Genomic DNA, 288,358 nt, shown 5'->3' on the forward strand with positions numbered 1-288,358 from the left:
TGGTGCATCTGCATAGGAAGGATTGCAGCAGGCCAGGTGGGTACGGTGCATGAAATGGAGGAGAAATTCTGTTAATTTCTCTCCATTTCACGTTACAATAGACAAACAGTGAATAATAAAATAAGGTGGGGGGAAGGGGGGGCATATAATAGTGATCCCCAAAGGCTGTCCGGGAATGCTGGGAGTTGTAGTTTTGCAACAGCTGGAGGCACATTGGTTGAGAAACACTGTTATATGCCCATTTATGAATTTATTAACCCTTGTACAAAGGAAAAGTAAAGCAGTTGTCCATAGCAACCAAATTCCAGCTTTAGATTTTTTCATTGCTATCAGCAACTGCGCCGCTATTTCTTTGTACAAGGTTTGATAAATCTCCCCTATGACTAAATTAAATTTGAATTTGCTGTAAAAACATTACCACACCACTATTGGTATCGGTAATTGGTATCGGTGAGTACTTAAATAAAAGTATCGGTACTCGTACTCGGTCTTAAAAAAATGGTATCGGGACATCCCTAGTCTTTACTATGCACATAGCACTTTATATGGGATGGTCTGAGGTTCCGACCCATGATGTGGGTTGGTCGCAGGACCATCTTGTTCTTATTTTTGTCCTGCTTTACACTAGGATTGAATTATGTAGTTTAATTATGGTATTCACACTATTACTATATATTTTTGTACTATGAATTCTTTAATTTCATGTCTATTAATCTTTTGCATCAGGTCTTCATTATACAGTATATCTTGTCTGCTATGTACTTTTTATCTCCATGTACTAGGTTTTAATAGACAATGGGGTGTAATCATGATATATATGGTGTATATTGTACAGTCTACACTGTGTATTTCTTATGCTCTTTATATTTCCATGATCATGTGCTTCATATTTCTACTGTAATTTTCATATTGTGATTGAATCAAATTATGGCATATATATATATATTGTGAATGGGTACGTCATGCAATAATCATGGTAATATGCACTTATCCCCTTGATAATATCGATGTCTAGATCTATTCAGTCTTATATTTGCGCCCTCTGAACAATCGATATCTCCCATATAGATTCCGTATGCAGGGTTCCCCATTATGGGGTTAATGCATCAGACATACTTCAGATATCTTGTTTACTTGATCAGCTGATGCAGCGCTCTACTGTGATGCGTTTCGCGCCGGGTCACGTGGGGACGCCGCTACGTCTCTGTAACGGATCTCCTAGCACCCCGACCGGGTACCTCCGTCGAATGATGCTCCTAGCGCTCCTCAAGGACTCCAAGCACTCCACTTGACACTGTAAGCGCTGCAGACCCCACGAACCGCCGAAGCTTGGTTGAGGTCTCGCCACAGTCTCCTTACAATTGACCCCCTTAAATACTCTTTCTCATAATTGGATTCACCTGTGTATGTAGGTCAGGGGTCACTGAGCTTACCAAGCCAATTTGAGTTCCAATAATTAGTTCTAAAGGTTTTGGAATCAATAAAATGACAACAGTGCCAAATTTATGTACCTGCCTAATTTTGTTTAAACAATTATAGCACACTTTCTGTAAATAAACTTCATTTCACTTCTCAAATATCATTGTGTGTGTCTCCTATATGATATATTTAACTGACATATTTTATCGTGACAACCAACGATTTATACAGGAAAATCATGACGATTAACAAGGTTGCCCAAACTTTCGCATCCCACTGTAGTTGACATGTTTTCCATCTTCTGGTGGGTAGCAGCGACACTGGCCAGTGGATTGCGGCATCCGGTTTCCTGCTGATTCTTCATATTTTTTAGTTATCTTGAACATTTTATAAATCATGATATATACAGTATATTACAATTAAATAAAATATATTTTTGGAATATTTTGGGCATTCATTGCTTGCTTAACAACACTATAGGTTTATATGGTCACTCGTCCCTTGCCCTGACTTACGGTTGTACATTGAGGCTTTCTTTTTTGGTTCTACAGTAGACAGGTGAGTGATGTTTTTCATGCTCAGGGAGAAAGGGTAGGACTTCAGGGGCTGTCAGTTACAAGGCTGGACAATCCCTTTAAGCATCCAACCTGTGGTGCTCTAGATAAAAGACAATATATAAATAAAAGACCCTCTTCTATTATCATCTTTTAGAATACAAAAGAAAAAGAATTGTCATCCAACATACAAAAGCAGGGACTTAGAGGAGAGGGAACACGCCATGGATTGATAACTCTCATCCTCCAGGTCCCCAGAAGCTTATAAACCCAATTAAGGGGGAACCTGTGGCAGAGGTACCCATCGCAGCTACATGCCCACAAATGAGAGGAGTACAATTCTCATACCATCAGTACAGCATAGAAAAAAGGAATCAGAAAGAAACTTTTATCTAGCGCACACAGAGTTAAACACTCTTCATCTAACCGCAATGCAAAATTCAAAGTTCGCTCCCATCATGAGGTGGAGCAATATACACTGCTCTTACCACCCAAATGCACAGGGGCATCAAAGTACACACAGTTTTGCAATCTTAAAAGCCCACTGGCGTAGAAAATTGATCCATTCGCCTCATGGCGTTCACCTGAACAGTAGCTGACCCTCAGCGTCACCAGTGACTGTTCTCATTCAACAGTGCTGGGACTCCGAACACTGCTCTGACTCCTAGCAATGCTCCGCTTACTTGGTTATTTCATAATGAATTTCATTTTAAGGGATATTCCCATCTGGGATATCTATAGGATGGGCTCCCGAAGTGTACAGACAGCAAGTTGCGCATGAATGCCCATCCTTCATTCACCGCAATGGAACTTCAGAAAATAGGTGAGCTCCCCAGGGCCTGATGGCTTTTCATACAAATATTATAAGACCTTTAAGGCTGAGCTAATCCCTCACTTAGTTACCCTATTTAATCATTTCCTAGGGGGCAATGCTGTGCCTGCCCCAATGTCTCACTCGTATCTCACAATGATCCCGAAGCCTGGGAAGGATCCGCACGAATGTCCTAACTATAGGCCCATTGCCCTACTTAACTCAGACCTTAAGATTTTCACCAAAACCCTAGCTACCCGACTAAACGTCTTTCTCCCCTCCCTGATTCATAAAGATCAGGTGGGATTTGTCCTGGGCTGTCTGGGGGCCGACAACACACGAAGAAACATTGACCTGATAGATGTCATATCTCGCTCGGGGGAGGAGGCATTACTTCTTAGTTTGGATGCAGAAAAGGCATTCGACCGTTTAGGTTGGCCATTCCTCTTTGCTACCCTCCAGGCCTACGGCCTTTCTGGCCCATTTGTTAAAGCCATCCATAGTCTATACTCCTCCCCCACAGCGACGATCAGACTTCCTCATGCTCAATCTCAACCCATAAACATTGCTAATGGAACGAGGCAGGGTTGCCCCCTATCTCCTCTACTTTTTGCCATGTGTATCGAACCCCTGGCGGCCAAGATCAGGGGTTGCCCGGATATTAGAGGTGTTATGGTCAAGGATAGGGAGTTTAAGCTATCGTTATATGCTGACGACATTCTCCTTACCCTTACCAAGCTTCACATTTCCTTACCAAATCTCCACTCCATCTTACAGGAGTTTGGTCGTCTATCGGAGTATAAGGTCAACACTCATAAAACTGAGGCCCTCCCTCTTAATCTTTCTCAGACGGCCCTGAGCTCTCTCAAAGTGAACTTTCCTTTCCATTGGAAGACGGACTCACTGCGATATTTGGGGGTTGACCTCACTCCCAGATATGGCGAGCTTTACAAAGCTAATTTCCCACGCATATACACCGAGATCAGGGGTCTTCTAACTAGGTGGCACCCTCTCCCACTCTCTCTCATGGGGCGTATTGCTGCGACTAAAATGACAATTCTACCCAAGCTTTTGTACCTTTTTGAGACCCTACCGATTAAAATCCCTCTTAAAGACCTGAGATCCACTCAATCCCACCTCCTCAGATTCATATGGGCGGGAGGGCGGCACAGAATCCCGAGGTCGGTTCTTCTATCTAGTAGGCATCAGGGCGGTCTGGGGGTTCCGGATCTAACTAAATATTACTGGGCGGCCCAGCTACGCTCTGTTACGGCCTGGGCTTCCTTGCACCCTTATTCTGTCTGGATGCAGGTAGAAAGACTCTGGCTAGCTCCTGTACACCCTAACTCCATGCTATGGGCTGGGCCTGACAGGACTCAGCCAGACAAGGATCTCCTAGGGCCTATGGCGTTTACCAGACGCATCTGGCAGCAGTGTAGTAGTAAATTCCCTCTAGAGTCCACTCATTCCGCCATGACCTCCTTCCTATATCACCCCACGCTTCCTACTAGTCTTATCACGTCTACGAGACCGTGGTTTCAAAGGGGTGTGTTTCAGTTCGCTGATATTGGGGACCCCTTCACTAGGGTCCTCCTACCCTTCACTACCCTGCAGGCCAAATATGATCTCCCACCTTCCTCCAACTTCTTCTATATCCAGATTAGGCACTTTGCCCAGTCCACCTTTTCGGGGGTTACGGTTTCCCTTCCGACCTCCTTTGAGTGCATATGCAGGGAAGGGGTACATGCGAAAGGTTTAATTTCTGAGATTTACTCTATATTGCTGACTCCCTTCCCTGATCGGGCCCAAAGGCATTCCTACATGGTGAGGTGGGAGGAGTACTTGGGGAGGGCCTTACCGGACTCACTCTGGCACCTCATATGGAGGAGGGCAGCGAAATCATCTATGTCGGTACTTCACCAGGAGAACCAATATAAGATCTTAATGTACTGGTATCACAGTCCTGACCTCCTCCATAGAATGAATCCAGTAGTTCCGGGTGATTGTTGGAGATGTGGCTTACATAGGGGTACATTGCCTCACATTTTCTGGGATTGTCCCAAGATAGGCCCTTACTGGACTGAAGTAGGCGCTCTCCTGACCGATGTTTTTGGAACCGAAATCCGACCGGAACCTATGTTCTTCCTGCTTAATGTGGTCCCCAAACAAGTCAAAAAACATGCACTCAAGCTGCTGCTACTGATACTAACAGCAGCTCGTTGTCTAGTCTCCCGATCGTGGAAAACCCCCGACCCACCACGGGTCTCTGATTTGTATGCCAGGGTGATGGAGGTCCGAACAATGGAGTATTCCACTGCTATGTATCAGGACAAAATAGCACTCTTCAACGCCATATGGGACACTTATTGGGCCACTAGGCAACCTTTAAGAATCATGGTGAAAGGATTGTTCCCTTTCCCCCCCCCCCCCTCCCCTCTCTGTCTTTGTCCATGTCATTTGTCATGTCTGTTGGCTATTTGTTGGGTTGGGTAATCCTGGTTGAGAATTTTTGGGCCTTAGGGTCCTTATAACTATCTCGCTTCTACCTGATGTTTTTTTTTTTTCTCTCTTCTTTTTGTTTAAGATATATTGCACAGCAGTTTTTGTTTTCTTCTTTTTCTTCTTTTCAGGCTGGTTACAGATGGATGCAGTCTGTTAGTTCAATTCAACGCTTTATTTTTGTTTGGTCTTCAATGCTTCATCACTGAATATTATCAAGTGTTACATATGCTCATCCAATATGTATGTGATGTATTTTGTGTATTACCCTTTCCTTGAACTTCTGTGCACTATGCTATTGTAAAAATGTATTCACGTTTTTGTTTTATATACCATAATAAACATACAATTATAAAAAAAAGAAAATAGGTGAGCAAAGGTTTGGCAGTTTGCAGGAGTCCTATAGTGGTGAATGGAGAGGTGGCCGCGCTTGTGCTGCTTGTTCTCTATTCGCCGCTATAGGACGTCCGAAAACAGCGAGTGCCAAGTATGCGCAATGTGCTCTCCTTTTACTTCGGACCCCTGTTGTGGCGATATCAGAGGGTCCCAGAGGTGAGATTCACACCTATCAGACATTTATGGCGCATCCTATCGATATATGCCATATATGTCCCAGATGGGAATACCCCATTAACCTCCATCCTGAGAAAATCATGCATACACTCCTGAAACCAAAGAACGCAAAATAAAGATACAGAATAAAGACACAGAACACGTTAATTGGGGGATAAATGGCCAAATTGTTTATTTATAATATACAAAAATGGCAAACCCCCGACTCACGGAGAGTCACCCTCCAGCACTCAGGAGAGGAAAACCCCCTGTGGAGGAAACCTCTAGGGAACCATGGCTGGAGGGCTGCCCTTCCCTTGGGCTTAGAGGGTAATGCCACTATGTGGCTGCCACATAAATAGTAAGGGGGGGGGGGGGGTTGCAGCAGCCGGGCTGATCTGGTTGGCTAGTCGGATGTCCCTTTCCTCCCATTGGGTGATGGGCTTCCTGCTAGAACCTCCAAATATCGTCAAGGTGCGGTGGGCGGGGGTAATCAAGCTCAAGGTCCTCAGGCCATCAAGTACAACACCAAATATGGCCGCTCGCCTGCTTTTTACAAGGGTTCCACCCTTATGACACATGTGCTTGTGATGTCACAGGTGTCTATGACTGTTCATGGCAGTGTTCTGAGGGGTTAACCCTTTAGTGACTGTCAATGTGCCTTCCTGCAGAAGCTCTTAACCCCTTTCTGACCATACTATATCAATGTTCTCTAGTTTGGATACCCGCGGTATATCTATGGTCGCCTGACAATCGCAGGGTTTACTCCTTCAGGGAAGCAGGTTTGTTCTGTTACTGACAGCCACTGGTCCAGGTGCCGACACTGAGCCCCCGGACCATTGGCTCTTATTTAACCCCTTCCAGACCACACCATTTAAATGAACAGTACTTGAGTATGGCGCAGCCATGAAACAGACACTTGCATCTTGACTTTGCTCAAGCAGGAGTCGCAGTGCTTAGTGGTTACAGTCACCATTGGGCACAAAGCTTGATGGTTACATTGTTACTATAAGCTTGATGGTTGCTATGGGCAACTGAACAGTCTATCAGGTAAACAGCTTGATGGTGTCAGTCTTTCACAGATTTTAGAAAAAAAATGACCCTTTTTGGCCCAGAATATCTTTTAAAAATGAACATAAATCAATAGCCAGTAGGTATACCAATTCTGTTTTAGGCCTGAATTGTATATTCTCTTTCTTTTATGAAAAATAACCTTTATTATATTAATTTAAAAATAAACACAGAGTAGAATAGTATATTTTATGTAACATGCAGCGTGCCGGTCCCCAGGGGAGAACGCGCGAGGTTCAAGGTGGGCCGACGGGTGCAACAGTTCATCGGTACTCACGGTTAGCAGACGCCTCCCTGGGCCAGTAGTGCAGTGAAGGGGAGAACAGCACTGGATTCTCCAGGGTCCACTCTATTACAGGGGACACCGGCCAGGTGGTGATCGAGGTGCTCTTGATGGTGATTGGCGTTTCTGGGTGCTTGTGCGGCTGGGCCCCTGAATTAAGGTAATGTCGTGACGCCAGCACCTTGGTGGTGCAAAATGATGAGAGTGGTTGTAGTATGGAGATGGAAGAACGAGGCAGGGTTTGAATCTAAGAACTTTACTGTAAACAGGGTCTTGATAGCAATTTACATCCAAATATAAACAGTCTCTTATGAACATGGAGGTTGAATTGTAAATCCACGTAACAGGCTATATATGTGGCTATATCTCATGCTATAGTAGGAGGTTGTGTACTCACAGGTATTTAGTCCTGGATCTGGTCCTGTTCCCCAGCTTATTAATGGTGAGGCTGCCGGTGTAGCGTTACATTACCCTACCTCGTGAGATTTCCCTACCTCCTGACTTCCTGTCGCATCGGAGATGACGTATGGGGGCGTGCCTTAGGTTTGACCATCTGCGCATGCTCAAAAGGACAGTATAGGGAAAATCTCACTGCCGGTTTTAGCAGCACACCGGGACACTGCGCATGCGTCGGGGAGCCGAGGTAGGGAAATATTACGGCCCAGTGCGCAAGCGCGGTTAACTCATGAAAATCCACCCGATATACGCGCCTGCACAGGGTGGGGGTAGGGAAAAATTACGTCCCAGTGCGCAAGCGCCGAGGGTACTATAAATATCCATTTCAAAAGCGCTTTTAACCCTTTGCAGGAGCTATTGTCATATTGGTTCTTGAGTGATTGTTATCTTATATATAAGTTCTATTATATGGGGGGTCTGTCTGTGCAGTATATGGGGGGGGTCTGTCTGCACAGTATATAGGGGGTCTGTCTGCGCAGTATATGGGGGGGTCTGTCTGCACAGTATATGGGGGGGTCTGTCTGCGCAGTATATGGGGGGGTCTGTCTGCGCAGTATATGGGGGGGTCTGTCTGCGCAGTATATGGGGGGGTCTGTCTGCGCAGTATATGGGGGGTCTGTCTGCGCAGTATACGGGGGTCTGTCTGCACAGTATACGGGGGTCTGTCTGCGCAGTATATGGGGGGGTCTGTCTGCACAGTATATAGGGGGTCTGTCTGCGCAGTATATGGGGGGGTCTGTCTGCACAGTATATGGGGGGGTCTGTCTGCGCAGTATATGGGGGGTCTGTCTGCGCAGTATATGGGGGGGTCTGTCTGCGCAGTATATGGGGGGTCTGTCTGCGCAGTATACGGGGGTCTGTCTGCACAGTATACGGGGGTCTGTCTGCGCAGTATACGGGGGTCTGTCTGCGCAGTATACGGGGGTCTGTCTGCGCAGTATACGGGGGTCTGTCTGCGCAGTATATGGGGGTCTGTCTGTGCAGTATATGGGGGGGTCTGTCTGTGCAGTATATGGGGGGTCTGTCTGCACAGTATATGGGGGGTCTGTCTGCGCAGTATACGGGGGGTCTGTCTGCGCAGTATACGGGGGGTCTGTCTGTGCAGTATATAGGGGGGTGTCTGTGCATTATATAGGGGGTCTGTCTGCGCAGTATACGGGGGGATGTCTGCGCAGTATACGGGGGGATGTCTGCACAGTATATGGGGGTCTGTCTGCGCAGTATATGGAGGTCTGTCTGCGCATTATATAGAAGGTCTGTCTGCGCATTATATAGGGGGTCTGTCTGCTCAGTACACGGGGGTCTGTCTGCGCATTATATAGTTGGTCTGTCTGCGCATTATACGGGGGATGTCTGCGCAGTATACGGGGGGGATGTCTGCGCAGTATACGAGGGGATGTCTGCGCAGTGTACGGGGGGATGTCTGCGCAGTATACGGGGGGATGTCTGCGCAGTATACGGGGGGATGTCTGCGCAGTATACGGGGGGATGTCTGCGCAGTATAGGGGGGTCTGTCTGCGCAGTATATAGGGGGGTGTCTGCGCAGTATATGGGGTTCTGTCTGCGCAGTATATGGGGGTCTGTCTGCGCAGTATATGGGGGTCTGTCTGCGCATTATATAGGGGGTCTGTCTGCGCAGTATACGGGGGGATGTCTGCGCAGTATACGGGGGGATGTCTGCACAGTATATGGGGGTCTGTCTGCGCAGTATATGGAGGTCTGTCTGCGCATTATATAGAAGGTCTGTCTGCGCATTATATAGGGGGTCTGTCTGCTCAGTACACGGGGGTCTGTCTGCGCATTATATAGTTGGTCTGTCTGCGCATTATACGGGGGATGTCTGCGCAGTATACGGGGGGGATGTCTGCGCAGTATACGAGGGGATGTCTGCGCAGTGTACGGGGGGATGTCTGCGCAGTATACGGGGGGATGTCTGCGCAGTATACGGGGGGATGTCTGCGCAGTATACGGGGGGATGTCTGCGCAGTATAGGGGGGTCTGTCTGCGCAGTATATAGGGGGGTGTCTGCGCAGTATATGGGGTTCTGTCTGCGCAGTATATGGGGGTCTGTCTGCGCAGTATATGGGGGTCTGTCTGCGCATTATATAGGGGGTCTGTCCGCGCATTATATAGGGGTCTGTCTGCGCATTATATAGGTCTGTGCAGCATATTGGTGGCTATCTATGCAGTATATTGGGGTGTGTCTGTGCAGTATATTGGGGGATGGATGTGCAGTATATTGGGGGATGGATGTGCAGTATATTGGGGGATGGATGTGCAGTATATTGGGGGATGGATGTGCAGTATATTGGGGGATGGATGTGCAGCATATTTGGGGGGGGGGCAGTGTATTATATTTGTGGGCTGTGCGTTAGATGTGGAGCTGTGCACCACGTGTGGCCTGTGTCTCAATTTTAAAATCAGTTTGAGGGTCTAGTGAGACTGCAGAGTGGACCTGTCCTTGCTATTGTTTTGTTATATTGTTATATTAATTATGACATCCGCACTTGTTATCTTGTGTAGGATGTCTATTGTGGTACTTGTGGTTCGCCGCGGGCATCCTCCATTGTATGCATTTTGCTGGGGATTGCCATTAGCAACGGGCCACAAGTGCAGGATTTGCTCCCCTATATATATGCACAACTGCATGTGGGTTTGAGCACCTCCTGCTAATGCCAACCTGTCTTCTTAGTTTGTGTACAACCCTAGTTTAACAAAAAATAAAAAATAATTCCCTAGATCTCCTCTGCCATGGCATGTTATTTGCTACGAAACTGCAGCCATCTCGTCACTCGGAGAAGGATGAGAAGCTGCCCCCCAGCCAGAGGGACTGCCCCACATCTGCCACCAAATCAGTTGCTCACTGGATTCAGTAATCTCCGTCTCTGTGTCTCCCACAATCTGTGTGTCTGTCTGCTGTATATATGTGGACCGTCCGTCTGCTGCACTGCGTCTGTTCTGCCATTTACTCTAACCATTTTAATATTTTTTTTTTGTGTCACAACTCTGACCAGCATGTTCTCCTATGGAACACGAAGTACCTGAAGTGGAATGAAGAAGCCCATGTTTGAGGCCCGCGCCACGGCTGGAGCAGTGAAGGGGCATCTGACACGTGACAAGCTGCTCCTGTTTGCACCGCTACTTCAGCATTGTGTACTGTGATCACCGCGAGTTCACAGGTCGGCAACCATAGGCAGTCCACATGCTGTGAATTACATCTCCCATCACGCTGGCAAAGCAGTATGGGAGGTGTAGTCCAAAACATCTGGAATACCAAATGCGTATGAATGAAAAGTATGGTGTGTGAATGGTCAGTAACAAGGGTTGGAGCCTTGACGTGGCGTTACTGCTCACATGTGTATCCATGTGCCAATTCAACCAATGTGAGTGACTGTAATACTGATGAGGTAACTATAAATACTGTGACGATGGAGAATTAAACGACCGTATCTTCTACACACTGCTTACACCGTGACCGTATCTCCTACACACTGCTTACACCGTGACCGTATCTCCTACACACTGCTTACACCGTGACCGTATCTCCTACACACTGCTTACACCGTGACCGTATCTCCTACACACTGCTTACACCGTGACCGTATCTCCTACACACTGCTTACACCGTGACCATATCTCCTACACACTGCTTACACCGTGACTGTATCTCCTATACAGTGCTTACACCGTCACCGTATCTCCTACACACTGCTTACACCGTGACCGTATCTCCTACACACTGCTTACACCGTGACCGTATCTCCTACACACTGCTTACACCGTGACTGTATCTCCTATACAGTGCTTACACCGTGACCGTATCTCCTACACACTGCTTACACCGTGACCGTATCTCCTACACACTGCTTACACCGTGACCGTATCTCCTACTCACTGCTTACACCGTGACCGTATCTCCTACACACTGATAACACCGTGACTGTATCTCCTATACACTGCTTACACCGTGACCGTATCTCCTACTCACTGCTTACACCGTGACCGTATCTCCTACACACTGCTTACACCGTGACCGTATCTCCTACACACTGCATATAAAATGACTAAATGGAAACGTACGAAAGCCATTCCGAGGATCCGTAATGCGGATCATTTTGTCACGTTCGTTTCCATTTTTGCCTCCGTTCAGCTGATCCTTTCTTGATTGAGTAGGATTACAATCTGTCCCCCCACTTCATGTATTCAGATCCCCAGAGTTGTCATTTGCTTTGAATCATGTAAATGCTCCGTTGCTAATTTCTCGGGGGCCGTCTTCTTGAAATTTTAATTATGTCCGGTTTCAGCTCTGATCACGGACCACACCTTTTGGACTCTTGTACACGACTATATGCACTAAAACATGTATAGTGTTAGTTAATGGGCCATATTGATGTTGCATACAGGAGTACATGGCATCATGATGTTGTTCATGTTGTGCCTCACAATGGGCGATTGTCCCGCACTCATATGATCTATAAGTGCTAAACAATAGTCCCACCGGAAGCTCGACTTGCACAGCATCATTGTCATCTATGATTGTGTGTACTCCTGTTGGCACGATCAATGCCACTACGGGACATATGGCCCTCTTGTAGGGAATACAGTCGTGTGAAAGAGGCCTTAAAATGGGTTTTCTCATCTCAGACAATAGGGGCATATCGCTTGGATATGCCCCCATTGTCTTATAGGTGCTGTTCCCCGCACCTATATTGAGAACTGATCCCCGAAATTGGAGTATGGCGCAATGCGCATGCTCTGCCGCTATCCATTCTTTTCTATGTGAGAGTTGTGGATTAGCAAACAGTGGTCGACGGGCCCCATTAAATCTGGTGTCCTCCAGCCACAGCGCTACCTGCTCCGTTCTCAATATAGATGCGTGTCCCATCGGTGGTACCCACACCTATCAGACAATGGTTGCATATCCAAGCGATATGCCACCATTGATTGGAATAACCCTTTAACAGCAGTTAGTCCCTTGTGCGTCCATTGTGGTAATCACACTAGTTATGTCATAGCGTCATAGGGAAATCATTAATCAAACTGTAAAATTACCATTTGTTAATGAATTCCTGATGCTAATGGACCGTGACTCCCACAAGGGCTCATATGAAAAGGGGCAAGATTGAACAACGAACAAGCATTTGCTGTTCATGTGCCAATCATAGGGTCTACGATCAATAAAGAGCCAAAAGATAGCTCATTATTGATGGTATTGTTCATGGTTCAGCCACCTTTGGCAATAATACTGTTTTTAAAAAAAAAAATACCAAGGGCTTTTTAATAAACGCACAGTAGTGACCCTATGGTAGTTTTAATGTCACCGCAGCTGTAGTGCCAAAGGTTACTGTTACCCTGTACCGGCCAATGAAAACACAAATACATTGAAGTTAACTATAAATTATATAAAATATATATACTCACCTAAAGAATTATTAGGAACACCATACTAATACGGTGTTGGACCCTCTTTTGCCTTCAGAACTGCCTTAATTCTACGTGGCATTGATTCAACAAGGTGCTGATAGCATTCTTTAGAAATGTTGGCCCATATTGATAGGAGAGCATCTTGCAGTTGATGGAGATTTGAGGGATGCACATCCAGGGCACGAAGCTCCCGTTCCACCACATCCCGAAGATGCTCTATTGGGTTGAGATCTAGTGACTGTGGGGGCCATTTTAGTACAGTGAACTCATTGTCATGTTCAAGAAACCAATTTGAAATGATTCGACCTGTGTGACATGGTGCATTATCCTGCTGGAAGTAGCCATCATAGGATGGATACATGTTCTCATTCTGTTTACGCCAAATTCGGACTCTACCATTTGAAGGTCTCAACAGAAATCGAGACTCATCAGACCAGGCAACATTTTTCCAGTCTTCAACAGTCCAATTTTGGTGAGCTCGTGCAAATTGTAGCCTCTTTTTCCTATTTGTAGTGGAGATGAGTGGTACCCGGTGGGGTCTTCTGCTGTTGTAGCCCTTCCGCCTCAAGGTTGTGCATGTTGTGGCTTCACAAATGCTTTGCTGCATACCTCGGTTGTAACGAGTGGTTATTTCAGTCAACGTTGCTCTTCTATCAGCTTGAATCAGTCGGCCCATTCTCCTCTGACCTCTAGCATCCACAAGGCATTTTTGCCCACAGGACTACCGCATACTGGATGTTTTTCCTTTTTCACACCATTCTTTGTAAACCCTAGAAATGGTTGTGCGTGAAAATCCCAGTAACTGAGCAGATTGTGAAATACTCAGACCGTCCCGTCTGGCACCAACAACCATGCCACGCTCAAAATTGCTTAAATCACCTTTCTTTCCCATTCTGACATTCAGTTTGGAGTTCAGGAGATTGTCTTGACCAGGACCACACTCCTAAATGCATTGAAGCAACTGCCATGTGATTGGTTGACTAGATAATTGCATTAATGAGAAATAGAACAGGTGTTCCTAATAATTCTTTAGGTGAGTGTATATTATATATACATACTATAAAAAAAATATGTAAATTTTGAGGGGAGTTGGACTGTCGGGTAGCTGGTCTGGAGCTGGCAATGGTAGCCCCCCTGTCCTCTTTATTCTCTGAGCTAAAGATACAGTCCACAGGAAAGGATGCAGGTTGAAATTGTGGGTTGTATAAGGGTCTGAGGAGCAGGGTACCCGAGCATGTGTAGAGGGGGGGGGGGGGGAATAGTGGGACGGAGAAGTAGAAAAAGAGACAGAAGGGAACACATGCTCGGGGGCTGGGAATGGGAAGGTTGTCGGTAATGGTCACTGGTGTGGGATGGGGTTGTGGGGGCGGTGGCCAATTTCTGTGACACATTCTCTAGCCTGATATTAAACTCATGCAACTGCTCGGGCGTCATTAAGTCCATCAAATTGATTATGCTTACCCCATAATGGTAGGGGAATTCATTTTCCGCATCAGGAGGTTGTTCAGTATCCAGAATGCTGCTTTTAGTTCTGTATGAAAAAAATTAATGAAAATTGACCTTTAAAAACACCATCCATGTCCGATGCTACGTCTACATTACACCATAAGTTGGCTGTCCAAAACAGGGTAGCTCTGCTGTTTCAGACAGTCCCTTAAATTACATTTCTTTTTACATTTCTTAAATAGAAGGTAATTTTTTTTATCAGTTCTCAATATAGGTGCGGGGAACAGCACCTATAAGACAATGGGGGCATATCCAAGCGATATGCCCCTGTTGTCTGAGATGAGAAAACCCATTTTAAGGCCTCTTTCACACGACTGTATTCCCTACAAGAGGGCCATATGTCCCGTAGTGGCATTGATCATGCCAACAGGAGTACACACAATCATAGATGACAATGATGCTGTGCAAGTCGAGCTTCCGGTGGGACTATTGTTTAGCACTAATAGATCATATGAGTGCGGGACAATCGCCCATTGTGAGGCACAACATGAACAACATCATGATGCCATGTACTCCTGTATGCAACATCAATATGACCCATTAACTAACACTATACATGTTTTAGTGCATATAGTCGTGTACAAGAGTCCAAAAGGTGTGGTCCGTGATCAGAGCTGAAACCGGACATAATTAAAATTTCAAGAAGACGGCCCCCGAGAGATTAGCAACGGAGCATTTACATGATTCAAAGCAAATGACAACCCTGGGGATCTGAATACATGAAGTGGGGGGACAGATTGTAATCCTACTCAATCAAGAAAGGATCAGCTGAACGGAGGCAAAAATGGAAACGAACGTGACAAAATGATCCGCATTACGGATCCTCGGAATGGCTTTCGTATGTTTCCATTTAGTCATTTTATATGCAGTGTTTAGTAGATACGGTCACGGTGTAAGCAGTGTGTAGGAGATACGGTCACGGTGTAAGCAGTGTGTAGGAGATACGGTCACGGTGTAAGCACTGTATAGGAGATACAGTCACGGTGTAAGCAGTGTGTAGGAGATACGGTCACGGTGTAAGCACTGTATAGGAGATACAGTCACGGTGTAAGCAGTGTGTAGGAGATACGGTCACGGTGTAAGCAGTGTGTAGGAGATACAGTCACGGTGTAAGCAGTGTGTAGGAGATACGGTCACGGTGTAAGCAGTGTGTAGGAGATACGGTCACGGTGTAAGCAGTGTGTAGGAGATATGGTCACGGTGTAAGCAGTGTGTAGGAGATACGGTCACGGTGTAAGCAGTGTGTAGGAGATACGGTGACGGTGTAAGCACTGTATAGGAGATACAGTCACGGTGTAAGCAGTGTGTAGGAGATATGGTCACGGTGTAAGCAGTGTGTAGGAGATACGGTCACGGTGTAAGCAGTGTGTAGGAGATACGGTCACGGTGTAAGCAGTGTGTAGGAGATACGGTCACGGTGTAAGCGGTGTGTAGAAGATACGGTCGTTTAATTCTCCATCGTCACAGTATTTATAGTTACCTCATCAGTATTACAGTCACTCACATTAGTTGAATTGGCACATGGATACACATGTGAGCAGTAACGCCACGTCAAGGCTCCAACCCTTGTTACTGACCATTCACACACCATACTTTTCATTCATACGCATTTGGTATTCCAAATGTTTTGGACTACACCTCCCATACTGCTTTGCCAGCATGATGGGAGATGTAATTCACAGCATGTGGACTGCCTATGGTTGCCGACCTCTGAACTCGCGGTGATCACCGTACACAATGCTGAAGTAGCGGTGCAAACAGGAGCAGCTTGTCACGTGTCAGATGCCCCTTCACTGCTCCAGCCGTGGCGCGGGCCTCAAACATGGGCTTCTTCATTCCACTTCAGGTACTTCGTGTTCCATAGGAGAACATGCTGGTCAGAGTTGTGACACAAAAATCCATCCATCACTCAATATACTGCACATCCATCCCCCAATATACTGCACATCCATCCCCCAATATACTGCACATCCATCCCCCAATATGCTGCACATCCATCACCCAATATACTGCACATCCATCCCCCAATATACTGCACAGACACACCCCAATATATTGCGCAGACAACTTCAATATACTGCGTAGATAGCCACCCATATACAGGGAGTGCAGAATTATTAGGCAAGTTGTATTTTTGAGGATTAATTTTATTATTGAACAACAACCATGTTCTCAATGAACCCAAAAAACTCATTAATATCAAAGCTGAATATTTTTGGAAGTAGTTTTTAGTTTGTTTTTAGTTTTAGCTATTTTAGGGGGATATCTGTGTGTGCAGGTGACTATTGCTGTGCATAATTATTAGGCAACTTAACAAAAAACAAATATATACCCATTTCAATTATTTATTTTTACCAGTGAAACCAATATAACATCTCAACATTCACAAATATACATTTCTGACATTCGAAAACAAAACAAAAACAAATCAGTGACCAATATAGCCACCTTTTTTTGCAAGGACACTCAAAAGCCTGCCATCCATGGATTCTGTCAGTGTTTTGATCTGTTCACCATCAACATTGCGTGCAGCAGCAACCACAGCCTCCCAGACACTGTTCAGAGAGGTGTACTGTTTTCCCTCCTTGTAAATCTCACATTTGATGATGGACCACAGGTTCTCAATGGGGTTCAGATCAGGTGAACAAGGAGGCCATGTCATTAGATTTTCTTCTTTTATACCCTTTCTTGCCAGCCACGCTGTGGAGTACTTGGACGCGTGTGATGGAGCATTGTCCTGCATGAAAATCATGTTTTTTTTGAAGAATCTCAGCATTCTCCCCCATTGATAGTGGATGCAGCTCTGGTGATTTCACTGAGGTGTCTACTGCGGCGGTGGTTGAAGGCAGAGATACCTGGGCTCCCTGATGTGAAGGCGCAGATGGTTCATTTTATGTTTCTGGATAAACTAGACACTGAGTCAAATAAAGATAAAAAAACCAAAGGGTTTTTTAAAAGGTGGAAAGTGTTTATTACCAATAGTTTTACACAGGAAGAAATTAAAAACATTATGCAATCATTCAAATATACAGAATGGTATAGCCTGGAAGCCCTCAAAGGCACCTTAGGGAAGCTAGCCATTTAATCAGTGATGTGAGGAGAGGGGAGGGAATCAGGTAGAAAACTGAAATGACAGATGACATGAGATGCTAGAAATGACAGATTAGAAAACTTAAAGAGACAATTTTTGCTGAAGTGACCTAGTTGGGTGGGAGGGGGGGGGGGGGGGGAATTGGGGAGATGGGGTATTTTTCATTATTGTTTGTGAAAATGATAAAATGATGTATCACCTTTGCATTGAATCTGTAATCAAAGTCTTGTACTGTTTTTTTTTTCTGTGGTGAAACAAATACCACTGCTTGAAGAAGGTGTCTTCCAGAAACTGGCAGTAGGACTGGGAGTTGAGCTTGACTCCATCCTCAACCCGAAAAGGCCCCACAAGCTCATCTTTGATGATACCAGCCCAAACCAGTACTCCACCTCCACCTTGCTGGCGTCTGAGTCGGACTGGAGCTCTCTGCCCTATACCAATCCAGCCACGGGCCCATCCATCTGGCCCATCAAGACTCACTCTCATTTCATCAGTCCATAAAACCTTAGAAAAATCAGTCATGAGATATTTCTTGGCCCAGTCTTGACGTTTCAGCTTGTGTGTCTTGTTCAGTGGTGGTCGTCTTTCAGCCTTTCTTACCTTGGCCATGTCTCTGAGTATTGCACACCTTGTGTTTTTGGGCACTCCAGTGATGTTGCAGCTCTGAAATATGGCCAAACTGGTGGCAAGTGGCATCTTGGCAGCTGCACGCTTGACTTTTCTCAGTTCATGGGCAGTTATTTTGCGCCTTGGTTTTTCCACACGCTTCTTGCGACCCTGTTGACTATTTTGAATGAAACGCTTGATTGTTCGATGATTACGCTTCAGAAGCTTTGCAATTTTAAGAGTGCTGCATCCCTCTGCAAGATATCTCACTATTTTTGACTTTTCTGAGCCTGTCAAGTCCTTCTTTTGACCCATTTTGCCAAAGGAAAGGAAGTTGCCTAATAATTATGCACACCTGATATAGGGTGTTGATGTCATTAGACCACACCCCTTCTCATTACAGAGATGCACATCACCTAATATGCTTAATTGGTAGTAGGCTTTCGAGCCTATACAGCTTGGAGTAAGACAACATGCATAAAGAGGATGATGTGGTCAAAATACTCATTTGCCTAATAATTCTGCACGCAGTGTACTGCACAGAAAGCACACCAATATGCTGCACAGACCACTCAAATATACTGCGCAGACACACACAATATACTGCGTAGATAACCCCCCATATACTGCGTAGATAGCCCCCAATAAACTGCATAGACCCCACAACTTCAATATACTGGGCGGACACCACCCAATATACTGTGCGGACCTCCTTATATAATGCACAGACATCCCCCTTATACTGCGCAGACATCCCCCCGTATACTGCGCAGACATCCCCCCGTATACTGCGCAGACATCCCCCGTATACTGCGCAGACATCCCCACCGTATACTGCGCAGACATCCCCCCCGTATACTGCGCAGACATCCCCCGTATGCTGCGCAGACATCCCCACCGTATACTGCGCAGACATCCCCCCGTATACTGCGCAGACATCCCCCCGTATACTGCGCAGACATCCCCCCGTATACTGCGCAGACATCCCCCCGTATACTGCGCAGACAGACCCCCTATATAATGCGCAGACAGACCCCCATATACTGCGCAGACAGACCCCCTATATAAAGCGCAGACAGACCCCCTATATAATGGGATATTATATAGTATTATATAATATTAAGATATAATAATCATTTGTAATCCAGCTGTATTACTTACAACTAAGTTCCGGAGGAGGCAGACTGGCAGGGCGGGCGGGCGGCTTGTCACTCACTACGTCATGCACCCGCGCCCCTTTATGAATAAAGCAGGCGGCGCGGGCGCGTGATGTAGCGAGTGCGCGTCGCCCGTCCGTCCTCCCGGCCTGCCTCCTCCCTCCTCTCTGCTATGGAACTTAGTTGTAAGTAATACAGCTGGATTACAAATGATTATTATATTTTAACAATGCCTATAGGTTAGATAAGATTATACAACAGTGAGCGGGACCGGTGCAATAGAATACAGTGACTGCACCGGTCCCCGCTGTCATTTCTAATCCAGATGCTGGCCCCCTAGCCCCTGTATTCACACTGCAGGGACACTGTTATGGGGGGGGATCTGTGGATGGCACATAGCATAAGATGCTATATATGTGTCATCCACAGATCCCCCCCCATCACAGTACCATTCAAAGATCCCCATAACAGTGCCATCCAGAGATCCCCCATAACAGTGCCATCCAAAGATCCCCCATAACTGTGCCATCCACAGATCCCCATAACAGTGCCATCCACAGATCTCCCATAACAGTGCCATCCACAGATCCCCTCCATAATAGTGCCATCCACAGATCCCCCATAACAGTGCCATCCACAGATCTCCCATAAAAGTGCCATCCACAGATCCCCCATAACAGTGCCATCCACAGATCTCCCATAACAGTGCCATCCACAGATCCCCCATAACAGTGCCATCCACAGATCCCCCATAACAGTGCCATCCACAGATTCCCCATAACAGTGCCATCCACAGATTCCCCATAACAGTGCCATCCACAGATCCCCCCATAACAGTGCCTTCCACAGATTCCCCTCATAACAGTGCCATCCACAGATTCCCCTCATAGCAGTGTCATCCACAGATCCCCCCCATAAGTGTTTGGATCACTTTGTTTCTTACACCGTTCACACAATTCTTATGTACAGGATTCGTAGGATTCGAGATTCGAAAGATTCAATATATTCGAGAACCTTTTCGGATTCGGATTTGAAAAAAATTGGATTCGTCCCAGCTCTAATATATACTGTGGTGCTATCCCCATCTAGTGGTGGAAAATGTATAATGCACCTAACAGCCTGTTAACAGGGATCTTTATACAAAAGTGAAATACAACATGATATGACATACATCATAACAAGATTTGCAGTGCCCACATATAGGATTGGGACGCTGCACAACATGTCTTATAGTCCTCTGTGTTATGTTATTTTAAAAGCCTTTGGTGATATTAAAAAAAAACAAAAAAAAAACATTAGTGTTGTTTTTTAACTTATTTTCAGACCTTTTGTATATGTTCATAGTGCTGATAGTTGGGTATGAATATATTAAGATGGTGGTTATGTTTCCCTGCTCTTTTAGAGCTACAGTATCTCACAAAAGTAAGAACACCTCTCACATTTTTGTAAACATTTGATTCTATCTTTTTATCGGACAACACTGAAGATCTGACACTTTGATACAATGTAAAGTAGTCAGTGTATGGCTTGTATAACAGTGTAAGTTTGGTGTGCCCTCAAAATAACTCAACACACAGCCATTAATGTCTAAACCGCGGGCAACAAAGTAAGTACACCCCTAAGTGTAAATAGCCAAATTGTGCCCAAAGAGTCAATATTTTGTGTGGTCACCATTATTTTCCAGCATTGCCTTAACTTTCTTGGGCATGGAGTTCACTAGAGCTTCACAGGTTACCACTGGAATCCTCTTCCATTCCTCCATGACAACATCACGGAGCTGGTGGATGTTAGAGACCTTGCGCTCCTCCATCTTCCCTTTGAGGATGCCGCAAAGATGCTCAGTAGGATTTAGGTCTGGAGACATGCTTGGTCAGTACAGCACCTTTACCCTCAGTTTCTTTTGCAAGGCAGTGGTTGTCTTGGAGGTGTGTTTGGAGTCATTATCATGTTTGAATACTGCCCTGCGGCCCAGCTTCTAAAGGGAGGGGATCATGCTCTACTTCAGTATGTCACAGTACATGGTGGCATCCATGGTTCCCTCAATGAACTGTAGCTCCCCACAGCCGGCAGCACTCATGCAGACCCAAACCATGATACTCCCACCACCATGCTTGACTGTAGGCACGAAACACTTGTCTTTGTACTCCTCACCTGGTTGCCGCCACACACACTTGACACCATCTGAACCAAATAAGTTTATCGTGGTCTCATCAGACCACAGGACATGGTTCCAGTAATCCTTGTACTTAGTCTGCTTGTCTTCAGCAAACTGTTTGCAGGCTTTCTTGTGTATCATCTTTAGAAGAGGCTTCCTTCTGGGACGACAGCCATGCAGACCAATTTGATGCAGTGTGTGGCGTATGGTCTGAGGACTGACAGGCTGACCCCCCACCCCTTTAACCTCTGCAGCAATGCTGGCAGCACTCATACAACCTCTGGATATGATGCTGAACACGTGCACTCAACTTCTTTTTTTTTTTTTTGTAAATACTTTATTTTCATTATTTTTTTATCAAATCCGATAAACATTTCAGTTACAGTTTGATAATTTTCTCACAATCGAGATAGGGCTAAGGTAGCCGTAAATAACAGTTGTTACAAAATATATATGATGTACAGTCGTGGCCAAAAGTTTTGAGAATTACATAAATATTGGAAATTGGAAAAGTTGCTGCTTAAGTTTTTATAATAGCAATTTGCATATACTCCAGAATGTTATGAAGAGTGATCAGATGAATTGCATAGTCCTTCTTTGCCATGAAAATTTACTTAATCCCAAAAAAACCTTTCCACTGCATTTTATTGCTGTCATTAAAGGACCTGCTGAGATCATTTCAGTAATCGTCTTGTTAACTCAGGTGAAAATGTTGACGAGCACAAGGCTGGAGATCATTATGTCAGGCTGATTGGGTTAAAATGGCAGACTTGACATGTTAAAAGGAGGATGATGCTTAAAATCATTGTTCTTCCATTGTTAACCATGGTGACCTGCAAAGAAACGAGTGCAGCCATCATTGCGTTGCATAAAAATGGCTTCACAGGCAAGGATATTGTGGCTACTAAGATTGCACCTCAATCAACAATTTATAGGATCATCAAGAACTTCAAGGAAAGAGGTTCAATTCTTGTTAAGAAGGCTTCAGGGCATCCAAGAAAGTCCAGCAAGCGCCAGGATCGTCTCCTAAAGAGGATTCAGCTGCGGGATCGGAGTGCCACCAGTGCAGAGCTTGCTCAGGAATGGCAGCAGGCAGGTGTGAGCGCATCTGCACGCACAGTGAGGCGAAGACTTTTGGAAGATGTCCTGGTGTCAAGAAGGGCAGCAAAGAAGCCACTTCTCTCCAAAAAAAACATCAGGGACAGATTGATCTTCTGCAGAAAGTATGGTGAATGGACTGCTGAGGACTGGGGCAAAGTCATATTCTCTGATGAAGCCTTTTTCCGATTGTTTGGGGCATCTGGAAAAAGGCTTGTCCGGAGAAGAAAAGGTGAACGCTACCATCAGTCCTGTGTCATGCCAACAGTAAAGCATCCTGAGACCATTCATGTGTGGGGTTGCTTCTCATCCAAGGGAGTGGGCTCACTCACAATTTTGCCCAAAAACACAGCCATGAATAAAGAATGGTACCAAAACACCCTCCAACAGCAACTTCTTCCAACAATCCAACAACAGTTTGGTGAAGAACAATGCATTTTCCAGCACGATGGAGCACCGTGCCATAAGGCAAAAGTGATAACTAAGTGGCCCGGGGACCAAAACTTTGACATTTTGGGTCCATGGCCTGGAAACTCCCCTGATGTTAATCCCATTGAGAACCAGCCAATTCTTCCGTATCTTTTCTAGATAGCCATAATCTGCTTTTCACTTAGTTTCAACTTGATTTCATACTTTTCACATTGAGTCAGTATATTACATCCAACTCACTCCTCTGTGGGTTCCTATCCATCAGTTTTGACAATTTCCCAGAATCTCCAGACTTTTAGGAAGTTATCATGGCTTCTATTTATCCAGCTAGTCATTTCTTTAAAGTTGTAAATTTGATCTACCTTCGCTTTCCATTCTTGAAAGGTGGGAGGTCGTGTGTCTAACCAATGTAGTGGTATGAGAGTCTTAGCTATTGCTATCAGGTGAGTTATTAGGTTTTTCTTTGTGGGAGTGTAATGGCTAGAAGGTTTTGAGAGAACAACTACCGTATTTTTCGCCCCATAAGACGCACTTTTTCCTCCCCAAAAATGGGAGGAAAATGCCCCTGCGTCTTATGGGGCGAATGCTGACAGTTTAACATCGCTGGATGCGATGTACGGAGCGGGGGCCGGGGGAGGGACTGGGAGGAGGAGCTCGGGGCCGGCAATAGCGGCGGGGCGGTGCGGTCACTGTACTATAGCCCCGCCCCACCGCTCCGGTATTCTAATATAAAATGTATTATTGAATTAAAAGTTATTAAACATGCCTCCCTCACTCCTAATAGTACCGTATATCCTAATTGCTTCTGTATAATGCCGGCAGGCAGGCCGGGCGGGCGGCAGCGTAACTCCCTGATGTCACGTGCCTGCGCTGCCTCCTTTATGAATGAAGCAGGCGGCGCAGGCAAGTGACGTCAGTGAGGGACGCGCCGGCCGCCCGGCCCGCCTGCCGGCATTATACAGAAGCAATTAGGATATACGGTACTATTAGGAGTGAGGGGGGCATGTTTAATAACTTTTAATTCAATAATACATTTTATATTTGTATACTGGGGGGGCGGCGGCGGGGGGGGGGCACACGGAATCTGTGGATGGCACAGTTAAGGGGTGGGGGTCTGTGGATGGCACTGTTATGGGCGGGGGTGGTCTGTGGATGGCACTGTTATGGGGTGGGGGGTCTGTGGATGGCACATATATAACAGTGCCATCCACAGATCCCCCCCCCCCCTGTAACAATGCCAGCCACAGATTCCCCCCTGTAACAGTGTCCGTCATCCACAGATCCCCCCATAAGTATCCGTCATCCACAGATCCCCCCATAAGTGTCCGTCATCCACAGATCCCCCCATAAGTGTCTGTCATCCACAGATCCCCCCATAAGTGTCCGTCATCCACAGATCCCCCCATAAGTGTCCGTCATCTACAGATCCCCCCATAAGTGTCCGTCATCCACAGATTCCCCCATAAGTGTCCGTCATCCACAGATCCCCCCATAAGTGTCCATCATCCACAGATCCCCCCATAACAGTGTCCATCATCCACAGATCCTCCTATAACAGTGTCCGTCATCCACAGATCCCCCATAACAGTGTCCGTCATCCACAGATCCCCCCCATAACAGTGTCCGTCATCCACAGACCACCATTAGTTCCAAACCCACCAAAAGCACACCTTTTGGTAAAAAAAATAAAAAATTCTTATTTTCCTCCCCAAAAACCTAGGTGCGTCTTATGGGCCGGTGCGTCTTATAGGGTGAAAAATACGGTATCTCTAGAGAAATGTTACAGGAATTTACCTGCCGCTCTCCTGCACACAGTGTTTATATGTGAGTTGGCCCTCTCAGAGGTCCACGTCGCATATACTCCCTTAAACAAAGGATCCATATCTTCTATTGGATCTCTCTTTATTTTTGGGAGCCAAAGGTATTTTTGAAAAGAAGGCCCAACACTGTATTCACAAAGGTCTCTGACCTCTTTCTGTCTTAGTAGGTGCGCTAATTCAAGCCATCTTTGTACCTGTATTGCTTTATAGTATGTACCTATGTCAGGTATTCCTAGTCCACACCCCTCTCTGCTTTTATTAGGACTTTATATGATATATGCGGCCTCCTACCTGACCATAGAAAGCTGGAAAACAGATGTTTTATATCTGCAAAGAATCGCGATGTGATGTGTATGGGCACCATTTGCATAGTGTACAGGATCTTGGGCATTACATATGCTTTAATGATATTTTTCCTGCCCATCCATGACAGAAATGGCATGTTATATTTTTGAAGTCGTTTTTTTAATGGTGTCCCTTAGTGGTATATAGTTGTGTTTGAATAGATCACCCAGTTTCTGTGGGATTTTTATTCCCGTGCACTCAACTTCTTTGGTCGACCATGGCCAGGCCTGTTCTGAGTGTAACCTGTCTGGTTAAACTGCTGAATGGTCTTGGCCACCATGCTGCAGCTCAGTTTCAGGGTGTTGGCAATTTTATGTAGAGCAACAATTCTTTTTTTCAGATCCTCAGAGAGTTCTTTTCCGTGAGGTGCCATGTTGAACTTCCAGTGACCAGTATGAGACAGTGTGAAAGCGATAACACCAGATTTAACACACCTGCTCCCTATTCACACCTGAGACCTTGTAACACTAATGAGTCACATGACACAGGGGGGGGGATGGATAATTGGGCACAATTTGGACATTTTCACTTAAGGGTGTACTCATTTGTTGAGTTCTTTTGAGGGCACACCAAATTACACTGTTATACAAGCCGTACACTGACTACTTTACATTATATCAAAGTGTCAGATCTTCAGTGTTGGTCCATGAAAAGATAGAATAAAATATTTACAAAAATGTGAGAGGTGTACTTACTTTTGTGAGATACTGTAACCTTTTCCTTTCTCAACTATCCTCCATTTTCTTTCTCAAATCTATTTCTCACTATCAGTGCTGGGGGACGCCTGCAGCTCGACCCCCTTGCGTTTCACAGACACTAATGTTTTTGTATTTAAAATAAAGAACAGAGCTCCCCCGACATGTTTCACCACATATGTGGCGTCTTCAGGGCTTAGGAGCTTGAAAATAAGTGAAAAAAACAACACACTAATGTTTTTTGGTTCTTTAATATCACCAAAGGCTTTTGAAATAACATAACACAGAGGAATATAAGACACGTTACATAAGATATACTATTCTACTCTGTGTTTATTTTTAAATGAATATAATAAAGGTTATTAGTTATAAGAGAGAGAGAATATACAAATTAGGCCTAAAACAAAATTGGTATAGCTACTGGCTATTGATTTAGGGCTCATTCACAAGACCGTGCCGTGTTTTGCGTTTCCGCAAATTGCGGATCCGCAAAACACGGACGCTGCCCATGTGCCTTCCACAATTTGCGGAACGGAACGGACGGCCCTTTATAGAAATGCTTCTTCTTGTCTGCAAAACGGACAAGAATAGGACATGACTTATAATTTTTGCGGGGCCACGGAACGAAACTCTGTGTGCTGTCCGCATCTTTTGCGGCCCCATTGAAGTGAATGGGTCCGCACGCGAGCCGCAAAAAATGTGCACCTGAGCCGCAAAAAATGCGGCTCGGATGCAGAACCAAACCACGGTATTGTGAATGAGCCCTTATGTTCAGTCTTTCACTGAGGCACAGCCCTATAGTTACAAATCTCAGTTGCAGTTTCTGACAACACACTCTACCAAGATGTGGCGGGGCACGTGGATCAGGGCTCTCTTGTCAGGGCCATGCTGTGTAGGGCATCAGACAGTCTCTCTTCCCTCCTCCCAACTGTCATCTTCTCCTCAACTGCCTCTTGCTGTTTTCTGCCCTGATCCACGTGCCCCGTCACATCTTGTTAGTGTGAGTTGTCAGAAACAGCAGCCAAGTGCTCTCAGGGTGAGATTTGTAACTATAGAGCTGTGTGCCTCAGTGAAAGACTGACACCATCAAGTTGTTTACCTGATAGACTGTTCAGTTGCCCATAGCAACCACCAAGCTTATAATAACAATGTAACCATTAAGCTTTGTGCCCAATGGTGACTGTAACCACTAAGCACTGCGACTCCTGCCTGGGTAAAGTCAAGATGCAAGTGTCTGTTTCATGGCTGTACCATACTCAAGTGGGGTCCCAGGATAGGGTCAAGGGTCACATAGAAAACTGAATAAACCATGCTATTAGCCTGTTCATTAACAAGGTGTGGTCTGGAAGGGTTAAATAAGAGCCAATGGTCCAGGGGTTCAGTGTCGGCACCTGGACCAGTGGCTCTCAGTAACAGAACAAACCTGCTCCCCCGATAGACGAAACCCTGCGATTGTCAGGAGACCATAAATATACCGCGGGTATCCAAACTGGAGTACAGTGACATAGTGCGGTCAGGAAGGGGTTAAGAGCTTCTGCAGTAAGGCACATTGACAGTCACTAAAGGGTTAACCCTTCAGAACACTGCCATGAACAGTCATAGACACCTGTGACATCACAAGCACATGTGTCATAAGGGTGGAACCCTTGTAAAAAGCAGGCGAGCGGCCATATTTGGTGCCGTACTTGATGGCCTGAGGACCTTGAGCTTGACTACCCCCGCCCACCCGCCCACCGCACCTTGACGATATTTGGAGGTTCTAGCAGGAAGCCCGTCGCCCAATGGGAGGAAAGGGACATCCGCCTAGCCAACCAGATCAGCCCGGCTGCTGCACCCCCCTTCCCCCTACTATTTATGTGGCAGCCACATAGTGGCATTACCCTCTAAGCCCAAGGGAAGGGCAGCCCTCCAGCCATGGTTCCCTAGAGGTTTCCTCCACAGGGGGTTTTCCTCTCCTGAGTGCTGGAGGGTGACTCTCCGTGAGTCGGGGGTTTGCCATTTTTAAATATTTTAAATAAACAATTTGGCCTTTTATTCCCCAATTAACGTGTTCTGTGTCTTTATTCTGTGTCTTTATTTTGCGTTCTTTGGTTTCAGGAGTGAATGCATGATTTTCTCAGGATGGAGGTTAATTGAGTATTCCCATCTGGGACATATATGGCATATATCGATAGGATGCGCCATAAATGTCTGATAGGTGTGAGTCTCACCTCTGGTACCCGCTGATATCTCCACAACAGGAGTCCGAAGTAAACGGAGAGCACATTGCGCATGCGCTGCGTCCTCTCCATTCATTGCAATGAGAGTTCCAAAAATAGCGAGCGCGCTTGGCTGTTTTCGGAAGTCCCATAGCAGCGAATAGAGAACAAGTAGCAGAAGCGCAGCCACCTCTCCATTCACCACTATGGGACTCCTGAAAATAGCCAAACCAGCACTCAGGTATTTTCTGAAGTTCCAGAGCGGCAGTGGCGTCCCCATCCCCCGCCCCCCCCCAATACTTCTCCACATACCTCTTACATCCAGGGACATCTCTTGTCATGTAGACCTTCTCGATCCTCTTCTCCTCTGTTAGACCGCCATAACAAATTCTTTCAGCCACATCTGGTCTCTACAGAGTTTGTAACACAGACACGTTAGATTTCTAAATTTTTCCATCAACCTCCCCATCCTGCTGCCACCCGCAATACCTGTGCCCGTTGTGCCCCCCAATGCCCCAGGTACTATACTGCTGAAAAAATAGTGACCCTAATAGACATAATTGGGGTCATTTATCAAACTGGTGTAAAGTAGAACTGGATTTCCAAAAGAGCTATCAAATATGAAAGGTGGAATCTGATTGGCTGCTATGGGCAACTAAGCCAGTTCCACTTTACACCAGTTTGATAAATTACCCCAAATGTCCCTATAGTGTCTACAGCAGTTATAATGTCCCCTAGAGTTCCCCCAGTAATAATAACACCCTCTATTGTGCTCCAGGCAATAATCCCTGTATAGTGTCCCCAGAAATAATAGTAATTTCCCCCACACTGCCCCCACACAGTAGTGTCCCCCGCACTGCCCCCACACAGTAGTGTCCCCCGCACTGCCCCCACACAGTAGTGTCCCCCACACTGCCCCCACACAGTAGTGTCCCCCGCACTGCCCCCACACAGTAGTGTCCCCCACACTGCCCCCATACAGTAGTGTCCCCCACACTGCCCCCATACAGTAGTGTCCCCCACACAGTAGTGTCCCCCACACTGCCCTTCATAAGTGATATTGCAAAAGGCCTCGATGGTAAGGTTTGTCTTTTTGCTGATGACACAAAGATATGTAACAGGGTTGATGTTCCTGGAGGAAAACGACAAATGGAAAAGGATTTAGGAAAACTAGAAGAATGGTCAGAACTCTGGCAACTGAAATTTAATGTGGATAAGTGCAAGATAATGCACATGGGGCGTAAAAACCCAAGGGCAGAATATAGAATATTTGACACAGTCCTGACCTCAGCATCTAAAGAAAGGGATTTAGGAGTAATTATTTCAGAAGACTTAAAGGTGGGAAGACAATGTAATAGAGCAGCACGAAATGCCAGCAGAATGCTTGGATGTATAGGGAGAGGTATAAGCAGTAGAAAGAGTGAAGTGCTTATGCCGCTGTACAGAACACTGGTGAGACCTCACTTGGAGTATTGTGCGCAGTACTGGAGGCCATATCTCCAGAAGGATATAGATACTCTAGAGAGAGTTCAGAGAAGAGCTACTAAACTAGTACATGGATTGCAGGATAAAACTTACCAGGAAAGGTTAAAGGACCTTAACATGTATAGCTTGGAAGAAAGAAGAGACAGAGGGGATATGATAGAAACTTTTAAATACATAAAGGGAATCAACTCGGTAAAGGAGGAGAGCATATTTAAAAGAAGAAAAACTACCACAAGAGGACACAGTTTTAAATTAGAGGGGCAAAGGTTTAAAAGTAATATAAGGAAGTATTACTTTACTGAGAGAGTAGTGGATGCATGGAATAGCCTTCCTGCAGAAGTGGTAGCTGCAAATACAGTGAAGGGGTTTAAGCATGCATGGGATAGGCATAAGGCTATCCTTCATATAAGATAGGGCCAGGGACTATTCATAGGATTCAGATATATTGGGCAGACTAGATGGGCCAAATGGTTCTTATCTGCCGACACATTCTATGTTTCTATGTTTCTATGCCCCCCACACAGTAGTGTCCCCCACACTGCCCCCACACAGTAATTTCCCCCACACTGCCCCCCACACAGTAGTGTCCCCCACACTGCCCCCACACAGTAGTGTCCCCACACAGTAGTGTCCCCCACGCTTCCCCCCACATAGTAGTGTCCCCCACGCTGCCCCCCACACAGTAGTGTCCCCCACGCTGCCCCCACACAGTAGTGTCCCCCACACAGTAGTGTCCCCCACGCTGCCCCCACACAGTAGTGTCCCCCTTGCTGCCCCCCACACAGTAGTGCCCCCACACAGTAGTGTCCCCCACGCTGCCCCCCCAATAGTAGTGTCCTCTACACTGCCCCCCCACGCAGTAGTGTCCCCCACACAGTAGTGTCCCCCACGCTGCCCCCCACACAGTAGTGTCCCCCACACAGTAGTGACCCCCACGCTGCCCCCCACACAGTAGTGTCCCCCACACTGCCCCCACACAGTAGTGTCCCCCACACTGCCCCCCACACAGTAGTGTCCCCCACACAGTAGTGTCCCCCACATTGCCATCCCTCCCATAATAATTTGCCCCCCACTGTGCCACACAGTATCCCACCATATTCCCCCCCCCACACGTCCTCCTGTGTGCACCCCACTCATGTCCCCCAAAATTGGCACATTATAAAATTTAAATAAAGTTTGCCCCCATACAGTATCCCACCATATTTTCCCCCCACACGTCCTCTGTCCTGTGTGCACCCCGGCCCCCTCATGTCCCCCAAAGTTCGCACATAAAAACTAAAAAAAAAACTAAAAGCTAAATACTTACCTGCGCTTGCTTGCAGAGTCCGAGCACTGTGCTGCTGAGTTCCTGCACAGGTGCGCACGATGACGTCATCACGCGCGCATGCGTCGGGATTTCACTACCGCATAGGCTTCAGGCCTACTACTGAAGCCTATGGCGGTGATCGGCGGCGGGGCAGGAAACTATGCGCTCCGCTCCCTGCCCCGCAGCAGTATGTGGGACTGGGTCACGGGTGTCAGCGCTTCAGCAATGAGCGCTTCCATCTGTATTGATGGAAGCGCTCATTGCTTCTGGGCCTGCTGGCACCCCCGTCACAGCCGGCACCCGGGGCGCACCGCCCCCCCCCCCCCCCCCTGCCCCCTCCTGGGCACGTCACTGCAGAGCGGTGAATGAAGGATGGACGCACATGCGTGACTTGCTGTCTGCACTCTTTGGGGGCCCATCCTATGGACATGCCATAAATGTCCCAGATGGAATATCCCTTAAAATGAAATTCATTATCAAATAACCAGGTTAGCGGAGCGTTGCTAGGACTCTCAGCAGTATTAGGAGTCCCAGGACCATTGCATCGAATGAGAACAGTCGCTGGTGATGCTGAGGGTCAGCGACTGTTCAGGTGAGTTCTGTGGGGCGAATGGATCAATCTTCTACACCAGTTTTATGGCATTGGAAAGGTGCAAATTTAGATGCATGTTGCATTTTGTGTCTAAATTGGAACACAGCCTGGCCTAAATATATAAATGGGTATTATTTATGTACCATACAATAAAAAATAACATACCACCCAATCAGAAAGCAGCTTTAATTTTTCCAGAGCAATTAAATAAATGAAAGCCGAGCTCTGATTGGTTGCTAGGGGCAACAAGGGCAGTCCTTGGTAAATGAGGCCTTAATATGTACATTGGAACAGATTTTTTTACATGTCTGTATCATCACAGTACAGCAATAACACAAGTCTCAGTCCCAGTGCCCTCATTGTGCCCCTTTACCATACTGAGCCCTCATAACTACCAACCACAGTTAGTGCCAGCCACACAACCCCTACAGATCCTAGAATTCTGGACCCCTTGTGCAATCCACAGTGTCCCTATTACAGATAGTGACCGACAACGCCATATAAGTGCCAGTCAATGCCCCCATAAGTTTCCTCTGCCGTCTCCTTACTGGCAGCCATGTTTCCTCAAGAAATCACAGCAATATTGACCCCATCAGTGTTATCCACAGTGATGCCAGGGGTCATAGTCCCAGTGCCCCCACAACAGCCAGCTACTATACCCTCATAACTGAAAACACGGTGCTCCCAAACTGCCAGCCACTAAGTCTCCATAAGTGAAATCCACACTGCCACTACAACTCCCAGCAATATTGGTAACATACTGTAGGAGCTATTCACACTGATGCCAAAGGTGACAACCATGGTGCTCCTACAAATGCCACCCACAGGGTCCCCATAAGTGCTAGCCACTATGCCCGTCTAATAGAGCAACTACAGTGCTACCGTAAGAGACAGCTGTTGACAGTGCCATATTAGTGCCAGTCAAAGCCCCAAAACATTTCATCCACTGCCTCCATAACTTGCCGGAGGGGGGTGCCAGCCACCCCTCCCTACAGATGCCAGTCACAGTTCCCCCATAACAGATAAATGTCCTATAAAGCTCAGCCAAAGCCCTCTATAAGTTTCCACTATATCCATAGTTGTGCCATAAGTGACAGGCACAGTGCCCCACAAGTGCCATAGCCTCCTCCAGAGCAGTCTTTAGGGTGACCATACTTTTTTTCCAGATATGTCGTCTTTCTGGGGCCTAAAAACATTGTCCAGCCAGAATTTATAGATTACCAAAAATATCAGGGATTTTAAAGGGGGAAGGGGAAGGGAAGGGGGCGCCACAGGGCGGGCACTATAATCTGCTATGTTGCAAGAATTGAATGACCTGTGATGACGTCACCTTCATGTGATCAGTGCAGGCAGGGATGGAGTTCAGCAGTGTAGAGTTGGTGAGCCTAAGAAACCTTGGAAGTTGTAGTCCTCTTCTCCTATACTCCCTCTCTGAATTGTCCTCTGATATCCCATAATAACAGAATGCTGGGAGTTGTAGTCCTCTCCAGTGTCAGACTGAGGTGCCTAGCGGGCCCACCAGTAAAATAAATTCTATGGACCCACTACACAGCTACATGCAAATATTACCCGTTCACACAGCGGCAGACAGCAGCAAGATGTTACAAGGTGATTGATTATAGGTGACCCCGCAGCGACTTCAACCCCTGCCCCCTGTGTCTACAAGTCATCTCAGCCACCAGATGCATCTAGAATAATAAACTGTTAAATAATCTACCCAGTTATTTTTTATCTGGATGTTTAGGCTGCTTGAGATGCTGTATCCTGCCTAGCTATATGTAGTGCAGCCACTCTTATGTGCCACGTGCCAGGTGTGCAGGGGATGGCGGACCAGGGGCCCACCATGCTTTAGGCCCACCGTGGGATTCACTTGTACCCCTGTGGGCCAGTCTGAGCCTGCTTATCAGTGTATCTTGAGAGGTACATTCCTGCTATAACATAATGTTCAAGCCACTGAGACGCTGAGGCCTGTGATTGGCTGCAGCGGTCATGGGACCAAGCTCCTTCCTGGTCCTCTGGGGACAAAGCAGCAGCAGGACAGTGGACAGGTGAGTGATGTTTTTTATGCTCAGGGAGAAAGGGTAGGACTTCAGGGGCTGTCAGTTACAAGGCTGGACAATCCCTTTAAGCATCCAACCTGTGGTGCTCTAGATAAAAGACAATATATAAATAAAAGACCCTCTTCTATTATCTAAAAAGATCATCTTTTAGAATATAAAAGAAAAAGAATTGTCATCCAACATACAAAAGCAGGGACTTAGATGAGAGGGAACACGCCATGGATTGATAACTCTCATCCTCCAGGTCCCCAGAAGATTGTAAACCCAATTAAGGGGGAACCTGTGGCAGAGGTACCCATCGCAGCTACATGTCCACAAATGAGAGGAGTACAATTCTCATACCATCAGTACAGCATAGAAAAAAGTAATCAGAAAGAAACTTTTATTTAGCGCACACAGAGTTAAACACTCTTCATCTAATCGCAATGCAAAATTCAAAGTTCGCTCCCATCATGAGGTGGAGCAATATACACTGCTCTTACCACCCAAATGCACAGGGGCATCAAAGTACACACAGTTTTGCAATCTTAAAATGCCACTGGTGTAGAAGATTGATCCATTCGCCCCTCAGCGTCACCAGCGACTGTTCTCATTCAATGGTGCTGGGACTCCGAACACTGCTCTGACTCCTAGCAATGCTCCGCTTACTTGGTTATTTCATAATGAATTTCATTTTAAGGGATATTCCCATCTGGGATATCTATAGGATGGGCTCCCGAAGTGTACAGACAGCAAGTTGCGCATGCGTGATCATCCTTCATTCACCGCAATGGAACTTCAGAAAATAGCTGAGCAACGGTTTGGCAGTTTGCAGGAGTCCTATAGTGGTGAATGGAGAGGTGGCCGCGCTTGTGCTGCTTGTTCTCTATTCGCCGCTATGGGACGTCCGAAAACAGCGAGAGCCAAGCATGCGCAATGTGCTCTCCTTTTACTTCGGACCCCTGTTCTGGACATATGAGCAGATCCCAGAGGTGGAACCCCCAGTGCAGCATTTGAGAAAGAAAGAGAGGTTCCAACACTCACTTTTAAGATGTGTAGTTTTTTATTGTTGCTTCAATACATCAGACAAGGACAACCCCCACCTATAGGACATTTATGGCGCATCCTATCGATATATGCCATATATGTCACAGATGGGAATACCCCATTAACCTCCATCCTGAGAAAATCATACATTCACCCCTGAAACCAAAGAACACAAAATAAAGACACAAAATAAAGACACAGAACACGTTAATTGGGGGATAAATGGCCAAATTGTTTATTTAAAATATTTAAAAATGGCAAACCCCCGACTCACGGAGAGTCACCCTCCAGCACTCAGGAGAGGAAAACCCCCTGTGGAGGAAACCTCTAGGGAACCATGGCTGGAGGGCTGCCCTTCCCTTGGGCTTAGAGGGTAATGCCACTATGTGGCTGCCACATAAATAGTAAGGGGGGGGGGGGGGGCAGCAGCCGGGCTGATCTGGTTGGCTAGGCGGATGTCCCTTTCCTCCCATTGGGCGATGGGCTTCCTGCTAGAACCTCCAAATTTCGTCAAGGTGCGGTGGGCGGGGGTAGTCAAGCTCAAGGTCCTCAGGCCATCAAGTACGGCACCAAATATGGCCGCTCGCCTGCTTTTTACAAGGGTTCCACCCTTATGACACATGTGCTTGTGATGTTACAGGTGTCTATGACTGTTCATGGCAGTGTTCTGAGGGGTTAACCCTTTAGTGACTGTCAATGTGCCTTCCTGCAGAAGCTCTTAACCCCTTTCTGACCCTACTATGTCAATTTACTCCAGTTTTGATAACCGCAGTATATCTATGGTCGCCTGACAATCGCAGGGTTTACTCCTTCAGGGGAGCAGGTTTGTTCTGTTACTGACAGCCACTGGTCCAGGTGCCGACACTGAGCCCCAGACCATTGGCTCTTATTTAACCCCTTCGAGACCACACCATGTAAATGAACAGCACTTTGTAGTGTCCCACTAGGTAAAGGTGGGCACTACACAAGGGTTAATGTGCCTTATTTCATTTAATGTCATGTGTATGCATTTCCCTGTGTTAACTGGGTGTCAGGCCTGTCAGGGTGCAGTTTAGCCTCCCAGACGTTAGAGGGAGCCAGAGAGCCCTGGATATATATAGGTAGGCCCAGACAGGGGAGTAGTAGTTCATTCCAGGGGACTAGAGGAGTTACTTCGTCTACCTGAAGCTCCTGAAGCTAGGATTAGCTCAGTTGAGACACCCCAGTAGCAGGACAGAACCTCCTGGGAGAAACCTGCAGTCATCCTCAAGCCAAGTAAGGATATTTCCAGCCAAGATAAGTACACTAATAGGCAGAGGAACTATAAAGCAAAGCAAGGATTAATACGGGAGGAAGATATATATATTGACCAAGGATTTAAGCCAGCATTTAGGCATCCGGGCCTTGGGATAGAAACCAGACAGGAGTTCTAAAAGAACAGTGTACACTATTTCCGAGGAAAGGTACAACCTGATTCTGAGTGTGTTGTGGATTTACCCTCTGAGTATCTTGCATGATCAATACCTGCCATCTTGTGAAATAAGCCTGCTTGTGAAGCTTGTGATATAAAGGACTGCATTACTATCTTGATGTACAAAGTTGGACTGTTTAAGTAAAGCAACGTTTGGTTCACTATACCACCTGTGTACCTCACTTATTCCAACTATAAATCGGTGTGCCACCGTTACAGGCACTGGCGTCACGAATCCAAAAGGGACCTTGCCCCAGGCACACAAAATACTGGTAACATCCAGGGCACCTCATCCTCCATCAGGCCTGGTCCCTACATACCGAGTGTGCCCCAGAGGAACTGTGTCTACCTCTCCTTCACTGCCGCATGCCTGCCCAGGGTTCTCCAATACAGTGAGCAACCCTCGATTGCCCATAACCGTGACCTCACTTCGCAATACCCTGCAGGTCTGGCGTGCTGCAACTTGAGTATGGCGCAGCCATGAAACAGACACTTGCATCTTGACTTTACCCAGACAGGAGTCGCAATCAAGGCCGATGCAAGGATTTTTGCCGCCCTAGGCAAAGATCCATTTTGCTGCCCCCTCATGTCACTCACTCACTGACAGACAGACACTCACTGACAGACAGACACGCACTCAGACACTCACTGAATGACGTACACAGAAACTCACTGACAGACACACATACACTCACTGACAGACAGACACACACTCACTGACAGACATACACCTACCCACTGAAACAACCTCAGCCGTGTTAGCCCCCCCATGTCAAAAATTTTGAACAAAACATATGCAATTGGTTAGATCTTTGTTAGATCAGGTAAGATCAATTGTTGTTTGCGTTAGATCTCATGCAGAAGTAGAGATATTAACAGTTATTTGCAGGGGGGGCTAACCCGTCATCAGCCCCCCCTTATCAAAAAATTGACCAAAAAATTAGCTATTTTGGAAGATATTTGTTAGATCAGGTATGATCAACTAGTTGTTTTGTTAGATCGCACATAATTACAGACTTATTAAGTGATTAATGAGGGGGGGCTAGCCCCCCCACATGCAATTTTCAGGTAAAATTTGATGATGACTAATAGGCCTACGTTAGATCCGGTAAGATCAAGTGGTTTCAACGTTAGATCTCATTTAATTACAGAGATATTTCACATAAAAATACAGATATTAGGTAGTATTAGATAGGGGGGCTAGCCCCCACACATGCAATTTTCTGGTAAAATTTGATGCAGACTAATAGGCCTTCGTTAGATCCGGTAAGATCAAGTGGTTTCAACGTTAGATCTCATTTAATTACAGAGATATTTCACATAAAAACACAGATATTAGGTAGTATTAAATAGGGGGGCTAGCCCCCCCACATGCAATTTTCTGGTAAAATTTGATGCAGACTAATAGGGCTTCGTTAGATCCAGTAAGATCAAGTAATGACAACGTTAGATCTCATATAATTACAGAGATATTATGGATATTTGGTATTACGTCAGGGGGGGCTAGCCCCCCCACATGCAATTTTCTGGTAAAATTTGATGCAGACTAATAGGCCTTCGTTAGATCCGGTAAGATCAAGTGGTTTCAACGTTAGATCTCATTTAATTACAGAGATATTTCACATTAAAAAGCAGATATTAGGTAGTATTAAATAGGGGGGCTAGCCCCCCCACATGCAATTTTCTGATAAAATTTGATGCAGACTAATAGGCCTACGTTAGATCCGGTAAGATCAAGTGGTTTCAACGTTAGATCTCATATAATTACAGAGATATTATGGATATTTGGTATTACATCAGGGGGGGCTAGCCCCCCCACATGCAATTTTCTGGTAAAATATGATGCAGACTAATAGGCCTTCGTTAGATCGGGTAAGATCAAGTGGTTTCAACGTTAGATCTCATATAATTACAGAGATATTTCACATAAAAATACAGATATTAGGTAGTATTAAATAGGGGGGCTAACCCCCCCACATGCAATTTTCTGGTAAAATGCAGACTAATAGGCCTTTGCTAGATCCGGTAAGATCAAGTGGTTTCAACGTTAGATCTCATATAATTACAGAGATATTATGGATATTTGGTATTACGTCAGGGGGGGGCTAGCCCCCCTATTTAATACTTCCTAATATCTGTGTTTTCATTTGAAATATCTCTGTAATTATATGAGATCTAACGTTGAAACCACTTGATCTTACCGGATCTAACGAAGGCCTATTACTCTGCATCAAATTTTACCAGAAAATTGCATGTGGGGGGGGGCTAGCCCCCCGTGACGTAATACCAAATATCCATAATATCTCTGTAATTATATGAGATCTAACGTTGAAACCACTTGATCTTACCGGATCTAACGAAGGCCTATTAGTCTGCATCAAATTTTACCAGAAAATTGCATGTGGGGGAAGGGCTAGCCCCCCTATTTAATACTACCTAATATATGTATTTTTATGTGAAATATCTCTGTAATTAAATGAGATCTAACGTTGAAACCACTTGATCTTACCGGATCTAACGAAGGCCTATTAGTCTGCTTCAATTTTTACCAGAAAATTGCTTGTGGGGGGGCTAGCCCCCCTATTTAATACTACCTAATATCAGTGTTTTTATGTGAAATATCTCTGTAATTAAATGAGATCTAACGTTGAAACCACTTGATCTTACCGGATCTAACGAAGGCCTATTAGTCTGCATCAAATTTTACCAGAAAATTGCATGTGGGGGGGCTAGCCCCCCCTGACGTAATACCAAATATCCATAATATCTCTGTAATTATATGAGATCTAACGTTGAAACCACTTGATCTTACCGGATCTAATGAAGGCCTATTAGTCTGCATCATATTTTACCAGAAAATTGCATGTGGGGGGGCTAGCCCCCCTATTTAATACTACCTAATATCTGCGTCTTTATGTGAAATATCTCTGTAATCAAATGAGATCTAACGTTGAAACCACTTGATCTTACCGGATCTAATGAAGGCCTATTAGCCTGAATCAAATTTTTCCAGAGAATTGCATGTGGGGGGGCTAACCCCCCCATTTAATACTACCTAATATCTGTGTTTTTATGTGAAATATCTCTGTAATCAAATGAGATCTAACGTTGAAACCACTTGATCTTACCAGATCTAACGAAGGCCTATTAGTCTGCATCAAATTTTACCAGAAAATTGCATGTGGGGGGGCTAGCCCCCCCTGACGTAATACCAAATATCCATAATATCTCTGTAATTATATGAGATCTAACGTTGAAACCACTTGATCTTACCGGATCTAACGAAGGCCTATTAGTCTGCATCAAATTTTGCCAGAAAATTGCATGTGGGGGGGCTAGCCCCCCTATTTAATACTACCTAATATCTGTATTTTTATGTGAAATATCTCTGTAATTATATGAGATCTAACGTTGAAACCACTTGATCTTACCGGATCTAACAAAGGCCTATTAGTCTGCATCATATTTTACCAGAAAATTGCATGTGGGGGGCTAGCCCCCCTATTTAATACTACCTAATATCTGTATTTTTATGTGAAATATCTCTGTAATTAAATGAGATCTAACGTTGAAAACACTTGATCTTACCGGATCTAACGAAGGCCTATTAGTCGGCATCAAATGTTACCAGAAAATTGCTTGTGGGGGGGCTAGCCCCCCTATTTAATACTACCTAATATCTGTGTTTTTATGTGAAATATCTCTGTAATTAAATGAGATCTAACGTTGAAACCACTTGATCTTACCGGATCTAACGTAGGCCTATTAGTCTGCATCAAATTTTATCAGAAAATTGCATGTGGGGGGGCTAGCCCCCCTATTTAATACTACCTAATATCTGCTTTTTAATGTGAAATATCTCTGTAATTAAATGAGATCTAACGTTGAAACCACTTGATCTTACCGGATCTAACGAAGGCCTATTAGTCTGCATCAAATTTTACCCGAAAATTGCATGTGGGGGGGCTAGCCCCCCCAGACGTAATACCAAATATCCATAATATCTCTGTAATTATATGAGATCTAACGTTGAAACCACTTGATCTTACCGGATCTAACGAAGGCCTATTAGTCTGCATCAAATTTTACCAGAAAATTGCATGTGGGGGGGCTAGCCCCCCCTGACATAATACCAAATATCCATAATATCTCTGTAATTATATGAGATCTAACGTTGAAACCACTTGATCTTACCGGATCTAACAAAGGCCTATTAGTCTGCATCAAATTTTACCATAAAATTGCATGTGGGGGGGCTAGCCCCCCTATTTAATACTACCTAATATCTGTATTTTTATGTGAAATATCTCTGTAATTATATAAGATCTAACATTGAAACCACTTGATCTTACCGGATCTAACGAAGGTCTATTAGTCTGCCTCAAATTTTACCAGAAAATTGCATGTGGGGGGGGCTAGCCCCCCCTGACGTAATACCAATTATTTATAATATCTCTGTAATTATATGAGATCTAACGTTGAAACCACTTGATCTTACCAGATCTAACGAAGGCCTATTAGTCTGCATCAAATTTTACCAGAAAATTGCTTGTGGGGGGGCTAGCCCCCCTATTTAATACTACCTAATATCTGTGTTTTTATGTGAAATATCTCCGTAATTCAATGAGATCTAATGTTGAAACCACTTGATCTTACCGGATCTAACGAAGGCCTATTAGTCTGCATCAAATTTTACCAGAAAATTGCTTGTGGGGGGGCTAGCCCCCCTATTTAATACTACCTAATATCTGTGTTTTTATGTGAAATATCTCTGTAATTAAATGAGATCTAACGTTGAAACCACTTGATCTTACCGGATCTAACGAAGGCCTATTAGTCTGCATCAAATTTTACCAGAAAATTGCATGTGGGGGGGCTAGCCCCCCCCTGACGTAATACCAAATATCCATAATATCTCTGTAATTATATGAGATCTAACGTTGTCATTACTTGATCTTACTGGATCTAACGAAGCCCTATTAGTCTGCATCAAATTTTACCAGAAAATTGCATGTGGGGGGGCTAGCCCCCCTATTTAATACTACCTAATATCTGTGTTTTTATGTGAAATATCTCTGTAATTAAATGAGATCTAACGTTGAAACCACTTGATCTTACCGGATCTAACGAAGGCCTATTAGTCTGCATCAAATTTTACCAGAAAATTGCATGTGGGGGGGGGCTAGCCCCCCCTGACGTAATACCAAATATCCATAATATCTCTGTAATTATATGAGATCTAACGTTGAAACCACTTGATCTTACCGGATCTAACGAAGGCCTATTAGTCTGCATCAAATTTTACCAGAAAATTGCATGTGTGGGGGCTAGCCCCCCTATCTAATACTACCTAATATCTGTATTTTTATGTGAAATATCTCTGTAATTAAATGAGATCTAACGTTGAAACCACTTGATCTTACCGGATCTAACGTAGGCCTATTAGTCTGCATCAAATTTTACCTGAAAATTGCATGTGGGGGGGCTAGCCCCCCCTCATTAATCACTTAATAAGTCTGTAATTATGTGAGATCTAACAAAACAACTAGTTGATCATACCTGATCTAACAAATATCTTCCAAAATAGCAAATTTTTTGGTCAATTTTTTGATAAGGGGGGGCTGATGACGGGTTAGCCCCCCCTGCAAATAACTGTTAATATCTCTACTTCTGTATGAGATCTAACGCAAACAACAATTGATCTTACCTGATCTAACAAAGATCTAACCAATTGCATTTGTTTTGTTCAAAAATTTTGATATGGGGGGGCTAACACGGCTGAGGTACTGAAACACACACACACACAGAAACTCACTGACAGACACTCAGTCACTGGCAGACAAACACACACATACACTCACTGACAAACATACACACACTCACTGACAAACACACAGACACTTACTGACCGACAGACATCCTCACTCACTGACATACACTCACTCACTGACATACACACACAGACACTCAATGACAGACACACATACATTTACTGACAGACAGACATACATACACTCACTCACTGACATAAATACACAGGCAGACACTCACTCAGTCAAACACTTAAACACTTACCTCCCTGGGGTCCAGTGTGGTGCAGCTCCTCAGTCCTCCAGCGCGCCGTTTAGTATGCCGGGGCCGGAATGACTTCATATTCCGGCATCACAGAGGGCGCGCGAGGGAGGAGTGGGGAGCCGCTAGAACAGCCTCCCTTGCCGCCCGCCTCCTCTTCTGTGGTAATTTACTGGCAGAGCAGGCACCTGCCATCAGGGTAAGCAGATGCCTGCTCTGCCATATTTAAGAAGGACCTCCACCTCCTGGCCCCCCTGTAACGGCGCTGGGGGCGGCTCAAGAGCGGCTCGCCCAGGGCTGCAGCCCTAGTCAGGGGGAGCCCACTAAGGTGTGCCCCCAGCAGGCCGCGCCCTAGGGGAACGCCTAGTTCATCTATATGGTTGCACCGACCCTGGTCGTAGTGCTTAGTGGTTACAGTCACCATTGGGCACAAAGCTTGATGGTTACATTGTAATTATAAGCTTGGCGGTTACTATGGGCAACTGAACAGTCTATCAGGTAAACAGCTTGATGGAGTCAGTCTTTCACTGATTTTAGAAAGAAAAAAAAAGACCCTTTTTGGCCCAGAATATCTTTTAAAAATAAACATAAATCAATAGCCAGTAGATATATCAATTCCGTTTTAGGCCTGAATTGTATATTCTTTTTCTTTATAAAAAAATTACCTTTTTGTATTCATTTAAAAATAAACACAGAGTAGAATAGTATATCTTATGTAACGTGTCCTATATTCCTCTATGTTATGTTATTTCAAAAGCCTTTGGTGATATAAAAAAAAACACATTAGTGTGTTTTTTTTACTTATTTTCAGACCTTTTGTATATGTTCATAGTGCTGATAGTTGGGTATGAATATATTAAGACGGTGGTTGTGTTTCCCTGCACTTTTAGAGCTACAGTATCTCACAAAAGTGAGTACACCTCTTGCATTTTTGTAAATATTTTATTCTATCTTTTCATGGACCAACACTGAAGATCTGACACTTTGATATAATGTAAAGTAGTCAGTGTATGGCTTGTATAACAGTGTAAATGTGGTGTGCCCTCAAAATAACTCAACACACAGCCATTAATGTCTAAACTGCTGGCAACAAAAGTGAAAATGGACAAATTGTGCCCAAAGAGTCAATATTTTGTGTGGTCACCATTATTTTCCAGCATTGCCTTAACTCTCTTGGGCATGGAGTTCACTAGAGCTTCACAGGTTACCACTGGAATCCTCTTCCATTCCTCCATGACAACATCACGGAGCTGGTGGATGTTAGAGACCTTGCGCTCCTCCATCTTCCTTTTGAGGATGCCGCAAAGATGCTCAGTAGGATTTAGGTCTGGAGACATGCTTGGTCAGTACAGCACCTTTACCCTCAGTTTCTTTTGCAAGGCAGTGGTTGTCTTGGAGGTGTGTTTGGGGTCATTATCATGTTTGAATACTGCCCTGCGGTCCAGCTTCTGAAGGGAGGGGATCATGCTCTACTTCAGTATGTCACAGTACATGGTGGCATCCATGGTTCCCTCAATGAACTGTATGTAGCTCCCCACAGCCGGCAGCACTTATGCAGCCCCAAACCATGATACTCCCACCAGCTTGACTGTAGGCAAAATACACTTGTCTTTGTACTCCTCACCTGGTTGCCGCCACACACGCTTGACACCATCCAAACTAAATAAGTTTATCGTGGTCTCATCAGACCACAGGACATGGTTCCAGTAATCCTTGTACTTAGTCTGCTTGTCTTCAGCAAACTGTTTGCAGGCTTTATTGTGTATCATCTTTAGAAGAGGCTTTCTTCTGGGACGACAGCCATGCAGACCAATTTGATGCAGTGTGTGGCGTATGGTCTGAGGACTGACAGGCTGACCCCCCACCCCTTTAACCTCTGCAGCAATGCTGGCAGCACTCATACAACCTCTGGATATGATGCTGAACACGTGCACTCAACTTCTTTGGTCGACCATGGCAAGGCCTGTTCTGAGTGTAACCTGTCTGGTTAAACTGCTGAATGGTCTTGGCCACCATGCTGCAGCTCAGTTTCAGGGTGTTGGCAATTTTATGTAGAGCAACAATTCTTTTTTTCAGATCCTCAGAGAGTTCTTTTCCGTGAGGTGCCATGTTGAACTTCCAGTGACCAGTATGAGAGAGTAGATGCAAAATAGCATATCCAGTGCGTCTTTTATTGGAAGCCTTGAGTGCACACACAGACAAAATACGAAGTTTCGGCTACGCAGTAGCCATTGTCAAGTATACAAATGGTAAAAACTAGCAATGTTAAATACATACATGTGACCACTCCCACAACATCTTGAAGCCAATCATTAACCCCTTAAGGACTCAGCCCTATTTCACCTTAAGAACTCATTTTTGCAAATCTGACCAGTGCCACTTTAAGTGCTGATAACTTTAAAACGCTTTGACTTACCCAGGCCATTCTGAGATTATTTATTCGTCACATATTGTACTTCATGACACTGGTAAAATGAAGTTAAAAAAAAACAACATTTTTATTTATAAAAAAATACCAAATTTACCAAAAATTTGTAAAAAATTACAAATTTCCAAGTTTCAATTTCTCTACTTCTATAATACATAGTAATACCTCCAAAAATAGTTATTACTTTACATTCCCCATATGTCTACTTCATGTTTGGATCAATTTGGGAATGATATTTTATTTTCGGGGGATGTTACAATTTTTCAGAAATTTTTCAGAAATTTTCAAAAACCCACTTTTTAGGGACCAGTTCAGGTCTGAAGTCACTTTGTGAGGCTTACATAATAGAAACCACCCAAATATGACCCCATTCTAGAAACGACACCCCTCAAGTTATTCAAAACCGAATTTACAAACTTTGTTAACCCTTTAGGTGTTGCACAAGAGTTATTGGCAAATGGAGATGAAATTTGAGAATTTCAATTTTTTGGCAAATTTTCCATTTTTATCCATTTTTTCCAGTAATAAAGCAAGGGTTAACAGCCAAACAAAATGCTATATTTATTGCCCCGATTCTGTAGTTTGCAGAAACACCCCATATGTGGTCGTAAACTACTGTACGGGCAAACAGTAGGGCGTAGAGGGAAAGGTGCGCCGTATGGTTTTTGGAAGGCAGATTTTGCTGGACTGTTTTTTTTGACACCATGTCCCATTTGAAGCCCCCCTGATGCACCCCTAGAGGAGAAACTTCATAAAAGTGACCCCATCTAAGAAACTACACCCCTCAAGGTATTCAAAACTGATTTTACAAACTTTGTTAACCTTTTAGGTGTTGCACAAGATTTAATGGAAAATAGAGATACAATTTAAAAATTTCACTTTTTTGGCAGATTTTCCATTTTAATATTTCTTTTCCAGTTACAAAGCAAGGGTTAACAGCCAAACAAAACTCATAATTTATGGCCCTGATTCTGTAGTTTACAGAAACACCCCATATGTGGTCGTAAACTGCTGTACGGGCACACGGCAGGGCGCAGAAGGAAAGGAATGCCATACGGTTTTTGTAAGGCAGATTTTGCTGGACTGTTTTTTTTGAACACCATGTCCCATTTGAAGCCCCCCTGATGCACCCCTAGAGTAGAAACGCCAAAAAAGTTACCCTATTTTAGAAACTACGGGATAGGGTGGAAGTTTTGTTGGTACTAGTTTAGGGTACATAGGATTTTTGGTTGCTCTATATTACACTTTTTGTGAGGCAAGGTAACAAGAAATAGCTTTTTTGGCACCATTTTTTTTGTTATTTACAACATTCATCTGACAGGTTAGATCATGTGGTAATTTTATAGAGAAGGTTGTCACGGACGCGGCGATACCTAATATGTATACAACTTTTTTATTTATGTAAGTTTTACACAATGATTTCATTTTTGAAACAAAAAAAATCATGTTTTAGTGTCTCTATAGTCTGAGAACTATAGTTTTTTCAGTTTTTGGGCGATTATCTTAGGGAGGGTCTCATTTTTTGTGGGATGAGATTACGGTTTGATTGGCACTATTTTGGGGTGCATATGACTTTTTGATCGCTTGTTATTACACTTGTTGTGACGTAAGATGACAAAAAAATTGCTTTTTTTACACCGTTTTTATTTTTATATTTTTTTACGGTGTTCACCTGAGGGGTTAGGTCATGTGGTATTTTTATAGAGCCGGTCGATTAGGATGCGGCGATACCTAATATGTATCCTTTTTTTTTATTTATGTAAGTTTTACACAATGATTTCATTTTTGAAACAAAAAAAATCATGTTTTAGTGTTTCCATAGTCTAAGAGCCATAGTTTTTTCAGTTTTTGGGCGATTATCTTGGGTAGGGTATGATTTTTGCGGGATGAGATGACGGTTTGATTGGTACTATTTTGGCATACATGCGACTTTTTTGATCACTTTTATTACCTTTTATGGGATTTATTTTTATTTTTATGGTGTTCACTGTGCGGGGAAAGTAACATGACCGTTTTATAGATCAGGTCGTTACGGACGCGGCGATACCTAATATGTGTAGTGTATTTTTTTTTATTTTTTTTTATTCAGTGATAAATGTGTTTTTTTAATCTTTACTTTTTTCACTTTTTTTTTTGACTCAGACCTACTTGGTTCTTGAAGATCCAGTGGGTCTGATGTCTGTATAATACAGTACAGTACACTATATACACTATTTACACTTTGCCTGAACAGATCTATGCCTTTAGCAAAGATCTGTTCAGCACCATGGACAGCAGGATGCCTGAGAAGGCGTCCTGTTGCCATGGGAACCTTCCCCGTCTGCCACAACTGAGCAGATGGGGAAGGGGAAGGAGGGGGGCTCCCTCCTTCTGTGACCCCATCCTGTCTGGGGGCTGCAAAGGCACAGCAGCCCCCCGATGGGAGAGGGAGGGAGCTCCCTAACTGTTAACCCTTTCCATACAGCGGTCCGTACGGACCGCGGTATCGAAAGGGTTAAACGGCTGACACTGTTTACATTAAATTCAATATTGAGTCCCTGGGGTTGTAACGATTGTAAAATGAAGATCCATTTCAGCTCTTTTCTTCTCAACATACGTTCCCTATCGCCACCCCTCTTGATAGGACCTTCCATGTGGTTGCAGATATATGTTGGCAAAGGACCTTGCGCTCATCACGTGACCATCATGTGACTTGATGACACTTTGGTCACGTGATTGACGTCTGCGCGTCACGCAGATAGCGCGATGACGTCACTGACATGCGCAGTGCAATTGGCCAGACACCGAAGTGGATGTGAGGATGCCTGACATTATCGGACGATGTTTCATTAGTTTCAGGTACACACTTATACATTTTAGATGGCCTGATTATTCAAGAGGCTGTTTTTAATTGCACTGATGTATCGAGTGGGCTGTGCCCCTTAATGATTGGCTTCAAGATGTTGTGGGAGTGGTCACATGTATGTATTTAACATTGCTAGTTTTTACCATTTGTATACTTGACAAAGGCTACTGCGTAGCCGAAACGTCGTATTTTGTCTGTGTGTGCACTCAAGGCTTCAAATAAAAGACGCACTGGATATGCTGCTGTGATTCCTATTTAGCATCTACTCTTAGACTGCTGGGATCTGCGGTCCCTCCACGGCTGTTGCTTTCCGGTTTTGGTCTAAAGTTCCGGTTGTGCTGTTCTTCCACTTTTGTTTTGCAGTATGAGAGAGTGTGAGAGCGATAACACCAGATTTAACACACCTGAGACCTTGTAACACTAATGAGTCACATGACACTGGGGAGGGAAAATGGATAATTGGGCACAATTTGGACATTTACACTTAAGGGTGTTGTCACGGACGGGGTCGGGAAGCGTGCACCCCTGACTGCCACCCACACCTCTGCCCCTGCCTACTTGCACGATCCATCCTAGTTAACGGGGAGCAACTGAACGGCAGTCCCTAACTTAAGTAAGTGCAGGGGAAAAACAAAAAGACAGGACAAACAGAACACAAGCAAGTCAAACTAGCCGAAGTCAAATCAGTACAAGGGAGCAACAAGAGCGAGTCCAAACACAAGCCGGAAGTCAGTACCAGGAGATCACGACAAGCAACAGGGGATGAGCAGAAGCGAGGTCAAACGAGCAGAGCTGAGGTCAGGATTCAGGAATACAATGCCAAGAATACAGGAGCGTATAAAGACCTTAATCACAGGCAGTCTGTGGCCAGCAGGCTGCCTGTTTAAATAGGCCTGGCTGGTGAGTCACATGACGTGGCCAGCATCACATGACTCACAGCAGCCCAACTCAGCCGAGCACCCATCATCATTATTGGCGCTCGGCTACCGTGCTGCTCACCTGCTGCCGTGCAGACGAGGACGCAGGTTACGTCCTTGCCCCTCTCTTTGCGCAGGTTGCTGGCGGTGCTGTGAATGAAGCACGCGCTGCCTGCTCCTTGTTACAGTACCCCCCCTTCTACAAGGGGCCACCGGACCCAAAGCCATAGGAATGGGTTTCTCCGGATGAACCAGATGGAACCTAAGATTACAGAAGAATGGCGACACTACCATGGAGGAGTTTACCCGGTTATTGATAGCAAACTCAGCCAAGGGTAGATGTCGCACCCACAACAGTTGATTATCAGAAACATAACATCTCAAGAACTGTTCCAACGACTGGTTTAACCGTTCGGTTTGACCGTTAGTTTCAGGGTGAAAGGCAGAAAAAAAGGACAAAGAAATATCACATTTATGACAGAAGGCTCTCCAGAACCTAGAAACAAATTGAACCCCTCTATCAGAGACAACATTCTCTGAAATCCCATGAGGACGTACCACATGATCCACAAACAGAGAAGCCAAAGTTTTATTATCAGGGAGCTTTGCCAGTGGAACAAAATGCACCATTTTACTAAATCTATTGACCTTTTCCCATACCACCGACTTACCCTCGGAGACTGGCAAGTCGGTGATAAAATCCATGGATATATGTGACCACGGTCTACTGGGAATGGGCAGTGGTCGTAACTCACCAGCTGGGCGAGTTCTGGGAGTTTTGGCTCTGGCACATACCTCACATGAAGACACATACGAATTCACATCTCTAGGCCACCAGTAGGTCCTGGAGAGGAGTTCCTTGGTGGCATAAACACCGGTGCCGCCTCAATTTCGGTGTTAATATCGGAGAACATTGAGGCCACAATGATACCAGCGGGCAAAATAGGTTCAGGAGGAGTGTCTGGCGGTTGAAAGGCATGAAAACTTTGGGACAAGGCATCAGCTTTTACATTTTTACTTGCTGCCCTGAAAGTAATAGAAAAGTTAAAACACGTAAAGAATAACGCCCACCTTGCTTGTCTAGGATTCAAACGTTTTGCTGATTCCAGAAAAGTGATGCAATGCTGAGCCCCCTCCAAAAAATTTCGCCATTCCTCAAAAGCCCATTTAATAGCGAGCAGTTCTCGGTTCCGAATGTCGTAATTTCTCTCTGTAGGGGAGAACTTCCGGGAGAAAAATGCACATGGCCTTAAATTAGTAAGATTAGATGATCCCTGAGAGAGAACTGCTCCTACTCAGTCCTCAGAAGCATCAACCTCGACAATAAACAGCTTTTCTTGATTCGGCTGAATCAGGACTGGGGCGTTACCCTTGAGGGTTTCGAAGGCATCTATGGCCTCAGATGGCCAATTAACAAGATCCGTCCCCTTCCTGGTTAGGTCGGTCAGAGGCTTAGTGATTACCGAAAAGTTTTTAATAAATTTTTGATAATAATTAGCAAACCCCAGGAAGCGTTGCAACGCCTTAAGGGAAGAAGGTCTTTTCCACTCTTAGATGGCTTGTACTTTCCCCGGATCCATCTTAAAAGATTGAGGGGTAAGTATATAACCTAAAAACAAAATCTCTTGTACCCCAAAAATACACTTTTCTTTCTTGGCAAATAATTGATTTTCCCTAAGAACTTCCAGCACTGGCTGGTATGGGTGACATGGGATTCCCAACTAGGTGAAAAGATCAGGATATCATCCAAGTAAACTATCATTAATTTGCCAATAAAGTTCCTGAAAATGTCATTAACAAAGTTTTGAAATACCGCCGGCGCATTACAGAGACCAAACGGCATAACCAAACATTCGAAGTGACCCTCAGGAGTGTTAAAAGCTGTCTTCCACTCGTCCCCCTCCCGAATACGAATCAAATTGTAGGCTCCTTTTATCATCAATCTGAAAAATAATTAGATATATAACAATAGTAAAGGTGTCCGCAGTGTGAAAATAAGTATATGGACCCTTTTAAATATAACTTTTATTAATTATAGTTAAAAGAGAGTTTATTCACCCTATGATACTTGGGTGACCTCAATGAAAATATAAGGAGAAAGATATCGCCCAGCTACCACCGTAAATGGTGAATTCGATGCCATATAGATAGTACAAAATCCACATAGACACTTATGACATTGGCTATGGTATGGACCAAGGGAAGGCTAGGGGCACTAAGATAGGTGCTAGGGAATATCTCTCCCTGTACCAGGCCTAAATTAGCCTTTGCCCAGGGATGATCCCTGAAGGTGGGATTTCCCTGTCCCCGTACCTGCCATGTCTGGCCCTGTACAACCCTATATGTTGGGAAGAAAGAAAACAATAATGTCACAATATTTATAACCCAATGCGTTTCCCCACCAGGGCTCATCAGGGGGTTGGTTAGAGATGGATATATATAATACATGTATATAACATCTTAGATCAAAAAAAGATAAATAAATAGAAAATTTACTGTGTCCTGGATGATGTGCCTCATTCGCATCTGGACTGCCTCCTGCCAGGTTGTATATGGGCCAGGTATCATAGGGTGATTAACTCTCTTTTAACTATAATTAATAAAAGTTATATTTTAAAGGGTCCATATACTCTATGCTAAAACTCCTTTTAAATCAAGCTTAGAAAACCAGCCCCCAAGCACCTGATTGAACAGGTCTGGAATCAATGATAGGGAATACTGATTTTTAATAGTGGTTTTGTTTAATTCCCTATAATCGATACAGGGTCTTAAACCTCCATCCTTTTTCTCCACAAAAAAGAACCCTGCCCCCATAGGTGAAACAGAGGGTCTGATATGAACTTTTAATAAACTTTCTTTGAGATACTCCTTTTGGAAACTTAGATATTGCAACGAGTTTAATGCAACAATCATATGGTCTGTGGGGTGGTAGCTTCTCAACATCAGATGAGAAAAACCATCAATAAAGTCACTAATGTGCGGAGGGAGGTTTTTAGATTCAATCGTGATTCCAGCCTGGACAACTGGTAAACAATAGTAAAAACATTTAGGACCCCACTTCTCAACCTCGCCAGTAGCCCAATTAATGACAGAGTTATGAAGTTGAAGCCATGGCATGCTCAAAACCACTTCTACAGGTAAGTTATCTAATACAAGAAAAGAACAAATTTCAGTGTGACAAACCCCCACAGTCATAGTAACCTCAGGAGTACAAAATTTGACTGTCCCTTCCCTCAGAGAGAATACATTTATAATCAACAAAACTAGAGGCAGAACCAGAGTCAATAAAGGCCTCCCCAGTACCCTTACTGGAGCCAAAAGAAATCATCACTGGTACTAATAGTTTTTTCTTTACCACCTCTTAAAGTACCTTATCCTTGGAAACATCTGGTCTGGGTGACCTTCCGGAAGGAGGGACCTTGGGGCAATGTCGTATCTAATGGTCGAAGTCGCCACAATAGAAACATGTACCGCGCTGGCGACGTTGGTCTCTCCTCGTCATGCCAAGTTGCATGTGCTCATCCAAAAGAGTTTTCGCTTTGACCCCCATAGATAAGGAGTCAGGTTTGGTCGTAGCCTGTGGAAAGAACAGATGCTTCCGCTGACGTTCCCTAATGCGTCTGTCCAGTCTCACAGCAAGAGTCATAATTTGTTCTAAAGTGTCAGGACAGGGGTAGCTAACTAGCATGTCTTTAAGACTTTCAGAGAGTCCTGCCCTGAACTGACATTTCAGAGCGATATTCCTCTACTCGTCGGTTTCCCTGGGTGAGGGATTTCAACTGGGACCGCCCTAACCGGACCCTCATAGAGGATACCCAGAGCCTGAAAAAATGCTTCAACAAACATAAGACACGGGGAGTCAGTGGGCAGGGGTTATGCCCATTCCTGTGGGTCACCTTGTAATAGAGAGATAACAATCCCCACTTTTTGCTGTTCGGATTCAGAAGATTAGGGGCATAAACGGAAGTACAACTTACAGCTCTCCCTAAATGCAAGGAAACAGCTACGGTCCCCCGAAAACAGATCCGGCACTTTAACGTGGGGTTCCATGTGCTGTACGGAGGGACCCGTACAGGTAGGGTCTGAGCAGATTCCTGTTGCTGTAATCTTTCCCCTAACTCCTGTACAATTTGCGCAAGGTTATGGACCTGATCAGTGAGCCTTCGCATCGGGTCCATAATGTAGGTAGGCCTGTGATTCTGTCACGGACGGGGGTAGGGAAGCATACACCCCTGACTGCCACCCACACCTCTGCCCCTACCTACTTGCACGATCCGTCCTAGGTAACGGGGAGCAACTGGATGGCAGTCCCTAACTTAAGTAAGTACAGGGGAAAAACAAAAAGACAGGACAAACAGAACACAAGCAAGTCAAACTAGCCGAAGTCAAATCAGTACAAGGGAGCAACAAGAGCGAGTCCAAACACAAGCCGGAAGTCAGTACCAGGAGATCACGACAAGCGACAGGGGATGAGCAGAAGCGAGGTCAAACGAGCAGAGCCTTGGTCAGGATTCAGGAACACAATTCCAGGAATACAGGAGCATATAAAGACCTTAATCACAGGCAGTCTGTGGCCAGCAGGCCTGGCTGGTGAGTCACATGACATGGCCAGCGTCACGTGACTCACAGCAGCCCAACTCAGCCGAGCACCGATCATTATTATCGGCGCTCGGCTACCCTGCTGCTCGCCTGCTGCCATGGAGACGAGGACGCAAGCTACGTCCTTGCCCCTCTCCTTGCGCAGTTTGCCGAAGGTGCTGCGAAGGAAGCACGTGCCGCCTGCCCCTCGTTACAGGTGTACTCACTTTTGTTGCCAGCGGTTTAGACATTAATGGCTGTGTGTTGAGTTCTTTTGAGGGCACACCAAATTTACACTGTTATACAAGCCGTACACTGACTACTTTACATTGTATCAAAGTGTCAGATCTTCAGTGTTGGCCCAGGAAAAGATAGAAGAAAATATTTACAAAAATGTGAGAGGTGTACTTAATTTTGTGAGATACTGTAACCTATTCCTTTCTCAACTATCCTCCATTTTCTATCTCAAATCAATTTCTCACTATCCGTGCTGGGGGACGCCTGCAGCTCGACCCCCTTACATTTCACAGAAACGAATGTTTTTGTATTTAAAATAAAGAACAGAGCTCCCCCGACATGTTTCACCACATACAGTATGTGGCGACTTCAGGGCTTAGGAGCTTGAAAATAAGTGAAAAAAACAACACACTAATGTTTTTTGTTTTTTTAATATCACCAAAGGCTTTTGAAATAACATAACACAGAGGAATATAAGACACGTTACATAAGATATACTATTCTACTCTGTGTTTATTTTTAAATGAATATAATAAAGGTTATTTGTTATAAAAGAGAGAGAATATACAAATTAGGCCGAAAACAGAATTGGTATAGCTACTGGCTATTGATTTAGGGCTCATTCACAAGACCGTGCCGTGTTTTGCGGGATGGAACGAACGGCCCTTTACAGAAATGCCTCTTCTTGTCTGCAAAACGGACAAGAATAAGATATGACTTATAATTTTTGCGGGGCCACGGAACGGAGTAATGGATGCGGACAGCACACGGAGTGCTGTCCGCATCTTTTGCAGCCCCATTGAAGTGAATGGGTCCACACCCGAGCCGCAGAAAATGTGCATCCAAGCTGCAAAAAATGTGGCTCGGATGCGGAACCAAACCACAGTAGTGTAAATGAGCCCTTATGTTCAGTCTTTCACTGAGGCACAGCCGAGCAAAACACGGATGCCGCCCGTGTGCCTTCTGCAATCTACGGAACGGACGTCCCTTTATAAAAATGCTTCTTCTTGTCTGCAAAACGGACAAGCATAGGACATGACTTATAATTTTTGCGGGGCCACGCAACGGAACTCCGTGTGCTGTCAGCATCTTTTGCGGCCCCATTGAAGTGAATGGGTCCGCACCCGAGCCGCAAAAAATGTGCACTCGAGCCCTTATGTTCAGTCTTTCACTGAGGCACAGCCCTATAGTTACAAATCTCAGTTGCAGTTTCTGACAACTCACTCTACCAAGATGTGGCGGGGCACGTGGATCAGGGCTCTCTTGTCAGGGCCATGCTGTGTAGGCCATCAGACAGTCTCTCTTCCCTCCTCCCAACTGTCATCTTCTCCTCAACTGCCTCTTGCTGTTTTCTGCCCTGATCCACGTGCCCCGCCACATCTTGTTAGTGTGAGTTGTCAGAAACAGCAGCCAAGTGCTCTCAGGGTGAGATTTGTAACTATAGAGCTGTGTGCCTCAGTGAAAGACTGACACCATCAAGTTGTTTACCTGATAGACTGTTCAGTTGCCCATAGCAACCACCAATTATATACCAACAATGTAACCATCAAGCTTTGCGCCCAATGGTGACTGTAACCACTACGCACTGCGACTCCTGCCTGGGTAAAGTCAAGATGCAAGTGTCTGTTTCATGGCTGTACCATAATCAAGTGGGGTCCCAGGATAGGGTCAAGGGTCACATAGAAAACTGAACAGACCATGCTGTTAGTCTGTATATTAACATGGTGTGGTCTGGAAGGGGTTAACTAAGAGCCAATGGTCCGGGAGCTCAGTGTCGGCACCTGGACCAGTGGCTCTCAGTAACAGAACAAACCTGCTCCCCTGATAGATGAAACCCTGCGATTGTCAGGGGACCATAAATATAAAGTAGTTATCCAAACTGGAGTACAGTGACATAGTGCGTTCAGGAAGGGGTTAAGAGCTTCTGCAGTAAGGCACATTGACAGTCACTAAAGGGTTAACCCTTCAGAACACTGCTATGAACAGTCATAGACACCTGTGACATCACAAGCACATGTGTCATAAGGGTGGAACCCTTGTAAAAAGCAGGCGAGCGGCCATATTTGGTGTTGTACTTGATGGCCTGAGGACCTTGAGCTTGACTACCCCCGCCCACCGCACCTTGACGAAATTTGGAGGTTCTAGCAGGAAGCCCATCGCCCAATGGGAGGAAAGGGACATCCGACTAGCCAACCAGATCAGCCCGGCTGCTGCACCCCCCCCCCCCTACTATTTATGTGGCAGCCACATAGTGGCATTACCCTCTAAGCCCAAGGGAAGGGCAGCCCTCCAGCCATGGTTCCCTAGAGGTTTCCTCCACAGGGGGTTTTCCTCTCCTGAGTGCTGGAGGGTGACTCTCCGTGAGTCGGGGGTTTGCCATTTTTAAATATTTTAAATAAACAATTTGGCCATTTATCCCCCAATTAACGTGTTCTGTGTCTTTATTTTGCGTTCTTTGGTTTCAGGAGTGTATGCATGATTTTCTCAGGGAGGAGGTTAAAGGGGTATTCCCATCTGAGACATATATGGCATATATCAATAGGATGCGCCATAAATGTCTGATAGGTGTGAATCTCACCTCTGGGACCCGCTGATATCTTCACAACAGGAGTTCGAAGTAAACGGAGAGCACATTGCGCATGCGCGGTGTTCTCTCCATTCATTGCAATAAGAGTTCCAAAAATAGCGAACGCGCTTGGCTGTTTTCGGAAGTCCCATAGCAGCGAATAGAGAACAAGTAGCAGAAATAGCCAAACCAGCGCTTAGGTATTTTCTGAAGTTCCAGAGCGGTGAATGAAGGATGGACGCACATGCGTGACTTGCTGTCTGCACTCTTTGGGGGCCCATCCTATGGACATGCCATAAATGTCCCAGATGGAATATCCCTTAAAATGAAATTCATTATCAAATAACCAGGTTAGCGGAGCGTTGCTAGGACTCTCAGCAGTATTAGGAGTCCCAGGACCATTGCATCGAATGAGAACAGTCGCTGGTGATGCTGAGGGTCAGCGACTGTTCAGGTGAGTTCTGTGCGGCGAATGGATCAATCTTCTACACCAGTTTTATGGCATTGTAAAGGTGCAAATTTAGATGCATGTCGCATTTTGTGTCTAAATTGGAACACAGCCTGGCCTAAATATATAAATGGGTATTATTTATGTACCGTAATATTAGGGGATTACATACAATAAAAAATAAAACATAGCAACCAATCAGAAAGCAGCTTTAATTTTTGTCAGAGCAGTTAAATAAATGAAAGCCGAGCTCTGATTGGTTGCTAGGGGCAACAAGGGCAGTCCTTGGTAAATGAGACCTTAATATGTACATTGGAACAGATTTTTTACATGTCTGTATCATCACAGTACAGCAATAACACAAGTCTCAGTCCCAGTGCCCTCATTGTGCCCCTTTACCATACTGAGCCCTCATAACTACCAACCACAGTTAGTGCCAGCCACACTACCCCTACAGATCCTAGAATTCTGGACCCCTTGTGCAATCCACAGTGTCCCCATTACAGATAGTGACCGACAACGCCATATAAGTGCCAGTCAATGTCCCCATAAGTTTCCTCTGCCGTCTCCTTACTGGCAGCCATGTTTCCCCAAGAAATCACAGCAATATTGACCCCATAAGTGTTATCCACAGTGATGCCAGGGGTCATAGTCCCAGTGCCCCCACAACAGCCAGCTACTATACCCTCATAACTGAAAACACGGTGCTCCCAAACTGCCAGCCACTAAGTCTCCATAAGTGAAATCCACACTGCCACTACAACTCCCAGCAATATTGGTAACATACTGTAGGAGCTATTTACACTGATGACAAAGGTGACAACCATGGTGCTCCTACAAATGCCACCCACAGGGTCCCCATAAGTGCTAGCCACTATGCCCGTCTAACAGAGCAACTACAGTGCTACCGTAAGAGACAGCTGTTGACAGTGCCATATTAGTGCCAGTCAAAGCCCCAAAACATTTCATCCACTGCCTCCATAACTTGCCGGAGGGGGGTGCCAGCCACCCCTCCCTACAGATGCCAGTCACAGTTCCCCCATAACAGATAAATGTCCTATAAAGCTCAGCCAAAGCCCTCTATAAGTTTCCACTATATCCATAGTTGTGCCATAAGTGACAGGCACAGTGCCCCACAAGTGCCATAGCCTCCTCCAGAGCAGTCTTTAGGGTGACCATACGTCCTCTTTTTTCCAGATATGTCGTCTTTCTGGGGCCTGGGAGTTGTAGTCCTCTCCAGTGTCAGACTAAGGTGCCTAGGGGGCCCACCAGTAAAAATAATTCTATGGTCCTACTACACAGCTACATGCAAATATTACCCGTTCACACAGTGGCAGACAGCAGCAAGATGTTACAAGGTGATTGATTATAGGTGACCCCGCAGCGACCTCAACCCCTGCCCCTGTGTCTACAAGTCATCTCAGCCACCAGATGCATCTAGAATAATAAACTGTTAAATAATCTACCCAGTTATTTTTTATCTGGATGTTTAGGCTGCTTGAGATGCTGTATGCTGCCTAGCTATATGTAGTGCAGCCACTTTTACAGTCAGGTCCATAAATATTGGGACATCGACACAATTCTAACATTTTTGGTTCTATACACCACCACAATGGATTTGAAATGAAACGAACAAGATGTGCTTTAACTGCAGACTGTCAGTTTTAATTTGAGGCTATTTACATCCAAATCAGGTGAACGGTGTAGGAATTACAACAGTTTGCATATGTGCCTCCCACTTGTTAAGGAATCAAAAGTAATGGGACAGAATAATAATCATAAATCAAACTTTCACTTTTTAATGCTTGGTTGCAAATCCTTTGCAGTCAATTACAGTTTGAAGTCTGGAACGCATAGACATCACCAGGCGCTGCGTTTCATCCCCGATGATGCTCTGCCAGGCCTCTACTGCAACTGTCTTCAGTTCCTGCTTGTTCTTGGGGCATTTTCCCTTCAGTTTTGTCTTCAGCAAGTAAAATGCATGCTCAATCGGATTCAGGTCCGGTGATTGACTTGGCCATTCCATAACATTCCACTTCTTTCCCTTAAAAAACTCTTTGGTTGCTTTTGCAGTATGCTTTGGGTCATTGTCCATCTGCACTGTGAAGCGCCGTCCAATGAGTTCTGAAGCATTTGGCTGAATATGAGCAGATAATATTGCCCGAAACACTTCAGAATTCATCCTGCTGCTTTTGTCAGCAGTCACATCATCAATAAATACAAGAGAACCAGTTCCATTGGCAGCCATACAAGCCCACGCCATGACACCACCACCACCATGCTTTACTGATGAGGTGGTATGCTTAGGATCATGAGCAGTTCCTTTCCTTCTCCATACTCTTCTCTTCCCATCACTCTGGTACAAGTTGATCTTGGTCTCATCTGTCCATAGGATGTTGTTCCAGAATTGTGAAGGCTTATTTAGATGTCGTTTGGCAAACTCTAATCTGACCTTCCTGTTTTTGAGGCTCACCAATGGTTTACATCTTGTGGTGAACCATCTGTATTCACTCTGGTGAAGTCTTCTCTTGATTGTTGACTTTGACACACATACACCTACCTCCAGGAGAGTGTTCTTGATCTGGCCAACTGTTGTGAAGGGTGTTTTCTTCACCAGAGAAAGAATTCTTCGGTCATCCACCACAGTTGTTTTCCTTGATCCTCCAGGTCTTTTGGTGTTGCTGAGCTCACCGGTGCGTTCCTTCTTTTCAAGAATGTTCCAAACAGTTGTTTTGGCTGCGCCTAATGTTTTTGCTATCTCTCTGATGGGTTTGTTGTGTTTTTTCAGCCTAATGATGGCTTGCTTCACTGATAGTGACAGCTCTTAGGATCTCATCTTGAGAGTTTACAGCAACAGATTCCAAATGAAAATAGCACACTTGAAATGAACTCTGGACCTTTTATCTGCTCTTTGTAATTGGGATAATGAGGGAATAACACACACCTGGCCATGGAACAGCTGAGAAGCCAATTGTCCCATTACTTTTGGTCCCTTAACAAGTGGGAGGCACATATGCAAACTGTTGTAATTCCTACACCGTTCACCTGATTTGGATGTAAATACCCTCAAATTAAAGCTGACAGTTTGCAGGTAAAGCACATCTTGTTCGTTTCATTTCAAATCCATTGTGGTTGTGTATAGAGCCAAAAATGTTAGAATTGTGTCGATGTCCCAAAATTTATGGACCTGACTGTATGTGCCACGTGCCAGGTGTGCAGGGGATGGCGGACCAGGGGCCCACCTTGCTTTAGGCCCACCGTGGGATTCACTTGTACCCCTGTGGGCAAGTCTGAGCCTGCTTATCAGTGTAACATGTGATGCTCTAATTGAGTTATCACCCTTTCCTCTCTGGTTGCAGTGAATGCTAGTAGCAGTGTACTTTAAATTTTGCATTGGGGTTTGGTTAGAATAAGTGTATTTAGCCCAGTGTGTGCTGCATAGAAGTTTCTTCTGTTTTCTTCTATGTTGTATAGTTCAGTATAGGGCAGTGAATGCTAAAAATTAGCGAGAACAGGATCGGACAACAGCAGGTCAGGCTAAAATGGGGACCAGTTGGGAAAAAGAAGCTAAGTGGGTATACTTGGTAACAGATATAGCTCGCTAGATATGTCTTCACAGCACATATCTGCAGGAGTGGGATTCAAATTTTTAACAACATGTTCCCTACTCAACAGTGGACACGTGGCGTCATGACACGTTTATATATACATACACCATATATATGCAACACACATATGTAGTGTACGGGGACTGTAATGCCCGTCACTACGGAAGGGTCACTTGTGTGCTGTCGTCCCCCTTATTTATGGGGAAGTTGGTATAAGTTGTCTTTATAAAATGTAATGTAATGTAATGCTATGTACTTCCCTGTTGCTGTGAAATTTGCATGTGCAGGCCTGCTAGGGGTGTTATTCCAGCTCTTAGTCACAAGAGGGAGCTAGGGAGCCCTAGTTTATATAAGGCCCAGTCAGAGAAGGGAAAGGCAGTCTAAGGTTGATAGTCTAGTCTAACCAGAGATTAGACAATGTCAGAGTCAAGTCCAGGCCTGGAGCCTGCAGACCAGGAGAGGATATTGCAGTCCCTGTAACCGGGTTCCAGATCCAAGGAGAAGGTTCCCCTCCTGAGTTCATATATGCAGAAGCAGGAACACCACCGTTAATCAGCCGGAGGAGACTGGGGAGTTCAGAAGTTTCTAGAGTCAGTGCTGGGAGAGACAGAGGCAAGTCCAGAAAAGCAAGAGGTACTCAAGACAACAGAGGAGGTACTTGATAGAGATAAAACCAAGGATATACGCCAGAGCTAGGGCATTGGACCTTGGAGAAGAGTTTCTATGTTCCAGGATCAGTCAGGAATAGAGTGCAAGCTGCCTGTACTGCAAGTCCTGTGTTTAACACTCTAAAGTCACCTTGCTATATATATATATATATATATTGCCTGCATCAACTGTATTGAAAATCAACTGTCTTCAAAGGAACTGCGCTTCCGTCAATGTCCCTAAATGATGACTACTAAAGTTTGAATTCTGTTTTAACATCACGTGGTTCCTCAGTTATTCCTGCTATCAGCAAACGGCGTGCCACCGTTTAATTGGCACTGGCGTCACGAACATTTCTCATCATCACCTGCCCTTGCAGAGAGTCAGCCGTCTCAGGTTAGTGTCTATTGCACTACAACACCCAGGAACATTTCTAAACCTAACTTGAGTACGCTGCACATACACATAAATACACCATATACATGGTACACATACAGAAATACACTATATATAAACGTAACACATATACCACCCAACTGAGGAGCTAAACTATCAACAGTGTACGAAGCAATGGAAGTGAACATCTCCAGCTGCCCTGCTGCCGCCAGAGCACTGGATTGGGACTCAGCTGGTAACACGGTTCTACGATCCAGTTGTAATTTTAACAACCGGATCTGGGGAACTGGAGGGAACTGTCACCGCCAGCTCTGTGAGAAGATCTGACAGACGTTCTTCTCTACCTGTTGTATGATGTTCTTTGTTTTGGTTTCACTTTCTCATCTCCTTTCCTTCTCCCAGCTGTCACCTATTTGCACTGATTGTCTCTCTTTATATTCCCTCCCATACTGCCTCACTTTGCGATTTATACTACTTTCTGGATTGTGTTCACTGCTGGAGGCTGCTTCTCCTGATTCCTCAGATAAGTCTGTTTCCTTTATTTGTGTTTTCTTGCTGGCTTGATTGTAGGTGACCCTGACTCCGTCCGTATTAAGTGCAGGGAGCCGGTGGTCGTATCCCCTCACTATTATAGGGTTTTCAGGTGTCACATAGTATAAGGTACGAGGGCATGCAATCGTCTACCATAAAGATCTTTGCATAAGCATAGCAGTCAGGGAGAGCTCTAGGGGCTTTATAGGGCTCACCCATATGCTCCTTAGTTTGGGATCAAGCCAGTCGGATGTTTATTTATAAGTTCCAGCTTTCTGCAACACCATCCGTGACAGGAACTGGCTGAATCCCATTCCTGCATACCTGCCAAAACATTTATTTTGCCTCAAAATTCTGCTACTGTAGTTTCTGATGTTCATTATGCTTGGTGAAAATTTTTGACATGACCACCCAAAATTATATTGAAAAGTGGTGTTCTGGGAGATGGGATCCAAAGAAGATGGCCAGTATGTATAACATGTGGTGGAATCGAAAATCTGTCATAGGAAATCTGGTCTGGATGCCAGGGTGCTCATCTAAAAGAAGTGGTCTTTTAGAGAGGTTTCACCGTGCACATGAAGAAAAGCAGTGAGAAGAATATCAACCAGCTTTCTTCATGTTGACAATGTCCTCACAACAAATATAATATGTTCCTCCCCCAAACTGCTGGTCATTTCCACAATCTGTTCATCGCAATTAATTATTGATCAGCTAAAAAGTGCACTTAAAAAAAATCAATCACGGTAGGAAATGTGAAAGACATTTGGAAGCAAATAAGAAGAAGAGTGAGGACACTGGAACTCCATATACTGGTGGTTTGAATATTGCCGAACAGATCATTTTCATCTCATTTGTGTATGCTGGATGAATGGGTCATCAAAAGTGTGATTGGCTCAAGACCCGGGAAGAGATACGACCATGCAAATGCAGGCAAATGTGATGTACTGGAAGAGAATAGCCGCTCTGTTTGCACAAACAGAGACACTTTATTCATGAGAAAAGCTCCTTCTATTTTCTTTGTCATCTACTTTTTCTTTTTTTGATGAACAGATTCATTAGTGTATGGTAACGGTGCAACCCGGCTCCGTGTCCTGGTCTACGAGGGAACCCTTTGGTTATAAGGTGAGACACATCTCACTATTTCTGGTCAGTCTCAATCTCTAGGAAATAGATAAATTGGACTGTTTTATGTATGTCAATGCATGATGGCTGAACTCAAATGAATTGTATGTGTGGGTGTTGGGTGGTTGGCTATGGGACTTGCTTCTGCTTGCAGGATTGAGACTCTGGATATCATCTGCTTCCATTAGCTGTATGTACAGGACAAATCTCATATCTGAATCACAAGAAGACTTTGATTTTGTCCTATGTTAATAATGGTAGCAATGCTGTCAGACAATGTCACTATAAGCCAAAGAGATCCATCAGGATCAGTTTAAAAATGGACCCATCACAGTTGACACAGCTTTATTAGATGAAGAAACATGACGTTAGGGTGAACACAGTCTTACATGCTGTAGAATGTGAGTATGGTAATTTTCTTTCACTTTAAATATTTTATGTGCATGTGTCTCTAAACCCATCTGAGTATTCTTGCCATGGTGCACAGCTGTTTGGCTCATCCCAGTCACCATTAGAGGAAGCCATAATCCCAGATGTCTGCTATCTTCCAAAGTATTCTCCAGTCTTGTCAGTAAATACATGAACATTAACAGAATCGCTAGCAATGCATCACAAGATGAACATCAGAAAATAATGCTAGTAGCAGTGTACTTTGAATGACTCGGATATTAAATAAGCCAGCACCTCGTCTGCAGACAGCTGTTTTGGGGCTATTGCCCCTCATCAGTGCAGAGCAGAGAGTACTGGCTTAACTGGGTGAAAGACCTAAGTCAGGATTTGGGGGGTACTATCTCTCCTTGGGCAGTGAGCGCCTTAAATCGGCGTGTAAGCCAGTACTCTTTGCTTTGCACTGATGAGGGCAATCATCCAGAAACAGCTGTCTGCAGATGAGGTGCTGGCTTATTTAATATCCGAGTCATGTCTCAAGGCCTATTTAAATGGTCGGACATTGACTTTATAGGATAGCTGCCTTACATCTGGCGGCATTAGAAGCAGAGCTTGTTAAGAGCTCCTTTGCATCCCTTTCTTCAAAAAGATAAATGCAAAGTCTACGATGAAAAGATCAGTAAAGAACCAACCTTTAAAGTGTAACTGCCATTCTTTTTTTAATGTTTGTAATGTGTAGGGGCAGTGATACCGACCATTTTTGTAATAGACTTTAATTACTGAAATCATACATTTCTATTAGAAAAATAGCACTAAAGTGGCCCGTTTTGAGCCTTAGCAACGCTCCTCTGTTTTCTGTTTACATAATACAGTCAGTGTTGAGCGCGTCTCCACAGTTATGTAAATAGAAGACAGAGGAGCGTTGCTAAGGCTCAAAATGGGCCACTTTAGTGCTATTTTTCTAATAGAAATGTACGATTTCAGTAATTAAAGTCTATTACAAAAATGGTCTATATCGCTGCCTCTATACATTACATAAATAAAAAAAAGAATGACAGTTACACTTTAAGTAAGCTCTTTGTGCCCTGTGAACATGAAAAACTGAGTTCACGCTGGAATCTCATGTCCACGTTCCTTTTTAAAGAGTCACCTCATGGCGTTTAGAAATATGCGTGAAGATTTGAATTATACATAGATTTGGCTTCAAAATGCTAACTGCAAAGTGTAAGAGATGAATGATCAGAGAAGACACAACCAGTTTCCCCCAAATGTTGAGGTGTCTCTCCATGAAGATCTATAGTAGCAGTTTCAGTTGTTAGCAATCTCAAGATCTTCTATATTGTATATAGGACCTGCTGTTCTCTACTTTACCTGCATAAAGTCATATGGTATGTCCATCAAATGTACCCACCAAAAGGATGGTGAACTTAATGGACGACAGGACTTCTTCTACCGGGGCCAAATTGTAATGATTTAAAAAAAATATATATTTAAAGCTATAATTTCAGGAGGGATGTACATGTTTAGCAGGGTTGACACTGTCGTTTGGCACAGCTCATCATGATATGACAATGGGTTCTCTGTAGTTTAAATAAGCTGCATATGAACCTACCGAGAACCTGAAGGCACAAACCATAGGAGCTTAGAATGATGGCAGAAGAAGACCGTATGATCAGTTCCGTCTGCCCCTGTATTATTCCCCTTTTATTTTTGTCTTAGCATAGGTATGACTCCCAAGGAGATAAATGATAACTTCAGGTCTGCTACATCAGTAACAGCAGCTTTGACAGTCAACCTTATAATATACATTGTAGCACTGAGAGAAGAAATCTATCTAGAACGGTCAGGGTTCTACGTGATGTTTTGGAAGCCACAATCAGGAGTGGATCATAAAAGATGAGAAAGTATAAAGGACAGATATGATGTCTCCTCATTTTGAAATTCATTCCTGACTTTGGCTTCCGAAACTGCATGCAGAAACCTGAGCGCGTGGTTGTACCCTAAGACTGATGGCCAAAAATATGTCCCACATAAGAGGCTTGGCCAGTGCTAGTAATCGTTCATGCAGCCTCGCTAGATCATTTCAGAATACTCTGAGGTCCGCCACATAGCTGTCTCTGAGCAATCTGGCTGTAAGTGCAGTTCTTTCCACGTGGCTTTGGGTGTGACATATAATGGGCAGTGTAGCTCCCTGCCTCTGCTGGCATTGTTAGGACTGTACACCAGATACCAGACCCGAGTGCATCTTGGTAAGGAAGGCTGGCTTGTGTTTGGCTCTAGTAAGTACACTTCTCACCACTGCTTTGTCTGATGTACCATATGTTTTGTCTGATGCATCATATTTTATATATTTCATTACTAAATTCAGCGTTGAATTATAATAGTATCTTGTCAGAAAGTGTCTCATAAATGCTGCTGACCTGGTGATCCATTTGCTATGCTTGTAAATGGCTGTTTGTGATCATATTTACCTCCATGATACCGTTTATAGTCCAGCGGTCTCCGTCTGCCATATTAGATGGTAATGATCCATTTACGTGACTAGGGACAACGCTTCGCATGTTTGGACCAGATCCTAGTGCGCAGAGAGAAATAATTACATGAAGAAAAGCAGAGTCGTCAGGGGCCCCCGTGAATGTCTTTCTGATGGTCATTGGCAGCTATAGAGAAATCAGATGTCCTCTGCTGGGAAAGTGAAGTCTTTTTCTTTGATGTTTAGGCTTCAGAGGCAGTACTCCAGTAATACTGGTACGGTCTTACCTAGGAAGTTTATTCTACAGTGAGCTAATTTTGTTTTTTCTCTTGTTCCTATTAAGTTTTTCCCATTTATGTTTTTCCCAGACATCATATAGTACAGGACACTCTTTTTATAACAAAGCCAGAACCAGCCCTGTACCTCACATGGATCCAGAGATCTCCCCATGCATTGCTCTGCTAAATTCTCTTCAGGCTGGCAGTTAAGGGGTGTGTCTTTTCGGGGGGGGGGGGGGGGGGGTCTCTCTCAGTGGGTGTGTCCCTTTCGCTGCAGCTTTCTCCCTGTCATATCTCAGGGTGAGTGTCGTTTCTGGAGTAGTATATATATTCACCAGCTATCCAGCTAAGGGATGTTCCAGATGCACGGATTCCACTCCAGCAAGTGTAGATAGTAATAGAAACAAAACAAAAGGCAATCCAGCATCAGAGAAACTAAAATTTAAATCTCCCTCTTATTTTAGAACATTAGAGTTGCAGGTAACAGTAGTGAGTACAATTGGACTTCACTGTGGCCAGGGATTTTTCACCTGCAGTTTTCCAGGCTGCACTAAGAATGGACATGAACATTCTTGGGGCAGAGACCACGGGAAACAGGAGGCTGCTTACGATTTGGCTCCATTCAATGGAGCTTAGCCAAGACCGGCCACAGCATTTCAAATGAAAAACCATGGCAGAAACCGCTGTGGCTTCTGCCGCGTGAACATACCCTAAATGTCACAGCTTCTAACAATAGATAAAGCTGGTGGCAGGAAAAATAACAAACAGCAGGTGGCGCTATCCAGATACATTTTATGGAATAACTCACTGGCTATACTATATTTGTAATTACATGCAATTATAAAAGCATTCAGATCCATGTCCTGGTTTTTGCTGGACAACCTCTTTAATTACCACTTGTTCATGTCTAAGATCTCTAATTGTCAATGTTTTTTGGACTCTAATACAAGCTAATACCGATTGTGCGCCAAATTGGATTTTTAAACCGGCATTGTATTGAAGTCTGTATGTTATTGACCTGACGAAGGTAGCTTGTTGCCTCCAAAATGCATTATCTGCAAGCAAAATAACACATATAACGGTACATCTCCCACTACCGTCTCCTGCTTCAGCACCATCCCTGTACTCCTTATTCTTCTTCTCTAACCCTAACCACAGTTAGTGTCCATGGCCGAGTGCTGCTGAACCAAGATCTGTGCCTGGATTTGGGCCTGATGAGAGTGGTAGAGTCCCTGAAGTCTGACAGGGTGGGGAAGGACTGCTGCATACCCTGTGGACCTGTTTTGCATTGCTGCTGATGACTTGTAAGCTTCAGTGAGTGCTTGCCCCCGGTGAGGAGACCATCCTGAGTAATGCAAGTGGATGTAGACCACTTCTGGCTATAGACTCTAACGTGGAGGGAGAAGTTTCTAGAGACTGAGACCCTGACAGAACGCTGTGCCTTTCAACTACCTGGCTGATGTGTACAGGGGCGTAACTAGAAGTGACTGGGCCCCACAGCAAATATTTGTAAGGGCCCCCCCCCCCAGCGCGCTTCGCACCTCCCTCCTCCTGTGTAAACCCCACTCCTTTGGCACAGTGTAGCGGTATACTGTATATTGTGGGGCACAGTGGATGCTATATGTGTATAACAAACATATTTCACATGAAAACTTACAGTTACTTGACCCTTGGGGATCTCGGACGACACTTCAACACTTTGGCCGGGGGCTCGGCGGAGCTGATGTTGTGCTTTATCCTAATGAGAAAGATTTCATAATAAGGATTTGGAGAAGGGGCAGAGGGATAGCAGAGCAGGGAGAGGCTGGTGCTGCTACTAGGGGCTCATACCATGGGGGAGTAATAAAGCCAACCATAATGCCCCCCCCAGTAGTAATAATTCTCCTTATAATGTGACAGTGCAAAAATACCCCCTTGTAATGCCCCCAGTTGAGCTAATGTCCCCATAGTGCCCCCATAATGTCCCAGTATAAAATACCCCTATATAGTGCCCCCAGTAAATGCCTCCATAGTGCTCCTCTCCCCCCTTCCTGCTAGTGCCCCCCATAATGTACCAGTATAAAATGCCCCATATATAGTTCCCCAGTAGATGCCCCTCAGTGTCTGGCCTCTGATAGGCTGCCGGCCTAGTGTCCCCCATTCCCCCCCCATCATGTGCCAGTATCAAGTGCCTCTCTCCTCCCCCCCCCCCCACATGTCCCAGTATCATAGTGCCATCTCCCCCCCACAAAAAAAGTGCCAGTATCAAGTGCCTCTCTCCCCCCCCCCCTCATGTGCCAGTATCAGGTGCCAACCCCCCCCCCCCCCCCCGAGGTGCCAGTATCAGGTGCCAACCCCTCCCCCCCCCCCCATGTGCCAGTATCAGGTGCCTCTCTCCCCCCCCCATGTGCCAGTATCAGGTGCCAACCCCCCCTCCCCCCCAGGTGCCAGTATCAGGTGCCTCCCCCATGTGCCAGTATCAGGTGCCAACCCCCCCCCCTCCCCCCCAGGTGCCAGTATCAGGTGCCTCTCCCTCCCCCAGGTGCCAGTATCAGGTGCCTCCCCCCATGTGCCAGTATCAGGTGCCTCTCCCCCCCCCCATGTGCCAGTATCAGGTGCCAACCCCCCCTCCCCCCAGGTGCCAGTATCAGGTGCCAACCCCTCTCCCCCCCATGTGCCAGTATCAGGTGCCTCTCCCCCCCCCATGTGCCAGTATCAGGTGCCAACCCCCCCTCCCCCCCAGGTGCCAGTATCAGGTGCCAACCCCTCTCCCCCCCCATGTGCCAGTATCAGGTGCCTCTCTCTTCCCCCCCAGGTGCCAGTATCAGGTGCCTCCCCCATGTGCCCGTATCAGGTGCCAAGTCCCCCTCCCCCCCCCCAGGTGCCAGTATCAGGTGCCAACACCTCTCCCCCCCCCCCCAAGGTACCAGTATCAGGTGCCAATCCCTCTCCCCCCCCCCCCATGTGCCAGTATCAGGTGCCAACCCCCCCCTCCCCCCCAGGTGCCAACCCCTCTCCCCCCCATGTGCCAGTATCAAGTGCCCCCCGCTCCCCCCATGGCAGTAACAGTCGGGTATTAAAAAAAAATAAATAAACACTTCTACTTACCTCCATGTCAGCGATGCGATGCAGCCTCTTCCTGTGTCCCGCCCTGTATGTCCATATATGGAGTCAGTGCTTGTATTTCAGAAAAGGTTTCTGCTGGGATTTGAACCCACGACCTTCTGTATCAGAGGCAAAGCACCTAACCTCTAGTCTAGACCATAAGAGATGCTGCTGGTTGAAAAAAAATGAGACTTCAACTGTTATAGCTGGCTAAGTGTACATCTATACACATGACAGCTGCTCATTTATAGAGATATAGCAGAGCTGAGTGTGGTTGGGGCAGCTGTCATGTGTATAGATGTACACTTAGCCAGCTATAACAGTTGAAGTCTCATTTTTTTTCAATCAGTTGTAATGCAGCCTTTATGGTTGTGAGGGTAAATGCTTTGCCTCTGATACACTCAGACTTTGGAGGTTGTGGGTTCGAATCCCAGACACATTAGGAGACAGTAAGATTAGATAACATTAGCGAGGGGGCCTGGTCAGCTGCTGTGAAGGGGCCCTGAACAGTAAGACATCGATATTTAACGAACTTGAAAATAAACTGTCACACACGCTGCCCGGCCCCGAAGCAGCTGCTTCCCCGGTAGTTACGCCACTGGATGTGTACTCAATGCGGTAAGTAGAGGCCGTGATGGATGGACGGTGAGAGGCCTGGAGAAAGAGACTGTCCTGTAGCTCGCGGTGATGCCCTGAGAAGCCTTCAGTCAGTACACTGTGAGAACTATAAGTGCCTGTCCTGTTGCTATTAACCGCCTGGCATACATACCATGTGTTTGAATTACAGACATCGCACTGCTGAGTGGCCAGTGCCTTTGGCGTCTAGTGACTGTCCTTCTACCAGTGACAACTGCCTGAGGATACTGTCATGTCATCAGTAACAACTGCAGGTGGAGTTACAAAGACTGCCCCACCACTGTTGACATCTGCTGTAGGAGTTATTTAGTGAACCGTACCTACCAACTGTTCTGTTGTTATTAGTAACTGTCAACCCCTTGTCTTAAAAGTGTATACCAAGCACCAAGCTCTGTACCACAAAATTGTTTATAACCAATGTTACAGCGACTGCCTGCAGTTGATGCTGTTTCACTGACCGCTCCTGGGTTTTGGTTTCTCGGCGTTGTGGATCCGCCTCATGCTCTCCTGTTCCTAGCGGGAGCTGCCACTCGGCTTGCTCTGTCCATCCATGCAGCCTGCAGCTTGCTTGACGGCTCAGCCCATATGGATGTCTACCTTCGGGTATTTAGGCAACCTTTCCTTGTGGGAGGGTGCCTGAGCAATAGGTATTCTAGCATGCTAGTATCTTGAAAATATGTCTGTCCTGTTGTCTGCTAGTGTACTGACTCCCTGCCTGTTTACTGGATTCTGATGCTCCGCTGTCTGACCTGACTCATGCCTGACCTCTGTATTAACCTTTCACTGCCTGACCTGACCTTGGACCATTTAGCATATAGCTTGTACTCTGCCTGCTCTGATCTCAGCCTTTCCTGGAATATGATTTTGCAACTCTGCAACGATGTCTTTGACCCGTGTGAATCAGCTGTACATCACACAGAAATTTCTTCAGGTGGTAGCGGCCTGATGATTCACCTGCAGGGAAGTTCAGATCCCTGTTCAGGTGAAAACCAAGGGAAAGGCCAGGATAAAGCCCTTAGAAGTAGACCTAAGTCAAATCTGTTGGTTAACACAGTGTCACGGTGGGAAGTGGGGGAAAAACCCCCACCGTACAATGAGGAGCAGACGAGATAGTAATTAGGCCTGGGAGATAGGAAAAGGGAGCAGGTCACCTCAAATTGCTTCCCTAATCCTCGCCCTGACTCCTCACCATATCAGCAGACCTGGATGGTAGGACGTGTCATACCCAGGAACCTAGGACCCTGAGTCACCCTGATAATCCCTCAAATAGAGAAAGGGCTGAGACGACCTGTTCATGCCAGACATGGATGAACAGGTGTCTCACTGGCCTAGCTGCAAGGAAAGGGACAGGCAGTGAACAGCTACTGAATCGGCAGGTAAGAGCCCCGAAACAATGCGCACTTACCTGCTGCGGCAACAACGTCAACCGAAGCCCCATGTGGACAGGATGAATGGCGGCCCCCGGCAGAGCTGCACACTGACTTGTGGTTCCCCCTCCGGGGAACCCAGACACCCCCTTCCGGAGGCACAACTCACAGGGAACATGTCTAGCAAACATGCTGGACTACAGACACCAACAGACCAGACATGTAACAACCACTAGACAAGACAACAACCACCCATACATAAACATCACCAGACATATGCAAGGATGGTGAAGGGAAGGTAGACAATGGGATGACATCGGAGAGACATCGGTGTCCCACTAGGTCGCCCTCAAGGACTGGGAAGATAAAACACCCAGGACAGTAGCAAGGCTCCAGCACCAACAAAGGCTGGAGTACAACTGACTTCAGCCTGGAAGCCACAGGTGATAAAACCCAAGTGGTCACACCCAGCCAGGAAGTTAACCCCTCCAGCAGCAGACAGGGGAGGAACCAGGAGACGGGGAACAAAGCCCATACATGCTGCGACAACGCGTTGCCCCTGGCAACCAGCATGTACGGCTAATGTGTTACGGTGCACAACAAAGACCATGACACATAGTGGTTGCACACTCCTGTAACAACTAATACGGTTGTGCCCTCTCTGATAAACTGTCCCCATATGCTCATTGCATGAATTTCAGTAAAATGCTCTTCAACAGAAACCTAGCTGAGTTGCACCATCCTCGAGCGGGTTAACATGTGATGGGCCACATCTATAGGTTTATTACCCCCTGGCAGTCATTAAGGGATTAAAATGTTTCTTCTCCATAGATTATAATATAATCACTTTTGTGATATTGTGTTTAGATAAGATTTATATAAATGGCTAATACCCTAAGACCACACTCTTCTAGCAGCTTGGCAGACAACAAGGTGTTTTCATTTGCACTTACAGTAGGCCCAGAAATATGAAGGGGGTGTTTAAAAGCTTTTCCGTAGTTTGTGGGTTGATATTTCTGGTAAAAGTAATCTGAGATGCTGGAAGTTATGATTCCAATAATATTAGAGGGGTGGAACTTGTGGTCTACAGACATTGTACTCAGCTTTAACCATCAAAAGAGATTGTCACATTATAGGCATTTCTATGTAAAGTTGGCTTTTTTATTAGATATATAATATACATTCCTTCATTATTGAATTCTATGGTACTGCCATTATTACCGTACAAGGGTAATTTGGAGTCTATATGTTTGTGGAGATTTGCCCCTATTGCTGCTATTCAAAGCCATCAACTCACTACTTTAGTGCACTTTGAAGGGTTAACTTGCACTATGATTTATGCCATTATTTGCACTTATACTGTTTTATACTGAATTTCATTTATATTACATAGTAACATAGTTTATAAGACTAAAAAAAAGACATACATACATCCAGTTTAGCCTGTTGTTCTGCAAGTTGATCCAGAGGAAGGCAAAAAAAACAAACCTGTGAGGTAGAAGCCAATTTCCCTCATTTATGGGGAAAAAATTCCTTCCCGACTCCATTCAGGCAATGAGAATAACTCCCTGGATCAACGTCCCCTCTCTAGTAGCTATAACCTGTAATATTATTACACTCCAGAAATACATCCAGGCCCCTCTTGAATTCCTTTATTGTACTCACCATCACCACCTCCTCAGGCAGAGAGTTCCATAGTCTCACTGCTCTTACCGTAAAGAATCCTTTTCTATGTTTGTGTACAAACCTTCTTTCCTCCAGACGCAGAGGATGTCCCCTCGTCACAGTCACAGTCCTGGGGATAAATAGATGATGGGATAGATCTCTGTACTGACCCCTGATATATTTATACATAGTTATTAGATCTCCCCTCAGTCGTCTTTTTTCTAAAGTGAATAACTCTAAGGCTTCATGCATACGGCCGTATTGCGGCCTGCAAATGGCGGGTCGGCAATCCACGGCCGCCGGCTGTGTGCATCCCGCATCACGGATGCGGACCCATTCACTTCCGTGGTGTTTCTTTCGGTTGTTCCGCACCGTAAAAAAATATGACATGCCATATTTTTTTGCAGTGCGGACTGACCACGGACCCATTCAAGTTGAATGGGTCCGGCCCGCTGCACGGATGTTGCCCATGCATTGGGGATCGCAATTCTAGTCCCTAATGCACGGAACGGCCGCACAACGGCCGTGTGCATGAGGCCTAATTTTGGTATTCTTTCAGGGTACTGTAGTTGCCCCATTCCAGTTATTACTTTAGTTGCCCTCCTTTGGACCCTCTCCAGCTCTGCTATGTCTGCCTTGTTCACAGGAGCCCAGAACTGTACACAGTACTCCATGTGTGGTCTGACAAGTGATTTGTAAAGTGGTAGGACTATGTTCTCATCACGGGCATCTATGCCCCTTTTGATGCAACCCATTATCTTATTGGCCTTGGCAGCAGCTGCCTGACACTGGTTTCTGCAGCTTAGTTTGCAGTTCACTAAAATTCCTAGGTCCTTTTCCATATCAGTGTTAGGCCTCATGCACACGACCGTTGTTGTGTTCCGTGTCCGTTGTTCCGTTTTCCGTGATTTTCTGCGGACCCATTGACTTTCAATGGGTCCGTTGAAAACTCGGATAATGCACCGTTTGTCATCCGCGTCCGTGATCCGTGTTTCCAGTCCGTCAAAAAAATATGACCTGTCCTATTTTTTTCACGGACAGCGGTTCGCGGACCTATTCAAGTCAATGGGTCAGTGAAAAAACACAGAGGCACACAAGATTGTATCCGCGTCCGCGTGTCCGCATCCGTTTTTTTCCTATCATTTGCAAGGCAAACTTGACTTCGATTTTTTTTTCACTTTTCATGTCTGGTGATCCTCCAAAAATAAAGGAAGACACACTGAAACAAAAACGGAAACGGATCACGGAACAACGGAACCCCGTTTTGCGGACCGCAAAAAAATACTGTCGTGTGCATGAGGCCTTAGGCTACATTCACACGTCAGTATTTTTCTATATCCCGATTTTCTGTCCGTTTTTTGCGGATCCGTTGTTCCTGAAAATGTTTCCGTATGTCATCCGTTTTTTGCGGATCCGCAAAAAACGGAAACATGTATAAATTTCAATAAGCAAATGAAGTTGTTTGGATTTCTTTGAAAAAAAATTGAAAAAAAAAAAGTGAATAAAAGTTTATAAAATAAAAATTTTATTTCCAGGAACGGAATCCGCATAAAACGGATGACATACGTAATGACAACGGAACAACGGAAACAGATTTTTTCCAGGACCCATTGAAAATGAATGGGTACAGAACTGGTCCAGATTTGTTCCGCATAAAACGGAACAGATCAGGAAAGAAAAAACGGACGTGTGAATGGACCCTTACCCAGTGTTTTACCATTTAGTATGTACGGGTGACTTGCATTATTCCTTCCCATGTGCATAACCTTAGATTTGTCAGTGTTAAACCTCATCTGCCTCTTCTCTGCCCAAGCCTCCAATCTACCCAGACCCATCTGTAGCAGTATAGTGTCCTCTTCCATTTTTCAAGCCCCTTAGAAATGAACGGGGCTGAGTGAAAAACAGAAGGCATCCAGATGCAATGCGTTGCTAGGAGATTTTTTTATTTATTTTTCTTTAAATGCGTATAAAAAATAAATGCAAAACTGATACAATCAGAATGGAAAAATGAAACACTGAGCACAATTGCAGACAAAACTGATTAAACTTGCGTGCAAACCATAAATTTTTCTCTGACCAGACCCTGACAGACCTTAACACAATCCATATTGCTCATGAGACAGAGGCCTTTGTGACCAAGCAATTTTAATTTTTTGGTCGTCGTGTTCCAAGAACTATCCATTTTTATTTTTTCATCAATCTAGCCATATTAGGGCTTGTTTTTTGTAGGACAAGTTGTACTTTTTAATGGAACCATTTTGGGTACACATAACTCATTAACTCTTTCTGAGCTAGGGATAGGATAAAACAGCAATACCGCTATAGTACATTTTGCGACATTCAACGTGCGATACAAATAACATGATAACTTATTCTCTGGGTGAATACAATTACAGCGATACCAAATACATGTTTTTTTTAAGTTTTACTACTTTTGCACAATATGAAAAACAAAACAAAAGAAGAGAAAATGTTTTTGTATCTCTGCATCCCAAGACTCATAACTTTTTAAAATTTCTATGGAGCTGTGTGAGGGCTTGATTTTTGCGTCTTGTAGTTTTCATTGATATCATTTGGGGGTAGATAACACTTTTTGATCTGTTTTTATACCCTTTTTGGTAGCAAATGAGCAAAAACAGCGATTCTGGCATTTTTTGGGGTTATTTTTTTAGGGCGTTCGCCATATGGAATATATTACATGATAATTGTGTAGTGTGGGTCACTACAGACGTGGCTAAAATTTATGGAGGGGATTTTTTTTATGGAAAAAAGTGTATTTTTAAGAGTTTCTTTTAAAAAAAAACTTTATTTCACTTTTATTTTTACTATTTATTAGTTCCACAAGGGGATTTTGACATGCGATTTTTTGATTGCGTCTCTATACACTGTACTACTTATGGCACAGCCTGATATACGGCATACACTGGGGGCAGGCCACTCCTAGCAGGCATTGATCACATAATCTGTGTCATAAAGGTCTGTGATGGAAATACCACTATAATATATTTTGGCATATTTTCCCAATTTTCTTTTCTGTGGTAGTTTCTAGTTTCTGTCGTAGAATATATATTTTCTAGGCAATAGCAGTTTAATCACTTTAAAAATGAACCTGGCAACCAACTAAAGCTGACATTTAGGAGGGGCTTGTCATTTCTCTGCCAATCAAGTTCTCTCAGCCAATGAGCGTCACTGGGAGTGGCCTAAGACAAACTTCCTGAGAGCAGCTTACACCATGGAATCACCTTAACATGATCTTCCCAATGTCCTTTTAAGTTGAATTCCAGTCTCAAAGTCTGGTTTTAAGAGCTGTAAAATGGGCAATCTTGGCAACCACTTTTTAACCTCTTATGGGCATCTTATAAATGGCCTTGCTGCTTTCCAAGAAGTCATAGTCATAGTCAGCCCAGGCTACCTGCTGCATTTGTACATAAGCATACCCACAGTGGATGTGATGTTCTTTGATGTCTGTTCTTCACATCTACATGCCCCCTTAGTCAAAAGGTTACACGCTAACAGTGATTGCTGCCATATTTCTAGTATATGCCAGCAATATTTAGTTGGTGCAGGCTTGACAGCCGAGACCACCACTGATCTTGAGGATAAAGTTGCCGCTTTGTTCACGAGATCATGGCTGTCCTGATGATTTAACCCATGCCAATCCCATATTATTTGTATATCCCAACAGAATATCAGTAATCATTGTTAGAATGAAACTAAATGTATAAAAAAAGTTAATAATTCCTTTTTGGTTTGGCATTAATCTGATTTATAACACAATCTGAAGCTATGCACAAACAAGTCTCTGTTATAATAACCCTAATACAAAGCAAACCCAATCCTAATCTCCGCAAACCACTGATACTTTACACATTTGCATACTAGAGATCAACCTCAACATAGGTTTAAGGAGATCTGTGGCCTCGCTGTTGTACAACTATACGGGACTTAAAACTGCCAACAATTTGCAAACCACAGCTCAGTGAAGTGTATTGTGTGGTCCTGAAAGCTAACATTGATTTATAGACCTAGACATTAACATTGTATAAAATTCACGTAACTTTCATCAAATCTGCTATTATGTTCCTGGATCTCAGAGGGTGGCAGGTAATATCTTATAACTGACTAGGTGTAAATGCAAAACTACCCATTCATTATAATTTAGATTTTTTTAAGCTTAGAGGACAGCCATAACACTCACCTTACTACCTGGGATCCACACTCGTACTTACAGGACCTATCAGCACCTTTCGTGGCAAAAACAAAATCAATATAGAAGCATATATCTGCATAAAAAGTTGAGTAACGTTGCATATATTTCTGAACCGATCCAGAGTTACAGCCTGTACTATAGTCCAAAGCTGTATTTAAAATTCAGCAGCCTTCAGGACTGAAATCTCCCAGCATTGCTTGCTTGCTAATTGTCCACATAAAGCTTGCACTGGTGAGTTACATGAATTGTACAGTATTCTGATGTAGAGGAAGCTTGGTCTGCTATTTCCAATAACAACCAGCAGAATTCTGAATGCAGCTCTGGGATATACACTCACCTAAAGAATTATTAGGAACACCTGTTCTATTTCTCATTAATGCAATTATCTAGTCAACCAATCACATGGCAGTTGCTTCAATGCATTTAGGGGTCTGGTCCTGGTCAAGACAATCTCCTGAACTCCAAACTGAATGTCAGAATGGGAAAGAAAGGGGATTTAAGCAATTTTGAGCGTGGCATGGTTGTTGGTGCCAGACGGGCCGGTCTGAGTATTTCACAATCTGCTCAGTTACTGGGATTTTCACGCACAATCATTTCTAGGGTTTACAAAGAATGATGTGAAAAGGGAAAAACATCCAGTATGCGGCAGTCCTGTGGGCAAAAATGCCTTGTGGATGCTAGAGGTCAGAGGAGAATGGGCCGACTGATTCAAGCTGATAGAAGAGCAACGTTGACTGAAATAACCACTCGTTACAACCGAGGTATGCAGCAAAGCATTTGTGAAGCCACAACACGCACAACCTTGAGGCGGATGGGCTACAACAGCAGAAGACCCCCCCCCCCCTCCAGGTACCACTCATCTCCACTACAAATAGGAAAAAGAGGCTACAATTTGCACGAGCTCACCAAAATTGGACTGTTGAAGACTGGAAAAATGTTGCCTGGTCTGATGAGTCTCGATTTCTGTTGAGACATTCAAATGGTAGAGTCCGAATTTGGCGTAAACAGAATGAGAACATGTATCCATCCTCTGATGGCTACTTCCAGCAGGATAATGCACCATGTCACAAAGCTCGAATCATTTCAAATTGGTTTCTTGAACATGACAATGAGTTCACTGTACTAAAATGGCCCCCACAGTCACCAGATCTCAACCCAATAGAGCATCTTTGGGATGTGGTGGAACGGGAGCTTCGTGCCCTGGATGTGCATCCCTCAAATCTCCATCAACTGCAAGATGCTATCCTATCAATATGGGCCAACATTTCTAAAGAATGCTATCAGCACCTTGTTGAATCAATGCCACGTAGAATTAAGGCAGTTCTGAAGGCAAAAGGGGGTCCAACACCGTATTAGTATGGTGTTCCTAATAATTCTTTAGGTGAGTGTAATTCAATCTGTAAGGCATGTTAATCAAATCCTGTGGCTCTAGCTTCTGTAGAACTACAACCCCCTGCATCCCCTGACAGCAGCGGAAGCAATGTCATCATGCCTGCTGAGCTGAGCACGGAGACGATCATCATTTCCCAGCCTGTCCTCTCTCTTGTTCAGCCTAGCAGGCACGATGGGGTCACAGCGGTCAGGTGAAGGGAGTAGCGGCCAGGTGAATGGTGGAGAAGGGAGCTGACGGCTCGCTGCTTCACCATTGCACTCAACTGTCTCTGCATCTTTAGGCCATAGAGACGGGGGGACATACTTCAGCCCAGAGGCATATTGGGAACTTAAAGTGGCCCTGGAAAAAAACAAGTGGCCCCATTTTGTAGTTGGGTCCAAACTGACAGAAGGCAGGGCCAACACAGATAGGCCGGTCCAGCAATACCATATCGCAGCACATTATTCCAATACTATAGTGCATCACAAAATACTGCCCTTCTGTAGTGGCCAGCACCAGCTGCCACGTTCTGTCCTCCTACTCCAGTTGCCCCAGGATGGCAATAGCGTTGAATTCAGGAGTGAGGAGGGGAGCATCAGATCATTACTTACCTGGCTGGCGGCCATGTATAGGCCCACCAGGAAGCTACCCTGTAGGGTCTATGGCCAGTCCACCCGAGGACTGTGGGACTGCTGCAGAAATCCAGGACCGTCCCTCCAGATCCAGGACGGCTGAACGGTATGATGTCGATCATATGTATGTATAGACTGTAAATGATACAAAACCTCTCCCTTCTGTGTGTCTGAGAAGCCACAGGTTGCAGATTCTTTTACAATCATTATAAATGGGTCTGTCACTAGGATTTGTCATCATTTTACGATGGGTTGGGATCTGACCTCATAGAACCTGCCGCGTCTTTCCTTGCCCAGCAGTACTCCTGGCCGCCTGCTAATCTCCAGAACCAAAGGAATGGATCCGGCTGGTGGGTGGGAGCTCCATAAGCACTGTGGCCATTTCTTCTTAGGATTGTGGGGGTCTCAGAGTCCAGATCCCTACCAATCATGGGGCACATCACTTTACAATATGGTAATACCCCTTTTAGACATAATATTATGCTACAAACCGTAAGTGCGATAAAAAATGTACTGTACACAGCTTCAGGCAATGCACAATGTTACAAGAAATGATAAAAGACAAGATGGCAACTACATTATCCATCATTAGCAGTGAAATCTTACTGACAAGCAGAGGAAATGCATCTGGCAAATGACATGAGGTTAATGGCTGGTGATGGGCCTGGATTGATATCGTATTACCGCTTCTCCCGAGTCTATAATGAGCATTATTCTGCAGAAATGCAGTCATTGTCTAAAGATCAGTCATTAACACTTACATGTATGTGTTCACAGAAGAATAATTAGCTTTAGGCCTCATGCACACGACCGTTGTTTTATTCCGTGTCCGTTGTTCCGTTTTTCGTGATTTTCTGCGGACCCATTGACTTTTAATGGGTCCGTTGAAAATTCGGCTAATGCACCGTTTGTCATCCACGTCTGTGATCCGTGGTTCCAGTACGTCAAAAAAATATAACCTGTCCTATTTTTTTCACGGAAAACGGTTCGCGGACCCATTCCAGTCAATGGGACCGTGAAAAAACGCGGAGGCACACAAGATTGTCATCCACGTCCGCGTCTGTTTTTTTCCTATCATTTGCATGGCAAACTTGACTTACTGTAGACTTTTTTTTACTTTCCTTTATGTCTGGAAACAAAAACGGAAATGGATCACGGAACAACGGAACCCCATTTTGCGGAACAGAACACAACAACGGTCGTGTGCATGAGGCCTTACTATGAAAGATTTTGACACATTAGGATCCACAGCTTTAAATTTGTATTTTATTATTTAGATATCCATCAATTAGCTATTGTTTTAAGCCAAAGGTATATTTTTTTCCCCATCTATATTTAATTTTAATGTACAGCTTTTTTTTACTCTGAAAAGTGAACCTAGACTGATACTTGTAGAGGTCACTTCTCAGCAGTCATCTTATTATCATCCCAGTCAGGATTACATTGAAAGTTAACAACATTATTACAAAGCTGGAGGTAGATAATATGGCATCCACCATTGACAATAGGTAATGGTCACTGCTCCTTCCTTGCACGGTGACCTCTACACATAACATGGGCATGCCCACTACACTTCCATAAATGTCAGCTAAGAGCAGCATCTCTGGCAACCAGGGGCGTAACTACCATAGCGGCAGACCATGCGACTGCTATGGGGCCCAGGGCAAGAGGGGGCCCAGTCTTAGTTGGGATTATCTCCTCATCTACTGGAGGAGAAAACTTGGTCAGGACTCTACCCTCTCAAGGAACAACTTTTAGAAAATGAGGCAGTGGAAAAATGGTCCACGGGTTGTTGAGAAGGGTTTAGGCGGAAACCCTTCTGTCCTGTGTGGGGGGCCTGGTTTTAACCTTGCTATGGGGCCCTTACTTCCTATAACATATGTGCTTCTACAAAAAAAACAAAAAAACAATCAAGGCTCCTGACCTGGTACATGTGCACTTGGCAGTTGAAGACATCCGTGTTGGTCCCATGTTCATATGTGCCCGCATTACTGAGAAAAACAATGTTTTAATATATGCAAATGAGCCTCTAGGAGCAATGGGGGCGTTGCCGTTACACCTAGAGGATCTGTCAATTACAATTTGTGATGGGCCACCTGGTATTTGTGTATGGAATGGGTGCCCCAACCAATATAGACTCACCCAGTCTATAAGGCAGAAAATAGATATAAAATATAAAATGGTTGTGCACACCTCATTAGGAAAAATACATCCAACACATTCGTGCGTAGGGTTCCTATAGTATTAAATGATGTATTATACACGTAGGTATCAATATATGAGGTAGGTATACAATGTATATAAATGATTGTCCAGAGAATATCGGATACTCAATAATAGGGACCAAGTTGCGATTGGATCCCTATGATGGATATCCCAGATGTTCTTTGTGGAACACTTGATCAGTAACGTTTAAGATATGTGCATCGATCCGTATATATTGCAATTCATCCAGCAGTTAATTCATAATTACAATCCCAATAAGTAAAAATATGTGATTCACTTATAAAAATTCTAAAAATACCCCTATATATAATTAATACGTGACAATGGCGTCCATAAACACTTATAAAATATTGTGCAAAAAATTAGAATTCCTCCAACAGATTAGTGCAACAGCTGAGGACCACAATAGGAGTGCGAGTTGGATAAAGTGTAGCAAAAAATAGTGAAAAAATATGAAAAAATAACTTCATTTTTCACAGCAATCCGGACACATAGGAACATGGGACCAACACAGATGCCTTCAGCTGCACATGTAACAGGTCAGCCAGTGTCCTAGGTACAAAACTGCTGACAGATGCCCTTTAAGCATTCGTTTTTAAAGGTCTACATCTCGATGCTGCATTTTGAGATTATTAGAAGGGGTAGATGATCACATTGTTGTAAGTATGGATGGATTCAAACAGGGGAATAGCTATAGGGGGAGCAGGGAGAGTGGCTGCTTTGGGGCCCAAACTTACAAGGGGCGCACCCAGGAGGAAAACTAAAAGATTTTATTGTCAGTGCTTTCTAACAGTACTATAAAATGACATTATATACAGATACGCTGTAGGAAATGGACGGAGCGGCTTCTGGGTCTCATCTGAGAAAGCGATCTTGAATAGCCAGTTCAAAAATTTGCTGTGGGGCCCAGTCATTTCTAGTTACGCCACTGGATTCAAATGTGTTATTATAGATTTGCATACAGTTGCTCAGTTTACTGTACATTTCAAGTTGACTGAAGAAAACAAAAGGCGAACATAACCTAAGGGCACGTCCACACGTGGTGGGTCTGCTGTGGATTTTTCCCAGCAGAGAATCTGCAACGGATCTGAAGCTGCAAAAGCTACTGAAATGGGCTGGTTTTATGTGGCGGCATTGCTGTAGAAATTACAGTACGTTTAACCCTCGCATTGCAAAGGTTGAAAGCCATGGATAAAACCTGCAGCGGATTAAAACCCTGGAGCGGACATCAGTTTTCTGAAATCGTATCCACTTTGTTTATATTGTAAATACTGCAGATTTTATGCACATAATTTTACTGCAGCCGCATCCTCGCCGAACTGTCCACGTACAAAATGCATCAACTGCATTTCTCCAAATACTGTGCGCGCTTTTAGTGAACCTTTTTGTTCTTGGGCTCTGTCCTGAGCACCCACCTACTCACTGAAGGATTTTCACATCATAAAATAAAGTTTTTCATTGTTTTATGGTCTGTGAGTGGAATAATGTGCGAGGCCTCACCTGGAATATGCTGTGATTTAAAAAAAAACGTGCTAAACTCTTAGGCCCCTTTCACACGAGCGAGTTTTGCGCTCGGTTGCAATGCGTGACGTGAACGCATAGCGCCCGCACTGAATCCTGACCCATTCATTTCAATGGGTCTGTGTACATAAGCGGTTTTTTTTTCACGCATCAGTTCTGCGTTGGCGTGAAAATCGAAGCATGTTCTATATTCTGCGTTTTTCACGCAGCCCTGGCCCCATAGAAGTAAATGGGGCTTCAGTGAAAAACGCATCGCATCCGCAAGCAAGTGTGGATGCGATGCGTTTTTCACAGATGGTTGCTAAGAGATGTTGTTTGTAAACCTTCAGTTTTTTATCACGCGCGTGAAAAACGCATTAAAACGCATTGCACCCGTGCTGAAAAAACGGAACAACTGAACGCAATCGCAGACAAAACTGACTGAACTTGCTTCCAAAATGGTGCGAGTTTCACTGAACACATCCGGACCTAATCCGTCACGCTAATACGGCCACGGCGGGGCAACGGCTGTGTGCATGAGCTCTAAATGAGTGATAAACTTCAGCAGCAAGTGATCCACATGTGTAGATGCTGAGCCTTATGGACACTGCTAAAGGAAATGCGTCATCAGAAAATTATCTATTGTTAAAAGCACATTTTTATGTTAAACAAGTTTTTAAAGAATTTTTGATGATGCTATTATTAATTTTCCATATCAATATCTATATTTAGTTTCAAAAATCATTTATTTGAAGTTTTATGATTCAAGCAAGAGAAATTACAGTAAAGAAAACATTACAAATCAATACTGCATTATAGATCATCATCATAATGTTTTGTCAGAAGAGATCTAACAATAGACAAAATAAGAGAAATAAAAAAAAAAACAACTCGGATCAATTGTTATCAGATATAGGTAAGTACAATGAGTAACTGTACAATCTTATACAAACACGTTATAGCGTGAAGGTGTATCTGAGGTCCACAGAGAAAGTAGACGACATCCAAGGTTCCCAGACTTTCTCAGAGACATTGACCGTATCTGTCCTGATTGCTGTGAGTCTTTCAGAAAGAAGCAATTTGTTAACCCTATCTATAACCGCTTGTTTGCTAAGTGAGGGTGTGCGCCACTTGAAAGCGACATGGATTCTTGCAGCTAGCAAGACAAATTGTGACAATTTGAAGTTAGGCATGGATAATCCTGAGGGCTTATCGCCCAATAGACAAAGAGGGATTGTAGCCAAATATCTACAACCTAAGGCGGAAGCAATCAATGAGCAGATCTGGTCCCAAAACCGCCTCACTGCAGGGCAACTCCACCAAATGTGTAGCATCGTACCGTCCGCATCACATCCCCTAAAACATTTTTGGGAAACCTCAGGGTACATAAGATGTAACCTGGCTGGCACCATGTATGTCCTATGTAAAATTTTTATAGAGGTTTCTGCTAAGGTGACCTGCCAGGAACCTTTCGTAAGTGTTTGTGATCGTTGGAACCATGTAGGGACAGAGGATTCAAGACCCATGTCACTTTCCCAGGCCAACATATAGGGTAGTTTTATCCCTTCTGGGTGAGCGTCAAGAAATCCATATATTCTAGAAAGAAGGCCTTGTTTGTATAGGGAATATGTGATCGTTCTCTCAAAAGGGACAAAATCTAGGTTCTGGGCTGATCCAACCAGTGACTTTAAGAAGGAGAAAATTCTATTAACATTAAAATGTTCTCCATCAGGAGGAGAATGTTTCCCAAAAAATCACCTTTAGACTCTAGGGTACCCCTACGAAGGAATTTATGTAGCATACTGAGATTCTTGCTGATCCACCAGTGGAAGGACGGGGGATGTAAGCCTAGACTAAACAACGGATTGCCGAAAATCGGGGTCAGCGGGGATGGTGTAGATTGCAGCTTATATTTGAAACGGACTGACCTCCAGAGTAACAATGAGTAATGTGATAGAAGGGATGTGCTGCGGACAGTCGACGGCAGGGATGGAGCCATCCATATCAAGGCTGTCCAAGTATAAGGCACCATGTTAGACATCTCTAAAGAAACCCATAGTGGCTGTTTTTTCCTATCTAAGTGTGTTAAAAAGAGTTGGGCCAGTCTAGCTGCTCTGTAGTATTTCAGAAAGTCTGGAACAGATAGACCCCCCTGGGATTTATGTTTACACATAGTGGACTTAGAAATGCGTGGTCTTTTGTTAGCCCATATAAACTTCATGACATCCTTCTGTAGGGATTTTAGATCGGCCGAGGGGACTGGGACAGGGAGAGTCCTAAATAAATACAAAAGTCTTGGGAGTACCACCATTTTAATTATATGAATCTTGCCCACCCAAGATACCGGTAAAGAAGTCCAAGATTTCAAATCTTGTCTGATTTTATTATACATCGGGGGAAAATAAAATTTGTAGACTAGTTCAGGTTTGGTCGGCAATAACGTCCCTAGATAAGAAATGTATTGCGGTTTATGCTGGAAGGGGAAGTTACAAAACAGTTGATCTTTCTGCTGGGGAGGGACATTGCAGGGGAGAAGTTCTGACTTACTGTGGTTAATTCTGAGGCCCGAGACGTCTGAAAAGGATTTTAACAATTGTAGCAGGTTGGGGAGGGACACTATGGGGTTTGTGATGGACATCAACAGGTCATCTGCAAATAGGCTCAGTTTGTACTCCGCCCCACCTATAGTCATTCCGCTGATGTCAGGGTTGTTTCTATGAATGGCTAAAGGCTCCATTGCTTTGGCAAAGAGAGCAGGGGATAAGGGGCAACCCTGTCGTGTACCTCTGTGGATCCGTATAGGGGAAGGACTAGAGGTAGGAAGTTTAAGGTTTGCTTCAGGGCAAGAGTACAATGAGCCAATCGCTGCAAGGAAAGGGCCAGCTATACCCATCCTGGTAAGGACTTTGTTTAAATAGTCCCAGGTGACTGAGTCGAACGCCTTTTCTATATCTAACGCTAACAGTGTTAGGGGTGTATTGTGTCTATTAGCTTCTTGCACAAGGTTCAGTTCTTTTCTGATATTGTCTGGGGCCTCTCTCCCGGGAATGAACTCCACCTGGTCCTTATGTATTAGATCAGGTAGAATGGCGTTCAGCCTCCTGGCCAGTATGGAAGTGAAAATTTTGTTATCTAAATTAAGGAGAGAAATTGGCCTATAGTTTGATGGGTTTAGTGGGTCTTTGTTGGGTTTGGGAATAACTGTAATGTTGGCTTGCAGAAATTCTATTGGAGGGGTGCGACCCTGTAGGAAAAGGTTGCAGTATTTTGCAATATGAGTAGAAAGTAATGGGGCAAATTTCTTATAATATAAGGCCGAAAACCCGTCTGGGCCGGGGGCTTTACCTAATTTTACGTCTTTTATAATTACTTCGACCTCCTCCTCAGTTACCTGTCTGCCAAGCGACGACGAGACCTCTGGTGTCACTCGGGGGATAGGGACCGAGGAGAGGAAGCTTTGTAGATGGGACTCGGGGGGGGGGGGGGGGGAAGGGGGTTGGGGGTGGAATAAAGCTTTTGATAAAAGGAGTGAAATGCCTGATGAATCATGTCTGGGTTTGAAGTAAGATGTCCTGAGGCCGTACGTAGCTGGAATACCTGATTTAATCTCTGTTTGGCTTTAAGCTGCGAGGCTAACATTTTGTCAGGCTTGTTGGCATATCGATAGTAATATGAAGCTGTCCAGCGTAGGGCTTTTTCCGTGTTGTTGGAGAGTATGGTGTTCAATTGTAATTTAGTATCCTTTATAGCTTTTAGTAGGTACAGGGAGGGTGAGCGTTGATGGGCCCTTACCAGTCTCTCTAGTTTAGCCTCTAAAGCTCTCTGGGCTTCAGTACGTTCGCGTTTCAGACGCGAGGCTGCACTAATACGTTCCCCCTCATAAATGCCTTGTGGGTTAACCAAACATTCAGCGGGTCAGAGTCCGCCGTGGTGTTATCCCTAAAAAATTCACGGATGTCTATTTGCAACTTGTCAACTAGACCAGGTCGGGACAATAAAGACTCATTTAGTCTCCAGTTAAAAGGCTTAGTTATTCGGCCTGGACAATCTATTTCGGCTAATACCATATCATGGTCAGACCAGGAGGAAGGGATATGCCTTGAATAAGAAATAAATGGGAGAAGACTCAAGGAGGATAGGATCATATCAATACGCGTATATATTCGATGGATGGGCGAGTAATAGGTGTAACTCCTTTGCGATCCGTTATGTTCCCTCCATGTGTTTGCTATGTTTATTGATTCAAGAACCTTGCGGATTTTAATATCATGGGCGCGCGGACGTATTTGGGTGGGAGGGGATGAGCGGTCCAGTATAGGGTTAATAGTGAAATTAAAGTCCCCGCACCAAATAATCTTATGAAATGTGAGTGAATCAATGACAGAGCCCATCTCACTAAAAAATGAGATAGGGTCTTCATTAGGTGCATACACATTGACTAAACAGAGAGTTTCCTCCTGGTATGTTCCTAATAAAATGACAAATCTCCCGTTAGGATCAAGGATTGTTTGTGTGACTGTCATGGGGAAGGAATTCCTTAGTAGCGTTATTACACCCCTACTTTTTGACTGGAAAGTAGATGAAAAGAATCTAGAATACTGAGGGTGAAAAAACTTTGGGTGGGACCCTGGCGTATAGTGAGACTCCTGAAGGCAGAGAACGTCTGGTTTGTGTTTCAGATAAACTGTGAATGCTGTCTTCCGCTTTCTAGGGGAGTTTAGACCCCGTACATTATGTGACAAAACTTTATACATGGTCTGTGACATTTAAGGGGATCGAATGTATGCTAAAGGAAGAGACGTTCTCTGGTTCAGTTTCCTCAACATACCCCTCCACTCTTGTTATCAAGTTCTCATCGGTACTGTGAAATGGTTGATCCATAACATAAAAACCAAACATCAAAACAAGTAAAATTGTGACTATTGCATGAAAAGCAAAGTCTAACATTGACTGACTCAAGTCAGCTAACATTGACAGGTTGGATGAGGGGAGACTTCGCCCAAAAATGGCGCGAATCTCCGTCTCCATCAACCCTCTCAGGTGAGGCAACATGGAAGTCCCTGGTATGGGACTCCAAAATAGGGTAAAAAACTGTTATACAGCCGTTGAGGAAAACCCGGTGTGGTGTATGTCAACCGGGAAGTGAATATGGCTTATGAATAAATCAAGGCATAACAAAACAGAAGTAATAGCAGCCCTTAAAAACGATAGAACAATAAGTTCAGTTCTGCAAGGTAACAGGTCACCTCGACCTTTACAGATCAGGTTCTAGGAGAACGACTCACGGAACCGGAGGACGGAGCAACTGTGGTCCATACTCTAGCTGGTCTTTGAGGCATGGGGGCCGGCTCTGGTCCATCTCTTTGGTCGTGCGGTATGCCTGCCCTTTGCAAGGTCTCCAGGCCTTCTGATAGTGAGCGGATTACATGGGACCTAGAGTTGATCTGGAAGGACAGTGAGAAGGGGAGGCCCCATCTGAACTTGACTTGTGCCCTCTGTAATGCTTGGGTAACAGGCCGCATCTCACGGCGGCGTCGGAGGGTTGATGGCGCCAAATCCGCGTAAAGATGCACAGATGATGGGAGGCCCGGTAATTCAGAGATGTTTCTGGCTGCCGTCAGGATCAGATCCCTGACTTCAGGGTGGTGGAATTTCAGGATAACATCCCTGGGTAGGTCATTTGAGCGCGGTTTGCCCAAGGCCCTGTGGACTCTGTCCATTTTCAGGCGGCTTTGATCCTCCTGTGGGAGGCAAGTCCGTGTATAATTCCGGCAGACCTCTCACCCAGAGATTACCTCTGCGGGATCTATTCTCGAGATCCTCGATCTTGAGCTTGAGTGCCTCTAGTTGCGCAGTGTGCGCATCAATGTCCGCTCTGTCTGCCCCTAGAGTATCCGCTATGTCATCAGTCCGGGATTCTAGGTCCGAGACCCGTTTCCCCAGATCTTGTATCTGGCGTGTGAATTCGGCAACTGCTTGCGAAAGCTCCGTACGGAACAGCGATGCTATATTGTTAAAGAGCTCCGTCTGACCTGGTTGCTGGTCTCGAGGCTCCAGGATGGCTCCACTGGCAGTGTAGGAGGCGGGGCTAGATGGAGCTGGAGAGGGGTCCGCCATTGCTGTTCGCCCGGCACTTCTGAAAAGTTCAGGCAAAGTCTGCGAAGGAGTCGGCGTATTCTCCGTCCTTGTCTTCCCTCTGTAGCGGGACATCCTCATGCAGGTTGTCGCGAAGTATGGGGGCTTGTGGAGCCGATATGACGGCGCTTATGAGGGGATTTCCACGGCCCGCGTCACGGAGCTCAGAGAAGCATGTCTTTCTCCTCCGGCTTCGCGCATGCGCCCCCCCAATATCTATATTTAAAAATAGACCATACATTCCTGCAGTTTTCGCACTGGCCACTATCCTGATTATAGGCGCCACTTCACTTTAAGGCTACTTTCACACTAGCGTTCGGAGCGGATCCGTCTGATGTTTCATCAGACGGATCCGCTCCTATAATGCAGACGTTTGCATCAGTTCAGAACGGATCCGTCTGCATTATAACTTAGAAAATTTTCTAAGTCTGAAAGTAGCCTGAGCGGATTCGTTCAGACTTTACATTGAAAGTCAATGGGGAACGGATCCACTTGAAGATTGAGCCATATGGTGTCATCTTCAAGCGGATCCGTCCCCATTGACTTCCATTATAAGTCTGGACGGATCCGCTCGCCTCCGCACGGCCAGGCGGACACCCGAACGCTGCAAGCAGCGTTCAGGTGTCCGCTCACTTAGCGGAGCGGAGGCTGAGCGCTGGCAGGCGGATGCATTCTCAGTGGATCCGCCTCCACTGAGAATGCATTGGGGCCAGACGGATGCGTTCAGGACCGCTCGTGAGCCCCTTCAAACGGAGCGCACGAGCGGACACCTGAACGCTAGTGTGAAAGTAGCCTAACGCAGTTACTTCCTTATCTGTCTAATGCTGCCTGTAATGATATCACCTCTGTGTATAGATAAGACAGGATCCTCCATTCACAATAGGTGACTGTCAGCGTACCGGTATCTCTTCTTTCCTTGTACAATGACCTCTGCACAGGACACAGAACATGCCCAGGAAACTCTCCCATAGAAGTCACTGAGGTCCCTTCCTGACCATTGTGTCTATGGCCCATGGGGCTGCCGTAAAGCAATTTTTTTTAATGCTCTCTAAATACAGTTAAGAACAGCTCAGGCAAGATGGCCTGAATAGAATAAAAACATATGCAATCAGAAAATGTAAACAGATTAGTAAAAAACGATATGTCTAACTATCTGGTTTTAACTGGGAGAAAAAAATGTTGGTGACACATTTCCTTTAAGGCATGACCATGTTAAAGGGTTTCTGTCACCCCATTAAACCGTTTTTTTTTTTTCTTCTTTACTAATAATCCCTATAGTGCGATCTCATGATACATAAGCAAATTAATCATTTTGGTTCAGTAGAATTTGCTAAAAATCGATTTTTAAAATATGCTAATTACCTTGCTACCAGCAAGTAGGGTGGCTACTTGCTGGTAGCAGCCGCATCCTCCGATCGTAATGACGCCCCCTCGGCATGCTGATTGACAGGGCCAGGGAAGGGAATCGTTCTCTGCTGGCGCTGTTAGAATTTGAAATCTCGCGCCTGCGCCGTACCTGTCTTCAATCGGCGCAGGCGCACTGAGAGGCGGCCGCTCGCTCGACCGCTCCATCCTCAATGCGCCTGCGTCGATGACGTCATCGCATACACCCGGAAGAGAAGACGCCGGCATCGCTGGAATGAGGCGGAGAGCCGCCTCTCAGTGCGCCTGCGCCGATTGAAGCCAGGTACGGCGCAGGCGCGAGATTTCAAATTCTAACAGCGCCAGCAGAGAACGATTCCCTTCCCTGGCAATCAGCATGCCGAGGGGGCGTTATTACGATCGGAGGATGCGGCTGCTACCAGCAAGTAGCCGCCCTACTTGCTGGTAGCAAGGTAATTAGCATATTTCAAAAATCGATTTTTAGCAAATTGCACTGAACCAAAATGATTAATTTGCTTATGTATCATGAGATCGCACTATAGGGAATATTAGTAAAGAAAAAAAAAAAAACGGTTTAATGGGGTGACAGAAACCCTTTAAGGTCCATTCAAGCGCCTTGCATTTAACATGGATTAAGAAGCCGATTCCACATCAAATCTTATGACAAGGCTGTTAACATGCTAAGAAAAAAAATCCTAGAGGGATTTTTGGTTTCATAGCTACTCACTTCCATGGGATGATGTTTTAATACATTAATACATCCGTTTGCATTTATATATGTTACTGCGCATAGTTTTTTTTAACTATTTCCTTTTGCCTGTGTCTCCATTTTACTTACCCATGGGCATTTGCCAATGTTGAGACATATATTTCTTGTTATATGACATCTGTGATTGTTATATGCCTGGATTCCATATACCATTTATTGGATGTCATTTGTTCTACTACCGCACTTTTCCTGTTGATGTGATTCATCTTTTCAACGTTTTTAGGTATTTTTTGTGTTAATAAAATACTATACATTATTTATATGCTGGGGCTATAGCCACTCATTTGTTTTTCTATAGGTTTACATGTTAAGGGCCCATTCAGCCGGCCGTAGTGCTTTGCGAATCAGCAAAACACGGATACCGGCCGTGTGTGCGTTTCACAATAATAGAAAATGCCTATTATTGCCTGTGATTGCAAGAATAGGACAAGCTATCTTTCCCGCGGAGCCGTGAAACAGAACCACGGATGCGTCCAGCATATGGTGTGCTGTCCGCATCTTTTGCGGCCCCATTGCGTTCCGTTCGGCCGTCTGAATGAGCCCTAAGTGTCATGGGCCCGACGGCTCTCCTGACATGTCTCTACTAAATAATTGCATTCCTCATAAAACAATAATTCTGGAACATCTTTCCTTATAAACTTTACATCGTACTGTTCCTCTGTTATTCCTCCAGAATAGTTAGGACTGAATTGAGGTGTTACAATTTCCCTTCTCAAAGGGATGTCCCTACACAGTCATCACTGGTTAGACAGTGTCATGTAACACCCAGGATAGCAGAGCACAACGCAGATCTATGAGCAGAGATTATCCAGAGCTGTTATATCACAATGAATACAACTACTTATAAAATGGACATGTACGGAGCGCTGGCGAGTCATCTTAACACTTAGGCCCCTTTCACACGGGCGAGTATTCCGCGCGGATGCGATGCGTGAGTTGAACGCATTTCCCCCGCACTGAATCCTGACCCATTCATTTCTATGGGGCTGTGCACACGAGCGGTGATTTTCACGCATCACTTGTGCGTTGCGTGAAAATCGCAGCATGCTCCTCTTTGTGCGTTTTTCATGTAACGCAGGCCCCATAGAAGTGAATAGGGCCGCGTGAAAATCGCAAGCATCCGCAAGCAAATGCGGATGCGGTGCGATTTTCACGCACGGTTGCTAGGAGACGATCGGGATGGGGACCCGATCATTATTATTTTACCTTATAACATGGTTATGAGGGAAAATTATAGCATTCTGAATACAGAATACATAGTAAAAAAGGGCTGGAGGGGTTAAATTATTATTTTTTTAAATTAAACTCACCTTAATCCACTTGATCGCGCAGCCCGGCTTCTCTTCTGTCTTCTTTTTTGCTGTGTGCAGGAAAAGGACCTGTGGTGACGTCACTCCGGTCATCACATGGTCCGTCACATGATCTTTTACCATGGTGATGGATCATGTGATGGACCATGTGATGACCGGAGTCCTTTTCCTGCACACAGCAAAAAAGAAGACAGAAGAGAAGCCGGGCTGCGCGAGCAAGTGGATTAAGGTGAGTAAAAATTTTACAGAATCTACAATCTACAGAACACCGATCCCAAGCCCGAACTTCTGTGAAGAAGTTCGGGTTTGGGTACCAAACATGCGCGATTTTTCTCACGCGAGTCCAAAACACATTACAATGTTTTGCACTCGTGCGGAAAAATCGCGCATGTTCCCGCAACGCACCCGCCCCTTTTCCCGCAATGCCCGTGTGAAAGAGGCCTTAGGCTCTGCACTAGCGATCCACATTTAGAAAATTTGTCTCATAATGGGGGAAAAAATGTCACCATCTTTGTGAAAAATTGTACCACAAGCACTTTACACTCATTGGTGACCCAAGACACACAACACCCCCTAAAACATACAAGATATACAAAATTCATACATGCCACTCGCGTCTATGTCATGCAGATATTCACATATTTACTAGAAACAGATAGATGAACGTCTCCATGGTCTAGATGCGGTAAACACTGGAGCCAACAGATGGTCTGATAGATATGCAAGTGCTTATCTTCTTATTCCTTTAACAGAAAAAAATAGGTCTTAGTTTTACAACATAGTTGTTCTATAATGTTTTTCAGGTCTCAGAAGAAAACAACGGAAGAGTCATGGCGCTCAGTGGCGCTTTTAAAGCGGTCACCAAAACCCCTGGGCTTGTAATTTGGAGAATTGAGGTAGGTGTGGACATTATATCCCCAAATAGTCATTCATGAGAGTTCTCTAGAAGTATCAAGGGATAATTTGCAAAATGAAATAATAATGTAAATAAAAAAGTTTAAAAAGTCTTAAAATAAAAAAATTCAATAAAATCACTAAAACGCCCCACAGAGTGCAATAGTAGTGAAATATACATTTTTTGATTGCTGCATTTGTAATGACCTGTACAATAAAGTTAATGGGGTTTTCTGAGATTATTTAACAGATTACCTATTTACTCGATAGGTCATCAGTAGAGATGAGCGAATCCACTTCGGATGTTTCATTCGTATAAAACTTCGTTCTAATACTGTACGGAGCAGGGGCTACTTTCACACCTGCGTTAGGTGCGGATCCGTCTGGTATCTGCACAGACGGATCCGCACCTATAATGCAAACGCTTGTATCCGTTCAGAACGGATCCGTTTGCATTACCATGAACATGATAATTCAAACGGATCCGTTTTGACTTACATTGAAAGTCAATGGGAGGCGGATCCGTTTTCAATTGCACCATATTGTGTCAGTAAAAACGGATCCGTCCCCATTGACTTACATTGTGTGCCAGGACGGATCCGTTTGGCTCAGTTTCGTCAGACGGACATCAAAACGCTGCAAGCAGCGTTTTGGTGTCCACCTCCAGAGCGGAATGGAGGCTGAACGGAGCCAAACTGATGCATCCATTCAGAATGCATTGGGGCTAAACTGATCCGTTTGGGGCCGCTTGTAAGAGCCTTGAAACGAATCTCACAGGCGGACCCTGAAACGGCAGTGTGAAAGTAGCCTTAGAATGTATTGGCTCCGATGAGCCGAAGTTATTACTCCGCGAAGTCTCACGAGACTTCGCATAATAACTTCAGATATTAATTTATTACGTTAAAAAATCATTTCCCAAACTCGGGTTTGGTTCCAAGGTACCACTTGGAACCAAACCCGAGTTCGGGAAATGGTTTTTAACAGTATAAATTAATTTCTGAAGTTATTATGCGAAGTCTCGTGAGACTTTGCAAAGTAATAACTTCGGCTCATCAGAGCCAATGCATTCTAATACTGTACGAAGCTCCTGCTCCGTACAGTATTAGAACAAAGTTTTATATGAATCGATTTCGGATGTTTTATCCGAAGTTGATTCGCTCATCTCTAGTCATCAGTATCTGGGGTCCAACACCCGGACCCCAGCCGATCAGTTGTTTGAGAAGGCTTTGGTGTTCCCAGTAGCGCTGCGGCCTTCTCCAAGCCCACCAATCACAGCACTGTACATTGTATAGATGCTGTGTGCTTGGTATCGCAGCTCAGCCCTGTTTACTTCAATGGGGCTGAGCTGTGTCTAGGCCATGTAACCAATGAACACGGCCTAGGCAAAGCTGTGAGAATAGCTGGGGCACTACTGCAAGCGCCAGTGCCTTCTCAAACAGCTGATCAGCGGGGATCCTGGGTGTCAGACTCCTGATGACATATCCAGAGGATAGGTCATCAGTTAAATAATCTTGGAAAACCCCTTTAAAGGAAATGTGTGATCAGAAAATGACCTGTTGTTTAAATCATGTTTTTATGTTTAACATATTTTTAAAGAAGTTCTGATGATGTTATTTTTAATTTTCCATGTCAATATCTATATTTAAACAAAAACCATAAAAATCCTGCAGTTCTCGCACTGGCCACTAGGCCTAATAAAAGGCACCACTTCTTGGTCTGCACAAATCACTTTACTGCAGTTATCTGCTTATCTGTCATTCTAATCCTGCCTGTAATTACATCACCTCTGTATACAGATAAGACAGGATCCTCCATTCAGAATAGATGATTGTCAAAGATTATCTCTTCTTTCCTTGTACAATGACCTCTGCACAGAAAACTCTCCCATTAAAAGTCAATAAGGTCCCCTCCAGACCATTGGGTCTATGGACCCTGTGGCTGCCATAAAGCAAGTTTTTTAATGCTCAGGAAAGATGGCCGCCCCCATAATCATGTTCAGAAAATAGAATAAATAAATCTGTAATCAGAAAATAAAAACAGATTCAAATAACTTGCAGGATAACAGGCCGAACTGGATGGACAAATGTCTTTTTCGGCCTTATATAATATGTTACTATGAGATGTATTACTATCTGGTTTATGAATTTCATGCACCCAAGAGGGGGCACTGCGAAATATAACTTGTTCTGCAAAAAAATCCCTCCGATAGCGGGTACTAGAGAGGAGAGAATTGATTCTACAGTAGACTAAATGGTGTCAGTCATTATTCAGATCAGAAGATAGGAAAGATGAAGAAGAATCATGACCCCGTGTGGTATGTGTGTGCAGACATTTTACGCCAAAAAGTGAAAATTTTTAAGCAGTCATGCGTTTACACGTAGCCATATATGTCACTGTCATTTTGACAAGTTCTCTCTTGGCGTTACATCTCTAAATGAATTGCATGCAGTCCTAGGAGACACTAGAACAGGGGTGGCCAACCCGCTTCAAGTGCGGCTCTTGCGGTGGAGATGGGAAGCAGCTGCGCAGCCTAATAGAGAACGTGGCAAGCGCCGCTCTCAGTGCCTACCATGTTCTCTTCACTAGCACAGTGGAGAAGGAGGGAGTCCCTCTGTGATGCGGCTGCCGCTGCCATCAATGTGGAGATAGCAGGGAAGAGAAGGGGAGCGGCTGTGGCCACTGCGCCACCAATGAATGTAATTAATTCAAGTATAGGAGGCAGCGGGTGCCGGCGGCGGTATCACATACCCGGCACCCGGCCTCAATAACAGGGCATGCGATCCGCCGAACCGTGGAAATTAACCCCTCAGGTGAATAGTAAATAAAATAAAAAAGTAAAAAAAAAAAAAAAAAATACTAAAAGTTTAAATCGCTCCCTTTCCCAATTTTACATATAAAATTTACAAAGAATAAAAAATAAACATTTTACATATCGCTATGCTCGAAAAAGTGTGAACGATTAAAATATTCAAAAATATTTCCTATGCGGTGAACGCCGTCACAGAACAAAAATCACAACCGCGCGATGTATAGCTTATGGCTCCTGGTAGTCATACGTTGTTTTTTTCTGGCTCTTCGTGTCCGTAAGATTGGCCACCCCTGCCCTAGAATGTCATCTACAACTTTTCAGGGCAATTGGAGCAGATTCGATTCAGGTTGCATTTATTCTGTCCCCCACTTGCATAACCAATTTGACTTAATCAAATCCCAATCAAATTTCAAATGGCTACATTAATGGAGAAATAATGGCTCTTAGGCCTCATGCACACAACCGTTGTGTGCATCCGTGGCCGTTGTTCCGTTTTCCGTGATTTTCTGCGGACCCATTGACTTTTAATGGGTCCGTTGAAAACTCAATGGGTACCGTTGTACATCCGCGTCCGTGATCCGTGTTTCCTGTCCGTCAAAAAAATAGGACCTGTCCTATTTTTTTGACGGACAACGGTTCACGGACCCATTCAAGTCAATGGGTCAGTGAAAAAACACGGATGCACACAAGATTGTCATCCGCGTCCGTCATCCGTGTCTGTAGGCTACTTTCACACAGACGGATCCGCTGATCCGTCTGCATAAAAGCTTTTTAGATCTGAGTTTTCACCCCTCAGTGCGGCACCTGAGGGGTTAATTGTGCGGATCACAGCCCCCTGTAAGAGATCGGGTGCTGCCAGGCAGCAGGGGGCAGTCATGTACACAGTTCGTAGTATATTCTAACTTGAAGCGTCCCCATCACTATGGGAACGCCTCTGTGTTATAATATACTGTCGGATCTGAGTTTCACGATCTAACTCAAATCCGATGGTATATTATGTGATGGGGACGCTTCAAGTTAAAATATACCATCGGATTGGAGAAAACTCAGATCCGATGGTATAATAGGGACTCCTGACTTTACATTGAAAGTCAATGAGGGACGGATCCGTTTGCAATTGCACCATATTGTGTCAACGTCAAACGGATCCGTCCCCATTGACTTGCATTGTAAGTCAGGATGGATCCGTTTGGCTCCGCACGGCCAGGCGGACACCAAAATGACTTTTTCCTTCATGTCCGTGGATCCTCAAAAAATCAAGGAAGACCCACGGAAGAAAAAACGGTCACGGAACAACGGAAATCCGTTTTGCGGACCGTAAAAATAAACGGTCGTGTGCATGAGGCCTTAGAATGAGAAAAATGTGAATGCGAAAAAAAGACTTGGTGCCTTGAATCTGTATTTTTATGCCTTCAGTGCATCTTCTGGGCTGCAGAATAGATACTTTCGATGCATTTTATAAGCTGAGTCACGGCTTTCTTCTTTGTGACAGATTAATGTGCCAACTTGGCGCAGGGTGACAAATGAGATGTGACACTGTGCCAGTACTACTGTGTTTGCACTGCAGTCAGCGTCACAAACCTGTATGGCTTTAGAAACTGGACTTGGCAAATTAGGACATTTCTTTATTAAATGATAACTTGCCATCGTATGAAGAACAATTGACACCCATTAACCTCTATGACACGAAGGGAATCTGTCACCACTTTTATGCTGCTGAGTCCTAACAGCTCCAGCGCATGTCGATGAGTCCTGAATATTTATGAGCTCTCCTCGCCCACCCGCCACTGATTGACTGCTTGTTTCCACCTGAAATCAGTAGCAGGTGAACGAGGAGAGGCGGATGCTCATAAATATCAGGACTCATCTGCAAGCATTGGAGCTGTTCAATACAAGATTTTAGCAAAATGGCTAAAAAATAAAGTCAATTAAAGATATGACCAGCATTTTGCTAAGGAGATCTTTCACCAGTTTATGCTTACCTTAGTGAGGACACCATAACAATGGTGACAGGTTCTCTATAAGTATAGAGCAGTGGACAAATCCTTTCGTGAACCAGTTGCTGCCGATCAGTGGTCAAATGCAGGGATGGGATTCAAATTTTTTACAACAGGTTCCCTACTCAACGGCGGACACGCATCGTCACAACACATGTTTACATATACATACGCCATACATATGCAACACACATAAATACACCATATATACAATGCACACAATCCACCCAACTTTTAAAAAGCCTAAGGAGCTAAACTATGGAATGGAAGCGCTCATCTCCAGCTGCTGCTGTAATTTTAACAACCGGATCTGGAGAACCTGAGGGAACAATCAAATGAATTTCACAGAGAAGCCATCGAGTCTATCATATTTCCATACTGGATAGTTTTCAGTGGATGACTATCTTGGCTGACTTCCCCATAAAAACTTGACCAAACATGCATGCTTATTTGGGATAGGGAACAAAATATCAAGCATATTTAAGTTCAGCATGCCTGATCTTTCTTTACCTAATTGGGTCAACAGGATAGTCCCTATACCCATTGACCAATCCCTCCAAAATTGGTGAGTTGGGCCAACTTTAATCCAATATGTAGAGCACACGTGCACACAGGAAATATTTTTGGGATCGCTGTTCTAGAGCATCTTACAGTAGAAGTTGTGTTACAGACAAGATCTATCCACTCAGCCTTCTTAATTTTATATTGGAAAATATCTAACAATGTTTATACTTATGATGATTATAAAGTCTTCACAAATAGACCAGAACTACCTGCCGTCTGAAGGCTAAGAAATAGTAGATTTCATAAATCAGACAGGAAGCTGTATACATCATATAAAGCAGCTTAAGGCCTCTTTCACACTACAGTATGTCGATTTCAGTGTTTTGCATTCCGTTTTTCACGGATCTGTTTTTTTGTTTCCGTTGTGTTTCCGTTTTGGTTCAGTTTTTCCGTTCCGTTTTTCCGTATGGCATATATAGTATACAGTAATTACATAGAAAAAATTGGGCTGGGCATAACATTTTCAATAGATGGTTCAGAACAAACGGAACGGATACGGAAGACATACGGATGCATTTCCGTATGTGTTCCTTTTTTTTACGGACCCATTGACTTTAATGGAGCCACGGAACGTGATTTGCGGCCAAATATAGGACATGTTCTATCTTTCAACGGAACGGAAAAACGGAAACGGAATGCATACGGAACACATTCCATTTTTTTTGCTGAACCATTGAAATGAATAGTTCCGTATACAGACTGTATACGGAACGCAAAAAAACGGACCGCAAAACGGAAAAAAAAAACGGTAGTGTGAAAGAGGCCTAAAGGAGTTTTCCAAGATTTTGCAAGTGGTGGTATATTCTCAGGATTGGTGGAGGTCCGACACTCTGCACTTCTGCTGATCAGCTGCAGTAGCTCAAGATCCAGAAGTCAGTGCCAGAACTACACAGCTCAGTCTATTGTGTGGTGGACGGATCCGATTACCGCAGAGCTGCTACCATTGAAGTGAACGTGAGCAGCGGTTTATTTACCATCTCTGTCCACTACACAGTGGACAAAGTTGTGTGGACTTCCAGTGCTGGAGCTACTCTGAAACACCTGATTAGCGGGAGTGCAGAGGTCACATCTTCACCAACCATATATTAATGGCTTATCCTGATGGTAGGCCATCTACTGCAAGCCCAGGAGGAGCGAAGGATGGGAGTTGTAGTGGCTCTGGCAGCAACAGTTGCTCTCATAAATCACAATGGCATTCTTCGCACCAATCCTCCCTAGGGCTGAGCAGTGACAGGATGGCGCAACCTTTCTTCCCTCAGGACACACCCTGATGTTGGGGTCCCTGTCTGATGGTAGTTGGGGTGCCCTTGATGTTATGCGTTTGTAAAGGTGCAAGTCAGAAGATTAGGTGCTGGTAACAGCCAGAGCTACTACCCCTCCCTTTCTCCGCTCCCTCTCCTCCCAGGCCACTGCACTTATTCTCAGAAGCCAATCTGGAGACACAGAGCTATAGTGTAGAAACATAATGGTGGAACAGAACCTCAGCCTGAGCTGCTGATGAGACAGAGGATACGTTCCATGTTACTTGAGACTTCCTATGCCGAGCATTTCAACTACAATACCTCACATACCGTAACTGTGCCATAATGGAGCATAGCTAAAAAGCTGCCGGCTAACCGGCACTCATAGCCGGTAGACATCACTTATGATGCAGTGACTTGAATATAGTTTTTAGACTTTAACTAGAATTCCACTTTAAAATTCAATGTCTTGGTTTGAGCCAAAATGTGCAACTTTTCCTCCTTTCCAACACTTTCTCCACTTAATGAAAAGTGGGTGAAGTTTAGGCAGGAGGGAGTGGCCCATGGGCAGGACCTCTGTGGTCCAACACATTTGGACCTCTGTGGCCCAACATTAACAGTACGTTAGTACACCTGATTTCTACTCCAGCTCCTGGCTTGTGTAGATTTCAGTTCTGGGGCACTGGTGGCCTGAAATGTCCCACCATTATAAAGAGGCATGTACCTCTTAATAACTGTGGTGCATCCCATTCAGTGCCATAGAGGTAGACCATCCAGCTGTTTTGAGAACCTTCAAAAGGTGATCGAGTCCCAGTTTTTCTCATCTTGTTTGCTATTGGTTGATGAGAACCTGATAATTTTAAGGGTGTAGAGGGGGGAAATCTTGTGGTGAGGGACCCCCACTCTTCTATGTTTGTCACATCAGTAATAAGCAATAAGAAATTGAATTGTAACATAGTCTAGTGCTTAGCTTTACTAAAATGTACCCCATTATAGGGGTATTCCATTTATATTAAGTTATCCCCTATCCACAGGATAGGAGATAACTATTAGATTGTGGGGATCCTACCACTTGAACTCCCACTGATCACAAGAATGAGGGCCCCATACCCAGTGGAGTTCCCCAAAATTAATGGAGTGGCCAATCGTACAAGCACTTGGTGCAATGAGGACTTCACCATTGTTCTTGTTGCCCCCAAGCTCCGTTCCTTTCTATGGTCAGCTCCTCCATCGCCGCTTTGCCACTGCCTGGCCCTGTCAATCATAGCAGCTAGGAAGGGGCTGGCCACAAAAAGGAGCTGAGCTTGGGTGCAACAAGAGCAATGGTGATGCCCTCATTGAACCAAAGGGCATAATTTTCATATTAGGAATGATCAACAAGAGAAAAACAGCGTTTTAATCAGTTAAACCCCAGCTATGATAACAGTGGGATAGAAAAGTCGCTGGTGACAGAGTCCCTTTAAATATGCTGTACATGTCACAAAAATAGTGCAAAGGTGACTGATAGTGAGATCTTGATTTAATTTAATTTAATCTTGACTCTTTTTCTGCTTCTTTAGAAAATGGATCTTATGCTGGTGCCACAGAAAGCCCATGGAAACTTTTATGAAGGAGACTGTTACCTCCTGCTGTCTGTAAGTGTCTCCGTAATAGGGACATCCTGCCAATAAACTGGACCTTGTCCTTCATCAAACACAATATGCTGAGTAGCTAAAGGAAGTAAAAACAATATAATCAATAGGTAAACAGAATAGGATGTCAGTATGAACAACTGGCGAGCCTGAAGGTAAGCAAACAGAAGATGCTGCCAGCAAAGCTTTTACCCAGGGCACAAAATCCCGTAAATGCAAGGCTGAAACTGAATACTCAGAGCTTTCTTCTACTCCGACGTCCTGTCTACCTACTTACAAAATGATTCATGAATAATGAATAATGTGAACTCTGAGACCACGCGTGGAACTGTCATTGATTGTTCTTCTTCAAATTCCAGACAAGAAAATCTGGCAGCTCCTTGTTCTATGATATCCACTACTGGATTGGAAAGGACTCGTCTCAAGATGAGCAGGGCTCAGCAGCCATATATACCATTCAACTTGATGATTTTTTGGGTGGTAGCCCGGTCCAGCATCGGGAGGTCCAAGGACATGAATCAGAATCATTCAAGGGATACTTTAAGCAGGGGATCATGTGAGTAATGGCGGAAGTGGACATTGATGCACTGGCTGAATCTTGGTCCTATGTTAGCGTACGCAGACATAAGCAACAGAGCTTCAGGGTTTAAAGGGGTCGTCTGGGTTCAGAGCTGAACCCGGACATACCCTTCTTTTCACACAGGCAGCCCCTCTGAGGCTAGCATCGGAGCATCTCATGCTCCGATGCGCTCCCTTGCCCTGCGCTAAATCGCGCAGGGCAAGGTCTCTTTTGTTTTCAATAACACACTGCCGTGCGGAAACTTCCCCCCGGCAGTGTGTTCGGTGACGTCACCCACTCTGATGGGCGGGCTTTAGCGATGCCCTAGCCGTTTTACTGGCTAGGGCAGCGCTAAATGCCGCCCATCAGTGTCGGTGACGTCACGGGCTTCCTGGCAGCCCCATGGAGAGCCTCGGTATGTCACCGGATCTCCAAAAACTGCCTTTGCCCTGCGCGATTTAGTGCAGGGCAAAGGAGAACATCGGAGCATGAACTGCTCCGATGCTCAAGTCAGGGGGGCTTGCCGGGGGGAAAATGGAGGTATGTCCGGGTTCAGCTCTGAACCCCGACAACCCCTTTAACTTTATTTACTTATATTAGTTTTATTCCATTTTCCATATAATATTTATTCCATATAATATTTTCTATGCTTTTATTTTGTATATTTACTATGTCATTACTTACCGTAGCTGTTCACTTGTATGATCTCAGCAATGATCACCATCACTCTCTCACTTTATTGTTTAAAGAGGACCGGTTACCTCTCCTGACATGTCTGTTTTAGTAACTACATGCATTCCCCGTGTAATAACAATTCTAGAGCTTCTATTCTTATGGCTCTATGTTGTGCCATTCCTTTACTATTCGTGCTAGAAGTTATGAATGAATTGCTAGCAATTTGCAATGAAGATCCAGATGGATGTTACCAGTTGGAGGTGTGTCCCTGCACAGTCTGCCACTATCCAATCAGTGACGCCAGTGTCAGACTGTGCAGGAACAGACCTCTACCTGGTAACACCAATCTAGACCTTCATTGCAAACTGCTAGTAATTCATTCATAACTTCTAACATGAATAATAAATGAATGGCACAACATAGAGTCATAAGAATAAATGCTCCAGAATTGTTATTACAAGGGGAATGCAAGTAGTTAACATAGTAACATAGTTTGTAAGGATGAAAAAAGACATCTGTCCATCCAGTTCAGCCTGTTGATCCAGAGGAAGACAAAAAAACAACCCTGTGAGGTAGAAGCCAGTTTCCCTAATTTTAGGGGTAAATATTCCTTCCCGACCCAATCAGGCAATCAGACTAACTCCCTGGATCAACGACCCCTCTCTAGTAGCCATAGCCTGTAATATTATTACTCTCTAGAAACACATCCAGGCCCCTCTTGAATTCCTTTATTGTACTCACCATCACCACCTCCTCAGGCAGAGAGTTCCATAGTCTCACTGCTCTTACCGTAAAGAATCCTAGTTACTAAAACCGACATGTCAGGAGAGGTAACAGGTCTTCTTCAGAGACAATTAAAGCCTTCTGCTCTTCAAGGGTCCATTTACACGTCCATGTTTTGCGGATCCGGAGATTGCGGATCTGCAAAACACGGACACTCGCAATGTGCATTCCGCAATTAATTTGCGGAACGCACATCGCTGGCACTATAACAGAAAATGCCTAATCTTGTCCTCAATTGCGGACAAGAATAGGACATGACAAAAACACAGAAATGAAGTGGCAATTCTGGAGGAGCTGCTCAGCCCCTGACACTGTGGCGTGTCTTTTATTGGGGGAGCAGCCCCACCGCATGCGGACCGCAATAATCGACTAACCCCAGCAAAATATGCATACAATGGAGGACGTCGACGCGGTCCACATGCACCACAAGAGCAAACTACACAGAATGTAGCAAATAAACATATGAAACACAGAGAGGAAATGCACCAAACAGAAATGCTACTGACTATACTGGGAAGTCATACATGCAGGTATAAAAAGCTGAGACTTTCGCCAATATGTTCCAGTCAGGAAGATATCGGAGCCCATCAATGCACCACGTCACGGTCACTCAGCATGGCAAAGGGTCCTAGCCGCTACACTAACTATGGTGTGAACATGGTCTGGGGGTGATATAATTCAGCACACAGCCAAGCCTCCACACAAAGGCCCAGCATGAATACTGTGGTAGTACAATGTGAATGAGGCCAGGCCGTGAGCCACACCTATGCCAGACCATGTGATGGAGGTTACCAGGTGCAACAGAGTGTCCAAACACACTCAAATCTAACAAGACAAAAACACAGAAATGAAGTGGCAATTCTGGAGGAGCTGCTCAGCCCCTGACACTGTCTTTTATTGGGGGAGCAGCCCAAGAATAGGACATGTTCTATTTTTTTGCGGAAATGGAAGCACGGATGCGGAAGTGCGGATCCGCAAATGCGGATGCGGACAGCACATTCCTGCCCCATTGAAAATGAATGAGTCTGCACCCGTTCCGCAAAATTGCGGAACAGATGCGGACCCATTTTGCGGACGTGTGAATGGACCCTTAGACACTGACATCCCTGTGATATGCCATCATTTTGTGATCAGCGTGGATCCAATTGCCAGGACCCCCATGGATCATAAGAATAAAGGAGCTCCAACAAAGTCCTATGAGAGTGAAAGAATGAAACAATCTTCTGCTTACCTAAAATTATAATCTATTATTTAACCTATGGCTATATCCCAATTAAAGGATCCAAATATATACATTTTACCACGGTGGCATCTGTGTGTTTGGTTAAGAAGCAGTTCTAGGAAATGTTCCTATAGAAGCCTTTTTGGAAAACCACGTTCGTGGTCATGCAGCCATGAGCTGTTATTATTTTTTTTAGATGAGGTTTTCTGTGCTGCAGTTCTACCCCATTACTATGGTTTTACTTTGATCACCCACACCACAGCTACAGTATCACATAATAAAATCCCTATAACAAATATTTTAGTCTGAGGTGCAGTTTTTGATGTAGGTTTTGAACCAAAGCCAGAAGTTGATCCAACAGAAAAGAGACATATATAGTCCTGCCTTTTTATTTCCCATTCTGCTATATGGTTTTTGCATGCGGTTTTCAACACTGCAGTTTTTCCTATTAAAGGGTTATCCCACAAATTTAACACTATTTACTCATATGTCTGGAGGTGTCTCCTCCCTTTCTGTGGGTGGTCAGCAACTTGTCACATGAGACAATCAAGCACCTGCATCTCCCAGAACTGAACTGCAGTTAGCTCTTGTTAAAGGGGTTCTCTCACTTCAGTAAGTGGCATTTATCATGTAGAGAAAGTTAATACAAGCCACATTTTCATGGTTACAGACCACCCTGCAATCCATCAGTGGTGGTCGTGCTTGCACATTATAGGAAAAAACACTAGCCTATGTGCGCTCCTATGGCCCCGGCCACCAGAGAGGCTGATGCTTTTTCCTATAGTGTGCAAGCATGGCCACCGCTGCTGGATTGCCGGGTGGTCTGTAGCCATGGAAACGAGCAGTGTATAATGTGATGGAAAAATGAATCCAGCCAGCAAAGGAAGCAATGTGGATAATACCAATACATTAGTGTCTTGTATTAACTTTCTCTACATGATAAATACAATTTACTAAAGTGAGACAACCCATTTAACTCCTTCCTCCTCTGCATAGAACATAATCCAGTACATATAGCCTCAGAAAGACATCACCCCCCACCCCCCCTCCACACACACACACAAGTTACTTCTCCACTGTAGAGAGATGTAGCCATGTATTTCTATGAATTTAGATGTAGGTGTGAATGAATGAATGTGTCTAGGGTGCTTTACCTGCTTCTTTATATGAGATCACTACATCAGTGCTGAGGGGACAGAGGAGGGAAGTTACTGAACATGTTAATCAACCACTGAATGCAGAAGGTGGACCAGAAGGGTAAACCGCGGGGGCGCTACCAGAGAGGAAAATATAATGCACATACAAAAAAAAACGGAATAATATTTTTATTGCATGTACAATATATTTGGATAGTCTTCAGACCCTTTCACTTTTTTCACATTTTGTTATGTTGCGGCCTTGTGGTAATTTTTTGAAAAATCCACATTTCCCCCATCATTCTGCACTCAATACCCCATAATGAGAAAGTGAAAACAGAATGTTTGAAATCTTTGCTGTCAGGTTGGATGGGGACTGTCACTGTACAGCCATTTTCAGGACTCTCCAGAGATGTTCGATAGGGTTCAAGTCAGGGCTCCCTTAGCCATTCCTGTATTGTCTTGGCTGTGTGCTTAGGGTAATTGTCTTGTTGGAGGGTGGACCTTTGGCCCAGTCTGTGATCCAGAGAACTATGGATCAGATTTTCATTAAGAATATCTCTGTACTTTGCTCCATTCAGCTTTCCCTTAACCCTAACTGTTCCCCTGTCCCAGCTGTTAAAAAACACCCCCACAGCATGATGCTGCCACCACCATGTTTCACCGTAGGGAAGGTATTGGGCAGGTGATGAGCAGTGCCTGGTTTTCTCCAAACATACCGCTTAAAATTGAGGCCTAAAAGTTTGATCTTGGTTTCATCAGATTAGCGAATCTTGTTTCTAACAGTCTGAGAGTCCTTTAGGTGCTTTTGTGAAAACTCTAGGTGGCTTTCGTGTGTCTTTTACTGAAGAGAGGCTTGTTCCTGGCCACTTTGCCATAAAGCTCAGATTGGTGGAGTGTTGCAGGGATGGTTGACCTTCTGGAAATTTCTCCCATCTGCACATAAGATCTTTGGAGCTCAGACAGAGTGATCATTGGGTTCTTGGTCACCTCTCTTACCAAGGCTCTTCTCCCCCGATTACGTAGTTTGGTGGGGCAATCAGCTCTTGGAAGAGTCCTGTTTCTTCCAAACATCTTCCATTTAAGAATTATGGAGGCCACTGTGCTCTTGGGAACTTTTAGTGCAGCAGAATTCTTTTGTACCCTTCTCCAGATCTGTGCCTCGTGGCTTGTTTTTTGCTCTGATATGCATTGTCAGCTGATGTACACAAGGGGTGTCTTTCCAATTCATTACCAATCAGCTGAATTTACCACAGGTGGACTCCAATAAAGGTGTAGAAACATCTCAAAGATGATCAAGTAAAAGGGGATGCCCCCAAAGCTAAATTTTAAGTGTTATAGCAAAGAGTCTGAATACTTATATCTATGCAAAATTTTAGTATTTCCCTTTTAAAAAATTACAAAAGATGTCTAAAATTGTGTATTCACTTTCTCATAATGGGGTAGTGAGTGCAGATTGATGGGGGAAAACTTTTTTTTTATTTTAGCACAAGGCTGCAACATACGGTAACAAAATAATAAAAAAGTCAAAGGGTCTAAAAACTTTCAGAATTCATTAAATATTGCAGTAATTCTTGATTTGCAATGTCCTGCTCATTGCATAGTAATACTATTTGTGTGATAACGCCTTTACAGTGATCTGGGATAATTCTCTGAAAAATCACAACAAATAAATTATTTTGTAGCCTGCAAAACCCTTAAAACTATACATTTCCGCAATAACATCTGGCTGTTGCTGATGTTTTCTAATTGCGGAAAAATGCAACATGAAAGTAACACCAAAGTCTGCACTTAGCCTAAGGCTTTTAACTCATGGATCAGCCACCAATGGATTACAGGCACGTTGCCATATTCTATAAAATAATATTTTACTACTAACCATAGTTTAGAGTTGTTTTCTTTCCTGCACTTTTTACCATTTACTATAACATCCACGTATTTTACATTTATGTCTCGTTTAGCTATAAGAAAGGAGGAGTAGCATCTGGGATGAAACATGTAGACACCAACACATATGATGTCAAGAGACTGCTTCATGTTAAAGGGAAAAGGAATGTCACTGCTACTGAGGTAAATATCTAAAAGGTAGGAGCAGGATCCTACAGTAGTTTACTGAATTAATGCAATACATTTCATAGATGTTACAATTAGAGATGAGCGAATTTTTTAAAAATTCGATTCGCCGGTTTGCAGAATTTTTCATAAAAAATTTGGTTCGATCCGAATATAATCGCGGCGAATTACGTTAAAAAACTGCTATTTCCTGGTTGCTAAGAGCCTTTATAGTGATGTAGAACACTGTGCCTTGTAGTAACATGCATAGGGAGTCTGCTGTGGTAGTGAAATAATACTGAGTCAGTATGACATGCAGATGACAGGCGTCGCACTTAGAATCACTGCACACTTCACTTATTTGGGCAGTCACGGGGCCAAAACTGACCAAATAACTCAAGTATGAACTCAAGCTTACAGGTCAATGTTAGTGCTAAGAAGAAGCACACTCCTTTTACACCGTCGTCAGCTGATTCCACATAGATGTCTATAGAACCTGTTCTATTAAACGCTTATACAGGTAGAGCCCCCCGACAGAGTGGAGAAGGTGTCAGCAGTAAGTTTATGTTGACGTCACTGATTAATTTGCCCTTCCTCTGATCTGTCAGAACAATAACCTCCAAAAAATGGATCCTGTCTGTGGATCATACGCCTTCACTCGGTCAGCATTTGCTCAATAATCTATCAGTATTGCTAATGCCAAAAAAAAACAGGAGTGGATCTAAAACAGAGATGACACGTGAATGGAATATTTGCATGTCTTCTGTGTTTTGTACCCACTCCTGCTTTTGGCTTCCAAATCATAAGCCAATTCTGATGGGACCATACAGGCCTTACAGCTGCTACACAGACAGGATCCGTTGTGCGTCTCATTTTTCTTTACTTCTGACAGATCAGAAGAAAGGTCAAATAAATGATGACATCAGCCAGGCCGAAAGGCAAAATAGTGGCCCAGTCATGAAGAGGGAGGGTGGGAACAACATTAGAAGTCCACAGAGTGGACATATCACATAGTCGTGAGGTGGAAGCAGTATGAGGAGACCACAGAGTGGCCCAATGACAGAGTCTGGAGGTGGCGTCAGCATCAGGAGGCCACAGACTGGCACAATGACGAAAGATTGTGGAGTTTGCAGCAGTATGAGGAGGCCACCGAGTGGCACAATGACAAAGTGTGGAGGTGTCAGTGCAGCCAGCCAGTCGCAGGGGCAACACGTGAGGTGCACGGTGGACCGATGAGGGTCCAAATAATATAACACACAGTTCATCAGTTTACTCACGGTTAGCAGAAAGCCTCCCTGTTGCACAGTGTTGAGGTGGACAGCACGAAATCCTCCGGGGCACGCTCTGTGGTAGGGAAGCATCAGCCAAGATGGTGGTTGAGGTGCCCTTGATGTTAGGGGTGCTTAGGGTGCTTGTTGCGGCTGAGTCCCTTGATGTTTTTTGTCGTGACGCCAGTACCGTTAATGGTGGTACAACCAATAGTGGTAATAATGAGGTAGACAGTGGTGAAATGCAACTCACAACTTTTACTTTAGATGTCTTTGGTTGCAGCAGTACAAAAATGCAGTTTCTTGATGGTACAGAGTTGATTCTGCAAATCCACCGTTTCTAGGCTTTTCAGGTTTTTAGTTTTGGGAGCAGTGGGTTAGGTGTACCTGGTTCCTTTTTGATGTGTGGGATCCTATTCCTTGTCTTTCCCTACAAGCTGAATATTTAGACAGGAAAACTCATCTGTCTCTCAGAAGTATGGTGTGGCTGCCAGAAGCTATACATCCTCCACCATGCAAAGGTGTCTGTGGCCCTCAATAATGGCTCTTATCACCGATGATTCCTTAGGAAAGCTTGTTTCTTTTCCAGGGAGACAAACTCTTCTCCTACTGGTCAGGGATGCAAGTCTATAGTCCGGCCACAGAAGGAAAACGCTCTTCTGCGCCTCACATCTGAGTATCACCTCCTAGCGAAGTTGGCTCCACTCACTAATCTGTGTCATGAAGTCTTCACTCTACATTTTCTCCCACTAATCTGATCTGACCTCCCCAGATCTGCTCTCTTCTGAACTACATTTTTCCAACTCCCTCTCACTAGGCCTGACCTAGGTATAGATATAAGACCTGAAATATATCCCCATCTAGTGGTGGGATGTATAAATTACACCTAATCTGCCTGGTAACAGGGATTTTGCAGATAAATACACACAAAACCACACATTACAACATAGTACTGTTGACAAGGTAAAAAGTGCTTTTAAGCAGTGCCCACACACACGTAGTGGGACGCTGCATCAGCAGCATGAGGAGGCCAGAGTAGCACGACGACGAGAGATTGTGGAGGTGGCAGCAGCATGAGGAGGCCACCGAGTGGCACAATGACTGAGTCTGGAGTTGGCGGCAGCATGAGGAGACCACAGAGTGGCCAAATGACAGAGTGTGGAGGTGACAGCAGCAGCGGCATCAGGAGGAGGCCACAGAGTGGCACAATGACAAAGTCTAGAGGTGGCGACAACAGCAGCATCAGGAGGATACCACAGAGTGGCAAGGTGACATAGTGTGGAGATGGCGCAAGCAGCAGGATACCACAAAGTGGCAAGGTGACATAGTGTGGAGATGGCAGTAGCAGCATCAGGATACCACACAGTGGCAAGGTGACATAATGTGGAGATGGCAGCAGCAGCATCAGGAGACCACAGAGTGGCAAGGTGACATAGTGTGGAACTAGCAGCAGCAGCATCAGGATACCACAGAGTGGCAAGGTTACATAGTGTGAAGATGGCAGCAGCATGATACCACAGAGTGGCAAGGTGACATAGTGTGGAGATGGCAGTAGCAGCATCAGGATACCACACAGTGGCAAGGTGACATAGTGTAGAGATGGCAGCAGCATCAGGAGACCACAGAGTGGCAAGGTGACATAGTGTAGATATGGCAGTAGCAGCAGCAGCATCAGGATACCACACAGTGGAATGGTGACATAGTGTGGAGATGGCAGCAGCATCAGGAGACCACACAGTGGCAAGGTGACATAGTGTGGAGATGGCAGCAGCAGCATCAGGATACCACAGAGTGGCAAGGTGACATAGTGTGGATAAGGCAGCAGCAGCAGGAGGATACCACAGAGTGGCAAGGTTATATAGTGTGGAGATGGCAGCAGCATCAGGAGACCACAGAGTGTCAAGGTGACATAGTGTGGAGATGGCAGCAGCACCATCAGGAGACCACAAAGTGGCAAGTTGACATAGTGTGGAGATGGTAGCATCAGCAGCATCAGGAGACCACAGAGTGGCAAGGTGACATAGTGTGGAGATGGCAGCAGCAGCATCAGGATACCACAGAGTAGCAAGGTGACATAGTGTGGATAAGGCAGCAGTAGCAGGAGGATACCACAGAGTGGCAAGGTGACATAGTGTGGAGATGGCAGCAGCAGCGGCATCAGGAGACCACAAAGTGACCCGTGACAGAGTGGGGCGGTGGGTGGCAATCCCAGTACTCGCTGACGAAGGTGGGTGAAAGAAGGAGCACTTGGCATCAGATGTGTGGCATCAGGCGAGTGGCAGCATCAGAGTAGTAGCTGAGGCAGGTAGCCAGAAGAAACCGGTCTCTTTTATCAAAGTGTTGGTGTGGCACCATGGATGATCTAGTCTGATGCATCAGGAATTGGTGGTTGGAAATCCTGGCTGATCCACGCCTGATTCATCTTGACATAGGTCGGTCTCTCCAGTCTGCTGCTGCTGGTGAGTAGTTTCTTCACTATGCGGGTGAAGAAAGCTGCTCATCAGCGACTGTAGAATCAGGCTGCTGCTGATGGAGCTGGTACTTCTCCTGCCACCCCACCCCTCCCCAGCAGCCATGGCAGTGGAACGTGAGTGCAGAGGGCCTCCCGGTCAGACCTGCGAGAGGATAGACGATGGCGCGGATAGGCAGCGGCCAACTGACTACATAGGATGTCTCTGTAGTAGTTCAGTTTGTCCTCCCTCTCAGTGGGTGTAAAAAAGGCCCCCGCTCTGGACCGGTAGCGAGGGTCCAACAAGGTGGAAAGCCAGAGGGTCATCCCTCTGCCGAATGGCGGATGACCGAGTTAACCAATCAAGAAGACGCAACCACTAGATGACACCGGGAGATCAGCATTTATGCCTCTGCCATTCCTCTGTGCATGGCCTGGCACTTCTCTGTCTGACATACTTTTACCTGAACTGAATAAATTAAAAGCAAATTAAAACACCCCTAAAAGCGACAAAAATATTTTTCTTTTTGTACTGAAATAGGCCACAAAACGCTTTCACCACAAATAAATGCACCAGTGAAGTGCGTATATATTTTTCTTTCTGTACTGAAATAGGCCACTAAACACTTTCAACACATATAACTGCAAAAGTGAACTGAGAATATATTTTTCTTTTTGTACTGAAATCGGCCACTAAACGTTTTTAGCAGAAATAAAGGCACCAGTGAAGTGCGTATATATTTTTCTTTTTGTACTGAAATAGGCCACTAAATGCTTTCAACACATATAACTGCAGAAGTGAACTGAGAATATATTTTTCTTTTTGCACTGAAATAGGCCACTAAACTCTTTTAGCAGAAATAAATGCACCAGTGAAGTGCATATATATTTTTCCTTTTTGTACTGAAATAGGACACTAAACGCTTTCACTACATATAACTGCAGAAGTGAAATGCGTATATATTTTTCCTTTTTGTACTGAAATAGGCCACTAAACTCTTTCAACACAAATAACTGCAGAAGTGAAATGCGTATATATATATATTTCTTTTTCCACAGATAAGCCACTAAAGGCTTTTCAACATAGCACTTGCACCCCAATAACAAGAACAAATTGCTGGAATGCCAGAGCTGTATAATGGCTATTTGGATCCCCAAGTAATGTTTCCCTGCACTTGTAAATCGCATTTTTTTTCACAATGAGGTTTTTCCAGCACTGTCCCTAGCGACTTCAGACGTCTCTCACTGCACTAAGATGCTGTGAAATGATTCCTCCCTATCGTTTCCCTGCAATTTGAATAATGTTTCCCTGCACTTATAAATAGCGAATCGAATTCCACTTCGTCAGCTTTGATTCGCTCATCTCTAGTTACAATGGCAGAAGTAATGTAAAAATGCGCAACAGCAGCCGTAACAAATTTATCTAAATAAGCCGTCGGCTGCAACCCGGCAACTATGCAGGTCTTGAACTTGCAATATATGATCTCCACTTCTGTAACATCTGGAAATCTACTCTGTACACAGGTGGAGCTGAGCTGGAGCAGTTTTAACCTTGGTGATGTATTTCTACTGGACCTCGGCAAAGTGATCATTCAGTGGAATGGACCTAACAGCAACACAGCAGAGAGAATGAAGGTATTTGACATGGTTACATAGAAGGAAGAAAGACATATGAATTAGGTCTATTGAGGGTCGCCAACCGTTTGTAAATTCTGGGACAGTCTGTAAAAAGAAGGTACTTTTTTCCAGTGGCTGTGGAAAAATGTAAGGCTCTGTAATTTTTATTTTTGAGCCTGGAAAATCATGTGGTATTATGCTGTGAATAAGCTTTCGGTATTCTTTAATGTAGACATGTATCATTTATAGTATCTTTATGATTAATTATGGTTTTCTAATAAATCCATAAAAATATTGGTTGCTGTATGTGATATTTGATTAGTTGTCTAAACAAAAAGAATAATCAGGTTGGTGACCCTTGGTTTCATCTTCCTCCTAGGCAAGGGCAGGCGGGCTGTGTTTAGAGTTTACGCTGTATTCACATATGGGTCATATACTGGCTTTATCTTTCTCCTCATCTGACTGCTCTGATATCTTCTTATCACTTACTTTTGTCAACTGCAGCACCAAGTCAAGGGACTTAACACTTAGACTGCCTTCCTGAAGAGGTAAGCAGTGTGAAAGTTAACGCTCCTGACTTGTAGCTACAATAAACAAAAGTTAGTTATAATTAGATATGAGAAGCAAGTGAGAGAATCAACATGCAGTATTAGTTTTCTCTGTAAAGTGCAGTTCCCCTCCTTCCTGACACCCTAGGCACGTGCCCTCATGTTCCTTGTTGTAAATACTGCCCTGGTCATAGGCAAGGGAAATCGGTCTGATGTGACCAAGGTAAAGCAGCATTAGGACCCTGGTTTATATTAACCATGGCCAGGGACAGACATAGATAGCCCCTATGCATTTTATGATGTCCGCATATTTGCATACTCTGCCCCCCTCATTATCCAGAATGCATAGGCTTCAGTTAATAAAACTTATCAGAAACTTGTCAGCAATGGACACTCCTACACTTATGAGTACACTTGGAAAAGAATTCAAAAATCCAAAGAGAAAATGTACAAAAAGTTATGTTACATTAGTAAGTGCCATGGGTTATTATGAAGGGGCCATAACTTATTATCATTACGAGGACTGAAAGCACAGAAAAATTCTAAAACAACATGGAAATAACATATAAACATCTGACATGTATCCCACTTCCAAAATTCAAAGCATTTGGTGATAGCACAGCATGAACTGAACATATTCTAATATGATTATTTGTATTTATTGCCATAAGGGAATGTTATTAGCCAAAGACATACGTGATCGGGAAAGAGGAGGCAGGATGGAGATTGGCATCATTGAAGGAGACAATGAGCAAGCATCATCAGAATTAATGAAACTTCTTATAAGTACACTTGGAGAGAGAACTCAAAAAATTGGTCCAGGGAGCGCTGATGAAGTTGCTGACCAAACACAAAAAGCTAACATCATGTTATACCAGTAAGTGATTATGTTACACTATTAATATGTATGCTTACAGTATACATTTCATTATCTCTCTACAAAAAAATGTTACAAACTGCAAAAATATTAAAAATTTTAATTGCATGTTATTAAGTCTCCAGGGGAAATCCTCCCGTCACCAGGGGCCTCCATTTTGCACAGTTTTTGTTGTGTGTGATAATCAGAAAAATGTATTTCTCCCTATGCACAAGTCAGAGTTACAATTCTAATATTATCTATATCATACAATTGATACAATATGAAAAAAATTCTGTCCAATTTATACTTGTGTCTTCATGCTAGTATTTCAGATGCTGGTGGGAAAATGGAGGTGACAGAGGTGGCAGCACGTCCATTAGTTCAAGAAATGCTGAATCACCAGGTAATGACAGATTGAAGACGGAAAATGTCAAGTCATGTTTCATGAATTTATGGTAAAATTGCCTGAAGTGTAGTTTTCATTATCAATTGTAAGCAGAAATTGATAGTACATATGAATACACAAAAGTTTGTAACATATCAAAAAAAGTGGTAACTTCCTCACCTTTCCTTGCTTGTAGGTTTCAGAAACCTATTTAGTCACAAAAAAATATGTATGTGTTAGGAAGTACTAGAATCACCATCCAGACCACAGCGAGTGAACCTAAAAACTGCTGCCAGCTTTTCAAAACCACTCCAGACCATGTAGGTACAAAGAGAAGTAAACAAGCAGGGTCCAAACCAGAAAAAGGCATACACGATCAATGCAGTACACTAATGGTTAATCTATAGGAAAGCCAATGTCAGCTACCAGGAGGGTCGATATCAATAGGGAAAGCAGACACAAGGGCAAATCCCCCCAAAAAAACAGAAGTCAGATAACCAGAAATGTCAGAATAAAGTTGCACACTATAGGGCCTAGAATACTAAACGCAATCACAGGCAACATTGATAGGAAACAGCAGTCTTAAATCCTCTGCCTAGCTCTGGATAGAGAGTCAGAAACCTGATTGGCTCGGTTTCCAGTCACTCTGACAAGGTCAGCAGCCGGGACTTGTCTGGTTGGCATGGCAACCTTCCTAGTACAGCAATCCATAGTGATGCAATGTGAACTCCTGACCGTATGTCTGAAGACAAGGAGGAGAGGAGAGAGAGGAGGTAGCAGGGAGATGCAGGTGCAGAATCTCTCTGCTTCAGCCCGTGTGTGAGACTGCATGCAAGGGGCAGATTGGTCACAGCACAATTCTCCACCTTCATGCTAAGAAAAGCCGCTTAATCCGTGCAGTTATACAGAGAAAACATTTCTATGAGCTATGCAGAGGGAGGGAAAATACATATTTTTAATGAGAGTATTCTTTTTAATTGTATACTGTAATGCAGTAGGTGTGGACTAACTGTGTCACTGAGCAGATTTTACTTAGGTCTACTCTTAAGGTTGTTGTCTAAGTGTCCCCCCTGGTCTTCATCCTTAACCATTCACTGTACAGGGATCTGCTGCAGGGGAACCACCAGGTCACTACCTCTTGGGTCAAGAGGCACTGGTGCATGGCACCAAGGGAACAGACAAGAGAGATGGCAACGTACAAGCCAAGGCTGGAACAGGCATACTTTGTTCAATCCAGTAAATAAGCAAAAGATCAGGGCAAGTAGCACAGAGTCAATATGGAAGTCAGGCAGGAGTCTTACCAGGCAGCAAAGAATTGATCACGTAAAGTGACGGAGGTTGGGAATTGCAGGTTAGGACAACACAACAGCCCGCCTTCACAGAAGTAGACAAGCTAAGACCTTATCATTCAGGCATTTTCCCATAGTTGAAGACTCTTTAAACAAACCAGGGAAGGCCAACATTACTTCAGGAGCGGTTAGACCAGGTGCTGACCTTTTAAGAGCTGGGAAGAGTGCTCTCTGGCTGAGACTGCTGGGAAGGAGCAGAAGGATGTTGGAGGCCATGAGCCACTGTCAAATCAGCGGTTTAGGAGGGGCGGGTATTATGGCGGTCATGCCCACAGGCAAGACCAGTGACCTTGCATATATATTATATTACTAATTGAGTGTGACTAATTTCCAAATTCATTTTCAGGACTGTTACATCTTGGATCAGGGCGGGACCAAAATATATGTCTGGAAAGGAAAAGGGGCCACAAAGGCAGAAAAGCAAACTGCAATGTCTAGAGCTTTGGTAAGCAACATTGCCATGTCAGTGTAGACTATTCATGCATCTTTGACTTGTGTTCTTCTTTATTCTATAGTCAAGCATAAAAAGTAATTAAAAAGCTTGAGACCAATGTACCAAATGTCTAAAATCATGCTAATTGCCCCGATGTTGCATTTAACAGGAGTTCATTAACATGAAATCTTACCCGCACAGTACCAATGTGGAAACTGTTAATGATGGGGCAGAGTCTGCCATGTTTAAACAACTCTTCCAGAAATGGTCTATAAAAGATCAGTCTGTGGGAATGGGAAAAAGTTACAGTGCCAATAAGATTGGTGAGTATTTGCAAACGTCTTGGTTTTTCACCAAGTAACCTTGGTTTGCTTAAAGGTTATGCACAATTTTGTAACCTTATTTTTTATTGTTCTAATGTAAAAACATGAAGCCACTTTGCTAACAATTTGTTAAAATTATTTTGCTGTTTTGTGTATAGAGCTTCTAAGCTGATCTATGCCTCTTCAAAGTTGCAGACTATAAAAAAAAATCCTCTGTTTAACATGGTCCTATTTAGGGTTCATGGTACCCTAGGCACTGAATTCCCCACCTCCCCCATTGATGTCCATACAATTTAGATGAGCTCTACTTAGGCCATCACCTATGCCACCTACCGCCATATTCATGTACAATGGACTGGACACACACACTGTAAACAGTCTCACACTGTACAGATGAAGTCCAGCTGGTACTGCAGTAAACAGGCCACCGTCTGCTGCTCTGATGAAGGCCTGACTCCTGCTCTGTGCTGCGGAGCTAATATGTAGGGCTGCACTCAAAGAGTACTGTAAGTAATTACAGCAATTACATGACAACACTAAGTCTAACCTTACATATCATTGCCGCAGCACAGAGCAGGACTTCATCAGAGCAGCCTCTCGAGCTGGTGGCGTCATGATGACTGTGTAGTGCCAGCAGGACTTTGTCAGCGGAATCTTGTCATCTAACAGTGAGGCACTGTCAGCTCAGATGCTGCAGTGCTGACGATTAGACAGACATCGCAGTGACCTGTCATAGTAAACTGTCTGTAAAGAAAATCGTAGGTTATGGCACCCTAAGAGCTAATAAAAAAAATAAAACTATTAAAAATTAAAACCACCCCCTTTCCTAATTTTACATATAAAAATATATAAACAATAAAAAATAAACCGATTAGGTATCGCCACATAAAAAAAATGTCTGAATTATTAAAACATTTTTCCTGCGCAGTGAATGCCTTCTGCTTTGTTGATGTGCATACCTGCCCGTGAGCTTCAAAGTCCATCGGGCAATGGTGCAGTATGCCAATTCTAGCAGTGAAAATGCTAATTTTTGTACTGCTTCATCTGCTAGACCCAAACCTCCCCCTCACCATGATCACCTGTCTGTCATGACCGGCATGCCGATCACATACGTGACGCCAAGGGAGGGAAATGGGAAGGCCCTGTCCAAGGGAGAGGGAAAGGTGGTGATCCCTAACTCACCTTGAGGCTGGCACCTGACTGCCCTGACGTCCCTAGACGGGTTTCTCACCCGTACGCCGATCACGTGCCTAAACCCTGGCTTTTTTCACTACGTAGTGAATAGGGCGGTGGGAACACTAGTCCGCACCACTAACACTAAAGGGAAACACCAAGGAGAGGACAGACAATACAGACAAACATATAATCCCAGGTGGGCGACAACAGCGGACAACAAAAGCCCAACAGGGATCCGGAGGGTAACGCTCTGGAACAACAACCAGGAATCACAGCTACACAGCTCCAGTGGGTCAGTATAGAAGTCCAGGCAGGAAGCTCTATATCTGGCAACCAGAGAAGTGGGAGATGGGAATATAAGGAGGTTGGGAGTGCCGGACAAGAAACAGCTGAGGAGGAGAAGCTACGGATCCCTGAGTGAGCCAAAAAGGATTGCAAGGCAAACCCAGAAAGCTACCATTAAGAAACAGCACTATCTTTAGACATAGAGCGCGCAGCCACCCGCTGCGACTTCCTGACCCCGGGTATAACGGAGTCAGACGTGGCTCTTGACACCCTCGTGACACTGTCCTGGTGGGAAAATTTTTGTTAAATAAATAAAACTGCGGCATCCTTGGCACTGGACCTCCAGTGCCTAGTGGCAAATCTGCCCCTGCTGTTTAGTCTGATTCTAGAGTCATGTGTTACTTCACTCTCTTAGCCCCCTAATCTTGGTAATTTACCAACAGTACAAGAGGGTGCAGGGAGCTGGCAAGTATCGCTGCAGGACCAGACTACACACAGGTTTGTCTGTAGTCTGTAACACTGGCGACACTTAGATTTATATAGGAGCTCTATACCGAAAATGGTAGATTTGTTTTTCAGATGCATTAGAGTAATTAACGGTTGAAAAGGTGTATAGGACCATTAATTTTAAAATTCTCTTTAGATAGGAGGTTTTTTAAACCCATTACCTCCTATACTGCAGTGAAAACTTTGGAAGCTTCAAGATCTAATGCCTTATCAGAGTTTAGCATTAAGTTGCTACATAAACTTCTACAAACCTTTCTAGTTCCCTGTGTCTGATTTACAACTAATTATGTCATACAGTAAGGATTGGAAATTGAGCATATGCTGAAGCTAATGTCAATGTGTATTACAGCTAAAGTCAGCCAAGACAAATTTGATGCATCTTTACTCCATGCAAATCCAGCTGTGGCTGCCCAGGAGCGCATGGTGGATGATGGACATGGCAGTGTGGAGGTAACAGACTACTTATTTAATCCGATTTTTAATCTCCCCATATATTATTGTAGTCTTTATTTTTCCTCAGCTGGCACCCAGATATTTACTGAGCTGGTCACAAAAAAGACAGCAAAACAAAATAACACACAATCTTGTATATTAATCACCATTGTGCTGTCCTCAATTTCAGCGCCTTTTGGTTCTCATCCCAATGGTTCCTACATTAATGGATGATACTTGATGAATGAATTAGACTGGTTATTACAATTTCTCTTGACAAGATAGTATATCCTTACGGCTGCAACTGGTTTTGTGCTGGCTAGACAGGAGTCCAGAGTTTAGGGTCTTCCTGGTTTTCATTCTTAAGGTGCAAGGAGATATGGACCTTGCTGCAGAAGTGTTCCTAGGTCACAGTCCACAGAATAGTCACCAGTTAGCAGATGAACACAGCAGATCAGACATGAAATGAAGAAGAATGAAACAGGAACACCAGCACCAGGAACGGACTAGGTGTACAAACACCAGTAATGGACCAGTAGCTAGAACCAGGGGCACAGAAACCAAGAACAGACCAGGAGCTGAGACCAGAAGCACGGGAACAAAGACTCAGCCACAAGCTGGAACGTGGTCACAGAAGCAGGACAAAAACATTGTCACAGTACAGAAATTAAGTCTAGAATGCAGCCAAGGGTCATCATTGGGAGAGAAGTTCAGGAACTTGGCATAGGGTTAACACCAGAGTGTAGTCAGGAATAGCCAGAAGTTAGGTAGGACCACAAGTACCAAGAGCAATGACTTGGTACTTGGAACAAGACAGCTTGAGGCAGAGTCCACAAGAATAGCAGAAGCACAGAACCACACCAGGACCTGGCCTGTGAACCACACACTGACACTCAAGCAATGAGTGTGGGGACTAGCTGGATTTATAAAACATATCTTGTCAAACTCACCAGAAAAAAAAGATAACTGCATTGTGTATGTTATGCATTAGGTACATTATGTACAAACCGGATTCCAAAAAAGTTGGGACACTATACAAATCGCGAATAAAAACTGAATGCAATGATGTGGAGGTGCCAAGATTAAACTGAGAAAATGTACCATTTTAAGGGAAAAATATGTTAATCAGAATTTCATGGTGTCAACAAATCCCCAAAAAGTTGGGACAAGGCCATTTTCACCACTGTGTGGCATCTCCCCTTCTTCTTACAACACTCAACAGACGTCTGGGGACCGAGGAGACCAGTTTCTCAAGTTTAGAAATAGGAATGCTCTCCCATTCTTGTCTAATACAGGCCTCTAACTGTTCAATCGTCTTGGGCCTTCTTTGTTGCACCTTCCTCTTTATGATGCGCCAAATGTTCTCTATAGGTGAAAGATCTGGACTGCAGACTGGCAATTTCAGTACCCGGATCCTTCTCCTACGCAGCCATGATGTTGTGATTGATGCAGAATGTGGTCTGGCATTATCTTGTTGAAAAATGCAGGGTCTTCCCTGAAAGAGATGACGTCTGGATGGGAGCATATGTTGTTCTAGAACCTGAATATATTTTTCTGCATTGATGGTGCCTTTCCAGACATGCAAGCTGCCCATGCCACACGCACTCATGCAACCCCATACCATCAGAGATGCAGGCTTCTGAACTGAGCGTTGATAACAACTTGGGTTGTCCTTGTCCTCTTTGGTCCGGATGACATGGTGTCCCAGATTTCCAAAAAGAACTTCGAATCGTGACTCGTCTGACCACAGAACAGTCTTCCATTTTGCCACACTCCATTTTAAATGATCCCTGGCCCAGTGAAAACGCCTGAGCTTGTGGATCTTGCTTAGAAATGACTTCTTCTTTGCACTGTAGAGTTTCAGCTGGCAACGGCGGATGGCACGGTGGATTGTGTTCACTGACAATGGTTTCTGGAAGTATTCCTGAGCCCATTCTGTGATTTCCTTTACAGTAGCATTCCTGCTTGTGGTGCAGTGTCGTTTAAGGGCCCGGAGATCACAGGCATCCAGTATGGTTTTACGGCCTTGACCCTTACGCACAGAGATTGTTCCAGATTCTCTGAATCTTCGGATGATGTTATGCACAGTTGATGATGATAGATGCAAAGTCTTTGCAATTTTTCGCTGGGTAACACCTTTCTGATATTGCTCCACTATCTTTCTGCGCAACATTGTGGGAATTGGTGATCCTCTACCCATCTTGGCTTCTGAGAGACACTGCCACTCTGAGAAGCTCTTTTTATACCCAATCATGTTGCCAATTGACCTAATTAGTGTTAATTGGTCTTCCAGCTCTTTGTTATGCTCAAATTTACTTTTTCCAGCCTCTTATTGCTACTTGTCCCAACTTTTTGGGGATTTGTTGACACCGTGAAAATTGGAATCAACGTATTTTTCCTTTAAAATGATACATTTACTCGGATTAAACGTTTGATCTGTCATCTACGTTCTATTACAAATAAAATATTGACATTTGCCATCTCCACATCATTGCATTCAGTTTTTATTCACAATTTGTTTAGTGTCCCAACTTTTTTGGAATCCGGTTAGTACATGCAAGATAAAAAAAAATCTAAAATATCACTAATATGTAAAGTAGCCAAGACAACAACTGGAAATCTGCCAGCCTAGCTTTGGGACTAAAGCCTCCTCAAGTACTAATACTAAGGAGCAGTACGGTCTGATGTAAGGCTCTGTGCACATGTCTCAGCCATCTGCATGAGCCCATGTGCTTTGTTGCAAAAACCCAGAACATAAAGATTTGTGTCTTGTAATAGGGTTATATTATTAGCAGTAACATGGGTGTTTTCTCAGGTTTGGAGGATTGAGAATCTCGAGTTAGCATCAGTTGAGCCTGAGTGGTATGGATTTTTCTATGGTGGTGACTGTTACCTGGTGCTCTATACATACCACGTGAACAAGAAGCCACATTATATTCTCTATATATGGCAAGTAAGTGTTAAACTAACACATATCCTAGAAATTGTCAAATGATCTGCTAGTGTTTGCCTTTTACTTTTCTTTATTTCATTTTAAAAGTATTAATTAAAAAAATATAATTTTAAAAATATCAAGCAGACCTTTGCATTGCCTGGATTACATGATACCGATACCTTCTCTGCAGGGACGCCATGCATCACAGGACGAGTTGGCAGCCTCTGCTTACTTGGCTGTTCAGCTTGATCAGGACTTTAATGGTGAACCTGTGCAAGTGCGAGTGTGCATGGGAAAGGAACCTCGACACTTCATGGCCATATTCAAAGGAAAACTTGTGATATTTGAGGTAAGCCTGCCAGTATGTTCTTCACTCAGCTAGAGACTGCTCCTGGGATTTTCTACAGATCCAGGTCTGACCCTAATAAATTCAGATCGCAAGAAGATCCCAAGAACAAACCTATTAAATAATTCAATATGCAAGAGGATCACAAAACTCTGGATTATGTTCTGAGGTGCTTGAAATAGGTTACCAACCCTCAACAAATGTGACTGAGATTAACTTTTTAATTCAGTATACAGAATAGTCCAAAAATCTGTGGTTTATGTTTTTGGCCGTACAATCTCCTTCAGACCCTCAAATTACCATATAGTGTTGTAGAGAGCATGTCGTGTGGCAGTTATTTGGTGCTGGTGTAGCTGTAAATGCCTCACTGTAAATTAATTCAGACCCCAGGACAGACCCCAAAATATATATAGTGTAGATGCTGGACTAGAACTCTAGATTAATTCAGACCCCAGACCAGACCCATAAATAAATTCAGACCCCAAAACAGGATTCTTAAACGAATGGAGACCCTAGACCAGACCCCTACATTAATACAAACCACAGCCGAGAACACTACATTAATCAGGACCAAAAAATAATAAGCAGATGGCTCACTCTGATTTGTCACGATAGGTGCACAGGTTCAAAGAAACACCCCCTTGGTTCTAATGGATATAATAAAATTTGAATGGAACCGGCACTCAACAATTCGGAATACACGTGGGAATCAAATAAAATTATTTATTAAACAATCAACATGTGTCCTGTGTGCACCAGGATAAAATTCATAAAATGACATAAAATATATATAGCTTGTGTGTAAGCCAGAGAGATACTGTAGGTGTCTCTAATCTATCAAGTTCTGACCGCCAGCCGCAGCAGACTGCATCCGTGTCCCTCCTGTTAGATAGGGCTATTGGATCACAGTCGTCTGAGAAGCAGGCAGGAGCCGATAAATATGGTACTTCAAATAAGTTCAATGACAGTTATCTGATGTATTCACCACTTCATAGTCTCACAGTCCTAAATACATAGTAATTGAGGTCTTATATCATCATCTGAAATACAAAATATTGAAGGGTCTAGGACAGTGGTGGGCAACCTTTTTTTTCAACTGAGCCAAATCTCGCCAAAACCACGATTGAAATTTATTTTGAGAGCCACATTTTTAAAACCGAAAATACATAGGATGGTACACTGTTTTTAGTTTCAATAAGTTTTTATTGAGAATATTGTGCATGCAAGTATCCACATAGGTCGGGTACTGTGGGACTCTTTGCACCGGCCCTGTCACGTGGACGTGACCAGAGCCTGTGCAAGGATTTTTTGGCAACACAAGCGAAGCTACATGTCGGTGACCCCCCCTCCCCCCGCCCCGCCCGCAGCTCACCTGGTCCTGGTTCTGTCTGCAGCAGCTGGCTTCTCCTCTGTGTGGTCCTGATATCTTCGCTCTGCTTCAATCTGGTTTGAGGACTGTACTTTTCGCCCTATAAGATGCACATAGGTTTTAGAGGAGTATAATAAGAAACAATATTTTCCATTATACCTCAGGTCAGACCACCAATCAGACCCCCAATGTTAATCATACCTCAGATCAGCCCCCCATATCAGCCGTCAGCACCCCATCCATCATGACCATGTCAGCCGTCAGCCCCCATCCATCATGCCCCCATGTCAGCCGTCATGCCCCTATGTCAGCTGTCAGCCCCCCATGTCAGCACCCCATCCATCATGCCCATGTCAGCCATCAGCACCCCATCCATCATGCCCATGTCAGCCGTCAGCACCCCATCCATCATGCCCATGTCAGCCGTCAGCACCCCATCATGCCCATGTCAGCCCCCATCCATCATTACCCCCCATGTCAGCCATCAGCCCCCCATGTCAGCCATCATGCCCCCCATGTCAGCCGTCAGCACCCCATCCATCATGCCCATGTCAGCTGTCAGCCACCATCCATCATGCCCCCATGTCAGCCGTCATGCCCCCATGTCAGCCGTCAGCCATCAGCCCCCCATGTCAGCACTCCATCCATCATGTCCATGTCAGCCGTCAGCCCCCATCCATCATGCCCCCCATGTCAGCCATCATGACCTTATGTCAGCCGTCAGCCCCCCATGTCAGCACCCCATCCATCATGCCCATGTCAGCCGTCAGCACCCCATCTATCATGCCCATGTCAGCCATCAGCACCCCATCATGCCCATGTCAGCCCCCATCCATCATTACCCCCCATGTCAGCCATCAGCCCCCCATGTCAGCCATCATGCCCCCCATGTCAGCCGTCAGCACCCCATCCATCATGCCCATGTCAGCTGTCAGCCCCCATCCATCATGCCCCTATGTCAGCCGTCAGCACCCCATGTCAGCCGTCAGCCATCAGCCCCCTATGTCAGCACTCCATCCATCATGTCCATGTCAGCCGTCAGCCCCCATCCATCATGCCCCCCATGTCAGCCATCATGACCTTATGTCAGCCGTCAGCCCCCCATGTCAGCACCCCATCCATCATGCCCATGTCAGCCGTCAGCACCCCATCCATCATGCCCATGTCAGCCGTCAGCACCCCATCATGCCCATGTCAGCCCCCATCCATCATTACCCCCCATGTCAGCCATCAGCCCCCCATGTCAGCCATCATGCCCCCCATGTCAGCCGTCAGCACCCCATCCATCATGCCCATGTCAGCTGTCAGCCCTCATCCATCATGCCCCCCATGTCAGCCGTCATGCCCCTATGTCAGCCGTCAGCACCCCATGTCAGCCGTCAGCCATCAGCCCCCCCATGTCAGTACTCCATCCATCATGCCCATGTCAGCCGTCAGCCCCCATCCATCATGCCCCCCATGTCAGCCATCATGACCTTATGTCAGCCGTCAGCCCCCCATGTCAGCACCCCATCCATCATGCCCATGTCAGCCGTAAGCACCCCATCCATCATGCCCATGTCAGCCGTCAGCACCCATCCATCATTACTCCCATGTCAGCCATCATGCCCCCCATGACAGCCGTCAGCCCCCATCCATTATGCTCCCTAATGGGGGACAATGTTGGAGTCTGCACCATCGGGGGGGTAACATGATGAGGGACAATGTTGGAGTCGGTACCTGATATATCACTGGGGTCTGGCTGGAGTGGGGTTGGTCTGGTCCTGGCTCCAATCTCAGCTGGCTCTGCCTTAAGGTGTCTTCTCCAGAGTCCAGACTAGAGTCCAGCAGGGTCGGCCAAGTTCCAACAAGTCGTGCCTCAGTGTTACTCTGTGACTGAGTTCTTCTGCTGCCAGCCTGGAGGGGCAGCTTTTACAGGCCATAGCAGACAGAGCAGCTCCGCCTCCTCGCCTCCCTCCGCCGCGGCCCCACTGACAGTCAGTGACGCCTCCTTTGGCCTGAGCGCCGCACGGCACACATGTAGGCAGGACAGCCGCAGGCTGCCGCCCCCGAGAGGAGGGAGGGGAGCGGGCGCCCGGCACACAGAACAGTGCTCCAGACTAAAAAAAATTCCTAGTAGCCATTGGCTCCTGAACTGAAAAATTTAGGAGCCAAATCAAATTTTTAGTCGCCAAATCGAAACTGAATCAAAATTTTGGTATCATGACAACGCTACGCCGATCAGATCGGCGTAGGGTTGTTTTGAAACCAAAATTTGGATTCGCTTTCGTCACCATAAAAAAGTATTGTGATACTCAATACCGTGCAAAAAAACAAAAACACCAAAAAAAGCTGCGTGCATTTCGCATTTTATGAAACATTCGGCCCATAATAGAACAGTCCTATGCTATTTTTTGGGGTGACAAGGTGACTAAAAAGGCTATGTAATATGTTTATTTATTTATTGTTTATATATTTTATATGTAAAATTGGGAAAGGGGGGATTTAAACTTAATATTTTAAAGTACTTTCACATTAGCGTTTTTCATTTCCGGCACTGAGTTCCGTCACAGGGGCTCTATACCGGAAAATAACTGATCAGTTTTATCCCCATGCATTCTGAATGGAGAGTAATCCGTTCAGGATGCATCAGGATGTCTTCAGTTCAGTCATTTTGACTGATCAGGCAAAAGATAAAACCGTAGCATGCTACGGTTTTATCTCCGGCGAAAAAAAATGAAGATTTGCCTGAATGCCGGCTCCGGCATTTTTCCCCATAGGAATGTATTAGTGCTGGATCCGGCATTCAAAATACTGGAATGCACCCGCACTAAATCCGGACCCATTCACTTCTATGGGGCTGTGCACATGAGCGGGGATTTTCACACATCACTTGTGCGTTGCGTGAAAATCGCAGCATGCTCTGTTGTGCGTTTTTTGCGCAACGCAGGCCCCATAGAAGTTAATGGGGCTGTGTGAAAATCGCAAGTAAGTGCGATTTTCACGCATGGTTCCTAGGATGAAAGTCTATTCACTGTATTATTTTCCCTTATAACAACATGGTTATAAGGGAAAATAATAGCATTCTGAATACAGAATGCATAGTAGAAGGTCAATATAATAAACATTGGTGGCGCAGTGCGCCCCCCCATCACCCCAATATAATAAACATTGGTGGCGCAGTGCGCCCCCCCTCAATATAATAAACATTGGTGGCGCAGTGCGCCCATCACCCCAATATAATAAACATTGGTGGCGCAGTGCGCCCATCACCCCAATATAATAAACATTGGTGGCGCAGTGCGCCCCCCCTCAATATAATAAACATTGGTGGCGCAGTGCGCCCCCCCCATCACCCCAATATAATAAACATTGGTGGCGCAGTGCGCCCCCCTCAATATAATAAACATTGGTGGCGCAGTGCGCCCCCCTCAATATAATAAACATTGGTGGCGCAGTGCGCCCCCCCATCACCCCAATATAATAAACATTGGTGGCGCAGTGCGCCCCCCTCAATATAATAAACATTGGTGGCGCAGTGCGCCCCCCCATCACCCCAATATAATAAACATTGGTGGCGCAGTGCGCCCCCCCATCACCCCAATATAATAAACATTGGTGGCGCAGTGCGCCCCCCTCAATATAATAAACATTGGTGGCGCAGTGCGCCCCCCCATCACCCCAATATAATAAACATTGGTGGCGCAGTGCGCCCCCCCATCACCCCAATATAATAAACATTGGTGGCGCAGTGCGCCCCCCCAACACCCCAGTATAATAAACATTGGTGGCGCAGTGCGCCCCCCCATCACCCCAATATAATAAACATTGGTGGTGCAGTGCGCCCCCCCTCAATATAATAAACATTGGTGGCGCAGTGGGCAGTGCCAATGAGGGTTAAAAAATAAAAAAATTATTAACTCACCTCCTCCAATTGATCGTCTCCTGTTCTTACTTCTTTCTAGTTTCTTCAGGACGCAGGACCTGTGGTGACATCACTGTGCTCATCACATGATCCATCACCATGGTAATGGGCCATGTGATGAGCTCAGTGACGTCACCACAGGTCCTGAAGAAACTAGAAAGAAGTAAGAACAGGAGACCGGCAGCTACCTTATCAACTGGAGGAGGTGAGTTAATTTTCTTTTATTATTTTTAACCCTCATTGGCACTTCCCACTGTGCCACCAACGTTTATTATACCGGGGGGGGGGCGCACTGTGCCACCAACGTTCAATATACTGGGGGGGGGGGGCGCACTGTGCCACCAACGTTTATTATACTGGGGGGGGGGGCGCACTGTGCCACCAACGTTTATTATACTGAGTGGGGGGGGCACTGTGCCACCAACGTTTCTTATACAAATACAGGAGGCGGGTGCCGGAATCAAATAGCCGGCACCCGACCTTTGTGACAGGGAGCTGCGATCAGCGGCAGTTAACCCCACAGGTACCGCACCTGAAGGGTTAACTCAACTGCAGCGGATCGCAGCTCCCTGTCACAGAGGTCGGGTGTCGGCACCCGCCTCCTGTATTTGTATTAACAGGTCAGTTATCTTCATTGGTGGGCAATGGCCACAGCCCCTCCCCTCCTCCTCCCGTCTCTTCTTATTGGCAGCGGCGGGGGCAGCAGCACAGGGGGGAGGGAGAGACTCCTCCTGCGCTGCTGAGAACGATCATCTCCTGTGCCCGCCGCTGTATTGAGCAGAGCTGCGGCGGCGGGTCTAGTCGCAAATGGCATCTGGAGCCCTGCAGAAGAGCCGTATTAAAGTGTGTAAAGAGCCGCATGTGGCTCGCGAGCCGCGGCTTGCCGACCACTGGTCTAGGATGAAGGTAATATTTTAAACCGAGATCGATTGTCCGTCATATATAGCGCTATCAGGGTCTCAGTATACTAGATGAATAAAGTCAATTGTCTAGCACGTTGGTTAAATCAGTGCTGATACCGCTTGTAGCGGTTCGGTATATTTCCACTTGTGTTGTTACTCACTGCGTCCTCTGTGGGCTCACTCACTCCGGTCTGCGGAAGGACTTCTGCCGTGGCGTCCCACGCTTCAGCCTTTCTCCGCTACGCTTGTCTCGGGTCCGGTCTTTGCTTGGGTCCCGTCTCAACTCTCGTGAGAAATCTGAATTGCCCACTGCGCTTGCGTGAGTCTTCCAACACTTCGTTTGTCTTGCGTAGATAAGTGGATAACGTCTCCGTCCTTTAGTACATGGCCATGTACCGCTGATATAATTTTTCACAGGTAATACGCCCAGACGCGTTTCGAGATACCTTATCTCTTCCTCAGTGGGTATAACCTGTGAATGTTAGTCACGTATCTTATATAGTCTCTTCTCGATTAGTTAATTAAGTACACCTGTTTCAGAGTTTCTGTGGGAGAATGAACCCTTTGCTTTTCATTAACCTATTCTTTGCCATGTGGTATTTATATTTTAAAAGTCCTCTTTTAAAGAAGGTTACAATACTTCCAGATATCTTACAATGAATATATATACACATATAATAGCCATATATTCGAATATTTAAAATAAATAAATAATTACACAGATTTATTACACAGATTTAAAACATACAAATGATAATGTGTCGGTCCCGACACATACCATTAATATTATAAAATATATTGCCAGACATTTGACATCCTATAATGCAGGGAAATATCTTTCTATTAATCTTTTAAAGTAGAGTGATCTACGTGTTCTAATATGTATATACCAGGTCTCTACTTATCCACAGTCATCTCAGTGTTGTGGGTTTGTATCGTTCACTATCCTCTTGAGGGCTGATTGCCTCAATCTAAAACTGCTGTAACGGCCTTATATATTTCTTTTATTTCTTTTGCCGTAACGCTTATTACTTAATTTCTGTATAATTTGTGTATGCTACTAATCCGCAATTTGTATGCATATTGCGTTTTCGTTGCGGTTTTTTTCTTGCGGTTTTTTTATATTTGCGGTTTTTTAGGATGCGTTTTTTTGGAAATTTTTTTTTTTTTTTAGAAAAATATCTCAAACAATGATCAAACATAATTATTCCATTAGTTATCTTGTCTCCTTTCAATTTGTTGAGTATTTTTTCTTTTATATTCTATTTTTATATTGTCCAAATTTTTATTTATTTTTCACCTTTTTTCCAAATTTTACTGAAGGAGAATTTCGCCCTAACAATTTAAATAAAGCCAAAAATTTCCAGATCTGAATTTAACCCTGCAGGGAGAAGACTGCCAAAGTCGTAAATTCTTCTGGACTCAGCCCGCGACATCCTCATAATGTGATTTCCTCCTCTCCAGTGTACATCTACCTTCTCCAGGGCCACAAAGGAAAAGCCCCTGGGGTCACTATTATGCGACACTTTAAAGTGTTTGGATAGAGAGTGGTTTTCATATCCTTTTCTGATATTATTTAGATGTTCCGTAATTCTCACTCTCAGGGGTCTCTTGGTTCTGCCAATGTACTGTTTTTGGCAGGGGCACTGGAAAAGATAGATGACACTGGAGGAGTCACATGTCAGGCAACCCTTAATATCCAAAGAGAATTCATTTTGAGTAGATTGGACCCTACTTGTCTTTTTTGGGAATGTTGAGTTTTTACACCCCGAACACCTCCCACATCTGTAGAAACCATCCATATTCAGCCATTTTTGAAGTGTGAGTGCCTCTTTTTTCTTTTGATTTTTTATTGATGGTGCTATTTTTATACTTAAATTGGGTGCCTTGGTAAAAGTGATTAGTGGGGAAGTGTGTAACATAGGTCCAATGACCTTGTCCCTTAATAAAAAGTGCCAGTGTTGATTAATGATGTGATGTATTTGTTTTGATTGTGAATTATAGGGTAGAATTAATCTTAATTCACCCTCCTTATTTGTGTTTTTGTGAGTGTTTGGCTGAAAAAAGGTCTCTCTCTCTGTTTCTCTAATTTTTACTAGAGCATCTGTAAGGACTTTTTCGGGGTACCCTTTACATTCAAATTGTTCTTTCATTTTCAGGGCCTCAATATCGAAATCAACTTCCTCGGTACAGTTTCGCTTTATGCGGCGAAACTGGCCAGAGGGAATATTCAGCAGCCATTGAGGTAAGTGACAGCTCATAAATGGAATAAAGCTATTCTTTGCTGTTGGTTTGTAATAAGTGCTGCACTTATATTTATCATCACGCTGTGTAATCTGAATGTCCAGAAACTCTATGGATGTTTCCTTAATTTTGGACAGAAAAGTCAGATTTTTATCATTATTATTCAGGGCCTCTAAGAATTCTTGCAGTTGGCACTCATCTTTTGTCCATATAAATAAAACATCATCTATGTAGCGACGCCATAGGGCCAGGTCCGCCCCCAGTTTGGGGGTAATGATTTCGTGCTCCCACTGTGCCAAAAACAAATTAGCATAGCTGGGGGCGAACCTGGTCCCCATGGCCGTCCCACATAGCTGTAAATAGTGGTCGCCTTCAAAATAAAAGTGGTTATGATGGAGTATAAATTGCATCCCTTCCATCAGGAATTCAATCTGCTTGGTAAACAGGGTCCCATCCATTTCTAGTTGTAATTTAACTGCTGCTATGCCTTGGTCATGTCTTATACTGGTGTAGAGAGACTGGACATCCAATGTCCCTATAATCCAGCCTGATTCTACATTAAGACCTTCCAACGTCCCAATTATATCTGTGGTGTCTCGAATATATGACCTAGTCTTCCTCACCACAGGCTGTAATAGTGTATCAATATACTGGGAGAGGTTCGAGGTCAGTGACCCTATCCCAGATATTATGGGACGTCCAGGTGGTTGTTCTAAGTTTTTATGGATTTTAGGCAAGCAGTAGAAGACTGGGAGTCTTCCCTGCGTGCCCAAGATAAAATTTCGTTCCTGATCCGACAATATCTTATCCCTTACTCCTTCATCACAATACTTTATGAGGTTTTTATTAAATTCTTCTCTTGGGTCCACTTTTAATTTCTTGTATGTTGTGATGTCTCCCAATTGTCTGAGGCATTCATCAACATACTGGGTAGTATTCATGACCACTATAGCCCCCCCCTTGTCTGCGGGGCGTATTGTGATGTTTTCTTGTTTCTGCAATTCTTTAATGGCCCGAATTTCTCCCCCTGTTAGGTTATTTCTTTGGCTGTTCCTCTCCTTAATTTTTCTCAGATCATTCTCAACTGATCTTTGGAATGTTGCCATATCATGACCAATCTCATTTCTTGGAAATTTTCGTGATTTATTCTTCAAATTGGTATGTTGTATTTTATCCCTACTCTCATTAACAACTTGTATTGGAGGTTCCATTGTTATAGGATTTTTTTGAAAATATTTCTTTAGACATAGCTTCCTCATAAATTTTTGAAGACCTATGTAGGTATCAAATTTGTTGAGTTTGGATGTGGGTGCGAATTTCAGTCCTTTATCTAGAAGTGTCATCTGTGTATTCGTGAGTGCTATAGAACTTATATTTACTATGGAATCCAGTGCAGTTACTAATTTCTCCTTCTGTCTCTCCCCTTTCTTCCTCTGTCCTCTTCTTGTCTGTGGGTGCTGATTTGGTTTTGGTGAAGGTGATCTGTGTCTTATCCGTGGTTTGTGACAAACCACGGATAAGACACAGATCACCTTCACCAAAACCAAATCAGCACCCACAGACACCAGTAAGGAATCATACACGTCAAACTCCACCAGGTCACTCATACAATCTGAGACAGCGGAATCCATCTCCAATATATCACCAACAGGCATACAAACGACCATACAGGGGATACCATCACCAACACCAATACACAAAATCAGAGAAAGAAAGACAAGAAGAGGACAGAGGAAGAAAGGGGAGAGACAGAAGGAGAAATTAGTAACTGCACTGGATTCCATAGTAAATATAAGTTCTATAGCACTCACGAATACACAGATGACACTTCTAGATAAAGGACTGAAATTCGCACCCACATCCAAACTCAACAAATTTGATACCTACATAGGTCTTCAAAAATTTATGAGGAAGCTATGTCTAAAGAAATATTTTCAAAAAAATCCTATAACAATGGAACCTCCAATACAAGTTGTTAATGAGAGTAGGGATAAAATACAACATACCAATTTGAAGAATAAATCACGAAAATTTCCAAGAAATGAGATTGGTCATGATATGGCAACATTCCAAAGATCAGTTGAGAATGATCTGAGAAAAATTAAGGAGAGGAACAGCCAAAGAAATAACCTAACAGGGGGAGAAATTCGGGCCATTAAAGAATTGCAGAAACAAGAAAACATCACAATACGCCCCGCAGACAAGGGGGGGGGCTATAGTGGTCATGAATACTACCCAGTATGTTGATGAATGCCTCAGACAATTGGGAGACATCACAACATACAAGAAATTAAAAGTGGACCCAAGAGAAGAATTTAATAAAAACCTCATAAAGTATTGTGATGAAGGAGTAAGGGATAAGATATTGTCGGATCAGGAACGAAATTTTATCTTGGGCACGCAGGGAAGACTCCCAGTCTTCTACTGCTTGCCTAAAATCCATAAAAACTTAGAACAACCACCTGGACGTCCCATAATATCTGGGATAGGGTCACTGACCTCGAACCTCTCCCAGTATATTGATACACTATTACAGCCTGTGGTGAGGAAGACTAGGTCATATATTCGAGACACCACAGATATAATTGGGACGTTGGAAGGTCTTAATGTAGAATCAGGCTGGATTATAGGGACATTGGATGTCCAGTCTCTCTACACCAGTATAAGACATGACCAAGGCATAGCAGCAGTTAAATTACAACTAGAAATGGATGGGACCCTGTGTACCAAGCAGATTGAATTCCTGATGGAAGGGATGCAATTTATACTCCATCATAACCACTTTTATTTTGAAGGCGACCACTATTTACAGCTATGTGGGACGGCCATGGGGACCAGGTTCGCCCCCAGCTATGCTAATTTGTTTTTGGCACAGTGGGAGCACGAAATCATTACCCCCAAACTGGGGGCGGACCTGGCCCTATGGCGTCGCTACATAGATGATGTTTTATTTATATGGACAAAAGATGAGTGCCAACTGCAAGAATTCTTAGAGGCCCTGAATAATAATGATAAAAATCTGACTTTTCTGTCCAAAATTAAGGAAACATCCATAGAGTTTCTGGACATTCAGATTACACAGCGTGATGATAAATATAAGTGCAGCACTTATTACAAACCAACAGCAAAGAATAGCTTTATTCCATTTATGAGCTGTCACTTACCTCAATGGCTGCTGAATATTCCCTCTGGCCAGTTTCGCCGCATAAAGCGAAACTGTACCGAGGAAGTTGATTTCGATATTGAGGCCCTGAAAATGAAAGAACAATTTGAATGTAAAGGGTACCCCGAAAAAGTCCTTACAGATGCTCTAGTAAAAATTAGAGAAACAGAGAGAGAGACCTTTTTTCAGCCAAACACTCACAAAAACACAAATAAGGAGGGTGAATTAAGATTAATTCTACCCTATAATTCACAATCAAAACAAATACGTCACATCATTAATCAACACTGGCACTTTTTATTAAGGGACAAGGTCATTGGACCTATGTTACACACTTCCCCACTAATCACTTTTACCAAGGCACCCAATTTAAGTATAAAAATAGCACCATCAATAAAAAATCAAAAGAAAAAAGAGGCACTCACACTTCAAAAATGGCTGAATATGGATGGTTTCTACAGATGTGGGAGGTGTTCGGGGTGTAAAAACTCAACATTCCCAAAAAAGACAAGTAGGGTCCAATCTACTCAAAATGAATTCTCTTTGGATATTAAGGGTTGCCTGACATGTGACTCCTCCAGTGTCATCTATCTTTTCCAGTGCCCCTGCCAAAAACAGTACATTGGCAGAACCAAGAGACCCCTGAGAGTGAGAATTACGGAACATCTAAATAATATCAGAAAAGGATATGGAAACCACTCTCTATCCAAACACTTTAAAGTGTCGCATAATAGTGACCCCAGGGGCTTTTCCTTTGTGGCCCTGGAGAAGGTAGATGTACACTGGAGAGGAGGAAATCACATTATGAGGATGTCGCGGGCTGAGTCCAGAAGAATTTACGACTTTGGCAGTCTTCTCCCTGCAGGGTTAAATTCAGATCTGGAAATTTTTGGCTTTATTTAAATTGTTAGGGCGAAATTCTCCTTCAGTAAAATTTGGAAAAAAGGTGAAAAATAAATAAAAATTTGGACAATATAAAAATAGAATATAAAAGAAAAAATACTCAACAAATTGAAAGGAGACAAGATAACTAATGGAATAATTATGTTTGATCATTGTTTGAGAGATTTTTCTAAAAAAAAAAAAAAATTTCCAAAAAAACGCATCCTAAAAAACCGCAAATATAAAAAAACCGCAAGAAAAAAACCGCAACGAAAACGCAATATGCATACAAATTGCGGATTAGTAGCATACACAAATTATACAGAAATTAAGTAATAAGCGTTACGGCAAAAGAAATAAAAGAAATATATAAGGCCGTTACAGCAGTTTTAGATTGAGGCAATCAGCCCTCAAGAGGATAGTGAACGATACAAACCCACAACACTGAGATGACTGTGGATAAGTAGAGACCTGGTATATACATATTAGAACACATAGATCACTCTACTTTAAAAGATTAATAGAAAGATATTTCCCTGCATTATAGGATGTCAAATGTCTGGCAATATATTTTATAATATTAATGGTATGTGTCGGGACCGACACATTATCATTTGTATGTTTTAAATCTGTGTAATAAATCTGTGTAATTATTTATTTATTTTAAATATTCGAATATATGGCTATTATATGTGTATATATATTCATTGTAAGATATCTGGAAGTATTGTAACCTTCTTTAAAAGAGGACTTTTGAAATATAAATACCACATGGCAAAGAATAGGTTAATGAAAAGCAAAGGGTTCATTCTCCCACAGAAACTCTGAAACAGGTGTACTTAATTAACTAATCGAGAAGAGACTATATAAGATACGTGACTAACATTCACAGGTTATACCCACTGAGGAAGAGATAAGGTATCTCGAAACGCGTCTGGACGTATTACCTGTGAAAAATTATATCAGCGGTACATGGCCATGTACTAAAGGACGGAGACGTTATCCACTTATCTACGCAAGACAAACGAAGTGTTGGAAGACTCACGCAAGCGCAGTGGGCAATTCAGATTTCTCACGAGAGTTGAGACGGGACCCAAGCAAAGACCAGACCCGAGACAAGCGTAGCGGAGAAAGGCTGAAGCGTGGGACGCCACGGCAGAAGTCCTTCCGCAGACCGGAGTGAATGAGCCCACAGAGGACGCAGTGAGTAACAACACAAGTGGAAATATACCGAACCGCTACAAGCGGTATCAGCACTGATTTAACCAACGTGCTAGACAATTGACTTTATTCATCTAGTATACTGAGACCCTGATAGCGCTATATATGACGGACAATCGATCTCGGTTTAAAATATTACCTTCATCCTAGACCCTTCAATATTTTGTATTTCAGATGATGATATAAGACCTCAATTACTATGTATTTAGGACTGTGAGACTATGAAGTGGTGAATACATCAGATAACTGTCATTGAACTTATTTGAAGTACCATATTTATCGGCTCCTGCCTGCTTCTCAGACGACTGTGATCCAATAGCCCTATCTAACAGGAGGGACACGGATGCAGTCTGCTGCGGCTGGCGATCAGAACTTGATAGATTAGAGACACCTACAGTATCTCTCTGGCTTACACACAAGCTATATATATTTTATGTCATTTTATGAATTTTATCCTGGTGCACACAGGACACATGTTGATTGTTTAATAAATAATTTTATTTGATTCCCACGTGTATTCCGAATTGTTGAGTGCCGGTTCCATTCAAATTTTATTAATCAGGACCAAATAACAGACCCTTGTAATCAACGCACACCCCAGAAAAGATTCCTAAATTCAGATCCTCTATATTTTTATCCTCCGCACTCCTTGGCTTCTCTTCAACTCCGGGCACTGCACATGTGGTCCTAATGCTGGCACCATCAGGAGATTTTGTGCACCACTGTACACTATGTGCTGACACTGAGTAGCATCAGGACCCAGTGTGGTGACTCCCAGAGCTGAAAGAGAGACCCAGAGAGAGGAGGGTAAGTGTTATCTGCTGTTATATATTAGATTCATCAAATACATAGGGGTTTAGAAGGAGGTGGTTGCCCCTATAACTCCCTCCTTAACTCCACTCCTTGTTAGACTATGTAGGCACATTCCCCATTAAGAATTTAAAGGGAACTTGTCATCAACATTATGCTGACCTCCCGGGGTAAGCATAAAACGGTGACAGAAATGCTGATCTCAGCGGTGTGTCACTCATGAGCTATAAGTAAGTGGTTGCTGAGAACCAGCATCATTATCATTGCAGCGTTAGTATGGGCAGCACAAAGTTGATGACAGGTTCCCTTTAAATGGTAAAACACAGTTGTCAATTTATTGTCACGGCAAGTGAGGATAAGAGCAAGTAAACAAACATCAACAGGTAAACAGACTAGGCCCTAAAGCTAGGGAGGAGGGAATGGTAACCTCCTAACAATCCCTGAGCCTCTCCCTGACTGTGGACAGCATGAGCAAGTCCTGATGGTGAACGAACTCATACGCTGGAACCTAAGCCCTGCTGACACTGAAGCAAACCCTAACTTAGGGAGCAGGGAATGAGACAGCCAGCACCTTCCACCGTGAAGGGGCCAGCGTCTCCCTGAGACCTAGAAGCAACACACGCACAAAGGGGAGAACAGGAGGACTTAGCTTGAGACGAGCAAGAAGTAGAGGATCCACAAACAACCTGTATAGAACTCCAGAAGGAAAATATTAACCGCAAAGTCAGCAGTAAGAGGCAGACTTATATAAAGCCTCTTAAACAGCAGAACTTGTGGAGAGGGTGGGATTCTGCCCACAACAACAAACAGAAGGGAAACACAGAAAGACCTGTCAGATAGACTCACATGCTGCAAGTCTATCCGATCTTCTCAGATCTCTCACAGGGCAGGCAGTGACATTTAGGCTACTTTCACACTAGCATTTTTTGCTGATCCGTCATGGATCTGCAAAAACGATTCAGTTACAACAATACAACTGCATGCATCCGTCATGAACGTATCCAGTTGTATTATGTCTTATATAGCCATGACGGACCCGTCATGAACACCATTGAAAGTCAATGTGGGATGGATCCGTTTTCTATTGTGTCAGAGAAAACGGATCCGTCTCCATTGACTTACATTGTGTGTCAGGACGGATCTCTCTTGCTCCGCACCACATCGCAGACAAAAAAAACGCTGCTTGCAGCATTTTTCTGTCCGCGATGGGAGCGCGACCAAACAGAACGGAATGCATTTTGGTGCATTCCGTTTCGTTCAGTTCAGTTTTGTCGACATTGACAATGAATAGGGACAAAACTGAAGCGTTTTCTTCAACTATTGAGATCCTATGACGGATCCCAATAGTGGAATTGAAAACACTAGTGTGAAAGTAGCCTTATTCATACACTTCCAAGAAGAATAAAATAGATCCACCACAACAAACAGTTCATGTAAGTTATCATCTAACTTTTGAGTTCCATGTGCAAAGTTTATTTTATTATTATTAAAGCGCCATTTATTCCAGGATGCTGTACATATGAAAAGGGTGCACATACATAATTCAAAAATGAGTACAATAAGCATGAACATTATACGTTACAAACTGCTACTGGAGGAAAGAGAACCCTGCCCATGAGGGCTTACAATCTACAAGGGAGGGGCGAAGGATACAGTAGGTGAGGTACAAGCTGCTCATATGGCAGTATAGTGGCAGCAGGGTTACTGTAGGCTGTAGGTGTTTGAATCTGTGTGCAACTGAAATAGATCTTTTAGACAATTCTTCTTGGAAAGGCAGGTTTATTTTTCAAGATAAAAGACAAAGCAAGATAAAGAGAAGATTAAAAATTAATTAAGATGGTAGAATGGCCTTGGATGGTATGGTGATTAAATAGTAAATGCTAATGCCTTTCTCAAACAATAGATTCTTATACCCCAGGTGACGAAAGCAGATCATTAACACAGTTTAAAATGGCGCAGTCTACTGCAGTGCACTCACTTTAATATCTAAGGGAAGTTACACCTCTTTTATACTTCGCAATTCTTGATTGGGCACAAGTTTTGCTATATGAGGACATCCAAACATTGATATGTATAAGAAGAGTTACAGCTATTATTACAAGTTATGATTCTTAGTTGGCTAAAAGTTTCCGAACATATTCTATCATAGGAATGTCTAACATATTCTCTGTGGGACCATATAACACTAACCCTTGACATTTCTTCCTCTTAGCTTATTTTCCCTAAAAGCATTTGTTTGTCTCAAAACACAAACCTATCATTTGCACTATTGTAAACATATCCACACCCTGTTCTAGAAGGATCGATGAACTGTATTAATCTGTCACTAGACACCTTACCAGTCTGAAAAATATCTTGCTTTTCTTAAAAATCAATATTAAGACAGCAGTTTCTTAACTAGTTGTGCTTGTTCCTGCAGGGTGGTACATCCAGAAAGGGAAATAAAGAGCCTGAGCCGCCTGTAAGACTGTTCCAGATTCACGGGACAGAACCTTCCAACACCAAAGCTGTGGAGGTTCCTGCATACGCGTCTTCCCTGAACTCCAATGATGTGTTCTTGCTCAAGACACAAGCAGAGTATTTCTTGTGGTATGGAAAGGTGAGCATGGACTAGACCAATCCTTACAACTTCTCTACTATGTAGAGTGGGTGCTGGTAGAGAGATACAGACTCACCGTTGTATACATGCTTTTAGTAATGGCTGATAGGCTTATACAGGGGACTATTCCCATTAAAATGTTTATATTTATACATATTATCTGATGAGTAGATAAAGTAATGGATCCTGAATATATCTATGGTCATACCTCAGAAGCAGGGGTGGATTGGCCATAGACCTTACAGGGAAATTTCCCAGGGGAGCCGATGTCCAGACGGCCACCCAAGCCCTGCTGTCTGCCACTGGCCAGGTACATAATGAGATCTCAGGGGTAATTAATGCTGGGAGAATCAGGTACTCAAGTACCAGCGACCACACATGCCCTCCTGAATTCAACTGCTTTGGGCCACATCTCACCTCCTAAGCCCCCTGCTCCACATCTTAAACAGAGAGAACTAAAGGAGGAGGACAGAAAATAGCAGCTATTGATGGCCACCACAGATGGACAGCTTTTGGGGCCGTAGACTGTGCTGCTCTGTGTATACAGTTCTGATGGGATGGTATTTTGCACTATGGTATTGCTGACCCCACCTATTTGTGTTGCCCCGCCTTCTGTCAATACAACATGGGGCCACTTTTAAGATATTTTTCCAGGGCCATTGTAGGTTCCCAGTCCACCCCAGCTCAGAAGGTATACATTTCTCATCTCCCAAACTCCTTGTCCCTACCTGGTGAATAATGTATGTACATATACAGTATTACTAGGAAGCGGGTCCACTGGTATATATACTGTACAAACAAGCTCACGTATCTGTACAAAACGTACATATTCAGATTTAATCTTTGTGTAACAGGGCTCAAGTGGAGATGAACGAGAAATGGCTAAGCAGTTGGCAGCCATTTTCTGTGATGGAGATGAAGAAACATTGGCAGAAGGACAGGAGACTGTGCAATTTTGGGAGGTTCTAGGAGGAAAGATGCCATATGCTAATGACAAGAGGTATCACATTATTGCTAGGATACAGTTCTGTGCTTGGTACAAAAGCCGTTCTCCTTTATTTTTGTTACTAATCGGGTCAATGACAAGGCCCAAGAGAAAATGAACTCTCATAAAACATTCAGCGGCCTGCATGGTATGGTACTGCCCCTAACCCTTACAGGAAAGGACGATTTTCTGTTTGTGTTTTTCACTCCCTGCCTTCCAAGTGTTTTGATCACTTTTTCCAAAATACGTACGGGCATTTTTGCATGCAGTGATGCCCATGATGTGTATTTTTTTATTGGTTAAGTATTTTTATTTTGGGGAAAGGGGGCGGTGATTTTAACTTTTATATTTTTTATTTTTTACTTTTAAAAAAAGATTTTTTTTTTACTTTTTAAAAGTCACCCTGGGTAACTATACCTGGCAATCATTAGACTGCCCATTGTGTTCATTGATGGCTATATAGCCATCATTGAACACTTAATTTTCACTATAACAATACAGTGCTGCCACCTAGTGGCCTGTATTAGTATATTTTACTAATAGCTGCTGAAGCCAGCTCGAGGCTTCGGGCTATTAGTACAATGTAACAGGTGCCCTGATCTCAGCCGAGGAACACTGTTACAGGAGAGGGAGCGTGGCCTAACTGAAACGTGGCATCAGTCATGTGACACCACTGACATTCAGTAAGAACAATGTAAGATGTGCTTCTACACTGACAGACATGACAGGCTTGATGGCCACATGACTGATGCCATGATTAGTCCTAAACAGATCTCCTACGGATGCAATTTACATGGCCAAAATGGGCTGTACCATTTTTTTCTTCAGAGAGAGAGGCTATTGTGTGGATATTGTAAAGGTATACGTGTATATTAGAAAATTGTATAACTGCCTATTATCTAAACAAATAAATGTGATCATTATAACGGGAATACCTGTTTTAACAAATCATGTAATCTTGTAATCTAAATGCATTTTCTGTCTGATGTTCCTTTCAGGCTTCAGGAAGCGGAAGCAGATGTCCTTCCTCGGCTGTTTGAATGCTCCAACAAGACTGGGCGATTTATTGTAACCGAAGTCATGGACTTCAACCAAGATGATCTTGACCCAACTGATGTCATGCTTTTGGACACATGGGATCAGGTCAGCTGGAAACATATTCATATATCATATATCTTAATACCAACATGGTCATTATGGGGAGCAAACTACACAACTGGATTTCCCTTTATGGGCCAGAATGATATGCCTCTCTATAAGGCCTCTGTTTTAGTGGACCTGTGACACCCAGTCATTACACGGATGACCCTTTATTTTAATGGCAGACTTCTAATTCTACATTTCCACTATTGTGGACACTGCAATGAATTTTCCCCCAGTGATTAATGGAGGTGACATAAACCAGACCGGGAGTCATGAGCTGATGGTTGCACCGTTTCAATGAGACAACCACTTAAAACCAGAGCAAAATCCACAGAACCCTTTAGACTATTACAATATCAGTATTCTTACATTACCATACAAATTATATATTAATCATTGACATTACAATATGATTTCTGTACTGTTACTGGTTACAACTTGCAAGGTAGGTTTGTGACAACCTGACAACTGTGCTTAGTTGCAATAAATGAACAAAGTAATATTAGATATTTTGCTTCTAAACTTGATGCATAATTTCTTGACATCACCTGATAAACTAAAGTGATGTTAAAACAAAATTAGCATTTCTGTTCCTCCACAAGGTATTCCTTTGGATCGGAGTGGAAGCCAATGATGTTGAGAAGAAAGAAGCAGTGATAACGGCCGTCGATTACCTTAAGACTCATCCAAGTATCCGAGATCCAGAAACCCCAATACTCATCATCAAACAGGGATTTGAGCCACCAAACTTTACAGGATGGTTCTTGGCTTGGGACCCACAGAAATGGAGTGTAAGATATACCGTAATATAGTTATGTTACTTTTTTATACGTTGCTTTATACAGAAAAAAGAAATCGCAGTTTAAAGGGTATGTCCATAAACAGAGGGATACTGCTTTGCTGGGCATAATTCGCAAAGAATTGATTACGAAAAGTGGATCTTACTTCGGTGACAAAGACCCACATACAGTTCCAACGAGGGATGAATTGGTGAAGAAAAGCAGAGCTTTATTTTAATAAAGACTATGCATTTTGTGTGCAGGCTGCGCACTTCATCAGATCTGGCCACTTCTTGAACTATTTGGACTCCTACCTATGTTTTTAACACTATAGACCTGATGATGTGCGCAGGCCTGCCCAAAGGGCATGATCTGTATTTAAAAAAATAACACTCCTTATTTTAAAATATATTTCTTAATGCAATCTAAGATCGTTACACAATTTCGGCTCCTGTTGTTCAACATCATAAAAAATTCAGGACAAGCCCTAAAATGCTATAAAAAAAAAAAACTATACTCGCAACTTTCTACTGCGCTGTTCTCTGCAGTACTAGTCAAGTTCTCCTGACGCTGCCAGTTTACAAACTGCAGCACGTCACTGCTGCAGCCAAGCACAGTCCTCAGTGGCAGACTGCTGAGGACCGTGATTGACTGCAGCGGTCATGTGCCATATCCAGGCATGTCACTGCTGTTGTCTGTAAATAGACAGAGGCAGAAGAACTGGACTAGAGCCGCAGAGAACAGTGCAGGAGAAAGGGGTCCTTGTAACATGTTTTTTTTTTTTTACTTTAAACCATTTTAGGGCTTGTGCAAGATTTTAATTATTTTGACAACTCTTTTAAAGGGCATGTCTTCATCGACCTCCCTGTCCAACTATGTGCATGGACACATCATTGTAATTCACCTGAATAAAATGCTGTTTCTTTTTTTGTTGACCCGAGGCTCAGTTCCTGAGTTATGATACATTTTCTTAATATGCAAATTAGGCCTTTTGTGCATTTAGACTGTCTTACATTTAGACTGGCGCTGAATGCCCCGAAGTTATGGAGAGGCTGGCGCCTCTTCATAACTCCGACGGATCCACGGCCAGCTATGGTCTAAAACGCCAGTCTTAATAAATGTGCCCCTAAGATCTTTTAAACTTTCATTAAACGTATGTTCCAATCTTTTGCCTTTTTGCACTAAGTTTACCAGTGCAGTTTGCACTATAAAACTCTTCTTTAAAGTTTCCTGAAAAGCTGTCTGTGCCCAATTAATAACTAGCTAAATGCTAATATGGACTAGGGGTGAGGGGAAGGGGGCCATTTTCTGGTGAATTTTTGAAAACCGTGTTTGAAGAGTTGTTGTGGTCACAATATTATGTACGATATAGTTAAGTGTTCTCCTTTCCTACCGATTAGCATATGCCTTATAACTTTTGAGACCCTTTCTTGTTATATAAAAATGGCCACCTTCTGATGATGGGTGAAACCAGGATAGGACTGTAGAGCATTGTACATCCTGGTAATACATATAAAAATCTGGGATCCCTCTCCTTGTACATGGGCGCTTTAAATGTTATGCAGGATACTTGGCCTCCTCTCTGCCACAAAAAGGAAGATAGTATCTTGTTAACTGTCTAAAAAATCTTGGGGTAAGTAAACTGGTAATTCTTGTAAATAATATAGGATCTTAGGGCAGGATTATTGATTCTCTAAGTGTTCTTTCAAGACATTTGTCAAATGTTTAATCTGGGATAGTATCCTTTGTAGATTGAGACTATACAGTCTTTTCACCTTTATTGGTATTTCTACTTCCAGGAAGGGTAACGAGTCTCGTGTCCATTCATATGGAGTCTGGGATTCTACTGTTATTTGTGTTCGATTATCTAGGTTTATGTCTAGGGCCCGTGATATAGGCAGGTTTTCTATGAAGCCTAACATGGCACCGAATAAATCCATGATATTTCTAATTCTTTTTAGAATAAATCTTTTTTATAAGTCAACAGGAAGGCAACATAATAGCTTGGTTTACATTGAGGCTTACTCATACAATTAGGCTTACTCATACAATAACAATATATATGAGTTACTTTATATAGCAGAAATAGGGTCATACAAGACCCTTAAAGAATAAGCAATAACAATAATAAGGAAAAGAGGGGAGGAAAAGGGTGGAGGAAGGAGGGGTAGGGAGGTAGTGAGGGTATTAGTAAAATGGGACTGGTGAGTGAGTATCATCTGGATCCCACCACTCCTACTCCTATCACTAATTGATTGAGCATTTGGGAAAGTTAGGGAGAGTAGTTAGAGTCAAGGAGCCATGGACTCCAGGTGAGCTGCCTAGATTTGAGAAAGATAACCGTGAACGGTAGTGAGTGTTCATATCTACATGATGCATTAACTTCCTGTATAACGTCTGAGATGGTCGGTGGAGCAAGTTGTTTCCAGTGGCGAGTGATTATCAGCTTAGCGCTAAGAAGAATATGCCCTACTATGTTCCTATATGGGGTGGCTATGTTATGTATGCCTAAGAACAGTAGAGCTAGTTCCGGGAGTGGTTCCATGGGTTGAGCTGTTAGACCAGATAGTAAGTCAAAAACACTTTGCCAGTAGTGAGCGATTATGGGGCACGACCAGAAAATGTGTAGCAAGGGTCCATGTTACCGCAACCTCTCCAGCGGTAAGGGGAGGTTGAAGGGTAGATTGTATGTAGTCTTTGTGGAGTGAAATACCAGTGTAGGAGGGTTTTCAACCCCGCTTCATAGTGAGTGACGCATTTAAAGTTAGAAACTAAGAATCTAATAGCTAAGGCCCAGGTTTCATCAAGAAAGGACTTTCCCAACTCCAGCTCCCATTTTTTGATGGGTAAAGATTTAGTAAAAGTGGCTTTATCTCCCAGTAAGTCATATACATATCTTGTGGTGTTTCTTTTAAAAAGGGATGGAAACTGGAACAGTCTCATGATGTCTGAGTTAATTGGAGGTGAGAATTGCATGAAAATGGCAAATTCTCAGGTAGTTGTAGAATTCCGTATGTGGTAGTGTTAATGAGCGTTGGATTGAATCAAAAAGAAAAGGGAGCCATCTGCCATAATCTGGGATATGGCAATAATCCCTCTTTCTCGCCACACTGTCAAATTAATATCGGGGATATTTAGTATATAGTATATGTGCGTATAGTGGCGTGTTGAAGGAGGGGTGAGTTCGAGTCACTCTGTGTTTTATGGATTGTAGACTGTTGAATGGAAAGTAGCTAACTAGACTTTAGAGAGACAATGAAAACCTTCTATTGATGTATTAAATCAAGGCAATGACCCTACGTAAAATTAAGGCTGTGGGGTGGGTGGGGGAGGGAAGGAAGGAGTGGAGGGGGAAGGGAAGGAAGGAGTGGAGGGGGAAGGGAAGAGTAAGGGAAAAGATAAGTAACGGCAACAAATGAGACCGTAACGACCGTCGAAAACCTGGTAGGTAATAAACAGGACAGTAATGACCGTCTAAACTCTGGTGGGGCGGAAGTCTAGTGCTAGGGCTGGAAGGACCGGGTAAGGTTGGTAGTTGGTGTCAGAGGGCCTGCACCATATTTTGAGTAAGGTGCTGTCAGGATGCCCAAATGAGACACAATAGAGAGTCCCAATATAGGTAGAAGGAAGCAGTATAACGCAACTTCAAAGGTTATGGTTTTGGAGTATCATCCATAGGAGACAGTTCCAGGGCGTCAGTTGAGGGAGACATTGAGTTGGAATTAGCTTCCATGTTTCCTGGCGACAGTGGAATCTGCCATAATTGGAGAAGTTGTTTCCCTTCCTCAAGCGTTTTGATGGCATGGGTCTGTCCGTTCCTGCGGATGAGAATTTTCAAGGGGTACCCCCACTTATAAGGGACATCTTGATCCCGAAGAGTTGTCGTGATTGGTAGCAACGCTCTGCGCCTGCGGAGGGTGACCATAGATAGGTCAGTAAAAAGCTTAACTTTTTGATAGGGAGCTGGAAGTGAGATCTTCCCTCTTGCCGCAGCCATGAGTGCCTCCTTGGTGTGGAAGAAATGAATGCGCGCGAGGGTGTCGCGCGGGATATTAGGGCCTAGGTGTGGAGGTTTAGGGATCCTATGGGCCCTATCAATAATCATATCCGGGACTGGGATCTGCGGTAGAAGCGCTCTCATTAGGCCTTTTAGGTATGCTTCTAGTTCCTGGGGAGCAACGTCTTCAGGAATACCCCTAAATTTCACATTATTCCGCCTGAAGCGATCCTCCATTGTTAGCTTAATGGCTTCGAGCTCATCAGCCATATTGTTGTGGGCATCAATAATCGCATTTTGGGAGGATGCAAAATCGCCCATTTTTGTTTATATGTGATGGAGTTTATCCTCATTTGTCTGCAATCTGGCAGAAAGAGGGTTAATCAGTCCCACAATGTCCGCCTGTAGGGAGGATTTTAGAGCTAATAACATGGCTTTGAAGGAATCCTCTGTAACAGGCTTGTCAGAGGTAGGAAGCGATTGGAAGGGGTCCAGGGGCGCTGTGCTGTGTGATATATATGTGTACTCACAGAGCTGCGGTTGGCCTCTGCCATCTGGTGTGGTCATCTGAGGATGAGGGCTTCCGAGTAGATGGTCCTGCTGCGCAGGAGGTCGGGCTCCATTTTGGATCCCAGGAGGAGTGTGTACTGGAGCTCTGGCCTCTTCTGGTGTCGGTGGAAGCGACGGAGGCGATATGTTCAGCAGGTTAGTGCTGGTAGATACGTCCGGTGGAGACAGTGAGCGAGCTGTGTGAGCAGGTGACATGGCGCTAATAGGGAATATTAGCAGGGCCTTATCTGTGTTGTCGGCGCCATCTTTGGATCTTCCCCTGTCGAAGTAGGTTTCCAAGTTGCCGTCCTGCAATTTCGATAGCTGCTTTTTGGTCTTCCCCATTGTGTTGGAGGAAGGATTAGGCATCTGTGGGTGCAGAATGGTGCCGCTCGGATACCAATTGAGACGGGCAGACGAGATTTCAGTCGCTCAGGTGCAGGAGCTCTTTCCTCAAGCGGCCATCACGCTCAGCAGCCTAGCCACGCCCCCCTCTAATTCTATTTAAAGTGGAATAGGAATATTGGACATATCATCTGGTGGGTGGTCCTCCCAGTTGTCCTCCAGTTAGTCTCTGGTCCTGTCACAGTTCTTACAAAAGACACCCCATTACTAAAATCAACGAGACAGTAAACGTAATGAGACAGGGGTGCCCATTTTACTCTATCTGGAATGCTTCTGTAAGGGTCCTGTTAACCAGAATTACATTGAAAATATAACTGCAGATATCTGGTATGCCAAATTTTAGCAAGGCAAATTTTTAAAGCCAATCAGTCCCATCAAAAGCTTTTTCTGCATTGATATTTAGAACTAATGGAGTGTTTTGGTGGTTACCATATTGTATTAGGTGAATTAAGTAGTGAGTACCATCTTTCCCCTCCCTCTCTGGAATAAACCCACTCAATCATTGTTGGTAACAATGGTTGTAACCTTTGGGCACACGTTTTTGAGAATACTTTTAAAACTAAAGCTTCGCTTTTCTTCACCAATTCATCCCTCGTTTGAACTGAATCTGTGGCAGCCTAGAGGAAGAAATAACCACTTTTTGTAATCAATTCTTTGTGCTTGTTGGGCGCAGTGAGCGTGGCTGCATTTACCCAAAACCTTGTGCCAACTGCAGGCAAGTGATGCTAAGTCAAAGCTGATGGTAGAACATTTGTACCATAGAAGTGCTTTACAGAGTACACTTTACATTTACTGACTACATATCAATAAAAGAATGTAATCGCGCTTTTTGCACTAATAAAATTGTGGAGGGGGGTTGGCGAGAATGACGCTTTATTAAAAGGTTGTACATTTGTGTTGCTAATTTAGGCTTTTTTTTACCCTTTCTATTTGATAATGAGGTTGACAGTATGCACAGCTTGGCCACGCTCACTTCTGCGCAGTTTTAGATGTCACTATTTAAGGCTCTTTTCATTCTGCATCTTTTTTGTCTGTTGTATGTGCTAGGAAGCTCTCCGAACATCCATTGAATGGACTTTTTTTTATGGAAACCTCTGCACAGAATAGCACAGTCTGCTGCACTATTCCATGTGGCTAAAAATCAGAAACCCTGTCAGATGCCAAAGGACACTCTTTCGGGATTCATCAGTGTAATGGGGACCTCTGGGTCCATTTATTGGATGCGCCGAGAGCTTTCCCAGTGCATACGGCAAATGAACATAGACGATGTGGTGTGAAAAGAGCTTAAACAGGGGTTGGCAACCCCCTTCCCTCCTGGGCAGACCTGCAAAGGGAGGCATACTTACCTGTTTTCCAACACTGTCTCCTGGCTCCTGCAGCCTCCGATGCTCCACTCGGGTCCCAGGATGTTAACTTCCAGTTTGACACTGCTGCAGCCAGTTGCTGGCCGCAGCGGTGACCTGCTCCCCTTGTGTCACATGACCTTTTGTCTTGACTCAAAGAGGATAAGGTTACTAGAGATGAGCAAGTTTTAGAAAATTCGATTCAGCTGCTTCGCCGAATTTTGCAAAAAAATTTGCTTTGTGACAAATTACTTCGTCACAAAGTACTTTTTTTTGCAAGTAGCAGCGATAGCGATAGCGCTGCTCCCCATCATTGTACCCCTCAGATGCCGCATTCATATATGATTGCAGCATCTGAGTGTAAAATTTACACAAAAAAAAAGGAAATCAAACTTAGCACCTCCATTTGCTCACGATGGGCCGGCCGCCGCCATCTTGCTTGAAGATCTGGCTCCCTGAGATGATGTCACCATGCACGGGATTTCGGCCGAGATCTTCTATCAAGATGGTAGTGGCCGGCCTGTCACCAGCAAACAGAGGAGGTAAAGTTAATTTTTCTTAGACTATTTCAGGTTAAACCGATTCGCTACCACGAAGCACGAGGAAATTCGGCTTCGAGACGGATCGAATTTATCCTGAAATTCGGATCGAATTACACTTCGCTCATCTCTAAAGGTCACCTCTGCGGCCAACAATTGGCTGCACCGACGTAAAACCAAAAGTTTACATGCCTGGGCGGAGCAGCCCAGGCCACAGAGCGTATTTGCTGGGAGCCAGTGTCGGGAAGCAGGTAAGTATGCCTCCCTTTGCAGGTCTGCCACCCCTCTCCCCTTCCCACTCAGAAATATGCACAACCCCTTTGAGGGTGCTTTTACATGGACTGAAGATCATGCAGATTATTAGGGATAAAAACTCTGGTTCCTGATAATTGGCCTGTGTAAAAAGTGTTAACGATTACTCGATGAGCGGTTGTTCATCGGATGATTGTGTCGTTTTGCCGGCAACAAAAATCATTGTTCTTATGCAGCACATGTACTGTCTAAGCAACGATCTGCTGTGCAGGAACTGTGATTTTCAATTGGACAAGTGGCCCCCATGTAGCGGAAGTTACTGCTGCATGTAAATGTGGCCCTCATCTCCGCTGATGATCAGGCAATTATCAGGTGTCTCCTTCATTCCCAATATTCTGTTTGAACATCGGTCCATGTACAACGACCCTTAGTTGTACAAATCCTGAGAAATTCAGGTGTATCCTGCAGTGGTCTCTATACCATCCAACACAACTGCATGAATAACTCAACACTGGAAGAACTGATCTGTAGTCATCTCTACTTTCTCTCTAGAATGGAAAGTCTTATGAGGAGTTGAAGATGGAGCTGGGTGACTCCACTGCCATACAGAGAATTACACGGGTATGCATACTGACCTTGCTTCAGGAAGGAAATTCTGTGATTTATGCTATATGCCATTACCTTTATACAAAATGCACATTATATCCAGTATTACCAACATGAACCTTCTTTACTGCAGTAAGCTTTGCGTTTCTCAGTCTATTACTGTAAATGGTTTCTTGCAGGACATCAATGGCATGGCCGTATCTCCCAATACACCCAGCCCAAGCGCTGGCTTCCAATGCTTCCCACTTGAGGCCTTAAAAGGAAAGCAGAAGCATGAGCTGCCAGAGGGGGTAGAGCCCACCAGGAAAGAGGTGAGATGATTGGTGGACGGAGCAAAACCATGACAAAGTGGACACAGTATGTACGGGTACTAACCATAATGAAGATCTGTCAGTTATTCAGCTCTGCTACGTCTGTAGTCAGATATATTTTACTGAACCACTGAGAACTTAAAGGGGTTGTCCAAGTTATAAAAAAAAATATAGCACTGTAAATCTGATGGGCAGCAATATAATAATGAACGGATCCGGTTGTATTAGCTTTAACATATCTTTAACATTGCCACGATGGATCTGTCATTAACTCCACTGAAAGATCAGTTTTCTATTGTGGCAGATTTTGTCTCCGCATCCCAGGACAGAAAGCAAAATACAACATGTTGCGGTTTGCTCTCCGGCCTGGGAACGCAACTAAACGGAACGGAATGCATTTTGGAGCCTTCCATTCTGCTCAGTTACGTTTGGTCCCTATAGACAATGAACGAGGACAAAACTGAAGCGTTTTTTCCGGTATTGAGCCCCTATGACGGAACTCAATACCAGAAAACTTAAACGCTAGTGTGAAAGTACCCTTAACCACTTCCCGCCACGCTAACGCTGAAAGGCGTCATTTCTGCGGCGCTCCCAGGTCGCACTAACGCCGATTGGCGTCATCTCGCGTGAGCCGAGATTTCCTGTGAACGCGCGCACACAGGCGCGCGCGCTCACAGGAACGGAAGGTAAGAGAGTTGATCTCCAGCCTGCCAGCGGCGATCGTTTTGATAACAGCGTCTAATATACCTGCTACCTGGTCCTCTGGTGGTCCCCTTTGTTTGGATCGACCACCAGAGGACACAGGTAGCTCAGTAATATGTTGCACCAAGCACCACTACACTACACCCCCCCCCTGTTACTTATTAACCCCTTATTCACTCTTGATCACCCCTGATCACCCCATATAGACTCTCTGATCACCCCCCTGTCATTGATTACCCCCCTGTCATTGATCACGCCCCTGTAAAGCTCCATTCAGATGTCCGCATGATTTTTACGGATCCACTGATAGATGGATCGGATCCGCAAAACGCATCTGGACGTCTGAATGGAGCCTTACAGGGGCGTGATCAATGACTGTGGTGATCACCCCATATAGACTCCCTGATCACCCCCCTGTCATTGATTACACCCCTGTCATTGATCACCCCCCTGTAAAGCTGCATTCAGATGTCCGCATGATTTTTACGGATCCACTGATAGATGGATCGGATCCGCAAAACGCATACGGACGTCTGAATGGAGCCTTACAGGGGCGTGATCAATGACTGTGGTGATCACCCCATATAGACTCCCTGATCACCCCCCTGTCATTGATCAACCCCCTGTAAAGCTCCATTCAGATGTCCGCATGATTTTTACGGATCCACTGATAGATGGATCGGATCCGCAAAACGCATACGGACGTCTGAATGGAGCCTTACAGGGGCGTGATCAATGACTGTGGTGATCACCCCATATAGACTCCCTGATCACCCCCCTGTCATTGATTACCCCCCTGTCAAGCTCCATTCAGATGTCCGCATGATTTTTACGGATCCACTGATAGATGGATCGGATCCGCAAAACGCATACGGACGTCTGAATGGAGCCTTACAGGGGCGTGATCAATGACTGTGGTGATCACCCCATATAGACTCCCTGATCACCCCCCTGTCATTGATTACACCCCTGTCATTGATCAACCCCCTGTAAAGCTCCATTCAGATGTCCGCATGATTTTTTCGGATCCACTGATAGATGGATCGGATCCGCAAAACGCATACGGACGTCTGAATGGAGCCTTACAGGGGCGTGATCAATGACTGTGGTGATCACCCCATATAGACTCCCTGATCACCCCCCTGTCATTGATTACACCCCTGTCATTGATCAACCCCCTGTAAAGCTCCATTCAGATGTCCACATGATTTTTACGGATCCACTGATAGATGGATCGGATCCGCAAAACACATACAGGCGTCTCCCTGGAGCCTTCCAGGGGGGGTGATCACCCCATATAGACTCCCTGATCACCCCCCTGTCATTGATCGGCCCCCCCCCCCCTGTCATTGATCACCCCCTGTCAGGCTGCATTCAGATGTCCGTATGATTTTTACGGATCCACGGATACATGGATCGGATCCGCAAAACACATACAGGCGTATCCCTGGAGCCTTCCAGGGGGGGTGATCACCCCATATAGACTCTCTGATCACCCCCTTCTCATTGATCACCCCCCTGTCATTGATCACCCCTCTGTAAGGCTCCATTCAGACATTTTTTTGGCCCAAGTTAGCGGACTTATTAATATTTTTTCTTACAAAGTCTCATATTCCACTAACTTGTGTCAAAAAATAAAATCTCACATGAACTCACCATACCCCTCACGGAATCCAAATGCGTAAAATTTTTTAGACATTTATATTCCAGACTTCTTCTCACGCTTTAGGGCCCCTAGAATGCCAGGGCAGTATAAATACCCCACATGTGACCCCATTTCGGAAAGAAGACACCCCAAGGTATTCCGTGAGGGGCATATTGAGTCCATGAAAGATTGAAATTTTTGTCCCAAGTTAGCGGAAAGGGAGACTTTGTGAGAAAAAAATAAAAAATATCAATTTCCGCTAACTTGTGCCAAAAAAAAAAAATTTCTATGAACTCGCCATGCCCCTCATTGAATACCTTGGGGTGTCTTCTTTCCAAAATGGGGTCACATGTGGGGTATTTATACTGCCCTGGCATTCTAGGGGCCCCAAAGCGTGAGAAGAAGTCTGGTATCCAAATGTCTAAAAATGCCCTCCTAAAAGGAATTTGGGCACCTTTGCGCATCTAGGCTGCAAAAAAGTGTCACACATCTGGTATCACCGTACTCAGGAGAAGTTGGGGAATGTGTTTTGGGGTGTCATTTTACATATACCCATGCTGGGTGAGAGAAATATCTTGGTCAAATGCCAACTTTGTATAAAAAAAATGGTAAAAGTTGTCTTTTGCCAAGATATTTCTCTCACCCAGCATGGGTATATGTAAAATGACACCCCAAAACACATTCCCCAACTTCTCCTGAATACGGCGATACCACATGTGTGACACTTTTTTGCAGCCTAGGTGGGCAAAGGGGCCCATATTCCAAAGAGCACCTTTAGGATTTCACAGGTCATTTACCTACTTACCACACATTAGGGCCCCTGGAAAATGCCAGGGCAGTATAACTACCCCACAAGTGACCCCATTTTGGAAAGAAGACACCCCAAGGTATTCCGTGAGGGGCATGGCGAGTTCCTAGAATTTTTTATTTTTTGTCACAAGTTAGTGGAAAATGATGATTTTTTTTTTTTTTTCTTACAAAGTCTCATATTCCACTAACTTGTGACAAAAAATAAAAACTTCCATGAACTCACTATGCCCATCAGCGAATACCTTGGGGTGTCTTCTTTCCAAAATGGGGTCACTTGTGGGGTAGTTATACTGCCCTGGCATTCTAGGGGCCCTAATGTGTGGTAAGTAGGTAAATGACCTGTGAAATCCTAAAGGTGCTCTTTGGAATATGGGCCCCTTTGCCCACCTAGGCTGCAAAAAAGTGTCACACATCTGGTATCTCCGTATTCAGGAGAAGGTGGGGAATGTGTTTTGGGGTGTCATTTTACATATACCCATGCTGGGTGAGAGAAATATCTTGGCAAAAGACAACTTTTACCTTTTTTTATACAAAGTTGGCATTTGACCAAGATATTTCTCTCACCCAGCATGGGTATATGTAAAATGACACCCCAAAACACATTCCCCAACTTCTCCTGAATACGGAGATACCACATGTGTGACACTTTTTTGCAGCCTAGGTGGGCAAAGGGGCCCATATTCCAAAGAGCACCTTTCGGATTTCACCAGCCATTTTTTACAGAATTTGATTTCAAACTCCTTACCACACATTTGGGCCCCTAGAATGCCAGGGCAGTATAACTACCCCACAAGTGACCCCATTTTGGAAAGAAGACATCCCAAGGTATTCGCTGATGGGCATAGTGAGTTCATGGAAGTTTTTATTTTTTGTCACAAGTTAGTGGAATATGAGACTTTGTAAGAAAAAAAAAATAAGAAAAAAAATCATCATTTTCCGCTAACTTGTGACAAAAAATAAAAAGTTCTATGAACTCACTATGCCCATCAGCGAATACCTTAGGGTGTCTACTTTCCGAAATGGGGTCATTTGTGGGGTGTTTGTACTGTCTGGGCATTGTAGGACCTCAGGAAACATGACAGGTGCTCAGAAAGTCAGAGCTGCTTCAAAAAGCGGAAATTCACATTTTTGTACCATAGTTTGTAAACGCTATAACTTTTACCCAAACCATTTTTTTTTTATCAAAGACATGTAGAACAATAAATTTAGAGCAAAATTTATATATGGATGTCGTTTTTTTTGCAAAATTTTACAACTGAAAGTGAAAAATGTCATTTTTTTGCAAAAAAATCGTTAAATTTCGATTAATAACAAAAAAAGTAAAAATGTCAGCAGCAATGAAATACCACCAAATGAAAGCTCTATTAGTGAGAAGAAAAGGAGGTAAAATTCATTTGAGTGGCAAGTTGCATGACCGAGCAATAAACCGCTAAAGTTGTGGAGTGCCGATTTGTAAAAAAAGGACCTGGTCTTTAGGGGGGTATAAACCTGTGGTCCTTAAGTGGTTAAGCTAAGCAAGTTTTAGGCAAAAAAATATATATTTCCTCATTTCCCTGGTTCTCTTCTGGCCCTTTGTTTACCTGCAATAACAACAATCTCTGCCCCTCCCCCTGCTCTGCAAAGGGAGTGGATACAAGAGCTGCCCTGAGTGACCTGACTGACTGCTGGGAGACTCAACAGCATGTTGTATATGTAGAACTACAAGTCCCAGCTGTACAATGACACTGCTGATATACACAGGATCTTCTCCCTACCTGTTCTTGTGCAATGCTCTGCAGAACACCTTTCGTCTATCACCTCCTGTGCCCAGCATTTGTCTCCTCACTGCCTGCAGCTACTCGGTAAAGCCTTCAGCCCTGAGTCTGTGCAGCTGAAGGGGTTAAGAATCCAGGGAGAGAGCAGCAGCAGATGGCAGTGCACGGTCGGGGCGTGGCCAGCACAGTGACTCATGTACAGACACAGATCTGCTCTCTCAGGCTTGTGCAGGAAACATCATAAGAGCATGGAGAGGAGCTGACATCACGGGTCATGTGACCCTCAGTGAACGCTGAGAAACCAGCAACTGCAGATAAAGTAAATGAATTGTAAAGTCCTTACATTTGCCTAATTAGAAACATACAAAGAACAAAAAAATACCTCAGACAGCACCTTTAATATACTGATGATTAAAGGGGTACTACAAACGTGTTCATGGGGCTATGCTTGATTTTAGAAGCTGATCCAATTTCCCCTTCCTCTATTCTTTTTTTTTGTCTATGGCTTGGATCTCCCACCTCAGCTAATCTCCATCGAGGTGATCCCTCACTGGCCTGCCTGAGACGGTTTTACTTACTATGCTTTATGACGAATAATTTTATATTAATATAATACTTCATTTCTGCTTCTATCATAGACCTATCTCTCTGACCGGGATTTTATTGCTGCTTTTGGGATGACCAGGGGAGAATTTTCTGCATTACCTTCATGGAAACAATTGAATATAAAAAAGCAGCTTGGACTGTTCTAAGCTTCGCTCCATACCGCACAAGCCTGACGTCCTGGGAATTACCAAAGATCATCTTAATGCTTTAAAGCACAAGACATACAGAGGAAGACTCTGCTGTCAGATTGATACAAGATTATATCATGAGACTGCACTCACTATTTACTTCCCTTGAGCATTAGCCGCATTAGAGATGACATGTAAATGACATTATAGCGTAAATGTGCAAGTCTTCAGATGCTATCAACTGGGCTTAGACAGTGAGCTCCTCTCCTATTCCCAGCATGCTTTGCTCTGGGGGTATTACTTGTGTGTCAAAAGTCCAGTAAAGGCATTCCCTTCTGCCTTATTATACATAATATACATGGATTAAAGGGGATCTCGCCAGGTTTAGAGGATCTGAGGATGGCATAAACTAGCGGCAGAGGCTGTGATTCCATTAATGTAACACTTACTGGGTTTGTTGCCAAAAATGCTGTTTATGCGCTGCAGTCCTCTCAATGATGAGGGTGTGTAGTTCTCAGTATTCATCTGCTGTGGTCTCCCCAATGCTGATTGACAGCTTTCTGCCTATGCACAGTACTAGGAGAAAGTTGTAGATCAGAGACGGGTGGAGGGGAGCTGCACCTCATAAATACTGAGGACTGCATGGCGCACACTCACCATTGAGAGGACTCAAGACCAACAGCAGATAAAGAGGGATATTTCTCATCTCTCTACAACAGTTTTCTGGCAAAAAGAAAAAATTGGAAATACCATATTTGCAACTTTTTAAATGCCATTGTGACAAACTTTTGTCCCAAGTGGCGATTCTGTGCTGCCATTGCCATTTTTCTGAAGAGCGGGCATGGCCATTGGACCCAACACATTTATCATCTTTTAAGCTTCCATAGATTTCAGATTAGGTGCACAGGCTGCTGGAGGATGCTTCTAATAAATGATGAGCGTGTTAATATTGTATTAACCCTGTTGCCCCATGAAAACGAGTACTTTGAACTAATACCCATCCTATGTGAAATTCTATACTTACCTTGGCAAAATCCAAGTGGCATAAAGGACCTTCTGTTGACTCTCCCACATGCCGATATAGTTGACATTTGCTTTTAAGATTTTTTTATGTGTTGTGAGGAATACACAATTGAACAAGAAACTTTTTGCCCCACGGGCTATTTTTTATAGAATTTTTTTATAATTTAGCTTTTTTCTTATCCATTTCTTTTTTATTATCTCTACTGTACTGTCGTTTTTATAGCTTATCTTATGTGCTTTCTATATTAGACTCAATAGAGTGCCCGTCTGTACAATATTAACACGTTCTTCTACATACTGATTGGGTGAATCAGACAGACTTTGAGCACCTTGTACATGACAGCGGTTGGGTGAGCCACCATAACGTATTTTGTATAATATATGATGAGGCCTGCTCTTCGTCATAAATTAGGCACATCTTCTGACAGGGGAGATCATAGACCGGCGTAAAATGGCGGTCTATGATAAATCTCCCCCAAAGTGTACACCAACAAACCCAGTGATATCCCCATGGAATCAGGGTCTCTGTCACTAGATTAAGAGTATAAACCTGGTGACTGATTCCTTTGAGGTACTGTCGTGGTGATTTAATTTTAATTTTTTATTTTTTAAGGTGCCATGATTAGTAAAGCCTATTTACCATTTATTTCAGTTGGTACAAAAAGTATGCTTTTTGTGTTAACTTTATGACGATATTTGCAATAAAATTCTGAATGTATGCAAGAAAATCCAGTATTTGAGAACCATTATTTTGCTATAGAGGGAGTGAACTAATTTTTATTATTAAAGGGGTTATCCCACAAATGTTAAACTGTTTTTTCACTTGCATATCTTCCCTTTCTGTCATGGCTGTGGAGTCGATAAGACAAAGCTCTGACTCCTGCATTTTATCTTACTATGCCTCTGATTTCTTTATAAATGGGCAAAAGTTTAGTAATAAATTTCCTGTAGTGAAATGGTGACATTGGGCTTTTCTTATTATCATGTAAGTAATCAGGCTACTTTAATGGAACTTAAAGGGAATCTGTCATCTAGAATATGTACAGTAATAGATGCAGTGTACTACAGATAAGGAGTCCAGATCACTATTATCCCCCGGTTCCTCCAGCTGTCAGCACTGAAATACACAGTCCAGACTGCTGTGCTGTTCTAACATAATGGAGAGGACTCATGTGCAGATGCTCAGCAGTACTGACAATGTATTTCGGAAAAAGTTAGAAAAGCTCTATTCGTATGTTCTGGAAATGCAGAGAATTATGTGCAAGTATAATAGGCATAAAAGAAACATGTAAAACGTGTAGCTGCTATATTCAGTGCTCACTATAAAAGGGTTGCCAGGGAATAAATAACTTTTCACAGGTGCCACAGCCTGCCTCCACTAAGGATTCATACCTGCTACTTGTAGCTCTGGTCCTCCATGCTAGCTCCCCTGTGTCCATCTTCTGGTCCGCAGCTTGTTTACTTTGTCTCCGGCACAACCCTGATCATCCTGCTTACTGTAGCCATTGACAAGAGACACATCGGCACTGAAGCCAGTTATTGGCTGCAGCAGAGCAGATGTATAGGGCTGTGCCAGAGGCAAAGTAAACAAGCTGCGGACCAGTAGATGGACACAGTGGAGCCAGCATGCAGGACCAGAGCGACAGGGAGCAGGCACGAATTAATCTTTACATAGCAGAGGCAGGCTGCAGGCTCCTGTTTAAAGTTACTTATTTCTGGACAACACCTTTAGTATTGTCTTTCTGTTCTGTCTAGCAGTTCTGAGATAATTGCAGAGATGCCCAGTGATAAATTTCCTCCTCCTGTCTTCACTACTGAGCAGGTGCAGCATAGTTCCAGACATGGTAACTAAGGTCCTTGGAGCAGCATGAAGATACCTAGAATAAAGGAGAGGCAGGAGAGGAGAAAACTGATTATACATCACCACTAGAACACCCTGGTTATCACTGTTTATAGTATAAGGACAGGGGAGAACATAGGAGAGGAGAAAACTGATGATCTATCACCACTAGAATGCCCTGGTTATCACTGTCTATAGTATGACAGGAGAATTTATAACTAAATTATCTATCACCACTAGAACAACCTGCGTATCACTGCTCATAGTATAAGGACAGCAGAGAACACAGGAGAGGTGAGAACTGATTATCTGTCACCACTAGAACACCCTGCTTATCACTGATTATAGTATAAGGACAGCAGAGAACACAGGAGAGGCGAGAACTGATTATCTGTCACCACTAGAACACCGTGCTTATAACTGTTCATAGTATAAGGACACAAAAGAAAATGGACTCGGCACCCATTGACTTACAATGGTTTTATTGCCGGATCCGTCATGGCTATTTTAGAGATAATACAACTAGATTCGTTCATAACGGATGCAGCCAGTTGTATTATCCTAACGGAAGCGTTTTTGCTGATCCATGACGGATCCAGCAAAAACACAAGTGAAATTTGCCTAAATCACCAAACTGGGCCTCAAATGCACATGGCGCTTCTTCCCTTCTAAACCCTGCGATGGCACTTTTACGACCACATACGGGGTGTTGTCATATTCAGGAGAAAATGGGTAACACATTTCTCTACAAATGCAGTATGGCACCAGAAATGTTTTCCAGTAAAATCTGCCATCCAAAAGCCATATTGTGCTCCTTCCGTTCTAAGCCCTGCTATGTGCCCATACAGCAGTTTATGACCGCTTATGTGGTGTTGCCATATTCAGGGTAACAAAGTGGCATGCTATTTCTCCTGTTATGCCTTGTGAAAATAAAAAATTTGGGCCTAAATCAACATTTTCAAATATGTAATTTTTCATTTTTACAGCCAAGTGTTTCTATGAAAAACTTGTGGCGCCAAAATACACCTGTTTAAAAAATCCATGGGGAGTGTTTCCAAAATAGGGTTAACTTCTTTGGGGTTTCTACTGTAGAGGCAGTAGCATGTGTGTTGCTGCTACATTCATTCTATATGGGACTGCAGCTTCATTCATACAGGTGCACAGGACCCCCATTATTGTCATCAGTAGTTGGGCTCCCTATGATTAGCTTCCATGTTTAAATCTTTTTTTTTTTTTATAGTCTGTCATGCATACTATAAAATAAACACGATCTTGGATACTTTCAATGTAATATACATTTTTGTTCAAGTAGAAACACCAATTGTACAATATTAATTTTGTCAATGTAAAGTTTATTTCAGCTGAAAACACTGGGGCTGGAATGGTTTAGAACCGTGATGGCTAACCTCCGGCACTCCAACTGTGGTAAAACTACGACTCCCAGCATGCACTCTTGCTTGGCTGTTTTTAGAACTCCATAGAAATGAATGGAGCATGCTGGGAGTCATATTTTCACCACAGCTGGAGTGCCAGAGGTTAGCCATCACTGGTTTAGGATGACTCATTAAGGCTGACTGGCTTCTGAAGACTGTGGTTCCTCTCCACATTCAAAGCGCACAAAATCCAACACTTGTATTCCATGTGGCTGGAGATACTGTCCTACAGTCAGGCCGGGCTCCAGCAGGAAAGGCTGGGCCAACATTCTGGTTTCTGCATCTCCAGCGGATTCATCCTCTATAGACCCCACTGACAAGGGATTCATGCCAACGACATGCTGGCCCAGCCTACGACCAAATTCAGTAATGTTGCTTGTAGAACTTTCATCAGTCTTTCTACATACAACCAATGACCCATATTTGCCAAATGACATGTTAGTCAAGGACGGCAGGTCTGCTTGCAAAGCGCCATGCATGTATGACCCGATAAACATGTCAGGGGAGACCATGACCCATGCAGCCCTTCTCATTAACATGTTTTCTCCAAGTTTTCCTTCGAGACAAAAAGAGAAAAAGTAGAAATATAAAAAGGTATAAAATGTGGAGACAGAATAAAGCTGAAATAATGAGCGACTTTAAAGCAAATTAATCTAGAATTGGGAAATCACAGAAATTTGATAATGATAGCAATACTGTGTTATATACTACATTAACAGTAATTGTATCCCATCAGGATTTTAACTTACTCGCCATAGACCTAAAGGGGTTTTCCACTACTTAGATATTAATGACCTTTCCTGATTGATTGGCCATCAATATCTGACTGATGGGGTCAGACATCCCACAGCCCCACCAATCAGCTGTTTAAGGCAACCAACGGCGCCAGAAACAATGCAGTGCACAGAACTGGAAGCACATGGTTCTACCCACAGTCTAGTGGCCGTGTCGGGGTACTGCACTCAGCTCCCTTTCAAGTAAATGGGAGGCCAGCTGTGGTATGCCAGTGCCAGAAACTACAAAGTGTACAAAGCCTTTTGTCTATTGTATCGTTCCCGAAGCAGCTGGAAGTCAGACCCCCACCGATCTGATATTGATCTCCTATCCTGAGAAGTCATCAGTATCTAAGTACCACAAACCACCTTTAAAAATCTGCTCAAAATATGATAAGAGTTTCCCTTTTTATCAATTAAATGTTTAATGGGGCAGGGACATACAAGTTTTTCTCTTACAATAATAATGTTTTACCATCACACCATAAAATACATATAAATGCAAACACAAAGATGGTGGTCTGGGTTTGATACAGCAATTTTACCGAGAGCTGCGCGCACCCCTTGAAAAAGCAGCCAGCAATGGTGCGTAACCAGGTTGGTATCATGTTTGATAGTGATACTAGTACAGCGGATTATTCATCGACATCTTTTTGTAACCTTTTCCCCACTATGAACAGTAATTATTGTGCATTACAGCTTGGCCCTTTTGGACGTGCACAGTTCTCTAATACTGGGGCATGAAACCCTTATCACCATCTTTGCATTTGATTTTATATAGGTTTTAGGTCACGACGGGCAGTTTGTACATTATGGATTTCTAAAGCTATTGGTCTTATATTCATTTACTTGTCTGTATATGTATGTGTGTAGCATAAAACCATCTACCTGCTTCTGGGGTCCTTGTGCTTTATAATTGATAATAATAAGTTTATCACTAGAACTGTGGCCCTTACCATCACCGGCTCTGTACAGTGGGTGGCCGAAACAGCTGATCGTGGGGGTACCAGTGGTTAGACCCTTACCGATCTGCCCATGATCTAAAAGTATATTATACATACCTATTGTCATTGCAAGAAGATCTTTGAGAGACAATTCCTCTGACTTCATTTGCAAAATCTCCTCACCCGGCAGGAAACACTGGAATAATAAAAACACAGTGAAAAATCAATGTAAGGAGAGGTGTAAAAAAACAACTGCACTACCAAAAAGGCTACATACCACTGGATCGGGGACAATCCTTTCCCCTGAAAAGACATTATACCCATGGTATTGCAACTGCATCTTTCAGTAAGCCATGCTTCGTGCACAAGGGGACACTGGAATTACCTGGACTGTTGCACTGGTTGCTGATTTTTATTGAAGTTGCAACTATAGACTGACATGAGGGGTATTTATCATGAGGGTATTATCTGAAGTCAGTTTACTTGAGTCTGTATTGGTGCACTTTGTGCTCATTTTATCAAAGGTCGTACATTGTTTGATAAATTTGGAGAATCTGTAAATCTAAAACTTGTCTAGAAATCCTACTGCAGGTTTTTGCACATTCCCGCTATTGGACTGACTTAAAGGTTGTGTACATCTTCGGAGGCAAAAAATTTTTTAGGATTGCACGTTACTCATTTTTGGCAAAAAATTTTTTTTTCAATTGGACTTTATTAAAAAATATCGAGCTGTTCTGTCTAGGGTTGCACTGGGTATCGAATTATCGATACTTTTGTACCAGTATCGATTCGATACCGGGATTTGCCTTTTACCGATACTGTAGAATCACATAGCCGGCATCCCGCCTCTATGACAGGGAGCTGCGATCAGTGGCAGTTAACCCCTCAGGTGCGGCACCTCAGGGGTTAACGGCCGCTGATCGCAGATCCCCGTCATAGAGGTCGGGTGTCGGCTATGTGATTATGCCGCTGCCACCCGCCTTCTGTATCTGTATTAAACATTAATTATCTTCACTGGTGGCCCAGTATGCCCCCCCCCCCCCAACATAGTGTACATAGCCTTTAAAGACTTTAACACTTTTTTATAAAACGTCCCAGTGATAAATGTGGATTGAAACTCCTTAAAAGGAGTTTTCCCATCTCAGACAATTGGGCATATCTCTAGGATATGCCTCCATTGTCTGATAGGTGTGGGTTCGCACCTACAACAAGAACGGGGCCTGCAAAGTTGTGGAGGGCGCACTGTGCAGCCGCCCTTCATTCATTTCTATGGGGCTGCCAAAAATAGTCGAGCCATTCTCGGACCCGCACCTATCAGTGAATGGGGACATATCCTAGCGATATGCCCCCATTGTCTCTGATTGGAATAGCCTTTTAACCGCCTCACGTCCGCCCATAGGATATAAACGTCCTATGGGTGGACGTCTATTTCTGACAGCACGTTTTAAAACGTCCTGTCAGAAATAGCAGCTGCACGCTAATCGTGCAGCTGCTGATCGGGTTGCCCGCTGTCAGTGACAGCAGGGCAACCCTAAGACAAGGCAGGGACAGTGCCCAGGTGTCCCTGCCTTCACGATCGCTGCAGACACAGCGCTCACCGAGCGCTGTGTCTGCAGAGCAGGAAGCGCTGTGCGCTTCCTGTTCCGGCCCGGCGGTCATGTGACCGCCGGGACCGGAGAGTGCAGGGGCTGTGTGAGGTCTCTCAGAGACCTCGATCAGCCCTGCACTGAGGCTGTACAGCGCAGGATTGCTGCTGTACAGCCTCTATAGGGGTGCATTTGTCCTGTAACTGGGGCTACTATCTCAGCCCCAGTTACAGGAGAAATCAACTGTGAAAAAAAAAAGAAAAAGTGAAGCAAATGTCCCCCAGAGGTCTTGTATGACCTTATGGGGGATGAAAAGTGTAAAAAAAAATAAAAAAAATAAAGGGTTGAAAAAATAAAATAAAATAAAGTTTCACATGTAAAAAAAAAAAAAGTTCCCAAGTTAGGAATAAAAAAAAAAATATTAAAATAGAAAAAATAAAGTAAAATAGACATATTTAGTATTGCCGCGTCCGTAAAAACCAGCTCTATAAAAATATCACATGACCTAACCCATCAGATGAACACCGTAAAAAATAAATAAAAAAAACTGTGTCAAAACAAGCAATTTTTGTCACCTTGCATCACAAAAGGTGCAACACCAAGTGATCAAAAACGCGTATGTCCCACAAAATGGTACCAATAAAACTGTCACCTCATCCCGCAAAAAATGAGCCCCTACATAAGAAAATCTCTCAAAAAATAAAAAAACTATAGCTCTTAGAACATGGAGACACTAAAACATAATTTTTTTGGTTTCAAAAATGCTATTATTGTGTTAAAGTGAAACAAATAAAAAAAAGTATACATATTAGGTATTGCCGCGTCCGTAAAAACCAGCTCTATAAAAATATCACATGACCTAACCCCTCGGGTGAACACCGTAAAAAAAAAAAAAAAAAAACTGTCAAAACAAGCAATTTTTGTCACCTTGCATCACAAAAGGTGCAACACCAAGTGATCAAAAACGCGTATGTCCCACAAAATGGTACCAATAAAACAGTCACCTCATCCCGCAAAAAATGAGCCCCTACATAAGAAAATCTCTCAAAAAATAAAAAAACTATAGCTCTCAGAACATGGACACATTAAAACATAATTTTTTGGTTTCAAAAATGCTATTATTGTGTAAAACTTTAATAAATGAGAAAAAGTATACATATTAGGTATCGCCACGTCCGTAACAATCTGCTCTATAAAAATGTCACTTGACTGAACACCTAAGGTGAACGCTGTAAAAATAAATAAATAGAAACTGTGCTAAAACAACCAATTTTTTGGTCACCTTGCCCCATAAAGTGTTATATTGAATGATCAAAAAATCATATGTACCCAAAAATAGTACTAATAAAACTGGCACCTTATCCCCTAGTTTCCAAAATGGGGTCACTTCTTGGGAGTTTCTACTGTAAGGGTGCATCAGGGGGCTTCAAATGGGACATGGCATCTAAAAACCATGTGGAGTTCCTTTCCTTCTGCGCCCTGCCGTGTGCCCATACAGCAGTTTACGACCACATGTGGGGTGTTTCTGTAAACCGCAGAATCTGGGTAATAAATATTGAGTTTTGTTTGGCTGTTAACCATCGATGTGTTAGAGAAAAAAATTGATTAAAATGGAAAATCTGCCAAAAAAGTGAAATTTAAAAATTTGATCTCCATTTTCCTTTAATTCTTGTGGAACGCCTAAAGGGTTAACAAAGTTTGTAAAATCGGTTTTGAATACCTTGAGGGGTGTAGTTTCTACAATGGGGTCATTTATGGGGGTATCCACTATGTAGGCCCCACAAAGTGACTTCAGACCTGAACTGGTCCTTATAAAGTGGGTTTTGGCAATTTTCTTAAAAATTTGAAGAATTGCTTCTAAACTTCTAAGCCTTCTAACGTCCTAAAAAAATAAAATGACATTTCCAAAATGATGCCAACATAAAGTAGACATATGGGGAATGTTAAATAATAAATATTTTATGAGGTATCACTTTCTGTTTTAAAAGCAGAGAAATTGAAATTTAGAAAATTGCGATTTTTTTAAATTTTTGGGTAAATTTGGGATTTTTTGAAGTACAATGTGTCACGAGAAAACAATCTCTGAATGACTTGGATAAATAAAGGCGTTCCAAAGTTATTACCACATAAAGTGAGATATGTCCGTTTTGCAAAATTTGGCCTGGTCAGGAAGGGGGCAAAGGGCCCAGATGGGAAGTGGTTAACATAGTAAAACCAGGCCCACTTTCCCACACACTTTTCAAAACTGGAGTGGTGTAAAAAATGCTAGAAGTCGCAAAAGTTTAGAGAAAGTGACTCAAAAAAAAAAAAAAAAGATTTTTTTAACCAAACTTTTTTTTAACCATTTAAAACAGATGCACAAGGGGACTTTAAAAGGGGATCTTTTGATCGCTACTATAATTCTCTTGTACTGCTTATGCAATACTAGATAATTATACTGTCAGTGCTATACTGACAGTAATCAGGAGGCTGCGACAGAGAGGCACGGCCTGCTAGGCAGCGCTGGGGTCTTCAGACTGCCGTGCAGAGACATCGGCTTCCCATGATGTCATTTGCGGGATGCCGATGGGAGACTGGGGAAGTCTGCTCCCTCTGTACACTGCTTAGATGAACAGTCGCTATTAACCACGGCATCTAAGGGGTTAAATGGTTCAGATCTGTGCTTCTGCCGGTCCAGGCAGTTGAAGCAGGAGGCTGTCTCTCATGTGACAGCTGAGACACGTGCAGCGCTTAGACAGGACTGCCGTAAAAAGGCGGCAGCCCAGTCTAAGGCCCCTTATTGACCGCCGTAAAAAAGGTGTGTTAAAACGTATTCCTAATGCACAGGATAGGGGATAAGCATCTGATCAGTGGGAGTCTCACCACTGGGACCCCTACCCATCCTAACAATAAGTCCCGATTCCTGTGATTAAATGGAGGGTTGCTCTATTCATTCAAGCATTATGTACTACATTGAGGAAATCCAGGACTGTTGCTACTCTCCCTAGGAGTGGGGGCCCTGTTAAGATCAGTTCAAGGCCACAACAGGCAATAATGAAAAAAAGCAGGGGAGAAAGAGCAAAAAGCCTACAGAAAACTCTGCAAACGGCAAAAACCTCTGTTCACGTGTGCACTGAACAAGAATGGTGTTCATGGGACAATTCCACACAGGAAGTCATTGTGGTACCAAAAAACAAAAACATTACAGTCTGGCTCATGTTTTTCTAAGACCACTGGTCCCTGCCCTGTCAACGTGCTCAGTAGAAGACATGATAAATTCGCCAGTTTGTGTGTTTTTAGTTTAGTTATATATCAAATGGAGAAAAACTGAACTGGATCGCACATCCACGAGCTATGCTTTGATCTAATTAACCTCGCTTCTCAGCGCGATATTCCGTGTACAGCCCCCCATACTGCATGCTGTACAAGAGGCATTAGTGTACATTTTGATCAAAAGGCATAAGCCCATTCACCATATCAAGGTTGCCTCTTTGAGTGGGACCTACTTTAAACTTGGAGCAGCGCGTCGACCTCCAAATTTGTCGCGGCACAGCGCGGCGACCACCAGCGCCACAGCATCGCACCAGCAGACGGCAGGACCCAGCACCCCTGCTGCCTGGGAATGCCACCCCGGCACTGGGCCTCACCTACCCACCACCACCACAACAATGGCCGCCGCGCAGCAACGCACCATGTAGAAAAAGGCCACCACACCGCACTGCGCCATCTGAACAGTTGTCTAACACAACATGTCCTAAGCTATCACGAACTCCAACTGAGAGCTGGCAGGTCCATTCACACTCATATACTCCTGCTAATTAAAATCACCTGTGCCGAATGGGAGGAGTGCTGACACCAGGAATAAAGAAGAAAGATTCTATATACATATATCAAATGGAGAAAAGTTTAGTTATATTGTGTAAAATATAAGAGTGAAACTGGATCGCACATCCCCAATACTATGCTTTTATCTAATAACTGCTTCTCAGCATAATTAACATCACTTCTCAGTGCAATTTATCATATACCGACCCCTATGCTGCATGCTGTACATGAGGCATTAGTATACAATTTGATAAAAAAAGCATAGGCCCACTCACCACGACAAGGTTGCCTCTTTGAATGGGAACCTACTCTAAATTTGGCGCAACGCTGCACGGCGACCACCGACGCAACAGCACCGCACCAGCGGGACCCAACAGTCAAACAGCGCCCCCGCTGTCTGGCAAAGCCACCCTGGCACTGGGCCCCACCAACCCACCGGGATAGCACCAAAGCAACAATGGCAATGTGAAACTCACCTTATCACATACTCTCAGGAACTCCAACTGAGAGGAGGTAGGAATTTATACACCCTTAGGGTACTTTCACACTAGCGTTATTCTTTTCTGGTATTGAGTTCCGTCCTAGGGGCTCAATTTTGGAAAAGAACTGATCGGTTTCAATCCTAATGCATTCTGAATGGAGAGCATTCTTCCTGTACACTCTATTGTATTCTAGAGCATCTCTTCTTCCTGTATATTCTATTATACTCTAGAGCATCTCTTCTTCCTGTATTATATTCTAGAGCAGGGGTACTCAGCTGGTGGACCACGGTTGCCAGCTGTGCGGACCCCTGCATGTCACGCATTCAACTGAATCTATGTCGTTAGGACACAGATCCACTTGAATAGAATGGTGAAGCAGGGAGCAGTCAGCCCCCAGATTCACCATTTTGTGCTGGCAGCAGTCCAGCTCATGCAGGCACGATGTACTGACATCATCACGCCTGCTGCCCTCAGACAGTAAAGCACAGAGCGGAGCGGCTGCTTGTCGGAGGAACGTGGGATAGGTGAGTTTTTACACCGAAGGCACCACATAACCCTGAAGGGGCCAGTAAAGGGGACTTAACTGTGTGCGGGGGAGCATCTAAGGGGGCATGACCCTTTGAGGGGGACATCTAAGGTGGCATAACGATTTGGGTGCCACTAAAGGGATAACTGTGTGAGGGGCCACTAAAGGTGAATAGATTGTGTGGGGGGCCATAATCCATAAGGGGGGGCCTCTGTGTTTGGGGGCCACCTAAAAGAGCATCACTATGTGTGGAGGCACATGAGGGGACAGCACTGTGGGGACATAACTTTGTGGGAGGGTGTCTAAAGGTAAATAACTCTGTTGGGGTCCAATGAAAGGGGCAATAACTGTTTGCGGGGGCACAAAGGGGGAATAACTGTGTGTGGGAACATCTAAGTTGGCATAACTGGGTGGGGTCGACCCAAGGTGACATACCTGAGAGAGGGCACTAAAGAGGGCATAACTGTGTGGGGGGGGGCATCAAGGGGAACATAATCTATGAGGGGGCCATCACTGTGTTTGAGGAGCCACCTAAAGGGGCATCGCTAGGTGTAGAGGCACTTGAAGGGGCAGCACTGTGGGGGCATAACTTTGTGGGAGGGTGTCTAAAGGTGCATAACTCTGTGGAGGTTTACTAAAGGGAGCATAACTGGGTGAGGAGGGACACTAAAGGGTGTACAATTAGGAGGAGCATAATCTATGAGGGGGACAGTATTGAGGGAGCAGCACTGTGTGGGGGCCACTTAACGGGGCATTATATTGTGTGGAGTCTACTAAAGGAGGCATCATACTGTGTGGGGGCATATAAGGGGAGCTTTAAGAGTACATCATTCTGTGTGAGGGCACCTAACAGATCACCCTTCTGTGATGGGACACTTAGGGGTGCCATACTTTGTGGAGCACTAAAAGGAAATCATACTGTCTAAGGGGCATCATTATTGTTAGGGGGCTCTGAAAGGACATTCTTACTGTTTGGTCGTCAGAAAGGAAATTAGGTGGACTTAGAGGTGTGGCTTACTGTAAAAAAAGAAAAAAATTATGCAGTGCTACACGCCACTGGTATTGTCCCTGCCTACATTTTTTTTTTTTTTTGCAGCTCGGACCCTCGTCCTACAGCAGAATCAGGTATGTGGACCTTTACAAAATGTAGTTGAGTACCCCAGTTCTAGAGCATCTCTTCTTCCTGTACACTCTATTGTATTCTAGAGCATCTCTTCTTCCTGTACACTCTTGTATTCTAGAGCATCTCTTCTTCCTGTACACTCTATTGTATTCTAGAGCATCTCTTCTCATTGTATATTCTATTGTATTCTAGAGCATCTCTTCTTCCTGTACACTCTATTGTATTCTAGAGCATCTCTTCTTCCTGTACACTCTATTGTATTCTAGAGCATCTCTTCTTCCTGTACACTCTATTGTATTCTAGAGCATCTCTTCTTCCTGTACACTCTATTGTATTCTAGAGCATCTCTTCTTCCTGTACACTCTATTGTATTCTAGAGCATCTCTTCTTCCTGTACACTCTATTGTATTCTAGAGCATCTCTTCTTCCTGTACACTCTATTGTATTCTAGAGCATCTCTTCTTCCTGTACACTCTATTGTATTCTAGAGCATCTCTTCTTCCTGTACACTCCATTGTATTCTAGAGCATCTCTTCTTCCTGTACACTCTATTGTATTCTAGAGCATCTCTTCTTCCTGTACACTCTATTGTATTCTAGAGCATCTCTTGTTCCTGTACACTCTATTGTATTCTAGAGCATCTCTTGTTCCTGTACACTCTATTGTATTCTAGAGCATCTCTTGTTCCTGTACACTCTATTGTATTCTAGAGCATCTTTTCTCCTACAAAATGGCAAAACATATGTCACGTTGCGGTCATTCAGTTACCCGCCATGTTTTACCACAATTTCAGTCCCACAAAGTAAATGGGAACATTTTCTTCATTGCTTTTCATCAGAAAACATTGAGAAGCAGAGCTATACAAATCTACGGTTTAATGTCAGTTGACCAGAAATCATAAACGGAGCAGAGAAGGACGTCAAAGGCTCATGTTAAAGTGACCTAAATGAATAAAGCCAGCCATACACATGAGATACGGTAATGATCGCCAGTAACGCGGCCAATCAATCAGTCTTCAGTTGGCTCATTCGTACAATCGCACCAGCAATAGGAGAAACTAAACTGGCCAATCAGAAAGTCAGCTTTAAAATAAACGTACTTCCTGAGCTTGTGTAAAATGGCTAACGATCGGCCGGATTCGCCCAATCATGTCATGCACAAATGTTTCGGACAAAATTTTCCAAATTGGCAGAGCATATTTTCAACACAGAAGTCTGCCCTCAAACCGTGGTTCCCCAATTTCGCGTGACTTGTATCTTATGTTTCTCAATAAATATTATCACATTTTGTATGTACATTTTCCTCACTGGTAGCGCCCCCTGCTGTTTCTCATTCTACTCCACCCTCTCCTGCATTCAGAGGTGGACTAACAAGCTCAGTAGTTCCCTGCTATCTTCCTCCTCAGTGATCTCATAGTGAAGCGGCCCAGGCACCGTTAATTCATTTATCCCTTCTTCTAAATACACAGAAATATATAGCTTTATCTCTCTCTAGACAGTGGAGGAGGAAATTGTGGGGACATTACATACTATAGAGCTATTTATTAGTGGAATTGCTGGGACTGTGTGTTAAAGATGATTTTATATGCAGGGGATAAAGGGGTTAACAATGCACTCCTGGAAGATGCAGCTGCTTGACTGCTGCCCACCCACCGAATGAAGAGACCAGAGATACAGAGCATCGAGTAGAGAAGTTAAAAGGGTGAAAACGACACTAGAGGGCAGTGTTTTTTGCATTCATGAAATAATGGTGCGCATTACTCCTGATATTTTATCATTTTTGATTTGTGGGACACCCCTTAAATAGGATGAACACAGTAAAATGAGGAAAAAAAAGAGGCAACAGAAGAAACATGCTCTATATTCCTGTGTGTTACATAGTGAAGAATATGTGAGTTACCAGCTCTGTCCTTGTATCACACAGTTCACATTGTGACTGAAAGATTCAAAGGATAATCTCAACATGTTCTTAACCGCTTCCTGACCTTGCGATTTTCTGTTTGTATTTTTCACTTCCTGCCTTCCAGTAGCCATAACTTTTTTTTTTTTTCACATAGCCTTATGAGGGCTTATTTTTTTATTGTTCATTTATTTTTATTTTGGGGAAAGGTGGGCTATTTTAATTTTTTTTAAAATATTTTTTCTTTTTACTTATTTTAGGCCCCCCAAAGGGACCCCAACATGCAATCATTAGATTGCCTTTTCTACTCAGTAATGGAATTTCATCCATTGCTGAATACAAAAATCTGTATAGTCCAATGCAGTGCTGCCACAAGCATTGGAATATACCAATAATAGACCTAGAAATAGCTCTGGCCTATTACTACTAACGTCATCCCCAGTCTGAGCGAGGGGGAAGGCGTTCCTGCCCGGAAATCGCACACTTTCAGTTTTTTTTTACCTTTCAGACGCCGTGGTCACATTTGATCACATAAACATTAGCCCCAGGTGTCTGCTGTGTGAAACAGCAGGCACCTGGCGACTCTGGCACTCGCTCTACTGCTGAGTGGGCGCCATCTTTAAAGTCCCGACATCAGTCATACATGTACAGCTCATGTTGGGAAAGGGTTAAACGGCAGGTGCTGCGCATCTGGGGTACGCTGAGTAAAGGTTACCTTTGAATAAGAAGCCTGGTGCTGCTCCGCGCTCCGGCAGTGCCGCAGAGTACAAAGAGCAGCCTGCTGAACCAGCTGCTGGAACTTCACATTTCTGGCAACAAAGTCTGTCTCGCAGTTCACCTGGAGAAAGATAGATGTTGGTGTTTGTTAGTTGCACTTTCATTAATTCAATGTGCCTTTCGTTACCACTATCACAAACATAACGGCCCAAATGCTGGAAAATCAAAGCTTATCAGAGATCATCAATAAAATAATCCGATGTCAGTTTTAGAGATGATGAATAACAGAGCATGACCAATTCTTCTGAGGTACCACTAAACACTTCCACATAGATCCCTGTTCTTTAAATAAAGCAGGTCCTCCACTCACACCTGATTCTCACCCCATCGAATGAAAACACCCGACTTTAATTTCACCTACAAAATATCTGGTAAATTTTCATATACTTTTACCACTCTCAGACATTCGATACTGGATCATTTCCCTTAATAAATAAAATGATTAACTTAATATTTTTTTTTACTCCAATATTTGATTCGGTAAGACAGGGAAAAACGCATCACCGTGTAGCTTTCCAGATAGAACAGAAAAACGCATCCATTATTTTGAGCACCAGTTATGATCAGTTTGCATCACTTCTGTCAGAGATTAGTTATTTTTGACAAAAGAAAAAGTCGCATCAAAAACAACTGATCTCTGATGGATGTGACACAAAATGACCCTCAAAATAATGGATTCATTTTTTTAAAACATTTCTCTGTTCTTCTGACGGATCAGGATGCGGACCCATTCATTTCAATGGGTCTGCAAAAAATGCAATGGGTCCGCATCAGTATGTCCGTTCCGTAGCCGAGCAAAAAAAAATAAAAAAATAGAACATGTCTTATTCTTGTCTGTTTTAGGCATTCTTACAATGCATCCGCAAAAAAAACAAAAACAGATGGCATATGGATGTCATCCTTTTTTTTTTTTGTGGATCCGCAATTTGCGTACCGCAAAACACATACGGTCGTGTGCATGTAGCCTTATACAATAATATAGAAAATTCTAAAGGGTTCACAAACTTTCAAGAACTATTGTGTGTGTATATATACAGTGCCTTAAAAAAGTATTCCTAACCCTTGAGCTTTTCCCCTTTTTTTTTTTAAGTTACACCCACAAACTTAAATGTATTCTATTGGGATTTTACGTGATAGACAAACACCAAATAGTAAGTATGTCTGAAGTAAAAAGAAAGCGATACATGGTTTTCAAAATTTTTAATAAATAAAAATCTGGAAAGTGTCTGGTGCATTTGTATTCAGCCCCCCTGGGTCAGTACTTCAAGGACCACCTTTCGCTGCAGTTACAGCTGCGAGTCTTTTGGGGTAGGACTCTACCAGCATTCCTGAGGCTGCAATTTTTGCCCATTCTTCTTTGCAAAATATCTCAGTCAGATTGCATGGAGAGCGTCTGTGAACAGAAATGTTCAAATCTTGCCACAGATTCTCAATGGGATTTAAGACTGGACTGTGACTGGTCCATTCTGCTTTGATCTAAACCATTCCATGGTAGCTCTGGCTGTATGTTTAGGGTCATTGTCCTGCTGGAAGGTGAACCTCCGCCCAGTCTGAAGTCTTTTGCAGCCTCTACCAGGTTTTCCTCCAGGATTGCCCTGTATTTAGCTCCATCTATTTTCCCATCAACTCTGACCAGCTTCCCTGTCCCTGCTGAAGAAAAGCACCCCCACACCATGATACTGCTCCCACCATGTTCCACGGTGGTGATGGTGTGTTCAGGGAGAATACATGCCATAGAGGTCGATTCTATTTACTAATTAGGTGACTTCAAAGGCAATTGGCCACACTGGATTTTATTTAAGGGTATCAGAGTACAGGGGGCTGAATACAAATGCACCCCACACTTTTCAGATTTTTATTTCTAAAAAAATTTGAAAACCATGTATCATTTTCTTTTCACATGACACATACTTGCTACTTTGTGTTGGATTATTTAAACATTTAAAGTTGTGGGTGTAATGTGAAAAATATTGGAAAAGTTCAAGGGGTATGAACACTTTTTCAAAGAATTGCATAAGCATGTATATCATAACGAGTGTTGCGCACAGATGCTTCGATTACTCACTTCCACCATCACTGCTGTGTTGCCTTCCTGTAGAAGACCCACAAGACCCTCTGCCGTCTTTCTTCCTTGTAACTTGGTAGCTTTATTCCATCCTTCTTTCTGTGCTTGCTGGTGGAGCCATGCTTCTGCCTTTATAAAAAATAAATAAAATAAAAAAATCACAGTCAGTATTCAGATACAAGCTGACAGCCCCATACTCCATGGAACAGAAGACATATGGACAAAAATCTGGATTCGAATAATCCAGCACCGCCTCCTCTTACAAATAGCTGATCGGCTGGGATACCGGGTGTCGGACCCCCACCGATCTGATATTGATGACCTAACCTGACGATAGGTCATCAATATTAACGGCTGGACAACCCCTTTAAGGCCTCCTGCACACGAACGTGTGCTTACCGTTGCCGTATTGTGGACCGCATTTGCGGATCCACAATACACGGGCACCGTTCCGTGTGCATTCCGCATCACGGATGGGGACCCATTTACTTCAATAGGTTCACAAATCCAGAGATGCAGAATGGTGCGGAACGGAACCCTATGGGAGCACTACAGAGTGCTTCCGTGGGGTTTCGTCCCGTACTTCCGTTCCGCAAAAAGACAGAACATGTCCTATCTTTTTGCGGAACGGCCGGATCGCGGACCCATTAAACTGAATCGGCCCGCAATGCGCTGCGGCTGCCTCACGGACGGTGTTCGTGCATTGCGGCCCGCAGCACGACCATGGGGCGCACACGCTAGTGTGCAGGAGGCCTAAGTCTAAGGGGCAGACTACTGATTTCAGCATATCTGTCACTATTTTATGCTGCACTCAGTGAGGGTAGCAGAAAAGATGTGCCAGGTTCTCTTTCAGGGGTTAGGCTGGTGTCAAATAGAGAATAAGATGCCTGTATGTAACCTGGAGGAGACACTTTCCTGGGGTCCTGCACTACTGAGATGGTAGAGGAAGGAGCAGTGAGCAGGACAGCGGGGGACACATCTGTTACTACTAGATACTGACAACTGGTAGGATGGGGACCAGTCTCTACAGCGGGGCACGCCGGACTCCTAGACAAAGAGTCATCCAGGTCTGGCTTATGTTATAATGTGAATGCTGGGCTGCAGGGTGAGAAACCTCTCTTTATTCCTTACCTGTTTTGTATCATTGTTGAACTTTTCTAGTGCTTTTTTACAGTTAATAAACGAGTAGCCGGTTTTCTTTCGGAGTCTAACTAAAAGTTCCTTGTCGGCTGCTAGTAACCGGAAACCGGAGTGGATGAGTCCAGCCTGCTGCCTGGAGAAGAGCTGCCAGATACAGAGAGCACAACCAGAATCAATAAATCTCTTGTTTTTCTATACTATAGTTTTATAAAAGATACTTTCAAGGAACTTATCCCGACTACATTATAAATGGCGTCCCAACGAGAAAAAAAAAAAGAAGAAAACTAAGAAAGTGGCCAGTGTGGAGTACCTACAAGTCCAGAGCAATGCTGCGGTATCTACAGCAGGACTTGTAGGGAGCACATCTGCCACCTTGCTGGAGAGGGCACAGTTAAAGGGGTTGTCTCACGTCAGCAAATGGCATTTATCATGTGGAGAAAGTTAATAAAAGCCACTTACTAATGTATTGTGATTGCCCATATTGCCTCCTTTTCTGTCTGGATTCATTTTCCCCTCACATTATACACGGCTCGTATCCAGGGGTTACTGCAGTGCAGATACGAGGTGGCCCGGATGGGAGCTGCTACGTATGTGTGCCTATGGAGAAGCCGGTTATATTTCCCATAGGGTGCAAGCACGACCACTGCTGATGGATTGCAGGGTGGTCGTTACCATGGAAACTAGCAGCGTATAAAGGTGATGGAAAAATGAATCCAGTCAGCAAAGGAAGCAATATGGACAATCACAATATATTAGCAAGTGTCTTGTATTAACCCCTTAACGACTCAGGACGAGAATGCTCGTCCTCAATCGCCGGCACTTAGCGCTCGAGGATGAGCGTTCTCGTCCAGCAGTCGTTCCTCCCCCCGATCAGCAGCAGAGATCCGGCGGTTACTGACAGCCGGATCCCTGCTGCATCCACCAGCATCAGCGATAACGCTGATGCCGGTGGATTAACCCCTCATATGCCACGGTCAGCGCTGACCGCGGCATATGGGAGGTTTGCGCTCCCTCACCTCATGTATCGGGTCCCCGCACTGCTGTGGCGGGGACTCGATGGTTGCCATGGCAGCCCCAAGCCATTCCAAGGCTTGGGGCCTGTCATGTACGGAAGCCTAAGAGGGTCTCCTAGGCAACTGTTAGCGTCTTACAGTGTAAGACACTAACAGTTCAATACAGCAGAATACAGATTTATCGTGCTGCATTGAAACAGGGATCAGACCCTGTCCCATAGTGGGACAAAAAAATTTTTTTATTTTTTTTTTACGTTTCAAGTAAAAAAAAAAAATTAAAAAAAAAAGCACCCTTTTCCAAAAATAAAGTAAAAAAAAAATAGGGAAAAGACATATAGACATATTAGGTATCGTCGCGTCCGTATCGACCAGCTCTATAAACATATCACATGACCTAACCCCTCATATGAACAGCGTAAAAAATAAAAACTGTGCTAAATAAAAAAAAAAATTGTCACCTTACATCACAAAAAGTACAACAGCAAGCGATCAAAAGGGCGTACGCCCACCAAAATAGTACCAATCTAACCGTCACCTCATCCTGCAAAAAATGAGCCCCTACCTGAGACAATCGCCCGAAAAATTAAAAAAAATATGGCTCAGAATATGGAGACACTAAAACTTTTTTTTTTTTGTTTTAAAAAAGCTGTTATTGTGTAAAACTTACATAAATAAAAAAAGTATACATTAGGTATCGCCGCGTCCGTATCGACCGGCTCTATAAAAATTATCACATGACCTAACCCCTCAGGTGAACACAGTAAAAAAATAAAAATAAAAACAGTGCAAAAAAAAAGCAATTTTTTGTCATCTTACATCACAAAAAGTGTAATAGCAAGCGATCAAAAAATCATATGCACCCCAAAATAGTGCTAATCAAACCGTCATCTCATCCCACAAAAAATTAGACCTTACCTAAGATAATCGCCCAAACACTGAAAAAACTATGGCTCTCAGACTATGGAGACACTAAAACATGATTTTTTTTGTTTCAAAAATGAAATTATTGTGTAGAACTTACATAAATAAAAAAATTGTATATATATTAGGTATCGCCGCGTCCATGACAACCTGCTCTATAAAAATACCACATGATCTAACCTGTCAGATGAATGTTGTAAATAACAAAAAAAATAAAAAACGGTGCAAAAAAGCTATTTCTTGTTACCTTGCCTCACAAAAAGTGTAATATAGAGCAACCAAAAATCATATGTACCCTGACCTATTACCAACAAAACTTCCACCCTATCCCGTAGTTTCTAAAATGGGGTCACTTTTTTGGAGTTTCTACTCTAGGGGGGCATCAGGGGGGCTTCAAATGGGACATGGTTTCAAAAAAAACAGTCCAGCAAAATCTGCCTTCCAAAAACCGTATGGCATTCCTTTCCTTCTGCGCCCTGCCGTGTGGCCGTACAGCAGTTTACAACCACATATGGCGTGTTTCTGTAAACTACAGAATCAGGGCCATAAATATTGAGTTTTGTTTGGCTGTTAACCCTTGCTTTGTAAATGGAAAAAAAAATATTAAATTGGAAAATCTGCCAAAAAAGTGAAATTTTGAAATTGTATCTCTATTTTTCATTAACCCCTTAAGGACCGGGCTCATTTTCACCTTAAGGACCAGGCTAATTTTCACCTTAAGGACCAGGCCATTTTTTGCAAATCTGACCAGTGTCACTTTAAGTGCTCATAACTTTAAAACGCTTTGACTTACCCAGGCCGTTCTGAGATTGTTTTTTCGTCACATATTGTACTTCATGACACTGCAATTTTTACCGTAAATTTTGAAAAATTAGCAAATTTCAAATTTTCAGTTTCTCTACCTCTGTAATACATAGTAATACCCCCAAAAATTGTGATGACTTTACATTCCCCATATGTCTACTTCATGCTTGAATTGTTTTGGGAATGATATTTTATTTTTTGGGGATGTTATAAGGCTTAGAAGTTTAGAAGCAAATCTTGAAATTTTTCAGAAATTTACAAAAACTCAATTTTTAGCGACCAGTTCAGGTCTGAAGTCACTTTGCGAGGCTTACATAATAGAAACCACCCAAAAATGACCCCATCTAAGAAACTACACCCCTCAAGGTATTCAAAACTGATTTTGCATACATTGTTAACCCTTTAGGTGTTGCACAAGAGTTATTGGCAAATGGGGAGGAAATTTGAGAATTTCATATTTTTGTCAAATTTTTCATTTTAACCCATTTTTTCCACTAACAAACCAAGGGTTAACAGCCAAACAAGACTGTATCTTTATTGCCCTGACTCTGCCGTTTACAGAAACACCCAATATGTGGCCGTAAACTACTGTACGGCCACACAGCGGGGCGTAGAGTGAAAGGTGCACCATATGGTTTTTGGAAGGCTGATTTTTATGGACTGGTTTTTTGACACCATGTCCCATTTGAAGCCCCCTGATGCACCCCAAGAGGAGAAACTCCCTAAAAGTGACCCCATCTAAGAAACTACACCCCTCAAGGTATTCAAAACTGATTTTACATACGTCGTTAACCCTTTAGGTGTTGCACAAGAGTTATTGGCAAATGGGGATGAAATTTGAGAATTTCATTTTTTTGCCTAATTTTCAATTTTAACCCATTTTTTCCACTAACAAAGCAAGGGTTAACAGCCAAACAAGATTGTATCTTTATTGCCCTGACTCTGCCGTTTACAGAAACACCCCATATGTGGCCGTAAACTACTGTACGGCCACACAGCGGGGCGTAGAGTGAAAGGTGCACCATATGGTTTTTGGAAGGCTGATTTTTATGGACTGGTTTTTTGACACCATGTCCCATTTGAAGCCCCCTGATGCACCCCAAGAGGAGAAACTCCCTAAAAGTGACCCCATCTAAGAAACTACACCCCTCAAGGTATTCAAAACTGATTTTACATACGTCGTTAACCCTTTAGGTGTTGCACAAGAGTTATTGGCAAATGGGGATGAAATTTGAGAATTTCATTTTTTTGCCTAATTTTCAATTTTAACCCATTTTTTCCACTAACAAAGCAAGGGTTAACAGCCAAACAAGATTGTATCTTTATTGCCCTGACTCTGCCGTTTACAGAAACACCCCATATGTGGCCGTAAACTACTGTACGGGCACACAGTAGGGCGTAGAGTGAAAGGTGCGCGGTTTGGTTTTTGGAAGCCAGATTTTGCTGGACTGGTTTTTTGACACCATGTCCCATTTGAAGCCCCCCTGATGCACCCCTAGAGTAGAAACTCCATAAAAGTGACCCCATCTAAGAAACTACACCCCTCAAGCTATTCAAAACTGATTTTACAAACTTTGTTAACCCTTTAGGTGTTGCACAAGATTTAATGGAAAATAGAGACACAATTTCAAAATTTCACATTTTTGGCAGATTTTCCATTTTAATATTTTTTTTCCAGTTACAAAGCAAGGGTTAACAGCCAAACAAAACTCAATATTTATGGCCCTAATTCTGTAGTTTACAGAAACACCCCATATGTGGTCGTAAACCGCTGTACGGGCACACGGCAGGGCGCAGAAGGAAAGGAATTCCATACGGTTTTTGGAAGGCAGGTTTTGCTGGACTGTTTTTTTTGACACCATGTCCCATTTGAAGCCCCCCTGATGCACCCCTAGAGTAGAAACTCCAAAAAAGTGACCCCATTTTAGAAACTACGGGATAGGGTGGCAGTTTTGTTGGTACTAGTTTAGGGTACATATGATTTTTGGTTGCTCTATATTACACTTTTTGTGCAGCAAGGTAACAAGAAATAGCTTTTTTGGCACGTTTTTTTTTTTTGTTATTTACAACATTCATCTGACAGGTTAGATTATGTGGTATTTTTATAGAGCAGGTTGTCGCGGACGCGGCGATACCTAATATGTATACATTTTTTTTTATTTATGTAAGTTTTATACAATAACTTCATTTTTAAAACCAAAAAAATGTTTTAGTGTCTCCATATTCTAAGAGCCATAGTTTTTTCAGTTTTTGGGCGATTATCTTGAGTAGGGTCTCATTTTTTGCGGGATGAGATGACGGTTTGATTGGCACTATTTTGGGGTGCATATGATTTTTTGATCGCTTGCTATTACACTTTTTGTGACGTAAGATGGCAAAAAATGGCTTTTTTTACACTGTTTTTATTTTTATTTTTTTACGGTGGTCATCTGAGGGGTTAGGTCATGTGATATTTTTATAGAGCCGGTCGATACGGACGCGGCGATACCTAATATGTATACTTTTTTTTTATTTATGTAAGTTTTACAGAATGAGTTCATTTTTGAAAAAAAAAAAATCATGTTTTAGTGTCTCCATAGTCTAAGAGCCATAGTTTTTTCAGCTTTTGGGCGATTATCTTGAGTAGGGTCTCATTTTTTGCGGGATGAGATGACGGTTTGATTGGTACTATTTTGGCGTACATGCGACTTTTTTGATCACTTTTATTACTTTTTTTGGGAAGTAAGGTGGGCAAAATTTCAATTTTCTCATAGTTTTTATTTTTTTATTTTTATGGCGTTCACCGTGCGGGGAAAGTAACATGACCATTTTATAGATCAGGTCGTTACGGACGCGGCGATACCTAATATGTGTAGTTTATTTTATTTTTTTAATTTTTATTCAGTGATAAATGTTTTTTTTTTTATCTTAACTTTTTTCACTTTTTTTTACATTTTTGTGACCCAGACCCACTTGGTTCTTGAAGATCCAGTGGGTCTGGTGTCTGTATAATACAGTACAGAACAATATATATTGTTCTGTACTGTATTTTACTTACACTGAACAGATCTGTGCTTTTAGCATAGATCTGTTCAGCACCATGGACAGCAGGACGCCTGAGCAGGCGTCCTGTTGCCATGGGAACCCTCCCCGTCTGCTCAGAACTTCGCAGACGGGGAAGGGTAAGCACGGGGCTGAGGGGGGCTCTCTGGGGGCTCTCTCCCTCTCCATCGGGGGGCTGCAAAGCCACAGCAGCCCCCCGATGGAGAGGGAGGGAGCTCCCTGACCGATGACAGTTAACTTTTTCCATACAGCGGTCCGTACGGACTGCGGTATGGAAAGGGTTAAACGGCTGACATCTGCACAGATGTCAGCCGTTTATACCAGGGTGCCAGCAATGTGCTGGCACCCTGGTATACCCACTAGAAGCCAACGATCGTTCATGGGGAGGCGGGCGGGGGATCGCGATCCCGCCTGCCGCACCGCCCGCCTCCCGCAACGCCCCCACCGCCTGCGACACCCCCCCCCGCACCACCCTCCGGCATAAAATCGTGCAGGGGTGCAGGGGGGGGGTGAAAAATAATGATTTTAGCCACTCTAAAGTTTCTGATCCCCGCGGTCAGGGACCGCGGCGATCAGAAACTGCAAAAAGCGCAGCAAACCGCAGGTCTGAATTGACCTGCGGTTTGCTGCGATCGCCGATACGGGGGGGTCAAATGACCCCCCCCTGCATTGTTACGGGATGCCGGCTGAATGATTTCAGCCGAAATCCCGTTCCAATTAACCCCTGGGGCGCCGGAATACAGATTTTAAGTCAGGACGTACCGGTACGTCCTCGGTCCTTAAGGACTCGGGAAATAGGGCGTACCGGTACGTCCTAGGTCCTTAAGGACTCGGGAAATAGGGCGTACCGGTACGTCCTAGGTCCTTAAGGGGTTAATTCTTGTGGAACACCTAAAGGGTTAACGACGTTTGTAAAATCAGTTTTGAATACCTTGAGGGGTGTAGTTTCTAGAATGGGGTCATTTTTGGGTGGTTTCTATCATGTAAGCTTCACAAAGTGACTTCAGACCTGAACTGGTCCTTAAAAAGTTGGTTTTTGAAAATTTCAGAGAAATTTCAAGATTTACTTCTAAACTTCTAAGCCTTGTAGCGTCCCCAAAAATAAAATGTCATTCTCAAAATGATCCTAACATGAAGAAGACATATGGGAAACGTAAAGTAATAACTATTTTTATAGGTATTAATATGTATTATAGAAGTAGAGAAATTGAAACTTGGAAATTTGCTAATTTTTCCAAATTTTGGTCAAATTTGGTATTTCTTTTTATAAATAAAAATGAATTTTTTTGACTCCATTTTACCAGTGTCATGAAGTACACAATATGTGCCGAAAAAACTATCTCAGAATGGCCTGGATAAGTCAAAGCGTTTTAAAGTTATCACTACATAAAGTGACACTGGTCAGATTTGCAAAAAATTGCCTGGTCCTGAAGGTGAAAATGAGCCCGGTCCTTAAGGGGTTAAAGGGGTTCTGCAGGTTTTTTTAAACTGATGATCTATCCATTTCTGCAGAATGACGAGGGTGAAGCACACAATGGAATGCCCATAGACTATAATAGGAAGTAAACTATGTGATCATTTGCAGGTAAATCTGTGTTATGTAGGAAGTTAACCTCTACCGCAAGTGTTCCCTGGGTAGAGTAGCATATTATAAAGTGAAAATTACCTTGGATCATAACTGTTTTCTATAGAATAACTGAACACAACGTCAAATCTACAGCATCAAATATGTGCAGGATATAGTACGTTTGAATACACCATTAGGATAGGGTCACACTGAGCGCATACGCAGCGTATTTGAGGCTGCAAGATATACACTGCGTATGCGCTAGGAGCAGACACACAGGGCTTTCCCTCCGCGGCCCTGTGTGTGCAGTAAGGTTCGGAGGCGGGCCGAGCGCACCGACGTAACTGTGACGCACGGGGCCACCTCCAAACCTCACTGCCGACACAGCGGAGAAAAGCCCTGTGTGTCTGCTCCTAGCGCATACACAGCGTATTTTTCGCTGCCCAGCACATTTTTCGCAGCGTCAAATATGCTGCGTATGCGCTCAGTGTGACCCTACCCTTAATTTGTAAAAAAAAAAAAAAGCCTCTGAAAAATTAACGAAGCAATCTGTTTGGTTGCTATGGGCAACTGTCAGCTGTTCCTCTATCCACCTCCGGACCGCCTAACGCAGGATTGCGTTCCGGAGGTGGCAGCGCTGCGCAGAGTCACGCATATACGCGTCATCTCGCGAGACGCGAGATTTCGCTCAAAGCCGGCCCGCGCATGCGCATCGCGGGCCGGCAAAATTAAAAGAAGTATTTCGTCACCAGCCTGCCAGCAACGATCATTGGCTGGCAGGCTGGCGATTTTCAAAAAATCCAATCCAAAGTCATATAACAGATCATATTAGTAAATATGATCTGTTATATGGCTTGTCTGCTCCTGTGCTGGTCCTTTTCGTCGGTTGGATCCAGCACAGGAGCAGACTGAACTGTGAGTACACCAAACACTACACCTTAGCCCCAGATCACCCACCTGCACCCCAATTAACCCTTTGATCACCCCTTTGATCGCCCCTGTCAATCACTAGTGAAAGGAAAAAAAGTGATCAGTGTAAACTGTCACTTTTTTTTTTTCACTGGTATTGGCTGTTAGGTTTTAGGGATAGTTTAGGCCCCTTGGTTAGGTAGTTAGCGTCAGTTAGCGCCCACCCCACCGCACCGCAGTCACTTTTATTCGCTGTTTAGCGTATCGCTAATCAGCATTTGTACTTTTATAGTATCTGTAAGTGATCAAAACTGATCACGGTCAGATCTATAATAGTATTAGTGTCACCTTAGCTCGCCCTCCACCCAAAACGCAGTGTTTGCCCGATCAGGCCTGATCGGTCGCCCACACGTGCGTTCACCCACGCCCGCCCCACCGCAGTGACAAAAAATTATTATTTTTTGATCACTGCACATTCATTTTACACGCACTGCGGCGATAAAAAAATCAGTTTTGATATTTTTTATCAACCGCAGCAGCCTCCGGTACTTCGCTAGCCTCCCCTTTGTAAGACAGGTTTGCTTTTTTTCTTGGGTAGTCTCAGGGAATACCCCTAAATTTAGTAGTCCAAAATGTCAAACAGGGGGTATTCTTCTGAAGAGGCCTACAGGATTCTGACCCAGTCGGATGAGGAGTGGGAACCCTCATCTGACGAATCTAGCGGGTCAGAATATGAACCTGTGGAAAGCAGTGGCTCTCTGACCCAAAGTTCGGACGAGGAGGTGGAGGTCCCTGGCAGCACCAGGCGTACCCGGCCCCATGTCGCTAGACCACAGGTTACGCAGGATCCGCTTCAAGAGCAGCAGAGTGGGGCTGTCGCTGCCGGATCACGTGGTGAGGCATACACCAGCAGCGCAGCCCTTCCTGGACCTAGTACCAGCACTGCCGTACAACCTGGTGAAGTAGCGAGCACCAGAAGGGCAGTTGAAGCTGGTACGGTGGCACGTGCAATAGTTACCCCGTCGCAGCCACCGCAAAGACGGGCCCGTAGAGCCCCTAGAGTCCCTGAGGTGCTGGCAAATCCTGATTGGCAGTCACCAACTTCAGCCGCACCAGTAGTTCCCCCTTTCACCGCCCAGTCTGGAGTTCGGGTTGAGACGGCTCAAATCGGTTCGGCCCTGGGATTTTTTGAGCTGTTCTTGACTGCGGAGCTCTTGGACTTAGTCGTGGCAGAGACCAACCAGTATGCCACACAATTTATAACCGCTAACCCGGGAAGCTATTATGCCCAGCCTTTCCGGTGGAAACCAGTCCAAGTTTCCGAGCTTAAAATTTTTTTGGGCCTTCTCCTCAACATGGGCCTGACAAAAAAGCATGAATTGCGGTCATATTGGTCAACGCACCCAATTCATCACATGCCCATGTTCTCTGCTGCTATGTCCAGGACACGATTTGAGACCATCCTACGTTTTCTGCATTTTAGCGACAATACCACCTCCCGTCCCAGAGGCCACCCTGCTTTTGACCGGCTCCACAAAATTCGGCCCCTCATAGACCATTTCAACCTGAAATTTGCAGATTTGTATACCCCTGAGCAAAACATCTGCGTAGACGAGTCCCTAATACATTTTACCGGGCGCCTTGGCTTCAAACAATACATCCCAAGCAAGCGTGCCCGGTATGGGGTCAAATTGTATAAGCTCTGTGAAAGGGCCACAGGCTATACCCACAAATTTCGGATCTATGAGGGAAAAGATCAGACCCTGGAGCCGGTCGGTTGCCCTGACTACCTGGGGAGCAGTGGGAAGACAGTCTGGGACTTGGTGTCACCCTTATTCGGCAAGGGGTACCATCTTTATGTGGACAATTTCTACACAAGTGTGGCCCTCTTTAGGCATTTGTTTCTAGAACGGATTTGCGCCTGTGGCACCATGCGAACTAGTCGCGTGGGCTTCCCCCAACGGCTTGTAACCACCCGTCTTGCAAGGGGGCAGAGGGCTGCCTTGTGTAACGAAGAACTGCTCGCGGTGAAATGGAGAGACAAGCGTGACGTTTACATGCTCTCCTCCATTCACGCAGACACGACAATCCAAATTGAGCGAGCAACCCGTGTCATTGAAAAGCCCCTCTGTGTCCACGACTATAATGCGCTCATGGGAGGGGTGGACTTCAATGACCAGATGTTGTCTCCGTATTTAGTTTCCCGCAGAACCAGACGCTGGTATAAGAAGGTGTCTGTATATTTAATTCAATTGGCGCTCTACAATAGTTTTGTTCTCTACAGTAAGGCTGGGAGAACAGGATCCTTCCTCAAATTCCAGGAAGAGATCATCGAGAACCTCCTTTACCCAGGAGGTTCCGTGGCCCCATCCACCAGTGTAGTTAGCCGTCTACACGAGCGACATTTCCCCAGTGTCGTTCCTGGTACCTCAACCCAACCGTCACCCCGAAAAAGATGTCGTGTCTGTAGCAGGAGTGGAATAAGGCGTGACACCCGCTATTTCTGTCCTGACTGTGCTGACCACCCTGCCCTATGCTATGGAGAGTGTTTCCGGAAGTACCACACACAGGTACACTTAGCATAGGGATCACATCTCACCAGGACAGGCACACAGGGCTATTAGGGCCCATTCACTCACAGCTGCTGCAAACCTCTCCTTTCACCTGGGATAAAGTGCATAATGTACTTCGCCACATCTTTGGGCGATTTGCGCTTTGCACATTGTCCCATGGGGAAGGAGAGGTTTGTTCTATAAAAGGTAAAAAAAACTAAACAAAAAAAAAAATACCGGTAAGTAAAAAAGTTAAATGTTCAGTTAAAAAAGTTTAAAAAAAGTTTCTATGTTCTGTTCAACAGTTAATAAAGTTATTGCTTTGCGGCCTGGTTTTTTCTTTTTTGTTTTGTTTTTTTTACCTTTCAGGTGGACCAACCGATCGACTAGCTGCAGCACTGATGTGCATTCGGACAGAAGCATTGCGCTGCTGTCAGATTACACGCAAGTCGGTGTATGCGGCGCTGCAAGACGAGATTTCTCCTCTGCAGTAAAAGATACGTTTGCCGAGGCATATGAGCTGAGGAGGTGGCGGTGTTCATATACTTTGGCAAACACTTTGTATATATAAAAAAAAAAATCCCGGCAATGATTTATTCATCCACATCGATTGATGTGAATGGAGAAATCTGGTTTGCCAGGGCATACGAGCTGAAGTGGGTATGGATGTTGGGCGGAGCTCCTATGTCCTGGCAGACGCCTTTCCCCTCCTTTTTCTTTTTTTGGCAGAGATTTTTTCATCCACATTGATCGATGCGAATGAAGAAATCTGTGCCGTTCATTTTTTTCTTTCAGCCCAGAGGCTGAACGGAAAAAAAAAATCTCATTACCCGTATGCTCAATATAAGGAGAATAGCAGAAACTCCTAATGCTGGGCATACATGTAATGATTGCGGAGACCCTCAAATGCCAGGGCAGTACAAACACCCCACAAATAACACCATTTTGGAAAGAAGACACCCCAAGGTATTCGCTGAGGGGCATATTGAGTCCATGAAAGATTGAAATTTTTGTCCCAAGTTAGCGGAAAGGGAGACTTTGTGAGAACAAAATCAAAAAAATCAATTTCCGCTAACTTGTGCCAAATTTTTTTTTTTTCAATGAACTCGCCATGCCCCTCATTGAATACCTTGGGGTGTCTTCTTTCCAAAATGGGGTCACATGTGGGGTATTTATACTGCCCTGGCATTTTAGGGGCCCCAAAGCGTGAGAAGAAGTCTGGTATCCAAATGTCTAAAAATGCCCTCCTAAAAGGAATTTGGGCACCTTTGCCCACCTAGGCTGCAAAAAAGTGTCACACATGTGGTATCTCCGTATTCAGCAGAAGTTGGGGAATATGTTTTGGGGTGTCATTTTACATATACCCATGCTGGGTGAGATAAATATCTTGGTCAAATGCCAACTTTGTATAAAAAAAATGGGAAAAGTTGTCTTTTGCCAAGATATTTCTCTCACCCAGCATGGGTATATGTAAAAAGACACCCCAAAACACATTCCCCACCTTCTCCTGAGTACGGAGATACCAGATGTGTGACACTTTTTTGCAGCCTAGGTGGGCAAAGGGGCCCACATTCCAAAGAGCACCTTTCGGATTTCACAGGTCATTTACCTACTTACCAGACATTAGGGCCCCTGGAAAATGCCAGGGCAGTATAACTACCCCACAAGTGACCCCATTTTGGAAAGAAGACACCCCAAGGTATTCCGTGAGGGGCATGGCAAGTTCCTAGAATTTTTTATTTTTTGTCACAAGTTAGTGGAAAATGATGATTTTTTTTTTTTTTTTTTTTTTCATACAAAGTCTCATATTCCACTAACTTGTGACAAAAAATAAAAACTTCCATGAACTCACTATGCCCATCAGCGAATACCTTGGGGTGTCTTCTTTCCAAAATGGGGTCACTTGTGGGGTAGTTATACTGCCCTGGCATTCTAGGGGCCCAAATGTGTGGTAAGGAGTTTGAAATCAAATTCTGAAAAAAATGACCTGTCAAATCCGAAAGGTGCTCTTTGGAATATGGGCCCCTTTGCCCACCTAGGCTGCAAAAAAGTGTCACACATCTGGTATCTCCGTACTCAGGAGAAGGTGGGGAATGTGTTTTGGGGTGTCATTTTACATATACCCATGCTGGGTGAGAGAAATATCTTGGCAAAAGACAACTTTTCCCATTTTTTTATACAAAGTTGGCATTTGACCAAGATATTTATCTCACCCAGCATGGGTATATGTAAAAAGACACCCCAAAACACATTCCTCAACTTCTCCTGAGTACGGGGATACCAGATGTGTGACACTTTTTTGCAGCCTAGGTGGGCAAAGGGGCCCACATTCCAAAGAGCACCTTTTGGATTTCATAGGTCATTTTTTACTGAATTTGATTTCAAACTCCTTACCACACATTTGGGCCCCTAGAATGCCAGGGCAGTATAACTACCCCACAAGTGACCCCATTTTGGAAAGAAGAGACCCCAAGGTATTCGCTGATGGGCATAGTGAGTTCATGGAAGTTTTTATTTTTTGTCACAAGTTAGTGGAATATGAGACTTTGTATGAAAAAAAAAAAAAAAAAAAAAATCATAATTTTCCACTAACTTGTGACAAAAAATAAAAAATTCTAGGAACTCGCCATGCCCCTCACGGAATACCTTGGGGTGTCTTCTTTCCAAAATGGGGTCACTTGTGGGGTAGTTATACTGCCCTGTCATTCTAGGGGCCCAAATGTGTGGTAAGGAGTTTGAAATCAAATTCTGAAAAAAATGACCTGTCAAATCCGAAAGGTGCTCTTTGGAATATGGGCCCCTTTGCCCACCTAGGCTGCAAAAAAGTGTCACACATCTGGTATCTCCGTACTCAGGAGAAGGTGGGGAATGTGTTTTGGGGTGTCATTTTATATATACCCATGCTGGGTGAGATAAATATCTTGGTGAAATGCCAACTTTGTATAAAAAAATGGGAAAAGTTGTCTTTTGCCAAGATATTTCTCTCACCCAGCATGGGTATATATAAAATGACACCCCAAAACACATTCCCCACCTTCTCCTGAGTACGGAGATACCAGATGTGTGACACTTTTTTGCAGCCTAGGTGGGCAAAGGGGCCCATATTCCAAAGAGCACCTTTCGGATTTGACAGGTCATTTTTTTCAGAATTTGATTTCAAACTCCTTACCACACATTTGGGCCCCTAGAATGCCAGGGCAGTATAACTACCCCACAAGTGACCCCATTTTGGAAAGAAGAGACCCCAAGGTATTTCGTTATGGGCATAGTGAGTTCATAGAAGTTTTTATTTTTTGTCACAAGTTAGTGGAATATGAGACTTTGTAAGAAAAAAAAAAAAAAAAAAAAAAATCATCATTTTCCGCTAACTTGTGACAAAAAATAAAAAGTTCTATGAACTCACTATGCCCATCAGCGAATACCTTAGGGTGTGTACTTTCCGAAATGGGGTCATTTGTGGGGTGTTTGTACTGTCTGGGCATTGCAGAACCTCAGGAAACATGACAGGTGCTCAGAAAGTCAGAGCTGCTTCAAAAAGCGGAAATTCACATTTTTGTACCATAGTTTGTAAACGCTATAACTTTTACCCAAACCATTTTTTTTTTACCCAAACATTTTTTTTTTATCAAAGACATGTAGAACTATAAATTTAGAGCAAAATTTCTATATGGATGTCGTTTTTTTTGCAAAATTTTACAACTGAAAGTGAAAAATGTCATTTTTTTGCAAAAAAATCGTTAAATTTCGATTAATAACAAAAAAAGTAAAAATGTCAGCAGCAATGAAATACCACCAAATGAAAGCTCTATTAGTGAGAAGAAAAGGAGGTAAAATTCATTTGGGTGGTAAGTTGCATGACCGAGCAATAAACGGTGAAAGTAGTGTAGGTCAGAAGTGTAAAAAGTGGCCTGGTCTTTCAGGGTGTTTAAGCACTGGGGGCTGAGGTGGCTATACAGATTTTGATAAATCTCCCCCTATGTTTTTAAGTTTATCAATTTGTTGTAACATTGTTCTTGGTTTGTTTACCCTTTTCTCTGACAATGTACTTTGCTACTCCATACACTCCCCTATGGCGCTGCCATTGTTTACCACTGCGTTCTTTTTTGTTTCGGAGTCTCATGTTTTTCCTGCTGGGACAGAAATATCAATGTTTATTTGTATACTTTTTATTTTGCCCCCCCCCCCCACTTCCCATCCCTTCTTAGCTTTTGCCTCCCTCCTATTTTTGATTTCTGTTCTACAAAAAAAAAAAAACTTTCAATAAAAGTTCTGTTGATTGCAAAAAAAAATTAAAGACGGTTATTCAGGAATAAAAAAACAGAGCTTATCGCTTCCAAAAACAGCACCACATCTGTCCTCAGGTTGTGGGTGGTATTCACTTGGCAGAGCTGCAATACCACGCACAACCTGAGGACAGGTGTGGTGCTGTTTCTGGAAGAAAACTGTAGTTTTTCTAATCCTGGATTACCCCTTTAAAGAAAAGTTTTAAATAAAATAAGTATTTACACATTTTCTATAAACTTGTCAGTTTTCATTCTCAGTAATACCAACATGCTATAGGAGTTTCTTCAGTTCCCCCCTACATTTTACGAAAAAAATTCTGCTCAGGAATTACACTTGGAAATTTTGATGCAGCAGAGTCCCATTGCAATCAAAGGGATTCCGCTGCAAAGTGCACACTACAGAATTTCAGCAATGAAGCTTTCCACTGAAATTTCTCTGTCGAAAGAATGAACATGTTCATTCTTTCAGCGGAATATTGAGCGGAATGCACTGCCAGCTATAGGGAACGGCAATGGCTGCACTGCTCATGCACCGACTAAATCAGTTGGGGCGGGACGCATTTGGAATTTCTGAACTGAATTTCGTAGTGTGCATGGACCCGTAGTTGTCCCCATGTATCCTCCACCCCAAAATCAGAGCCCATTCCTAGTCCTGGGCCTATAGTTGATGAGGGGGAGGAAAGCTGTTGTGTCTTTAGTTCAAAAATTCAATTTCCATTATTCTCTAGGGTTATTCCACTTCCCATTATACCCTTTGAATCCCCTTTCATATCCACTTTATTATTTCCCACTGAACTTGGAGATTATGTCTGCTAAAGATTTATTTGATATGTTGAATGGTTCACACTCCAAATCACATTTTACTTCCCATTATACTGTACTCGCATTCCATTCTGTCATTCACATGTTATTCCATAGAAAACAGCTTTAATCCCAGATAGTTTTAAATTTACAATGTGCTACTCTACCCAGGGAACACTTGCGGTAAAGGTTAATTTCCTACATAACACAGATTTACCTGCAAATGAACTCATAGTTTACTTCCCATTATAGTCTATGGGAAGAGAGATTTACTTGATATGTTAAATGGTTCAGACACCAAGTCACGTTTTACTACCCATTATAGTCTATGGGCATTTAATTATGTCACTCACCTTTGCTTTCATTAGAAAACAGTTATAATCCAAGGTAATTTTCATTTTACAATATGCTACTCTACCCAGGGAACATTTGCGGTAAAGGTTAAAGGGTTTCTGTCACCCCGCAAAACTCTTTTTTTTTTTTTTGGATAGTTAGATTGCTCATAGTGCGATATAGCAGAATATAATGCTCTTACTTACTTTCATGCGGCCGATTCTTTATAAAACGAACTTTTATAATATGTAAATGAGGTCTCTACCAGCAAGTAGGGCGTCTACTTGCTGGTAGCTGCTGCAGAAATCCGCCCCCTCGCCGTGTTGATTGACAGGGCCAGCCGTGATCTCCTCCTCCGGCCGGCCCTGTCAGTAATTCAAAAATCGCGCGCCTCGCGTCATTCGGTGCAGGCGCTCTGAAATGAGGAGGCTCGTATCCTCAGCACTCCCTCAGTGCGCCTGCGCCGATGACGTCTTCTCTTTCGGTGATGTCATCGGCGCAGGCGCACTGAGGGAGTGCTGAGGAGACGAGCCTCCTCATCTCAGAGCGCCTGCGCCGAATGACGCGAGGCGCGCGATTTTTGAATTACTGACAGGGCCGGCCGGAGGAGGAGATCACAGCTGGCCCTGTCAATCAACACGGCGAGGGGGCGGATTTCTGCAGCAGCTACCAGCAAGTAGACGCCCTACTTGCTGGTAGAGACCTCATTTACATATTATAAAAGTTCGTTTTATAAAGAATCGGCCGCATAAAGTAAGTAAGAGCATTATATTCTGCTATATCGCACTATGAGCAATCTAACTATCCAAAAAAAAAAATAATGAGTTTTGCAGGGTGACAGAAACCCTTTAATGTCCTAAATAACACAGATTCACCTGAAAATTAGCTCATAGTTTACTTCCCATTAAAGTCTATGGGCATTCCATTGTGTCATTCCTCTTGTCATTTCATACAAACCAATGATAATCCCACTTAATCTCAATTTTAAATAATCCCACTGAACTTGAAGAGTAAGCCTGCTAAAGATTTATTTGATATGTTGAATGGTTCAGACACCAAGTCACGTTTTACTTCCCATTACAGTCTATGGGCATAATATTGCTAAACAACACAGATTAACCTACAAATAAAATCATATTTTACTTCCCATTATAGTCTATGGGCATTCCATTGTGTGCTTCACACTTGTCATTCCATAGAAAATAATGGTAATCCCACCTAATCTCAATTTATATCAATGCTACTGTGTTCGGATAGTATGCCTGCTAAAGATTTATTTGATGTGTCATATGCTTCTCGTCTCCATGGCCCATCTTTCTTCCCATTATACTCTATGGGCATTCCATTGTGCTATTCACCTGTCATTCCATAGAAAACAGGAAAAATCCAAAGTTATTTCAATTGTATAAGATGTTACTATACACGGGGAAGATCTGTGGTAAAGGATAAGATGATATTTTTTTCAGATTTGCCTATAAATTATCTGATACTTTGCTTCCCATTATAGTCTATGGGCATTCCGTTCCGTCATTCCTTTTAGTAGGTCCCTGTGAATTCACCCTGACGAGGACTGCTTTTCTTCTTGCAAGGATCGGCATAAAATACAATTTTCTGTTCTAGGCCCCCAAGCACTACAGATCTTAGAATACCCTGTGCAGGCAGAGAGGGGGGGTGGGTGGATGACGTCATATTCTATGCCTGATGATGTCATTCTCCTTCCTGCTGACATCAATATAACACACAGAACACAGTGGTTTCATCATGCTGCCTTAAAAATAATAATAATCCTGCAGCCCTCCCATCACACGTGTAGCCTCATTTACACCAGAAACATAACCTCTCCTCTGCCGCAAGAAAACCGCAGCCCCGACTGTGTTCACACAACACACGTGTCTAACCTTGGAGCGCAGGAATCCTGACAGCGCAGCCATACTGCTCTACTATGAATGACAGGGCGCGGGGAGATGACGTCACACCCTCTAGTGTTCGCACTCCCGGAAAATACTCTGCTCTTGCGGGTCACCTCAGCCGCCATTTTGCTGAAGCGCCTGCGCCTAGTAGAAAGCCTTCCAGGGCGCCCAGAGAGACTAGTCAGTGATGAGAGACGGTGGAGAAGGAGACTGGAGGCGTCTAGAGCCACAGCTATCCTCAGGGCAGTGACGAGCTACCCCCCCTTATAAAGGGAACAGTTTCCTATGGAGGTGCTGCCCCTTGTGGTCAGACCTGGTATAGAGCAAGAACCTACTCCATGTAGAGGAGAGCTATGTCCCATCCTATCACAGGACCCCTCCAGAGCTGGATGGATTTTTGGGCACTTTTCGCTTGGCTTCTGCACCAAGATCTGAATGTTACTGACGGATTTTGTCTGAGATCTTGACGCATTTGTCGCAGATCTCACCCGTTACATTGCAAAGTGTGAAAACTGCACGACATACCACACAAATGATGTTACACACTTCAAAATCCGCTCCACAGTCAATTTCCACACCGAGTTTGATAATCTCCTCCACTTTGCTGCATTGAGCTGCAAATTTTCCACACAAAATGCACCTGTAAGGTCTCATGCACACGACCGTTGTTTTGGTCCGCATCCAAGCCGCCGTTCTTGCGGTTTGGATGCGGACCCATTCACTTCAATGGGGCCGCAAAAGATGGGGACAGCACTCCATGTACTGTCCGCATCCATTGCTCCGTTCTGTGGGCCGCAAAAAGAATATAACCTGTCCTATTCTTGTCCGTTTTGCAGACAAGAATAGGCAGTTATATCAATGGCTGTCCGTGCCATTCCGCAAATTGCAGAACGCACACGGACGCCATCCGTGTTTTGCGGACCGCAAAACACACAACGGTCATGTGCATGAGGCCTAATACGCACTGTGCACTTACTTATACCTTTACGATGATGTAACGCAGTGTTCTGCAGCATTTTTCACAGTGCTTTTAGAGGGAGATTTATCAAAATAGGGTACTTTCACACTAGCGTTTTTCTTTTCCGGCACTGAGTTCCGTCCTAGGGGCTCAATACCGGAAAATAACTGATCAATTTCATCCCCATGCATTCTGAATGGAGAGAAATCCGTTCAGGATGTCTTCAGTTCAGTCACTGAACAGCGTTTTGGACGGAGGAAATACCGCAGCATGCTGTGGTATTCTCTCCGTCCACAATTACAGATCAGTTGCTGGAATGCCGGCATTAATTTACATTGAAATGTATTAGTGCCGGATCCGTCCTTCAGACCGGTAAAAATGTAAAAAAAAATATATAACGGATCCGTTTCTCCGGGTGACATGCGGAGAGACGGATCCGTTCTTGCAATGCATTTGTAAGACAGATCCGCATCCGGATCAGTCTACAAATGCTGTCCGGTTGCATACGTTTTGCTGGATCCGGCAGGCAGTTCCGGATCACTCTGTCGCAAGTGTGAAAGTAGCCTAAGGGCTCATGGACACGGCCGTTCCATGCATTGGGGACTGCAAATTGCGGTCCCCAATGCACGTTCTACATCCGTGCGGACTCCGCAGATGGATCCATCCCCATTCAACTTGAATGGGTCCATGGTCTGTCCACACCACATAAAACACTTCCGCAATATGTGGGCATCGGCAATGTGCACCCTGCATCACAGATGCGGACCCATTTACTTGAATGAGTCTGCATCTGTGATGCGGGGTGCACTTTGCAGGCCGCAATACGGGCACAGCCGGGTGCATGAACCCTTAGTTGCCCATAGCAACCAATCAGATTCCACTTTTTATTTTCCAAAACAGCTGTGAAAAAAATGAAAGATTCTGATTGGTTGCTCTGGGGCCTTTACACCAATTTTGATTAATCTTCCCCAAAAGCATATTTTAGGCTGAAAATGCTGCTTGTCAAATGTTATGTTAAAGGGGTTGCCTGAGACTTTTATATAATTGTCAGGATAGATTGTCCAGGTCCCCTCACCGAACAGCTGTATGAAGAGGCTGCGGCAGTGTCTTTCTAGGCCATTGACCATGTGCAACTCGCTCCCATTCAAGTGAATTGTCCTGGGATGCAGTATAAAGCACAGCCCCTATATAATGCACGGCACCTTGCTTAGTAAGCCGAGGAGGCACAGGAGTCTGGCCCCTACCAATCAGATACTGATGATCTATCCTCAGACAGCCCCATAAGGCATGGGCTACACTGCGACTCTTGGTAGCACGACTGATTGATTTTAACTATTGTACTACAGTCCTCGTTCTCATGATCGGTGGGGGTCCCAGTGGTGGACCCCCACCAATCTGTTATCCTGTGGACAGGGGACAACTTAATCCAACTGGAATACCCCTTTAAAGGTACTTGCACACCACAGATGCAGATTTCGCTGCGTTTCTGGACCACATCCGCATGTTTAGTGTCACTGATCTCTGCATCGCAAAGGGTGAAATCTGCACAATTCACGGGCTGTAGATTTCAAAATTGGCACCGCAGGTCAATTTCCGCACTGTGTAGATGAGATTGCTGTATTATGCTGCAGATATTCTGTTTGAAAACCCACACATCATGTGCACTGTGTGGATGTTGCCTAGGTCTCCCTAAGGCCACCGGCACACGCGTTTCAGCGCGGATTCCTGTGCACAAAACCAGCAGCATAGTACAGTACAAAGTGTATAAGATTACACACTTTGCGGATTGTTTCTGTGTGGAGATTGACCTGCCGTTCGGGTTTCCCAATCTGCAGGATGTCAGTTGTTTGCCCTTTTCCAATGAAGAGCGAGTGCTTGTATTACATGCAGATACTATTTCTGATTGCATGGCAATGAATGAAATCCATGGTGACACTCAGCAGCATTTCTGCAACTCATCAGGCATGCTGCGGCTGTGGAAAATATGCGCTTGCTCTGAATCTGCAGTGGATTTCTACGCAGGCAGTGAATGCATTTACTGACATGGTTCTGTACTTTGTTCTGGAAATTCGGTTGTTGAATCAGCACTGAAATTCCAGAACAAATACTAAATGACCTGTAAACACTGCTGACATTTTCCTAGTACCATTCAGTAAATCGCCACCGCCGTTATGGTGCAACATAAACGCGTGCGGCCCGTGCGGGTATTGTGGGCTGCAAACAGCGGTGTGGCCTGAATCCTACAGATCACAGACCCTTTCTGAAAATTACCAAACCCTGGCTGGATCACATATCGTGTCATAGATGAAACAGGGACTGTGCCAACACAGACGTGTGCGCCAACTACAGTTCATCTACCCATAGTCTTATAGATAAAACCTGTGTACCTGTCTTTTTTTTTTTTTAAAGAGGACCTTTCACCACTTCTGACATGTCTGTTTTAATAGCTTCTTGCATTCCCCGTGTAATAACAATTCTGGAGCATCTGTTCTTATGTCTGTATGATGTACCATTCCTTTATTATTTCTACTAGAAGTTATGAATGAATTACTAGCAGTCTGCAGTAAGGGTACAGAGGGGTGGTAACCAGTTGGTGGGGGGGGGGGGGGGTGGGGTGTACCTGCACAGACTCACTCTATCCAATCAGTGCTGCCATTGTCAGTCTGTGCAGGTACACGCCCCCAACTTGTTACCTCCCCTCTGTACCCTTACTGTAGACTGCTAGCAATTCATTCATAACTTCTAGTGCAAATAATAAAGGAACGGCACAACATAGAGCCATAATAATAGATGCTCCGGAATGGTTATTACATGGGGAATACAAGAAGCTAATTAAACAGACATATCAGGAGAGGTGACAGGTCCTATGTTGACATCTCCTAATATATACTTCCAACAGGCCACCCAGTGAATGCCACAAAAGTGGCCTTTTGACATGCCTTGCTGTATAGGAAAGCACATTCTACTATGCTTTCCTATGCAGAAGCACACAGTAAAAAGTATACTGTTCAATATACTTAATGGCTGATGTGTGCCGCTGTATGGCTATACACTGGCATAATTTGAAACTATACATCTAGAAAAACTCACAATGTAATGAACGAAGTAAACTTGTATGAATGTGCACAGCAGCTCTGGCCATACGCACGCTTTAGCTGCGGCAGCCATGTTCCATGGCGGTGACCTTTCAATCACACAATGACGCGCACACCCAGGCTATAAGGAAATCATCCGGCTCGTCAGATAAGCCATCATCATGTATTCTGTTCCAAGGACCACCAAACGTGTGCTTAGCCTACCTCGCACAGATAACATTATAAAGTATGTTATACAAATTTCTAGTATATTTTATTATCAGAAACAATTGGGGTACAACGACAGGGCAAAGTCGTGTCACGGCTACGACGCGGCCTCCCCGTGGTCCAGTCCACCACACGCCTGTACGAGCCTTGATTAAACTAGTGAGGACTGCACCGTTTGGCCGGTCTGCATCGTTACCATCTGCGTGGCACCTTGAAGCCGCACAGCCATTAACAATGCAGGAGTCTAATTAGAGCCGCGTCACAACCTCGCCGTGTGGTCGTACCCTTAACAACAAGGTGCAGCATTTCTCTTTGGTCATTTCTCTGTGCTATGAAAAAGATGGAAGAAATTTTTAAAATATATGTAGATAAAATACACAATGGAATAAAAAGGAGAAAAGGGAATGCGTTTGGCTATCGGAGTTCATGTAAGCATCAGAGGGGCTGCCTCCGCTTCAGATCAGTTTTGGAAGCAAGTCACTCTGTAGATATTGATGTTGTCTTCTGGGTCCCTCTTCACAAGTTCTACCTTAAAATGCTGAGGTAGGATGTTCTGGAAAAAGTCCATGGTGCCGTGCTCCTTTCTCATTTCCGAAGACAGAAACACGGTTGTCCGAGGACCACAAAGATGCTGCAACGTCTGGACCAGAAGATCGTACGTTTCCTTTAAATATACAATGTCTGCTCCAAAGATAAAATCATAGTCTTGAGGAAAGTGTGTGTGGTCAAATCCCCATGACAATGCACAGACATTAGGAAGGTGATCCAAGGGGACATTGGCCGATACATTCTTCCTGATCTGCGGAAGCACATGTGGAAGATCTGTCACGGTTACATGGCCACCTTTAGAAACACACAAAAAGAAGAAGAAGAAAAAAAAAAAAAAAAAAAAGGTTATATCCTGACACCAGAACTTTACCACAATCGACCTTCTCCCATAATTATCAGACTGTGCTCACACTGGCATCAACAATTCACTATGAAAAATGTGAACGTAACCCAAGTTTCATTAGAGGAGTTGTATCAGCTCACACTGGATATGCCACCAATATCAGATAGGTGTGGGTCCCAGACCAGCATCCATATGCCTCCAATAGGAGAGATGAGACAACCCCTTTAGATTTACTTTGTAGTATGCATTAACATGTTCATATCATCCACTAAAGAATCAAAGTGGTTTTCCAACCTTAGAAGCACCCACACGTGTCTGAATGGCTCACCAGGTGAGGTCACTATACGTGAACATTTTTCATTTATCTTGATCCATTGTCTTATATCAGGATACTGATGGCGCTGGAATCTCATTCATTTCTATGAGCGATCCTTGGTCGCAGCCAAGATCACTGTGTAGCCTTAGCCCTCACACGATCGCCACAGCCCCTTTACAGAGGGGCTAAGACTCGGACCCTCACTGATCCACTGAGGATAGGTCACCAATATTTAATCCCAGAATATCCCTTTAATAACATTCAAGCATAGCCAAGGCTTCTAGTTATTAGGTGACATCCAGCTTGTTTACTTCTCCAGTCTAATCATAAATCCCATTACTGTAGACACCCTGGTAAATCTAGTGAGACTGTCTGCGAGATGCCTGACCTAACACAACCTTTACAAATCAGCCCGCGCTGGGACACGAAGAAGGTTAAAAGAAAAATACATTTAACACCTTCATGACTTGCACTTTACATGTACAGCACAAATAAGGCCTTTAAAGATGGCGTCTGCTTAGGAGCCTGCTTTTTTACAGAGGCATTACCCGTGATCAGCATCTTTGTAACCCCTCAATTGTGACCACGGGATCCGAAAAGTCTCTTCCTGGAAGCGTTGCGCTCGCGGGGACTGAACCCCTTCCCCATGCGGAGATCCAGGGGAGTCATTTGGTTTCTATGGCAGCCTCGTGCCTTCTGAAGCCTGCCACAGCGAAGTTCTTATCGAGTGAAAAAGGGTTTTAAAAATATAAAGTTCAAATCACCCCCTTTCCCCATTTTAACCCCTTCACGACCTCAGCGGTACAAGTACAGTAGAAGTCAGGTCTTTAACCCCTTCCCGCCCAGCATACATGTATGGAGCGGCGGGACATGACCTGCCACCCAGCGCCATACATGTACGGTGTCCTGATCGGGCGGGTGCATTTCCCATAATTAAGTCATATAAAATAAAATAGAAAAACATTAGGTATTGCCGCGTCCGTATTAACTGGTTCTATAAAAATATCACATGGCTCACCCTGTCAGGTCACGGTGTATGCTGTAAAACAAAAGAGAAAATAAAAATAAAAAAAACTGTGCCAAAACAGCCATTTTTTGGTCACTTTGCCTCACTTAAGCAAATCAAAGTCATATGCACCCCAAAACAGTGCCAATTAAAACGTTACATCATCCTGCAAAGAAAATGAGCCATAAATCAATTGCCCCCCCCCCCCAAAAAAAGAAAATTATGGCTTTCAGAAAATGGCCATGCAAAAACATGATTTTTCTTTATAAAAATGCTTTGTGCAAAAGTGGTAAAAAGCAAAAAAAAAAAATTATATATATATATATATATATATATATATATATATATAAACTTGGTATCTCTGTAATCGCACCGACCAGCAGACTAATGACAAAACCCAAAAAGAAATGGCAGAATTGTTGCATTTCTTTATCCCCTTGCTCATTCCCGTCTCAGCCCGCTATTGGCTGCGCACCCCCCCCCCCCCTTGACCTATATCACTCCCCATCCCCCAAAGTCTTCATTATACTGCAGTTCAGACCCTCAATCTTCATTAGACCTCGGATTAGACCCCCCAACCTTCATCAGACACCCCCCTCAAATCAGACAGTAAAATAAATAAAACTTACCTCTCCTTCTCCGGACAGAGCGCTCTTCCTGCACTCACCGCTCACTGGTTTTTCCTGCAGGACACAATGCAGCGTGGAGTCCGGAAGACGACCAGGGAGCGGTGAGTACAGTCAGCAGCACTACACTCACCGCTACCTGCGCCTCCTGCATACTAAAGAGTGCGTCTGTCTTATAAAGAGAAAAATACAGTATTTCTATGCTGCAGATAGAAAACATTTTTAGTTGACGGCCACATGCATTTCAAATATGATACAAGTGTCGCACTCGTCATCCCTGAGCTTCACCTCAGCCAGCCACACCTGGGAAGGACGCCAAGCGCTCCCCTAGTGGTGAGAACAGTGGGATGAGATGGGTATCACTACTTTTTGTGGCTCATGACTGTACAACCCCTTCTTAATGCAGACCCCAAAATCAGACCACTGGCACCCCTATATTCCCTATCTAACCCCTCTGTCCCCTAAATGCAGACAAAAAAAAAACAACACACACACCTCTCCTCCTCTGGGCACCATCACCACTGTGCCCCAATGTCGTGCAGCTTCAGGTCATAGGGCAGCGTCGGCACCAGGTGACTAGTACCAGGGAGTGGCGAGCAATGCCAGCGAGGCTCTTGCAGAGTCCACAATATAATCGCTCATTAGTTAATAGTGCCCCCTCACTTGAGGTATCATGGGCCACAGAAAACTGCTCCATGTTTGAGAACCCTGTTTTACACAACATTAAATAATGCCATTAGAAAGTACAATTTGTTCTGCAAAAGGTAAGCCCTCGTACGGATATGTGAACGAAAAAATAAAAAAAAGGTTATGGCTCTCGGAAGGCTGGGAATAAAAAATAAATAAAAATAGCGGTGTCATGAAAGGGTTAAAAAGAAGCCCCACCACCTGTAGGGAACAGCAAAGCGCTCTTCCAACCAAAGCCACTACATTCTGTCGATAATATATAGGCACGCTACTGATCTACGATGTGTGTACACACACTTAACATTTCTTTTGATCGCTTCAGCTCCGCAATTTTCGGAACTTTGAGCGGCACAAAACATGGGAGAATCTTTGGTAAACCAGACGGGTAATGCTAATAGGTCCATTACTTGTACCAAACAAGAACAGGCCGGCTCCAGCTTTTAGCAAAGGAATAAAGACAGCTGTTCTTTCCGCTAAGTGCCACTTAAAATTCTCAACAGGTTCTAAAGAGGAGAGGCAGCTCTGAGGCTCATTGTACCTGGAATAGTTGTGCCACGGCGGCACTGCCAAGATGAACACACCAGTCCCAGGCTTTTTTTTGTGTATTACCGCAGTTCAGGCTCCATTTCTAAACATTTCTGCTCGTCACTGAAGAGCACAGCTTAGTTCCCATGAGAATTTCTTATTTTATTTGTGTTTAGCCTCTAATCAGACTGTTTTTCTGCCCTCCGTTGGAGGTGTACGTAGGTTGGCATGTTTTCAGTACATCTAGTGGAAGACTTTGATGTATGCAGCTATATAGGCATCCATCGTCCATACTCTTCCATGCAAAAATGTATACCGCACAGATATGCATTATGCCTCATTCACACATCAGCGTTTGGTCAGTGATTTCCATCAGTGATTATTAGCCAAAACCAGGTGCAGCTCTAAAAGACAAAACAGGAGCAGATATTTCCATTACACCTTATGGGTCCATTCACACATCCATGGTTTGCGGATCCGCAATACACCCGGCCGGCACCCCCATAGAACTGCCTATTCTTGTCCGCAATTGCGGACAAGAATAGGACATGTTCTATTTTTTTGCGGAGCCGCGGCCCGGAAGATCGGGGCCGCGTTCCGGAAAGCACAAACATTGCATGTGAATGAGGCCTTATTCTTGTGAACAGAAGCCTATGGCTAGATTTGGTGTGTGTGCCAGGAACCCTCCTGGTTCATGACATCAAACATGCCGAAAACCCCATAGGAGGAAATTGGACAGCCTTGCATGTGCAGCCTCCACTCCAATGGCCAAGTCTCCAGGTCTGAAGATAGGTGCACATCTGTCAAACACTTATGGCATCTCCTGTGGTTATGGTGTAAATATCTGAGACTACAGCTTCCAGTGATCATGGGTGCTTCCAGATGTGGTACCCCAGCAGATGAGCTTCACCCTAGAGGACTCACAAACCATGACCATGACTCACAAACCATGACAGCTCCTCTCAACCTTTAACGACTTGCGCTCTACATGTACAGCACAAGTTGGGACTTTAAAAGGTGGCACCCGCTCAGGAGGTGAACAGGCGTTATAGCCGCCAGGTGTCTGCTGTTTTACACAGTAGACACTTGGAGGCAGAGTCAATGATCATCAATAATGCTGATCACAGACAGTTAAAGGGGTTGGTCCATCTCATACATTGGTTGCAAATCGTTAGGGTATGTCATCAATGTGTGATAGGTGCGGGTCCCAGGGGTGTGAACTGTACCCATTTCTAGAATGGAGCCCGCAAAGTGAAGTAGAGTGGCCCATGCATACACGGTGTCTTCCATTCATTTCTATGGGACTGCCAAAAGTAGCCGAGCGCTGGCTCAGCTATTGCCGTCAGCCTCATAGAAGTGAATAGAGCTATGGCTGCGCTTGCGTGGTGCGCTTCCCATTCACTTCTATGGGACTTCCAAAAATAGCCAAGAACGCTGTTCGGCTATTTTCGGCACTCCCATAGAAATGAATGGGGGCCGCCCTCCTTCACTTTGTGGACTACGTTCTATAGACAGGTGCGGGTCCCACCTATCAGACATTGATGGTATAACATAGTAATATGCCACTAATGTATGAGATGGACCAACCCCTTTAACCCCGCAGACGCTGAGGTCAATCAAGCAGTCTATTCCTGGGAGTGCTGCACAGAAAGGCTCCCGCACACCGAGATCAAGCAAGCCGATCGGTTGATATGGCGGCCTTGAGCCTTCTGAAGCACTGCTAGATAGGAGGGGGAGGTGTGAGCATGGGAGATAGGATAGATAAAGTGGGATTATATGTGGATGATCTCCTTTTTATGGATGAACCTGAGACTAGGCTCCCTAGAGCGATTGAAATAATAGAAAAATTTGGGGAGTACTCGGGTTTACACATAAATTGGATGAAATCAGCGATTATGCCCCTATGGGCGCATACGTGGCCCCCACAATACTATAACTTAGCGTTTGTAGACCGCTTCAAGTATATGGGAATTGTGATCACCAGAGATCCCCAATGGGCATATTTCTTAAATATAGCACCCCTGGAACCCCTGTTTACTGATAAACTCAGAACGTGGAAGTCCCTACCGTTATCAACCATGGGGAGATTAAATCTGGTCAAAATTATTCTTTTACCTAAGGGGCTATACCTCCTGGCACATGCATGCACACCGGTACCACAGGGATTCTTTGGTAGCTAACTTTATCTGGAGAGAGTCTAGACGGAAACTTTCCCTTGATGTTCTGCAGAGATCTACGTTAGAGGGGGGAGCTGCCCTGCCTGATTTCCTCCTATATTACCTGGCTGGCCAGTTAAAATTCTTAACTCCCTGGATCTCAGCATCAGAATTACCAAATACAGAATATTATTTTAGGGAATATTTACACATGTCCTTCCTGTGGCCAGTGCTGGAAGAGTCACGTTCCGCCCCTATACGCTTGCTTCCTATCCATCAGGTATGGAGCGCTGCCAAGATGCAATCGTTTGGGGATCGCCCGGATGATATTCCAATATGGGATAATCCCATGTTTGCTCATCTGAGAGAATTGGAGGGAGTGAATCTGTGGAAATCTCATGGGGTTCTCACCCTAAGAGACCTATATGTCGAGGGTACTCTGTTCCTTTTCGCAGATGCAGGAGAAATTCGAGTTACCTCGTAATTTTTTTCTTTAAATATCTGCAACTGAGACACACGTTAACAGCTCAATTTGGGGAAAGAGGACGAAAATTTTCAAAATACCCTTTAATAGGTATTCTAAGATCACAGGGCCCGAGGGGTATCATTTCTGTGCTTTATACGCACCTGCTCAATAATCGAATCTTGCTATCGAGGGAAAGTGGAAAAACTCAATACCTTCTCCGACGGCTGATGACTGGAATGAAGCCTTGATGGTTCCGGTGAAGGTCTCTCCATCAACAGGTTGATTTAGCGGTTTATCTTGCACAGAAGTTATCTCGCCCACTAGACTACACAAAATGGGCAGGATAACGCTGTGGGATTGCATGTACTGAGCAGTAATAGAGGTGTTAACAACTATGGTCCCCTCTGCCCTAAAGTTTGTGTTTTGGGTATATTAGATGAGGAGAGTTGGGGGCATCATCACAGGGTATTCTTAAGTGAGACTTTATTCCTTGCTAGAAAAGCCATTGCTTTGAGGTGGATGGCTGATAGAGCACCCACACTAGGCCAATGGAAATCACTGGTCAACCACGCTGTGAGTATGGAAAGAATCGGATTTATTCACAGAAAATGTCCAGAAAAGTTTCACAAGGTGTGGGGAGAGTGGTGCTCATCTCCTTTAACTTTACACAATGCATGTACTCTGCTGTATAGTAATGTGCGATTTCCGTGCTCTAGATTGCTGCTTTATTATATTTGTTGATCACTTATTTCTGACCAAGAATGGATCTCTCTTCATGCCCAATGCAAGATTTTAGAGATATATCATGATGTCAATGTATCCCCTGCGTGGGATTTACCCCTGCTTTGTCCTGCTGTAACTTTCCTTACTTGTTAAACTTCAATAAAAAGAGTAAAAAAAAAAAAAAAAAAAAAAAAAAAAAAAAAAAAAAAAAAGGGGGAAAGTTTTTAAAAATATAATAACGATAAAAAAATTTCAAGTTATCCATCTTCCCCATTAAAAAAAAAAAAAAAAAAAAAAAAGGCTCTCACACGGCTATTTTGAATGGAAAAATGGCTCTGGGAAGGCAGGGAGTCAAAAAAAAATATAAATAAAAACAAACAGAAAAATTGCTGGTTTCTTAAAGGGAAAGTCATCAACTTTATGCTGCCCATACTAACGGCAGAATAAAGTAGAGACAGGTGAGTTGATTTCCGCGGTCTGTCATTTAAAAGTAAGTGGTTGCCGAGAACCAACATCACAATCCTTGCAGACTGGGCCTGGAAGAGTCCTGTTACCTGAGAAGAGTCCTGTTACCTGAGAAGAGTCCTGGTTATTCATGAATTCCTGCCCACCTGCTGATGACTGACCGTCTTCTACCTAGTTTTCTCCCTTTCTCTCTAGGAGAGAACTGCAAATCATCAGCAGGTGGAAGGTGAGAGCTCATGAATAACCAGGACTCTTTCCCAGGCCTGGGCTCCAATGATTATGATGCTGGTTCTCGGCAACCACTTACTTTTAGCTGATGAGTGACACACGGCGGAGGTCAGCATTTCTGTCACTAATTTATACAGCCCTCGGTGAGGTCAGCATAACGTTGATGACAGGTTCCCTTTAAGGGGTTCAATTAGGTGACAGGCGTCTACAGATATTAGGCACGTTGCTCACATCTTCCATAGTCCTTGTGCGAGGTGTTTTAACACTTTATACTCCCTTCACTGAACAAATGCCCAAACCCTTCCCTCTATTCAGTGACAACTGTAGCGCCCAATCAGGGAAGAGGAGAGGGGAAGGGCTAGGGAAATATTCAGTGTAGAGATCCAAGGGCACCGCCTCCATGGCACATGCAATCATGACATCACAGGTGTGACGTCTGCACGGCCATGACACTCACTCCAGGCATGCCCACACTGCTTACCTCGTCAGTTATAGATCACCGTCAGCAGTCTTAGGCTACATGCACACTTTTTTTTGCGGATTAGAGGAGAACCCACCGTGTGCGGTCCGCATCCATATGTCTGTTCCGTAGCCCCGCAAAATATATAGAACACGTCCTATTCTTGCACGTTTTGCAGACAAGGATAGGCATTGTTACAATGGATCCGCAAAAAACCTGATGCAATACGGATGCCAATAGGACGTCATCCGTATTTTTTGTGGATCAGTGTTTTGTGGACCACAAAACACATACAGTTGTGTGAACATAGCCTTAAGGGGAAGGTCATTTAGGATTTTTGTGGATTTTCATACTAAATCTTATAGAATATTTTGGTAAACAAGTCAGTTGTTCATTTCTTGTTACCCCTTTATAGGTAACTTACCAAGTAATGACACCAGTATGCCCACTATGCCGGTCCCAGCACCCAGCTCAATGACTCTTTTTCCTTTGACATTCAGCTTCTCTTCTTCCAGGTAGGTGCACAGATACAGCGCCTGCGAAAGGAAAAATCAGAAGACCTGGTTGTTCTCTGTGCAATAGCTCTACCTTTCTACATCTTTTCAAAGTTTATATGCACTTTCTTCTGCTTCCTTTTTGATTAGTTCATATGTTAGGCACAAGATGCAGTCTCAACCCTCACAAACCCTGTAAAGGCCATGTACACCTTCGGAGGCAAAAAAAATTATAAATTTATGACTGCATTTTAGGCTGAGTTCACATCCGCGTTCAGCCTTTCCGTTCTCCTGCTCAGTTATAGGACCAGGAGAACAGAAAAGACGGATTCGGCACATAGCTGAGCCGAACGGAGCCCACCAGCCCCATAGGCTATAATGGAGTCCGTTAGGTTTCCGCTCGGAGGAAAATTTTTGAAGCGGGAGACAAAAGCGGTACATGCAGGACTTTTGTCTCCGCCTCAAAAATCTTCCTCCGAGCGGAAACCTGAGGCGGAGACAAAAGTCCTGCATGTACCGCTTTTGTCTCCCGCTTCAAAAATTTTCCTCCGAGCGGAAACCTAACGGACTCCATTATAGTCTATGGGGCCCGTGGGCTCTGTTCGGCTCAGCTATGTGCCGAATCCGTCTTTTCTGTTCTCCTGCTCCTATAACGGAGCAGGAGAACGGAAAGGCTGAACACGGATGTGAACTCAGCCGTATTCATTTTTGTCTAAAAATTTTTTTTTCAATTACCCTTTAAAGGGATTCTGTCACCAGGTTTGACCCCTGTCAGCTAAAAATATGCTGATGTTCAGGGCGTCTTCACGATTCCTAATGTGGGCTTATAAAATGTCATCTGTGGGCTTATTTAGCTAAAAAACAGCTATTACTAACCTGTCAGTCAAACAAATAAGGTGCCCAAGGGGATGTTAATGGATGCAAGGTGCCGGCCGCACCCGCCGCCGTTCGTGCCCAGCGCCGCCTTTCCAGACTTCTGCGCCGCCTCCTAATCCTCTGTGCTGCCTCTCGATCTCCCTCCCTCCTCCCTCCTCCTGCTGTAAGATCTCGCGCATACAGTGGTTGAGCGAAGTGCCGGCGCATGCGCACTTCGCTGTAAGAAGCCAAATGGAGAAGTCCGCACGGGCGCATCAGGCAGAGCCCTGTGCGCAAGCGCGAGATCTTACAGCAGGAGGAGGGGGAGGGAGGGAGAGCTAGAGGCGGCACAGAGGATTAGGAGGAGGCGCAGAAGTCTGGAAAGGCGGCGCTGGGCACGAACGGCGGCGGGTGCGGCCGGCACCTTGCATCGCTTCACATCCCCTTTGGGCACCTTATTTGTTTGACCGACAGGTCAGTAAAAGCTGTTTTTTAGCTAAATAAGCCCACAGATGACATTTATAAGCCCACATTAGGAATCGTGAAGACGCCCTGAACATCAGCATATGTTTAGCTGACAGGGGTGAAACCTGGTGACAGAATCCCTTTAATAAAAAAATATTAAGCCATTCTGTCACAAAGGGTAAAATGGTCATGTTTAGTGTTTATAATGTCAGATCAGGAGCCGTCAGCTCGCCAAATGATGGAAAAGTACAATTTGTTCAGCAAAAAAAACAAGCCCTCAAACGGATATGTGAATGGAAAAATAAAAAAAAAGTCACAGCTTTGGGACAGCTGGGAGTATAAATAAAAAAAAAAATAATATTAGAAAATTTCCTCGTCATCAAGGGGTTAAAATCAGAAAAATTTACTTCTACTTCGTGTATTTTTTTGCCTTCCTCTGGGTCAACTTTGCAGGACAATATGATGAACTGGACTCCGTTACTACTAGATAATGAGTATCCTGGCGCTTGCAATCTCCTTTGTATCCTTTAGCTGCAGTGCCGTAACAGAATCGCACAAACTGCTACCAAGTGCAAAAAGCTTAAAATCCATATCGATGACACCGCGCTTGCCTCAACCTTCTACAGTACACTACTACACGATAGGATTGTCAGACCATTTAACTTCGCGCTGGAGCTGCCGTTGCTTACTAAGAAGAAACTGCCATCACCGGTCTCCTAGCGCTCGATCCTGGACTGCCATCTCCTGGGGGCTGTAGTTTGAAGTGGTACTGGGTACTTGGTTGGGGTTGTTTGTTTCACGGTCCGTGTCCCGGCCGGTGGCACGACGCCGTTTCTACAAATAGTACTTAGTGTTCTCATGACGTTTTTTTTTTTTTTTCAATTTACACCGACTTTTAGCAAGAGAAAGATTCATTTTCTAGACCTGACTGTTTTTATTGAGGGGAAGACGCTACATACAAAGACCTTTAATAAACCTACTGACGCCAACAGCTTTATCTCCAAGGAAAGTTGCCACCTGCCCCGTGGTTAGATAACATACCAAGAAGTCCGTTTCTACGTAGTAAAAGAAATTGTACGGAACTAGTAGAATATGAAAGGGAAGCTGAAGACCTACAGAGAAAATTTGAAACAAAAAAGGATATAATGTGGCCAAACAGATAACTCAATAGAAAGAAGTGGGGCAGCTAGATAGACCAGCTTTACTGGAGAGAGGAGAGAAGTCCGAAACGAAGGAGGAAGAGGACATAATAATCCCACCTCTTATTTTACCGTACAATGGCCAAGTGAGCCTAAAAAATGTGTGAGCAACATTGGGACGTTCTGAGGGAAGACAAAATAGTGGGGGAAATAATTCCCAAGGAGCCTAGATTTATCTATCGGAAAGCTGAAAACCTTGGCAATATGTTGGCAGCCACTAATAGTTGTATTACCAAACAAGAGAAAAATACAAAAATAAAAACATTAAAAATGATGATAATAAAGATCACTATAAAGGCATAGGCCAACACAATGGATTCTTCCTGTGTAAGAAATGTGTAGGGTGCAGAACGTCCGGCAACAGCAACATACAGATGAATATAAAAAACATCAATAGCACCTACGAAGAAGACATCAAAGGGTTCATTACATGCAATAGTTGGGAGGTAATATATGCCATCACATGCCCCTGCAACAAGATGTATAGTGGCCGTACCCAAAGACAATTAAGAAAAAGGGTGGGAGAAATATTATATATATTTTCATCAATTTGAAGGACATATTGTCTAGACATTACAAGAAAAAGCATGAAGGGAAATTTAATGGGTCCACCTTTTGCGGAATAGAATTAATGAGATTACCAAAAAGAGGGGGAGATCTGATAAAAAGTAGTGGAAACTAAATGGATTTTTAATATGGATACCTCGGTACCCGGAGGGTTAAACTTGGAGATAGAGTTGTTTGCATTTGAATGAGAAAAGCATCATTGCGGCAGGTAAGTCCCCGTGAGCTGTAGATTTCACTGCAGGCAAATCAGGACAGGAAAGAAACAGTTAGGCCCCTTTCACACGGGCGAGTTTTCCGCGCGGGTGCAATGATTGACGTGAACGCATAGCGCCCGCACTGAATCCTGACCCATTCACTCATCAGTTCTGTGTTGCGTGAAAAACGCAGCATGTTCTATATTCTGCGTTTTTTTTTAACGCAGCCCTGGCCCCATAGAAATGAATGGGGCTTCAGTGAAAAACGCATTGCATCCGCAAGCAGGTGCTAAGAGATGTTGTTTGTAAACCTGCAGTTTTTTATAGGGATGTCCCGATACCATTTTTTTAAGACGGAGTACGAGTACCGATACTTTTATTCAAGTACTCACCAATACCAATTACTGATACCAATTTTAACAATAAAATACACACACACGTATTTTGTGACCACTGACCAACCAAAAGGCCCAAAAACAGAACTATAACATTGTTTAAGTACAAGAGGCAGTGTATCAACTATTTATGTAATATAAGTGGAAGGTTTCTTTTAAGGAAAAGAAGCGTTTCTGCATGGTCCGCTAGAAGTCTGTTTCTGCCTTCGGTCAGAACGTGAGACACTGAGCTGAACAGTCTTTCACTTTCCACACTACCGCCTGGGGCTGAAAGATACTTTTGCGCCATTACAGCCAAAGTTGGAAAACGTAGCCACAAGGAGACGTTACACTGTATGGGGGCAGCCACAAGGAGACGTTACACTGTATGGGGGCAGCCACAAGGAGACGTTACACTGTATGGGGGCAGCCACAAGGAGACGTTATACTGTATGAGGGCAGCCACAAGGAGACGTTACACTGTATGGGGGCAGCCACAAGGAGACATTATACTGTATGGGGGCAGCCACAAGGAGACATTATACTGTATGGGGGCAGCCACAAGGAGACATTATACTGTATGGGGGCAGCCACAAGGAGACGTTATACTGTATGGGGGCAGCCACAAGGAGACGTTATACTGTATGGGGGCAGCCACAAGGAGACGTTATACTGTATGGGGGCAGCCACAAGGAGACCTTATACTGTATGGGGGCAGCCACAAGGAGACGTTACACTGTATGGGGGCAGCCACAAGGAGACATTATACTGTATGGGGCAGCCACAAGGAGACATTATACTGTATGGGGGCAGCCACAAGGAGACGTTACACTGTATGGGGGCAGCCACAAGGAGACGTTACACTGTATGGGGGCAGCCACAAGGAGACGTTATACTGTATGGGGGCAGCCACAAGGAGACATTATACTGTATGGGGGCAGCCACAAGGAGACATTATACTGTATGGGGGCAGCCACAAGGAGACATTATACTGTATGGGGGCAGCCACAAGGAGACCTTATACTGTATGGGGCAGCCACAAGGAGACGTTATACTGTATGGGGGCAGCCACAAGGAGACATTACACTGTATGGGGGCAGCCACAAGGAGACATTACACTGTATGGGGGCAGCCACAAGGAGACGTTATACTGTATGGGGCAGCCACAAGGAGACGTTATACTGTATGGATAACCAGGGCCGTAGAAGACAGACACAACACCTTTATTTCTCTCTGTCTGTGACCACTTGGGCTGGTTATAATCTTCTAACTAAGCTTTATACACTTACTAGGGTCGGTTCCTATAACTTTTAAAACTACTGGCAGGCGAACTCTGTTTGAGGAGGCCGGAGGGCGTCCGGACTCTGTCCCGTGGCTGGCTTGCTCCTGTGCTCCGATTCGGAGATCAGATGTCTGTGGGTGGAGTCATCGGGAACATGGGGGGAGGAGCCGGGGACGGTGGCGGCCGCTGCGGAAAGTGTGAATCAGAGCAGCCGCGGGAAAAGTCTCTCTCCAGACAACCTCCTAACACCACATGCAGAACTGGTCACATCGGATGGCTGTGGGCGGAGACAGCGGAGGCCGCTGGTAATCAGGGCGAGGGGCGGAGACTGGGAGCAAGAAGAAGCTGTATTTGCTGTGCGAGATGCAGGGGCAGGCCGCGGACGGACACAGACACATTTAGAAGCGGCGCACAGGTATCGGCAGTGGTATCGGGGACATTTGCACGAGTACAAGTACTCGTGCAAATGTCCGGTCTCGGTCCCGATACCAATACTGGTATCGGGACATCCCTAGTTTTTTATCACGCGGGTGAAAAACGCAACAAAACGCATTGCACCCGCGCTGGAAAAAAACTGAACGCAATCGCAGACAAAATTGACTGAACTTGCTTGCAAAATGGTGCGAGTTTCTCTGAACACATCAGTCACGCTTGTGTGAAAGAGGCCTAAAGGTGGGTTCGCTGGAGGGTATAAGTAATGAGCCCTCAGGAGCATCATTATATTCCCCTTTACCTGATGAAGGACAGCGTACTGTGCAAAACGCGTTGTTAGTAATTTTGGTAGCAGCTACGATCCGTAGCTGGAACAGTGACGTCGCTACCCACTCGTGAGAACGCTAAGTACTATTTGTAGAAACGGCGTCGCGCCACCGGCCGGGACACGGACCGTGAAACAAACAACCCCAACCAAGTACCCAGTACCACTTCAAACTACAGCCCCCAGGAGATGGCAGTCCAGGATCAAGCGCTAGGAGACCGGTAATGGCAGTTTCTTCTTAGTAAGTAACGGCAGCTCCAGCGCTAAGGGCTCTTTCACACTTGTGTTGTCCGGATCCGTCGTGTACTCCATTTGCCGGAATTACACGCCGGATCCGGAAAAACACGTAAGAACGCATCATTTTTTCTTTCCGGATGCGTCTTTCCGGCTTTTTTGGTAAGAGACTGATCTGGAAATCCTGAAGCCAACATTAACGGTTTTTTTCCGGATCCGTCGTACAGATCCGGTATGGGGCCGGATCCGTACGACAGATCCGGAAAAAAAAACGTTGATGTTGGCTTCAGGATTTCCAGATCAGTCTCTTTTCGCGCCAGCCAAGTCCTTCCTACTTCCTGGCGCAGGCGCAACTTCCGGATCCGTCGTTGCGTCGTAACAACTGAAGATGTTAGGACGGATCCGGAATAATAAATTTCAATGGGCTATTATTCCGGATCCGTCGATGCGGCAAGTGTTCAGGATTTTTGACCGGAGCAAAAAGCGCAGCATGCTGCGGTATTTTCTCCGGCCAAAAAACGTTCCGGTCCTGAACTGAAGACATCCTGAACGGATTTCTCTCCATTCAGAATGCATTGGGGATAATCCTGATCAGGATTTTTCTGGCATAGAGCCCCGACGACGGAACTCTATGCCGGAACACAACAACGCAAGTGTGAAAGAGCCCCAAGTTAAATGGTCTGTGACAATCCTATCGTGTAGTAGTGTCCTGTAGAAGGTTGAGGCAAGCGCGGTGTCATCGATATGGATTTTAAGCTTTTTGGACTCTGTTACTGACACCAAAAATCTCCATGGTCCAGACGCCTGCATAATGTGACACGCCGGGGTGTTCTGCTGGGAAAGTTCAGGGGAACGCTAAAACGGCTTGGTTAAGAGATGGAGGGGCATCTTGTAACCAAGCATTAGCGCCGTTCATTGGTTTGTGACGGAGCCCAAATGGACTACGATGCTACGATGCCAGCTTTCATCCTGCAGGGCGGAGGTAAATATCAGTTCTGGAAAACCTCTTTAAATAATGGAAATCTGATATCAATTTTCTATGAAACTCAGTCCTTTTTGTCACTGTAGACCCAGCCTGTATTTTTGGAGGTCAGAGGAGGCCCTGACGTGGGCCCCTTGGTAGAGATAAAGGGCACGGAAGAGGCGATCAGATGGCGCTGTATGGGGGTTCTAACTGCCGCCCGCCCCTCTAAAGCTGCCCATACGGGTAAGGGCTTGTTCACGCGGCCGTTTCGTGCACTGGGGACCGCAGCCGGGATGAATCCAGATCTATTCAATTTGAATGGGTCCGTCCGCACCGCAAAAAAATAGAACAAGTTCTATTTTTTTTTTGCTGTGCGGAGGCACAGACAGAAACACCACGGAAACACTCCGCAGTGCTTCCGTGGGGTTCCGATCCGTGCTTCCGTTCTGCATCTCCATGATTGCGGACCTATTCAAGTGAAAGGGTCCGCCTCTGTGATGCGGAGTGCACATGGGCTGGTGCCCGTGTATTGCGGACCCGCCGTACGACCACACAACGGCCGTGTGAACAAGCCCTAAGGCCACGTATTTAGATTTCCGTTCTGATCTGTTGTTACAAGATCAGAAAAAGAGAGAGAGAAAAAAGAAGAAGATCCTTTATCCTTTGCATCTGGTTCTGTCAGAGACCCGTCATGTTAGAGACAGTCCTGCGTGGGGGAATAACAGATCTCTGACAAAAACGGATGCAAAATGGCAACAACATGCTCAAAATAAAGGATCCATTCTTCTTTAAAATCATTTTTCTGACAAATCCGAAGAACAGAAAACAGAATGAAAATGGCCTTAGAATAAGGATCCGTCTCCACGTTTTGGCCCACAACCACAGATCTGCAGACCACGGATACCGTCGGTGTGCGCTCCATCAATAGGCAGAACAGGACAGGTCTATAATTCGAGGAACGGCCACATGCCTCCTCAAAAAATACGGGCGTACGTGGCCCCAGAGAAATAACTGGGTGGGTGCGCTATCCGCAAACTGTACGCACACGGATGAAGGATACGGTCACATGCACAAGGCCTAAAAAGCACTGGCAGATAGGCACAAGGGGCCAGCCCAGTGGTATAGTCTGCCACACGTGGCTCTCCAGCTGTTGCAAAACTACAACTCCCAGAATGCCCTGACACGGCCTCAGGGGGTTGTAGTTTTGCATCAGCTGGAGCCCACAGGTCGGCGACCCCCGGCAGGCACAATACACACTCTGCTGTAGGCGGCTCCATCTTTCACACTTACCGCGTCCCACACCGGCGCCGCTACCCCGAGGGTGCCTCCGAAATGCTGGGTGATGCGCAGCTCCCGGCCGCAGAACGTGTAGCGGCTCTCCTCCGTGTACGTGTCCGAGAAGAGCGAGCCGACATCCCGCGGCAGCTCGTCACTCAGCCCGCTCACCTCCTCACTCTGCATGGCGGCTTCCTGTCTGCACTGTGCACACATAGGCCGGGCCTAGGAATGGTGGAGGAGCCGGCCACGAGGAGCTGGAAAGCAACAAGTTAACATGTCATTGTCCCCCTAGTGTTATGTAGATGAATCTTAACCCCTTAGGGCACGTTCACACGGTGGCATAGGATTATGGGGAGGTTTATCAAAACTAGTGGAAAGGAAAACTGGTTTAGTTGCCCATAGCAACCAATCAGATTCCACCTTTCATTTTGGACAGCTCCTTTGGAAAATGAAAGGTGGAATCTGATTGGTCGCTATGGGCAACTAAGGCCTCTTTCACACTTGCGTTGTCCGGATCCGTCGTGCACTCCATTTGCCGGAGGTGCCCGCCGGATCCGTAACACCGCAAGTGAACTGAAAGCATTTGAAGACGGATCCGTCTTCAAAATGCTTTCAGTGTTACTATGGCAGCCAGGACGCTATTAAAGTCCTGGTTGCCAAGGTAGTAGTGGGGAGCGGGGGAGCAGTATACTTACCGTCCGTGCGGCTCCCGGGGCGCTCCAGAATGATGTCAGAGCGCTCCATGCGCATGGGGAGCCCTGACGTCACTCTGGAGCGCCCCGGGAGCCGCACGGACGGTAAGTATACTGCTCCCCCACTCCCCACTACACTTTACCATGGCAAACAGGACTTTAGCGTCTTGGCAGCCATGGTAACCATTCAGAAAAAGCTAAACGTCGGATCCGGCAATGCGCCGAAACGACGTTTAGCTTAAGGCCGGATCCGGATTAATGCCTTTCAATGGGCATTAATTCCGGATCCGGCCTTGCGGCAAGTGTTCAGGATTTTTGGCCGGAGCAAAAAGCGCAGCATGCTGCGGTATTTTCTCCGTCCAAAAAACGTTCCGGTCCTGAACTGAAGACATCCTGATGCATCCTGAACGGATTTCTCTCCATTCAGAATGCATTAGGATAAAACTGATCAGGATTCTTCCGGCATAGAGCCCCGAGGACGGAACTCTATGCCGGAAGAAAAGAACGCAAGTGTGAAAGAGCCCTCAGCCAGTTCTACTTTACACCAGTTTGATAACTGACCCCACAAATGTAGAAGATTCAGAGGGTGAAATCTGCTGCCGTCCTGCTCCACATCCGCACTATTTTTCACAAAGTTGGAACCATTTGGTGCGGATTTTGCTGTTGTGGATTATCGGCAGTACACGGCTGTACGTTCAGTGATGCAGGCAATTTTGAACCAAAATTTTTATCTGCCAGTTAAAACCAGATAGCGACAAATATCCTTTTTTTCTAATCTCTTTATTTTCTGATTGCAGATTATTCTGGTTCCTGGACATGATTATGGGGGCGGCCATCTTGCCTGAGCTTTTCTTAACAGCATTTACACAGCATCAGGGCTCATGCACACGACCATTGTTGTTTTGCGGTCCGTCTTTCACTGATCCGTTGTTCCGTATCTGAGTTTTTTTTCTATGATTTAAGTCCTCTTCCGTTCCATTATTGCACAAAACATATCTGTATGGTTTCCGTATTTGATCAGTTTTTTTGCAGATCGTATACAGAAACAGTAACATTACCAAACACATGAGCAAAATGGGCTGGGAATAGCATTTCTACAGTATGGATCCACGAAATACGGATGTGTTCCATGTGCGCTCCGTATTTTTTTGCGGACCCATTGACTTGAATGGGGCCTTGGACCGTGATTTGCGGACAATAACACTACTATTTTGCGGAACGGACATGCGGACAAACTGAAACGGAATGCACATGGAGTAACTTTTGTATTTTCTACAGCCCCATTGAAGTGAATGGTTCCGCATATGGTCCGCAAAAAGAACGGAAGCGGAAAGAGAATACGTTCGTGTGCATGAGCCCTTAAGAAAATTGCTTTATGGCAGCCCCATGGGCCATAGACACAATGGTCAGGAGGGGGACCTCAGTGACTTCTATGGGAGAGTTTCCTGGGCATGTTCTGTGCCCTGTGCAGAGGACATTGTACAAGGAAAGAAGAGATACCGGTACGCTGACAGTCACCTATTGTGAATGGAGGATCCTGTCTTATCTATACACAGAGGTGATATCTGCCTGTATTGATAAGCAGATAACTGCAGTACAGTGATCTGTACAGACCAAGAAGTGGCGCCTATAGTTAGGCTTAGTGGTCGGTGCGAAAACTGCAGAATTTTGTGGTTTTTGTTTAAATATAGTGACATGGAAAATAAAAAAATAACAAATTCTTTAAAAATATACGGTACATATAACGTGATTTAAACAATAGGTCATTTTCTGATGACACATTCCCTTTAAATGGTTATTCCCATCTTTTAACCCCTTAGGGACTTAGGACGTACCGGTACGCCATGTTTGCCGAGTCCTTAAAGAGGACCTTTCACTAGAATAAAACATCTAAACTAACTATACAGACATGGAGAGCGGTGCCCAGGGATCTCCCTGCACTTACTATTATCCCTGGGCGCCGCTCCGTTCTCCCATTATAGCCTCCGATATCTTCATAGTTAGGCTCCACCCAGGGGAACTTGCCGGCGTCTCATTCTCCCATGCTGTAGCGCTGGCCAATCGCAGCGCTCAGCTCATAGCCTGAGAGAAAAAAAAAACTCTCAGGCTATGAGCTGAGCGCTGCGATTGGCCAGCGCTACAGCATGGGAGAATGAGACGCCGGCAAGTTCCCCTGGGTGGAGCCTAACTATGAAGATACCGGAGGCTATAGCGGGAGAACGGAGCAGCGCCCGGGGATAACAGTAAGTGCAGGGAGATCCCTGGGCGCCGCTCTACATGTTTGTATAGTTAGTTTAGATGTTTTATTCTAGTGAAAGGTCCTCTTTAAGGACTCAGGACGTACCGGTACGTCCTAAGTTTAAAAGTAGATTGCGGCGCGGTGGGGGTTAATAGGAACAGGATGCCCGCTGAAATCATTCAGCGGGCATCCTGTCACAACGCCGGGGGGGTCATGTGACTTCCCCGTATCAGCAATCGCCGCAAACCGCAGGTCAATTCAGACCTGCGGTTTGTGGCTTTTACCTGCGGTTGCGGCGGGCGGTGCCATCGGGTCCCCATGCGGCTGTAGGGGGTCCCGATGGCATGGAAGGCAGCGCGATGCCTAAGCAAGGCATTGCGCTGCCTTCCGGTGACGAACCTGTGAGATCCAGCCCCCTGGATCTCACAGGCCGGAAGCTGTATGAGTAATACACACAATATTACTCATACAGCCAATGCATTCCAATACAGAAGTATTGGAATGCATTGTAAAGGATTAGACCCCCAAAAGTTCAAGTCCCAAAGTGGGACAAAAAATAAAGTGAAAAAAAAAGTTTCAAAAATTAAGTTTTCCCACCCAAAAATTAAAAGTTTCAAGTAAAAAAAAAAAAAAAAACTAATTTTCCGCAAATAAAGTAAAAAAAAGTATACATATTAGGTTTCGCCGCGTCCGTATCGACCGGCTCTATAAACATATCACATGACCTAACCCCTCAGATGAACACCGTAAAAAATAAAAACTGTGCTAAATAAACCATTTTTTTGTCACCTTACATCACAAAAAGTACAACAGCAAGCAATCAAAAAGTCATATGCACCCCAAAATAGTGCCAATCAAACCGTCCTCTCATCCCGCAAAAAATGAGACCCTACCTAAGATAATCGCCCAAAAACTGAAAAAACTATGGATCTCAGAATATCGAGACACTAAAACATGATTTATTTTTTTCAAAAATGATATTATTGTGTAAAACTTATATAAATAAATAAAAAGTATACATATTAGGTATCGCCGCGTCCGTATCTACCGGCTCTAAAAAAATATCACATGATCTAACCCCTCAGATGAACACCGTTAAAAATGTAAAATAAAAACTGTGCTAAATAAACCATTTTTTGTCACCTTACATCGCAAAAAGTGTAATAGAAAGCGATTAAAAAGTCACACGCGGGCGTGGCCTAACCGTCATGGTGTGAGGACGCAAGTTGTTTCAGCTCCGACATTATCCTGCAGAATCCTGATTGTCTGTGCGTGTGGCCAAAGAAAAGACACCCCCCAAGTGATCCGCAACTCACGGTTTACCGGTAACCGGAGTTTCAGCTGTGTGCCTGCTGCGGTCATCGCCTGCCGGATCCCCTGGAGTGAGGCCTGGGAAAGGAGCAGTATCCAGCACTGTGGACCCCTCGGTGAGAGCGGGAGAGGTGGGGACGCAAGATCGCCTTACTTACCGGGTCGCCTTACTTACTGGTGGTGGTGGTCGGGTGAGTCCTGGAGTGGCTGGGAGGTGAGACGCCTCCGGTTCTCTCTCTGCTGGGCTGCTGGTTTCAGGTCCCCCACGTGTCTGGCGCTGTGAGCGCCATCTTGCCTGTGACGCTGTGTGCAGTTGTCTTCATGCCCCAGGACTGAACCGGGATCCTGGCTCTCCTGTCTGCATACACCTGGCATCTGTATTAAGGGGCGAATGCACCTCAACTGAGTGGGGCCAGTATCCTGACTCCAGGGAAAAAGCCGCCATTGCTGTTCTATTGCCCCTGTGTGGGGGAGATATTTAAAGGGCCAGTACTCCTATTACTGGTGAAGGGGAGATCACCTTATGGGCCGGAAAACAGGCACCTCAGGACCGGCTAATCCACCCAAACTTATGCTGGACAACATGAGTCAGACAGAGCACCGAGAAGTTGCAACCTCCTCTGAGCGTCCAGAAGTAGACTTTGCAAAAATTATGGCGGCCATCACTAACTGCCAAACGGCGCTTACGGTCAAAATTGACCATGTCCAGGCTGATCTTACTCTTCTCAGACATGATATTGATAAAATTAGAGAGAGAACAACGGAAGTGGAAAGAAGAGTGAGTGATGTGGAGGATAGAGTACAGCGTGATGACTCTGCAATTAATGCGCTACAGAATCAAGTCAAGACCCTGATGGCAAAGGTGGAGGATGCCGAGAACCGTAACAGACGGAACAACATCCGTATTATGGGTTTACCTGAAAGAGCAGAGGGGCCCTCTCCAGAAGAGTTTGTGGAACGTCTCATAAAACAAATCTTTAATCCTATAAATTTGTCAGGGACTTTTGCAGTTGAACGTGCTCACAGGATTCCCACTCGCCCCCTCCCTCCTGGGGCCCCATCTCGTCCCTTCATCTTTAAAGTCCTAAACTACAGAGACCGTGATGCTATTCTGGCTGCAGCTCGCCGTTTGAAAGACATTCTTTTTGAAAATACCCGGATCTCCTTTTACCCGGACTTTTCTACAGAAGTGCAGAAGCAACGTAGACAGTTCACGGCGGTGAGGAACCGCTTAAGAGAGAAGGGACTTGTCTATGCAATGATGTATCCGGCTCGGCTCAGAGTCCAGGAGGGTGACCAGGTGAAGTTCTTTGCCAACCCTGAAGAGGCATCGGACTGGCTAGACCGCAGAGGCTGAGAGTCATATATCTAATGTTTTGAATGTTTTTCCATGCGTTTCAGATGATAGTTAAATAACGGAGCTGAACGAGTGATGGTTGTAGCAACCTGCTGCATAGGTTCAGTTATTAGGTTTACCTAGAGCAGTAGGGCTGAAGGAAGGGTTGCTGTTCCCCTTTTTCTATTAAAGAGGCAAATGGGGGGAGGGTTTTTAAGCTTGGATAGGTTGGGGTCATCTGGGCAGGGTGGGGGGGGGGTTGCCTGATGTTACGGGCGTATTCAGGGGCTCTTGCTCTAATGTTTGGAAGTTGGTATGAATGTGTGAGTGTATGGCTTGGGTGGTGCAGTGACTTCTGGGATTACTATCTCAATAGACCGCCATAATGTCCGTTTGTCGGTTTGTCTCCTGGAATGTCAGGGGTCTCAATGACAAAATTAAACGGTCTCTGGTCTTTAATTTTCTACGAAATCATAATCCTGACATTCTGGTATTGCAGGAGACACATCTTCAGGGGCGAAAGCTCTTAGCGTTGAAGAGGCCCTGGGTTGGTTCAGCATACCACGCGGTATATAATTCTAGAGCCAGAGGTGTGTCGATTCTGGTGGCGAAATCCCTTCCCTTTCAGGTGTATTCTGTGCATACGGATATAATGGGTCGTTTTGTGATTCTCCATGTGGCAATCAGGGGCATCGATTACCTTCTGGTGGGCCTTTATGTCCCCCCCCCTTTTCGTAGGGATATACTGGATGAGGTTATGAGAATGGTAGCATCTATGCCCCCGGCACCTCTGATTGCCTTTGGGGATTACAACGCGACTTTGGATCAGTCACTGGATCGTCTTCGCCCTAGTGATACCCATAATGAGGCGCTAAGCTCCTGGGCTGATGTATTTGATTTAACGGAGGGTTGGAGGTACTTACATCCGGGGTTGCGCCAATATTCCTGCTATTCCGCTTCTCATGTTACGCTTTCACGGATAGACTTAGTTTTTCTTAGCAGAGATCTATTACCCTCCCTGACGGTGGCTGATTACCTCCCCCGAGGTATCTCTGATCATGCTCCATTGTTAGTAGTTCTAAAACAACCTCTAGCGCCGGTGGAGAGGGTATGGAGACTCAATAGTAAATGGCTAGAGGTCCTGCCTGTTGTTTGGAGTGTACAGCAGGGTTTGAAAGACTATTGGGAGTTCAATGAGGGCTCAGCTAACCCGTTGATAGAGTGGGAAGCCTTCAAAGTTGTGATGAGGGGTACTCTGATTCATGCGATAGCTACGTATAGGAAGGAGATGAGGGCTACAAGGACTAAGCTAGAGGGGGAAGTAGTAGAGAGAGAACAGGCTTTTATTACAAATCCGGATGGAGAGGGTCGTAGTTTATGGGAGGAGGCCCAGAGGAAGCTCAATTTGCACCTAACAGAATATACCCAGAAGAAGTTATTGTATCAAAGGCGTGTAATATTTGCTGATGGTGATAAGAATGGGAGGGCTTGGGCGTTCCTGGCCAGGACTGAGTCGCCCCAGACGGTGGTCCCACACATTACTTGCGGGGATGGCTCAAGGGTATATCAACCGGAGGACATATGTGAGCAATTTGCTCAATTTTACAGGGACCTGTATAGCTCCAAAATTGCGATGACCCCAGATGAGATCCGGTCTTTCCTTCAGAACATCCCCCTTACTACATTGGCTAGAGAAGACAGTAGCTTTTTGGAGGCAGCTATTGATGTGGGAGAAATTAAAGCGGCAATCAGTGATATGGCAGCAGGGAAATCACCTGGTCCGGATGGGTTCCCAGTCGAATGGTACAGACTAGACGTTGAATTGTACTCTACACGTCTACTGAATCTTTTTAACTACGCACATGATTCTGGTAGACTGCCTCTATCCTTTGGCGAGGCTACCATTGTGGTAATTCATAAAGCTGGGAAGCCTCCGGACCACTGTGCATCATATAGACCTATTTCCCTGCTGAACACCGATGCCAAGATCTTAGCTAAGATCCTGGCCAAGAGGCTTAATCAGGTAATCTTATCCATTATTGACCCTGACCAATCTGGTTTTATGCCCGGGAAAACAACGGATATCAATCTTAGGAGGTTATTTACGAACTTGCAGGTCAGACATGATAATGCAGGGTCAAGGGTCCTAGCATCTCTCGATAACGAGAAAGCCTTTGACTCGGTAGAATGGCATTTTATTTGGGAGACAATGGCCCGACTTGGTTTTCCTCACTCCTTCATTCAATGGGTCCAGTTACTGTATCAGGCACCTTCAGCGCGCATCAGAGTAAATGGGTCTCTTTCCCGACCATTTAAATTATACAGAGGTACAAGGCAGGGTTGTCCCCTGTCCCCGTTGTTGTTCGCTCTGATAATGGAACCTCTTACTCAATTGATAAATAATAGCTCCTTGATAGAGGGGTGGACGGTGGCTGGGATACAGGAGAAGGTTTCGCTATACGCGGATGACTTGTTGGTGTACTTAGCTGACCCTGGCCCATCCTTAGAAACTTTGCTAGATGTGGTGAATGGATATGGTAGGTTCTCAGGGCTACGAGTGAACTGGGCTAAATCGAGCTTATGTATAGTGGACAGTGAAGAAGCGATAGAGATATCTCCAGTATCCCCCCTGAAAGTGGTAGACAGCTTTCTATATTTGGGGATCCACATACATAGAGACCCTCGGAAATTTTGCCATCTGAACCTGAGGCCCACTATGGAATATGTCACACGCAAGTTGGAAGCATGGGAAAATCTCCCCTTGACTTTAATAGGAAGGATCAACATCTTTAAAATGGTGTTACTACCGAAACTGTTATATATATACAGAGCGGCTCCAGTGAGGGTACCGAAATCCCACTTTGATGTCATAGATAAGGTTATGTCCCGATTCCTATGGTGTCATCGGAACCCTAGGATAGCAAGGAAGACGTTGAAGGCATCCTACTTGCAGGGTGGTCTACAACTTCCTGACTTATATGTTTATTACATAGCGACACGCCTGATGTATGCTTCCTGGTGGATTAGAGCAGACTCCAATAATCCGGCGGTGGTGCTGGAGGCGGCGTTAGTGGGTTCGTATGAAGCTCTAACAAACTTGGTCTACAGGGGAGGTGGTTCTTTGTTGAGTGGGACGTACACAGAAGCGATGATAACGGTTATAGAAGCCTGGGCAAAGTTTGTAAATACACATATGGACACCCAAGCAGGGGATATCTGGTCTCCGTATATCCCACTATGGCGTAACAGACATCTCCCTGAGCTTTTACACTTACCAGACTTTGAATTTTGGCCTAGGAAGGGGCTTAAATATCTGACGCAGCTATTCCAGGATGGGGTCTTTCGCTCCTTTGGGGATTTGCGGTCGGACTTCCTGTTGCCACAGATGAGCTTTTACCGGTTCCTCCAACTGAGACACGCTTGTGAGAAACAGTTCCACTCCTTGTCCCTAAGCTTGGAGTGTGGTCCTCTGGAATCGATAGCCAGAAGGAAACAACCATATAAACCAATTTCTTCCTTTTATGGTGAAATTATTAAAATGCAGGACTCTCCTATCCAGCGATCATTTGTTAAGTGGTCGGTGGATATCCCAGAGTTGGAGGATTCTCACTTGGAGGAATGGCGTCTAGGGTGGAGGAGGTCTGTCGTGAGCTCTCGAGATCAACTTATTCAGGTCAAATGGATGCATAGGGTGTACCTGACTCCGGTACGTTTATATCAGATGCGGCAGATACCAAATCCTGGATGCGACAGATGTGGAAGCGACAGAGGATCCTTTTTCCACATGGTTTGGTCCTGTCCGGCCTTACAAAATTATTGGAAGGGGGTGTGTAATTTCATTAATGTTAAACTGGGTTTACCAGGGATATGTGATCCTATTGTTTGTGTTCTGGGGCTAGTTGCTGATGCGACTCCTTCCAAATATTGTAGAATTCTCCTACGGCTCTTAATGTTCTATGGTAGGAAGAATATACTCTTGAACTGGAAGCCTCCCAAGTGTCCCACGATAAGCCAATGGGTACAACTAATTAACAACGATCTCCAGATGTACAAGTTGACCTATGAAGCGAGAGGATCCCCTGATCGGTTTGACAAAATCTGGGGTATATGGGTACAGGCGGAGGGCACAGTTTGAGATCCATTACTGGTTGGGGCTGTGCCACCCAAGTGTGTGTGTGGATGTATGGATGTGAGTGGGTGTGAGCAGACATCTATTTCCCTTCCTTTTTTTATGACAACAAGAATGTTTTGTATCCAAATGCATTTAAGTCTCTTACTGTCGTATATTATGACACTGATGGAATTGTCTGATCTTGCTCACGTGTATGACTGTATTGCAGTATTGTTTTTTCCCTATGGGATTGTTGTACTATTTTAAAAATGTTAAATAAACGCTATTAAAAAAAAAAAAGTCACACGCACCCCAAAATAGTGCCAATAAAACCGTCATCTCATCCCGCAAAAATCATACCCTACCCAATGTAATCGCCGAAAAACGGAAAAAATTATGTCTCTCAGACTATGGAAACACTAAAACATGATTTTTTTGGCTTCAAAAAAGAAATCATTGTGTAAAACTTACATAAATAAAAAAAAGTATACATATTAGGTATCGCCGCATCCGTGACAACCTGGTCTATAAAAATATCACATGATCTAACCTGTCAGATGAATGTTGTAAATAACAAAAAATAAAAACGGTGCCAAAACAGCTATTTCTTGTTATCTTGCCTCACAAAAAGTGTAATATAGAGCAACCAAAAATCATATGTACCCTAAACTAGTACCAACAATACTGCCACCCTATCCCGTTTCTAAAATGGGGCCACTTTTTTGGAGTTTCTACTCTAGGGGTGCATCAGGGGGGCTTCAAATGGGACATGGTGTCAAAAAAAACAGTCCAGCAAAATCTGCCTTCCAAAAACCGTATGGCATTCCTTTCCTTCTGCGCCCTGCCGTGTGCCCGTACAGCGGTTTACGACCACATATGGGGTGTTTCTGTAAACTACAGAATCAGGGCCATAAATATTGAGTTTGGTTTGGCTGTTAACCCTTGCTTTGTAACTGGAAAATAATTATTAAAATGGAAAATCTGCCAAAAAAGTGAAATTTTGAAATTGTATCTCTATTTTCCATTAATTCTTGTGGAACACCTAAAGGGTTAACAAAGTTTGTAAAATCAGTTTTGAATACCTTGAGGGGTGTAGTTTATAGAATGGGGTCATTTTTGGGTGGTTTCTATTATGTAAGCCTCGCAAAGTGACTTCAGACCTGAACTGGTCCCTAAAAATTGGGTTTTTGAAAATTTCTGAAAAATTTCAAGATTTGCTTCTAAACTTCTAAGCCTTGTAACATCTCCAAAAAATAAAATATCATTCCCAAAATGATCCAAACATGAGGTAGACATATGGGGAATGTAAAGTAATAACTATTTTTGGAGGTATTACTATGTATTATAGAAGTAGAGAAATTGAAACTTGGAAATGTGCAATTCTTGAAAAAATTTTGGTAAATTTAGTATTTTTTTATAAATTAAAATAACAAATTTTTACTTCATTTTACCAGTGTCATGAAGTACAATATGTGACGAAAAAGCAATCTCAGAATGGCCTGGATAAGTCAAAGCGTTTTTAAAGTTATCACCACTTAAAGTGACACTGGTCAGATTTGCAATAAATGGCCAAGTCCGTAAGGTGAAATAGGGCCGAGTCCTTAAGTGGTTAAAGGGGTTCTCTGATATATAACTATTCAGGATAGGTTATCAATATCAGATTAATGGGGGTCCGATGCCCAGCCCCTTCGCCTACCAGCTCTGCAGTAACGGAACTACACAGCAGAGCTCAATATTAACAGAAACTGTCCCAGTGGTAAACCATTGCAGTCTATGGTAGGAGCCTTCTGATGATCACGTGTTTATGAACCTTGGGGGGAGGGGGCTAAAAAAAAAAAGTTACTAAAACAAAAAAGGTTTTAATATGTTACATAAAAAACAAAACATCATTGGTATCATCGTTTGTCCGAAAATGCCTAACTATTAAAATATAAAAGTATCTCGTATGGTGAACACTGAATCACTGTATTTTGGTCGCTTCAGCTCCCTAAAAAACTGCACAAAAAGTGAACAAAAAGTCATATACACGCCCAAAATGATATTTAAAAAAAACTACAGATCACCCCACGATAGAAGAGCCCCTACCCACTCTGTAGCTGGACATACTGTATAAAAACAGTTATGGGTGCCGTTCTTTTTTGTACTTTTTATGCTGACGTTGCTGCTGGAAGATATGCCTTATGGTGGGGCATGCACCTCGTCATAACTTAGGCGCATTTTTGTAGTCTGTACGCCTGCTGGAAAATGTATGCCAGCTCCTTTTTCAGCCACTTTTACGCCTTTTTCCTGGTGCAAAATTAGTAAATTTTCCCCCATTCTGCCCCCTCCTCCCCTACAACGCACCTTTGTGTCGAACGGACGTTTAAAAAGTTGCAATAGAAAAAAAGGGTCGCATGACAATTTTCCGCCAAAAAAGGCGTAAAACTATAAATGAGCCCCATTGAATTATCATTTATTATTAATCACCATTCATTCCATGGCGCTGTACATATGATAAGGGGCGCACATACATAATACAGACAATTGCACTTAAGCATAAACAAGACGAGTTACAAACTGGTCTGAGGGTTTCATGTGAAGGAAGAGATTGTGAAGCTCCCTTATTAGGCATGGGCGACACTGGTCGCGGCCAGGATCACCGAGCCGCGGTGATTCCATTGCAATGAATGGGATCGCTGCAGCAGATGCAAGAAATACAGCCATGTTGGATTTTATGCGACTGCTGAGGCGATCCCATTCATTTCTATGGGATCACCGCTACTCAGCGATCCTGGCCGCGACCAGTCTCGCCGTGTAGCCCTTGCCTTAGAGCTGGGGCATACTCAGACAACACTTGTATGTCTGGGGTAATAGCACCTGAGGAGAATGGATGTCTGCAACACTTTTACCTTCAAATACTTGCAGAGGGCTCCAGCGGTGGTTTTAGGAGCTTATCGTTTATGGGGCTGCTAGCCGCTGACAGAGCCGTGGTCTTGGCAGTCTCCAGGGTAGTAGTGCCGCGTGAACGTGTTGCGGACCAAAACGGGAACCAGCCATGTGAACTCTGCATTGTGGTGCATTACTGCTGCCTTTTTTTGCACTTTTGGTCGCTTGGACAACCTTGTTAGGCCACCTGCACACCCGTGTGGGTGAATACACATAAGGCTACTTTCACACTTGCGGCAGAGTGATCCGGCAAGCAGTTCCGTCAAAACGTATGCCAACTGATGGCATTTGTAAGACTGATCAGGATCCTGATCCGTCTTAAAAATGCATTGAAATGCGAGAGCCGTCTTTCCGGCGTCATCTGGCAAAACGGATCCGGCATTTATTTTTTTCAACTTTTTTTTGGTCTGCGCATGCGCAGACCGGAAGGACGGGTCCGGCATTCCGGTATTTTGAATGCCGGATCCGGCACTAATACATTCCTATGGAAAAAAAATGCTGCATCCGGCATTCAGGCAAGTCTTCAATTTTTTTCGCCGGAGATAAAACTGTAGCATGCTACGGTTTTATCTTTTGCCTGATCAGTCAAAACGACTGAAGTGAAGACATCCTGATGCATCCTGAATGGATTACTCTCCATTCAGATTGCATGGGGATATGCCTGATCAGTTCTTTTCCGTCATTGAGCCCTTTTGACGGAACTCAGTGCCGGAAAAGAAAAACGCTAGTGTGAAAGTACCCTTAGATCCGCACAAATTTCTGTGCAGATTTATGTGCGTTTCTGCAGCATTTCCTCACCGAAATCCGCAATGTATAATTTCGTTTTTTAGTGCGGATTTGATGCAGTTTTGCCGCAGATCTCACCCTTCCATTGAAAAGAGTAAAATCCTCAGCCAAAACCGCAAACATAATTGACATGCTATGTATTTTGAAATCCACATGGCAGGTGAATTTCCGCATGTAAATCTGCGTGGGAAAGCAACACATTCCGCAACATGCATTTTTTAAGCCGAAGCCAAAAGTGGATCCAGCAAGAAGGGTGCACAACCAACAGTTTTTCCCATGAGTCAGAGTCTGTTCAGGGAAAAGCTGTTGGTTTTGCACCCAAATCTAATTGGTTTCGTCTGCAATTGCATTCAGTGTTTCAGTTGTTTATGTGTGGATGCAATCAGTTTTTAATGTGTTTTTCACATGCGTGAAGAGTAACACTCAATGTCTCCTAGCAGCCATCAGTGAAAAATGCATTGCATCCGTTTTTCACACAAGCCCCATTCATTTCTATGGGGGCTAGAGCTGCGTGAAAAATGCACAAAATAGAACTGTGATATATATATTTTTTTAATGTAAAGATGATCAGTGCTCGTGTGCACATACCCACTGAAATGAATGGGTCAGAATTCAGTCCGGATGCTGTCCGCATGCATGATTTCCAGTGTGTTTTTTTTTAAACAACACAATGTAACTCCAAGTCAATCACACTTCTGTGAAATCAAACTGTCCACTTAGAAAGCAACGCTGAGTGACAATCAATTTCACATGCTGTTGTGCAAATGGGATAGACAGCAGGTGGAAATTATAGGCAATTAGCAAGACACCCCCAATAAAGGAGTGGTTCTGCAGGTGGTGACCAGAGATCACTTCTCAGTTCCTATGCTTCCTGGCTGATGTTTTGGTCACTTTTGAATGCTGGCGGTGCTTGCACTCTAGTGGTAGCATGAGACGGAGTCTACAACCCACACAAGTGGCTCAGGTAGTGCAGCTTATCCAGGATGGCACATCAATGCGAGCTGTGGCAAGAAGGTTTGCTGTGTCTGTCAGCGTAGTGTCCAGAGCATGGAGGCGCTACCAGGAGACAGGCCAGTACTTCAGGAGACGTGGAGGTGGCCGTAGGAGGGCAACAACCCAGCAGCAGGACCGCTACCTCCGCCTTTGTGCAAGGAGGAACAGGTGGAGCACTGCCAGAGCCCTGCAAAATGACCTCCAGCAGGCCACAAATGTGCATGTGTCTGCTGAAACGGTCAGAAACAGACTCCATGAGGGTTATATGAGGGCCCAACGTCCACAGGTGGGGGTTGTGCTTACAGCCCAACACCGTGCAGGACGTTTGGCATTTGCCAGAGAACACCAAGATTGGCAAATTCGCCACTGGCACCCTGTGCTCTTCACAGATGAAAGCAGGTTCACACTGAGCACATGTGACAGACGTGACAGAGTCTTGAGACGCCGTGGAGAACGTTCTGCTGCCTGCAACATCCTCCAGCATGACCGGTTTGGCATTGGGTCAGTAATGGTGTGGGGTGGCATTTCTTTAGAGGGCCGCACAGCCCTCCATGTGCTCGCCAGAGGTAGCCTGACTGCCATTAGGTACCGAGATGAGATCCTCAGACCCCTTGTGAGACCATATGCTGGTGCGGTTGGCCCTGGGTTCCTCCTAATGCAAGACAATGCTAGACCTCATGTGGCTGGAGTGTGTCAGCAGTTCCTGCAAGACGAAGGCATTGATGCTATGGACTGGCCCGTCCGTTCCCCACAGGCGTTGTAGGGAGGTCATACAGGCACGTGGAGGCCATACACACTACTGAGCCTCATTTTGACTTGTTTTAAGGACATTACATCAAAGTTGGATCAGCCTGTAGTGTGTTTTTCCACTTTAATTTTGAGTGTGACTCCAAATCCAGACCTCCATGGGCTGAAAAATTTGATTTCCATTTTTTAATTTTTGTGTGATTATGTTGTCAGCACATTCAACTATGTAAAGAACAAAGTATTTCAGAAGAATATTTAATTAATTCAGTTCTAGGATGTGTTATTTTTGTGTTCCCTTTTTTTTTTTGAGCAGTGTATATTGATTTGAATTTACCACAATGTGTCATGAGAGCGCAATCTTAGAATGGCTTGGATAAGTAGAAGCATTCCAAACAAAGTGACACATGTCAGATTTGTAAAAATCAGCCTGGACCTTAACCCCTTAAGGACACAGCCATATTTCACCTTAAGGACCAGGTCATTTTTTGCAAATCTGACCAGTGTCATTTTATGTGTGAATAACTTTAAAACGCTTTTACTTATCCAGGCCATTCTGAGATAGTTTATTCGTCACATATTGTATTTCATGATACTGGTAAAATGGAGTAAAAAAAATTCATTTTTATTTATAAAAAAATATTAAATTTACCAAAAATTTGAAAAAAATAGCAAATTTCCAAGTTTCAATTTCTCTACTTCTATAATACTTAGTAATACCTCCAAAAATAGTTATTAATTTACATTCCCCATATGTCTACTTCATGTTTGGATCATTTTGGGAATGCAGTTTTATTTTTTGGGGATGTTAGAAGTTTAGAAGCAAATCTTGAAATTTTTCTGAAATTTTTAAAAACCCACTTTTTAAGGACCAGTTCAGGTCTGAAGTCACTTTGTGAGGCTTACATAATAGAAACCACCCAAAAATGACCCCATTCTAGAAACTACACCCCTCAAGGTATTCAAAACTGATTTTTTAAATGTCGTTAACCCTTTAGGTGTTCCACAAGAGTTATTGGCAAATGGAGATAAAATTTCAGAATTTCGATTTTTTTTGGCAGATTTGCAATTTTAATCCACTTTTTAATGTAACAAAGCAAGGGTTAACTTTTTATGGTAACAAAGCAAGGGTTAACAGCCAAACAAAACTCAATATTTATTGCCCTGATTCTGTCGTTTTTAGAAACACCCCATATGTGGTCATAAACTACTGTACGGGCACACGGCAGGGCGTAGAGGGAAAGGAGCGCCGTGTGGTTTTTGGAAGGCAGATTTTGCTGGACTGGTCTATTTACACCATGTCCCATTTGAAGCCCCCCTGATGCACCTCTAGAGTAGAAACTCTATAAAAGTGACGGTTTTGGCCGTGACTCCTTGGGAGCCGCATACAGTTGCCCGCGGTTTGGGTTGTTGTTTCAACCGCAGCTTGAGGCTTGATGTTGTTTGCCTCAAGTGCGGTTGCCGTGGACAACAGGTATGTGTGCGGTCCCTTTGGAGTTTGTGTGCGTGTATGTATGCACTGTCGTTTGTCTGTGTGCACTCTGTGTAGTGTGCACGGACACCTTTCCTGCACTGTGGTTGCCCGTGGCAACGTTTGTCGTTGTGTACATGTGGTGGCAGTGTCCCGGCCTTGGGGCTGACTCCCAGGACACGGTTGCCACCCATGTCGTTGCCTGCGGCAACAACCACAGTGTGTTTGTTGTGTTGGACACTTTCCCTTTAAGTTGGTGTTTTCCCTTTCCTGTGGTGCTGGAAGGGTTAACTCCCTTCCTAGTGTGTGTGATGTCACTGGGTGTGTCTGACCGTTGGGTGTGGCCTCTTAGGCCTATAAAGCCTCTCACTTTGGCATGGCTCAGTAGGTTGCTTCAGTCATGCTTTGCTGTTGCATCCTCCTGTGATTTCCATCTTCTTGTAAGGGCCACCCTTCCGGTCATAAGTTCTAATACCGTGATGTGTTGTTGATGTCTTGTGTCTTTGGTTTTTGTGCAGCTATGGATGTCCTGGTCCCTGTGTGTCTTCATGTGTGTGCTGTTTACCTTTGTCTGTGTGGACAGCCTTTCCTAAGCACGGGTTCCAGTCAGCAAGGCTGAGACAGGTTTGTGTGGAACTGTTTGGTTCACCTGTCTTATCCATAGTCCTGTTTATGTACCCCCCTTCTTCATGCTGCTTGGCCAGTGAGACTCCTGCTCCTCCGTGCTTAGGAGGAGTGGGTTGTCTTAGGTACCTGGAGGGTAGGGAGGCCGCGTTGATTTTTCCGCACGGTCCCACAAGCGGACGTGGATCTAGCGGCGAGGGACTGGAGCAAGGGGATACTAGTATAAAAGTTATCCACGTACAGGTGGTAACCCTTATCTAGCAGTGGGTGCATAAGGTCCCACACAAGTTTCCCGCTAACACCCAGAGTGGGGGGACATTCTGGGGGTTGAATACGGGAATCTCGCCCCTCATACACACGAAACTTGTAAGTGTACCCTGAAGTACTCTCACAAAGTTTGTACAGCTTCACCCCATACCTCGCCCGCTTAGAGGGAACATACTGGCGGAAAATGAGTCTCCCCTTGAAAGCAATGAGAGACTCAACCGCGACCTCCTTTCCAGGTACATAGGCCTCCAAAAATTTGGTGCCAAAGTGATCGATGACCGGCCTGATTTTGTACAGGCGGTCATAGGCAGGATCACCTTGGGGGGGACATGCTGCATTATCTGCATAATGCAGGCATTTCCGAATGGCCTCAAAACGGGAGCGTGTTATGGCCATACTGTAGAGTGGGGTCTGGTAGAGGACGTCCCCACTCCAGTACAGCCTAACACAGTTTTTTTTTACTAGGCCCATGTGCAGCACGAGGCCCCAAAATGTCCTCATCTCGGCTGCACTGACCGGAGTCCAGCTACCGGCCCTAGCAAAAAAGGAGCCCTGGTGTTGAGCAATAAACTGTTGGGCGTACAAGTTTGTTTGCTTCACCATCAGATTAACAAAGTGGTCACTGAAAAAAATACTAAAATAGTCATATTCAGTGAAGCCCAATGTGGGAATCTGGATTCCTGGTTGGCCAACAAAATCAGGAATCACAGGCTCAAAATCCTCTGGGGTACACCATGCAAGTTTACTGGTAGGTGGACTTATCTGGTGGGCCGGAAAACTAGTACGAGCCCCAGAGCTGCTCGTACTAGTGTGGGCCACAGGGTCCCTGGCATGTGGTCCCCTTGCTCCGCCTGGCGGAGGCTCCGCCGCCTTGGGGGCTCATCATTATCGCTAGATGATGAGGAGGACGCGGATGACAAGAGGAAAGTGGGGTCATCCTCGTCCTCACTGGGGCTCTCGGAGTCGGAGGCAAGCTGGGCATATGCCTCCTCGGCCGAGAACATCCGGCGGACCATAGGGGAGTGTGTGTGGAAAACTTTATTTAGTGTGTGTGGGGGCACGGGTGTTCGAGGACTTTGCCCTAAACCTAACAGAAAAAAAAAACGAAATAAAAAACCCCCCAAAAAAGGCAAAAAATAAATACAATTATTAAAACTCGCTGATCAGCCGTCCGAAGCTAATCAGTGGTGGGGTCGGCGATGCGCTAACAGTGGCCGGACGCTAAGAGTGCCGGCCACAGTCAGCCTACGTAAAAAAAACGCTTGCGCCCCAAAAAAATGTGTGGGGAGGGGGGGGGGGCAAGCTGCAGAACCCCTAGGGGGTCTAGGGTCACACAGCTGTGCTGTGGACCCCAGACACCCGATCAGGGTGATGCAACAGTGAAACTTCCCCCCCCCCCCCCCCTAAACTTTCCCTGAATATCCCTGCCTAACCTAACCTGTCCCTAAAGTGCCTCTCAGGATCGCAGGATGGTGATTGGTGGTGTTTTATCACACCACCGATCACCATCCTATTCAGGGTTATTGGGTCACCAGAGACCCGAATAACCCGGAAACGCAGCAAACCGCAGGTCTGAATTAACCTGCGGTTTGCTGCGATCGCCGATACGAGGGGGGGGGGGTCACAGGACCCCCCTCGGCATTGTGACAGAGTGCGTGCTAAATTATTTCAGCAGGCCTTCTGTTCCGATCACCACGCGGAGGTGATCGTAAATACACATGACGTACCGGTACATCATGTGTCCCCAACAGGTTAAAGGGCTTATCCCATGAATAATGTAAAAAATGAGAGATGATATAGTACATGACAATCTCTTTCTAACAAAGCTAGAACCAGCCCTGTACCTCACAAAGATCCAGAGATCTCCACATTCATTGTTCTGCTAGATTTATATCAAGCTGACAGCTCAGGAGAGTGTCTGTTCTGCTGCAGCCCAGGGGGCGTGTCCATGCTCTACCTATCACAGCTCAGGAGGAAGTTGAAAGATGAAACTGACCATGTGCAGCCATCGCAGTGAGCTGGACAAAGAAATAGGAAACAAAACAAACAGCAGGTGGCGCTGTACAGATACATTTTATCATATAACTCAGTAGCTATACACAATTTTTAATTACATGCAATTACAAAAGTATTCAGATCCAGGTGCTGGTTTGAAAACTGTAGAATATTTTTCATGGGACAACCCCGGTGAAAAATTGCTTGGTACTAAAAGGGGTTAAAGAGGACTTTTCATCAGGCTGGCTCTAGTCTAATTATTATCCTACCTTATAGGGCGGCCCCCACTGATGCCATGGCACTTTTTTATTCTTCTAAAGAACCCCCCGTTCGTCCGCTGTTGGCCCTGTATATTTTGGCGCCTTATATTATAATGAGGCGACTTGGTTATACTAGGAGGAGACTTGTATTTTCCCTGGGAGTGGTTATCTTCTCCCTGGCTGTGAGCACATCCAATCAGAGCGCCCCGCTCTTAGCCAGGGAGAACGAGCTCAAGTTCTCGCGAGCGATTGCAACTCTATCCTATTCATTTTTAAATGTAGCGAGAGATATGCTTTATTAAGTGCAGACAATTACAAGTATCCCAGATGATTAGGACTTTTACAGGTGAAGAAGCAAAGTCAATCTACTGTTACGTGTTCACTGAACCAGTGCAGACAAATTGAGGCTGTGAAGCTGAACGACCAGCCGACTTGTTTCAAGCATGTGCCACGGCACTTTTCAGATAATAATCAGCCCATGTAAAGACTTGGGACTTTGTCTTTTGTGGGCTAATGACTCTGGACACATTCCACATGACAGGATTGCATAAGCTTCATATGTACGCCCACTCAGATCATTCAGCACCATGTTAAAGGGAGTCTGTCAGCACATTTACCCCTTTTTAACAGTTCCCATAGCGCTGTAGCCGCAACACCGATGATTAAAACGGTACCTTTATATGCTTTTGTGGACTTGTAAAACTGCCAAAAACGAACTTTGATGCACATGTAAATGAGGGCTCGCAAGTGCCCAGGGGCGGCGTCCACCGCGTTGGTGCCCAGGCAGCTCTGCCTCTTCGGCTCTTATCCCCGCCCAGCCTTTTCCTCTGTCCGCCCATCTGTTTTCTCTCCCCCTCAGCGAGATCCCGTGCCTGCGCACTGACTTCCTTGGCCGGGGCATGCGCACTGCGATGCCCATTGCTGGCACGGCATCGCAGTAGCCTATGCGCAAAAACTGCAGAAAGGAGGCGGTCCATCGGCGCAGGAGAAGAGGAGGAAAGCCGAGCGAGCAGCTGTCACTGCAGACACAGAGAGCCAAGAGAGGTAAATTTATCTGTTTGATCCGTTAGCCGCTGCATGCGCATAAGCTACTGCGATACCGTGCCAGCAAGAGGCAGAGCTGCCTGGGCACCAACGCGGTGGACGCCGCCCCTGGGCACTTGCGGGCCCTCATTTACATATGCATCAAAGTTCATTTTTGGCAGTTTTACAAGTCCACAAAAGCATATAAAGGTACTGTTTTAATCATCGGTGTTGCGGCTACAGCGCTATGGGAACTGTTAAAAAGGGGTAAATGTGCTGACAGACTCCCTTTAAATATTCACATTGATCACCACCAGCAGCTCACTGCTCCAGTATACATACATTTCTAATAGATAATAAAGCTTCTGCCACTCAGGGGCTAGCAAAGTCTATTTTCACATTAAAGGGGTTCTCCAGAACTTAAAGGCTATGTATACCTTCGGAGGCAATTTTCTTTTATGATTGCATGTCACTCATTTTTGGCGAAAAATAATTTTTTCAATTGGCCTTTATTAAAAATATTGAGTCATTCTGTCACAAAGGGTTAACTGTTTTTCTAACTGTGTGACTTTCACTTTTTGCTGGTCATCTAATAAACCTTATCTCTAAACTACTGAGAGGTCACACTAGCGTTTTTGTTTTCCGGTATTGAGTTCCGTCACAGGAGCTCAATACTGATCAGTTTTATCCTAATGCATTCTGAATGGAGAGCAATCCGTTCAGGATACATCAGTTCAGTCCCTCTTACGTTTTTTGGACAGAGAAAATCCTGCAGCATGCTGCAGTTTTCTCTCCCGACAAAAATACTGAACACTTTAATTAATTTACATTAAAGTGTATTAGTACCGGATACGGCTGCGAACAACTTTCAGATTCTGTAGATGATGGAGAAGAGATGGCAATACCACCCTCACAATCTTCCATGTTACTTCACCAGACCTTACAGCATTTGCCTACCAAAGAAGACTTTAAGGCATTAATAGCAGAGGTGAGTAGCACCTGTAAATCTGAAACTTCATTTATTCCCGCCACTTGTAAGATTTAGACAATAGAGGGCGCAGGAATAATATCAGAGTTAGAGGTCTGCCAGAATCGGAGTCAGAAGAGAACCTAAACGACCTATTGGGAGAAATTTTTAATATCATATTGGGCTTTCAGCCGTCAATGACTATTAGGCCTATTGCACACGACCGTATGGCTTTTTCAGTGTTTTGCGGTCCGTTATTCACGGATCCGTTGTTCCGATTTTTGTTTCTGTTGTGTTTCCGTTTCTGTTCCGTTTTTCCGTTCCGTTTTTCCGTATGGCATATACAGTATACAGTAATTACATAGATAAAATTGGGCTGGGCATAACATTTTCAATAGATGGTTCAGCAAAAAACGGAACGGAAACGGAAGACATACGGATGCATTTCCGTATGTGTTCCGTTTTTTTTGCGGACCCATAGACTTGAATGGAGCCACTGAACGTGATTTGCGGGCAATAATAGGACATGTTCTATGTTAAAATGGAACGGAAAAACGGAATGCATACGGAGTACATTCCATTTTTTTGCGGAACCATTGAAATGAATGGTTCCGTATACGGACCGTATACGGAACGCAAAAAACGGCCAGTAAACGGAAAAAAAAAACGGCCGTGTGCAGGAGGCCTTAAACTGGATCGAGCGCACAGAGCATTGCGCCCCAAGGGCTTCTCCTCAATACCACGTGATGTGATTTGCTGTTTGCATGACTTTCAGCTTTATGAAACCATCATAACTAAGGCCCGCTCCCTGCGCTCTATTGAATTTCAGGGCACAGTCGTGCAGCTCTACCAAGATCTCTCCCGACTAACACTTCAGAAAAGGAGATCTCTGCAACCTCTACTAGCATGACTCTGCGACAAGAAAATACTGTACCGTTGGGGATTTCCATTGGCTTTAATGGCCTCTAAGAATGGCAAAACGTCTACCCTATGGAGCCATGCAGACCTGCAGACTTTTTGTTCAGCCTTGGGTATTTCTGCAGCATCCATTGGTGATTGGAAGATTCCAGAGTCAACACCTGCCCCAGCTCCAGTGTGGCACACTGTCCGTCAGAGACGACACTGTCCGTCACAGACGGTGACCTGTCCAGGCTCGGGAACCGGGATGCGCCTCCATGAAAATGACTAATTATGGTCTTCCACCCACGCTTGAAGCTCTACTAATGAGCGGCGTCTACAACACCTGAAGAAACTGTATAGTTATTTCAGTTATTTGATATATAATTTTTTTTTTTTCTTTTTCTTTTCCTTCAATTTTTTTTCGCTGTACCCCCAGTCTCTATGGGCGTTCAGTCACACCCCGACAGACGGGGTTTCTTCTCCGGCCTTTCCTCCTCCACCCGTGACATTGATGGATGGGGAGAGGACGTGGAGAGATTTCGGGGTTGTTTTTTTATACCCTTCAGACTCCTAACTTGGTATATATACCTAACGATAGTAAAGCTATTTGGATTATGTTATGTGTGTTCAGTATTGTGTGTCTCCCCATTCGCTTTTGTGTCTCCCCTTCCATATTTCTATTTTTAGGCATCCTGGGTACGTCTCGGCCGCAGCGACAAATCCGGATCAACTTCCTTGGTCCTAGTTCTCCTGGAGGATTATCCTACGCACTTTTTTCACAGCAAGTATGGTGCGTTATATGCACACATAAGATGATTAAAGGGCCTCAACTCCAATACTAAAAGGAGGTTGGCCCTCAAAAAGCGGACGTGGTTTCCCTTGGATCAAAATTTGCGACTGGGTCGTACCCTCAAGTATACTCTGCATCAACTGACAAAAAAAAGCGGGATTAGCTATCCTTCTATCTGCAAACTGCCCCCTACAAGTTGAATCTTCAGTTTTGGATGTAAATGGCAGATATGTCATACTCAAAACCCACTCATATTAAGTAACATTTATGCCCCCTAATTCGGCCCAAATACCCTTTCTAAATAAAGTGCTACTGAAGCTCTCTTGTTACCTCCCTGCTGCACCGATCATAGGGGGAGATTTTAATATTTCCTTCTCGGAACACATGGATAGAAATTCCCTTAGCGGGGTTACACCTTCGCATTCCCAGCGCAGACTTTCACGCCTATTTAGAAGGTTGATCCAAAGGTTTGCATTACATGACCTGTGGAGATTAAACTGTTCCACAGCCAAAACATATACTTTTTATTCCCATCCACATCACACGCATGCCCATATTGATTACTTTTTTGGTAATTTTCACGCACGGTTGCTAGGAGACGATCGGGACCCGATCATTATTAATTTCCCTTATAACATGGTTACAAGGTAAAATAATAGCATTCTGAATACAGAATGCTAAGTAAAATAGGGCTGGAGGGGTTAAAAAAATAAATTAAAATTTTTTTAACTCACCTTAATCCACTTGTTCGCGCAGCCGGCATCTCTTCTGTCTTCATCTGTGAGGAAAAGGACCTTTGATGATGTCACTACCATGGTGATGGATCATGTGATGGACCATGTGATGAGCGTAGTGACGTCATATACCCAGACAAGAACTTCAAACCGCTCTTGCTGATTACTTTTCTCTTAATCAATCTTCTGTCTCCTCTCCTCTATCTCTACACTGTGGGAGGCGCATAAAGCGGTGTTTAGAGACAGCTGTATTGCTCTTGTAGACAAAGTTAATGCAAGCCACTTACTATTGTATTGCTATTTTCCATGTTCCCTCCTTTGCTGGCACATTATACACTTCTTGTTTCCAGGGGTGGCAAGGGTGGCAGAAAAAGTTGCAAAGTTTGTCACAAACTGGCAAAAATTTGTGTAGAGCTATAAGAGTTCGTCTACATGGCGACATATGTCACACGACACGAAAATATCTGCGACTAGTCTGCAACTTACTGACACGTGGCTATTTTAGAACTGTGATTTGGCCGGCGAAAACACATCCGAGTTGTGTGTCACAAGCGACTTCCGTTAACGGAGGAAAAGTCGCAGCGTGTCGCATTCCGACACCATTGTCAAACATTGCATGAAATGTCTAGTGATTTTCTCACTGTTCTCTTTAGGCCTCTGTCACACGGGCGTCCCGGATTTGCTCCGGATGCGTCGCGTGTGCATTGTGGGAAAACCGCGCGAGTAGGCACGCAATTGCAGTCAGTTTTGACTGCGATTGCGTTCCGATGTTCAGTTTTTTCCGCGCGTGAGAAAAAACTGAATGTGGTACCCAGACCCGAACCCGGACTTCTTCACTGAAGTTCAGGTTTGGGTTTGGTGTTCTGTAGATTTTATTATTTTCCCTTATAACATGGTTATAAGGGAAAACAATAGCATTCTTAATACAGAATGCTTAGTAAAATGTGCCTTGAGGGGGTTAAAAAATAAAAAATAAATTAACTCACCTCATCCTGTTGTTCGCGCAGCCGGCATTGTCTTCTTTCTTCTTCTTTCAGGACCTGCAAAAGGACCTTTGATGACGTAATCGCGCTCACCGCGTGGTGAGGTCAGCGCAGGTCCTGCTGAATTCATTCAGCAGGACCTGTGCTGACGTCATCACACTCACCATGTGGTGAGCGCGATTACGTCATCAAAGGTCCTTTTGCAGGTCCTGAAAGAAGACAATGCCGGCTGCGCGAACAACAGGATGAGGTGAGTTAATAAATTTTTTATTTTTTAACCCCTCAAGGCATATTTTAGTAAGCATTCTGTATAAGGAATGCTATTATTTTCTATTATAACCATGTTATAAGGGAAAATAATACAGTGATTAGACTTTAATGGTGTTGCTCATCCCTATCATCTCCTAGTAACCATGCGTGAAAATCGCACCACATCCGCATTCGCTTGTGGATTCTTGTGATTTTCATGCAGACCTATTCATTTCTATGGGGCCTGCGTTGCGTGAAAAACGCAGAATATAGAACATGCTACGATTTTCACGCAAAATCACCGCTCATGTGCACAGTCCCATTGAAGTGAATGGGTCTGAATTCATTGCGGCTGCAGGGAATTCTTGCCCGTGTGAAAGGGGCCTTAGTGTCGACCTCTCCTACCATTTGCTTTGATAAGATTCCAGCTGGCAAGTAACTTGTTTGTGAAAAGAAATCCAGGGAATCCTGAAATCAGGACAAGGTTACCAAAGAAATTACTCTTTAATCGCACTTGGCTCTGGTCCTAAGTAGATGCTGTGAACACATTACTTACTGATAAACATTCACCGGCAACACAGCATTTTCAGCGCTTACCCGCGCTGGAGACTGTCAGCAGTGATGAAAGACGTCTGCTATTAATCACCGTAAATATGGCCTACAAACATACTGCTACTTTTACTTTTGTTTAAAGACAGGAAGATATAATAGAAAAATCTCCTGAAATGTAGAAAAAGATAAGCGGAATTGTCTTCTTAGGCTGGCCGTAAAGATTAAGGTCGACTCAGGGCCATCTTTAATATTGATTGGACCCTGGGCAAGAATTTACTTGGGCCCCCTGGATCCTACCTTCCCACACCCTAGCATGCAATCACGTCCTCCACCACAACACACACACACAAATAAAAATCCACACACCTCATAGAGCAGTAAACTTTAATAATGATGAGTGGTCACTAGAGGTGTTCCTTGGCAGTAATGTAAATACTGCCTTTTTTTCTGAAAAGGCAGTGTTTACATTAAAAAGCTTGCAGAGACATGCTACAGACACCAGAACTACTACGTTTAGCTGTTGTGGTTCTGGTGACTATAGTGTTCCTTAATATAGAGAAGAAAAAAAAGAGTCAGCACAAAAGTATCAAATAAAATGGCTGTATCATTATTCTAAAAATTAAAAAAGCACAACTTCTGACACAAATACAGTGGGATGCGAAAGTTTGGGCAACCTTGTTAATCGTCATGATTTTCCTGTATAAATCGTTGGTTATTACAATAAAAAATGTCAGTTAAATATATCATATAGGAGACACACACAGTGATATTTGAGAAGTGAAATGAAGTTTATTGGATTTACAGAAAGTGTGATATAATTGTTTAAACAAAATTAGGCAGGTGCATAAATTTGGGCAGCACAAAAAAGAAATGAAATCAATATTTAGTAGATCCTTCTTTTGCAGAAATTACAGCCTCTAAACGCTTCCTGTAGGTTCCAATGAGAATCTGGATTCTGGTTGAAGGTATTTTGGACCATTCCTCTTTACAAAACATCTTTAGTTCATTCAGGTTTGATGGCTTCCGAGCATGGACAGCTCTCTTTAAGTCACACCACAGATTTTCTATTATATTCAGGTCTGGGGACTGAGATGGCCATTCCAGAACGTTGTACTTGTTCCTCTGCATAAATGCCTTAGTGGATTTTGAGCAGTGTTTAGGGTCGTCGTCTTGTTGAAAGATCCAGCCCCGGCGCAGCTTCAGCTTTGTCACTGATTCCTGGACATTGGTCTCCAGAATCTGCTGATACTGAGTGGAATCCATGCGTCCCTCAACTTTGACAAGATTCCCAGTCCCTGCACTGGCCACACAGCCCCACAGCATGATGGAACCACCACCATAGTTTACTGTAGGTAGCAGGTGTTTTTCTTGGAATGCTGTGTTCTTTTTCCTCCATGCATAGCGCCCCTTGTTATGGCCAAATAACTCAATTTTAGTTTCATCAGTCCACAGCACCTTATTCCAAAATGAAGCTGGCTTGTCCAAATGTGCTTTAGCCCACCTCAAGCGGCACTTTTTGTGCTGTGGGCGGAGAAAAGGCTTCCTCTGCATCACTCTCGCATACAGCATCTCCTTGTGTAAAGTGCGCCGAATGGTTGAACGATGCACAGTGACTCCATCTGCAGCAAGATGATGTTGTAGGTCTTTGGTGCTGGTCTGTGGGTTGACTCTGACTGTTCTCACCATTCGTCGCTACTGTCTATCCAAGATTTTTCTTGGTCTGCCACTTCAAGCCTTAACTTGAACTGAGCCTGTGGTCTTCCATTTCCTCAATATGTTCCTAACTGTGGAAACAGACAGCTGAAATCTCTGAGACAGCTTTCTGTATCCTTCCCCTAAACCATGATGGTGAACAATCTTTGTCTTCAGGTCATTTGAGAGTTGTTTTGAGACCCCCATGTTGCTACTCTTCAGAGAAACTTACAATTGACCCCCTTAAATACTCTTTCTCATAATTGGATTCACCTGTGTATGTAGGTCAGGGGTCACTGAGCTTACCAAGCCAATTTGAGTTCCAATATTTAGTTCTAAAGGTTTTGGAATCAATAAAATGACAACAGTGCCCAAATTTATGCACCTGCCTAATTTAGTTTAAACAATTATAGCACACTTTCTGTAAATCCAATAAACTTCATTTCACTTCTCAAATATCACTGTGTGTGTCTCCTATATGATATATTTAACTGACATTTTTTATCGTAACAACCAATGATTTATACAGGAAAATCATGACGATTAACAAGGTTGCCCAAACTTTCGCATCCCACTGTACATAGTATTTTGCAGATTACTTTTTTTTTTTTTTACAATGTGCAGATCGTACTGTACTACACACCCCTCCATCCACCCCTACATACAGGGTAATACAGTGCCACATACCTCTTACCTCCAGTGACGTCTCTTTGATGTAGATGTTCTCTTTCCTCATCTTCTCCTTTCAGACCTTCAGACCAGACCACCATTTTTCAGCCATTTCTCGTCTCTGCAGTTTGACAAACAAAATCTTAGTTTACTACTTTTCCATCATCCTCCCATCTTCTGGACTAATCATCCTACCACCTCCAATACTGTGCCGCTGTGCTCTCCGATACTATACTGCAGAAACAGATAAACCCCCTGATAATAGTAGTACCAAGCAGATAGTGCCCTTCAATAATTATTGGCACACAGTGTCCTAAAATAACTGTGCCCAGCAAATAGTGCCCCTGACACTAATAGTGTAAACATAACATCCACCAAAAATAATTGTGGTAAGCTGATACTGTGCCAAGGTGCCCCCACAGTAATAGTGCTCCCACAAGTCCCACCAATAGGAATAATTCTCTGCTAGAGCACACATGGTAGTAATAGTGCTCCTACAGTGCCCCCAACATGTCCCCACTGTGCCCCAGAAGTAATAATGCTCCCATAGTGCCCATACTAGTAATCATGTACCCCATAGACCCCCAGTAGTAATAAAGCCCATCACAATGCCCCCCAGTAGTAATAATTCTCCTTATAATGTGTCAGTGCAAAAATACCCCCTTTTAATGCCCTCAGTTGAGCTAATGTCCCCATAGTGCCCCCATAATGTGCCAGTATAAAATACCCCTATATAGTGCCCCCCAGGAAATGCCCCCATAGTGCTCCTCCCACCTGCTTCCTAGTGCCCCCCATAATGTACCAGTATAAAATGCCCCAGTAGATGCCCTCAGTGTCCCCCATAATTTGCAAGTATAAAATACCCCTACTTAGTGCCCACCATAGATGATCCCATAGTACTCCTCTCTCCCCTTCCCCATAGTACCCACAATAATGTGCCCCAGTATAAAATACCCCTATACAGATCCCCCCATATAAAATACCCCTTCTTTGTGGTCTCAGTAGAAGCCCCCACAGTGTTCCTCTTCCCCCTTCCCCCATATAAAATACCCCTTCTTTGTGGCCTCAGTAGATGCCCCCAATAATGTGCCAGTAAGATGTGCCCCCATAGTGCCACCCAATAATGTGCCAGTAAGATGTGCCCCCATAGTGCCACCCAATAATGTGCCAGTAAAAAGTGCCTCAAATAATGTACCAGTAAGAAGTTCCCCCATAGATGCCCCCACAGTGCCCCCCAATAATGTAGAAACATAGAATGTGTCGGCAGATAAGAACCATTTGGCCCATCTAGTCTGCCCAATATACTGAATACTATGAATAGCCCCCGGCCCTATCTTATATGAAGGATGGCCTTATGCCTATCCCATGCATGCTTAAACTCCTTCACTGTATTTGCAGCTACCACTTCTGCAGGAAGGCTATTCCATGCATCCACTACTTTCTCAGTAAAGTAATACTTCCTGATATTACTTTTAAACCTTTGCCCCTCTAATTTAAAACACAGTGATATTTGAGAAGTGAAATGAAGTTTATTGGATTTACAGAAAGTGTGCTATAATTGTTTAAACAAAATTAGGCAGGTGCATAAATTTGGGCACTGTTGTCATTTTATTGATTCCAAAACCTTTAGAACTAATTATTGGAACTCAAATTGGCTTGGTAAGCTCAGTGACCCCTGACCTACATACACAGGTGAATCCAATTATGAGAAAGAGTATTTAAGGCTACTTTCACACTAGCGTTCGGGGCTCCGCTTGTGAGTTCCGTTTGAAGGGGCTCACAAGCGGCCCCGAACGCATCCGTCCAGCCCTAATGCATTCTGAGTGGACGCGGATCCGCTCAGAATGCATCAGTCTGGCGGCGTTCAGCCTCCGCTCCGCTCAGCAGGCGGACACCTGAACGCTGCTTGCAGCGTTCGGGTGTCCGCCTGGCCTTGCGGAGCCAAACGGATCCGTCCAGACTTACAATGTAAGTCAATGGGGACGGATCCGTTTGAATTTGACACAATATGGCTCAATTTTCAAACGGATCCGTCCCCCATTGACTTTCAATGTAAAGTCTCGACGGATCCGTCTGAAGCTACTTTCACACTTAGAATTTTTTCTACAATATAATGCAGACGGATCCGTTCTGAACGGTAGTGTGAAAGTAGCCTAAGGGGGTCAATTGTAAGTTTCCCTCCTCTTTTAATTTTCTCTGAAGAGTAGCAACATGGGGGTCTCAAAACAACTCTCAAATGACCCGAAGACAAAGATTGTTCACCATCATGGTTTAGGGGAAGGATACAGAAAGCTGTCTCAGAGATTTCAGCTGTTTCCACAGTAAGGAACATATTGAGGAAATGTAAGACCACAGGCTCAGTCCAAGTTAAAGGGAACCCGTCACCAGGATTTTGTTCATAGAGCTGAGGACATAGGTTGCTAGATCGCCGCTAGCACATCCGCAATACCCAGTTCCCATAGCTCTGTGTGCTTTTATTGTGTAAAAAAACCTATTTGATACATATGCAAATTAACCTGAGATGAGTCCTGTCCCTGACTCATCTCACGTACAGGACTCATCTCAGGGTAATTTGCATATGTATCAAATAGTTTTTTTTACACAATAAAAGCACACAGAGCTATGGGGACTGGGTATTGCGGATGTGCTAGCGACCATCTAGCAACCCATGTCCTCAGCTCTAGACACAAAATCCCGGTGACAGGTTCCCTTTAAGGCTCGAAGTGGCAGACCTAGAAAAATCTCGGATAGACAGAAGCGACGAATGGTGAGAACAGTCAGAGTCAACCCACAGACCAGCACCAAAGACCTACACAGTGCAGTTTCTAGGTAAAATTTCTCTCAGGGCGAGTGTCAAAAAAACTCCCCCCCCCCCTCAAAACTGCTCGATGAAATAAGTGTCTCCCCATTGTAAAAAATGTGGAACCACATTGCACGGCGAGGATTTTTGCCGCCCTAGGCAAGATAAAAATTGCCGCCCCCCCCCCCCCCCCCTTATCAGACATCACATATGTTCCACCCCTTTCTCAGCTTTTAAATTAAAAGAACTGCTATGCTTCCCTTACGGTTAATCCAGCTTCTTGTAGCTGTCTCTTTTTGCAGAATGGAATTGCGGACTCATACATTTCTATGGGGCCGCAATTCCGATCCTGAAAAAAATAGAACATGTCCTATTCTTGTCCACAATAGCGGACAAGAATAGGCATATTCTCTTAGTGCCGGCAATGTGCGGTCCGCAAAATGCGGAACGCACATTGCCGGTGTCCGTGTTTTGTGGATCCGCAAAACACATACGAACGTGTGAATGGGCCCTAAATGTGAGGTAAATTAGTTTCCAATGTAGCATTAATAACTAAACAATTACATAATAAACATATTGCATTGTCTACTTACCACCAGGACAATAAGATGATCTGGTCTCTGGCTGCAGTCTGGCTCTTGGTCTGGCTCTGGGGACTCTCTTGTCACTCTCTTCCCCCCCCCCCTCCCTTGTCACTCCCATTCCCCCCCCCCCTTGTCACTCTCATTTCCATCCCCCCCCCTTGTCACTCATTTCCATCCCCCCCCCCTTGTCACTCTCATTTCCATTCCCCCCCTTGTCACTCATTTCCATTCCCCCCTCTTGTCACTCATTTCCATCCCCCCCCTTGTCACTCATTTCCATCCCCCCCATTGTCACTCATTTCCATCCCCCCTTGTCACTCATTTCCATCCCCCCCTTGTCACTCATTTCAATCCCCCCCCTTGTCACTCATTTCCATCCCCCCCTTGTCACTCATTTCCATCCCCCCCTTGTCACTCATTTCCATCCCCCCCTTGTCACTCATTTCCATTCCCCCCCCTTGTCACTCATTTCCATCCCCCCCCTGTCACTCATTTCCATCCCCCCCCTTGTCACTCATTTCCATTCCCCCCCCTTGTCATTCATTTCCATTCCCCCCCTTGTCACTCATTTCCATTCCCCCCCCCCTTGTCACTCATTTCCATCCCCCCCCCTTGTCATTCATTTCCATTCCTCCCCCCCCCCCTTGTCACTAATTTCCATTCCCCCCCTTGTCGCTCATTTCCATTCCCCCCCCTTGTCACTCATTTCCATCCCCCCCCCCTTGTCACTCATTTCCATTCCCCCCCTTGTCACTCATTTCCATTCCCCCCTTGTCACTCATTTCCATTCCCCCCCCCCTTGTCATTCATTTCCATTCCTCCCCCCCCCCCTTGTCACTCATTTCCATTCCCCCCCCTTGTCATTCATTTCCATTCCTCCCCCCCCCTTGTCACTCATTTCCATTCCCCCCCCCCTTGTCATTCATTTCCATTCCTCCCCCCCCCCCTTGTCACTCATTTCCATTCTATTGTCAGTTTGTCACCTCTAATGTAGCGTGGCCGAGCTCTGTTCGGTCCGCGGTACAGGAGCATTTGTTTCCTGTACCCGGCCGGACTGAAAGGAAGTGCACACTAAGTGAGCACTTCCTGTCAGTCCGGCCGGGTACAGGAAACAAAAGCTCCTGTACCGCGGACCAAACAGAGCTCGGCCACGCTACATTAACATGAGCAGAGACAGCAGGCGCAGGCAGGAGATTCTTTAGAGGAGCGGCAAGCGCTCAGCCGCTCAGGAGGCGCAGCATGAGGGGCGCCGCCGGCCGGCAATTATATATAACCACGGCAGAGAAACGACAAGAGGGCGCCCCCCTTCTGACAGCGCCCCGGGCGGCCGCCCGTTCCGCCCGCCCCTAGAAACGGCCCTGGACCTACAACATCATCTTGCTGCAGATGGCGTCACTGTGCATCGTTCAACCATTCGGCGCACTTTACACAAGGAGATGCTGTATGTGAGAGTGATGCAGAGGAAGCCTTTTCTCCGCCCACAACACAAAGTGCCGCTTGAGGTGGGCTAAAGCACATTTGGACAAGCCAGCTTCATTTTGGAATAAGGTGCTGTGGACTGATGAAACTAAAATTGAGTTATTTGGCCATAACAAGGGGCGCTATGCATGGAGGAAAAAGAACACAGCATTCCAAGAAAAACACCTGCTACCTACAGTAAAATATGGTGGTGGTTCCATCATGCTGTGGGGCTGTGTGGCCAGTGCAGGGACTGGGAATCTTGTCAAAGTTGAGGGACGCATGGATTCCACTCAGTATCAGCAGATTCTGGAGACCAATGTCCAGGAATCAGTGACAAAGCTGAAGCTGCGCCGGGGCTGGATCTCTCAACAAGACAACGACCCTAAACACTGCTCAAAATCCACTAAGGCATTTATGCAGAGGAACAAGTACAACGTTCTGGAATGGCCATCTCAGTCCCCAGACCTGAATATAATTGAAAATCTGTGGTGTGATTTAAAGAGAGCTGTCCATGCTCGGAAGCCATCAAACCTGAATGAACTAAAGATGTTTTGTAAAGAGGAATGGTCCAAAATACCTTCAACCAGAATCCAGACTCTCATTGGAACCTACTGGAAGCGTTTAGAGGCTGCAATTTCTGCAAAAGGAGGATCTACTAAATATTGATTTCATTTCTTTTTTGTGGTGCCCAAATTTATGCACCTGCCTAATTTTGTTTAAACAATTATAGCCCACTTTCTGTAAATCCAATAAACTTCATTTCACTTCTCAAATATCACTGTGTGTGTCTCCTATATGATATATTTAACTGACATTTTTTATCGTAACAACCAACGATTTATACAGGAAAATCATGAGGATTAACAAGGTTGCCCAAACTTTCGCATCCCACTGTATGTCCTCTTGTAGCAGTTTTTCTTTTTTAAATATTCTCTCCTCTTTTACCTTGTTGATTCCCTTTACGTATTTAAAAGTTTCTATCATATCCCCTCTGTCTCGTCTTTCTTCCAAGCTATACATGTTAAGGTCCTTTAACCTTTCCTGGTAAGTTTTATCCTGCAATCCATGTACCAGTTTAGTAGCTCTTCTCTGAACTCTCTCCAAAGTATCTCTATCCTTCTGGAGATATGGTCTCCAGTACTGCGCACAATACTCCAAATGAGGTCTCACTAGTGCTCTGTAGAGCGGCATGAGCACCTCCCTCTTTCTACTAGTAATGCCTCTCCCTATACACCCAAGCATTCTGCTAGCATTTCCTGCTGCTCTATGACATTGTGTGCCAGTAAGATGTGCCCCCATAGATGCCCCCCAATCATGTGCCACTAACAAGTACCCCCATAGATGCCCCCCAATCAATTGCCAATAACAAGTGCCCTGATAGATGCCCCCCAATCATGTTCCAGTAACAAGTGCCCCCATAGATGCCCCCCAATCATGTGCCAGTAACAAGTGCCCCCATAGATGCCCCCCAATCATGTGCCAGTAAGTAGTACCATCTAAAAAAATAAACACTTATACTTACCTCCATCAGGCTAGCAGCGATGCAATGCAGGCCTCTACCGGCCTGTGTACCATGCTCTACGGCTTAGGCGGCGCGATGACGTCATCGCGCCACCTGCACCAGCCTCTGATACGCGACAGGCCTAGTGCCTGCAGCCTATCAGAGGAATGGGGAAGGGAGACGCCTCTCCCTCCCCTGCCCCGCCACAGCACATCTATCTGCATCGCTGTCCTGGGGACGTGATACAGATGACTATGGAGATGAGTGCTTCCACAATGGAAGTATTCATCTCCCTGTGCCCTGCCGCCGCCACCCACTTGTCACCAGGGCCGCGCCGCCTGGGGCCATCACCTCACTTTGCCTAATTGGCGGTGCGGCCCTGCTAGCGCCCCCTGGAATTTTGCGCCCGGGGCAGCAGCCCCCCCTGTCACCCCCCCACGCTACGCCACTGGCCAGCGGGATTCAAGAGGCAGCTGCCTTGGGCCCCCCCAGGAGCAACTGGGCCTGGGGCAGCTGCCCCTTTTGCCCCGTGTTAAAGATGTCCCTGGGTCGACTGATGGTTGAACAGCAGTGGAGCAAACAAACATCTGGTGGATGATGGTTTCACAAACACACATTTTAGTTCATATCGGCCGTTACAGTTGTACAAACCGGAAATACACGTTCAATGAAACTGGGAGAAGGATGAAAGATCTTTATGGGAATGTGCCGCTGAGGGTGCCATAGCTGTAGGTCTTTGCTGTTTCAAACAGTAAAGGCCTGTGGCTAATGTCTGCAACCAGCAATAATGCTGATCGCAGGCATTTAATCCTTTATATGCTGTGGTCACGCGTGACCATGGCATCTAAATAGCAAAAAATGGTCGTGGTCAGGACCGGCTCCACCATGCGGCGATCAGGGGAGCTGTTCCTTACTTCTGATGCGCTGAGTTGGCAGGCCTCTATAGGATAACTGCAAATAGAGCTTAACCTGTAGTTCTATGGAACTACAGTCTAAGGCCTCTTTCACACGACCGTATGGCTTTTTCAGTGTTTTGCGGTCCGTTTTAAACGGATCCGTTGTTCCGTTTTTTGTTTCCGTTGTGTTTCCGTTTCTGTTCCGTTTTTCCATATGGCATATACAGTATACAGTAATTTCATAGAAAAAATTGGGCTGGGCATAACATTTTCAATAGATGGTTCCGCAAAAAACGGAACAGATACGGAAGACATACGGATGCATTTCCGTATGCATTCTGTTTTTTTTGCGGACCCATTGACTTTAATGGAGCCACGGAACGTGATTTGCGGCCAAATATAGGACATGTTCTATCTTTCAACGGAACGGAAAAACAGAAATACGGAAACAGAATGCATACGGAGTACATTCCGTTTTTTTTTTCAGTATTAAAACACAAAAAAAACCTATACAAATTTGGTATGTTTGTAATTTTACTGACCCAGAGGATGAAGGGCACGAGTCAGTTTTACCTGTAAAACTATGGTGGAATTGCATTTTTTTCCAATTCCTCCCCATCAGTTTTTTTCCCCCACTTCCAGCTACATTGTATGCCCTATTAAATCGGGGCATTTCTACTGGGGGCGTCTCCTGTAGAGCAGTGGTGTAGTGTAATTACAAGTACTGGCTCTTTTCACTTGAATGGACCAGGTACTTGTATAAGGCCTCTTGCACACGAACGTTGTGTGCCCGTGGCCATATTGCAGCCCTCATACGGCGGGTCCGCAATACACGGGCAGCGGCGCCTGTGCACTCAGCATCACGGATTCGGACCCATTCACTTGAATGGGTCCGCAATCACGGAGATGCGGAACGGAAGCACGGATCGGAACCCCACGGAAGCACTACGGAGCGCTTCCATGGTGTTTCTGTCCGTGCCTCCGCACAGCAAGAAAATGTTCTAATTTTTTAGGGTGTGGACGGATCACGGACCCATTCAAGTTGAATGGGTCTCGATCCGTCCCGGCCAACGCACGGACATTGCCAGTGCATTGGGGACCGCAAATTGCGGTCCCCAATACACGGAACGGATGCACAACATTCGTGTGCAAGAGGCCTTACACTGTGCTTCCGAGACGAAGTGCAGTGTAAAGCCTCGTTCACACGTCAGTGTTTCACGGACGTGTGCTGTACATGTTCTCCACGGACAGCACACGTCCCCATTCATTTTAATGTGTGTATTCAGACATCAGTGTTTTAGCACGGTCCGTGGGTCCCTGTTTTTAGCACGGATGCATGCCCTATTTTGTCCATGTTCACGGATCTATCACGTCCATTATAGTCTATTGGTCCGTGAAAACCAGGGATGCAACATGGATGACATCCGTGTTGCATCCATGTTTCACGGATCATTAAGAAGAGATGCTTTGAAAATAATTTTTCAGCTGTTCAGTGTCAGTGAAACACGGACAGCAAAAAACGGACACACGGACCCAACACGGATCCTTCACAGATGCATCACTGACCACCTTTTCACGGATTTGAGCACGGACACAGACATGTGAATGAGGCTTAATGAAGAGGAAGCAGAACTTGCATGTTAGACCCCCACCGATGAGATATTCATGACCTATCTTGAGGATAGGTTATCATAATAATAATCTTTATTTATATAGCGCCAACATATTCCGCAGCGCTTTACAGTTCAGGGGTTCATGTACAAACAGTTATACAAACCGGATTCCAAAAAAGTTGGGACACTAAACAAATTGTGAATATAAACTGAATGCAATGATGTGGAGATGGCAAATGTCAATATTTTATTTGTAATAGAACGTAGATGACAGATCAAACGTTTAATCCGAGTAAATGTATCATTTTAAAGGAAAAATAAGTTGATTCCAATTTTCACGGTGTCAACAAATCCCAAAAAAGTTGGGACAAGTAGCAATAAGAGGCTGGAAAAAGTAAATTTGAGCATAACGAAGAGCTGGAAGACCAATTAACACTAATTAGGTCAATTGGCAACATGATTGGGTATAAAAAGAGCTTCTCAGAGTGGCAGTGTCTCTCAGAAGCCAAGATGGGTAGAGGATCACCAATTCCCACAATGTTGCGCAGAAAGATAGTGGAGCAATATCAGAAAGGTGTTACCCAGCGAAAAATTGCAAAGACTTTGCATCTATCATCAACTGTGCATAACATCATCCGAAGATTCAGAGAATCTGGAACAATCTCTGTGCGTAAGGGTCAAGGCCGTAAAACCATACTGGATGCCCGTGATCTCCGGGCCCTTAAACGACACTGCACCACAAACAGGAATGCTACTGTAAAGGAAATCACAGAATGGGCTCAGGAATACTTCCAGAAACCATTGCCAGTGAACACAATCCACCGTGCCATCCGCCGTTGCCAGCTGAAACTCTACAGTGCAAAGAAGAAGCCATTTCTAAGCAAGATCCACAAGCTCAGGCGTTTTCACTGGGCCAGGGATCATTTAAAATGGAGTGTGGCAAAATGGAAGACTGTTCTGTGGTCAGACGAGTCACGATTCGAAGTTCTTTTTGGAAATCGGGGACGCCATGTCATCCGGACCAAAGAGGACAAGGACAACCCAAGTTGTTATCAACGCTCAGTTCAGAAGCCTGCATCTCTGATGGTATGGGGTTGCATGAGTGCGTGTGGCATGGGCAGCTTGCATGTCTGGAAAGGCACCATCAATGCAGAAAAATATATTCAGGTTCTAGAACAACATATGCTCCCATCCAGACGTCATCTCTTTCAGGGAAGACCCTGCATTTTTCAACAAGATAATGCCCGACCACATTCTGCATCAATCACAACATCATGGCTGCGTAGGAGAAGGATCCGGGTACTGAAATGGCCAGTCTGCAGTCCAGATCTTTCACCTATAGAGAACATTTGGCGCATCATAAAGAGGAAGGTGCAACAAAGAAGGCCCAAGACGATTGAACAGTTAGAGGCCTGTATTAGACAAAAATGGGAGAGCATTCCTATTTCTAAACTTGAGAAACTGGTCTCCTCGGTCCCCAGGCGTCTGTTGAGTGTTGTAAGAAGAAGGGGAGATGCCACACAGTGGTGAAAATGGCCTTGTCCCAACTTTTTGGGGATTTGTTGACACCATGAAATTCTGATTCAACATATTTTTCCCTTAAAATTGTACATTTTCTCAGTTTAAACTTTTGTTCCGTGATTTATGTTCTATTCTGAATAAAATATTAGAAGTTGGCACCTCCACATCATTGCATTCAGTTTTTATTCACGATTTGTATAGTGTCCCAACTTTTTTGGAATCCGGTTTGTAAATAACATAGCAACAGACAAGTCAATAATTAGAACAAGAGGAATGAGGGCACTGCTCGCAAGAGCTTACAATCTATCAATGGCTGGACAACCCCTTTAAGTCTGTAAGCAGGCATATCTGCCTTTTATTGGACCCACTTTAACCCATTTCAAAAAAATAAAAATCGATCACATCCGTAATTGAAATAAATGGGTCCGCATCCTATCCGCAAAAGAAACCCGGAACGGACACGGAAACAAACAACGTTCGTGTGCATGTAGCCTTATGTGTATTTACCATCCAGGGAGAAGTACTTCTTGCACGTTACATATGTATAGAGCGGGAATGGTGCATGCGCTGGAGCTGTGTCATGCCATCAGCAGCGAGTATGAACTGAAATATACCGGTGAAACTACGCTGCCATTGCAGGCATAGAAGATTTCACAATGATGTCACTGGGCAGGGAGAATATACACAGTGAGGGCATCAAAGGGTTAAACCGTCATTGTGCAATAATAATGGTCCCAGTGATGCCACATGGCAATAAGAAACACTGAGAAGTCATGGGAATAAAGCACTGCATGCAGGGATGTCATAGTGTTTGAATAAACTGTACAGTGATGTCACCGAACATAGTGATGTCACTTCAGTGATGTAGCAATACAGGGATAATAATGGGCCTAGGTGCGGCTGCCATCTCGGCACCTATAGTTATGCCCCTAAATAACAAAAAGTGAGCAAAAGTTAAAGGGGTATAACATTTCCCCCACAATGCCCAGGCCCCTTGTATGGATTATATTTACCTGCACGGCCGCCGCTGCATCTCCCCATTGCTCAGATCAAACCATCCGGCGACCTGGGGGAAGGGGGAGCAGCCAATAGTGGACAAGCACCCTTGAGGCTGGTCACCGTAGCGGCCTGCTTTGGCTGCCTCCCCCCTCCAGTAGCCTGATGTTTTGATCCGGGCGAGGGGGAGATGCAGCGGTGGCCGTGCAGGGATCCAGAGCGATGTGGGTGTCGGGGAGCAGGTAAGTATAATCCATACAAGGGGCCCGGGCATGGAGGGGGCGGTATTTTAAGATAACGTCTTATCCCTTATAGAATAATATACAGAAAAGTGGTCAATTGTATCACGTTCATTTGTGCTTTCATAGAGCTGCAAAGAACAAGCGCTGTTAATAAGTAATATCTGCACCGTCCCATTACTAACCTATTAACGAGCTCTCCCTCTAATTACATTACAACTGCTGAATTAGAAATCTCACTCAAATTCTCTTCACATTACAGGGGTTTTCCCATTAGTCAACAAGCGCCTGATCATAGGGTCTGAATGCCAGAACCCCACCGATCCTGAGGACGAGGGTCCTTTAGCCTCCATTACTGCATCATTCAAAATCTATGGAACTAATGGAAATAGCGGAGTCCTATGGAAACTGAATGGAGCGGTAGGAAGCATTCCTGACCACTGCTCCATTCAAAAGCCCAGTGATCAGATACTTATCAGCTATCCTTTAGATACGTGATGATAGCGTTGATTATGGAAAATCCCCTTAAAAGGGTTGTCCGCTTTTTTCTATTGATGACCTTTCCTGAGAATAAGTAATCAGTAGTAAAAAGCGGACAACCCCTTTAAGGGAATTTTATCAGATCAGTAGTGGTCCCACTCTCGGCACCCCCGCTGATCAGCTGTTTGAAGAGAAGGCTGATTTGAAGAGCAGGTAAAAAAAGTCAGCTTTTTTTTAACATACCCTAAGTGGTTAACCCCTTAAAGACCAGGCCTATTTTCATTTTTTCCTCCCCACGTTCCAATAGCAATAACTTTTTTATTTTTTCCATTTACATAGCCGTATGAGGGCTTATTTTTAGTGGGACAAGATGCGTTTTTTAATGCCACCTTTTAATCTACCATGTCTTGTATTAGAAAACGGGGAAAAAATTCTTCAGGGGGTAAAATAAATAAAAAATAAAAAAAAACTGAAATCCGCCATGGTTTTTTCAGGTTTTGACATCACAGTGTTCACTATGCACTAAAAATCCTGATGTCCTTAATTTACGGATTTACTGTAGATTGCAGCATATGCACACAAGGATTAGCCCCATTGTCACTCACTGGCGCCAATCCTTGCCTTTTCTGTACGGAAGCCGTGGGAATAAATATCATGTTCTGTATTTCTGCTGATAAATTATTGTCTGTGGCGCCAAACCTCCAGCCAGAAATGTTCCGATACATGTGAGTGATGCTACAGAAGCCCCATGTGCAGGGATCAGCAACCTCTGAAACTTCTATGGGAGTTAGTGTGGATGATGGGAGTTGTACTTTCGCAACAGCTGTTGTGCCGAAGGTTGCTGATCCCAGTCCTGCATATTCATGGGATGCGGATTGTCATCAGCTTTGATGCGCATTTGGGTGTGGAATCCAGGGTCATGGGCACCAGTGCAGCCAATGACGTCCCCCAGAGGTACATGATCCAGCAGTGACATGCTTCTTGCGGGCCAATCATTGGCTGTAGTGACCCTGTCCGTGTGGACGTTGACAGATGGGGGGAGTGAAAATCTATTGAAGTAAAGCAGGGAACCAGAACAGAGCAGGTGAGTAGGGGTTTCCAAAAGTATTCCAGGTTGAGGGGTGGTGGTCGAGAAGGTAAAAAAGAAAAAAAAGATAAAAATAACTAGTCATATCAGTTTTTCTCAATGCTTTTTGAAACCGTTTTATTTTTCCTATGTTGTAGCTATTTCAATAAACATAACTCTTGATATCTTATGACAGCACCCTCTGCCAACATTAAAGATGGCCGCACTGGGATGAGAGCTGTGAATAAGGGGGCGTCGCTACAGGTCACATGGCTAGGCTGACGTCACGGCCTGCGACCAGCAGGGAAGTGAGTGCGGGCAGCACGTTGCCGATGTGCACCAGGCAGGGAGAGCGGCTAGTTCAGCGCCATGTCCGAGAGCCAGGTGCAGCTATGTACCGCGGCCACAGAGCCGGGGGGGAGCGTGTCCCTGCCTCAGAAGCGCTATTACCGGCAGAGGGCGCACTCCAACCCCATGGCTGATCACACCTTCCAGTAGTAAGTATGTGGAGCCGGGAATAAGAAACTACCTGTCACAGACTGCAGATACTAGGTGGGGGTCCTCTGCCAGAGACCGTGGGGAGCATGGTGCCTGAACCCTCCCACCACAGACGACCCCTTTAATCAGCTAGCCGCGGTGTCATTTGGTGACCGCCACCTGTCCGAATCTTGAGACCCACTGCAAGTGGCTGATTTCAGGATGAGGTGCACCCATTCTAATGAATGACATCCAAGTTAGGCTACTTTCACGCTGGCGTTTTGGCTTTCCGTTTGTGAGATCTGTTCAGGGCTCTCACAAGCGGTCCAAAACGGATCAGTTTTGCCCTAATGCATTCTGAATGGAAAAGAATGCCTCAGTTTGCCTCCTTTCAGTCTCCATTCTGCTCTGGAGGCGGACACCAAAACGCTGCCTGACGAAGCGAAACGGATCCGTCCTGGCACACAATGTAAGGCTACTTTCACACTTGCGTTTGTGCGGATCCATCATGGATCTGCACAAACGCTTCCGTTCAGAACGGATCAGTTTGTATTATCTTTAACATAGCCAAGACGGATCCGTCTTGAACACCATTGAAAGTCAATGGAGGACGGATCCGTTTTCTATTGTGCTAGATTGTGTCGTGGACTTACATTGTGTGTCAGAACGGATCCGTTTGGTTCAGTTTCATCAGACGGACACCAAAACACTGCACGCAGCGTTTTGGTGTCCGCCTCAGGAGCGGAATGGAGACTGAACTGATCCTTATCCATTCAGAATGCATTAGGGCAAAACTGATCCATTTTGGACCGCTTCTGAGAGCCCTGAACGGATCTCACAAACGGAAACCAAAACGCCAGTGTGAAAGTAGACTAAGTCAATGGGGACGGATCCGTTTTCTCTGACACAATCTGGCACAATAGAAAACTGTTCAAGACAGATCCGTCATGGCTATAGAAGACATAATACACCCGGATCCATTCATGGCGGATGCATGTGGTTGTATTATTGGATTGGAAGCGGTTTTGCAGATCCATGATGGATCCGCGAAAAACGCTAATGTGAAAGCAGCCTAATACATGGAGGGCCTGGGTCCCCCCGAGCCTGTGCTTGTTAGGGTGAATTCACATGGGGCAGATTAATTACGGAAATATCTGCGACTAGTACACATGGCAAGTGCCGGCCAGCGGCTACTGATTAAGGCAGAATGCACCCGGCCGTGAGCGGTCCATGGTATCCCGGCCTGGATTCCTGCTGACAGCAGGAGCACACGGCGTCATTGGTTGCTATGACGCCGTGCGTTTCATGCCACCGCTGCACTACAGTGATACACTGGTATAGATCATATGAGTGTATTACTGTAGTGCAGCGGCGGCATGAAGCGCACGGCGTCATAGCAACCAAGCGCCTGCTCTCACGCTCCTGCCGCACCCACGGCCGTGTGCATTCGGCCTAAATGGCATTTTCAGGACTTTGATGACCTGCCCTCAGGATAGGTCGACAATATCAGATTGTTGGAGGGTCTGACACCCGACACCCCCGCCGATCACCTGATTAGGGCAGGCGCTGGAAGCTCCATCCACTGTGGGTCCAGGGCCGGCATACTGGACTACTGCATCATGGCCATGTACTTCTTGTTCCATCCACGGTATAGTTTGTCAGAACTGGCTGGTCCCGGGCGTTGGACTCCACCGATCTGATGTTGAGGTTAGGCCCGCAGTATATACCTACCAGAAATCCTGTTTAATCAGACGAGCCTCTAATGTGTATGGGGGTTGGGTTTAGCAGGGGTGCTGGAGCTGCTGGCTAAATGGGAGCTTGTCCGCCTGCTGTCTAAAGTGGGTGGCCAGCCATAGTCATGGCCCAGCTGTCAGAACGTGAGCAAAAGATCATGTTGATCTGCAGGCAGCATGTTATAGAGCAGGAGGAGCTGAGCAGATTGATATATAGATTTATGGGAAAAGATCCAGTAAATCCTGTAATTTCTTTATATAAATTCTTTCTCGTCCTATCGATGACTGACAGCTAACATCCAATTACAAGTCATACTGGATCTTTTCCCATAAATCTATAGATCAGTCTGCTCCGCTCCTCCTGCTCTATAACATGCTGCCTGTAGCTTGCATTGCATTTTCATGGTGAAACGATTCATTTCAATGGGTCCGCAAAAAATGCAGACAGCACACCGTATGCTGTCCGCATCAGTATGTCCGTTCCGTAGCAAAAAAATAGAACATCCGCCAAAAAAACTGATGACATACAGATGTCATCCGCAAAACACATACGGTCGTGTGCATGTAGCCTAATTCTGAGAATGGAAGTCCTGGTCCCGTGATCTGATGGAGCGGCAGGTCAAGCATGCGCACTTTCATTCAGTGCAGCGCTCAGTTATTTCAGGCAGTCCCATAGAGAGAGAATGCAGCAGCAGTGTGCCTGCTAGCCACCCCATCATGGGAACGGGACCGCCATTCTAAGGATCGGTGAGGGTCCCAGTGGTCGGACCACCCCCGATCAGTTAGTTATAACATGTATTATAATCGGTTGAAGAGGTTGTCCAGGTTCAGAGCTGAAGCCTCCGCCTGCTTACCCACGGAGAGCATGGCATCTCCAAAAACACCCTTTGAAATGAAATGCTTCAATGCTCATGTCAGGGGGGCAGCCTGGGTGAAAACAGGGATATGTGTGGGTTCATCTGTGAACGTAGACAACCCCTTTAAAGGGAACCTGTCCCCGGGATTTTATGTATAGAGCTGAGGACATGGGTTGCTAGATCGCCGCTAGCACATCCGCAATACCCAGTCCCCATAGCTCTGTGTGCTTTTATTGTGTAAAAAAACCGATTTGATACATATGCAAATTATCCTGAGATGAGTCCTGTCCCTGACTCATCTCACCTACAGGACTCCTCTCAGGGTAATTTGCATATGTATCAAATTGGTTTTTTGCACAATAAAAGCACACAGAGCTATGGGGACTGGGTATTGCGGATGTGCTAGCGGCCATCTAGCAACCCATGTCCTCGGCTCTATACACAAAATCCCGGTGACAGGTTCCCTTTAAGGGCTTTTTACCAATGTTTTTACCAATTCTCAATTTTCTTTCTTTTTCACTTTATTTTCCAGTCCTGTTACACCAGAAGAAATGGATTGGTCACAATATTATCCTGAATACTTCAAGCCTTTATCACTGGATAGTTCTCATGATGACACGAAGGACTTGTCGGAGGTGAAGAAGCAGGAATATGCAGTCGAATTTGCAGACATTGGCTGTGGATATGGTGGTTTGCTGGGTACGGTTATAATTCAACTATCTCTACTATTTTTGGTTTTGCATTTTCGTTTTTTTCCTCCCCACATTCCAATAGCCATAACTTTTTTTTATTTTCCGTTCATTGAGGGCTTTTTTTTTTTTTTGGGATAAAGTGTATTTTTTATGGCCACCATTTAATTTACCATGTCTGTTATTGGAAAACAGGAAGAAATTATTTGTGGGGTTAAATAAAATAAAGTAAGTGTTCAATGTGTGCTAAAATTGACATGATATCTTTTTTTCGGCAGCTCAATACAAATACGGCGAAACCAAACTTGTATAGGTTGTTTTTGTTTTACTACTTTTACTTTAAAAAATAAAAACCTTTGGGAAAAAAAATCTAAATTTTCTTCATCGCTGTTTTCTGACAGCCGTAACTTTTTAATATTTTAGTCTACAGGGCTGTATGAGGGCTTGTTTTTTTTGCGGTTTTGATTGCTGCCATTTTTGTGGTAGGTACAACTTTTTTTTATCACTGTTCAGTTTTCTTGGTGGGGAAAGGTGACTAAAAATGGCGAATCGTGTGTGTTTCGTTGTTCACCACACGGGAATTTTTTAAAAACGTGGTGATACCTGATATATATATATATATATATATATATATATATATATATTTTTTTTTTTATATTTAATATATGATTTAAACTTTTGATTTTAATGTTTTTTTTTTTTTTCTGTTTACCCTTCAATTTTTATATAATAACTATTAGCCCCCCCCCTTAGGGGTCTATAAACTATGATCTTTTAATCCCTTGTGCTATTCACCCAAATAGAGATCTATTAGGTTGAATAGGATTCGGACACTGTTCCTGCTGAGCTGTGCCTCAGTGTTGATCGCGTCATCTGAGGGGGTTAAATGGCTGGGTTCAGCGGGATCGCTGTTCCCCGTCATTGTGGCTGGGTGTCTGCTGTATGATACAGCCAGCACCTGTCGTGTATGGAGTTGGCTTGCTGCAGCAGCCCGCTCCATTCATTTCCTCAACCACTGTGACGTACGGCTACTTCACGGTGGTTGAAGGTAGGGATCGACTGATTTTGAAGAAAAAAAATTTCCTACACATCTGCTGCAAATTAATATGTTTGTTAACGTGTATTTTTTTTTTTGTAAATCTTTTTCATTTATACTTAATATTTTTTTTTTTTTACTAACTTTTAGCCCCCTTAGGGACTAGAACCCTTGTCCTATTCACCCTGATAGAGATCTATCAGGGTGAATAGGAGCTCACACTGTCCCTGCTACTCTGCTCTGTGTACACAGCAGCATGGAGCTTACCATGGCAGCCAGGGCTTCAATAGTGTCCTGGCTGCCATGGTAACCAATCAGAGCCCCAGGATTACACTGCTGGGGCTCCGATCGGAGGAGCAGGGAAGAGGGGATCCTGTGGCCACTGCCACCAATGATTAATACTGGGGGGGGGGCTTGGGTGTGTGGCGCACTGCGCCACCAATGAATAATACTGGGGGGCTTGGGGGGGGGGGGGGGCGCACTGCACCACCAATGAAGAGAAATCTCTCATTAATTTATATACAGCATTCGGGAGCTGGCTGCAGAATCACATAGCCGGCTCCTGACCTCTATGAGCGGTAGCTGTGATCCACGGCACCTAAGGGGTTAACTACCGCGGATCGCAGCTACCGCTCATAGAGGTCGGGAGCCGGCTATGTGATTCTGCAGCCAGCTCCCGCCTCCTGTATATGAATTAATGAAAGAGTTATCTTCATTGGTGGAGCAGTGGCCACAGCCCTGCCCCTCCTCTTGTCCTCCCTCCTCTAATTGGCAGCAGCAGCACAGGGGGAGGAGACACTGCTTCCTTCTCCCCTGTGCTGCGGAGGGAACGCGGAGAGCGCTGAGAGCAGCGCGTTCTGTGTTCCCAATACGTTATCGGTATATCGGCAAAATAGATGCCGATACCGATAACTGTCAAAATCCTGAATATCGGCTGATAATATCGGTAAAACCGATAATCGGTCGATCCCTAGTTGAAGGGGTTAAACGTCAGCTCCAGAGATGCTTTAACTAATATTTTAGGGGATTGCATTAGGCCTCATGCACATGACCGTTCTGTTTTTTTGCGGTCCGCAAAAAAACAGAAGCCGTCCGTGTGCCTTCTGCAATTTGCGGAATGGAACAGACGCCCCTTTGTAGAAATGCCTATTATTGTCCGCAAAATGGAGAAGAATAGGACATGTTATATTTTTTTTTTGCGGGGCCAACTTATGGAGCAACGGATGCGGACAGCACTCGGTGTACTCTCTGCATCTTTTGCGGCCCCATTGAAGTGAATGGGTCCGCATCCGAGCCGCCAAAACTGTGGATCGGATGCGCACCAGAACAACGGCCGTGTGCATGAGGCCTTATAAGCATTTTCCCTGGAGGAACGCAACTGAATGGGAAATCTGCTGCTGCTTAGAGGGTGGTTCCACACATAGCATGTTTATGAAAAACACAGCATTTTTCTTGGGATTTTTTAGCCGGATGGTCGTTGTACGTCAATAGTAAGTACAAAGCACAGTAAATAGAGTGCATTCTTTGGCGTTTTTATTGGTTTTTGGTGCATTTTGTGGGCCAGTGGCATCTTTTTCAAAACACAGCATGTGCACCAATTTGTTCCGATTTTTTTTTTTCTGAAGCCTATTCAAGTGAAGGGGCTCGGGAGAAAAACTGACCGCACATGGCCAAATGGTGCTAGTAACTGCCCATGGATTACCGCTGATTGCCGGGCTGTGCCTGTACCTGCTCCTGTATGGGTGCAGCACAGCAATTAATAAACCGCACATTATCCCTCTTGGGCCGACTGTATACGTGATGTCAGCCGTTTGGTCTCTGCAATGTGGGTACATCATTAAAGTCAGGTTTGTATCTCTGCTTGATTTGTAGTTGAGTTGTCTCCGTTGTTTCCAAACGCACTCATGCTTGGACTGGAGATACGTGTCAAAGTATCAGACTATGTGCGAGACAGGATCAAGTCTTTGAGGGCGTCCCACCCCGGCCAGTACCAGAACATTGCCTGTATCAGGAGTAACGCTATGAAGTACCTTCCCAACTTCTTCAAGAAAGCACAGGTAGCTTCTGCATGACCACCTTTTATAACCTCCTAAGGGTATGTCCGGTGTTTTTGTGTTCATTATTAAAAGGGTTGTCCGGTTTTCTCATATTGATGACCTTTCCTCAGGATAGGTCATCGATATCCGATTGGTGGGGATCCGGCACCCCTGTTTGAAGAGACCGCAGCACATCTGCGAGCGTTGCGTTTTCCTCACGGTTTACCTGCTCGCAGTGTAATTACCGCTGCTTCGTCCCATTCACTTGCAGGCCTCAGGCATGGCCACTACTGTGGATGGAGGCTCTGCTTTTGGTGCTGGCGGCTGCCACAAACAGATATTTGGTGGGTGCCGGGTACAGGATTTTCTTTTATATTTGTAAACATTTTAGTGGACTTATTTCATTTTTTTCAGTCCCCATAGTGTCCTTGACCCTGTGGTCCTTTGGATCCTGGCATAACTCTGTCCTGTAGTAATGTATTTTGCCTCTCAGTGTTAGGGCTCATGCACATGACGTATGTATTTTGTGGTCCGCAAAAAATACGGACGACGTCCGTGTGCATTTCGTATTTTGTGAAACGGAACAGCTGCCCACTAACAGATCAGTCCTATCCTTGTCCGTAATGCGGACAATAATAGGACATGTTCTATTTTTTGCGGAACGGAAATACGGACATACAGAAACTGAATGCACACGGAGTAACGTCTGTTTTTTTTTTTGCGGACCCATTGAAATAAATGGTTCCGCATACGGTCCGCAAAACAACGGAACGGACACAGAAAGAAAATACGTTCGTGTGCAAGAGGCCTTATTCTGGCAAATATCCTAATAGGTCCCATGTTTATCAGGTCCTAGTAGGCTTTGTTTCATCGCAGACCTGAGGGGTGACTGCCATAGTACCCCATTGGTACCGAGAGTACGTTGTAAGGGGTAATGTGCTTCCAAAGGGAGCCCCCTCCTTCTTTAAAACCACTATGATGAGCCTGGGATTGGAGTTAACTTTAATGCCAGCATTTGCAGTAGAGGGACGCCAATGCAATTAAAGGTGTTCGGCTACTTTCACACTAGTGGCATGGACCTCTAGTGCCGCTAGTGAACGTGTGGCCCCAGACTGCAGCTCCGTCCCCATTGACTATAATGGGGGCGGGGCGGAGTTCCGGTGGAAGCATGACCGCGCACGGCGAGAGGCTGCCGGAAAAAAACTACGACATGTCCGACATTTATTCCGGCAGCATCTCGCCGTGCGCTGCCGACACTCCGCCCCGCCCCTATTATAGTCAATGGGGACGGAGCAGCAGTTCGGGGGCACACGTTCACTAGCGGCAGGATGGATCCGACAGGCTGTTCACCCGACGGAACAGCCTGCCGGAGGTCCGTGCCGCTAGTGTGAAAGTAGCCTTAGCCAATATTTTATTTCATGTTTTTCCCTTTGATAACAGTAATGCCTTTTTCATTGGTACTCCTTAAATGTTGTGCACGCATTGAAATAAATCTTTCTCTAGCGATGTGGCTAGAGATTCATTCTCACGCATGCGCTGGGGATTGCAACCAGGCTACAATCACATGCGCAATGTACGACACATGATCCCAGAAGAACAGTAGCACAGCACTGGCCTGGTAAGCCACATTTAATAAGTACCAATGAAAAAGGTGTTAGTGTGATCAAAGGGGGGGGGGGGGGGCGAATATGAAATTTAAAAAAATGGATGACCCCTTTAATTAGTAGCTCTCACTGCACTTACAAGGCTTCCTAAGCTGTACTTGGGCAAGTCAAGCTGCGTTAGCATCAGTGTCTGATGACAAGTCGTCGACTGTTGCCAATAGCAACCAGTAGATTTATGGTGGCCGCTTATGTTCAGATGTCATTGACGATTCAAACATTTCCAATTTTTTTAAAAAATTTTTTCCCTTCTAGCTTAGTAAAATGTTCTTCCTGTTTCCGGACCCTCACTTTAAGAAGACGAAACATAAATGGAGGATCATCAGTTCCACGCTGTTGGCAGAATATGCTTACGTGCTACGTGTTGGGGTAAGTCATACACATTGGCACTGGGTTTATACAAAAGCCTAAGAAACATCCAGCCATCTTGCTTCTTTTTTACGTTTACATTTTTAGTCATTTGCCGTTCAAATGCAACTGATCACAGGTTCTAAGTACCAAAAAAAAAGCACCGGGAAGGAGTTGTTGGAATGAAACTTTCTGTGTGTGAATGTAATGGTGATAGATGTAAGTGATTACTATATTAGAGAGAGAGGATAGGTTTACTGAGGAAAACTGTTCCTTTTAAAAGGAGGCTCTAGGACCCAGTTGGGCCACTTCCAGCCTGGATACAATACGAGATACGGCAGGACATGGAGGCATAGAGGTTCCGTACGGTATCCTGCGGCACATTTACCCACAGATGTTCCATCTGGGCCTGTAGATCCTGCACTCTCGTAGGTTGTCAAAGCTAGTGTCCCAGCTGGTCCTATAAATGTCCAAATGGTGATAAATCTGGTGATCGGGCAGCCAAGGTAGTGTTACAATCTGGCTGAGACACCAGGAAACCCTTGAGCATTATCCTGCTGAGAAATGCCAGTTGGCAGCCCTGCCATGAGAGGCATCCCATGTGGCCGCAGGTTGTTCTGCACATGTCGCTGAGCTGTTAGTGCCCCTCATATCATTACTAGGGGTGACCAACTCCCCAGATCATCACACCAGCCGTGTGTCACTTTATAGCAGAGGACGGATGGAATCGCTTATCATGTGGCCTCCATACTCGAACCCGATTATCATCGGATCCCAACGCACTATAGATATGTCGCTAAAGATGATACTGTTCCAGTCTGTAGCAGTCCAGGTTTCCCATTCACTCAAACAAAGGTGACAGCGGCTGGCTGTCAGTGGCAGGGCATGTAATGGGCGTGACGCCAAATTTTCTTCAACTAAGAACCTGGAAATGGGCTGGGCAGATACAGGAGTATTTAATGAAGGTGCCACCTGTGTCTGGATGGTGGACAAAGAAACGGTCTTATCTGCTGGCACTTGTTGGTGGATCAAATGATTCTCTCTACTGGTGGTCTGGAGCCTGTTCGCTGTGTATGCATGCCCTCAGGTAACCATTGCTCCTAACACATCGTAACAGCTAGGTTAGAACGGTCTACATGGCGGGCAGTTCATTAAAACTACCATCCTGCTGCTCTGTCCATTTATGCCCCCCCTTCCTCCTCTAAGTTTGTCTTCGAGTGCGTAGTAGAGGCATGTCTATCAGTCAGTAATCTCTCACCAAGAGGTACACTACCCAAAAATGGCCTCTGAGAGCCTATTTATAGGGCAGCGCAGGAAGGACTTTTACTCCCTCTTGTCTAATCAGACCACACCTGCCTGAGACATCACAATATGCAGAGTTTTGCGGCAATCTGACATCTTTATCTGGGTGTATAATTTTTTCGTTGTCAGTGAGTGTAGATCTCAGTCAGTTTTCTTCTGTAGAACTTTATTCTGATTGAGGCATGGATCACAGTTTTTGTTGTATGGTGGTAAATGTAGCCTTCCCTATTTGACGTAGTTGCTTTCTATTAATGCAAGCACTTCTCTCTCACTAAAGGGTTATCAGTCCCATAGAAGTAAATGGAGCTGTGGACGAACCTGCATGCAACAGTGCCATTCTTTTTTTTATTTATTTTTTCAGCGATTGAGAGGGGGTCCCCACAACCGGTTTCAGTTATGATATTTTTTTTACTAATAATCTTTGTTGGATAACACCAAGAAAAAATATATAACATTTCAAAGGTTTTGAGAAAAAGTTATTGTCAAATAACATTAGAAAATGGACAAAAATCCCCCAGCTCTTTCCTTTATCTCCCCTACTTTCGTTTGGTCCTATTTTGGCCCATATTACTGTTACAACTCTTGTCTTCCTACTCCATACTGTCCTATGGCTGAAGCATCAGTCTCCCTCTCTGCCTTATGTGCAGTAGGGCAAGCTGTCACAATGAACATGGTGTCTGAGCTGATTACAGCATGTTATAGAGCAGGAGGAGCTGAGCAGATCGTTATATAATTTTATAGGAAAACATTCAGTATAACCATACTTCCCAACGTTTGGAAAACACAAAGGCCCCTTTCACACGGGTGAGTTTTCCGTGTGGGTGCAATGCGTGAGGTCAACGCATTGCACCCGCACTGAATCCGGACCCATCATTAATTTCTATGGGGCTGTGCACATGAGCGGTGATTTTCACGCATCACTTGTGAAAATCGCAGCATGCTCTATTTTGTGTGTTTTTCACGCAACGCAGGCCCCATAGAAGTGAATGGGGCTGCGTGAAAATCGCAAGCATCCGCAAGCAAGTGCGGATGCGGTGCGATTTTCACGCATGGTTGCTAAGAGACGATCAAGATGGGGACCCGATCTTTATTATTTTCCCTTATAACATGGTTATAAGGGAAAATAATAGCATTCTTTATACAGAATGCTTAGTACAATAGGGCTGGGTTAAAAAAATAATAAATTTAACTCGCCTTAATCCACTTGTTCGCGCAGCCCGGCTTCTCTTCTGTCTTCATCTTTGCTGTGCACAGGAAAAGGACCTGTGGTGACGTCACTCCGGTCATCACATGATCCATCGCCATGGTAAAAGATCATGTGATGGACCATGTGATGACCGGAGTGACGTCATCAAAGGTCCTATTCCTCAAAGAAGACTACAGAAGAGATGCCGACTGCGTGAACAAGTGGATTAAGGGGAGTTAAATTATTAGAATTAATTTTTTTAACCCCTCCAGCCCTATTGTACTATGCATTCTGTATTCAGAATGCTATTATTTTCCCTTATAACCATGTTATAAGGGGAAATAATACAATCTACACAACACCTGACCCAAACCCGAACTTCTGTGAAGAAGTTCGGGTTTGGGTACCAAACATGCCGATTTTTCTCACGCGCGTGCAATACGCATTACAATGTTTTGCACTCGCGGGGAAAAATCGCGCATTTTCCCGCGAAGCACCCGTATCTTATCCGGGCCAAAAACATGATGCCCGTGTGAAAGAGGCCAAAGGGACAATATGTGCGGTGTGCGTAGTGTTCCGCAACAATTTTTTTTTCATACTAGGCCACTCCTCTAACTCCGCCCAAAACATAACTATACACACCCAGTCCCCTTAATGCCACCACATAGTAATTAGTCCCCCTTTATGCCAGCACACAGTAGTAATGCCCACACTGTGCCCCCCTCACAGTAGCTGTGCCCACATGTGTCCCCTTCATAGGAGCAGCAGAGGCTGATTCCCGACCTGCCCCACTGCTCCTACACAGACCAGCAGCGCAATGTGTGACAGATATTGTGCTGCTGCTGGGGAGCGTCGGCAGCTGAATGGTGAAGCGGGGAGTGGGTGGCTCCTGCTTCACCACTACAGTCAGCTGTCTCTGCGTCCTATGGACACAGACAGCTGACAGTGGGACATACCTCAAGCGTTGTGGGACAGCCATGGAAATCTGGGCCTGTCCTGCCGGATCCGGGATAGTTGGGAGGTATGTGTATAATGTATTTTTTCATTCATTTAAATTCCTGCTCATTTCGGGCTTTGAAGTCGGGAAGGCGACTGACATGCACAGCCATAGAGGGACAGCTGTCAATCACTGATGGGACTACCCGCTTGACTTCAAACTCAGAATGAGCAGGAATTTAAAGGGATTCTGTCATGAGATTTTACCCCTATAACCTAAACATATGCCCATGTCCGTACTAATAACATGAATCCTAAGCTGGCCTTATTAAACCTGCTTGTGGCTCTATTAGCCCAAAAAACTGGTTTTTATAACCTGTCAATCACCTACCTAAGGTGCCCAAGGGGACGTCCGTTAATACAGGGTGCCCGGCCGCACCCATAGCCGTCTGGTGCCCAGCGCCGCCTCCGCAATCCTCCCGTCCCTTTGCCAGATCCCGAGCGTGCGCACTAGGCTCAGCCTGATGCGCTTGTGCGGACTCCTGGCAGCGGCTTTGTTAAGACAGGGAGGGCGGCGCTGGGCACCAGACGGCGATGGGTGCGGCCGGGCACCCTGTATTAACGGACATCCCCTTGGGCACCTTAGATAGGTGATTGACAGGTTATAAAAACCTGTTTTTTAGGCTAATAGAGCCACAGGCAGGTTTAATAAGGCCAGCTTAGGATTAATGTTATTAGTACGGACATGGGCATATGTTTAGGTTATAGGGGTAAAATCTCATGACAGAATCCCTTTAAATGAATAAATTACGAGTTTTACTGAATCTTTTCCCATGAAAATATATACCACTCTGCTCAGCTCCTCCTGCTCTGCCGCCTGCAGATTACTTCCAATTTTCATGGCGGCAGGTTCCCTGAAGCCCCTCTCCTCGGCTGACCACCAGCCAGGAGATGGTAGAGATCATCAGGAGATTCATTTTTGTGTTCTCTGCAGGATTTCTACTATGCTATTTGGTTTCAACCTGTGGCTCTCCAGCTGTTGCAAAACTATGACTCCCATCATGCCCCAATAGCCGCACGGTGGGGATACTCTTGAGCGAATTGAGCTTCGGTTCATAGATCTGAAGTCGATTCGTTCAAAAACTTTGGTTAGAATTCATAAAAATGTATTGGCTCTGTGGAGCCAAACTTCGTCTCTGTGCGAGACTTCGGTGAATTACTTCAGTATTCCTATTCTGATTTAAAATACTGGCTAGTACCTCGGTACCAAAGTCTACTTCGGATTCCTATTTTAAAATGTTTTTCAGTACGCATATAGGAATACCGAAGTCTCGCGCCACTTTGGCTGAGATGAGGTTTGGCTCCACAGAGCCAATACATTTTAATGCTGTATGGAGACGGCATTAAAACCAAAGTTTTTGATCTCCAGACTAGTGGGGAACATTGATGGCTACAGATGGACGAACAGTGAGGACATCTATATTCCGTATTTACTTTCGAAGTTTAGCGTTCCTCTAAAGTTGGTTTCAGGGTCTTTGAAAAGTCAGCAGTGTTTGGGGACTTCCCGCCGGGTATGACTCTGATAACGTGTGGCTACGTGTGTGCTGGCTGCAGCTGTAACTACATGTTGTATCATCAGGTGGAATAAAGGAAACTCTTTACGTGACCCTCTTCGTCTGTCATGAGTCATAATGTTTTCCTGGTTTCGTGTGGTGCAGGGGCTGGTTTATACGATTACAGATGTGGAAGAAGTTCACGAGTGGATGGTGACACACTTCACGGAACATCCTCTTTTTGAGAGGGTTTCAAAAGAACAACTGGTAAGACCGTGTCCTGTAATACAGCTTCATCCGTGTAATGCACTTCTCACACGTCATAAATTTTTCTACTACTTTCGTCTTGTGAAATAAGTGGTTAGCTTCCCTTAACGGGGTATTTATAAAAATAAATAAATAAGCCTCAAAAATACGTTGCTTGGTGGTGTCGCAGGTCCCGACGGTGAAGTGGGTACAGTTCACACAGGTAAAAGTGTTTCTTTGGATAGGACCGCGCTACCTCTGGAATCACAGAGAATCCACAATCGAAGCCAGCAAGATATTCACAAGCATGGGGAAGCAAACAGGCCAGTCAAAACCTCTCCTCCTCTCCTTTCCAGGCTTCTATGGAACACCAAAATTGCATCCAATAGTGAAGTACCGTCATGCAAGTCGGAGTAAAAACGGTTTTATTATACTCACAATGCACACGTATAAACAAGCAGTATACAATGGATCAAAATCACCCGACCCGGGTTTCGCTCGGTTGAGCTTCGTCAGGGGTATCTTGCTGGCTTCGATTGTGGATTCTCTGTGATTCCAGAGGTAGCGCGGTCCTATCCAAAGAAACTCCCTTAACGGGGTGGTTTTCTCTGTCCTTGAACCCTCTTCTGTTTATATCCATCATGTGCGAGGGCTCATTGGTGCTCTTTGTCAGATATATATGTCATAGTGATCTTGCAGGCACTGCGGTTGTACCCACGGGATCAGTGGAGGAAGCACAGCTGATTACACCTAGCTGGATTCTTACCACAACTGATGACGCTGATCCCAGTCGTGTAACCGCCTAGATGCCGCGGTCAATAGTGACCATGGCATCTCATCAGTTAGACTGAAAGGAAGAGGGATCCTCTGTAAAATGTTCCCCTTTACCCAGTCCATCCCCTCTTAACAGAATGTCCGTCCATCAGTTTGTGACCTTAAGCTCAAGGGTACTTGGGTTCTGCAGCAGGACAATGATCCGAATCGCACCAGTGTGTCCACCTCTGGCTGAAAAACAAACAAAATGAAGGTTTTGGAGTGGCCTAGTCAAAGTCTGGGCTTAGATCTGATTGAGATGCTGGAGCATGACCTTAAACAGGCCATTCACGCTCAAACCATCCAATGTGGCTGAATTAAAACAATTATGCAAAAAAGAGTGGGCCACAGAGATGTGAAGGTTATCTCAAATTCTTGATAGCAGTTGTTGCCGGCAAGGGTGGCACAGCCGGTTAGTAGGTTTAGGGGGCAATTACTTTTTCACATAGGGTTGGTTTGGATTCATTTTTTATCCTTAATCAAAGAAATCCACATTTATAAACTGCATTTTTGTATTTACTCAGGTTATCTTTGATATTCAAATTTGTTTGATAATCTGAAAAGAAATCTGTAAAGGGGTAAATACTTTTTCCCAGCACTGTAGGTGTGGGTTCCACCTCTGGGCCCTGCACCTTTCTGACATTGGTGGCACATCCTTGTCTTCTTCTGTTGTGTTTGCAGGCAGGTGACATCATCATTGATAAACTGGGCACATCTACAGAAGAAGGAAAGAAGGTTCAGCGTAACAAAGGCCAAAACTTCCTGGCTGTATTTCGCCGCGTGGAAAACAGTACTTTCAGAAGTCCGGATTCCTAGCTGTGCGAGAAGGGTTCTGAAGACAAATCTAAAACTTTGGCTGTTCATTTGTTAATGGCAGAACTGTTAACCCTTTTGGGACAAGCAGCAGATGCAAGCCCCTCCATGACTATGTACATATGGGGCACCAGAAGCCCCGCCACATGCGGCTGTCCAGCTCTGACCTGCAGATCAGGCAGATAACTGACACACTAGTCTATCTGCTGAGGATTTAGTAGTGACTTACAGGTGTGTGGTTTGAGGACATCTGCAAAGCTGTATTTTGCAATTTTTTTCAGCCACCTTATTTGAGGCAACAGATGATTTAAAAAAAATAAAATAAATGGATTTAGCTTTAAGGGGTATTCCGCTTATAACAAGTTATCCCTTATCCACATGATAGGGGATAACGATCAGATTGGTGGGGGTCCTACTGCTGGGACTGCCCCACTGGTCACTCGAATGGGGGCTTCGTACCCTGTGGAGGCCCCCTGAAATGAACGGAGCAGCTGCTTCATTAATTTCTACAGGAGCACTGGAGATAGCCAAGTATAGTTCTCGGCCGTCTCCAGCACTCCAATAGAAATGAATGGAGCAGCAGTGCGCTTTCCTAACCTTCTGCTCCACAGGGTAAGGAGCCCCCGTTCTCTTGATCAGTGGGGGTTCCAGCGGTAGGACCTACACCAATCTGATAGTTTTTCCCATATTCTGCAGATAGGGAATAACTTGTCATGACTGGAATACCCCTTTAAAATATGTACACAGTGAACCACTTTTTTTTTTTTTTTTTTTTTTTTTTTTTTTTAATTGTGCAAGTGACCGGAAGTTGCAATTTTCTTATTTTTAATAAACCAGTTGTAAAATCTTAATTGCATGTGATGGAATCATTTCTTTAGAAAAATCTTTATCCTTTTCCGTAGTTTAGGTGGGCTGCAGTAAACTTGCGTGGGTTACTGGTAATAGCTGGTTTATGATTAAGGGCCTGTGTGAGGTCCGAAACACATCAGTGTTACGATATGCACACCACGGGAGGAATTGATCATGAGGGGAATATTTGAAGTCCGTTTTGCTTGTGTTGGAGAACTTTATACCACATTTAGGCTACTTTCACACTAGCGTTCGGAGCGGGTCCGTCTGATGTTTCATCAGACGGATCCGCTCCTGTAATGCAGACGTTTGCATCCGTTCAGAACGGATCCGTCTGCATTATAACTTAGATCCGTCCAGACTTTACATTGAAAGTCAATGGGGGACGGATCCGTTTGAAGATTGAGCCATATAGTGTCATCTTCAAACGGATCCGTCCCCATTGACTTACATTGTAAGTCTGGACGGATCCGCTTGCCTCCGCACGGCCAGGCGGACACCCGAACGCTGCAAGCAGCGTTCAGGTGTCCGCTCGCTGAGCGGAGCAGCGGCTGAACGCTGGCAGACTGATGCATTCTCAGCGGATCCGCGTCCACTGAGAATGCATTAGGGTTGGACGGTTGCGTTCGGGGCCGCTTGTGAGCCCCTTCAAACGGAGCTCACGAGAGGACACCCGAACGCAGGTGTGAAAGTAGCCTTATCAAATGTAATATGTTTAATAAATCTGTCTTATCCTAAAACCTAACACTTTTCTCTAGAAAAGCTACTCTAGTTTTCCTACTCCACCTTCCTACTTGAGTGGTATTGTGACTTTTGAAAAAGTCTCCACTATAAATCTGAAGTGAAACTCAATAACATGGCTAATCACACCCACTTCTCCACGCACATTTAAAACCACCTCAGCCCCCCTAGCTTAAACCCCCTTAATGACCAGACCACTTTTTACAATTCTGCACTACACTACTTTCACGGTTTATTGCGCGGTCATACAACTTGCCAACCAAATGAATTTTACCTCCTTTTCTTCTCACTAATAGAGCTTTCATTTGGTGGTATTTCATTGCTGCTGACATTTTAACTTTTTTTGATATTGACCGGAATTTTTGCAAAAAAAGTCATTTTTCAATTTCTGTTGTAAAATTTTTCAAATAAAACTACATTTCTATATAAATTTTTCTCTAAATTTATTGTTCTACATGTCTTTGATAAAAAAAAAATGCAATAAGTGTATATTTATTGGTTTGGGTAAAAGTTATAGCGTTTACAAACTATGGTGCAAAAATGTGAATTTACGCACTTTGACTTTCTGAGCACCTGTCATGTTTCCTGAGGTTCTACAATGCCCAGACAGTAGAAACACCCCACAAATGACCCCATTTCGGAAAGTACACACCCTAAGGTATTCGCTGATGGGCATAGTGAGTTCATGGAAGTTTTTATTTTTTGTCACAAGTTAGCGGAAAATTATATATATATTTTTTTCTTACAAAGTCTCATTCCACTAACTTGTGACAAAAAATAAAATTTTACATGAACTCACCATACCCCTCACGGAATACCTTGGGGTGTCTTCTTTCTAAAATGGGGTCACTAAAGTGTGAGAAGTAGTTTAGAATCCAAATGCGTAAAAAATGCCCTGTGACAATCCTAAAAGTACTCATTGGAATTTGGGCCCCTTTGTGCACCTAGGCTGCAAAAAAGTGTCACATGTGGTATCGCCGTACTCAGGAGAAGTAGGGCAATGTGTTTTGAGGTGTATTTTTACATATACCCTATGCTGGGTGAGATAAATATCTCTGTAAAAGACAACTTTTCCCATTTTTTTTTATAAAGTTGTCATTTTACAGAGATTTCTCTCACCCAGCATGGGTATATGTAAAAATACACCCCAAAACACATTGCCCTACTTCTCCTGAGTATGGCGATACCACATGTGTGACACTTTTTTGCAGCCTAGGTGCGCAAAGGGGCCCAAATTCCAATGAGTACTTTTAGGATTTCACAGGGCATTTTTTACGCATTTGGATTCCAAACTACTTCTCACGCTTTAGGGCCCCTAAAATGCCAGGGCAGTATAAATACCCCACAAGTGACCCCATTTTGGAAAGAAGACACCCCAAGGTATTCCGTGAGGGGCATGGCGAGTTCCTAGAATATTTTTTTTTTGGCACAAGTTAGCGGAAAATGTGTATATATATATATATATATATATTTTTTTCTCTTACAAAGTCTCATATTCCACTAACTTGTGCCAAAAAATAAAATTGTACATGAACTCGCCATGCCCCTCACGAAATACCTTGGGGTGTCTTCTTTCCAAAATGGGGTCACATGTGGGGTATTTATACTGCCCTGGCATTTTAGGGGCCCTAAAGCGTGAGAAGAAGTCTGGAATATAAATGTCAAAAAAATTTACGCATTTGGATTCCGTGAGGGGTATGGTGAGTTCATGTGAGATTTTATTTTTTGTCACAAGTGGAATATGAGACTTTGTAAGAAAAAAATAAATAAAATATTTCCGCTAAAAACATCCGCTAAAAAAATCTTCTATGAACTCGCCATGCCCCTCAAAAGTGATCTTTACAGCGCCGCAGTGATCAGAAAAAAAACATTTCTGTCACTGCGGTGGGGCGGACTGAACGCAAGTGTGCGCACAAGAACAGGCGTACGCTGCGTTTTTTGTAGAGCCTATAGAACATGCCTTATTCTTGTCCGCGGACAAGAAAAGGCATTTTCTATATAGTTCTGGCAATGTGCGGATCCCCAAAATGCGGAAAGCACATTGCCGCTGTCCATGTTTTTCGGATCCGCAAAACACATACGGACACCTGAATGGAGCCTTACAGGGGGGTGATCAATGACAGGGGGGTGATCAGGGGTTAATGAGGGGTTAATAAGTGACGGGGGGGGGGGGGGGTGTAGTGTGGTGATTGGTGCTACTTACAGAGCTGCCTGTGTCCTCTGGTGGTCGATCCAAGCAAAAGGGACCACCAGAGGACCAGGTAGCAGGTATATCAGACGCTTTCAGGGGTTAAAAAAAATCGGATCTACAGCCTGCCAGTGAATGATCGCCGCTGGCAGACTGTAGATCAGCTAGTTTACCTTCCGATCCTGTAAACGCACGCTCCTGTGTGCGCGCGTTCACAGGAAATCTCGCGAGATGATGCGCCGATGCGTCTATGAGGAACAAACCGACCGCCCGCAGGACGCATCCCTGCGTTAAAAACTGGAATGAGTGGTGTAAAAATGAAAAAAGTTGCATCATTTTTGTGCAAGTGAGTGAAAGTCGCAATAGCCCAATTTGCGACTGAGAATTCTGAAGTGAAGGCATGATAAATCGGGGCCTATTATTTTTCTATGCGAATAAAGTTTACAAGATCTTAATCTTACAGTTATTGCTTGATATCCTTTTATTGGACATTATCATTCAAATTGCCGGGCTTCACCTGTATTTGCAGAATAAACCACGTCAAGTGGAGGTGCAGTAGAGCAATTAATAATAATCTGAATACTGGTGCCCGGGTTGAACTGTGTACGGGAACCTCAAGAGGAAACCGGGGGATCAACATGTAATAAACAATTGCTGATTACAGTATTTTTGGGCTATAAGACGCACCGGACTATATGACGCATCTAGGCTTTGGAGGAGGAAAATAAGAAAAAAAATATTTTTCTTCAGACACCAAACTTCATCAGACCCCCCAATCCCATCAGACCTCAGATCGGACCCCATCAGACCAGAGGTAAAAAATTTTTTCAAAAAAATGTATCTCGCTTGCTCTGGATGGTGCTGCCACTCACTCACAGCTTCCTGGTCTTCTTCTGGCCCGCACAGCAGTATGACCTGACGTCGCCTAGTGGCTGGTCATAGTGCGCGCCTACGTGCACTACGTCCTAACGCTGTACGCTTTCAGGACACAGTAAAGAGTGGGGCCCAGAAGAGTTTCGGGGATGGTGAATACAGCTCCCTCACCGCTCCCTGCACCTCCCGCATCCTGATGACAGTTTCCATAATGGAAGTGGTCATTAGCATTCTGACTATAAGATGCACTGCCACTTTTTCCTCACTTTTGGGGGAGAAAAGGTGTGTCTTATAGTCTGAAAAATATGGTACTTACCTGACAGATCCTGTGCCACCACTCTGGTTCACCTGGCAGGGCTTTATTTTCTTGGCTGCAGTGGTGACCTCATGTTGACAACACGTGAACCCCTGGAGTCAATCACTGGCCTCAGTGGTGCACTGAAGAGGCCAGTGATTAGCTGCAGTGGTCTTGTTTTGACGATGTGACAAACCCGCTGTCTATTGTGTAAGATTCTAGGGTGGGGGACTTTGTGGCTTTGTACACATTTATTTTCCACTACATATAGTTTAGGCAGACGGTTGTACTCCTCAGTATCCTCACTATACTAATGGAAGGCCACATTTATCCAACTGAAAGCATATTTTCTGGTGTGTTCAGCACACCAGGTGGGCTAGTTGAGGCTGATTTAAATGGGTGACTATGTCCACAGGTCATGTTAGGTCATCGTCCTTGTCTTTTCATATGTACCTTCTAGCATGATGGTGAGCTGTCAACATGCTCTATAAATATAGAGGGAAGAATGACATCCTCAAGATTTTTAGTCAAAAGGTTTTTATTAACATTCTGCACATGAATAAACAGGCATAGGTATGACTGTGAAAATGGCACGAATCACAAGTCTCCTTTAGAAAGGAAGTACAATGGTGCAGAATTTTTTTTTTACTAAAAGAGGGGTAGACGCGACAGTAAGGGAAATCAACGAACACAAGTTCTGGATGCTTTATACAATATGTACTGTAAGGGCTCATTCAGACGGCCTTATGAATGAGTCCGCATCCGTTCCGCAATTTTGCAGAACTGGTGCGGACTAGAGATTAGTGAATTTCATATTTTGAAATTCGTTCACGCTTCGTTTGGTGGTAAAAGCAGAACTGCGTTATGGATTCCTTTACCGCGGACCATAACGCAATTCTACGACGGAATGCATAACGGAATGCCTTTAGAAGCAGTCAGTTATTCATTCCATCATAATAGAAGTTTATGGGCTGCAAAACGGATCCGTTATGCAGGCCATAGACTTTTATTATGACTGAATGAATAACGGAATGCCTCTAAAGGCATTCCGTTATGCATTCCGTCGTAGAATTGCGTTATGGTCCGCGGTAAAGGAATCCATAACGCAGTTCTGCTTTTACCACCAAATGAAGAGTCAACGAATTTCATAACATGAAATTCACTCATCTCCAGAGCGGACCCATTAATTTCAATAGGGCCGTAAAAGATGCGGACAGCACACAGTGTGCCTTCCGCATCCGTGGTTCCGTTCCGCTGACAAGAATAGGCATTTTCTATTATAGTTGCAGCCATGTGCATTCTGCAAATTGCAGAACACACACAGACAGTATCCGTGTTTTTCTTATCCGCAAAGCACTACGGCCGTCCGAATAGGCCCTTAAAGTGCGAGCAATCAGCTAGAAAGTATATTAAGGCCTCTTTCACACGGGCGTTGCGGGAAAATGTGCGGGTGCGTTGCGGGAACACCCGCGATTTTTCCGCGCGAGTGCAAAACATTGTAATGCGTTTTGCACTCGCGTGAGAAAAATCACGCATGTTTGGTACCCAAACCCGGACTTCTTCAAACCCAAACCCGTGGTGATGTACCATGTGATTGGAGCATGTGATCTGACGTCACCACAGGTCCTAGCCGGTAGTTCATCTTTTAAGAAGTAAAGAGACCGGGAACTACACGAACAAGAGGAGAAGGTGAGTTAATTTTTATTTATTTTTTTTAACCCTCAATGATCACCTACTAAGCATTCTGTATTCAGAATGCTATTATTTTCCCTTATAACCATGTTATAAGGCAAAATAATACAGTGAATAGACTTTCATCCTAGCAACCATGCGTGAAAATCGCACCGCATCCGCACTTGCTTGCGGATGCTTGCGATTTTCACGCAACCCCATTCACTTCTATGGGGCCTGCGTTGCGTGAAAAGCGCAGAATATAGAGCATGCTGCGATTTTCACGCAACGCACAAGTGATGCGTGAAAATCACCGCTCATGTGAACAGCCCCATAGAAATGAATGGGTCGGTATTCAGTGCGGGTGCAATGCATTCAACTCACGCATCGCATCCGCGCGGAATACTCGCCCGTGTGAAAGGGGCCTAAGTGCTATAAGGCTGAAAGGCATAACTGGATAAAGAAGACTATAAGATACAGCAGTTATAACATAAAAATAAAATAATTTTTACATTTTTTTAATGTTCAAATGGAACTAAAAAACTTTGAGAACAGTCTTGATTAAAAACATTTTGTGCATACAATTTCTTTAATGGCATTAGACACAAACAAACGATCTGTCCATTATTAGGCCTTTTAATCAGACGTCAGTGAATCATGGACAGCACATGTACCCATTGATTTTAATGTGTGGATTTATGCATCTGTAATTTACCATGGTCCGGCGGGCCAGAATTACACCATGGAAACATGCCCTAATTCTTGACGATGTTTAAGGATCCATCACGCAAAACTTATGGCATCCGTGTTTCACAAATCGTTATTAAGCCTCATTCACATGTCAGTGTTTTGGTCAGTGACTGTGAGCCAAAAACAGGTTTGGATCCTCCACAGACATAAGGTACTCCCTATCTCACCACCTAGACGATGTGGTCACAATTGACTGCTGCACCACAGGATCTTAGTTCTCATCTGGAGGTTGCAGTGGGAGCAGAGTCGTGTAATCTCACAGCAGCCACAATATCACCTTGACCAAAATGTACATCACAGTGCAGGAACCAGACTAAAGCCTCGTTCACATGTCATGTTGGGTCAGTGATTTCCATCAGAGATTGTGAGCCAAAACCAGGAGTGGAGCCTCCACAGACAGAAGGTATAAGGGAAGGATCTGCACCTGTTCTGTGTTTGGAGTCACTCCTGGTTTGGGCTCAAAATCACTGATGGATTTTTCCCCACGCCTCCACAACGGCACCACCTGGAGGTTGGCCCGCCTTCTCAGGGACAGGAAACAATAGCGAGATCAGCCAATAAAGGGCCCCCTCCCTCTTACCTCTCCAGTTGTTTCCTGTCCCTCAGAAGGTCGGGAGCGTGGATCAGCAGCTCGCACAGACTTTTCTTGGTTTGTAATCCCGGCTCTGCCGGAGGGCCGTTGCAGGGGGAGGGATCGCGGGACACAGTAAGGCCAGTCCCGCCCTCCTCTTGGTGTAAATTCGGCAGGTGCCGGTCACCCCGGGCTTTACCTCCCGCGTCCTGTAAAGTACGGACCGGCGGATCTGTGGGCATCAGGGGGCGTTCCTGGGCCTGGGAACGCTCCCGCGAGACTCCCTGTGCGCCGTACTGAGAAAGAGTTCAGACGTCGGCTTGGCGGGGCGCACGGGGGGAGGGGCTGTGACGTCACTGGACCAGGAAGTAAAAACAGCGCGGACTGCCATCGTCCCAGGCAGCTGTCTGTTCTGAACAAGCATGTCCCTGCAGGCTGACTTTGAGTCCCCCAGGAAGCCCACAGATGCTCTCAAGCCCGGTGAGCCTCCTCCCTATGTGTTATTGGGGTATCTTTAGAGGGCACTTTTTGGTGTTTTTTCTGTTACTACAGACACTTCTCTTTGGTGGCGGTTCCCAAAAAAAAAAAAAAAACTTACCAATTTTGTCCTGGATTGTATCTCCTAGGAGAGAGATGTTTCAAAAAGGGAACCGTCCCTGAAAAAGAAATGTACCATCTGAAAAAAGGCGCTTTCTAGCTCCCATAAGTAGCCTCTATGTCAAAAGGTGGTCTCTGATGAATCCCCTACCCTGATGGAAAATCTGAGAACCATGATTAAAGAGGACGTCGGGGCTGCTGTAGAAGCAAAGTTGTCTACCATCCCGTCCAGACCCTCTACGTCAAGTGCCTCTGTTATGGAACAGGACTCGGACATAGACGAAGGAGAAATCACATCCGACTCAGACTCATCTATTTCTGAGGACGTTTATAGGAAACCTCTTCAATTGAAGAGACAGATTCCTTACTAAAAACCATCCGAGCCACAATTAACTTAGAAGAACCGCTTACAATACAAGATCAGATGTTTGCGGGTTTGGGAGACAGGAAAAAGCTAGTTTTTCCAGTCCACAGCAGTATAAAAGCTTTAATTCTTAATGAGTGGAAAGAACCCAACAGAAGACAGTCAGCATCAAAAAAATTTAAGAGAAAATATCCTTTTTCCGAGGAAGATTCGGCCACATGGGACAAGACCCCTAGAGTGGACGCCCCAGTGGCAAGAATTAAAAAAAAATCTGCATTATCCTTTGAGGATCTGGGTTTACTTTAAGATCCCATGGATAAAAAATGCGAGAGTCTGCTTAAAAAACTTGGAAATCCTCCACCGCAGTTTTGAGACCCAGAATCTCTGCAACCTACACAGCCAGGACCCTGTCCTTGTGGTTAGGTCAATTGGAGGAGCACATCGAGTCTGGCACTCCAAGAGAAGACATTCTAGCCTCAATCCCTATGTTAAAACAGGCCGCAAACTTTATGGCAGACGCTTCCGCGGACATAGTAAAATTATCAGCCAGAACAGCCGCCCTGTCCAATGCTTCACGCAGAGCAATTTGGTTGAGAACCTGGTCGGGGGATACAGCATCAAAAAACAAACCATGTGCCTTGCCTTGCTCGGGGGATAGAGTGTTTGGCTCAGCGCTTGATGATATTTTAGAGAAAGCATCAGATAGGAAAAAAGGCTTTCCCACTGAATCAAAGTTTTATCATCAGAGACGATCCTTTTGGCCCCAAAGACGTGGTAGGCCTGATCAGAAGAAAAAAGAATCAGGATCGTCTTGGCAAACATCCAGAGGAAAAGGGAAAGGGTTCCTATTTAACCCCGAAAAGTCTTCTCGCCCCACTACCCAATGACGCCAGAGGAGCAGTGGGGGGAAGGCTCAATCGCTTTTACTCAGTTTGGGAGAATATTCAGACCTCCCCTTGGGTACTGGCGGTGATAAAAGAAGGCTACAGTCTGGAATTCACCCGTCTCCCCCTCGACCGTTGCATGGAAAACTCCAGACTAAAAGGAAGAAATCAGGAAGCGATGGACCAACAAATATCGCTCCTGTTAGAGAAGAGAGCCATCATTCCAGTACCAGTAGGGGAACAGAAAAATGGATTCTATTCACCTATATTTCTGGTGAGAAAACCAAATGGTACTTTCAGGGCGATAATAAATTTAAAGACCCTAAACAAATATATTGTTTACAAGAAATTCAGAATGGAGACAGTAAAATCCGTTGTCAATCTACTTCCAAAATTTTTTTATATGATAACATTAGACCTGGCAGATGCCTACTATCATATTCCAATCTGGAAGAGAGACCAGAAGTTTCTAAGGACAGCAGTATGGTTCCAGGGGTCTCTATGCCACTATCAATTCCAAGTTCTACCGTTTGGCCTCAGCTCAGCCCCAAGATTATTCACCAAGATCATGACGGAAGTAGCAAAATTTTTTCATCTAGCAGGAATTTCATTTGTTCGGTACCTGGACGATTTTTTAATCACAGCTCTGTCAGAGAACCTTCTTTTGTGTCACCTCCAGACAATCCTTATAACCCTGGCCGACCTGGGTTGGGTAATAAACCAACAGAAGTCTTGTCTTTGGGGGGAGTTCTGCTGGACTCATGCCTTATGACTTCTTTCCTGCCGGAACAGAAGCAACAGAATTTAATTTCCAGCATCAGGAGTTTCCAACGACAAAAGGTTGCCTCCTTCAGAGATATCATGATAATCTTGGGACTCATGATGTCAGTAAAGTGGGCCCAGCACTTCTCAAGAACGCTTCAAACTTTTCTTCTAAAGAACTGGGACATAAAGCAGACAAAAGAATAAGAATTCCATCATATCTGAAGATGGCCTTATCCTGGTGGACAAACCAGTCAAATCTATCCCGGGGGGTGGAATGGAGACAGACGAATCAGGTAGTCATCACAACAGATGCCATTCAGCAGGGCTGGGGAGCCCACATGAAGGGGAAGGTGACACAGGACTAAAGTTGAGCGAACACCTGGATGTTCGGGTTCGAGAAGTTCGGCCGAACTTCCCGGAAATGTTCGGGTTCGGGATCCGAACCCGATCCGAACTTCGTCCCGAACCCGAACCCCATTGAAGTCAATGGAGACCCGAACTTTTGGGCACTAAAAAGGCTGTAAAACAGCCCAGGAAAGAGCTAGAGGGCTGCAAAAGGCAGCAACATGTAGGTAAATCCCCTGCAAACAAATGTGGATAGGGAAATGAATTAAAATTAAAATAAAAAAAATAAAAATGAACCAATATCAATTGGACAGAGGTCCCATAGCAGAGAATCTGGCTTCACGTCAGCAGAGAATCAGTCTCTTCATGCCATAGCAAAGAATCTGGCTTCATGTCAGCAGAGAATCAGTCTCTTCATGCCATAGCAGAGAATCTGGCTTCATGTCAGCGCAGAATCAGTCTTCATGTCATAGCAGAGAATCAGGCTTCACGTCACCCACCACTGGAACAGGCCACTGTCACACATTTAGGCCCCGGCACCCAGACAGAGGAGAGCGGTCCCGTAACAGAGAATCTGGCCTTATGTCAGCGCAGAATCTGTCTTCATGTCATAGCAGAGAATCAAGCTTCACGTCACCCACCACTGGAACAGGCCACTGTCACACATTTAGGCCCCGGCACCCAGACAGAGGAGAGAGGTCCTGTAACAGAGAATCTGGCCTTATGTCAGCACAGAATCTGTCTTCATGTCATAGCAGAGAATCAGGCATCACGTCACCCACCACTGGAACAGGCCACTGTCACACATTTAGGCCCAGGCAGAGGAGAGAGGTCCCGTAACAGAGAATCTGTCCTTATGTCAGCGCAGAATCTGTATTCATGTCATAGCAGAGAATCAGGCTTCACGTCACCCACCACTGGAACAGGCCACTGTCACACATTTAGGCCCCGGCACCCAGACAGAGGAGAGCGGTCCCGTAACAGAGAATCTGGCCTTATGTCAGCGCAGAATCTGTCTTCATGTCATAGCAGAGAATCAGGCTTCACGTCAGCCACCACTGGAACAGGCCACTGTCACACATTTAGGCCCAGGCACCCAGGCAGAGGAGAGAGGTCCCGTAACAGAGAATCTGGCTTTATGTCAGCGCAGAATCTGTATTCATGTCATAGCAGAGAATCAGGCTTCACGTCACCCACCACTGGAACAGGCCACTGTCACACATTTAGGCCCCGGCACCCAGACAGAGGAGAGGTTCATTCAACTTTGGGTTGCCCCACAATATAATGGTAAAATGAAATTAAAAATAGTATTGAATGAGGAAGTGCCCTGGAGTAGAATAATATACATTTTTATGAACGTCAGCTTGTCCACATTGGCTGTAGACAGGCGGCTGCGTTTGTCTGTAATGACGCCCCCTGCCGTGCTGAATACACATTCAGACAAAACGCTGGCCGCCGGGCAGGCCAGCACCTCCAAGGCATAAAAGGCTAGCTCTGGCCACGTGGACAATTTGGAGACCCAGAAGTTGAATGGGGCCGAACCATCAGTCAGTACGTGGAGGGGTGTGCACAGGTATTGTTCCACCATGTTAGTGAAATGTTGCCTCCTGCTAACACGTTCTGTATCAGGAGGTGGTGCAGTTAGCTGTGGCGTGGTGACAAAACTTTTCCACATCTCTGCCATGCTAACCCTGCCCTCAGAGGAGCTGGCCGTGACACAGCTGCGTTGGCGACCTCTTGCTCCTCCTCTGCCTTCGCCTTGGGCTTCCACTGGTTCTCCTGTGACATTTGGGAATGCTCTCAGTAGCGCGTCTACCAACGTGCGCTTGTACTCGCGCATCTTCCTATCACGCTCCAGTGTAGGAAGTAAGGTGGGCACATTGTCTTTGTACCGGGGGTCCAGCAGGGTGGCAACCCAGTAGTCTGCACACGTTAAAATGTGGGCAACTCTGCTGTCGTTGCGCAGGCACTGCAGCATGTAGTCGCTCATGTGTGCCAGGCTGCCCAGAGGTAAGGACAAGCTGTCCTCTGTGGGAGGCGTATCGTCATCGTCCTGTGTTTCCCCCCAGCCACGCACCAGTGATGGGCCCGAGCTGCTTTGGGTGCCACCCCGCTGTGAACATGCTTCATCCTCATCCTCCTCCACCTCCTCCTCATCCTCGTCCTCCAGTAGTGGGCCCTGTCTGGCCACATTTGTACCTGTCCTCTGGTGTTGCAAAAAACCTCCCTCTGAGTCACTTTGAAGAGACTGGCCTGAAAGTGCTAAAAATGACCCCTCTTCCTCCTCTTCCTCCTGGGCCACCTCCTCTTCCATCATCGCCCTAAGTGTTTTCTCAAGGAGACATAGAAGTGGTATTGTAAGGCTGATAACGGCGTCATCGCCACTGGCCATGTTGGTGGAGTACTCGAAACAGCGCAACAGGGCACACAGGTCTTGCATGGAGGCCCAGTCATTGGTGGTGAAGTGGGTCTGATCCGCAGTGCGACTGACCCGTGCGTGCTGCAGCTGAAACTCCACTATGGCCTGCTGCTGCTCGCACAGTCTGTCTAGCATATGCAAGGTGGAGTTCCACCTGGTGGGCACGTCGCATATGAGGCGGTGAGCGGGAAGGCCGAAGTTACGCTGTAGCGCAGACAGGCGAGCAGCGGCAGGGTGTGAACGCCGGAAGCGCGAACAGACGGCCCGCACTTTATGCAGCAGCTCTGACATGTCGGGGTAGTTGCGAATAAACTTCTGCACCACCAAATTCAGCACATGCGCCAGGCAAGGGATGTGCGTCAAACCGGCTAGTCCCAGAGCTGCAACGAGATTTCGCCCATTATCGCACACCACCAGGCCGGGCTTGAGGCTCACCGGCAGCAACCACTCGTCGGTCTGTTGTTCTATACCTTGCCACAATTCCTGTGCGGTGTGGGGCCTGTCCCCCAAACATATGAGTTTCAGAATGGCCTGCTGACGTTTACCCCGTGCTGTGCTGAAGTTGGTGGTGAAGGTGTGTGGCTGACTGGATGAGCAGGTGGAAGAAGAGGAGGAGGAAGCTGAGTAGGAGGAGGAGGAGACAGGAGGCAAAGAATGTTGCCCTGCGATCCTTGGCGGCGGAAGGACGTGCGCCAAATAGCTCTCCGCCTGGGGCCCAGCCGCCACTACATTTACCCAGTGTGCAGTTAGGGAGATATAGCATCCCTGGCCGTGCTTACTGGTCCACGTATCTGTGGTTAGGTGGACCTTGCCACAGATGGCGTTGCGCAGTGCACACTTGATTTTATCGGACACTTGTTTGTGCAGGGAAGGCACTGCTCTCTTAGAGAAGTAGTGGCGGCTGGGAACAACATACTGTGGGACAGCAAGTGACATGAGCTGTTTGAAGCTGTGTGTGTCCACCAGCCTAAATGACAGCATTTCATAGGCCAGTAGTTTAGAAATGCTGGCATTCAGGGCCAGGGATTGAGGGTGGCTAGGTGGGAATTTACGCTTTCTCTCAAATGTTTGTGAGATGGAGAGCTGAACGCTGCCGTGTGACATGGTTGAGATGCTTGGTGACGCAGGTGGTGGTGTTGGTGGTACATCCCATGTTTGCTGGGCGGCAGGTGCCAACGTTCCTCCAGAGGAAGAGGCCGAGGCGGCAGCAGCAGCAGCAGAAGAGGCCGAGGCGGCGGCAGCAGCAGAAGAGGCCGAGGTAGCAGGGGGAGCCTGAGTGACTTCCTTGTTTTTAAGGTGTTTACTCCACTGCAGTTCATGCTTTGCATGCAGGTGCCTGGTCATGCAGGTTGTGCTAAGGTTCAGAACGTTAATGCCTCGCTTCAGGCTCTGATGGCACAGCGTGCAAACCACTCGGGTCTTGTCGTCAGCACATTGTTTGAAGAAGTGCCATGCCAGGGAACTCCTTGAAGCTGCCTTTGGGGTGCTCGGTCCCAGATGGCGGCGGTCAGTAGCAGGCGGAGTCTCTTGGCGGCGGGTGTTCTGATTTTGCCCACTGCTCCCTCTTTTGCTACGCTGTTGGCTCGGTCTCACCACTGCCTCTTCCTCCGAACTCTGAAAGTCAGTGGCACGACCTTCATTCCATGTGGGGTCTAGGACCTCATCGTCCCCTGCATCGTCTTCCACCCAGTCTTGACCCCTGACCTCCTGTTCAGTCTGCACACTGCAGAAAGACGCAGCAGGTGGCACCTGTGTTTCGTCATCATCAGAGACGTGCTGAGGTGGTATTCCCATGTCCTCATCATCAGGAAACATAAGTGGTTGTGCATTAGTGCATTCTATCTCTTCCACCCCTGGTGAAGGGCTAGGTGGATGCCCTTGGAAAACCCTGGCAGCAGAGTCTTCAAACAGCATAAGAGACTGCTGCATAACTTGAGGCTCAGACAGTTTCCCTGATATGCATGGGGGTGATGTGACAGACTGATGGGCTTGGTTTTCATGCGCCATCTGTGCGCTTTCTGCAGAAGACTGGGTGGGAGATAATGTGAACGTGCTGGATGCACTGTCGGCCACCCAATTGACTAATGCCTGTACCTGCTCAGGCCTTACCATCCTTAGAACGGCATTGGGCCCCACCAAATATCCCTGTAAATTCTGGCGGCTACTGGGACCTGAGGTAGTTGGTTCACTAGGACGTGTGGCTGTGGCAGAACGGCCACGTCCTCTCCCAGCACCAGAGGGTCCACTAACACCACCACGACCATGTCCACGTCCTCGTCCGCGTCCCTTATTAGATGTTTTCCTCATTGTACCCGTTCACCACAATTTTGAGAATGGCAAATTTGGGAATGCTTTTTCAACCCAGAACAAAAAGTCTGCTTTGACGGTCACTACAAATAACTTGACCAGCTAAAACTGTGCAGATTTGGTTGAATAGAGATGTGAGACCTGTTTTTTTTTGCGCTGTGTGACAGTTATAGGTTTAATCACAGAATGACACTTCTATTAGCACGCTAGCGTGTGTCTTAGGTTTTTCTGAATGATACTATCAATAACTTCAATGGAAGATTTTCTTTTTGGGATAGATTTCAAGTAGGCCTGAAATACCACAAACTAGTTATTTTCAGAATGGCAAATTTGGGAATGCTTTTTCAACCCAGAACAAAAAGTCTGCTTTGACGGTCACTACAAATAACTTGACCAGCTAAAACTGTGCAGATTTGGTTGAATAGAGATGTGAGACCTGTTTTTTTTTGCGCTGCGTGACAGTTATAGGTTTAATCACAGAATGACACTTCTATCAGCACGCTAGCGTGTGTCTTAGGTTTTTCTG

The 288,358-nt window shown here is 44.6% G+C and overlaps 4 protein-coding genes across 6 annotated transcripts; 2 read left to right on the forward strand and 2 right to left on the reverse strand.

Annotated features, from left to right (window-relative positions):
• Nucleotides 1-65,047: 65,047 nt before the first annotated feature.
• Nucleotides 65,048-157,230, forward strand: AVIL (advillin). 2 transcript variants are annotated; one of them, XM_040425933.1, is made up of 20 exons: nucleotides 65,048-65,120; nucleotides 92,715-92,807; nucleotides 100,976-101,050; nucleotides 101,407-101,603; nucleotides 107,384-107,492; nucleotides 112,716-112,826; nucleotides 114,028-114,233; nucleotides 114,540-114,618; nucleotides 116,296-116,394; nucleotides 116,552-116,705; nucleotides 119,023-119,123; nucleotides 121,921-122,058; nucleotides 122,231-122,389; nucleotides 139,301-139,480; nucleotides 140,335-140,480; nucleotides 141,464-141,608; nucleotides 142,211-142,399; nucleotides 150,025-150,093; nucleotides 150,258-150,389; nucleotides 155,939-157,230. In XM_040425933.1, exons 2-20 carry the CDS (start codon nucleotides 92,742-92,744, stop codon nucleotides 156,050-156,052), a joined length of 2,469 nt encoding a protein of 822 aa, XP_040281867.1. In that variant the 5' UTR covers nucleotides 65,048-65,120; nucleotides 92,715-92,741; the 3' UTR covers nucleotides 156,053-157,230. The 2 variants fall into 2 exon arrangements, with proteins under 2 accessions (XP_040281867.1, XP_040281868.1); XM_040425934.1 differs by having other exon boundaries at nucleotides 65,092-65,137.
• Nucleotides 157,231-160,169: 2,939 nt separating this feature from the next.
• TSFM (Ts translation elongation factor, mitochondrial) lies at nucleotides 160,170-193,826 on the reverse strand. The gene is made up of 6 exons (XM_040425936.1): nucleotides 193,573-193,826; nucleotides 175,441-175,593; nucleotides 174,310-174,438; nucleotides 172,183-172,305; nucleotides 162,165-162,243; nucleotides 160,170-160,886 (listed from the first exon to the last, which is right to left on the reverse strand). The coding sequence occupies exons 1-6, from the start codon at nucleotides 193,603-193,605 to the stop codon at nucleotides 160,462-160,464; spliced, it is 942 nt and encodes a 313-aa protein (XP_040281870.1). The 5' UTR covers nucleotides 193,606-193,826; the 3' UTR covers nucleotides 160,170-160,461.
• A 3,755-nt stretch (nucleotides 193,827-197,581) lies between these two features.
• EEF1AKMT3 (EEF1A lysine methyltransferase 3) lies at nucleotides 197,582-215,344 on the reverse strand. The gene is made up of 3 exons (XM_040425937.1): nucleotides 215,070-215,344; nucleotides 206,819-206,930; nucleotides 197,582-198,687 (listed from the first exon to the last, which is right to left on the reverse strand). Exons 1-3 carry the CDS (start codon nucleotides 215,268-215,270, stop codon nucleotides 198,305-198,307), a joined length of 696 nt encoding a protein of 231 aa, XP_040281871.1. The 5' UTR covers nucleotides 215,271-215,344; the 3' UTR covers nucleotides 197,582-198,304.
• A 41,473-nt stretch (nucleotides 215,345-256,817) lies between these two features.
• METTL1 (methyltransferase like 1) lies at nucleotides 256,818-272,588 on the forward strand. Of its 2 annotated transcripts, none has more exons than XM_040425938.1 (6): nucleotides 256,818-257,024; nucleotides 260,127-260,293; nucleotides 263,192-263,376; nucleotides 265,272-265,385; nucleotides 270,507-270,608; nucleotides 272,082-272,588. In XM_040425938.1, exons 1-6 carry the CDS (start codon nucleotides 256,897-256,899, stop codon nucleotides 272,214-272,216), a joined length of 831 nt encoding a protein of 276 aa, XP_040281872.1. In that variant the 5' UTR covers nucleotides 256,818-256,896; the 3' UTR covers nucleotides 272,217-272,588. The 2 variants fall into 2 exon arrangements, with proteins under 2 accessions (XP_040281872.1, XP_040281873.1); XM_040425939.1 differs by lacking the exon at nucleotides 272,082-272,588 and adding an exon at nucleotides 271,186-272,069 and having other exon boundaries at nucleotides 270,507-270,720.
• The last annotated feature ends 15,770 nt before the right edge of the window (nucleotides 272,589-288,358 follow it).

Source organism: Bufo bufo, chromosome 3, assembly GCF_905171765.1.
Source record: "Bufo bufo chromosome 3, aBufBuf1.1, whole genome shotgun sequence".
Lineage (NCBI taxonomy): Eukaryota > Metazoa > Chordata > Amphibia > Anura > Bufonidae > Bufo > Bufo bufo.

Excerpts from the sequence above, each read along its gene's own strand:
- AVIL (XM_040425933.1), top strand. The coding sequence starts at position 92,742 with ATGGCGCTCAGTGGCGCTTTTAAAGCGGTCACCAAAACCCCTGGGCTT. Across the intron at positions 114,619-116,295 it reads AAGAAATGCTGAATCACCAG|GACTGTTACATCTTGGATCA; the intron begins GTAATGACAGAT and ends ATTCATTTTCAG. Across the intron at positions 122,390-139,300 it reads GAAAACTTGTGATATTTGAG|GGTGGTACATCCAGAAAGGG; the intron begins GTAAGCCTGCCA and ends TTGTTCCTGCAG.
- TSFM (XM_040425936.1), bottom strand. The coding sequence starts at position 193,605 with ATGGCTGCGCTGTCAGGATTCCTGCGCTCCAAG. Across the intron at positions 174,439-175,440 it reads TCAACAATGATACAAAACAG|GCAGAAGCATGGCTCCACCA; the intron begins GTAAGGAATAAA and ends TTTTTTATAAAG. Across the intron at positions 162,244-172,182 it reads ACCAGGCTTCTTATTCAAAG|TGTTTCCTGCCGGGTGAGGA; the intron begins GTAACCTTTACT and ends TTATTATTCCAG.
- EEF1AKMT3 (XM_040425937.1), bottom strand. The coding sequence starts at position 215,270 with ATGTGTGCACAGTGCAGACAGGAAGCCGCCATGCAGAGTGAGGAGGTG. Across the intron at positions 206,931-215,069 it reads CGGCGCCGGTGTGGGACGCG|GCGCTGTATCTGTGCACCTA; the intron begins GTAAGTGTGAAA and ends TTCCTTTCGCAG. Across the intron at positions 198,688-206,818 it reads CATACTGGTGTCATTACTTG|GTGGCCATGTAACCGTGACA; the intron begins GTAAGTTACCTA and ends GTGTTTCTAAAG.
- METTL1 (XM_040425938.1), top strand. The coding sequence starts at position 256,897 with ATGTCCGAGAGCCAGGTGCAGCTATGTACCGCGGCCACAGAGCCGGGG. Across the intron at positions 263,377-265,271 it reads ACTTCTTCAAGAAAGCACAG|CTTAGTAAAATGTTCTTCCT; the intron begins GTAGCTTCTGCA and ends TTTCCCTTCTAG. Across the intron at positions 270,609-272,081 it reads GGGTTTCAAAAGAACAACTG|GCAGGTGACATCATCATTGA; the intron begins GTAAGACCGTGT and ends TTGTGTTTGCAG.